The sequence below is a fragment of the Hyperoodon ampullatus genome (assembly GCF_949752795.1).
Source record: "Hyperoodon ampullatus genome assembly, chromosome: 3".
In the NCBI taxonomy this organism is placed as follows: Eukaryota; Metazoa; Chordata; class Mammalia; order Artiodactyla; family Ziphiidae; genus Hyperoodon; species Hyperoodon ampullatus.
This window is the reverse complement of record NC_136916.1, coordinates 95,318,754-95,532,971: the sequence shown is the minus strand read 5'-3', so window position 1 is coordinate 95,532,971 and position 214,218 is coordinate 95,318,754. Positions and strand designations below refer to the sequence as shown.

Below are 214,218 nucleotides of genomic sequence, written 5' to 3'. Positions count from 1 at the left end.
CTTAACCTGGAAACGTACTCCTACTGAGTAACCCCACTGAAGCTCATCGTGTGGGGATTTTGCTTATGATGTTTCTTTTAACAACAGGCATTTATAAAATGGCATACTTTTTGCTTTGTCACCTCATCTTTCTCCATTAGTTTCCTGGGTACATTTTTTAAAGAGAAAAGTATGCTGTGTGTGTATATTTAGAGTTTAAAAAAACAGACCAAGAACTTGGATAGCTGGCTTTTCCTCATGCCTGGTAGTGTAGGGGCGTTAGGATTTAAAGGTATAAAGCACAAGGACTGAAGGGAATGGCCAAAGACAGTACACTGTTTAATGTAGATGTGCCAAGGCCTGTGGCCTGTGACTGCTTATTTTAACAAGAACCCAGCAAACTAGTTTCTTGATCTGAAGAATCATACAGCTCTCACATCAGGATGTAATAGTGGAATGAGGGTGACTTCTTACTCCCTTTTACCTCATGTTCATCTTGGCCATTTAGCACCTTGAAGATCCCTGAAAAGATTGTGTGTGTGTTTTCCCTTGTTTTCCCAGGGGAAAAAACTGAAAGATGAGTGGATCTAAGAAAATAGTGCCTCTTGAATATTGAATTCTTAAATGGCAACTCCAAAGGAGAGAGAGAAGGCTATATTAAATTAATTATAGCTCCTCTTTAAATATCCTATGTCTTCAGTTTTGTATTAGAGACATTGGAATAACCAAGCAATATTCAAACATCTGCACGATCATGAGGACACCACTGCATATTACAGTGATGTCAGTAACAGTTTAGTTACTTAGAACAATTAAAGATTACCCTTAATAGCAACATTCATAGTTTTAAATGCTCAAATGTGCTACAAGTTTTTGTAGTCTCCAAGTATGGTTGATACTTCTCAATGTTGTTTTGGTCTCATGTTTACTCTTTGTGTACCTGTGATATGCAAAATATGAAGAGACCCTTGGCCTCCAGGAGTTTACATTCTCATGGTGCTGCTGGTGCAAGCAAATTGCTTCTAGTTTATTCAGAACATTGCTTGGCTGTTAATTATACCATGTTTGGAAGGATTCCTTGGCCAATAGTTTTCAAAAGCAGAGGGCTATGCTAAACTTCAGGGCATTGATTTTTGAGTTTACATTGTATTAGCTCTGCTGTTCATGAACTCCTTTTCCCCAGGGAGCTGTGCAGGTAATGCTTATTCATGTGAATCAAACTATTCTGCCTAAGAGCATCTTCGTCATCTCTATACCACCTATGCTCTTCTATGCCATCACTGTTAGTAAATGGCCAAGAAAACTCACTGCTCCAGAGGACATCTCTCAGTACTCTATTTTCCCAAATTTTTTACATCATTCTGTATCCAAAAGGACCAGAATTTGCAATTAATCCTTTTATAACTGAATAATGGTCCTAATTTTAACCTTTTTGTGTGTGACTTTTGTACCTCTGTCTGAAGCAGCATTGTGATAGATGTGGAGCACCTGCCTGCATTTCTAAGCAATCACTTTATTAACCCACATTTTCAGTTGAAATTTTGCATGTATCCTTGTAATTTCCTCTACTTCCTCTGAGTCAAGGGGTTTACTCTGCATGTTTATTAAAAGTGGGTCTGGATGGAAGTGCAAGCAATAGTGGCAGGCCCATAGCTCTTATTTTAGAGTATAATATTCTAATGCATGGTTGAAAATGTCCAGTGTTATGTGGCTACTAGTAATTAGATATATGCATTTATTAATAATGAAGCAATAGAGACTTAAACCACTAGCTTGAATTTATTGTTTGGATTATTAGTTTTCATTTTCTAAGATTATCTTACTTCCATTGAAAATGGAAGCTAGAAGATAAACAGGGGCAACCATAAGACATTCAAACTGTCAGGAATAGAGCATAACAGTGCTCACCTTCTAACCTCTTGCCTGGTTCCATTAGTCCCCAAGCATGTTTAAAAACAAAAGGCACAAACTAAGCATGTTCACATAAATAAAGAAGCTGCTATGGCTATAATAATCAGAAAGGTGCAGAGTTTCAGAAAGAGTATGGAATACCAGTGTGGAAGATGTAGAGTAACTAGGGATGGGGTTTGTCTGATACAGTTTATGTGGCTTAAGTTTGGATCTCTTAAGACTAGAATCTTGGAAGTGAACAGAGGCAACATGGACATATTTCAGATGTTCCAGGATTTTCAGGTAACTAGGTGACTCTTTGGATGGTACTGGTATTACCCAGCCATAAAAGATCTTTCCAGCAAAGGCCCCATTCCATTTTATGGAAATAGTCCTTAAAATATAGACACATCTGTGGTTTGGTTTTTCTGTTGTTATTGTATTTAAGTTTTTAAAGAAATTTTTTTATAGCCAGAGTTTTATCCTTGATGTTTTGGTTAGACGTCATAATTTGTTGCCTAAAGCTTTTGATGCCAGGTAGACAGGAGCAAGTTTTCCCGTTTTGTAAAAAAGAAAAACCTTGCTGTTTATTTTCTTACTTGATGCAGAAAATAGATCCGTTCATTGTAATAGCTTAAAATTTTTTGAGATGATTCCTGACTTTGAAATAACCCATGTAAGTACATGTGATCATAACAAATAATGTACAAATGCAATTCCTTATATTTGAAAGAGACCTAAGTAGAAGAGAATTCAAGATTAGACTGGATGATTTTCACTAGGCCCCTTCCAGGTTTCATGTTCTATGATTGAAAAATAATTTTTCCAAAATTATTTCAACCTCATTTTAATCTTCACTGTGGGATTTCACTCTGAATACCTTTATGAATGTTTAAGTGGAATGGTAACTTTCCAGTAGTTCCTAATGAATAACTTATAGTCCTTTTACCCAGTTCAGGAAGTGAAATGTCATATCCCATATGTAAAGTTTCTGTTTGGTACTTATCAGTAAATGTCTGCCAAACAATGAAGCCAGTAAAGATTTAAGGACAGAGTTTCTCTAATCTCTGTTCCTATTATTTCCACTAGGCCATATTAAAATGCTAATATTAGAAGCCAGACATCACAGATTTCTCCAGGAACCTATACTCGTAAACCATTAAAGTCAATAGTAGATATCTTAAGGTTAGAATTTTCAAAAGATTTTGTCTCCCTTGGTGATGGTATGCCATGCCATAGATTAAAATATAATTTTCTCCCAGGGATAAATATTCTGGCAATACATTATCATCAGTCCGTAAACAACAGTAATAGTCTTGGCCCTTACCTTAAAACCACCTATCACTGGTAATTTAAGATTCATGTTAGAATAACCTTTGCATAGAGTTTTACTTCAGTAGCTTTTGTTTTTACTTGCTGTTCAGATCTTCTTCATTGCCTCATTGGTATAGAAGATAATGTTAAAAGAATTTCATTGAATGTTTGAAGTTTTACAAAAGGCAGCTTGCTTTCTAATCTATGCATCTTTGGGATATTAGAAATATTCTTTGCTGTAAAAAGGAACTGCTGTAAAAGTTGGAAACTCTGCGCCTGTGTACATATATATTTTGGCAATAAAGCAGCATGGGCTGAGAATGCACTGAAATTTCACTGTGTTGTTATTTGGAATGGGTAATTCTAATAATGCAGTAAATTATGGAGATGGAAGAAGGAGCCTATCCACAGACCTGTGCTTAGGTAGGCGCCAGATACCAAATAAAGAAGACAAAGGACCTGGGTTTCTTGATGCCAAGTTGTGGCAGTTTCTGTTGTAGTTCGAGGGAAAAACAGGCAACCATATGAATAAAGAGACACCTTATTTAAACTATGCCCTTATGCCATCCCCTGTTTTACCTTTAGGGCCAACCTTATGCTAGGTCTAGGAGCAAATGTTTAGTTTCTGGTAAGGAAATAATGATACAATTATTGCCGATAATTAAGCTTTTAAATTTAATTTTAAAAAGTTAACTAAAGACGTTTCAACACTAATTAAGAAGAGATCCTCCTAGATTCAGGGGAAAGGAAAGGAGTTTTTTCAGTTTTAAGAAAGCTGTTACAGTGTGGTACTGGCATAAAAACAGAAAGATAGATCAGTGGATCAGGATAGAAAGCCCAGAGATAAACCCACGTACATATGGCCAACTTATCTTTGATAAAGGAGGCAGGAATGTACAGTGGAGAAAGGACAGCCTCTTCAATAAGTGGTGCTGGGAAAACTGGACAGGGACATGTAAAAGTATGAGATTAGATCATTCCCTAACACCATACACAAAAATAAGCTCAAAATGGATTAAAGACCTAAATGTAAGGCCAGAAACTATCAAACTCTTAGAGGAAAACATAGGTAGAACACTCTATGACATAAATCACAGTAAGATCCTTTTGGACCCACCTCCTAGAGAAATGGAAATAAAAACAAAGATAAACAAATGGGACCTAATGAAACTTCAAAGCTTTTGCACAGCAAAGGAAATCATAAACAAGACCAAAAGACAACCCTCAGAATGGGAGAATATATTTGCAAATGAAGCAACTGACAAAGGATTAATCTCCAAAATTTATAAACAGCTCATGCAGCTCAATAGCAAAAAAACAAACAACCCAATCCAAAAATGGGCAGAAGACTTAAATAGGCATTTCTCCAAAGAAGATATACAGACTGCCAACAAACACATGAAAGAATGCTCAACATCATTAATCATTAGAGAAATGCAAATCAAAACTACAATGAGATATCATCTCACATCAGTCAGAATGGCCATCATCAAGAAATCTAGAAACAATAAATGCTGGAGAGGGTGTGGAGAAAAGGGAACACTCTTGCACTGCTGGTGGGAATGTGAATTGGTACAGCCACTATGGAGAACAGTATGGAGGTTCCTTAAAAAACTAAAAATAGAACTACCATATGACCCAGCAATCCCACTACTAGGCATATACCCTGAGAAAACCATAATTCAAAAAGAGACATGTACCAAAATGTTCATTGCAGCTCTATTCACAATAGCCCGGAGCTGGAAACAACCTAAGTGTCCATCATCGGATGAATGGATAAAGAAGATGTGGCACATATATACAATGGAATATTACTCAGCCATAAAAAGGAACGAAACTGAGCTATTTGTAATGAGGTGGATAGACCTAGAGTCTGTCATACAGAGTGAAGTAAGTCAGAAAGAGAAAGACAAATACCGTATGCTAACACATATATATGGAATTTAAAAAAAAAAAATGTCATGAAGAACCTAGGGGTAAAACGGGAATAAAGACAGACCTACTTGAGAATGGACTTGAGGATATGGGGAAGGGGAAGGGTAAGCTGTGACAAAGGGAAAGAGAGGCATGGACATATATACACTACCAAACGTAAGGTAGATAGATAGTGGGAAGCAGCCGCAGAGCACAGGGAGATCAGCTCGGTGCTTTGTGACCGCCTGGAGGGGTGGGATGGGGAGGGTGGGAGGGAGGGAGATGCATGAGGGAAGGGATGTGGGAACAGATGTATATGTATGACTGATTCACTTTGTTATAAAGCAGAAACTAATAAAAAAAAAAAATAAATAAATAAACCATTATTAAAAAAATAAAAAATAAAAATAAAAATGACACCTAACTCAAAAAAAAAAAAAAAAAAAAAAGAAAGCTGTTACAAACTTCCTTGGGATTGGCTATTGTCAAATGAACAAAAGCTATGTGGTTTTTGTGATGTGATAACTAATGTAATAGTTCCTTCCTTTGATTTATGAGACTATTCATTTAACACACACTGATATACTCCACTCCCAGGTACTGTGCTAGATGCTGGAGTTATAAAAATTGAGATGGTTTCTGCCATTAATTAAGGAGCTCAAAAGTGTACAACTGAGGACTTTATATATGCAATTTTTTTGTTCTCATAAATACATGGAATTTTGAAAACACTTTTATTCAACATATACACAATGCTAAATGATAACTAGCCTTAGAATCTGTTAATATCAGCCAGTCATTATTGATGTTATAGACTTCCAGAAGAGCTTTTATACCACTAAGGCCTTGTTTAAAAAAGTCACCCATTAGTGAGAGTATTAGTACAATTGGTACAACATTTATGGAAGGCATAATATCAAAATTGTAAATGCACATGCCCTTTGACTCTGTTCCACTTTAGGAATCACTCCTACAGAAATACCAAGACAGATACGCAAAGACATGACAAGGATCCAATAAAACAATGGTTAAATTCTGATGTATTCATGATTGAATCATATGCAGGTGTTAAGTAATTTGTGAGGCCTAGTATAGAAAGCTGTCTGTGACATGTATTATTTGAGAAGCAGGCTGCAGAATAATGTGAAAAATATAATTGCCTTTTATGTCTGTGTCTGTCCACACGCATGAAGGTTATAATAGCTAGCATTTATTAAGCACTTAATATTAAGCGTTACTCTTAATTACATTAGATGTATTCATTAACTCATTTAATCCTCACTAGAGCCCTAGTTAGTTTTTAATCCCTATTTTACAAGAAGAGTTTAATTCTTCAAGTTCATGGCTAATAAGTAACCAAGCCACAATCTGAATCTAAATCATTTGGCTCCCAGCATGCTACATTGTGCCTCTCAGAAATGTAAGGGGAAGTGTACTTTTACCCTTTCCTTTGTCACACATCTATATCTGAATTTTTTTCTAGAGTAAACATGTAATTTGTATTTGAGATAAAAAAATATTTAAAACCAGCCAGCTTAATTTTTTTTTTTTTTTTTTTTTTTGCAGTACGCGGGCCTCTCACTGTTGTGGCCTCTCCTGTTGCGGAGCACAGGCTCCGGACGCGCAGGCTCAGCGGCCATGGCTCACGGGCCCAGCCGCTCCGCAGCATGTGGGATCTTCCCGGACCGGTGCACGAACCCGTGTCCCCTGCATCGGCAGGCGGACTCCCAACCACTGCGCCCAGGGAAGCCCCAGCCAGCTTAATTTGATGTCAAGTTCAAGCATTTAATTTTCTATTGAAAGTCTACCAAAACAGCAAATCCAGAGGTTAAGGAAAATAGCTACGTAAGAACAGCTTTTTAAAGAAAGGATATACGTTGAGGCAGACATACCCATACGCAATAAGAATCCCAGGGTGATTCAATGTATTATTATTAGGTCTCATTCTTTAGGAGTAGAAAGAGCTTTTCTGGTACTGGTTGTTTCCAGAGGCTTCGCCCTTGCTTAACCAAATTTTGCAACTCAAAAGCATAAAGCGAGCCAGAATTTTCTCTCTCAAATAATTTTAAAGGAAAATATCCTATATGCAGTCTAAAATGGAAAGAATCTGCTCTTATATCTGCTAGCCACTGGGGACTCCCCTGGTGGTCCAGTGGTTAAGACTGCGCTTCCAATACAGGGGGTGTGGGTTCGATCCCTGGTCAGGGAACTAAGATCCCACATGCTGTGCAGCACAGCAAAAAAAAAAAATCTGCTAGCCACATCGGAACCACATTAACTTCTCTGTGCACCACCACCTGGCTATCATCTCGATTGAGCTAGCGCCAGCCCCTCCTTGGTGGTCTGCTTGCCGCTCTCCCACCCATTCTCATAGGACAACCCTAATGAGGTTCTTTTTTTTTTTTTTTTTTTTTTTTTGCGGTACGCGGGCCTCTCACTGTTGTGGCCTCTCCCGTTGCAGAGCACAGGCTCCGGACGCACAGGCTCAGCAGCCATGGCTCACGGGCCCAGCTGCTCCGCAGCATGTGGGATCTTCCCGGACCGGGGCACGAACCCGTGTCCCCTGCATCGGCAGGCGGACTCTCAACCACTGCGCCACCAGGGAAGCCCCCTAATGAGGTTCTGAATACGAAAATTTGATCCTGTCACAGGCCTCCTTTAATAGTCTTCAAGGTTGTTGGGAGAAAAACAAACATCCTTCGGAAGGCCGATAAGACCTTGCAACCGCTGGTTTCTGGACACCGTTGTAACTCCTACAGGTCTTTTTAAGGGCCTTTGTATAGACTGTTCTCTTCATCAGCTTATTAAACACCTACTCATATTTCAGACCACTGCTGAAACATTACTTCCACAGAGAGGCCTTACCTGACCCCCAAACCAGGTCAGTTACTTGCTATATGTGCTTATATCTCTATGTCCCTTTTCTTCAGAACCCTTACTACAGTTGTAATTTTAAATGTCTTGTGGTTATTTGAGTGTCCCATCTCTTGACTACATTATAAACTGAGGATACAGAGTAGCTGATTTTGCTTATCTTTCATCCCCAGCAGCTAATAAATATTTATACTTTATAAATATTTATTAAATGAATAATATGATGAGCTACTGAGCCACAGTGCTACATAAAGCAAAAGAAAGCATTTCGGTAAATGTTTGATGTTTTTATCATTCCTTTCATTATCATCCTGTTAAGCTCAGTTTACAACAGAAAAGGGAAAGATAAATATATATTATGCAGTTAACTTACTGAACATAACCTACAGAAAATGTATGTACCCGTATTTCACATAAGAAAAAAATGATTCTCAGTATTCATGACAGTTGCTCCATGTAGGAATAATAGTCAACATAAGTACAATGCTATTTTCAGGGCAAACATGCATCTTTAGATCAGAGCACTCATGGGACATTGCCTCTTAATCCCTAAATTTGCAGTCAAAATGTTTTCCGAAATTGATAAAAAGCTAAAATAAATTCTTAAGACAAATAACTATGAAACCTGGACAGAAGTCTCCTTAGTTTCTCATCTTCCAGAAACAGCTTCACAAATCACTTGGAAAATCAGTCTAGAGGTAAATAATAAACCACATTTCCCATCCATCCTTGAAACTGATCTTTCTTGAGAAGTGATCAAACAGCACCTGTTGTTGAAGACAGCAATAAGGCCTGAACATGATACTCAAGCTTTGATTCTGGATCAGTTTGTTGGCTTGGACTGGTCAGGAGTCACTTCCTTCAGAATCTTCATAAGTGAATTTAAGCGAGTATGTGTTAACATTATCTTCTCTTTCAGCTGGGAAGAGAAATACATAGATTATCAGGGAATCTTAAATTTAACTCTCAATCTGCTGGTTCTAGAAGCCACTTCAGACTTAAGCTAGTGATTGGGAGCTGGCAATACTGCAACACATTTCAAAAGGACATCTGTTCTATTTCTGAAAGAATTTTATACAACAAACCTAGAGCATAATAAGGTGACAGATACAAAGTTTCATGTGGAAAAAGACCAGCCACTGCTGAGCATCACTGCTTCTAGTCTCCATCCTTCCTAGCCCTTATCACCAGTTTGGTGATAACTCCAAAACCTGGGGAGGAAGACAAGAATAAAGGGGGATAAGAAAGCTTGTGGAAACAGAAGCATTAATAAGTCTTTCCCTTTTTTTTCCAGTGGCAAGAATTTTTTTTTTCTAATTCTTTGTTCACAGTAACAGATACCTGTCTTTAATATTCTGCTAATCACCTTCAAGAGTAGCTCTGGTTGTCAGATTTAGAACAGATGTTTATGGTAGCTAATTTTCAATAGTTTTTTCAGCTTAGAATAGCTATACCTAGAACCAAACTTAGTGGTGTTACTCAGAATACAACCTGTACTCAGACTCACAAAGTTATCATGGATAAGTCTTCTGTTGAAGTTAAAAAAAAAAAAAAAAAAAAGATATTTCTGCCATAATTTGCATAGCACAAAATCTACTTTTTATGATCCAAGATACAAGAATACACAAAATTCATCAGGAAATTTTGCTTAAACAGGTCACTCTAGAGCCCATTAATCTTATTTGGGTGCTCTTGGACACAGTGAATCATTTTTGTTACTTTAAAGATTTTTCTTCAGTCTTTAGCGTTCAACATTTTTACTGTGTGTTGGGGTATAGTTCTCTCTGCATTTATCCTACCTGTGCTTGTTGAGCTTATAGACATGTAGATTGTCTTTTATCAGATTTGGGAAGTTTTCAACCATTATTTCCTTGAACATTTTTTCTACTTTCTCTTTCCCTTTTGTACTCCCATTACCAAAGCATATTTAGGTGTGCTTGATGGTGTCCAACAGGTCTCTTAGACTGTTAATTTTTCTTCATTCTTTTCTTTTTTCTTTCTTCTTCAGATTGCAAATCTCATCAGTCTATCTCCAAGTTCGCTGATTCTTTGCCCAATTCAGATCTGCTGTTGAGCCTCTCTGGTGAATTTTTCATTTCAATTGTTGATTGTATTTTTGGTTTTTTTTAAATTTTATTTTTTTATACAGCAGGTCTTTATTAGTCATCAATTTTATACACATCAGTGTATACATGTCAATCCCAATCTCCCAATTCATCACACCACCACCACCACCCGCTGCCGCTTTCCCCCCTTACTGTCCATACGTTTGTTTTCTTGTTGATTGTATTTCAACTCCAGGATTTCCATTTAGGTGTTGTTTGTTTTTTAAGCCCTTTTAAAAAAATTTACTATTCCTTTTTAATCTTTGGCTGCGTTGGGTCTTCGTTGCTGTGCACGCGGGCTTTCTCTAGTTGTGGTGAGCGGGGGCTACTCTTTGTTGCAGTGCGCAGGCTTCTCACTGCGGTGGCTTCTGTTGTTGCGGAGCACAGGCTCTAGGCACATGGGCTTCAGTAGTCGTGGCTCACGGGTTCTAGAGCACAGGCTCAATAGTTGTGGCACACGGGCTTAGTTGCTCCGCAGCATGTGGGATCTTCCTGGACCAGGGTTCAAACCCGTGTCCCCTGCATTGGCAGGCAGATTCTTAACCACTGCACCAATAGGGAAGCCCCTTTTGCACATACTTTTAATTGCTGCTTTGAAGGCTGTGTCTGCTAAGTCCCAACATCTGGGCCTTTTCAAACAGTTTCTGATGCCTGTATTTTATCCTGTGTATGGGTCATACTTTTCTTTGCATGTCTCCTAATTTTTATTGAAAACCAGACATTTTAGATAACATATTAAAGCAATTTGGGATATTAAACATCCCCCTACCTCCACCCCATGTCCTGGCTTGTAGTGGTTATTTTTTGCTTATCTGTTTAGTAGTTGGCTTGACTATTTCATTGATGTCTTATTTCCCTCACAGTGTGCAGCTTCTGATGTCACTCCTCGGAGGACAAAGCCTTGGGCATGTGCAGTCACCCTGGGATGACAGTGGATTTAGCAGGGCCTTCTTTGACTCTCTTTCCCTGAGCTCTGTGTAAACTGGATGCCTTTGTTGATATCACACCCAGCTATTAGCCTTCACTAATTTCTGGCTGACCGCTCTATTTTGACAGTGCCCTGGGACATAAATTGCTCCACAGTCTAATCCAGTTAAAATCAGACCCATTTATACGGGGGTAGTCTTTAAGGCCAGTCTTCTTTTGTCCCAACCCCAGGAGGGCTCTTATTTTAGCTGTCTGTTTCCCGGATTTTCTCTTATAAATTTCTAACTTGTCCATGGTTTAGCTTATTGTTCATATGGACTATCAGCTTCCTCTTAATTGCTCACCACCAAAATCTCCATTGTTTTGGGTAGAATCCTTAGACTTGAATATCCCCACACCCTGTTCCAAATAAAGTTAGTTCCCTTAGGAAAGCTTCAGAGCTCTTTTTTTTTTACGATCTACCTCTTAATATGGGCTCCCAAGCTGGGGTGGGGTAGTGTCTCTCAGAGTAACACCCCTGCTTTACCAGCAGGGTGCTGGGCAGAGGCAGTAGCTTCTGGTCTTCTCTGCTTGCATCTGTCAGCATGAAGCCTCTGCCCTACAAGCAATCTGGGACAAAACTGACTGGGCTCCTAGTACTCTTAGACTATTGTGCCAGTGGTAGAACTTGCACACTACAAATGGCTGTTCTTGCCTAGAATAGAGCTTCTGATGAGAAGTGCTGGTAGCCTGCCCCTCCTGGGAAGATACCACAGCCCTAAACTGAGAGCTAGGGAAAAAGGATCCCTGTGCTCTTGGCTGCATTTGCCCAGATGGAGCCTCCCTCCCTCTGAGCTGGAGGGGCAAGGGAGGGAGGGAGTAGGTTGTGGCTCAAATGCCACAGGTTTTCGCTGCTCTTACCAAGGTTTAGTAGATTTTCTTCAATAAATATCTCTTCATTTGCTTTAAGCCTTGAGGAAAATTTCCACAGACTTAAGATGGCTGTTTTCTTTATAATTTTCTTCGGTTATGGCTGTTTTGTTGGGGAGGGGTCCATGAAGCAACTCCGGCCACCATTCTAGAAGTTATCTCCCATACGAATTATTTCTAACCACAGTATTTACTGACCCTGCTCATCAACTTAGTTGCTCAGAGCAAGGGTAGGCGAACTATGGACTGCAGGACAGCCTGCTGCCCATTTGTTTTAATAATGTTTTATTGCTCCAAAGCTATATCCATGTGTTTATATACCGTCTATGTCTGCTTTTGCACTACAATAGCAGAGATGAATAGTAGAGACTGAATGGTCTAGCTTAAGACATTTGTCGTCTGGTCCTTTACAGAAAAAGTTTGCCAATTCCTGGCTTAGAACATGGTTTCATGAGCTTAGTTAATTATGCAAAAAAAGAAAAAAAAAATCACTGTTCCCCTGTCCTAAAAGTTACTTAAACTTTGAAAAGTAAATGCCCTGGTTACTAAATGTGTAATTACCGAGGAATAAACTATTAACGGTGCTAAAAACAAAACCAACAGTAAATTCTAAGGTTGTTCTTCCGCCGGTAGTAAAGTTGTAGCCAAATTTCCACTCAGAATGAGCCAGCAAGCTACTGAAAGTTCCTTTCTTCAACTGGAAACCATGAAACACTAGTAAAGCCCATTTAAGTAAGAATTCTTAATGATGGTTTCAGCACTCTTTTTCCTCCAAGCTATCTAAGCATGAGGTGCTTGCAAAGGGGAAAGACCTATGAAGGATGATGGTGTCCATACCCAGCAGAGAGGAGGAATAGGAATGTGGAGCTCAGCAGCTCTCCACCTCCTCCTGAACCAGACTTGACAATATGGCTTTACTATTTTGCTTTGTGTCACAAATTCAATAACCAGGTATAAAGAATTACTGGCGTATTCACCATTTCACTGCCTCTAAATTCACAGGTACAGATTATTAGGAATTGCCTATATTAAAGGAAACACACAACCATCATGAAATTTTACCTCTGCAACCTTTCCTGGTAGAGATACGTTGTGAATATCCATCTCAGATGCGTTTACTATGGCTTTTGTTTTTAAGAGGTAGCTAAGTAGAAAATATAGAGAGAAAATATTAGTACCATACCACAGTTATAGTTATCAAGGAACCAAACTTGCAATATCTCTCAAGCAAAGATTGCCTTCTTGCTTATTTCAAGATTCATAATGTATTTTGTAGGAAAAATATTCTCAATTAATAAGTCATCACAGGCTTCCCTGGTGGCGCAGTGGTTGAGAGTCCGCCTGCCAATGCAGGGGACACAGGTTCGTGTCCCGGTCCGGGAGGATCCCACATGCCGCAGAGCAGCTGGGCCAGTGAGCCATGGCCGCTGAGCCTGTGCGTCCGGAGCCTGTGCTCCGCAACGGGAGAGGCCACGACAGTGAGAGGCCCGCGTACCACACACACACAAAAAAAGTCATCAGAGGGACTTCCCTGGTGGCACAGTGGTTAAGAATACGCCTGCCAATGCAGGGGACACGGGTTCGATCCCTGGTCTGAGAAGATCCCACATGCCTCAGAGCAACTAAGCCCGTGTACCACAACTACTGAGCCTGCACTCTAGAGCCTGCGAGCCACAACTACTGAGCCCACGTGCCACAACTACTGGAGCCCGTGCTCTGCAACAAAGAGAAGCCATTGCAATGAGAAGCCCCCGCTGGCCTCAACTAGAGAAAGCCCGTGCGCAGCAACGAAGACCCAATGCAGCCAAAAATAACACAAAAAAATATATAATTTTTTACATATTAAAAAAATAATAATAATAAGTCATCAGAGAGACCCTGTGCCTCATCTCACCCCTTGCCAGCCCAGAATACATGATTTAAAATTATCCTAGGACAAACTAAAGACAAAAAACCAGGGTCATATGAATAACTGTGATAAGTATAAGCCTCATAACTCTACCAGTAGATGGTGTAGCACAGTTAGAAGAAAAGTAACCACAATTGTGACAAATACTGTTGGTTGCCTACCCCAGAGCCATTCCTCAAGTTTTTGTTGCTAACAGAACCCAGATTTTGTTTAGGGCAGCAGTGTGTCCAGTCCTAAAAGATGAATCATAACTGTTCTGGGCCAACTGTGGCAATCTTATTCCCTACTGTCACATATTTGCTTTCCCAGCTTAAGGCAACCATGTGACATAGTTGTGCCAATGATAAGGAAATTTTTGCTGATAAAAGAAGACCATTCCCTGTGTTCCCACACTTACCATATCCTTTTCCTTCCAGTTTTGGATGCTACTATTTATGGATGTAATGCTTATACTCGCAGCATCCAAGAGGAAAAGGCCAAGAGAATCAGAGATGCTGACCCAGAGCCCTGTCATGGCTGAGCGACTAGAACAATCCTGGAGTGGCCAACTGCCCCACACTGTACTTGTTAAAGCCACTCTTTGGTTTTCTGTAACTAGCAACCAAATTCATTCTGATACAGACATAGATTTATCACATTCCCAGACTCATGCTACCTATACTTTCCCTTTTTTTAAAAAAAATTTAATTTTATTTATTGACTGAGTTGGGTCTTTGTTGCTGCGTGCGGGGCTTTCTCTAGTTGTGGCAAGCGGGGACTACTCTTCATTGTGGTGCACGGGCTTTTCATTACAGTGGCTTCTCTTGTTGAGCGCAGGCTCTAGGTGTGCGGGCTTAGTTGCTCTGCGGCGTGTGGGATCTTCTCGGACCAGGGCTCAAACCTATATCACCCGCATTGGCTGGTGGATTCTTAACCACTGCGCCACCAGGGAAGTTCCCTAATGTCTACTTAATCAGAAAGAATATACTGACCTTTGAGTCCAGCTCCTCATTTTGATTAAGAAATTACTTAAAAATCTCATAATGCTTTTCAAATTTATATTAAAAATTTGTGTTACTAAAAGCTTATTTCCCTCAGCAAAAACTCAATTACAGGTTGGCTGGAATAATTACTTAAAACTATTTCTAAAAAAGATTCGAGGTTATGAATAGCACACATTTAGGGATACTTTTCCCTGTGTCTTTAAACTTAATTCTAAATAGAAATTATTTAAGAATGAACTAGAAATTGAAAGTAAAATATCAATCCATCTCAAGTACATATATCCTGTTGAAAATCAGCATTGAGGGACTTCCCTGGTGGTCCCCGGTTAAGACTCCACACTCACAATGCAGGGGGCCTGGGGTTCGATCCCTGGTCAGGGAACTAAATCCCGCACACCACAACCATCCACGCGTGTGCCGCAACTAAGACCAAGTTTAGCCAAATAAATAAATAAATAAATGTTTTTTAAAAAAAAGAAAAGAAAATTGGCATTGAAGAACAAACAGTGTACCTAATGTGCACTGAACAACCTCATGGTAAAGAATGGGCTTTATTTTTTTATTTATTTATTTTTTGGGGGGGCTTTATTTTTAAGGTTGTTTGTTTGTTTTTGCAGAGTCTTAACCACTGGACCACCAGGGAAGTCCCCACTATTTATAAGTTTTATTGCTCTTGTCCTCCATAGCTCAGCTAGAAACACCCATCTAAGCGCATTAAATGAGGAAAAGGAAACTTTCTGTTTTATGAATGGAAATTAAGCTTTGGAGTTAAGACATGGACTCAATTCTCAGCTCCTCCACATCTCCAAGCCCCAGTTTTCTTACATTAAGAACTCAGGGGCTTCCCTGGTGGCGCAGTGGTTGAGAGTCCGCCTGCCGATGCAGGGGACAGGGGTTCGTGCCCCGGTCCGGGAGGATCCCACATGCCGCGGAGCAACTGGGCCCGTGAGCCATGGCCGCTGAGCCTGCGCGTCCAGAGCCTGTGCTCCGCAACGGGAGAGGCTACAACAGTGAGAGGCCCGTGTACCGCAAAAAAAAAAAAAAAAAAAAAAAGAACTCAGTAGGGGGAAAAAAAAAAAGAACTCAGTAAGCATAGTAAGCATAGTACAATACCTGACACAAACTAGGTCATCAATGGCTGTTTTTGTTTCTAATAACAAAGAAAAGACTTTGATGGATGTTTCAGTTTGTTGCAATAAAAGAAAAGCTTAAGTAAAAAGTAGAATTTAGAAAGATAAGAAATATCCAAAGTAATTCATGAGAAGGAACAAACAATAGGGAATTTTTTCTGACTTTATGAGGCCACATGGTCATTATTTTTTACTTTTCTTTGTGTATCTGCTTCATTCTCCTTTTTCTCTAGACAAAATTTCTCTGCATTTACATGCACAACATAGAAAATATCTACCCTAAACCTAGAGCTTTCACTTCCCAACTTCAGCACCAGTTCAATCTACAGATGACCAATGTCTCTGGGTCTTTATTTCAAATTCTTAGGGTAAAAAGCCTGATTGGCTTAGCTTAGGTCAGGTCTATTCCTGATTCCATCACCTGGGAGTGGTATCACACAGGATAACAAACATGGCCACAAAGTCCCACACTATGGGAGGGAGACAGGGGCTAGGCACAAACCCCAAAAGTGTCTACTACAGCATTATTTTGCAAAAACTTACCTTCCAAAAGTTCTTGGAATGAAAGAATATCCTCTCAGTTATTCCATGGTATGATTATTAACACATGGTATGATTATGAGACATCTAAAATGATCATAATGTTATAAGACTGTGTTTTGGTCCCATTGCCATCTTTTTTGTAAGAAACAGTACCTGGCTTTAGCATTTTCTCTGGTACAAACATTCTGTCTTTTCTTGAAGATGTTTTAAAATTTATTTGATAAAGCATATCTAAGTCTACTTACCACACCATTTTGTCAGTGGAAAGGCAGAAGTGACCTCTCAAGGCAGCAAGGGCAGCATGAGTAGAATACAGATGGAAACCAATGGGAATCTCACAGGAACTACAGAATAAAAGGTTGTAAGTGCTGGGAGGAAAAAACAGGATATGGGTTAAGAAAGAAAATCAGAGAACAAATATAAAATAACTCACGTTATGGACTCATTCCTAAAAAATAGGCTATAGTAGGAATGAGACTAAGGAAATGTCACATTCAAGAAAGGTTAACTCAGAGATTATAGATACCCTTGTGGATTCTGGCCACAAAAGCCATCATATGATATATAATTGTCATTTCACTGAAGTAATTTATATCTGAAAGCAGAAAAAGAGCTAACAAATCAGATTAACATTTAAACAGGGACCTCCCTGGTGGCTCAGTGGTTAAGAATCCACCTGCCAATGCAGGGGACACAGGTTCAAACCCTGGTCCGGGAAGATCCCACATGCTGTGGAGCAACTAAGCCCATGCACCACAACTACTGAGCCTGCGCTCTAGAGCCCGTAAGCCACAACTACTGAGCTCACGTGCTGCAACTACTGAAGCCCGTGCGCCTAGAGCCTGTGCTCCGCAACAAAGAGAAGCCACCTCACTGAGAAGCCCATGCCTAGCAATGAAGGGTAGCCCCTGCTCGCCACAACTAGAGAAAGCCCACAGGCAGCAATGAAGACCCAATGCAGCCATAAATAAATTTATTTTAAAAAAAAAACAAAAAAACATTTAAACATATAAAACTACACATGACCATATAAATTAGCTACCATTAAGCCAATTTCCAGTTAAAGTAAAACAATCAAATCGATTAGGGCTTATTAAGCAATTTATTAATAGAACTCAAATCAGGTTTTGTTTTGTTTTTGCAGATATAACAAAAAATAAAAAAATTACCCAGATAAAATGCAAAAGAAAGAAAATAAATCGTATTGTCCTAGCAAGCTATTTTATTTTCCTTTATCCTTTGAAAGATTACTGGATGAGGAATCAGGAAACGTGGATTTTAGTTCTAGTTACACCATGTGGGTAAGTCACTTACCTTATTTGCTGGTATATAAGACAAATCCAAATATTACAAAAAATATTTAAGAAAAAATTAACTTTCATCATTCATGTACTGAAAGCAATTTAAAGTGGTTTAGTAAGGGAAAAAATTATCTGTATAAACATACTATATGCAGTAAATGAGTACTAATAAAGTATAATAATTGCATGGCTAAAAATAGATTCATGTCAATGGACACTAAAGACCAAGCAACAAAATATAAATTTACTGGTAAATGAAGTCCCACACCACACATGCAGTACTGTATTTTTGTGACTATGTTACCAAAAAGCAAGCCATGAAATAAAGTTGCATTTTTATTAATTCCTAAGTAGGAATTAATTATATCAGACAAACCACAGTACCTGTAGACAAATATCTGTAGAAACTAATAAATGGGACAGAGCTGGGACTTCCCTGGTGGCGCAGTGGTTAAGAACCTGCCTGCCAATGCAGGGGACACGGGTTTGTTCCCTGATCCTTGAAGATCCCACATGCCGCGGAGCAACTAAGCCCGTGCACCACAACTACTGAGCCTGCACTCTAGAGCCCGCAAGCTACAACTACTGAGCCCGCATGCCACAACTACTGAAGCCCGCATGCCACAACTACTGAAGCCCCCACGCCTAGAGCCCGGGCTCCGCAACAAAGAGAAGCCACCGCAATGAGAATCCCGTGCGCCGCAACAAAGAGTAGCCCCCGCTCGTCGCAACTAGAGAAAGCCCGCGCGCAGCAACCAAGACCCAACGCAGACAATAAATAAATAAATAATTGTAAGTGTCTTTAAAAAAATAAATGGCACAGAGCAAAATGTAAAGAGATCCCAAAATTATGCTTAGCATGTAACATATAACAAATATTTCATTGAATATTAGTCTGCTAATGGCCCAGGAATGAAGGTTTGCATCACACCAGGTAAAGAACTATGATCATCTGAGTGCCTGCTGAAGGCAATAGGAATACAGAATGGGTAGTGGAAGAGGGTGGTTATAAATACCAGCTATGACCATGTGACCAGTTACAGGAATGTAATTGTCATGAATATCTCCTCCTTATTTTGTTATGAATAGGTTTACATGTATGTGCGTGTTTGTTTTCTTCCCTTTTCCCTTATATAACATAAGATGTACTGACTTTGTATTATAGTATTTAAGTATTAATTTTACATCATAGTATTTAAGCTATGAGATATCAAGGAGAAAAGTAAGTATCACTTAAGGACTTTATCTCCTTTTCTGGAGGAGGGTTTAGTGCGTTTTTAGTTGTATGCAAGATAGCTGTAACATGTTAGGAAGAATTATGACCTTGTTATTGTCTTTATTTGGAGATTAAGTATGGGTTTAGGAGATGCATGTGGATGCCAGGTTAACACGTAATGATTAAATTTATGTGTCAGCTTGACTGAGCCAAAGGGTGCCCAGTTATTTGGTCAAATGTTATTCTGAATGTGTTTATGAGTATGTTTTTGAATGAGAGTAATATTTGAATCAGTAGACTGAGTAAAGCAGTTTGCCCTCCTTATCGTGGGTGACCCTCATCTAATCAGTTGAGGACCTGAGTAGAACAAAAAGGCTGGCCCTCTCATGAAAAAGGGGAACTCCTCTTGCCTGACTGCCTTGAGTTGCAACACTGATCTTTTTTTCCTGCCTTTGAACTTGAACTGAAACGTTCAGCTCTTCCTGGCTCTGGAGCCTGTTGGCTTTTGTACTGGAACTTACACCTTTGGCTCATGGATCTCAGGCCTGTGGACTTGGACTAGAACTAAACTAGGACTAGAACTCTGGCTCTCCTGTGTCTCCAGCTTATCAACCTGTCTCTTGGGACTTCTCACCCTCCATAATCTAGTGAGCCAATTCCTGACAATAAGTCTCTTCCTGCTGAGTCCCACGGCTCTCCTTATTCCAAACACATGGAACTTTCTGTCCAGTGTTTTATAAACCATCTAGATCTGTACTGTCTATTAAGAATGCAAGCCACATAAGTAATTTTACATCTTCTATTAGTTTATCTTCAAAAAAAAGTAAAAGAAACAGGTAAAATCAGTTTTAATACATTTTATGCTACCCAATATTCAAAAACATCGTAATCAAGGGAATTCCCTGAGGGTCCAGTGGTTAAGACTCAGCACTTTCACTGCCCTGGGCCTGGGTTTGATCCCTGGTCTGGGAACTAAGATTCCCACAAGCCATGCGGCGTGGCCAAAAAACAACAACAACAAAAAAAACCCATGTAATCAGTACTTTTAAATTATTCAATGTTTTGGGCCAAGTTTTCAAAATCTGGTGTGTATTTTGCACTCACAGCATACTTCAATTCAGAATGGCCACCTTTTAAGTGCTCAATAGCCACCATGTGGCTCGTGGCTACAGTACTGGGCAGCACAGGTCTAGCGAGATGTGCTTCCCTCTAAGATATTCAGAGAGCTTCTGCCTCTGGCCCCAAATGAACCAGTTCCAAGCAGGCCATCACTCCTTCCCTCTCTGTTTCCTTTGGGTGGGAAGAGGACACTCCTGCAAGGATAGGGAGTGTCTTTCAGTTAGGAAAGAGGAGCTGCAGAACTCTTCCTGATTACTGAGTACAGCAAATAAGAATTCCTATACAAACTCTACTTAACATTAAAATTGAACCAAACTGTGGTCAGAATGAATTGTCTTGCTGTTAAAACCAACACTGAAAATTGAGTACTACTGAATTCAACTGAATTCAACTGAGTACTTTGTTGTCACTTGTAAATCACACTAGTCAAGATGCAAAGTTTACCAGGCAATATTCAAGTAACTTTCCACCTGTGTTTTTCCCCAGGTTACAGCAGAATTAATCCTGCCATAACCTATTACAAATTCCAGGTTAAATGAAAACTTGTAATTCCTAGTTATGTCAAAGGATTGTAGTTTATGGTAAGTGATTCTCACTATACAGTTAAAGGTAATTTTCTTCTTTTTCCCCTACTAGACATAACTTTCTTAAACTCACTTCACTTGCACAACCCACTAGGGAGATGTGGCCCTCAGAAAGACCTTAAAACCTACACGCAAATATCTTTTCCATTTCATTAATACATCAAGTTCGTACAAGACTCAGTCAAGTAAAGGGAGCATCCTTCCAATACATTGTATGGATGGAACAGACTTTTATTCCAGTGCAAGATAGGAATAAACTGTTTTCTCCTCGTACAAGTCGGTTCCACGCTCCTCAGTCTCATTAAGTCAGGGAATGACTAGAGATCTATCTGGAATTCTCAGTACGTACCTGCCTTTGAGCGAACCGTCAATGCCAACTAGGAAGGGAGCCTCCAAAACTACATTATTTGTGACTCCTAGGAAGACAAACACGGGTCAGAATGACTACCTGTGAGGCATTGAAAGGGAAGAACTCTCCCCTCCAGAAAGACTCATCATGGCCACAAAAATAATGAAAAGTGATTCGCCCCCGACCCCTGGCAAAGGAGTTAATTTCCTTCCAAATTTTCATCCCGCTTTCCTCCCAGCCGGCTCCCAGCCACCCAGTAAGAAAGCGGCAACGCTTTCCAGACGCCGTGCCCACTCACTGGAGAAGACCACGGCTCCAAGGGACCCCGACAGGTCCCAGGCGAGGTGCACAGAGTCAGCGAGCACGGCGTGGCACTGCGCACACTGGAACACAGCGCACCTCTCGGGCTGCAGCCACCATGGCAGCCGTGGGCCGGAAGACGGCTCCTCCGGCCCCAGCCCGGCGGGGCCGAGTGGCGAAGACCCTTTCACCACCTGCGTGTCCCACTCCATGGAGGTCGTAAGAGAAGGTTCATCAATCGTCTTCTTAGCGCCATCACAAAAGTTACCCCGCGGCTGCTTTGCAAAGCGCGAGCGATGCCTCCGCGGCCGAGCCGCCATCTTCTTGCAGCTGGCGCCTCAGTTTCAAAGACGCACCATGCCCCGCCCCAAGCTTGGTTCCTGGGTTCTCACTGGACAACGTGAGCCGGGTGGGGCTCTGCCGCCCACTCGTTGCCCGGACACGCCTTTTGGCGCCTTCGTGTTGGTGAGGGATGGTGAAGAACTTGCGTCTGGTGGAGGGGAAGTCTGCCTTTCTATTGGTCAACACCAGGAGACCCCGCCTTTGAGGTATTTTTAACCAATGGAAGTGCAGCTTTCTCAATTTAAACTCTGTAACATTGGGTTTGGTCAACGCTTAGAGCGGCGCCAGAGTTTTGAAAGGCGCTCTTGGGAGTGGAGCAGCGATCCTCTGCGTGGTCGCCTGGATTGCAGTTCGCCATGACCGTCCCCTCCCTGGAGGAGCTGGACTCCTTCAAGTACAGTGACCTGCAGAACTTGGCCAAGAGTCTGGGCCTCCGGGCTAACCTGAGGGTACGGGGCAAGTGGCGGGTGGGGTAGGACGAGCGGCCTCTACGAGACGGGGTGGGAGGGGACCGAGCGGGAATTCCAAAGGCTGAGGCTGCTGTCCCGGCCCGGGGGCGGTAGATTTGGTTCACAGAAGGGTCCCACTAACTCTGCAAAACCGAGAGGGAGCCATAGTTTTCACCTTATGTTGAGGCTGACTTTCCTGGGGACTCACAAAGACACCGACTCCAAAAGGGTTTGTTTGGTTTCGTTTTATTGGGAGTACTCTGTTATACTTACCAGGGCATCAGTTAGGAAACGGAGGCCCAGAGAGCTAAAGGAATGCTGCATCTAAATGCCGATTAATTGTTAGGCTGTCGCGGAAATAATTGCCTTGGCTTTTGGAAAACTCCAAACAGCTAACATTTCTGTAAATTGTAACAGCGCCCCAAATCTGCTACTTAAATGGGGGACCTGGAAGAAAGGATGACTTTTAGGGGACCTCCCCCGTGGATAAGTTTTTACAACTCAGCCCTGATTTAGTCGGATCGTTCCTCTATTGATCACTACTGTGGTAGTGTTCTATTCAAAACCGGTGAGGTCTTTGAGACTTCAAAACGTTTGGGGGAAAATGTGAGGGTTCAATTCGGGATTGGGGTTCTCTATATTTTATTTTCCCACATAATATTAACGTATACCCTGGAGTTTTGTTCTGCAAGCTGTGATATTTACACGGAGTGAATACCTAAATCAGTCCTCACCAATGTTTTTAAGTGGTTTAAACAAAATAATCAGGGCCCATGCACCTGTTGGTGCTGAATGATAAAGGGCTATCTTTGGAGATATTTCTGAGCTATAGTATTTAATGGCTCCTCAATACTTCATAAACAAAATCTTAATTCCTTGGTTTAAGTCTCTTAAATTTTTTTTGCAATCTGGCTGGAATCTTTTATCCAAGGCAGCATCCAGACTGTACTGGTGCCTGAACACTTGGCACCTTTGTCCATCTTTCTGCCTTTGCTAATTTTAATCCTTTGACCTCAAATCCCCTTCTCTCTCCCTCTTCTTTATCTTCATGAATAATTTCCAATTACTCGTCACAGTCCAACTGAAATGTCATCACTGACCTGGCACCTCATCCCCTCCTCTTCATTCCCTTGGCCACAGGTCCACCACCCCAGTAATCCTAGGAACCCTCTGCGCCTTTAAGGCAGTATAATTCCAAGTACTTTTTCTGAGCACTTGCAGGCTTCCACCTGGCACTGTGGTTATTTGTGTAGATACGTTCTCTACTAAACGTTAAGTTCCTTGAACAGGGATCTCATCCATCCACCTTGGAAGTCTTTACAGCACTAAGTGCAGTACATTTATTTGGGAGGCGTTGGATACTTATTCAGAACTACTATTTACAACTGCTTCTTAGCAGCGCTGGAACAATGCACCAGAGGGTAGCTCCTTTGTGAAGAGTTACTATGGAGGTTTCCTACTTGAGTTCGGCGCTCTAACATTAAGGCCCCGCAACCTTCTGGATATCTGAAGAGCTGTTGCAACTTCGATCTTCTTCTGAAAATCCCACCTATCATTGTCTCTTGAAGAACCTGATCTGGGGTAGCCATTTAATCACCTGTTTTCATATAAGTGGTGTAGTACAGTATTTTGTGTCACTACAGACCTCATTGCTTGCCTAGCATACAACATCTGGTGCATAGTAGGTGTCAACAAATATCTGTTAGAGGTGCTCTTTCCCAGACAAATTTGACTATACGAGGCATTCTAATAACCAACTACAAAAAGACAACTTTGAGATGATGGGAGAAAATTAAACTTGGACTAGGTATTAAATTATATTAAGGTATTGTTAATTTTGTTGCATATGATGGTGGTATTGTGGTTATGCTTTTTTTTTTTTTTTAAAGTCCTTACCTCTTAGCCAGATATTTACAGGTAAAATGTTATGATGCCTGGGATCTGCTATAAAATACTCCAGGAAAAAGAGGGGGAACTAGATAAAGTAAGAACAGCACAATGTTGATAACTGTTGAAATTGGGTGATAGATACATGGGGGTTCATTGTACACATTTGAAATCTTCCATAATTAAAATGTTTTAAGTTACAGTTGGTACAGCTTCAGAGCTCGTTAAATCAATTGCCTTTTTAAAATTCTAAGTGCATAGCAAAAAAATTGAATAAATTGCTCTAAGAAATTATCAAGATTTGATTATTTAAAAAACTTAACAGAATAAGATTTAAGTAAATTTCACCAGTATGATAACATTCAAAATAAATTTAGAAGAGAAAATATTAACTTTCTTTTGAGACACTACTCTTTTTTAAAAAAAAATTTATTGAAGTATAGTTGATTTACAATGTTGTGTTAATTTCTGCTGTATAGCAAAGTGACTCAGTTATACATATATATATATTCTTTTTCATATTCTTTTCCATTATAGTTTATCATAGGATACTGAACATAGTTCCCTGTGCTATACAGTAGGACCTTGTTGTTTATCCATTCTATATATAATAGTGAGACACTACTCTTTTTTTTTTTTTTTTTTTTTTTTTTTTTTTGCATTACGTGGGCTTCTCACTGCTGTGGCCTCTCCCGTTGCGGAGCACAGGCTCCGGACGCGCAGGCCCAGCAGCCACGGCCCACGGGCCCAGCCGCTCCGCGGCACGTGGGATCCTCCCAGACCGGGGCACGAACCCGCGTCCCCTGCATCGGCAGGCGGACTCCCAACCACTGCGCCACCAGGGAAGCCCGAGACACTACTCTTAATAGTAAGGCAAAATGAAGGAGTCAGTTACTAAGATTTATTATATGGCCAGGGTCCTTTTCTCACTCTTGCAAGCTTCAATTATAAAACTACCACTGTTTCCACCTTCTTGCAGCTCCCTTCCCTCACCTGGCAAAACTCTACACCTGATTAAACAAGCTATGTGCTTAATCCTTGCCTGTACTAACCAGCTGACCCTGGCTGGAGAAAATCCCCTAACTTTGTTGACTGAACTTAATTTAAATGTGACCATAAATTTAATTTATGATTTATTTGATTCTCCTACACTTCCTTGGTAGTCATTAATTTTCCCATTATTGAGGACAGTTATTTCATATCTTCTCACCTTAGATTGGCGCCCTTCCATCACTTGATGACTTTGCCTCATAGGTCATGGAAACATAGATGCAATTAAGCTGAGAATTACCTCACCTTTCCATTACCAGACCCACCTGTCTCCGTATCCTTTGCCTTCAACCTGTTATATGTTATGGTAAAAGGCTGTGCCTGAGGGCAGCCTTGCTGTTTGTGCTGGAGATCCCATTCCCCCCTCTGGGGCTACACTCCTGCAGTTATTCCTCTCCGCTGCATCAGTTTTTCTCACTCTGCTGGCTCATTTCCATAATGCGCCCAATCAAATCTTAATGTCATCCATCTTTTAAAAAAGAAACAAAACCCCTCTTCTGACCCACGTCTTTTATCTACTGCCCAATTTCTCTGTTCTTTTCTACAGAAATTGATGTTTTTGAGGCCACCATGCCCTGCACCTTGCAAAGCTTGTGGTGCATCTCTATCTATCTTCACCTGCCCATCAGGAGCATTTGGCGTGATTGAACCCTCCCTTCTGCTCAGACCACTTCCTTTTCTAGACTTCTTTGATATTTGGTTTTCTCCTGCCTTGCTAGCACTTCTTTCCAGTCTCCTTTGCTAGTTCTTCCTCTGCTAAATCTCTAAATGTGGCGTATCCCAGGGTTCTCTCTTGGGCCTTCTTTTCTCTAATTGTGCTTCTCCCTTGGTGATCTTATTCATTCTCAGAACTTTAGATTCACCTGGAACTAATGACGCCCAAATACATACCTTCAGTAAGACCTCTCATCTGCTGACTTGTGCATTTAAGTGCATCGTAAACAGCATGATCAGGTCAAAACAATGAAGATCTATCCCCCGTGTCGGTAAATGATTGATTCCTCCCTTCACTGCCCACACCCATCCATCCTGGTGAGCTCTTCCTCCCAAGTATCAATACACCTGAAATCTGGCCTGTGTGCCGTCTCCAGTGCTGTAAACCTGAGCCATGACACCCTCCTTTCTTGACCACTGCTTCAGGCTGTCTGCTGGTCTCCCTGACGCTACTCTTGCCTTAAAATAGTATTCTCTTGGTAGTTGGGTGATAGTTGAAACTTAGAATATGTCATTTTTCTGCTCAGTTCTCGTCAGATGATTTTCCTCACACCTAAAATAAAATCCAAACTTCTCCAAATGTAATGTGAGAATCTTGGGTTGATCCTGATTTGGAGGGAAAAAAAATTTTTTTAAGCTAAAACTGGAGACAATTGAGTAAATTTGATTTTAGGCTATGTATCAGAGGATATTAGAAAATTATTACTTTTCCGAGGTAATACATTAGAGGTTATGCAGGAAAATATCCCCTTATTTTTAGGAGATGTGGCTGATGTATTTAGTGGTAAAGTATCATGATGTCTGGAACTTATTTTCAACCAGCTTGGCAAGAAATACATATGAATGAGAAAGAAAGCAAACATGAGACAATGTTAAGGGTTGCTGAATCTACGTGAGGAGTATCAGAGTGTTTACTAGACTATTGACTTTTCTATAGACTCGACATTTTTATAATTTTAGTTAGAAGGAAGAAATCTACACTGCGTGCTGTGGCCTGTAACCCTCTTCTTGACCCAGGTCACCTCTTTGGTCTCCCTGCCCTCCACTCGCCCCAGTGTTCACTGTTCTCCCCACACTGGCTTCTCTCTGTCCTTCAAATTCACCAGCCCATCTCTGGGCTTCGTGTTCCCTCTGCTGGGAATGCTCTTCTCCTGCATCTTCACCTACTTCCCCTCCCTCATTCACATCTCAGCTCAAAAGTCACCAACTCTGAGAGGCCTTTCCTGACCATCCTAACGCAGGTTGTCCTCCCCCGCCTCTACCCTGAGCCTCCGGTTTTGTTTTTGCTTCCTAGCACCTAATGTCATACCATTTATTTTTGCTTACTTGGTTAATAGGGTGTTTCCCCACTAGCCTACCTCTAGAGGTTCCTGGAGGGCAGAGACCTTGTCTGTTTTGCTCACCATTGTCTCTCCAGTGCCTGGAACAGCGTCCAGCACAATAAATGCTTGTTGAGGTAGTGCGTGAAAATGTGCTGATGCTAACATCGGCACCTCCAGCTCAGCTCCCCCGAACGTCACCCCCCATCATTCCTCCTGCTGTATGCCCTCACCTGGCTCTGCCACAGGCCCTTCATTTCGTCACTGTTGCATGTTTGAGGTTTTCATGGCATTTTAAGATGTTCTAGAAATCTGTACAACATAGAGCCTATGATTAACAATACTTTAAAATTTGCTAAGAGGTTAGATCTTATGTTAAAGGCTCTTACCACCAAAAAAAAATCCAAAGGGGGCAGTAGGAAACTTGGAGGTGATACATTTAAGGCAGTGATGATGGGTTCACAAGTGTATATTGATCTCCCAACATATCAATTTATATGTATTAAATATCGACAGCTGTTTGTATGTCAGTCATACCTCTGTAAAGTGATTGAGGGAGAAAAAAAGTCAGAAGAACCAAGAATGCCTAAATTCTGCCCTGCAATCACTCACTTCCCAGAGAAGACCCGAAGAGAGGTTCAAGAAACAACAGCAAGTAGAAAATAGGTCTCTCCTTTATTACTGCTAGCCAGTGTGGTGCCTGATATCTTGATGTACAGTTCTTACCACAGTTCTGGTAAAACTCCTGAGCTTCTGGTAAAACACAGCCTGAGCACAGCATCTCCTGTGCCCTGAAGCCCAAACCAAATCGGGATCTCTGCCATTCTCACCTGAACACATGGCTGATGGTAAATGGTAGGAGCAGAGAAGAGACGAGCCTGGTGGCTGGGCCCCCCTTGAGAAGAAACTCTCTGGCTCTCAGCTGCATGGCTGGTGGAAGAGGAGGGAATGAAAACCCAGCCATGTGCTTGAGCTTTTAAAGCACAGGAAAACATAACCCGTCTGATTAGTATTCTTCTTTCAGGAAAGAACGGGAAGGGAAGTTCTCCTGTGGTGGAAGGAGGAACTAAGAGTTCTCTTCCCCTGGGGACCTGTAGCCATCCTCCTAAGGCGGCGCCTTTGGCCTTCCCCATCTTAGGACCCCCCACGCCTCCACACATGCTTCACCAGCTGCCCAAGCCAGAAACCTAGGCGTGATAAATTTCCCTGTTCCTCAACCCTCACATTCACACTGATTCTACTTCCTAGGAAAGTTTTTAAGTCATCCGTGTGGCCTCAGTCCCATTCTAGCCCAGGCTGAAGTCGTCTCTGGCTTCCTACGACAGCCTCCTGGCCCTCGCCGTGTCTTCCATCTTGCCCTCACCAAATGCATTCTGCACATTATACAGCCAGAGTAATCATCCCGAGTAATGCAAAACTGATCACCCATTGCCCTGCTGCAAACTCTGCAGATTGCCTTTGCCCCGAGGGTAAAGTTCATACTCTTTAGAGGCTTAGTAGGCCTGGCAGGATCAGGCCCACTTTCCCAACATTCTCTCTCACCATCCCCTCCAACAGCTCCCTGGCTTCAGCCCACACTGAATTTTAGTTCTTCAAACTCCACACATTCTTACCTTCCTATGCTATTTCTTTACCCTTTTCCCTATGTCCCACTCTCTCCTATTTGTCCTTCAGCCTCAGCAGCTAGTGACTTCACATCTTTGTCTTAGGACTGGCATGTCCACTTACCTACTGAAGTCTACCCTAGCGGTCCAGGCTTTGGTGGCCCAGCCCACCTGTGTTCTCACACGACACCTGAGCTTCCTCATATGGGCATTTACCCCACTGCGCTGTAATTGCCACTTTCCTCTCTGGCTTCTGTCGTGAAATCTGTGCGGACAGGGACCCCTTCTGTCTTGGTTACCCTACTCCCAGCCTGCCCCGGATGACATTTGATGAGTAGAAGAACAGGAGAAAATGTTTTGTTTTGTTTTGTTTTTGTGGTACACGGGCCTCTCACTGTTGTGGCCTCTCCCGTTGCGGAGCACAGGCTCCGGACGCACAGGCTCCATGGCCATGGCTCACGGGCCCAGCCGCTCCACAGCACGTGGGATCCTCCCGGACCGGGGCACGAACCCGTGTCCCCTGCATCGGCAGGCAGACTCTAAACCACTGCGCCACCAGCGAAGCCCAGGAGAAAATGTTGAATGAATCTTTTGTGCTTATTTGATCTACTGATAAGGTCTTTAAACTTTTCTGCAGGCAGACAAGTTATTAAAAGCCTTAAAGGCCCACCTTAAAAATGAAGCAAGAAAAGAAAATGAGAATCAGGTAAGTAACATTTTCATCACCTATTAAATAGCAAAACAATCAGTTAATGAATGATAAACACAGTTGGTGATGACTTAAGACATGCTATTTGTTACCAAAGAGATTGTCATTGGTAATTGTAAATCCTTTCATAATTCTTATAAATGACAAAGCTGTCTCTGTAATCTGTTGAATAAGATGTTCTCATACAAAGGCAAAGATTAATTACTAGTTGCCACATGTATGCCAAATGGTGTGAATAGGGAGGGAACTGGATTTGAGGTCAGAAAAACCCAGTTAAGTAGCAGCTCTGTCTTTTTTGTATGTGTGACCTTGGAAAACTCAAATCATTTATTCTTAGTTTCCTGGTCTTTGAAATGGAAATAACATCTTTTCTGCTGAATTGAGGGTTGTGAGAATCACATGAAGTAGGGACTGTGGAAGTGACTTGTGGGATACTAAACCACTGCTGATGGGAGGGAGCAGTTGTCATGGCTGCTTCAGACCCACTCCAAAGAGTTCTGACAAGGCTCAACACCTAAATGATCAATGAATGCTTCATTCTTAACTTGAAAAATAGGAAAATGTTGAAAGGCCTTAAGGAACTGGGCTTTGGAGGGCATCCATTATATATCTTGAAATGAAGGTAAATATAAACATGAACTGAGCATCTGAATTCCTTCTCTCTGTCTTTATAGATTCCGTAATTCTCTGTATTCCAGGTTATAAACATTTAAAAACATTCAGTGTTCAAAATTCTTTTTGATTCCAGGTTTAATTAATATAAAGTAGACAACAAAATTGATTTTGGATTCCTTTAAGTTTCTATATCAACTAAATCAATATAGATATTTTAATTAATTAAAATTTTTTTCATGGTTAAGGATACATGATCGTAGTGCCATCTGAAATAGGGATTTTACTTTGGGTGGTAATTGATGGGCTAAATTTAAAATGATCTATCATGTTTCAAATTCAGCATCTCAAGAGCCATTCCATTTTGAAAAACTTTCACAAGAGCAGGATGATAATCAAAATTTGGTCAGCTGTAGAATTCCTAAGTGGTGAATCTGTCAATAGTGAGCTTAGGTTGGTGGAAAGAACTGACATAGACAAAGAGTTTATTTATCTAAAGCTGCAGGAGTCAGCACAGTCCAAATACATGGCAAAGAGATCAGTAATATTACCAAGGACAGACAGATGGGTAAGCTTCCAGACCTCCAAATCGTCACCTAGGGAAGTGCACAGGTGTGGGTCACATCTAAGTGAGCATGACCTTCTGGATGCCTTGTCCTCCCTCTGTAGATTAGCCTTAACTATATGAGTTGGAGCAGCTCTGTATGTAGGTTAGTCTGACTGTGTGCTGGGGACTCTCAGAACCAGCTGTGCCACTTCAGTCTTGGGCTTATACAAGTCTTTACAGGTACATCATGGTGCGTTCAGGAATGAACATATCCTACCTGATCACTGCTGGCCTCCCAGACTAACATACCCTGGCTAAGATGTGTGGGGTTAAAACAAGACATCTCTGGGAGTCGTGTTAATAGGTTTCTAAACCAGTTATAGGACCTCTTCTGTACTGTGTTAATGGGGGTAAGGGAGCAATAAGTACTTTTAAAGTGTGTCTATACAATATGTGTAACCTGAGGGTTACACTTCTGTAGTGAGAACGGCTTCTTTTTCCTCTCTTCTTCTTCATGACTATCCAGGGAGTTGGAAAGTAGGATTCAGATAGCGTCTTTCTACTCTCACGTAAATATCCCTGCTCCTTTGAGTTCAGGCTCACCAATTCTCATCTCTCATCTGTTGACTTCCTTGTTGCTTTCCAGTGTTCACTGTCTCATTGCCTGGCTCATCATCTCCTGTCCTGACCTTACTTTGGGTGAATTCAAAGGTCCACCTGGATGTCCCTTACTACCCTTGCCTCCCTGTTCCTTAAGTCCTGTGACTTTCTTTTCCACTCTTCATTAGCCATCCCCTTCTTTGGGTATACCTTGGATCTTAGATCACTTAGAACTATTATTCTTCTGTAATATTTCACCTCCGTCTAAAAACCTTCCATTTTCTAAGCCTCCTTATTCTTTTACAACCAAAACATTTATTTTATATTGTGGTTCTCAACCCAGGATGTGTGGGAGAATCATTTGTGGGGCTTTTTAAAAACACTGATATTTAGGCCTCACCAAATCCCAGGCAACTAAATTAACTCTCAGAGGGTGGGGTCCAGTCACCATACTGAAATGGACTGAAAAGTCAGGATGCAAAGCCCTCTTACCCACTACTTCCACGTGCAGAGTACCAGGTGTCTACTACCGTCTAAAATGCTGGAAGGTTTCTCTGTAAGGAAGAAGATGACCCTAAAGGAAACATGATACAGAAAACAAATGAAAGCTTTGAAAAATGTCTTACAATAACCTATTGAATTACCAACTCCTGGAATCAAGCTACACAGACGATTCAATTAAGGTTACATAACAAGCTATAAATGTTAACAACTTGAAGAATAGACGACAGAAGTTGAGATAAGGACAGGAGGTGAAGAAAAGTATAAGGATGCTAATATATGCAGTTTACAGGATATGTGTCTGCAGTCATGGAACAAGAAATAAAGGTTTAAATATATTTAAAGCTGCAAAGGTAATAGAGTGAGTAAGTGGTATAAGTCTATTAGGAAGAAGATGGGGAGATGAGAGTGGTACAAATGAAGTAAATCTTAGTACATGAGGCACTGAAAATAGTTATTGAAAATAAAAATGAATATCCCATCAGCAAATCATTAGTGATATGTAAGTAACCTCTTAACATCAAACCCTAGAAATATGAAGGGTAGGGCAGAGAATGACTTACTTTTCATTATACTCTCTTTAGTATTTTATTATTTTAACTATATGTATGTATTAGTTTATTTCAAAAAATTAGAATTTACGTTTAACAAGCTACAAAAACACCAAGAACAAATCAAGCCTCTCCTTTATCGTCTCTAGGTAGGATAACATGCTTAATGCCTTCCTAACACTCGATGAGGATATAATTCACCTATTTCTCCCTAGTGCTTTTATAGTTTCATATTTTACACTTAAATCTCTAATCCATCCAGATTTCATTTTGGTGTGAGAAAATGATCGAGTTGCATTGCCCACCCCCTCACCAAAAACATAGTCAATGTTTTCTCCACATCATGTGTTGAATAATGAATCCAACCATCCCCCACTAATGTGAGGTGCAACCATTGTCATACGATGATTTCTTCTAGAAGCAGTTCTGTTCAAGACATTCTGGTACCTGTGCCATGCTGTTTTGATGACAAAGCTCTTTACTTCTAGTTTATGATAGTGCACATGCCCTTCTTCCCTTACTCCCTTATGTTGACCTTTAACAAGTTACTTTGGGCTCTCTAAGCCTCAGTTTCCCTACCTGTGAACTGCAGATAATGATTTTTTTTTTTTTTTTTTTTTTTTTTTTTTTGCGGTACGTGGGCCTCTCACTGTTGTGGCCTCTCCCGTCGCGGAGCACAGGCTCTGGACGCGCAGGCTCAGCGGCCATGGCTCACGGGCCCAGCCGCTCCGTGGCATGTGGGATCTTCCCGGACTGGGGCACGAACCCGTGTCCCCTGCGTCGGCAGGCGGACTGTCAACCACTGCGCCACCAGGGAAGCCTGCAGATAATGTTAATACTTGTCTCATAGGCTTTGAGGAATAAATGAGATAATCCATGTGAATACTTAGCCCAGTGCAGTTATGATATTAGCTGTAATTGTTATTAGTTATAGCATACTGCCTAGATATAGTGTATATTCAGTAAATTAACATACTTTTAATAATTTGTGGGAATTCCCTGGCACTTTCACCGCCATAGGCCTGGGTTCAATACCTGTTCAGGGAACTAAGATCCCACAAAACATGTGGTGTGGCCCCCCCCCAAAAATAATTGGCTTATTTACGCACACTAAGATGCCTTTGAATGCTTTGCAAGCCTAGTTTTTTAGCTTGGGTTGTTAAGTGTGATTGTTTCTTTCTGAATACTCTATCATTCTTGTCCTTGCCTATAATTTAGTTCTGGAGGGTTTTAAAATTATCTCTTGCATATGTAATACATATTTTTTATTCAGTTTAAATTCTGATTCTTCCTGAGCATTGTAACTCTATACATTGGACATGGCAGATTAATGTCTCTCTTTTTCAGGATGAAATTCAAACTTCTGCATCTTCTTGTGATGAGATTGAGGTACAGCTCAGCAGCCAGGAGCAAGCTGAGAGGGAGCCAGTTAGCCATGTTACCAAAACAAGGAGAAGGCGCAGGACTGTCTACAGGAGCCCTGACTCCCAGGTGAATAGAAATGTGCAAACTAAAAATAAGCTACCACCTGTGCCCAAACTGGTATATTATTAGGGAACCTTCTCTTAATTCCCTTATGATATCGGGTGGTGGCAAATACTGTTGAGCTCCGTGAAAGCGCAAACCTGAGTCTGGCCTCATCACACCCCGGGCACTGGCACTCGGGAAGCACTTAGTAAGTATTAAGCACAAATTAAATGTTTGTTGAATAATATGAACATTCATTGAGTGTTTACTTAAGTGAGGTGTAGTAAGTAAGAAGGAAAGAGATACCAACATCAAATATGATTTTTTATTTTTCCTCCTTCCTATCTTGTCCCGGGCCTGGCGATCAGCTGAGCTTAGTCTTTGAACAGTGTGGTCACGTGATTCCGGGGGCTTCTCCCACTTGCTCTGAGAGGACTCTGATTTTATTATCCTTTCATTCAAATGTAACTTTTACAAGATGGTCCTAATTTTTATTTTCTAGCTTTATGTAGTCCCTTAGTCATTAGCTTGTCTAGGTCTTTCAGTGTTAGTTTCTCCTCCCTAGGAGAGCAACCTCTGCCATGTATGCCTTCCAGTGGTCCCTAGTCTCTACTATTCCCAGATGCATGTTCTCATGACATCTGGTGAGGCAGAGAACCAAATCTGCCACTCAAAAAAGCTTGGTCTCCTACTTTTCTTTCTTTAATTCATTTTCCTCCTCAATTTGGTTCCTATCTTTGGAAGGCAGTGATTACTTTTTTCTTTCTTTATGTCTGACTATAAGCAATGTTTTTAATGATATGTTTTTAAATTGAGATATAATTCACATGTAACACCTATCAGTTTCAGGTGTACAATGTAATGATTCAATATTTGTGGCGATCATTTCACAATATATATACAATAAGTCTAGTTAACACCTCACGTAGTTACAGTTTTTTTTCTTGTGATGGAACTTTTCAGATCTACTCTTAGCAATTTTCAAGTGTGATTCCTTATTTGTTACTGAAATCATTTATTTTCTTTTAAAATTTGTAGCAGGATCATTCAGAGATAAAAGTATGTGATCCTACTGAATTCCAGAATCAAGAAAAGCATGAAAAGCAGGCTCTCAGAACTGCTGCAGAAGCTCCTTCTCTACCAAACAAGAGTCAAGATGAGAATGCAGTGCCCTCAGGAAAAACTGGAATAAATGGTATGCCAAGTAACTTTTTAAAAATCCAAAATTGCTAGGGTAACCATGTGCATTAGTTTCCTAGGACTGCCATAACAAAGTGCCATAAACTGGGCAACTTAAAACAACAGAAATTTGGGAATTCCCTGGCAGTCCAGTGGTTAGGACTCGGCGCTTTCACTGCTGGGACATGAGTTTAGTCCCTGGTCGGGGAACTAAAATCCTGAAAGCTGCACGGTGCGGCCAAAAAAAGAAAAAAAATTATTCTCTCACAGTTCTGGAGGCTGGAGTCTAAAATCAGGGTGTCAGTAGGGCCATCTTCCTCCAAGATTCTGGGGAGAATCTTTCCTGGCCCCTTTGTACCTTCAGTGGTGGCTATAGACCTTGGCTTGCAACTAAATCTCTGCCTCCTCATCATGTGGCAGTCTCTCTGTGTGTCTTTTTCTTTCTTTCTTTTTAAAAAAAAAAAAAATCATTCATTCATTCATTCATTTATTTATTTATGGCTTCATTGGGTCTTTGTTGCGGCGAGCAGGGGCTACTCTTCCTTGGGGTGTGCGTGCTTCTCATTACGGTGGCTTCCCTTGCTGTGGAGCATGGCTCTAGGCCCATGGGCCTCAGTTGTTCTGGCATGTGGGCTCAGTAGTTGTGGCTTGTGAGTTCTAGAGCGAAGCCTCAGTAGTTGTGGCGCACAGGCTTAGTTGCTCCATAGCATGTGGAATCTTCCCAGACCAGGGCTTGAACCCATGTCCCCTGCATTGGCAGGCAGGTTCTTAACCACTTCACCACCAGGGAAGTCCCTATTTATTTATTTATTAGGCTGTGTCCAGTCTTAGTTGCGGCACGTGGGATCTTTGTTGCAGTGCGTGGGCTTGTCTCTAGTTGTGGCGCATGGGCTCTCTAGTTGTGGCACACGGACTCTCTAGTTGTGGTGTGCGTGCTCTAGAGCTCATGGGCTCAGTAGTTGCAACACACGGGCTTAGTTGCCCTACGGCATATGGGATCTTAGTTCCCTGACCAGGGATCAAACCCTAGTCCCCTGCATTGGAAGGCGGATTCTTAACCACTGGACCACCAGGGAAGTTCCTGTGTGTCTTTTTCTTTACATTGTTTTCTTAAAAGGACAGCAGTTATATTGGATTAGGTCCATCCTAATGACCTTGGTTTAAGTTGATTACGTCTACAAAGACCCTTTCCAAATAAGGTCAGATCACAATTATTATTATTATTTTTTTTTAATCATTTATTTATTTATGTTTGGCTGAGTTGGGTCTTTGTTGCTGCTCACGGGCTTTCTCTAGTTGCGGCTCTTTGTTGTGGTGCCCGGCCTTCTCATTGCAGTGGCTTCTCTTGTGGCGGAGCACAGGCTCTAGGCGTGCAGGCTTCAGTAGTTGTGGCTTGCGGGCTCTAGAGCACAGGCTCAGTAGTTGTGGCGCATGGGCTTAGTTGCTCCACGGCATGTGGGATCTTCCCAGACCAGGGCTCAAACCCGTGTCCCCTGCATTGGCAGGCGGATTCTTAACCACTGCGCCACCAGGGAAGCCCAGATCACAATTATTAGAGGTTAAGACTTCATTCAGCATATCTCTTTTGGGGAAACAGTTCAACCCGTAACACCATTATGTAGAACTTCTAAGGGTTCAGCAATGAAAGCACAAGTTAGAACCAAATACAGTAGGCCATCAGGTCACTTTTAATAACCGTGTAGAAAGCAGAATATGAGTGGTAGCTGGAAAGTTTAAGGCAGTTGATCTTAAGGCAGGATGAGGAGAGAGCCTGGCTCATTCTGCCAATTAGCTCCTTCTGGCCTGCTCCAGAGACAGGTACAAAGACCTGTTAGCCCCTTCAAGTAGGACAGTTAAAAAGGATCTGCAGAGTCTACCTTCCCAGGGGTGTGGCCATTTTATTATGATAAATGTATATTTTACTTAGTCTCTAACCTCCTAAAAACCTCTTCCCTAAACTTTCTCAACTAAAAATTTGTTTCAGTAAGGCCTGAAAACTTCAGTTCCCCTATGCCTAACAGGACTTGGTGCTTTCTGATTTCATCCCTCAGGAAGCCTGCCAGTTGCAACAGTGTCTCAGTGTTCATTTCCCCCAGCACATCTCTCTGGGACCTGAGGCTTGCCTGAGGGGATTGGGAGAGAAGATGATCCACTCATGTCCACCAAGCAGTTAAATGCAGAATTTCTAATGCTGTGCCCTCCCAGTTTCCCCAGAATTTTGAATGTCTTACTAAATCTAGAAAGTTAAAGAAGGTAGATGTTCTGATTTGTAGGTCTGAGGTGAGCCTGGAATTCTGCAGATTTAATAAGTACCCCCAGGTAATTTTGATGCATATGCCTCATAAACCCATTTTGAAATCCTGAGACGAGGGGAATGTAAAGAAATATGACAGAGTCAGAAGTGGGGGTGGAATTTAAAATATCTATTATTCCACCAATCATGTTGTCAAGAAGACTTACCTCTAGGACCCAGTTTTGAAGGCATGGGAAAAATGAGGGTGGACCCTTTAAGTCAGGTTTGCCCAATGAAGCGCACAGGCTGTTTGAAGGAGAAAAATCTGATCATGCAGTTTCTGGTGAGAGGAATTTTTTAAACTTTGACATAATTCCAGACTTAAAGTTGTAAGAATAGTACCAAAAGTTCCTATATCTCGTTCACCTAGATTTCTCAAATGTTAATATTTTGCCGTATTTGCTTTATCCTCCTCTCTATTTATATTTATATACATATCTACGTACGTATATGTGTTATATACATTTTTTTCCTGAACTGCTTGAGAGTGTTTCAGATATGTGCCCGTTTACCCCTAAATGTTTGTGTGTTTCTTAAAACATCAGGACGTTTTCTCACAAATGTACAGAGAGCAGAAAGTTCACTGATAGGGTTTCTTCATATTCCGCATTACAACTAACCTCTGAGAAACAACCACTTGTCAAGGTTTGGTATAGTATCAAAGAAGAATATCCACAATTATCTGAAAAGGCTATTAAAATACTCTTCACTTTCAACCACATAGCTGTATATGACAAAATTTGTTTTCATATATTACTTCAATCAAAACAATATATCACAACATATGTATACAGAAGAAAAGAGAATCCAGCTGCCTTTTATTGTCAGATGATAAAGAAATTGTAAAAACAAAAATAAAAACAAAAAACGCTCTACTCACTTTTTTGATTTAGAAATTTTAGCCATTTTTCATAAATTATTTATGTTAACGTATAGTGGGTATATTTTTAGTGAATCAAATATTTTTAAATGTCTTAGTTTTAATATCTAATATGACACATATTGATATAACATACATGAACAAAAATTCTTTGGGGTCCTCAGTAATTTTTGAGAGTACAAAGGGATCCTGAGGCTAGAAAGTGTGAGACCTGCTAAGTAACCTGTAGACAGACCTTATCTAGATTTCATCCCAGCAATATCCCTTAAAACAAAGGCAAATCTCCACTCATTCTTTGCATTTCATTGCCATGTCTCTCCTTTTTTTAATAAATTTATTTATTTATACATTTTTAAATTTTTGGCTGCGTGGGGTCTTCGTTGCTGCACACGGGCTTTCTCTAGTTGCGGTGAGCAGGGACTACTCTTGGTTGCCATGCACAGGCTTCTCATTGCGGTTGCTTCTCATTGCGGAGCACAGGCTCTAGGCGTGCGGGTTTCAGTAGTTGTGGCACGCGGGCTAAGTAGTTGTGGCTCATGGGCTCTAGAGCGCAGGCTCAGTAGTTGTGGCGCATGGGCTTAGTTGCTCTGTGGCATGTGGGATCTTCCCAGACCAGGGCTCGAACCCGTGTCTCCTGCATTGGCAGGCAGATTCTTAACCACTGCACCACCAGGGAAGTCCTGCCGTGTCTCTTTAACCTACTTTAGTCTGGAACAGTTCCTCAGCCTTCCTTTGTCTTCTAGGGCATTGACCTTTTTTAAATACAGGCCAGTCTCTTGGGTCCTCTGACTTGGTTTGTCTAATGTTGGTGATGGTTAGATTCAGATCATGCACTATTGGCAGGAATCCCACAAACTAGGGCTGTGTCCTCCTCATTCAGCACCCCAGAGGGCTCAGATGTTGGTTTGTCCTATGACTAGTCTTGTCAACTTGCATCACCTGGTTATGGTGGTGTCTGCTAGGTTGCTCCTTTGTAATAGTTATTATATTTCCATTTGTAATAAGCATCTTGTGAGGAATGACTGTGACTCTTTAAATATCCTATTTCATGGCCAAGGTCCAAGCAAAAGCCCTATAGCCCCTCTGCTCTATCCAGTCATTCTTTTGCCTTGTTTTATGGATGCATTGGGAAACCTTAAGGATGAGTGACTTTATAAGTAGCATTTCTTGAAAACCCACTTGCACAGTTTTTAGTAGATTGCCTTAAGTTGAAAAAGATACTAGAATGTGGGAGATAAGTAGGCAGAAATAGAACCCTTATATACGTGATGGCTTTAACTGGATTTAAAGAACAAAAGTAAAACAAATATAGAAACAAAGGACCTGAGAAAATATAATAATAGCCAAAATGATAATAGTGTTTCTTAGGCTGGTGAGATTGTGTGACTTTTATCATCCTCCTTAAAACAGCTAGTCATGTTCATAGCAAAAGTTCTGGAAAAGAGTTTTATAAACATACAGAAATTTAAAAACGTCTATACAAGAAGCATAAAATGTCTGTCTACTTGAAATACGAGCTAAAATTGTGGTGATGCCATAACTAATGCTTTGTGCTCCTTGCGCCGTCTCTGCCACACCTTGGCAGAGGCCTATCACATGAATATGCTCCACGTTAACTTACATTTCTTAATGGGAATAATTTTTGGAAATCTTTCATTAGTTCTGTATCCTTGGATTCAGGTAATGAAGGTCCAAAGATACCTTCAGAAAGAAAGAAGTCTCTCTACACAGATGGGCTTTCCAAACCTGGAAAAAATAAAAGAACTGCAAGCACTACTCCAAGTAAGTTTTGCACACAAAGAAACATAAAATGGTGGTTGGCCCCCTTCAGGCTGACGCTGCAGAGGCAGTGCACTGTGACAGCCGAAGGCTCAGACACTGGCATTGGGGTTTGCGCCCTCGTTCCCTCATTTTCTACCTGTGAGACCTTGGGAAACTTATTTATCCCCAGTAAACCCACGTCCTCAGTTTAAAGTGGGAATAATTAATCTACCTATTTCATCAGGTTAATACATGGATTAATTAAGACTGTTTTCCACTTCTGATTACCTAGCAGGGCAGCTAGCCTGTAGCAAGTATTCAAGAAATATCTGAGAATTAATGTGTATCAAGTACTTGGCACAATGTCTACCTTGTAAAAACTTACTATTTTTAGTAATAAGTCTAAGGGACTCCATTTCTGGACATGTAATTCTCTTTCTCTATTGCCTGGCACATAGAATGTTGATTGTGCTATGTGTTTAGATTACTTAAAATGCTGCTTAGCATATTTGAGAAATTCTAACAATTATACTTAATAAGAATATAATTAGTTAGAATAGTACAGAGCAGGAGTCAGCAAACTGTTGTCCATCTTGGCCTGTCTTATAGCCCTTGAGCTAAGAACGGTTTCTACATTTGTAAAGTGTTGTATAAAAGAAAGAATATGAGACAGAGACCACAGTGTATGTGACCGCCAAGCCTAAAATATTTACTGTCTGCCCGTTCACAGAAAGTTTACCAATCCTTTGCATAGATCTTTCTTAGCATTATTAAATGTCAAATTTATGATTAAGTAAAGGCCATTAATTAATTGGTGAGGGGAGAGGACAAATCTGTTAATCTTTTCTTATCCTCTGGACTAAACTAAGATGTTAGTCAGCAGTGAAATGGACAATGGAGAGAGATGGTCAGTGTTTGATAGTTTATAAGGTGAATATGCTTTGCCCCTGACTTTCTAAAACCTAAATGTTTTGAAACTAAAATTTTAGCAAAGATGATGCTGAAGTTGAATGTCAGGGATGCCGAGACAAGAATAAGAGTTAACAGAAAAACATAGGGAAGGTGAATAAATGGATTTTGTCTTGTTGTTAATTGTCATATTTGGGGAAATATTCTAGATTTTAAGAAGCTTCATGAGGCTCGTTTTAAGGAAATGGAGTCTATTGATCAATATGTTGAGAGAAAAAAGAAACATTTTGAAGAACACAATTCATTTAATGAACTGAAGGTATGCTGATAAAATTATGTTCTTAATGCCACTAAGCTGTTTGATTTTAATGTTGATACTGTGTATATACCATGGTTAATACAATTAGCTATTATTCTACTAGTGGAATGGATTTGTTCGAGTCTAATGTATTTTTATTATTTTAAATTTGTTTTTGAGAATTTTCAAAACCCTCCAGATAAAGCAGTGAATCTTCACTATGAAAAAGAATTCTGTAAAAAATAAAGTTAAAAAAATAAAACATTTAAAAATTTGTAATAAAAAAATTAAAAAGTAAACAGGAAAAAAAGGAAAAAAAGGAAGAACTCCAAAGTAGCAATAAGTTGTTCTGTTTTCCACATTCAGACACTGTGCCTATCACTTTTGTTGGGGAAGGACTGATATATGGCTGAAGCCATCTTTCCCTGTCTCTGACCTAAAGGGAAAATGAGTGACTAGCAGTTGCTAATTTGAAGTCTTCCTGTCATAACTGAACTCCCTGGGTGGGGGGCCATCAGGCCAGGTCCTGCTGGACTCAAGCAGCTTCGAGTAAGAGAAGGTAAAGTCAACCCTGAGGCTGAGTTAGCAGCAGAGTAGTGAGTAAATAACATCCTAGGAAGTTGATGTTCCTGTCTTACATGGTATTTGGTGTTAAAGGGGTGCCACAAAGATGGATGGGAAACACTTTTGAATTTAATAATACATAATAACCTGCCTATTTCTCAAAGAATTTGAGGCGGTTTACACACAACACAAAACAGTATAAAGCTGGTTTAAAAGGGGCAGAAAATGAGCACTGTTAACTGGCACAGTGGCTAATATATCAGTCACTCAGTTGAGTTTTGAGTTTTCTGATACCAGTGCCAATGGGGAAATGCACTGGGTAATAAGTTCTAAATAATTAAAAAACAAAAAAAAATACGGTTCTTAGAAGCTTAATCTTGGATAATAAATGTTCACTTGAACATTTATAAAACCACTGTTACCACAGTTGAAGACACTGTTAACAACCTTCTAGCAAACAGTCATGGCATTAAACATCTCCATTCCTTCATAGTGATCTAACAACATGGGTGGACAATCCAGGGAAGAGATTCAGTATGTCCATAAGAAGACTCTTAACTATTAGCAAGGGCTAAGTATCACAACATTCACAGCTGAATATTGGGACGAGAGGCCCATCCCAGAGGAGCGGGGGAGGGTGTCCTGCTGATGCTTTACAGAAAGTAGACAGTTAGCTTCTTTTTCTGCATAGGCATGAGCTAGCCGCAAATATGCCTGTAAGGAGGGCCACTCGTTCTCCTTACCATGAAGCTGAGACTACTTAAGTACTTGATTGAAAGTCAAGCTTTCTGTACTACATAATATGGATGAATTAATTTCCATGTAAAAATTAAGGGCAGAACAACTGCTTCAACCATCAATTTGAGTGTAGCCTTGAAGATGTGTTGAATAAATGAGTAGCTTATGTTGTTTTTTAGTTGATAGCCCCATCTGAATGAGTTTAGTTCTAAAATCCCACCCCAGCGCCACTGTTTAAGGAATTGGTCAATCAAATGGGTTATTTGGTATGATCTGTTAGGAGACTAGAGAATAAAAAACAATTACAGTGACTTCACCATAGCTAATATGGTTTTCTTGATGGTTGACTTGTTTGGGGATTGGTCATTTGGAGAGTGATGGACAATAAGAAATGAGCAGAGATCTAGAGAGAATCATCCTGGCTGTGACCAATCTCTCCTTTCATGATTAGAGGATGGAAACCTGACTGAGTTAGTTGCCAAATGGCTCCCGTCTGCAATGATCTGAAACCTTGTGCCCCGAGTTGACTGTTTACTTGGCTAACAGTAAGAATGATCAAATTTTTTGATCTTTGACAGTATATGACAAAATCCCAATTGAATTTGCATTTCTCTGATCATTACATGTTACATGTTTATGTTACAAATCTTTATATGTGTTCATTGATGGTTTTGCTGTGAATTTGCTTTTTCTTAATTTTTGCTGATTTATGAGCCACTTATCTATATTAACGACGTATATTATGTATTATATGTTCTAAATACTTTCCCACAGTTTGTCTTAACGGTGTCTTACCTTGTGGAAGGTTTTATTGTTTTATCCAACTATCCAGCTTTTCCTTCTAAAACTGAGGGTTTTGTCTTGCTCTCTCTGTCCCAAGATCATAAAAATATGCTTATATTTATTTTTACTGCTTTCATTATTTTTCCCTATGTTTACTCCTTAACCCACATTTTTATTTTTATGTATGGTATGATTGAGCTCTTTGCTTTGTTAAAACAGGATTTTTTTTTGCTAAAAGAAAGGAAGGAATTGATTAGATACACTGCAAACAAAATAAATTAGTGCTACTAGAGTCTGCGGCATAATATTCTACCTGAAAAGTCAGAAAGATTGGTATTCAGTGCGAGTAGAATCATTTAAACATAAGTTGCTCAAGCAAAGGTGTAGAGTTGGTGATTCTGTCACCAGGTGAACTGGAAAGTGGGAATTTTAGGGGAAAGACAGAAGAAGATATAAAAGTTGTGGTTAAATATAACAGCATACTTAATACATCTAACCTGAGTTTTCAGCTTATAGTAAAGATATGTATTTACCAAATACTTTGGTTTTAAATTTGTCTCACAACATGAGAATCTCTTCTGCTCGTATGTCGAAATGAGAAGTTAACATAATTCTCTAGTTTCTTGTATTATTTCATAGGATATAATCAGAATTTTTATGTCTTTTGGCTTTACATTGTCAATTTTAATAGTCCTATCTCTGCTGTCAGTGAAGTTAGATTTCTTCTGCTTGCAACAGAGCTTAGACTAATGATAGTAAAACATTCAGCCATTCTTTGTGCTTTGACAGTATCTAAAAAAAGGTAACATAAGCGGAACCCTTCCCTGCCATTTCATTCAAAGACAGCATTTCCCTTCCTCCCTTCTTTCTTTTCTTTAGGTTTTTTTTAAAAGAACTTTAAAAAGCTATTGGGGAGCCAGGGGTGGGTAGGGGAGGAATTATTTGTAGATTCCATAAGGTTTTTACATTGTAGGTTTCTCTTTGAGTTTGTATTTAATAAACTGCATATCATGCTCTCAAAGGAACCATCTTTCCGAGAGAACCGATTTATCCTCCCTTTCTGGCCATGGCTGACTGTTTAGCCACCTGCTTTCTCTAGTTAGAAAATACCTGGGGACATGGTAGCTGGGAAAGGCTTTCTGTAACACGTTACTCAGCACAACCAGAAGTTTCTCTTCAATCAGAGTCACCATAGCAACACAGGTGCAGGGAACTGCTCAGCCTGCCAGGCAGGTAGGGTAGGGTGAGGTAGTGGGGAAGGAAGGATGACAGGGTTAAAAGTGGCGATGAAACGGGATAAATGGGGGCACTCTGCTGCACTTTGCCCAGACAGTACTGTCTCAGAGGCCAGCTTTAATGTGGTGCGTTTCCCTTTCTTCAGAAGCAGCCCGGCACTAAGGGAGTGGCGGCAACTCCAGTTCCTCCCCGAGAAAGACTCTCTGTGGCTTGTACCCCCGCCAGCCAACGGGGCTCACAAGGCCGGCCCCACGCAGGCCGTAGCGCCTTGTGTGTGAAGGGGCTGGCCAAGCGCTCCGCGCTCTCAGCGACTAAGATGAACGTCAGGTAAAGAAGAGCTCCAAACTGGAACCGAGGGCGAGGGCTCAAAGCTTTACTGCTTCTAATACATCTCAGGCGGACCACAACAGGGTTTCAGCGTTGATGAAAAAGGAGAAAGGATCGGAACAGAGAGAAAGATCAGCAAACGGGTTTTATTTATAAGTTACTTTTTTCCCCTTAAATTTGTGTTTGATTTTCTTGTTTTGTCCACCTTCCCTAAGCTCGCGGGTTTTTTTTTTAAACACTACCTTTTTATTCATTTTGTTTTGGTTTTTTAATTTATTTATTTTTTGGCTGCGTTGGGTCTTCGTTGCTGCACCCGGGCTTTCTCTAGTTGCGGTGAGCGGGGGCTACTCTTCCTTGTGGTGCACGGGCTTCTCATTGCAGTGGCTTCTCTTGTTGCAGAGCACGGGCTTGAGGTGCACGGGCTTCAGTAGTCGTGGCACACAGGCTCAACAGTTGTGGCTCGCGGGCCCCATTGCGCAGCCTTAGTAACTGTGGCGCACGGGCTTAGTTGCTCTGTGGCATGTAGGAACTTCCCGGACCAGGGCTCGAACCCGTGTCCCCTGCATTGGCAGGCGGATTCTTTTTTTTTTTTTTTTTTTTTTTTTGCAGTATGCGGGCCTCTCACTGTTGTGGCCTCTCCCATTGAGGAGCACAGGCTCCGGACGCGCAGGCTCAGCGGCCATGGCTCACGGGCCTAGCTGCTCCGCGGCATGTGGGATCTTCCCAAACCGGGGCACGAACCCGCATCCCCTGCATCGGCAGGCGGACTCTCAACCACTGCGCCACCAGGGAAGCCCGGCAGGCGGATTCTTAACCACTGCGCCACCAGAGAAGTCCCCCTAAGCTCACATTTGATTCATAAGTAAAGATAGAAAATAAGATCTATATGGATATTTTACCTTATTAATTTAATGTATGTCTGCAAAGATGTGTAAATAGAAATTTTTCCGTTGATGTAAATATAAAGTTGAAGCTAAATTCCTAATCTCCCAATGTAGTGAGCTAAAGAATTGACTCATCCTAAACTATGAACATTGTAACCCACTGGGTACTGCAGTAGCATAGCCATCTCATGCTCATTGATCCCTGTTTTCTTTGCTTGTGCCTTTCCTGACATCAGGTTAGCCCTCAACTGTGACTGTCCCCACAGATGAAGATCTTCAGGCTCCTTTCTCTTAATACCGAAATTTGATTCTCTCCTTTTTTAAGGGCGTTTGCAGCATCTAACAGAACTGGTGCATGGTAACACTTCCCCAACACGTGCGATTATCTGACATAGTTTTTAAAAACTGAAAAATGCCCTTGAATTTGGAATTCTTATTGAGTTAGCCTGGAATATGAGGTACCTGTACTTGGCAGTTCTGATTGTATTTATTAATAGTTAAGAACACCATGGTCAGGGGCTAGTCCTTGCTTCATGCAGGGTACACAGCAGCCTGGAATTAGTAGCACTTTTCCTACCACACCTAATTTTCTTAACTCTGTTGTAGTCTTTGGTAATAATTTTAGATGTTGATTCAGGATCACCATCAAATCTTTAGTTGTAAGTCCAGAAGTTCCCTTCTGTTAACCCACCACCACCAACCCTATGTGTATTTATGTCTGTCATTACTGGATTTTCATTGAATCTAAGATACCATCCACTGAAGACTCACCATTATTTTATGAACCACTAAGAAAAGGCACTGCCGACTAACTTTGATGTGTTACCAATTGTAAAACACATTCTAATTTCAGAGATGTTAAAATGTAGAAAAACTCTGCATCAGAGGATCAATGAGAAACATTTATGGCAATTTGCTCTGAGTAGAGAAGGACTTAGGTACCACTCAAATGAATGACATTCTTCTAGGAAGATGGAAGAAATGCTCCCATCACTCATTTGGCATCGCAATCTCCTGTTCCCTCGAACTTGCCCTCACTAGGAGGAGGAGGAAGAAGGGGAGCTTTTTAAAATACCTCCTAAACTATAACTTGAGGCCCATAGGCATCTCCTTTGAGCTCTGCCTTATACTGTCATTGGCCAAGGCAGGGAGAGCAGAGAATATAAAACCATATTTTACAAATAACAGAAGTTGATAAATGATTTGCTCTAGCATCATTGTTTAAGAACATGTCTATTCTGTGAAAGAGGTGCATTTGTATAACAAGTATTTATTGAGGCCCTTTCAGTGCTTGGTGATGGGTAGGTGGTTTTGTTTAGAAGCTTGACCCAAGTACTCATGTCTTATACTCCACTGTCCTATTTAGGTTTTCAGCTGCTACTAAAGATAATGAGCATAAGCGTTCACTGACCAAGACTCCAGCCAGAAAGTCTCCACATGTGACCACATCTGGGAGTACCCCCAAAGGCCAGGCTGTGCTCGGGACACACGAGTTAAAGACCACAAGGGCTGAATCTGCTGCTGGTAAAAAAAAAAAAAAAAACAGAACAAAACAAAACAACCTCCCTCCCACCCCCCAAAGTTCTGGTTTATCTTTAAGCCATGTAGCTTCCTAATATGCTTGTCTGTTTCTTTAAAGCCTCTCCATTATCTATAGAATCAAAAGCAAAAATTTGTCTAACATAGTTTTCATTTATACTGGCAAGGGAAGTGCCAGAGACACAGACAAAAAAAACTAATATATCTGCCAGAGGACTCCATCCTGTCCAAGACGAGCCCTAAAATGGGTGACCCTCCCTGAAGAACATTCAGCCCCTTCTCAGGGATTAGGAGGGGGATTACAGTATTCATTGCAGCCTCTGAATGGTTCTGCCAGACTCTGAAACTAACAGGACCCAGAGTTCATGGAATAAATGCCACACTATTGACTACTAGTAGATTGTATAAGTCAGAATAAGCCATATAGATAATCTTCTACACACTGTCTACTTACTCATCACCTACAAAGACCAAGTGGTTTTCAAAAGAACACTGCAATAGCAGTGTGAAGGTTTAAAAGAGTATCACCAACAGGTTAAGGCCCGTATTAGAACTGAGTATATCAAAATTCTCTCAAGAGTCCTACTGAATGTCGGGCAAGAGCCTTGATTACACAGGAAGGACTGCCAGATTCCCCGAGACTAGAGCAATCCAGCAGGAGTTTAAACAAGAGGAGAGTATAATTGTTGGTAATAATCAGCGTGGAGACTCTCAGGATTTTTTCATGCCTTTGACACCTAAATTAAAGATTGAATAGTGGGACTGACAATTAAATTTCAAGAGAGAGTACAGAGGTGGGATCAGAAAATTTATGATTCTTCCTCTAGATGACCTCTCATTCCTACCCACTCTTAATTGTTTCTATATCAGCAAGGAAACTTTCCACATAACATTCTAAATCATCCTGTAATAGGGGAAGAAAGGGGCTTGGGCAGAGAGCAGGGCTAAAAAATGAAGAGTGGACTTGCCTAAGATGTGACTGTGTCATTTTACATGGAGCAGGGGTCACTGAGCAGCAGCCACCTGCCTAATACTGAGAAAGGACTCACAAATACATATAAGGACATGAGGCAGGAACTAAATGTTTGCCATATCCTGAGCTTTCTCCTCTAAGTAACTCAGGGGTGTGCCAGTCGGAATGGGATAGTTTTCTTTCCCCGCTTATCAAATATGAATTTTATATAAATGAAATCAAACTAATTTTTTTCTTGTGATTTGCTTTATTCACTGTTTCAAGAATCATATTAATAAATGAACTAAAGTTCATTTTCACCGTGTTTTTCAATTGTATGGATATATTTCAACTTATCCATTTTACTGCTCATGGACCCCATGGGTATTTCCAACTTCTGTTATTTTGTATAGTGTAGCTATGACCATTCTGGAACATGTCTCCTGTCCATGTACACAGTTTCTCGAGAGTAGGACTGGGGCTGCTGGATAGTAGGGTAGACAGACACTTACATTAGTGGTTGAACTGTACTAGTTTATATTCTCATCAGCAGTGTGGGACAGTCCCATTGTTCCCCTCCCTGCCAACACTTGATAGCAACACAGTGGAATGGCTTCAGCACAGGAGTTCTGTGCTTTTCTGGGTTGTTTCACTAGGTGGTCCTAGATCCTAGTTGCTTGTTCACATATACAGGCAAGTGCCAACATTTGACAATGGCCTGAAGGCAACCTGTGAGGGGAAAGGATTACAAAATGTGCCAGATATATGCTGCCCAACTGTAGCAAAAATGTGGCTTACCAAGTTATACCATCCTGGTATATTTTTAACTTTGTGTTACAAAAATTCATATTCTTCGGTAACAGCCTTCATTAGTAACAACCAGAGCCATGGATCTTTTTATTTCTATGTGATTAGGTTCCTTGCAGGCTTTATATCTGTTTGTGTTAATGAAAATGTTACTATTAACAATATATAATTTTTTTAAAGGGTAGGGAATTCCCTGGTGGTCCAGCGGCTGGGACTCCACGCTTTCGCTGCAGGGGGTGCAGGTTTCATCCCTGGTCGGGGAAATAAGATCCCACATGCCACATGGCTTGGCCAAAAAAGAAAAATTAAATTTAAAAAAAATAAATAAAAGGGTAAATATCAGGGAAGCAGCCTGAAAATATACCCATTTTTTTTTTTAACTGAAATAAACTTGATTTACAATGTTGTGTCAGTTTCAGGTGTACAGCAAAGTGATTCAATTACACATATATATACATATGTATATATAACTGTATATATAATCTTTTGCAGATTCCTTTCCCTTATAGGATATTACAAAATATTGAGTATAGTTCCCTGTGCTCTACAATAGGTGCTTTTTTTTGGTTATCTATTTTATGTATAGTGTGTATATGTTAATCCCAAACTCCTAATTTATCCCTCCCACCCAATTAATTCTTTTTTTTTAAAATATTTATTTATTTGGTCTTAGTTGCGGCATGCGAACTCTTAGTTGCGGCATGCCTGTGGCAGCTAGTTCCCCAACCGGGGATTGAACCCGTGCCCCCTGCATTGGGAGCATGGCACCTTACCCACTGGACCATCAGGGAAGTCCCTCACCCGATTAATTCTTAAAACTGGATTCTAAACTCCAGCTGATCCTAGGAAATGTCACAATATTTAGACTCTTTGGGGAGCTGCTAACGGGAACAGCTAAGGGGTTAGTTTTCCTCAGTTATTTTGTCCTTTTTTTTTTTTTTCCTTCCCCCCCACCCCGTGTCCTCAAGTCCATTCTCTACGTCTGCATCTTTATTCCTGCCCTGCCCCTAGGTTCATCAGAACCATTTTCTCCTCCTTTTTAACCCTATATCTGTTTCAGACTGTTCATATTGAATTCTATTTTTAAGATTGAAAAGTGATACTTAAGCAGGTCTTTTTTTCTGATTAAGCCCTTGGATCTTGTTTGTTGTTTTAGTTATTACCCCATTCAAGTTGACAGCTGAGGCAGCGCAGACTCCGATCTCCCATAGAAAACCAGTGTTTGATCTCAAAGCAAGTTTGTCTCGTCCCCTCAACTATGAGCCACACAAAGGTATGTGGGAATGTTTTGATGTATAAGATTTAAGATTGAACAATTCCGCATCTGAGGATGTGAAAAATTCTAGTGAGTCAGTGGAAGCCATACTTGGTGTAGAATTCCTGCCTCTGCCCCTGTATCCACGTGACCCATGATTTAAAAAGTGTCCATTAAACAAATACTAAAAAAAAAATAATTGATTCACTTACGTTTTTATTAAGCAAAGACAACTTCTAATCAGTGTTACTACAAAGTATTAATAAAACTTCAGCCAAAATCAAGAAACTTGGAAGTTAGGCTGTGGGTAAATGAATGTTTTCTTTATAGTTTTTAAAGGATCCCAAGCTGAGAATCACGGGTCAAACAATCTGGGACATTTATTGGCCAGATGTCGCTCTTGGGGATATATTAAAGTATCTTTACATCCATTTAAAACGTCAGTACTTAATGTGATCTATCTGTCAGTGCTTCTGGAATTACTTTAAAACAAAACCTTCCTATAAGAATCATGTATCAGTGTTTATTTTTTAATTACTAATGTTAATGAAACAAATATAATGAAAATGTAAGTCTTTTTTTTATAAATTTATTTTTTGCTGCATTGGGTCTTCGTTGCTTCACGTGGGCTTTCTCTAGTTGCGGTGAGCAACTACTCTTTGTTCTGGTGCACAGGCGTCTCATTGCAGTGGCTTCTCTTGTTGCGGAGCACAGTCTCTAGGTGCGCGGGCTTCAGTAGTTGTGGCTCGCGGGCTCTAGAGCACAGGCTCAGTAGTTGTGGCACACAGGCTTAGTTGCTCCGCGGCATGTGGGATCTTCCCAGGCCAGGGCTCGACCCATGTCCCCTGCATTGGCAGGCGGATTCTTAACCACTGCGCCACCAGGGAAGTCCCAAGAATCTTCTTAAATCTGTCTCTGTCTCTGTCCTAAACTAGGCAAACTGAAACCATGGGGACAATCTAAAGAAAACAGTTCTCTGAATGAACATGTCAACAGAGTTACCTTACACAAGAAAAGTTATAAACAACCTCATCGCCAGACCAGGTAAGTACATAATTATCCAGTTCTATAATTCTTTTAATTTTGAAAGACTGTATATAAAAGCAGAGTCTCTGAGGGATAGAGTCACAGTAATAGTGGTGTTTAAGAAGAGGGTAGAAGTGGAATCATATACAGAACTTTCTAAAAGTACATGTGCCTAGGCAATACCACAGTGGGTTCTAATTCAGTAGGTTTGAGATGGGACCCACGTATCTGCATTGTTTCCAAAGCTCTGCAGGTGATTCAGAAGAGGACCTGGTTCACAGCACTGCTCTTACATGACCTATCTGCCCAAACAATGCACCTGGATGTCCCTCCAGATACCAATCCAGGTGCCCAGGGCACCTAAGTATGCACATAAATTTCACACTCCCAGGGAAACCAGGCTTTCTAGGCTTCAGGGCTCTACACAGGGGGAAACCCCAGGATGATCCTTAGAGGCTTCTTTCTGCGTGAAAACCAAGTTAATGCCAGAGTCTGTCCTGGGCTGCAGCTGGTCCTGGTTTGCCGATTCCCTGTGTGACACCTTCCTGATACCGGGTTAACTACCATTTGACTTGCCAGCTACCACCAAGACCTTATTATTTGCTATTAAAATCATTATCATGATTCTGGGCCTTTTTTTCTCTTAATTCCTTCCCCCCAAAGTCATAGTGGTTTAAGTCAGAGACCCTGATTCCAATTATAGCACTTTCATTAGACAATGTGATTTTGAGCTTGACCTTTGACTTCCACAGGTAGAGGTTTCTCATTTAAAACAAACTAAAAAAACCTACAGGGGTTGGATTCGATCTCCAAGGTGTCTTCTGCTTCCTATTCCATGCTTGATAGAATGCTGCCTTAACATTAAAAAAACAACAACAACAAAAACCAAGTTCTAGCCTTTTAACACAACAGTGACTTACAGGTGCGGCTTCCATCACACAGACCACTGGACAGAGCTCAGTGTCCTGTAACAGTGTGCTTTACACAAGTGTGCTGGATGTCATTTTAAGTTTGGACATTAGTCTAACAACAGGTGCTTTAAAGTGGTCCGTTTGGAGCTTCACTAGAGCCTAACGTATACCTATCCCTCCTTAGGGAGGAGCAACGGAAGAAACATGAGCAAGAACGAAAGGAGAAGAAAGCAAAGGTTCTGGGAGTTCGAAGGGGCCTCATTATGGCTGCACATTCATAATTTAATATCCCATAAATATTCCTTTTCTCTGAACCCTCTTTTGTAAATATTTTTGTACTGTCCTCTCACTTTAGCCAAAAGACCTTTTTCTGCTCTTAACTTTGTTCATATATATGTAGTGTCTGTGGCTTCTTCACGTTTTACCCCTGAAAAGACATTACTACCTTTAAAGCTCTCAAATTGTTTTGAAATAGTTTTTACCTAAGGCCCTGTACAACTAACTCAGTTTTCTAAAAAGACCCATCCTATAGATTCTTGACCTAGATTTTTTTTTTTAATATTTTTTTTTTTTTTTTGCTTTATAACAAATTTAATCAGTTATACATATACATATGTTCCCATATCCCCTCCCTTTTGCGTCTCCCTCCCACCCTCCCTATCCCACCCCTCCAGGCGTTGACCTAGATTTTTAAGGTCAAGTTCCCTCTGCTGGCTCTAATAACAGAACTTCAGTCCTTTTCTAGGCAAAAGCACTTACCTGATGGTAGCTAGTTATACTACAGACTTTACTAGAAGTTGAACAAGTTATGAATAGGGTAAGCTGTGAAAGGCCACCTCTTCATCCTCTAGAGAACCTAGTAGTCTTACTGAAACTGTGGGCCATATGGGTTTATAAGGCATCAATATTTTATCTATGCGAAATGTTTCATTTAAGCTTCTATGTACCTCTTTCAAATCACTTCATGTAATTGTCAATTACATCTCTCTTTTTTTTTCTCAATATATTCTTAAAAACAAAACTCTATAGCTCATTCTAGCCTGGCTTATTTAACAATATACAAGGTCATATTGAAATTTGAGGATTGCTGCTTTAAGGATTACTATATGCTCTGTCAAACTTATATATCTTACTCAATTTATGGAAAAGACTAGAGTTGCTTAGTATCATATCCATGTCTGTTGCACCCAAATGGAGCTTCTGAGTTTTGTACTGCTTAAAATTTTCATAAATAAATTTTTTTCTCATGGTGGTAGATTCATTCTTTGTAAATGTAATTGGTTTCTAAAATTTAGTTGACCAGCCAAGACTAACAAGAGTTGACTTGTACTCTTTGTGTATCCTTTCTTGACCTTCCACTCCCCACTCCTAGAAGAAATCACTATGTCCTTTTGTATTTTCACAGCACCTGTCAGATTCTGTTATACTTATTGTTATACATATATGGGCCCATAGAACATGGCATACTCCTGGGTGCTTAATAAACTCAGATTTTGCTATCAAGAGGCAGAGATCAGATCAATCAAGAAATCTGTGTCAAATACACTGCTACTGGGAAGGTGAAATGATATAACCACTTTGGAAAACAGTTTGGTAGTTTCTTTAAAAAATTTAAATGTACATCCACCATATGACCCAGCAATTCTCCTAAGAAATGAAAACATATGTCCACACCAAAACTTGTGTCTGCAAATATTTACAGCAGTATTATTCACAGTAGCCAAAAAGTGGAGAAAAATCCAGTTGTCCATCAATGGATGGATTTTAAAAATATGCACTAAAAAAATGAAATACTGATAAACACGCTACAACATGGATGAATCTCAAAAACATTATGCTAAGTGAAAAGAAGCAAGACACAAAAGATCATATATGATTCTATGTATATGAAATATCCAGAGAAGATAAACCTATAGCAAAAGTAGATTAGTAATTGTGGGGCTGAGAGTGGGAATGAAGAGTAACTGCAAAGAGGCACTGAGGTTTCTTTCTAGGCTGATGGAAATTTCCTAGAATTAGTTCATGTAAAGACAGACTGCAGAATTCTGGGCATTCCCTGGCAGTCCAGTGGTTAAGATTTGGCGCTTTCGGGCTTCCCTAGTGGCGCAGTGGTTGAGAGTCCGCCTGCCGATGCAGGGGACACGGGTTCGTGCCCCGGTCTGGGAAGATCCTACATGCCGCGGAGTGGCTGGGCCCGTGAGCCATGGCTGCTGGGCCTGCGCGTCCGGAGCCTGTGCTCCGCAACGGGAGAGGCCACAACAGTGAGAGGCCCGCGTACCACAAAAAAAAAAAAAAAAAAAAAAAAAAAGATTTGGCGCTTTCACTGCCGTGGTCCTGGGTTCAATTCCCGGTCGGGGAACTAAGAACCAGCAAGCCATGTGGCACGGCCAAAAAAAAAAAAAAAGACTGCACAATTCTGTAAATAAACTAAAAAATCATTGAATTGTATACTTAAAACAGATGAACTTTATGTTATGTAACTTATACCTCAATAAAGCTGAAAAACAGATAATTACATGAAAACATACAAAATAGGTATTTTAGGCCAAGATGATGGGAAAGCTATCAGCCTTTGTGTATTCTCTTATTTTAAACTTGGCTCTCATAGGGTACTCTGGCTATATCATGTAGTTTCCTACTTCTTCCTCTAAGATGACAAGAATTGATCAGTTTAAACTGTTAATCAAGGTCTTATTTTTGGTATATACAATCTCTAACACTAAAAATGACTGGGGAAGCCTTGGGGACATTAGTCTATAAAGTAAGAACTGGTAAGGATCACGCATCTTTGGAGAACCAGCTATGCAGGTGTTATGGACTGCATGCTTGTGTCCATTCCCTGCCCCCGCCTGCCCAATTCATACACTGAAATCCTAATTCCAAATGTGACTTGGTACTTTGAGGTATACTTGGAGGCCTTTGGGAGGTAGTTAGGTCAGGCAGGTGGCACCCTCATGATGGGGTTAGTGCTATTATATGAAGAGAAAGAGACTAGAACTTGTTTTCTCCATGTGAGGATACAGTAAGAAGGCAGCTGTCTACAAGCCAAGAAGTACTCACCAGACACCAGGTATCCTGGACTTCCCAGCCTCCAGAACTGTGAGAAATACATATGTGTTTTGTTTAAGCCACCCAGTCTATAGTAATTTGTTACAGCAGCTTGGGCAGACTAAAACAGGTATCTTTTCCCAGTGACTACTACAGCACCTTAATATTCTTCAACAGTCTCCTATCCTGATTGATAGATTAGAAAACAGAAGAACCTATAAGGAATAGAATGGTAGAGGGCCATAAACAGTCACCTCAGAGACTCCCTGCTTTGGAAACCACCTACTTATATAGCAACTGTTGCTAATAGGAATCATTCTAACCAAAAACAGTTATTTACGTAGTACCTCTGCATCAGTACTTGATTCTTTTTTTTTTTTTTTTTTTTTTTTTTTTTGCGTTACGCGGGCCTCTCACTGTTGTGGCCTCTCCCGTTGCGGAGCACAGGCTCCGGACGCGCAGGCTCAGCGGCTGTGGCTCACAGGCCCAGCCGCTCCGCGGCATGTGGGATCCTCCCAGACCGGGGCACGAACCCGTGTCCCCTGCATTGGCAGGTGGACTCTCAACCACTGCGCCACCAAGGAAGCCCAGTACTTGATTCTTTAAGTTAAGGTACAGCTTAGATCCTGGTCCCTCTTAGCAGCAGCATTTAGCTATGTTTTAGGGAATACATGCCAGCCATTGTTTGGATGCCATTAAAGAAGTACTATATTTTTGTGTCATCATGGATTCTACTACCCTTAGTTTAGTAATACAGAAATACTACATGATCTCTATTTAAAAAGTCTTGGATTAAGCTCTGGAGAATTTTCATAGGCAAATTCTTCTGTGTGGGCTGGATCAGTAAATACTCCAATAAAATCTATTTCTAGGAAGAATGGACCATCCACTTTATCAGCCAGGGTGAATCCGATAGAAGAGATCTAAATTTAAAATAGAGAAATTGATCAAAATCTCATATGCTGATGTTGTTCCCGGAGTTTTAAAATTCTGTACTATCAGCCCTTAGCAAGTATACCATAGTTCTCATGTGCTGTAGCCAATTATAAGAGGAAGTACAGGACTGCTTTTCTTTCCACATTCTACTTCTCTCTTAAAAGTAGTGCCAGTTAAGACTAGTAAGTACAACATGGATGTCTAATGGAGGTTCCTTGAAGCTCTCCTGAACTCTAATACTCTTATTTTAAAGCTAAAATAAAATGTAGGCATGCTGAAAGGAGGACCATACTGAACTTCCTCCAGGATGGGGGTTTGGCTCACAGGATAGCTCTGAGTCAGCATCTGTCTAGGTATAATAGGAGTATACTTAAATAGGAATTTTCATCTTTCATTTGCCAGCCTTCAAATATGGACTGAACTCATCCTCACAGGAGTTCTGTTTCACTAAAGATAATATAGTTCTGAGTGAAAATACAGGAAAATGTTACCTTGTCAAGCATTAGCTGGTACTGGGCATCCCGGATTCTTCCTCGATTAGAGAAGAAAAATTTGGAGAAAGGAATCTGAAAGAAGAAACCATTGACTTCAGAACTGAAATGCAAGCAACGGAGGCATCTGTTTAGAACTGCAATGATAAAATAATAACGGTTTAAACTGAATTTTAAAATTAATATGTGAAGCTATAACAAGTGGCTAGTCATTTGGATCACAGAAAAAAAAATTTTTTTAATGAAATAACCTAAGTACTGGAAGAAAACAGGTGAAAACCTTTCTAAGCCAGGAGTCCCAAAGGAAAAAATGACAGAGAACAATTATAACTTTCTGATGGCAAAAACTAATATCCTAAACACAAAACTTTTACAAATAACTAAGAAAAAGATGAAACAACCCAGTAGAAAAATGGGGATGGGAGAAACAGGCACATCTGTATACTGCTGGTAGGAGTGCAAATTAGTCCAACTCTTTTAGAGAGCAGCAGCTAGCAATTGTGGTAGGCAGGATTCTAAGATGACCCCCAAGATTTCCACCTAGTGCACACACACCTTCTTCCAGGGATTCAAACACAAATCTCAGTGCTGCTATGAAGGGACTCTCCCGAAGTCTGGTCCCAAATCAGTTGACCTTAATATAGGGAAGATTATCCTCTGTAGGTCTGACTTAATCACTTGAGCCCATAAAAGTGCCTGGTAAAAGAGGTCAGAAGAATGAGAGGGATTCAAAGGGGGAGGTCAGGGGGATTCTCCACTTCTGGCTTTGAAGATGGAGGGAGCTAAATGGTAAGGAATGTGGACAGCTTCTAGGAGCTGAGAGTGACTCCCAGCTGACAACCAGTAAAGAAACCAAGACATCATTACAACCACAGGAATTAAATCTGGCCAATAACCAGAGTGAGCTTGGCAGTGGATTCTTCCCCAGAGCCTCTGAAAAGAAGTACAGCCCAGCTGACACCTTGATTTCAGCCTTAGAAAGCCCTGAGCATTGAACCTGGCCACAGCGTGTCCCAAACTATGACTTACAGAACTGTGCAAAGTTTGTGGTAATTTTTTATGTAACAATAGGAAACTAACACAGCAATATCTAGCAAAATTTGAAATGCCGTAACTTGGCCTGCCAGTTTCACTTTTAGGAATTTATATTACAGATAAACTCTGACAAACACATAAATATACAGCTTTTTCTAATTAAAAAAAAGGAAAAATAGGGGAATAGTTCAATAAATTATAGTGCAACCATACAACTGAATACTATGCAGCTATTTTTTAAAATGAAGTAGATCTATACATGATGCTGTGGGAAGACCTCCACAATATATTATTAGTAAAAAAGTAAGAGATAAACAAAATCTATAGTATAAATATCATTTATGTTATTAAATACAACTTTTTTCTTGGCCACACTGTGTGGCTTGCAGGATGTTAGTTCCCCGACCAGGGACTGAACCTGGGCGCTGGCAGTGAAAGCCCCAAGTCCTAACCACTGGACCACCAGTGAATTTCCCCTATAAACAAATCTTTTAAATGCCTAAAAAAAAACTAATAAAAAATTTACTATAGCAATTGGGAACAACCCAAGTATCTATCAATAAGGACTAGTTCAATCAGCTATGAGATATCCATATAACAGAAAATACCAAACAAAATAACAAAGAATGAAGAATTATTCCATGTAGTGATATAGAAGCTCTCCAGGATCTAAATTAAAAAAAAAATAAACTGGCACAGAAGACGCATAAAGTATGCTATATTTTTTGAGTAAAAAAAGGGAGAAAATAAGTGTATGTGTATATATACTCGCTTATATTTGCTTAGAAAAACTAAATCTATGGAAGAAACTAATAAATGTGGTTACCTATAGAGGACGAGGGCAAAAAGGGTGGAGAGAGAACTGAGTGGGAGTGAGACATTTTTGTACATGTTTTTATATTATTTTGATTTTTGAGCCAAAAAATAAAAATGAGTTAAAAAAATAAAATGTATTGCTCAGATTATCACCAAAAACACTTGCTGACATAAAAGCAAACTCAATTCAAAACTCATTTAACAAAGCACCACTGCACAAGATCATGTTCCTCACACAGCAAATCCAAGTGCAGTCACATCCTCAGTTCTCAGGTTCCCCTCATTTCTGTTACACAAACCTGGAAGGGACCCTGCACCCCCAGCCCCCAGCCCAGTCAGTTCCTCATTTTTGCATCCTGGTTGGGCACTTCATCTACCTCATTATTCAAAATATATTTTGGAAACGGAATCAATACTACCTGCTCACCATTCAAGGAGCATGTGTCACCCACCCCACTGGCCTTTTGTCTTTTTGTCATGTAATTTGCTAAGGCCACTGTCCACACCAAGGGAATTTTTTAGCCTGGAAAAAAAAAATGAAGCTAAGAAGAAGCATTAAATTGTACAGCTTGCATAAAAAGAAAAGGATCAACCGTTGTTTTCTCCCTACAAATGACAGAAAACTAGCATGTATAATTTTTCCATCATTTTCCTCTGTTTTCTTTCTATAATCATAGTAAATATTTGAGCATCTCACTTCTATTTACTAAAGGAGAATTATTCATGAAGACATGGACAGCAATTAATAACATTTAATTTTCAAAAATGTCTTCCCTGGGACTTCCCTGGTGGTGCAGTGGTTAAGAGTCTGCCTACCAATGCAGGGGACATGGGTTCGAGCCCTGGTCCAGGAAGACCCCACATGGCACCTAGCAACTAAACCCGTGTGCCACAACTACTGAGCCTGCACTCTAGAGCCCGTGAGCCACAACTACTGAGGCCCATGTGCCTAGAGCCTGTGCTCCGCAACAAAAGAAGCCACTGCAATGAGAAGCCCGTGCAGTGCAATGAAGAGTAGCCCCCGCGTGCTGCAACTAGAGAAAGCCCACGTGCAGCAATGAAGACCCAACACAGCCATAAATAAATAAATTTATTAAAAAGATAAAAATAAAAATCTCTTCCCCAACACTTCCTTTAATAATTTAAAGAGGGACTTCCCTGGTGGCGCAGTGGTTACGAATCCACCTGCCAATGCAGGGGACGCAGGTTCAATCCTTGGTCCGGGAAGATCCCACATGCCATGGAGCAGCCATGGAGATCCCACATGCCATGGAGCAGCCAAGCCTGTGCGTCACAACTACTGAGCCAGCACGCTAGAGCCCGCGAGCCACAACTACTGAGCCCACATGCCACAACTACTGAAGCCCACGTGCCTAGAGCCCACACTCCACAACAAGAGAAGCTACCACAATGAGAAGCCCACGCACCACAACAAAGAGTAGCCCCCACTCGCTGCAACTAGAGAAAGACCCAACGCAGCCAAAAATAAAATTTTGAAGTAATAATAATAATAATTTAAGGAAAGGTGTTGCAAACAACTATTATTTCCAGCCAAAGATTAGAACTACATGTATTTTCAGGAAAGAAAGTAATAAGTCAATGATTATACTGGAAAATAATTTGGCAATGTGCATCAAAGGCCTTAAAAATGTACATGTCATTTATTCTAGGAATTTTATTTCCAGGAATACATCTAAGAAAATATTTAAGGATATTTACCTCAGAGTTTGGTATAAGAGTGAAAAACTCTGAAAACAATCTAAACGTACAACAATAGAGGATGGATTAAGTAAATTGTGTCTATTTACATAATATCATGCAGATATCAAAAATGATGTAGAAATATTTCAACAGAAAGTTTGTATATAAAATTCAGTTCAGTGAACAATGTATGTTATAAAATAGCACTGGCACAATACAATTCTTGTAAAAAAAAAAAAGTGTAAATAGAAAAGTCTGAAGGTGCATACTAAAATAAAAATAGTATTTTACCTCTGGGTAGTGGTACCACAAGATTTTTTTCCTTTTCTGCATTTTCTAAATTTTCTATAATGAGATACTTGTTTTGTTTAGTAATTTGTTATAAGTATTATTTATATACAAGTGTTACATACATAATAATTTTTTGGTTATACATCTGTATTAGTGTATAAATACGTATCTATTATATGCTAGGCACTGCACTGTTCTAGGTGCAAGGGAAACAGCTATGAAGGATACAGACAAAGTCCCTGCTCTCAGAACTTACAGAATTTATGTTCCATAGGAGCCTGGTAGAGAGTGACAATCAACAAACAGACAAGTGAATGAAAAAGATAATTGAATGAATGAAATAGACAAGTGAATGAAAAAGATAATTTTACTTAGTGATAAGTTCTATGAAAAAATTAAACGGGATGTTGTTATTGGGTGAGAAGGTGCAACTCTAGCTAGAAGGATCAGGAAAGGCCTCTCTGAGGTGGCTTTGGAGCTGAGAGGTAAATAATAGGAAAGAGGAAGCAGGTGAAGACATGGGAGAAGAGCACGCCCACAGATACAGCATGAACTACAAAGGCTGAGACAGAAGTAGTTTGTTGAGTTTGACACACACAAAAGGGAGGAGGGAGGGGGGAGGAGGACAGACTGAAGATGAAGACAGGGCTCTGCTACTATAGGCCCCGTAGGCCATGTTAAAGAGTTTGGACTGTGTTCTAATACAGGGAGACCTGTAGTAGACCTGGAGGGTTTTAAGCATGTGAGTGATGTAATCTGAACTATGCTTTAGGAAGATCACTCTGGCTGCTGTGTGCAGAGTGCACTTTAGGAGGCAAGAAAACAAAGAAGGAAATCAATAAAGAAGCTCTTGCAGTAGTCCAAAGGCCTGGACTAGGGTGAGAGTGGAAGAGATGGCTTGAAATGGTCAGATTCTAGGTGTATTTTGGAAGGATAGGTGAGCGAATTCGTTAAAAGACTAGATGCAGTGTGGGGGAGAAAGGGATCCAGGATGAACCCTTAGGTTTAAGTATGAGCAAAATGGGGACTTTCTTTTGAATTTATGGATTAAAAACCTTCAGAAGAAAGGAGTGGGCACCTGATTTTGCCCTCACTCCCTGAATTTCCACTATTTTCCTCCTGATGAACATTTTTTACCTTCTAAAAGTTTTTTCTCCCTACAAAATAAGATTGCCTTATATTACCAAGAAATAAACAAAACCAAAAATGTCGATAACTGTAAAATATGAAGTATTTATTCCTCTTAAGGGAGCCTTTCTGCTCAGCCAGGGACACTAGCTTAGTACAGTTGCCTGGAAGAGATGATATGGCCAGAACTTAAAAAGAAATACCTATAGTACTGATAATTGTGCATAGGGCAGAGATGGACCCATGACTCAGCATGGACCTGGCCACATCCTTATCAAAACTATTTACTGGTCAGTAAGCTAACATTTATATTCATAAAAGAAAAAGTTGGGGCTTCCCTGGTGGCGCAGTGGTGGAGAGTCCACCTGCCGATGCAGGGGACACGGGTTCGTGCCCTGGTCCGGGAGGATCCCACATGCTGCGGAGTGGCTAGGCCCGTGAGCCATGGCTACTGAGCCTGCGCGTCCGGAGCCTGTGCTCTGCAACAGGAGAGGCCACAGCAGTGAGAGGCCCGCATACCGAAAAAAAAAAAAAAAGAAAAAGTCGGACTTCCCTGGTGGCATAGTGGTTAAGAATCCACCTGCCGGGCCTCCCTGGTGGCGCAGTGGTTGAGAGTCCGCCTGCCGATGCAGGGGATACGGGTTCGTGCCCCGGTCTGGGAGGATCCCATATGCCGCGGAGCGGCTGGGCCCGTGAGCCATGGCTGCTGAGCCTGCGCATCCGGAGCCTGTGCTCCGCAACGGGAGAGGCCACAACAGTGAGAGGCCCGCGTACCACAAAAAAAAAAAAAAAAAAAAAAAAGAATCCACCTGCCAATGCAGGGGACACAGGTCTGATCCCTGGTCCGGGAAGATTCCACATACCGCAGAGCAACTAAGCCCATGCGCCACAACTACTGAGCCTGTGCTCTAGGGCCCGCGTGCTGCAACTATTGAGCCCACATGCTGCAACTACTGAAGCCCGCGCGTCTAGCGCCCATGCTCCGCAACAAGAGAAGGCACTGCAGTGAGAAGCCTGCGTACGGCAACAAAGAGTAGCCCCTGCTCGCCACAACTACAGAAAGCCCAGGCGCAGTAACGAAGACCCAACACAGCCAAAAAATAAAAAAAAGAAAGAAAAAGTCAATTATGTAAATTTTGCCCTTAGGTCCTCTTCCTTCTTTCCCTTCCCATACTGTCCAAGAGGAATTAATAAGAAAAAAAAAAAACTACAATGTAACCATGATCTCATAAGACCTCATTTTCATACACAGTAAAGACTTATGCTGTTACCTTGACCTCCTGCCAGTAGGGCCCCCCACGGGTGAACATGAAGTAACTGTACATCTGATCCTTCCTCTGGATTATATCCGTGTCCTCCCTGATATTCACCATCCAAGGCCGACCATCTCCACGGACACGAAGATACAGAGTGTTGAACTGGGACCAATCATAAAGCCTCTTCCTCTCAAAAGGGCCCTAAGGTATAGAAAGGAAAGTTAATTTCACCTCATTTTCCACTATTAGCAAAATGTGAGTCATCACCTTTTACAGTATCAAAAGGATCAACAAGCCATTTTTCTGCTTTTTTCTGCTTCCTACCACGGTAAGGAGGCAGATAAATCTGGTGATTCTTATTTTAGTACAAAATACTGACCTAGTTAAATGTTTCTAAGGTAATGTTCAAGACCTGATTGGCCCAGGACAGTGTTTACATGGGGTAGACACTCACTTGTGTCACTGAATGGAAATGAATTACTACTGTATGTACTTTCTTTCCCAGGGCCTAGGGAGCAATATCTTCTGACTGGGCCATTTTATGACAACTGCCTTCCCATAAATCAGAAAACTATGAAAGACCTCAAGTTTTAAAACTGGTATTTTATTGACAACACCTACCATCCATTGAAAATATACATTAATCACTCTGCATAATTTAATCCTCACAACAGCCCTACGAGATAGGTACTATCATTGTACTCCATTTTATAGACGAAGAAACTGAGCACGCAACCAGTAAGTGGTAGGTCCAGTGCTGTTTAACTCCAAAATCTATGTTCTTAACAACTACCTAAATTGTCTCTGAAAGTAGAATGTAGTGTTAATTTCCAAAGGTGTTTGTTTACAGCAATCTCAGAGCTAATCAGATTTCAAGAATACCAGTGCTCAGATATGAACTATTACTTACTAGTCATGTAATTTTAGACAAGCTACTAAATCTCCCCAAGCCTGTTTCCTCATCTGTAAAACTGGGATAGTTATACCTTACAGGATTTTATGTGGTGAATAAAAGGGATAATGTATATAAAGTAATTAGCACAAGGACTGGCAGGGTACACTTAATAAATGTTATCGACTACTTTCATTATTCCACAGTACATCATAGAATTATTTTCTACTGTGGACTGACCAAATCCATTCTGTGGATTTTCAGGGCCTGAAAAAAAAATCTTGTATGCATAGTTTATTACCTCTGAAAGAACATGTACCTTTCTTTTTCATCATTATCTGGAGAGAGGGAGCCTAATACTATTCCTATCATTTGCTTTCTCCTTAAAACACCATAACCAAGGGACTTCGCTGGTGGTCCAGTGGCTAAGACCCTGCAATCCCAGTGCAAGTGGCCCAGGTTCGATCCCTGGTCAGGGAACTAGATCCCGCATGCAGCAACTAAGAGTTCGCATACTGCAACTAAAGATCCCACATGCCGCAACAAAGATCCTGCTTGCTGCAACTAAGACCTGGCACAGCATGCATGCATGCATGAATGAATGAATGAATAAATAAGTAAATATTAAAAAAAAAAAAAGGACACCACAACCAAGCAAACACCCATGGGCTGTGGCCACGGCCGGGCACAGGAGCCTGTCCAGAGCAGCCCTGAAACACCTGATCAGTATTGCAAAATGCAACAGGCTGGTGGCGAGACACAGGAGCTGACCTAAGTAGCCCTGGAAAATGGTGTTCTGACTGGAAACCAAAAGGCTAAAGACAAAAGAAACTATACATAAACATTGTACTGTAGTTGGTAAAGTTGTTTCTCACAGAGTTATGGGTTAGAAATTCTGAAACTGCTTTATTTATTTATTTAATTTCCGGCTGCGTTGGGTCTTCGTCGCTGTGTGCAGGCTTTCTCTAGGTGTGGCGAGCGGGGGCTACTCTTCGTTGCGGTGCACAGGCTTCTCACTGCAGTGGCTTCTCCTGTTGCGGAGCACAGGCTCTAGGCGTGCGGGCTTCAGTAGTTGTGGCACGTGGGCTCAGTAGTTGTGGCTCATGGGCTCTGGAGCACAGGCTCAGTAGTTGTGGCGCACAGGCTTAGTTGCTCTGTGGCATGTGGCATCTTCCCGAACCAGGGCTCGAACCCGTGTCCCCTGCATTGGCAGGCAGATTTTTAACTGCTGTGCCACCAGGAAAGTCCTGAAACTGCTTTACATGTACTCTTGGGTTGACTTAATAAGTAAATGTACAGTAAGTGGCGGGAGACAGGTTTCACACCATCACAGAAGTTATCAATAAACAAGAGGGAGGAAGCTAGAATAAATAATGTGGTACCAGATTAGAGTCAAAGCATCAGTTTGAACTCATACTTAGCTTAATATAGATATAGAAATAGTTACAGATGTGTGTTTCCATGAGTTGGTATGCATACATATATTTCCTAGCTGTGTCCACTGAGAGGTCCTAGAAGTAGTGTCAATCCAGAAGCAACAAGCATACTTAGCAACCAGATCTTGGTTTCCAACTCCATCTTCCAAAAAAAAAAAAAAAAAGAACCAGGGCTCCTTTGAGAAATGGCTAATTCTAGGGTTGGAACAGAGGAAATACAAGATGAGCTTACAGCACCTGGTAGTGCCAAAAAGTGCTCAAAAATACAAAAGGATGGGGGCATGTCAAAGGGACACGGCCAACCTGAAAGAGCTCCCAGTGGCCAAAAATGGAACAATCTGAGCAACAAAATAAATAACATAGTATTGGATTATAACCCAAAGTGTGAGTCCATACTAAATGACTGAATAAATAAATAAATGTGGGAGAAGAAACAAATCTTCCTTTCTGAAAAATCCCAAATAATTTATGTAAATACTACCCCTTCCAGGAGCTAGAACTTAATCCCACACCCTACCCCATGCCTTGAATGCAGGGTACAATTAGTGACTTGTTTCCAAAGAACAGAATATGGAGGAAAAAAAAAAGTAACTTAACAATGGAGTAATCTGGCAAATACTACCTTGACCAGGTGATCAAGGTTAACACATCAGTGATAAGTCATGCTACTAGCATGTAACCTAATATGATGAGAAGGGTACTTCAACTCTGTGCTGTTCTTCCTAAAAACCCAGAAAACCCAAGTCTAACCAGGAGAAAAAAAAAATCAGAAAATCCTAAATTGAGGATCATTCGGCAAAATACCTGACCAGTATTTCTCAAATCCTCATGAAAAATAAGGAAAGACTAAGTAACAGACTAAGGAGACATGACAACTGGATGTAATGTAATGTATCCTGGCTGGGATACTGAAACAGAATAAAAGATAGTATGGAAAAACTGGTGAAATTCAAGTAGAGTCTGGAATTAGTTAACAGTAACGGAGCAATGTTGGTTTCTCAGTTGTGGCAAATGTACCAAGTGATGTAAGATGGTAACAACTGGAGAAGCTGGGTGAGGGACATACAGGAACTCTCAGTACCATCTTTGCAATTTTTCTGTAATACCAAAAATATTCTAAAATTTAAAAGTTTACTTAAAAAAAAAAAAAAAAGAAAATCCCGGCTGACCCTACTTCCACTCTAAGGAACCCCTAGCCATTAGAGGGTCGAAGGCCTATGTTAGAGATGTAAATCTCCCCAGATCATCGTTTAAATATCTAACCTCTCAGGGCTCCTCAAACATAAGTATGCCCCACCCTGGCCCCAAGTGATGCCCAGAAATATGTAGCCTCTCTTCAGGAACCACTTCCCCCTTGTGCTTATGAAACTTTACACTTGTGCCCAGTAGTTATTTAACCCCATACACAAGATGAGATGCCAGCTGTTTTCATTTACAGAAAAAAAAGCTGTCTGCTATAGTTCATGCTACAATGAAGTTCACCTCAGTTCACTAGAAAACTGCAGCTCCTGGATCTCACATACCCTTGGAATCTTGGATATCATTGCACAGTATCCACTTCGGCCACTCTCCCCGTCCTGGGGTGCCTCAGAGCTCAGAGTTCCATACAGCAGTGCACTTTGGTTACTCCTGCCCATTTTCAGGAACACTTCACTTCTGCCACCAATCGTCTTATCAGAAGTCACTATCCACTTATTCAAATCTTCTTTGCCACGGAACTGCCAGACAACCTTGGCTTGTTCCATCAAGACCTCATGCAGAGGGCGGCCTTCAGGCCCTATCCAATGATGCACAATATCATCCTTCAAACGCCTAAAATGGTCCTTTATTTCTTCTTTAATTGCTTTATCAAAACTAACTTCAGGCTTGTCCTCAGGAGAAGTTATATCCAAAGCAACTTCTCTCTGGTGATGTCCTTCCAAATTCTCTTCAGTCTTCCTCTGAGAAGAGGCTTTGCCAGGAGCAGCCACTGGTTTCTCAAGACTGCTGGAACAATAATCTGCAAAGCGAGTACCCAAAAATGGACAAGAGGCAACACTTGGCTTCGGGCATTTTCTGAGAATATAAGTGCCATTCAGCAATTTATGAACCAAAGCCATGATTAAAAGAAAGTCAAAATGTAAATTTTTCCCTGGCCTACCAGGGAAAGAAGCTTCAGCAAATAGCCCAATTCCACCTATAATAAAAGAGACAGTGAAGAGTTACCAGTATAGCCAATGAATGCATCATAATTTCAAATTCAACATGGATCATGTACTATGAAATTCATGAACTTATTTTCTAATTCTATGAACATTTACCCAGGGGCTACTATGAGCAGAAGAATGTTTACACTGTACATAATACATCCCACTGCCTTGTGAAAAAGTGCCAAGATGAACAGAAACACAGGCCCCTTTCAGGGAGTTAATGATCAACCCCAAAATAATTCAAGTATGTGCTTCAAAAGGTTGTCAATTTTAAAGCAAATTCTTATGCTAGATTTTTTTTTTTTTTTTTTTTTTTTTTTGGTGATACGCGGGCCTCTCACCACTGTGGCCTCTCCCGCCGCGGAGCACAGGCTCCGGACGCACAGGCCCAGCGGCCGTGGCACACGGGACCAGCCACGGCACGTGGGATCCTCCCGGACTGGGGCACGAACCCGCGTCCCCTGCATCGGCAGGCGGACTTCCAACCACTGCGCCACCAGGGAGGCCCTTTATGCTGGATTTTTAAAGAAATAATTGGTCCCTAAAATAAAATATTCAACTGTCAATAATTCACTCCAACATTTTAGCACTTCATCTATAAAAAGAAGAGACTACAGTTCGCATTGTATGTGGAGTCAGAAGGCTTGGACTTCACACCTTGAACTGTTTACCCTCAGGTAAAGCAGCTGATCTTTTGAAGCCTCCACTTCCTCGGGGGAATGGATGTGCTAACACCTCCCCTACCTACCTTAAGGGATTCTTCTATAGATCAGATGGAATAATGGCTATAAAAGGTTTCTCTGATCCAGTAAGTCTGACAAGATCCCCAAGATTCTTCATGTCTAAGAAGCTCCTAGTCTAAGGCCCACACTTTGAGTAACAAGGCTTTGACTATCAGCCACTATCTGATCTCCTCAAAGACAGAACCTAAACAATAGTAGCAATAATACCATTACCTTTAAATGCCATTCTTAGTATTTTCAAGTCACCCTGACAAATATTATCTCATTTAATCCACATAAGCCTCATGTAAGACAAGTCAGGTAGTTATCTCCTTTCACAAGGAACTAGACACCAACAGGTGAAGTAACTTGCCTAAGATTACAATGCTAATCAGTTTGGAAGCTATATAGCACTAGAACCCTGGCCTTAAATCCTTCCATTAGTTACTGCTGCCTCTCTCTATGTTAACCATTAGTAATATAACTTCCATAGCTCTACTGAAATAACAACTTTGCTCTTACAGCAACATTCAATGACTGCTGGCAGGAAGTGCTGCAAGAACCAGGAAGGCTAAAGAGTCCCCTCTCCTACTTATTCCAGCTACCCCGAAAATGAAATAAAATATGGAATGCTGACTTCATCTTTCTCCTTTGTCTTTCTCTCACCAGAGACCAGGAGAGAGAAAAATCAAAAACAAAAAATCACCCACTAGTCAGAACACAGTACTGAGTGAGAAACTAGATGGAATGCTAAAAACTTAAAAAAAAAAAAAAAAAAAAAAGCTTCAAAAATGCCCAAATCCAACAATTCAGCTCAGTCGCCTGAGAGTCTACATCAAAATGGCACCCAGACCATTCTATCTACAACACAGGACTGGTCATCTTTCCAGACTGCCCCTCGTCCCTCACTCCCCACATCAGGTGGCTCACCACCTTCTCTCTCCTAAATCACTGCACTCCAGGCTTGCACCCAGACCTCCACCTTATCCCACCACTCAGCATCTAGAGGGCCTAATACACAAAACTGATTGTTTTCTCTGATTAAAACTCTTCAGAGGCTCTCATGGTCTTCAGAATAAAACTTGACTTTCTCCACGAGGTCTGTAAGACCCCTCCAGATCTGGCCTCTGCTCATCTCTCCAATCTCCCCTCTAATCACACCCTACTCTGCTCTAATCACAGAGAACACCTGTGGTCTAACAAGTGCCACCCAGTACCCCCTCTCTAGGCTTCATGCCTTGGCAGATTGCTGCTCCTAGGCCAGAAATGCCCTCTACCGATTTCTGCTGGCTGATTTATCCTTTGGGACTCAGCTTAGGTATCCATTACCTCCTCCAAGAACCCTTAATTACTCAACTCCACAGAGACCTTTTGATGTGTTGCATCCTGGGCTTACACTTTCCCTGCTACAGTTTATTGGCAGTTCCCTTGTCAGTCTCCCCCGCGAGACTGGAAGTGTCTTGAGGGGAGAGACTATCTTCATTGTGGTACTTCCAGCAACCAGGATGGTGCCAGACATGCAGGAGGCTTCTAATATTTGTTGAACAAATAATATCTCCACATTTCTCCACCACCACCATCACTGTCTTGGCTCAGGGTTTTATTGTTTCTTATCAGAACTACTGTAATTCCCCTAACAAAGTGCTTCTCATATGTTAAAGTGCCTATGAATCATCTGGGAATTTTGGTAAAATGCAGATTCTGATTTAGTAGATATAGGATGGGGCCTGAGATTCTTTATTTCTAACGAGCCCCCAGGTGTTGCCCTTGGAGTTGGCGCCGAGAACACCCTTTAGGATTTAGTAAGGTCCTAACTCATCTCTCTGACTCTGATCTCCTCCTCCTCTCCCAATCCAACCTTTGCCTGGCAACAAAGGGGATTTTTCTAAATATGATAGCACTCCCCTTATTCAGCAATTCCCTCCAGAAATTCAAACTCCTAAAATGGTACACAAGGCCCTCCAAAATGTGCCCAACTCCCTGGCCTAACTTCTCCTCACTTCCATGGGCAATAAATAACCTCAGCTCTATTAATTATACTAACTATTATCATGTCTGAACACACACACAAAAAAAACATTGCTCAAAACCCACAAAAGTGGGGCTTCCCTGGTGGCGCAGTGGTTGAGAGTCCGCCTGCAGATGCAGGGGACACGGGTTCGTGCCCCGGTCCGGGAAGATCCCACATGCTGCGGAGCGGCTGGGCCCGTGAGCCATGGCCGCTGAGCCTGCGCGTCCAGAGCCTGTGCTCCGCAACGGGAGAGGCCACAATAGTGAGAGGCCCGCGTACCGCAAAAGCAAACAAACAAAAACCACAAAAGTGACCAAACATTCTACTATCCTGGCTAATATGAGTGACTGCCATACCCTGACCAGTCATAGCATTAGCCTCACTCTAGATAGATAAGATTCTCTCCTAATTATAGAATTACCTCCACCTCCTCAATACTTTCCCCCAAATCATCTAACACAAACCTAAGTCCAACAATAAATCCCTTCTAACACCCTCTTACTGAGATGCCCCATGGTTTCCCATGGCTGTGTTCTTTCTCACTACAAGAGTAATAAGCCTGGGGCTTCCCTGGTGGCATAGTGGTTGAGAGTCCGCCTGCCGATGCACGGGACACGGGTTCATGCCCCGGTCCGGGAGGATCCCACATGCCGCGGAGCGGCTGGGCCCGTGAGCCATGGCCTCTGGGCCTGCGCGTCCAGAGCCTGTGCTCCGAAACGGGAGAGGTCACAACAGTGAGAGGCCCGCGTATTGCCAAAAAAAAAAAAAAAAAAAGAGTAATAAGCCTAACTTCAACTACAAGCATGTTCCTGGTGGTCTCTGATTGGAGGGCACTGACACTGCTCTTCCTCCATATTCTTATGAGAACCTATGCATACATCTCACAGCACTTACAAACTATTAGAATCTTGCTTTTTTTTTTCTGTCTACCTAACTAGCCTGACTTTAATCTTGGACTATGGCTTAAACATAACTGATACACAATGTTTGCTAAAGTAAATGAAAACCGTGTAAACAGTATGTTTTCACATGGACTAAAAAATAGAAGGGAACCAGGAAAAATAACAACTGTTGATCTCACGTCCTGGAATCATAGGTAATATCTAAATTTCCCTCACTGACTTCTTTAAATGATTTTACCTCTACATACGCAGGAATTTAGAAAATAAATGATAAGCCTATAAAATGGAATTTGTACAATCATAAACAGGATTTTCGTTAACACCATGCTTAGGCTACACTACTGAGTGGCAAATAAGGAGGAATCAAAATGCATATACACTAACATTACAAGTATAAAAACGTACGCACAAAAAGATTTGGGGGTAAAAAATTAAAAAAAGGCTTAAAGTCGTGTGTAGGATGATGGGATTATAAGTAATATTATTCACCCTATTTTCCAACCCCTCAGTAGTGCTATCACTTCTCGAATAATATAACTTTAATTATAAATGTTTTGTTTCATACTTTTACCAATAAACATAAAGTCAAAATCATTAACTGGATGATCCCGGGCGGAAGTTGGTGAGTTTTCAGGGCAACGTAACCCACGCAGCTGAGAGCAGTATTAGTGAAGATTGTACATCCAGAGCTTACCATGTGCCAGAAACTGTCCTGGGTGTATTTTCGTTAACTCCTCACAACAACCGTGAGAAAGGTACTATTATTATTCCACTTATTGAGCAAATTAAATTACCCCCGGTCATACAACTAGTAAGTGGCAAGACCAACCCTAGAGTCCCGGTGTTTACTCGGGAAGCGGTCGGGACCGTGCCACAGCCCCCTCACCCCTCACCTGCTAGGGCCGTGGGGCCCTCACAAGCCCCGGACGCTCCAGCTCCCGGCTGGCGTTCACTGGCCTCCCCTGCCGACGCTTCAGAGTGACTTCCGCCCGAGCCCGGCTTTTGCCGACCGAGTTCTCCACTTCTCTGTAGGGCCGTCTGCTTTTCCAGGCCGGCGGGAAACCAGGCCTGATGACACGAGTTCCGGCCGGGTGCAGAGGCCGGGAAGAGTAATGAGGCTCCCGGATCCCGGCGAACTGAGGTTTTTGGTCGACTAGCTTCCCCAAAGGCTCCCCCACCCCCACTCCCCCGATCTCTTCTGCCCTGTGTGAGAAAGTGGGGAGAATTTAGAGAAGCTGTTCGCTTCTCCTTCCTGCATCCCGCCTTCAGGCTGCAAACTCCATCCCGTATCTTTCAAGTAGGACCTAGATATTGCTAACATCCTTCGCCCCCAAGGAGCCAGGGTCCACTCGTGCTCCATCCCCCCATAGCCGCCCAAGAGCTGTACACGGCCTCAGAGGACTGGTTCTGCTGGAATTGCCCTGCGGAATCTCTGGAGACCCACCACAAACTTGGACAGCAAACCGTCCTACCCTCCCTTCCCCAATCCAGCCCCGTGGGGTCGCCCACTCCGCAGGGTTTCGATTGTATCTTGTGCACACCTCTGTTTGCGCACTTTCAACATTGTAACTTAATTGATTCACTTCTCACTTCCTCCGCCACGCTGTGAGCTTCTTGGGTCCAGAAGGTGCTCTTTTCCTGTCCCCAGCACCTAGCATAATGCTAGCAGGAATTAAGTGCTCAGCATGAATTTGAATGACTTGTAACTGCTGGCACTGAACACCGTTCTCCAGAGTTCCAAGACCTCGCCAAATACAATTGCCTTTTCCACGTTTCCTCCATCACCCTTTTCCACACCATCACCTCTTCCTTCTTTAAATTCTGCTTTGACTTTACTAGACTCTATACTTGCCTGGTTCTCCTACCTCCTTGAAACTTTTCTAGCTGCCTACTTTACTGACTCTTCTTTCTCCTCCCACAACCCTAAATGCGGGTTGTCTCCAAAGCCCAGCAGCCTATGGCCTTCCTCTTTTCTAGTTTCAGATGAGTTATCTGCAGACAATCAGATAATCTCTTCCCCTAAACACCAGCATATATTTCCAATTTCTTGATAGCAGTTTCAGTTGTGGGATATACCACTAGCATCTCAAATGTGATTTGTTTAAAACAGAACGTATCACATTTACCCATATTAACTCCTCTTCTCATCCTCCCTGTTTCTGTAAATGCCTACGTCCTTCTAAGCTGAAGATTCTTGGCTATCCTTGGCTTCTCTCCTTGAAACCTCCTCTCGCTGACCTTAAACCCTGTTTGTTTGTTTTGTTTTGTTTTGTTGCTGTCTTTGATCTTTCACTCCTTCTTTCCAAATCAAGTGACACCCCAATAGTTATTGACCTATGCAATTTACATTCAAACTGCTGACTGCCCTACTCTGGACACAACAGTTGTCTATTTTCATTTAAAAATCACCCAGAGATAAACACAAAATTCCTTTGGCCTCCAGATGTGCCACTGCATCAATTCTAAACCCTCCATAATCTCCTAATCCATCTATACTACTCATACTTATCCTCAATTTCTCATCTGTGTGGCCAGGACACTCAAGCTCTCTGCACAGACCCTGCCATAAGTCCCTGCTTCACTCACATGACTATCCAATCCTCTTAAGTATAGGGTTAATTAGCCCCTGGTAACTGATGTGCCCCACCTGACGTCAACTCCCCCCCCCACCGTCAATGGTAGCCTCCTTCTCCCCCCAAGTATCAAAGATTGCTGCTATGTTCTGGTGGGGTGTCACTCCAGGACCTTTTGCTTCAGACCTCCTATCCAATAATTCCTTGATGTCTCTGTCACTGTTTCCAGGCTCTTCTCTTTGGAGCTGGGCCTGTGGGGTGCAGCCCAACATCATCCCAGGTGTTACCTGACTAAACCACACCCATTCCTCCTCATAATGGAGTTAATGTTTTCTCTGCTCAGTATTCCTCTTTTCCACATCCCACACGTTTGATCTCAAGTGTCTACATGACTTCCCCATCCCCATGCGCTGACTTTAGCTGACTGGTCCAGTGGTAGAAACCTGGTCAGTACTGGGGGCCAACCGGTTATTCCCAGGGACTTTCTGAACTAAAACTGGAAAAAAGAGCTTTTAACCCCTGGTGGTTCCAGTGGAGCTCCTGAGCAGCCTGCTGATATTGTGAAGAAAATTGGTTTATGGAAAGAGAAAGTAAAATCAAGGTGCTAAGAGAGACAGAAATGGAAGGATAAAAGAAGATCCAGTCAGCATGTATATTGCTAGTTCTAGTTCCTGAGGCCCAGCTGCATGGTTGTTTAGTCTTTTCCTTGATTTCTAAGCACCAATACATTTTTTTACCTAAATTTATCTGACTTGGGTTTCTATCACTTGCAACCAATAGGTCTTAACTGATACATAGAATCCACCTATTAAGAACACACCTTAAAATCCATGTTCTCCTTAAAAACTTGCCCTAATGCCTCCATCTCAAAATGATTGCTCTCCTTCTGACATCCTATAACATTTATTCTTTATGCTGTAACACTGGCAATTACTTGTGTTCAAGTGAAAACTAGATTACAAACATGAGTAAACTGCTTTTTCACTGTTTTATGTATACAAGACTTTTCAACAGAGTAAAACCCTTGAAGGTAGTGATTTTTGTCATATACTTTAAAATATATATGACAGTAACCTGCACAAATTTAGACAGAATGGGCACTGCCTCAAGAGGCCAAACAAAAGACAAATTTCATGAAAACATTTTAGAAGGGCTGTAGTGACACAGTCAAGCAAAGAATATTGTAAAAGGGCAAGAGGCAAACATGGTTCAGCAATTTCACCTCTTGATGGAGTCCTTTCCGAGTTTAAGGAGGCAAAGGAAATAAATGATTTCAGAAACGGAGATTACCTGGTGGGAGTTTGAGGTCATCTGTAACCCTACAGATCCAGGGTTAGTTCCCTGCTTTGCTAATCCAGGAACTTGATTTTATCTGTTTACTCAGAGGATTACTTCATGACAAGCAACTTCATAGGAGGAGAAATGACAAACCAGAATGTCCAGTTATTAATTGACAACAGAAAATGGGTCTGATTTGAGACCCAAGACCATCCACCCAGGACAGTCCCTCCTGGTGGGGAAACCCACCGTCCAGGCCAGACACAGACCAGTGGGTGAGAAGGGTCACATAATTAGAAACAGCTGGCGGTGCTCAAGCAAACTGTCCTTTAAACAACAGGTATTGTCTATTCTTCCTTTGGGGATATTTCTATCTGCTGTTCTGAGACCAGACATTTTATGACGCCACTTTAATCAGTATATAAACACAGTCATGTTCTTTTTCTGTGGTTCTTGTCCTAGTTGACTCCAGGTAGGTAAACCCCAATCCATCCCCCACCAATATATGAGCAGCGACAATCCCTGCAGACTGAGGTGATTTCATCCTCCTTGACAATTACAATCACAATCCAGGTGGCTCTATCACTGTCCCTTCCTGACTTGGATTTGGGAAAGATCCGCTGTGTCTGCCACAGCATTACATATCTCCTCAACCTGAATTGCTTTTGCTTAAACCTAGGAGAAAATTTATTTTTCACTTGCCAGGGTGCAAGACTTGGACAGACTTAATAGCTTCAGTTTCTGATTGACAGTTCCTAACTGATAGCTGTTTTCTGGAGTTGAGCCCTAAGGGGGAAACTACTCAATGTTTCCTGATATTTGTTCTTCCTTTGTTTCATTGTAATAGAATATTTAGCTGGGCCCATAAATAAAGTTTACATTTCCCATTTGCAGCTACCAATGGAAGTGGGAATGTTATGTGATAGTGGCTGAGAGCTTTCCTTAAAGAAGTTGACAGGTGGGGGCTTCCCTGGTGGCGCAATGGTTGAGAGTCCGCCTGCCGATGCAGGGGACACGGGTTCGTGCCCCGGTCCGGGAAGATCCCACATGCCACGGAGCGGCTGGGCCTGTGAGCCATGGCCGCTGAGCCTGCGCGTGTGGAGCCTGCACGTGCGGAGCCTGTGCTCCGCAACGGGAGAGACCACAACAGTGAGAGGCCAGCGTACCGCAGGAAAAAAAAAAAAAAAAGTTGACAGGTGTCCTCTCCATCCTTCCCCTTTGCTTTCATATTACTGCTTAGAACCTGTCATGACAGAACCCCATCCTGAACCAGGAGGATGAGGGCAAACTCCTGCAGAAGTAGTAGAAAGCTAGAAGGAGCCTGGGACCTTGAGGACTTTGTGAATCAGAGCAGCCAAAACAGCCCTGGATCGCCTATCAGAGCAGCCAAAACAGCCCCGAATCGCCTATATCTGGACTCTAACATGAAAAGTAAGCTTTTTTTTTTCCTATTAACACTGCTAATTAGGGTTTATCATCCACAGGTGACTCTAATCCTAAATAATGTATCCCACTTTGTACCACTATCTGTAAGTGTACAGCTTGACCAATTTTGGGTCATGTTTCTTTTTTAGTAAAAATAACACATCCAGATAACTAATAAGGACCTACTGTGTAGCACAGGGAACTCTACTCATTACTCTGGAATGGCCTATATAGGAAAAGAATCTTAAAAAGAGTGGATACATGTATCTGTATAACAGATTCACTTTACTGTACACCTGAGATTAACACAACATTGTAAATCAGTTATACCCCAATAAAGATTTTTAAAAACCCACCACACACACATACCCCCAGGGACTTGCCTGGCCATCCAGTGGTTAGGACTCCACGCTTCCATTGCAGGGGGCGCGGGTTCCATCCTTCGTCAGGGAACTAAGATCTCGCACAAGAGTGCGGGCAACAACAACAACAAACAACGACGACAACACAGCCAGGTAGACCCAACAGGAAAGACAGACAAATAGGCAGGGACTTCCTAAACTCACTGAACTTTCTGTGATGATGGAAATGTCCCCTATCAACGCTGTCCATTATGGTAGACCTCAACCACATGTGGCTGTTAAACACTTGAAATGAGGAATTGAATTTTTAGTTGTATTTCTTTTAATTAAGTTTAAATAGCCGCATGTGGCTAGTGGCTGCAATATGGGACAGTGTGGTCCTAGATAATGGTGCAAGAACCCTGAATTACTCCTGAATGAGTCAGCATGTGAAAGCCAGAGATTACTAAACATGATATGGGAAATATATAACTCAAGTATAAATTTTGTCACAGATTAAACCATCAGAAGAGTCAGGTAATACTGGCTCAGGTGGTTTCAACCAGTAAGGCATTATTCTGCATTTTCTCTCCCCCATCACCTAAATGTGGGTTTCCTCAAGATTTAGTACTTAAGCTTTTTTTTAAGAAATAAATTTATTTATTTTTTGCTGTGTTGGGTCCTCATTGCTGCACGCGGGCTTTCTCTAGTTGCGGCGAGCAGGGGCTACTCTTCATTGACGTGCGCAGGCTTCTCATTGTGGTGGCTTCTCTTGTTGCAGAGCACGGGCTCTAGGCGCACGGGTTTCAGTAGTTGTGGCACATGGGCTCAGTAGTTGTGGCTCGCGGGCTCTAGAGTGCAGGCTCAGTAGTTGTGGCGCATGGGCTTAGTTGCTCCGTGGCATGTGGGATCCTCCCGGACCAGGGCTTGAAACCATGTCCCCTGCATTGGCAGGCGAGTTCTCAACCACTGTGCCACCAGGGAAGCCCAAAAAGCTAGCTATTATTGTTGAACTCTGGGACAGTGCTCAACAAGTCCACAGTCTAGTGCATGGCATGGTGTCAAATAAAAAATGGCAGCAAAGAGTGAGAGGAATTATAGTAGAGGGAGTTACTAGGTACAGGGTGGCCCAAAGAAGGGTGTGATGGGCCAGGCACCGAACCTAACACTTTTGAGGCAATTTCTCTCTTAATTCTCACAACATCCTATGAAGTAGGTACTAATATTATGCCTATTTCACAGGCGAGAAAACTGAATCTAACAGATGTTAAATAACTTACTAGTCACAGGCTTGTCATAGCTGGTGAAGTGGTGGAACTGGGATTCAAACTATGTTTATTGGTTCTCTCCAGGATACATGCTCATTATCCACTACTCTGTATCATATCTGCTCATCTGAGTCAGGGAGTAGTTCCTAGAGGAAACTGAGCTGAGTACTAAAGGATAAAGCACTTAACAGACAGATGAGAAGGGAAAAGGCAATCCAGGTGAGGCAGCATGCATGCCCAAATGCATGGAGTTATGAAAGAGATCATGTATCTGAAAAAGAGTTCTGTTTGGCAGAATGCTGACAATTTCCAGGGACTAAATTCACACACAGAGTCAAGCCTAGGGCCAGACATTTACCATATCATGTCTCTTACATATTACCACAATCTTACAAGACAAATGTTATTTCCCTCTGATACCTCTGAAGAGAATGAAGCTCAGAGAGGTTAGGTGACTTGAACAAGTTCACAGAAGCAGGGAAGTGGTAGAACTGGCCTCTGAATATAGGTCCTATATCTCTATGCACTCCTTTGGATCATAGGGTATAGTGAGGGCAGAGGGAAAAGGAAGCAATAGAGCAGTTTCTCAAGTATTTTTTTTACTGTGACCCACAGTAAGAAATGTAATTTATTATGACCCAATACATACATACATATTAATATGGTGGAATTTTTCAGGGCCCACCAACATCCAGTTCTTCTATCCCTCTGGGCATATTGAAGGATTATATTTCTCTGCCTCCTGGCAATTAGGCAGTCATATGACTACTTCTGGCTAGTGAATTATGAGAAGTGACATTTACCAATTTCTGGCCAAAACATTTCATTTCAGGTTCAAGACCACCCAATGTTCTCTTCCCCACCACAGTGATTGTGAAAGCATGTACTGAGCTGGATGTACCACAGAACTGAAACACCCTGCATTGCTCTTTTTTTGTTTTTTGTTTTTGACTGCACCGCGCAGCATGTGGGATCTTAGTTCCCCAACCAGGGATCGAACCTGTGACCCCTGCAGTGGAAGCACGGAGTCCTAACCACTGGACCGCCAGGGAATTCCCCACCCTGCATTGCTAATCCAACAAGAAGAGGACAGCTGCCCTAGAGCATTTCTGAGATTCACAGTAGACTTTGCATGAGTGAAAAAATAAGCTTTGCTGTGTTAAGCCACAGAGATTTGGGTGTTATTTGTTACTGTAGCAAAAGCTATCCTATCCTCACTTATGTAATATATAAATGAAATGTAATACTTGAATAATCTAAGTAATACACTCTCATAGTTTCAATTCTATATATTATACTTCTTTAAATGTTACATGTGACCCACTAAATTGATTTCATGACTTGCAAACAGGTCACCACTCATAGTATGAAAAACATTTTTGAAGAGTGGTCTGGGCTAGACAGCATCACAAATCATATTTCACACCAAGCCCAAGAGTTTGAAGTCTATCCTGTAGACAAAGGGGTGCTCATTGAAAGGAGAAATACAAATAAGATACGACTTTTAAAAATGTTCTCTAAGAACAAGTCATAATGGCTTTAAGAGATGGATGATGGTGTAGAGGCTGAGGAAAAGCTAATGAGACTAATATAACGTAAGTCAGGCCAGTAGCAGTGGGCATGGATGAAGAAGACAGTGAGATGTACTAAGGAGGTAGAGTCAGAAGGCTTAGGAAGTTTTTTTTTTTTTTTTTTTTTTTTTTCGGTACACGGGCCTCTCATTGTTGTGGCCTCTCCCATTGCAGAGCACAGGCTCCGGACGCGCAGGCTCAGCGGCCATGGCTCACGGGCCCAGCCGCTCCATGGCATGTGGGATCTTCCCGGACCGGGGCACGAACCCACGTCCCCTGCATCGGCAGGCGGACTCTCAACCACCGCGCCACCAGGGAAACCCTTAGGAAGTGTTTGAGGGAGGTATGAGGAAAGATACCAGGAAGCAGTTTTGGATAACTGGGTGGACAGTGACCCCATCAATTAGTAGAGTGAGTAAAAGAGGAGGAACAGGTTTATAGACAAGGATAAGGAGGGTAGTTTACACACGCTAATCTGAAGCACTTGTGGGTCATCTGGTAGGGGGTGTGCAGTAAGCCTGTTGACATATATGGAGACCTGGAGAGCAGAATCAGCTGATTATACAGTCTTGGGAATTATATTAGCAGAGTGGAGTTCAAGCCTAAGTGAATACCCATTCATTAATTTGTTCATTTGTTTAGTATATTGTTTGAGTGCTAATATGTGCCAGACATCATACTGGGCAATGGGCCAGATACAACAGACTTTGCAGATCGACAAGAGAAAAGGGCCTAAAATGGAAAACCAACACTTAAGGGACGAAGCCTGAGAAAGAGTGGTCAGAGAAGCAAGAGTAGAACCTAGACAAAGTGGTATCACATAAGCCAAGGGAGTCAAGAGAGGAGTCATCAATAGTGTCAAATGATACAGAGAAGTCAAACAAGGTAAGAACCTAGAAGGAACAATGGATTTGGTAGTATTTAATGATGTGGGCATGAGGAGCAATTTTTTTCCCAGGATCAGGGCTAAAGAATAGACAGAAGGGGACTTCCCTGGCGGTCCAGTGGTTGACTCTGAGCTTCCAACAAAGGGGGCAGGGGTTTGATCCCTGGTCGGGGAACTAAGATCCTGCATGCCACACGGCACGGCCTATATAAATAATTAAATAAATAGTCGTCCCTGTAAATTTATTTTTTAAAAAAAGAATAGATGGAAGATGAGAGCATTCCACTATGACCATGGCCTATATTTTCAGAAGCATGGCTCTTACAGTGAGTCTCTGTTATTGATTGCTAAGCAGCATTTCCTCTCCTTCCAGTACTGTGTCCCCAAATATTGTTCGGAAAACCACTCCTCCTCCATTCTCAGCCACATGATTTGGGTGGGATTAACTCCAAATCCAGCTCCAAGGGTTGCCCTAACTGGCTCAATCCAATCAGCACAGCCCAACCCTTGGTCCCAGGGATTGGTTCAGAGATTGACAACTAATTCAGTCAGTGCCAAGGAGTACTGTGGCCTTCTAGGAAGAAACAGCTTCCTCTCTCTTCCCTGGAGGTTCCTCAGTGAGATCCTCTATCTTTCCCTGGGTACGGTGGTGGGAGGATTTGAGCTATTTTGCAACCATGAGGAGAAAACTTAAAACTGCCAGGGGTGAGTGGGATAGGACACCAAGGATTAAAGTAGAGCAAAGAACACAAAGGGACTAGGCTCCTTCAGGCATCATTTGAGCTACTGCATCAAGTGTTGCTTAAAGCCAGACATGCTTCTGGACTTTTCAGTCACATGAGCCAATAGATGCTTTTGTTTAAGCCAATGTGTATTGAGTTTTCTGTCACTTGCAGCCAAAAGCATCCTAAGTGATGGGGTTGTGAGGAAGAAAAGAACATAATTATAACTAGAGGAGACACAAGGTCAAAGAATTTTTACTTTTCAGACAAAAGAGATGTGTTAAAAGGAAGGATCCAGCAGAAAAAGAGAGCTTGAAGGCACAGGAAAGGGCAATAATAAATAGAAAAATGGTTCAGAGAAATAGAAGTAGCAGAATATAAGGAATAGGAGATTTAGACAGAAGGGAATGCCCACCAGTACCTGGGACAAACTAGGCACTCAATATTTGTCAAGTGAGGATGTTAATCATTTGGAATCTTCCGAAAACTCCTACATATTGACAGACAACTTGTTTATATAAGTCTGCATTCTTCTGCATTTAAATCTTCCTGAGTCATGGTCAGAGGGTCACTCTAACTTCAGCACATGATAATACGTATGTGCTACTTATTTCAGGAAATATCAGGGATAAAAATAGTCCCTGATCCTAAACCCCTAATGTAATTTTTGGGCTCCTCTGTGTCAAGACCAGTGTTTTTCAAAATGAGACCATCCCGGGACTTTCCTGGTGGTCCAGTGACTAAGACTCCATGCTCCCAATGCAGGGGACCCAGGTTCCATCCCTGGTCAGGGAACTAGCTCGCACATGCTGCAACTAAAGATCCCGTGTGCCTCAACAAAGGTCCCGCATGCTGCAACTAAGACCCAGTGCAGCCAAATAAATAAATAAACAAATAAATAAATAAAATGAGACCATCCCATACTCTTGAGGAAATCACCATGGGTATCTGTTAAAAATGCAAATTCCTTGGTCTCACCTACTGAAACAGACTCAGCATTTTGATAAGCTCCTAGTCGCTTCTCAGTAAAGTTCAAGAACTGCTGTACTAGATTGGAAGCCGGGATGGTGTCTCGTTCACCTTTGTTTCCTCAGCACCTGGTTCAGTGCCTGGCACAGAGCAGGTGCTCAGTCGAATGTTTTTTGTTGTTGTTTTTGTTTCTGTTTCTGTTTTTAACCGAGCAGCTTCGGGATCTTAGTTCCCTGACCAGAAATTTAACCCACACCCCCTGCAGTGTAAGTGCAGAGTCCCAAACACTGGACTGCCAGCGAAGTCCCTTATAAAAGTAATTTTAAAGATATTAGGTTATCCCTGTGGCAGCATCCCTTTCACTTCCTGGCATTCTGACATGCTTTTCCTGAGTGCTTTTTTGAGTACAGAGGACACTTCAGGTTATGTGTGTATCAAGTGCACACAGCATCTGTTATGTGTGCTGAGATAGGAAAAGGTTATGAACCATGGAGCTATACTGAGAGAGGCCAGAGAGAGGGCTGACTTTCAACATCTTAAAATCAATTCTCACTCACCAGGAGGGAACAATTAAATACAAAAAAAATGCAGTTTTCCCATTTAATAAGTGTTCAACATGTACAGCATATACAACTTAGTCATGGAGCTCAGGCCCATGGGGATAGACATTACCTTGTAGCTACACGCAGCATTTTCTCAGACTCCTTTGTGCCACCTTGGCCTGGCAGTCAAGCCAGTCTAACACTACTGGGAGAGGTCACGTTACAAGATAATACATGTTGCCCAATCCTGTTTTTGGGGTGTGTTTACATGTGCTCCCCAAAGGTCTGGAACAATACACACCAAACTGGTCTTAAGAGTTAAGGAGAGGGGGCTTCCCTGCTGGCGCAGTGGTTAAGCATCCACCTGCCAATGCAGGGGACAGCAGTTCGATCCCTGGTCCAGGAAGATCCCACATACCGCCGAGCAACTAAGCCCGTGAGCCACAACTACTGAGCCTGTGCTCTAGCACCCGCGAGCCACAACTACTGAAGCCCGCACTCCTAGAGCTCGTGCTCTGCAACAAGAGAAGACACCGCAGTAAGAAGCCTGCACACTGCAATGAAGAGTAGCCCCCGCTCACTGCAACTAGAGTAAAGCCTGTGAGCAGCAACGAAGACCCAACACAGCCAAAGATAAATAAATAAATAATTTTTTTGAAAAACAGAGTTAAGGAGAGGGACTTCCCTGGTGGTCCAGTGGTTAAGGATCTGCCTTCCAATTCAGGGGACGCAGGTTCGATCCCCAGTCAGGGAACTAAGATCCCACATGTCGTGGGGCAACTAAGCCTCACACCACAACTACTGAGCCCACGTGCTCTGGAGCCCATTCACCACAACTAGAGAGAAGCCCACGCACCACAACTAAGACTGAACACAGGCAAATCAATCAATCAATATTAAAAAAAAAAAGAGTTAAGGAGAGAAGGAGAATGAGGATGAGGGCTACCTTTTTACTTTATACACCTCGGTATTTGGATTTCTTATTCACAACGAGCATATATTAATTTTGCACTTGAAAAATAAATTCAAAATATCTGAGAGTGACTGAAACACGCCCCACATTCCCCCCAACTAATTAAATTACACTTTACTCAAAGGATTAACTTAGAAATGTGTGTCACTCGGTGTTGCAAAAACATTTTTTGAATGAATAAAAAGCCTTGAGGAGACACTGAAAGAAACCGTGGCTTTAAGCTCTGTCCTCAACACACCAGGGGATTGCCTTCTTCCTTTCCTTTTGATTTCATCTATTCCTCATTTTTTCCCCTTCTCCCTTTCTCCCTTCTTCTCCTTCTTCTTCCTCTTCCAAAAAAAAATAGCACCTGCATGAGAGCAGTCAGTAGGAAAATATGATTCTATTCACACATTGGGGCATTAGGGCATGATTTGGGGCTGAAAGAGAAAGTCATCCAGTCTAAGGCAAAGTAAGAAAAACAGGGAGAAAGAGGAAGGGCCATGCATGAAAAGCATGGTGTTATGCTGAGGGAACACAGCTCAGAGTCCCCAGGCTGTCATCTCTCCTCTCTCCTTGAAGTCTGGCTGCTCAGGTCATCATTGAAAAGTGCTCAGGCTCTGGTGAACCAGTCCCTGCTAACCAAAGACAGAGAGAATGATTTATAAGATTGATCAACAGTTTATTATGAAAAGTATATTTGTCAAGAATATTTGTGTCTAAAAAGGAAAAGCCTTTTTAGATTAGGGGGCTGCTTGGAGTTCAGGGGCTTCAGAACAGATGGATATGGAGGGTGTTAAGTGATATTTTCTCCAAACTGGGGAAATCTGGAACGTTACCCACTCTTGGACTCCCAGGAGAGTATGACCAGGCTGATGGACAGGGCATGCTAGCTGCTCAAGGCCCCTCCAGCCTACAGCACTGGAGACGTATTAGAAGACTCTCCTTTCCCTATCCCGCCTCTGGCTACTGTGTTTCTCCTTTCTTGCCCCGTCTTGACCACGTTTACTATCTTGCCCCTCCATACGTTTTACACTAAAATTATTTCCAGTGTGCTGGTCCCTTACTGCTTTGAGTAAACAAGCTGAAGGTGCTTGTCTACCAGACCAGGGAGAGGCACCAAATTGCTGACGATGGTTACGAGTGCTACTCTGGGGCTTCCCTGGTGGCACAGTGGTTAAGAATCTGCCTGCCAATGCAGGAGACATGGGTTCGAGTCCTGGTCCTGGAAGATCCCACATGCCGCGGAGCAACTAAGCCCGTGCACCACAACTACTGAGCCCGTGTGCCACAACTATGGAAGATCCCACATGCCGCAGAGCAACTAAGCCCATGCACCACAACTACTGAGCCCGTGTGCCACAACTACTAAAGCCCGCGTGCCTAGAGCCCGTGCTCCCAACAAGAGAAGCTAACACAATGAGAAGCCTGCAGACCCCACTCGCCTCAACCAGAGAAGAGCAGACCCCACTCGCCTCAACCAGAGAAAAGCCTGCGCGCAGCAACGAAGACCCAACGCAGCCAAAAATAAAATAAAATAAAAATAAAATAAATTAATTAAAAAAAAAGAGTGCCACTCTGGAGTCAGACTGGCTCCATTATTTACCAACTATGTGACCTTGAGAAGCTCTCTGTGCCTCAGTTTCTGGATAGACACAGAAATATATCCTCCAGGAAGGAGGGACTTGCTGGCCCAAATGATGGCCTTTAGCTTTCAGATACTTCAGTATCTAGCTAAGCTGCAGAGAGACCCTTTCCCCAAGGTCATGTCCTTCCCATCTAATGAATACATCTAATGAATAATAGAAGCAGGGTATCATAAGTCTGGCCATTTCAGCCCAATGTGGGACATCCTCACCATCTATTTTAGCTTCAGAGTGCCTACATGATCAGTTCATATTGTTGTCAGGCATGCACCACAGTTCAATTTCTCCCCCTTTTCCTCCCTTCCATGGTTGTCAATCCCAGGAACACTCTCTAATAAACACTCTGTACACTAAACTCGGTCTCAGAGTCTGCCTCTTGGAGAACCCAAACTGCAACAGTTGGTGCTGGGAGAGGTCTGAAAAAGCAGGCAAAAAATTATGTTCAGAAGCTGGGTCACTCACCACACAGCTGGAAATGAAGATCTGGTGGTCCAGTTGTTGAACATTTCATCGATGATGAATGGAGATAGTATGATAATAGAAGGGAATGTACTAGCTCATGGGATGTATCAGGCATTTAAAAAATATGTGGCGGGGGGTTCACATCAGCTTCACACCCAGACTGCCAAAACGAACCAAAAAGCTGCTCCAGGTTCCAGAAGCACCTTCCTCCCAGGGCTCCAGGGAGTTTGCCAACCAAGGCTGCCTCTCCTCCAATCTCCCCACCTGACACTGCCGCGATTCAGAGGAAACAGGGATGCTTCTGGCTGCCCTGCCAGGCACACAGTGGCTGGAGGCTATCTGTATCTGCCCACATCTACCTAGGCAGAGCTTTTAAAAGTGCCAGAGCCTCCCCATAGTCCACTCTAGGCAGGGGCTCCCCCCACCTTCCCATAGTGCACATCTGAAGGTGCCCACACTGGTGAGGGGTTGAAGGGGGTGGGGGGACGGGGGACCATCTGAACAGCAGCTGCCCACCCCCGAGTGCCTCTGTGTGGTCCGGCTCAGTGGCAACCCTGACCACCACCTGAGCACAGGTGCCCTCTTGGGACCACCCCCCTTATATTTGTTTTTGTAAGAATAACCAAAAGCATTTAAATGTTTTACCTTCTTTTATGCATACAAACTCCAAAAACAAAAAGCAACACAAATTTTTATTTTTTGACTTAAAAGATATAATGAAAAATTATGGGGAGAGTATTCATTATGGCAGGTGTCTATCTGTAAGAAAATATGTATATATCTATATGTCATATATCTTGTTAGCAGGTTTATTTTTTGAATGAAAGGTAACAAAGAAATTGATCTGAAATATATACCATGAGAAGTCCCATGTCCCATCAAACTTGTATTTTATAAATAAACTTATTTTTGGAAAAAAAATATGTGTGTGGGGGCATCAACATCCATTCATGATAAAAACTCTTACCAAAGTGGGTATTGAGGGGGCTTCCCTGGTGGCACAGTGGTTGAGAGTCCGCCTGCTGATGCAAGGGACGCAGGTTCGTGCCCCGGTCCAGGAAGATCCCACATGCCTCAGAGCGGCTAGGCCCGTGAGCCATGGCCGCTGAGCCTGTGCATCCGGAGCCTGTGCTTCGCAATGGGAGAGGCCACAACAGTGAGAGGCCCGTGTACTGCAAAAAAAAAAAAAAAAAAAAGTGGGTATTGAGGGAATATATCTCAACATAATAAAAGCTGTTTATGACAAACACACAGCCAACATAATATTCAACAGTGAAAAGCTGAAAGGCTTCCCACTAAAATCTGAAACAAGACAAGGATGCCCACTCTCATTACTTCTATTCAGCATAGTATTGGAAGTCCTAGCCACAGCAATCAGGCAAGAAAAAGAAATAAAATGTATCTAAATTAGAAAGGAAGAGGTAAAATTATATGCAGATGACATGATACTATATATAGAAAACCCTAAAGACTCCACACAAAAACTACTAGAACTGATAAACAAATCCAGCAAGGTAGTAAGAAACAAGATTAACATCCTGAAGTCCATTGCATTCCTTTACACTAACAATGAAATATCAGAAAGGGGAAGTAAAAAAAAAATCCCTTTTAAAATTGCATCAAAAGGGACTTCCCTGGTGGCACAGTGGTTAAGAATCCTCCTGCCAATGCAGGGGACATGGGTTTGATTCCCTGGTCTGGGAAGATCCCACATGCCATGAAGCAACTAAGCCCATGTGCCACAACTACTGAGCCTGTGCTCTAGAGCCCATGAGCCACAACTACTGAGCCTCCATGCCACAACTACTGAAGCCCGTGTGACTCGAGCCCATGCTCCACAACAAGAGAAGCCACTGCAGTGAGAAGCCCGTGCACCACAATGAAGAGTAGCCCCTGCTCGACACAAGTAGAGAAAGCCTGCATGCAGCAATGAAGACTCAATGTAGACAAAAATAAATAAATAAATAAATAAAATAAAGTAAAATAAAATAAAATTGCATCAAAAAAATAAATACTTATGAATAAACCTGGTCAATGAGGAGAAAGACATATGCTGAGAACTATAAAACCTTGATAAAGGAAATTGAAGATGATTCAAAGAAATGGAAAGCTATCCCATGCTCTTGGATTGGAAGAATTAATATTGTTAACATGGCCACACTAAAAAAAAAAAAAAAAAAAAAGGCCATACTACCCAAAGCAATCTACAGATTTAATGCGACCCCTACCAAATTACCCAGGACATTTTCCACATAAGTAGAACAAATAGTCCTAAAATTAACATGGAACCATAAAAGACCCATAACTGCCAAAGCAATCCTGAGGAAAAAGAACAAAGCTGGAGGAATAACCCTCCCAGACTTCAGACAATATTACAAAGCTACAACAATCAAAACAGTGTGGTATTGGCACAAAACCAGACATATAGATCAATGGAAGAGAATAGAGAGTCCAGAAATAAACCCACACATCTATGATCAATTAATCTTTGACAAAGGAGGCAAGAATATACAATGGAGAAAAGACAGTTTCTTCGGCAGGTGGTGTTGGGAAAGCTGGACAGCCACATGCAAATCAATGACATTAGAACACTCCCTCACTCCATACACAAAAATAAACTCAAAATGGCTTAAAGACTTAGCTATAAGACATGATACCATAAAACTCCTAGAAGAGAACATAGGCAAAACATTCTCTGACATAAATCTCACCAATGCTTTTTTTAGGTCAGTCTCCCAAGGCAATAGAAATAAAAGCAAAACTAAATAAATGGGACCTAATTAAACTTATAAGCTTTTGCACAGCAAAGGAAACCATGAACAAAATGAAAAGGCAACCTATGGAATGGGAGAAAATATTTGCAAATAATGCAACTGACGAGGGCTTAATTTCCAAAATATAAAAACAGCTCATACAACTCAATAACAAAAAACAAACAACCCAATCAAAAAATGGGCAGAAGACGTAAATAGACATTTCTCCAAAGAACACACACAGATGGCCAACAGGCACATGAAAAGATGCTCAACATTGCTAATTATTAGAGAAATGCAAATCAAAACTACCGTGAGGTATCTCCTCTCACCGGTTAGAATGGCCATCATTAAAAAATCTACAAATAATGGGGAATTCCCTTGCAGACCAGTGGTTGGTACTCGGTGCTCTCACTTCCGGGCCCCAGGTTCAAACCCTCGTCAGTGAACTAAGATTCTGCAAGCTGCGTGGCACAGCCAAAAAAAAAAAAAAAAAATTAAAAATTAAAAAAAATAACAGGGCTTCCCTGGAGGCGCAGTGGTTAGTAATCCGCCTGCCAATGCAGGGGACACGGGTTTGAGCCCTGGTCCGGGAGGATCCCACATGCCATGGAGCAACTAAGCCCATGAGCCACAACTGCTGAGCCCACATGCTGCAACTACTGAGGGCCGTGTGCCTAGAGCCTGTGCTCTGAAACATGAGAAGCCACTGCAATGGAAAGCCTGTGCACTTCAACGAAGAGTAGCCCCCACTCGCTGCAACTAGAGAAAGCCTGCACACAGTAACAAAGACCCAATGCAGCCAAAAATAAATATATATATGAAAAAATAACAAATAACAAATGCTGGAGGTGGGGGCGGAGAAAAGGGAACCCTCCTACACTGTTGGTGAGAATGTAAGTTGGTGCAACCACTATGAAGAACAGTCTGGAGGTTCCTCAACAAACTAAAAATATTGCCATATGATCCAGCAATCCCAATCCTGGGCATATATCCAGACAACACTCTAATTTGAAAAGATACATGCACCCCTATGTTCACAGCAGCACTATTCACAATAGCCAAGACATGGAAACAACCTAAATGTCCATCGACAGATGAATGGATAAAGAAGATGTGGTATATGAATACGATGGAATATTACTCAGCCATAAAAAAGAATGAAATAATGCCATTTGCAGCAACGTGGACCTAGAGATTATCATACTAAGTGAAGTAAGTCTGAAAGAGAAAGACAAATACCATAGGATATCACTTATATGTGGAATCTAAAATATGATACAATTGAACTTATTTACGAAACAGAAATAGACTCACAGACATAGAAAACAAACTTATGGTTACCAAAGAGGAAAGTGGGTGGGGGAGGGATAAATTAGGAGTTTTGGAGTAGCAGACACAAACTACTATATATCAAATAGATAAACAAGGTCCTACTGTATAGCACAGGGAACTATATTCAATATCCTTAATAAACTATAATGGAAAAGAATATGAAAAAATATATATATTTAAAACTCAATCAATTTGCTATATACCAGAAACTAACACAACATTATAAATCAACTATTTCAAAAATATATATGGGAGGCATAATAATTATAAGGATAGTGAAATTGGGTTCTGTTACTGAAAGCCAAGTGTGAAAGCCAGAGGGCCTCCTTAACAGCATATGAAGAGGTCTTCAACACCTGCAGTGGGACAGCTGAGGTCCCAGATAATCATCAGAATAGTTTAAGCTCCAATAAGGTTAAACTCCCAAGCAATGCAGGTCAGCTAAGGGCCCTAGTTAGGAAATAATGAGATCATGACACATGGAATGGGGATATCTGATTGATGCTCCTGAAGATCTAGAATTTCCAGATTCTCCTGAACCCTCTGAACCTAAATAAATGGCCCACCATCCCACACTTCCCTCTTTCTTGTAGACAGTACAGAAGCCTGTACCCTGTAAGACTGCATGTACCCTCCTCGAAATCTGCCTGTGTCTCCCTCCTGGATACTCGGCCAATAACCGGGGTTAAAGCACCATATAAGCTAGTAGAGGACATATTGGGACTGATACAGGAGGAAAGGGACTACCCAAAGGAGCTGTAAGAACTAGCCAAGCATGTAAGGGCAGGAACTGGGAGAGAAGCAAGGGATGATTCTGAGGGTGCTTGATTAGGGGACCAGGTTGTAAAATTGGGTTAGGGAGAGTTTATTGATTTGGGAGCATTCTCCTAAGATGCAGAATTTATCACTCTGCCAAGGAGCCCAGGAAATGGTACAAATTTGTTACTAGAATGGCTCTTAGAGGCACAGAAAACTTTACAGCCCACATGAGGTAAAAAATGCCGGAGCTGCTAAGACAGATGGTGTAGGAAGAGACTTAAAAAACTCAGAGAAGTCAGCATGAGGTGGATGTACTATACAAGGTCAGAAATCCCACAGACTGATTATTTTCTGTGGGAACACCAAAGAGGATACTGCATTCACCAAGGCCATAAGGAATATGACGGTAAGAGGTGCAACAGCATCACTAAAAGTTCAGTGGTGCTTCCTATTTGGGCCAGGACTGACAGTATGAGAGGCTGTTAGAAAACTGGGCTAACTAACAGCAAGGGGGCAATAGGGTCTTGAAACAAGAGGCCAGGTGGCAACACTTAACTGCCAGAAGCCAGGTAGATGCAATTATTATAATGAGTGGAAAGGTCAGCATGACAGCCACAGAAGCCTGAGCCTCAGAGAATTATGGAGATGTTTAACAGAATATAACATCCCGAAGGGCAAAACAGATAGGCAGACAACAAGGGTACTCCTCAATTTTCAATCAGAAGAAATTAAGGTTGGGTGATCAGGGGGCTGAGGGCAGTTGCCCCAATGGAAAGTGATCATCCTTTGCCCACTTTCAGATCTGGGTCAATTTTCAGACCCTGAATTCATTAAGAGATGGTCAGGTCACCAAAAGGAGGACCCTGCAACACCATGGCAAATACACAGAGTAATGATTTCCGAGTCCTTCTCTCAAAGTTCACATACATACATGTATTACTATATTCAAATATATTTTTAGATATAGTTGTAAGGAACAGAATACAAGTTAATTTAAAATGGTTAATGAATACATAGTAATTTTTTGGCATATAAACAACAGAAATTTATTTCTCATAGTTTTGGGGGCTGGAAGTCTAAGATCAGGTTGTCAGCATGTTTGGGTTCTGATGAAGACCCTCTTTGGGTGCAGACTGCTGTCTTTTTGCAGTGTCCTAACATGGCAGAAGTGGTGGGAAAGCTCTCTGGGGTCTCTTTGATAGGGCACTAAGCTCATTAATGAGGGTTCCACACTTATAACCTAATCACTTCCCAAAGGCCCCACCTCTTTACACCATCACATTGGGGATTAGGAATGCATAGTAATTTTTGTCATTTTGCATTTTCTCAAAAACAACAGGCGTTAAAAATATCTCTTTTGTCCTTTGGGGTGGTCTGCATGAAAAGGGATCCTCACAGCACTTTAAATGTGCATGTCTTTTGCAATGTGTATGTGTGAATAAATGTAATCTCTTGAGAGCAGGGATCTTGTCTTGGTGACTTTTTCATCTTATTCAGCATCTAGCTCAGTGCCTGAGCTCAGGCATACAGTAGGTGCTTGATAAATACATGTTGAACAAATATGTACACATGCAAACAATTTTGTTTGTTTTGATAAAGAGTGGATGGATATCTTGGGATGGGAGAATTTTACATAGATTTTTTTATTCCTTTATGTTCTGCCCTTAAATTTATTTATAAAAAGTAGAAATCATTTTTATAATTTAAAAATTATTCTATTCCCCCAAAAAACATTTTAAAATTATGATGAAAAATTCATATTCAGTGTAATAAGTTCACACAACACCAACGTGTACAAATTAAAAAATAAAAATCTCCCATCTCCAACACTCTTCCTCCAGCCCCTTCCCACTCTACTGTAATCTGCCTCTCCAACTATAACAATGATACCTGACATTTACTGAGTGCTTACTCTTTACCAGGAAGTATTCTAAGCACTTTTTTTTAACTGTGTTAACTAATTTATGCCTTATTATAACCCAAAAAGGCAGATATTATCATTATCCTCATTTTACAAGGGGAAACTTTCACAGGTTGTGTTCCTTGGGAAGCCAACTCAAGAGGAAATTTAGAGTACAGAATGTTAATTCATTCATTTCAGTTTAGTCTCAGTATGGACTAACTCCAGTCCATGATGCATTAGAAGACCCCTTGCAGAAAGATCAAAATCGATAGATTTCACTCAAATAAAGAACCTATCTTTCTTCATTGCAGTCAGGGGTCACTGACTATATTATGACTTTCTTTTATTCACACATTTAGAGAGGGTCCTCAGAGAAGGTCACCAGCCTTTGGGGTAGCTAGAAGCAAGGGAGATGACCTGGTCATTTTGGGTCATCTTGGCCATGGGCTCAGTTCCAAGGGTATGCTGGGGGAGAGAAGTCTAGGGGACTTCTCTTAGGAAAAAATCTTTTGGAGTAAAGAGATAGTTGAGCCTTATTTTAGGTTGTCTTCTCTACCTTAATACTGAACCCTTTTCAAGTTAACTGGCAGCAAACTTGACATGTAGGTATGTGTTTAGTTCCAGGGATTTCTCTGTGTATGTTATATCTTCTTTTATTATTATTTTAAAGCATGCACATTTGTGATACAAACTTGCTGGAGAAAATAAAATAGACAGTAAAGGGGAAAGGAAAAGGGAAACCAGACAGCAAGAACTCATCAGCCTGCCTCTGCCCAATAACAGCTCAGGGAAGACTGAAGTCTAGCTCTCAAGTTCACTACCAGAAGAAAGAATTAATGGACTCCAAAAACTTTTGAGAACAGTTTCAAATTATTATTGCTGACGCTCCCTACCTTATATTCCAAATCCCACAAAGAAGTCACTTCTGAATTTGTTTTTATCAACTGACCTCAAAAGGCATAAAACTGAACTGATTTCCTGCACCCTCCAGTCTCCCCAACCTCCTCTCCACTTGTGTTCCTTATCTCCATGAAGGAACCATCAGCTTCCTAAGCCAGAACCTGAGCATCATTTGTATTTGGAACGTCACCTTTTCCCTCTCCCAACTAATCTTCAAGTCCTGGTAATGCTACCTTCCAAATTATCCAGAATCCATCCACTTCTCTCCAATTCCACTGCTTCTTCCTTACTTGAGGGCATCATCATCTTTTGCCAAAATGGAATCAATAGCCTCTGTGGTTTCCCTGCTTTAGTCTCCCTCTTTTTTAATCCATTCGCCACACTGCAGCCAGAGTAATTTTTTAAAAACACGAATCTGATAATGCCGTTCTTCAGTTTAGAATCTTTCAATACCAAAGTTCAAACTTCCTAAGAGTTTATTAGGTCTGAATGATTTGGCCGCTGGGTCCCTCCGCAGCCTCATCCCCACACACCATACACTCTGTTCGGCCATAATGAACTTTCAGTTCCCTGAGCCCAACTTTTTCTATTATCGCTAGGTCTCTGACCAAGAGGTTCTTTGCTTGGAACACCCTTTCCGCTACTCTTTTTCTGGGTAAATCAGATGCATCCTCCACACCCCAGCTCAGTTGTCACTCGCACAGCCCAGGTAGGAAGGCTTCATCCCACGACAGGTGCCCTCAGCGTGGTCCAGCCGATTCGTGTCTCCCAGGCGGACAGCCCTGACGGTGCCCTCGACACTCCATCAGTGTCGGACAGTTGAAAGGCTCCTTAGAGCGGACCCAGATGCTTGCCGCTCCAGTCCACGACAGGTAGGCAGCACGTGAATCTTCAGCCCCGCAGGAGAGACACACCCAAATCTTCCAACAGGCAGCGCTGGTTACGGAACGGCTGTCCAGAGCCCGGAACCCAACCCGGTGCCCCCGCCTCCCACGCTGCGTCGGGGGCGGGGTGGGGCGGGGCTCTGGGCGCCGGCGAACGGCGTGCGACGATCAGGGGGCGGGGCCAGGGGCGGAGCGGAGCGCGCATGCGCGGTCGCCTTTGTGTGGGTCGAGCAGCGGCGACGGCGGCGGCAGTGGCGGTCCCACTGGCAGGCGGGCAAGAGGGGAGTCCGGGCGGCGTCCGGCGTGGGAGCCGGGGGACCACGATGGTAAAGAAGCGGAAAGGCCGCGTTGTGATCGACTCAGACACGGAAGACAGCGGCAGCGACGAGAACCTGGATCAGGTGAGGGCAGGCCGCGGAGGCGCGGGCCAGCGGAGCGGGAGAGCTGAGTCCCGGCCACGGTAGTCGGTAACCGGTCGGGCCCCGGGCCTCCTGGCCGGAGCGCCCGGCCTGCCTCGTGTCCTGAACGCCCGCTGCCGCCCCTTTCTGCTCTCCCCATAGTGCCCGCGGCCCTTGGAGTCTGGCCGGGGCCTGAAGACAGAGCCCCGAGGACTTGGCGCCTTGGGCGGGGAGGCGGGGCAGGGGCCAGGCTGGTGGGCCTCGGGCTCGGGGGACTGGAGGGGTCCTTGGTCTGCCAGGGCCAGATCGGGGCGGCAGGCTGCAAGCCAGGCAATCCGGGCACGGAGAGATAGGAAGTATCGCCCGCCAACCCGGGAGACTGGGAGGTTTTGGAGGAGGTGCAAGGGTGATCGTGGGGCGGTGGGGGGGAGGGAGGCCGAGAAGGTGCAAGCTCTGGAAGATGAAGTTTTTCAGACAAGGGTGTGAACAGAGAGGAGGGGAACCTGTGTCGTGCTGGGCGAGGAATACGTAGCTGTGGGCACGAATCTGTTTGGCAGCTAGGGTCGTTTGTGTTTGAGAAGGGTCTCTGTTGAGATGTCAGACCCAAGACAGCTCATGGGAGGAGGAAAGAGGGCATAAGTGGAGAAATATCTAGGGCGTCATGGAGAGACTGTGGCGGGGCCTCTTGGCCCTTTTCATGCAGCATCCCAGAATTCTTTCTACTTGAAAGATGTGCAGGAGACATTGAAACTAACTTTTGGTCTCACTGTCTTGGGGTTGCTTGAACTGTTATATACTCTAGAAAATACTGTAGGGAGGAAGCTGTCCTTTGTAGCAGTACTCTAGTGATACCAGAAGATACAAAGAGGGTTTTCCCCCACATTTTGTGAACAAATGATATAAAGAAAGAATATGCAAGAGATAATAGTTCTATAAGTTGAGTAGAGAGAGTACTGAACTTAGAATCTGAACTTTTTGAGTTCTAGGCTGGGCTATGCTGTTTTCTAGCTATGTGTCTTGGGCCATAACAGTAAAGTCTAGATAAAACATCAGCCTAGTGTATCTGATTGAGTTATTATAAAGGATTGGGCTTCCCTGGTGGCACAGTGGTTGAGAGTCCGCCTGCCGATGCAGGGGACACGGGTTCGTGCCCCAGTTCGGGAAGATCCCACATGCCGCGGAGTGGCTAGGCCGGTGAGCCATGGCCGCTGAGCCTGCGCGTCCGGAGCCTGTGCTCCGCAACGCGAGAGGCCACAACAGTGAGAGGCCCGCGTACCGCAAAATAAATAAATAAATTAATTAAAAAGGATTAAGTATTTGTAAGAATTAATGTTCGGGGCTTCCCTGGTGGCTCGGTGGTTAAGAATCCGCCTGCCAATGCAGGGGACAGGGGGTTGATCCCTGGTCCGGGAAGATCCCGCATGCCACCGAGAAACTAAGTCCGTTAGCCACAACAACTGAGCCCGCGCTCTAGAGCCCGCGAGCCACCACTACTGAAGCCCGCGCGCCTAGAACCCGTGCTCCGCAACAAGAGATGACACCGCAATGAGAAGCCCGCGCACCATAACGAAGAGTAGCCGTTGCTCGTGGCAACTAGAGAAAGCCCGCGCACAGCAACGAAGACCCAACACAGCCAAAAATCAATAAATAAAATCAATAAATTAATTTTTTTAAAAAAGAATGTTGGTACAAGCACTTAGAAACTAAAGCATTTCTATAAATGACTTCTTGGGAGTCCTTTGTATGAGATCAGAGGTCTCAGAAGTTAAATATTAGGGCATGAAAGAGGAGGACTTTAAGAAAGAGGGACTGAAGATGTGTTGAAGAAAAGAGGGCTGTTTTGAAAATGGTGGTATGGAGGTGGGAGGTGGGGAGTAGTGGGGCCTGTGGAGAAGTATCAAAGGGATAGACACCTTGTTATGGGATAGGAAGTAAAAGATAAATTGAAAATGTTCTCACCCGAAAGACTCCTGAAATTTATAAAAATATTTTTTAAATTTATTTTTAAAATTAATTTATTATTTATTTATTTTGGGCTGCATTGGGTCTTCGTTGCTGTGCGCAGGCTTTTCTCTAGTTGTGGCGAGCGGGAGCTACTCTTTGTTGCAGTGCGTGGGTTTCTCATCGCGGTGGCTTCTCTTTGTTGGGGAGCCCGGGCTCTAGGCACGCGGGCTTCAGTAGTTGTGGCTTGCGGGCTCTAGAGCACAGGGTCAGTAGTTGCGGCGCGTGGGCTGAGTTGCTCCACAGCATGAGGGCTCAAACCCGTGTCCCCTGCATTGGCAGGCAGATTCTTAACCACTGCACCATCAGGGAAGTCCTAAAAAATATATCCTTGACTCTAAAAGTTTGTTGATAATTTTAGACTGGCACTTAGGAGGATTAGAACTTTTTTTAAAAAACTATTTTCTAATCTAGAAATATAGATATTTCTGATGATAACATTAGCTACCATTTACATAGGGCCTGGGATGAACCAGTCACCTCAATTAAGTGCTTTATTTATATTGTCAGGTTTTCAGATTATGGTGAAGTTGGTACCATTTTCCCCACTTTATTTTATTTATTTATTTTTTAAATTTATTTTTGGCCGCGTTGGGTCTTTTGCTGCGTGTGGGCTTTCTCTAGTTGTGGCGAGCAGGGGCTACTCTTCGTTGTGGTGCATGGACTTCTCATTGCAGTGGCTTCTCTTGTTGTGGAGCATGGGCTCTAGGCGCGCGGGCTTCAGTAGTTGTGGCACGTGGGCTCAGTAGTTGTGGCTTACGGGCTCTAGAGCGCAGGCTCAGTAGTTGTGGCACATGGGCTTAGTTGCTCCGCGGCATGTGGGATCTTCCCGGGCCAGGGATCGAACCCGTGTCCCCTGCATCCTCCGGTGGATTCTTAACCACTGCGCCACCAGGGAAGCCCCTTCCCCATTTTAGATATGAGGAAAATGGAGGTTGAAGATGTAACTTATCTAAATTCACACAACTTGTTAGTGGCATTTCAACCCAAATCTGTACAACTACAAGGCCTATACTCTTTCCACTATACTAACTTAATCTGTTTTTAATATTGCAAAATGAAAATGATGTTTCATAGCCATTTTCTGTGTTGCTAGAATTCATGTTTGTAAAGTATATTGAATAGTTTAGAGAAAATTGATACATTAGTTTAAAAAATTATTTGGGGGACTTCCTTGGTGAAGCACTCTTAAGTCACCTGTTCTGATGATGCATGAACTAAGCTGTAAATTATTCTGTCTTTGGTGATTTTCCACAGAAGTCTGACATATGAAATGAGTTGAGAGCTTCCTTTCGTAGTAGAGAGATTTTTTGTGATCCACAGAAAGCTTTTCCAAAGTGGGAACTGCAGGGATTGCAACTTTAAACCCAACTTTATCTATTTGTGAAAAGAAATTAGCATAAAATTTGTAAGTAATACCTAATGCATTTTAACAGCAATTTCAACTTCCTCCTTTTCAACTACTCATTGGAGTTCTTTTATCAGATGGGAACCAGATCAAAATTCCCTTTTCCTGCGCATCCTAACAGGCACTAGTGCCTTCTCTATATGTTTAGCACTGTGCCAGGCTCTCAGAGGAATCAAAAAGATCTATGCTGTCTAGAAGATCTCCCAGAAATCTTTAGCAGAAGTACAAAGTCAGCCTAGTTTTGGGGTCTTTAGGACTCCTCTGAACAAAATTAATGCATTCTGGACCTTTCCTCACCAAGATGCCTTGGACTGCTCCATCTAAGTTCTGGGTCTTCGTTGGGGGGTATAACATTGTATTTGCTGTCTAATGGAAAAGAACAAACCATGACAAATCTCTGAGTGTTAAGTGTGAGAGTGGAGCACAGTTAATAAGGAGATCCTTTGTCTCTGAGTATTCCAAGTGGGAATCTAAGCCATTATGTCAGAAATATTACCTCCAAATTAGTCCTTAGCCTTCTACATTGGCTTTTCCTGGTGGTGAGAGGAGGAACATGTGTGTCAGAAACTGCTTGGGTTGCTTGTTTAAGAGGTACTTTGCAGGGGCTCCCATCCCAGACCTACTGAATCAGACTCTCTGGGGACTCTCTCCTCTGCATTTTTACCAGGTACAGCCCAGGTACTTATTTGTGTCAAACACTGAGACCACTGTCTGTATGCAAGTTAATCTTTTAGTAAGACACTGTAAGTAGTTTGGGAGAGAAACAGCTTCCTGTCTCAGCCATAGTGTGTGCACATACAACGAAAAGAACTTAACAGAGATGTTCAAAGTGGCAAAGCTGCTGGTTTTTCTAAATCCCTGAAGCTGTTTGAATTGTTGGGATGATTTTTTTTTTGAGGCCTGTTTCTTTTTTCCCTTCCTTCTTCTTGGTGGGAAGAGGTATGTAGTAACTGAATCAGAGTCCTTTAAAATTTGTTGTAACTTTCAAAGGTTTTAAAACCTCAGACCTTTGAGAATTTGAAGGATTTATTTTAACATATGACCTGCTAGTGATCTTACTTTTTTATGTTGGCCACACCCTTTCTTCAACATTTCAGAATTGCAAATCATGGAGATACTTGCTTTTGGTGCTTCTTGGAAAAAAAATAACAGAATTTGAGCCAAACCTAGGCTTTTTTACCCCACCACGTACCTCCACGGAGATAACATGTGCACTCTTTATGGAATAATATCTATGCAGTGGGTCCTATAACATGAAAAGCATCCAAGATAATAAAGGAATCAGAGTTATCTATTCAGATCAATACAACTCAGTATTTATAAAAACTTTACTCTGCCGTTTTCAAGGAAAAAAAAGCTACATGCATACTGGGATGCTTTATTTCATAATTTCCCTCCTTATTTAAAATGGGGATTGTGTTGTCCTGTCCTCTCTTTCTCTGCTCATGCTACTTGAAGTAACCATAAATTAAAATTTTTTTGAAACAGTAGGCCCCTAAGTATTTTCTAGGAGTTATTTTTAGACATTATGTGTTAAAAATAGCATTGTTATAAAGTATCCTTCCATAAACCTTCCCTATAAAAGGTGAGAAATTTAAAAGTTGTGCTTCTCACCCAAGTGTCCATTGGCAGATGAATGGATAAAGATGTGGCATATATATACAATGGAATATTACTCGGCCATAAAAAGAAACGAAATTGTGTTATTTGTAGTGAGATGGATGGACCTAGAGACTGACATACAGAGTGAAGTAAGTTAGAATGAGAAAAACAAATACCGTATGCTAACACATATATATGGAATCTAAAAAAAAAGAAAAAAAAGGTTCTGAAGAACCTGGGGACAGGACAGGAATAAAGATGCAGACGTAGAGAATGGACTTGAGGGGGGAAGGGTAAGTTGGGACGAAGTGAGAGAGTGGCATGGACATATATACACTACCAAACGTAAAATAGATAGCTAGTGGGAAGCAGCCGCATAGCACAGGGAGATCAGCTCCGTGCTTTGTGACCACCTAGATGGGTGGTATACGGAGGGTGGGAGGGAGACGCAAGAGGGAGGAGATATGGGGATACATGTGTATGTATAGCTGATTCACTTTGTTATAAAGCAGAAAGTAACACACCATTATAAAGCAATTATACTTCAATAAAGATGTTAAAAAAATAAAAAATAAAAGTTGTGCTTCTCATTGATAAAGTCTTTTTACATTAGAGCAGAGTTGGAAGTCTAGGATGAACTTGTGAGAAGTGTTGGGGTTAACTTGTGCAGTTTTAAATTTGTGTCATAATGTTGCATCTAGCCTGATGTAACTCATCTGCCAATTTCACTTGATTTTCTTTTAGAAGTAGTGCAGGGAAAATTGAGTCCCATGGGAGCTTTAACAGAGAGGCTTTCAGGAAAAATTCAAAACCTATCTTTCAACACTGGTTCTCTTGATGTACTTATTTGCTCCCTAGACCATAAGTTCCCCAAGGGCAAAGATTGTTTTTTTGTTTTTTTTAATCTTTCAACAAATGTGTTAGACAGTGCGAGGCAATAGGGCTATTGGGTGAACAAAATCGAAGCAGTCTCTACCTTCAAGGAGCTTAGGGGATGGGGGGCAAAGGGAGGGACAGGGTCAGGCATTGCTCAGAGAGTCATTTCCTTACACTTGCGTTACAGGCTATGAAGGAAGAGCAAGGATGCTGTGAGAGTTTGACCAGGGACTCTATGCTCGCCTGATGGGAGTGACATTTAAACTGAGATCTGGAATATGGGTTAGGGATAAGGAGATAGGAGACTGAAGAGTACAGGGACGTGTGAGTGTTCATGGTTGAGGGACCAAAATGTACAAAAGCATTGAGGCAGGACGGACCTAGCACCCTCATGAAACTGAAGGAAGCAGAGTAACTGGGACATCACTAGTTGGAGGGAGAGTGGTACAAATGAAGCTGCAGAAGTAGTCTGTTTGGACCCTTTGAGGATGGAAAAGCCAGTTTAGTGAATCACAGCCAGTGTTAAAAATAAAAACGAAATTGAATCAAATAGAAAAAAAAATCATATGTCAGACCTAGTAAAGATAAGTATTGTTTCATAAAACTTGTGTTTCACATATATGCATGTATGTACATACTGGGTCATAAGGTATAATTTATCTTTCTGTGGGCGGGGTTAAAAAGATGTTTTAAGCCACTGGCAGGTCCAGGTTGGCAATAGTAAGGACTGTGGACTTTATTCTGAGGGTAATGAGAAACCACCGAAGGACTTTAAGCTGAAAGAGGTGTTCCAACTTGTCTTTTGAAAAGTTTTCCCAGGCTGCCATGTGGAGAGTAATCTGGAGAAGGGACACTAGTTAGATGGCAGATAAGGGAGTCCAGGTGAGACTTCCACTAGAATGGAAGCTCCAAGAGGGCAAGGCTGTTTGTTCAATGTAGTATCCCTGCATCTAGAACAGTGCCTGGCCTGCAGCATATACCTTGTCAGTATTTGTTGAATGAATGCCTGACTTGGACTGGTGTAGTTATAGAGATGACAGAAAGTGGATTAATTGGACATAATATTCAAGCTATAAAACTGAGTGGATTTGATGACTGGTTGGATGTTAGGGGTGAGGAAGAGGAGATTCTGGCATGAGATGGGGAACCCTGGAGGAAGATCAGGTTTAAAGGTGAAAAGCATGTGTTCAGTCTTGTATGTGTAGAGATTAAAGTTGTCTATGAGATACTCAAGTGGAGACATTTAAGTACATAGTTGAAAATAATGCCTGCCTGACACAGAGTAGACAATTAATAAATCTTTGTTGAATAAGCAAATGCTGCTTGGCATATCCACGGTAGAAAGTTAGATTCTAACTTTTCTGATTATAGTAGTATTACTTGGAGGTAAAGGGACACTGTAAGATTGGGAGTTCTTGCTTTAGCCCCTCTGCTGTAATACTGATACCTGTTCTATAAGGCATGGAAAGTGCATTAGTTAGAAAGTGTATTAGAAGAGGGATCCAAGTAGAAACAAGTAACAGTAGTAGAATTTAAAAAAACATTTTAATGTACGTTTTGTTTTGAATGTGTTGAAAACTGGTTTTATTTTATCAATTCTATGACATTGTGGGCATTTATGTAACTCAGTATTTTATCTATAATTATAATCACTTTGCTAGAAATTGGAAAGGGAAGTTGCCACATTTCATGCCAGTCATGTGAAATGTAAAGGAGTGTTACACTGTCACTTTGGAATTACTACTTCAGAAGGGTTTTCGTGTGTATGTTCATTGTTTTGGTTTGTTTTCTTTTGTTTTTTTTTTAATGATAAAAATAGTACATACTTGTTGAAACAGTTCCAGCGAAACAAAAATACCTCCCTGTTCCACAAATGTATATGCACGCAATGGCTCTGTTCCTTACTCCTGAAAAATAACCAGTGTCCACTGTTGGAATGATGTTCTTCAATCAAAAATTTTGATATGAAAGAAATAATAGAAAATAATGTCTCAGATTTAAACCTCTATGAATTACTACTCTTTTCTTAGCTTTTCTCAAGTCCTCCCACTTCTCTCTGTCCCTGTGGCTTCTTACCTTGTCCAGGTCACCATCTACTCTGATGACCCTGCTGTGGACTCCTCTCCGCACTTCCTCCCTGGCCCTGTAATCTGTTCCTCTGTCAGTCAGAGTGCTATTTTAAAAACCCTCAGAGGATGGTTACTTCCCTGCTTAAAACCATTTGATGGCTCCCCACTGCCTTCAAGTAAAATTCATTTTCCTGATCCTGCTGTATAAACCTGGGAATGATGTGGTTTCTTCTTACCTTTAACCTGCCTCATTCCATCACCACCCCCCACCCCCTGTCCCCTTGCCTATGAAGCTCTAGTCACCCTGGTTCCCTTTTAGTTCTTTGGTTAAGCCAAGCTATTGCCAATTTCAGGGCCTTATCTATTCTTTTTTTAATATATAAATTTATTTATTTATGTATTTATTTTTGGCTGTGTTGGGTCTTCATTGCTGCATGAGGGCTTTCTCTAGTTGTGGCGAGCGAGGGCTACTCTTCCTTGCGGTGCGTGGGCTTCTGATTGTGGTGGCTTCTTTTGTGGAGCGTGGGCTCTAGGCACGCAGGCTTCAGTAGCGGCATGCGGGATCAGTAGTTGTGGCTCATGGGCTCTAGAGCGCAGGCTCAGTAGTTGTGGCTCGCGGGCTTAGTTGCTCCGCGGCATGTGGGATCTTCCCGGACCAGGGATCGAACCCATGTCTCCTGCATTGGCAGGCGGACTCTTAACCACTAGAGAAGTCCAGGGCCTTATCTATTCTATCTGAAGACTTCTATCCAGAAGACTGTACCCCTGTGTCTTCCCCCCGTTTCTAGTCTCAGCCTAAATACCATTGCCTCAGAGAAGCCTTCCCCCAATCACCCTATTGCAGATAGGTTCCGCACTCACTTTGATTCACTTCCTTCTTAGCACTTATCACTAAATATACTTGTTTCTTTACCTGTTTATTGTCTGTCTCCCTCTCTTGACTTTATTTATTTATTTTTAAATTTTTATTGGAGTATAATTGATTTACAATGTGTTAGTTTCAGGTTAGTACAGCAAAGTGAATCAGTTATACATACACCCCCTTACTTGATTTTAAATTCTGTGAGGTCAAGGACTATGTATCTCCTATTCCTGGCTTTCTACCCACAGCTTGGTATATAGTAGGTGCTGGTAGCAGGGGAACTATCTGTCCCGCTTGCCAGGAACTGAGTTTCCCAGAATTCAGGACTTTCAGTGCTAAAACCAGGACAATCCTAAGCAAACCAAGATATTTGGTCACCCTAGATGGTAGTAATCACTTGCATTAGTTGTATTTGTGGAATGAATATGTGAAAAAGAGCTCAGCATGCTAATTAGCTATAAAAAACCTCTGAGGTTTATCCATTTGGGCTTTTATTCTCCTTTTCTGGGGTGCAGAATCTGTATCCCACTTTTGTGTGATCATGGAAGGCTTGATTAAAGAGATGAGATTTAATTTCCTTTAAGTAAGTAATTTCCTTTAAATAAGTTGCTTTATTACAGATTGATCCCGACATGGCATTGCAAAAATACACTGTGAATGATGGGGTGGGGGAATTAAATCCTAAGGTTTATGAGTCTTCACATATTGATGGATTAGAATTCTAATTTTAACCAGAATAATACTATTTTAATAAATATTACCTTAGTGCAATTAGACTTGCAATTTGGCTGTCTAGTTTATTGTTATATATGGTTTTCAAGCAATGTTAATGAAACTGCTCTAGAAGCCAGATGTGGCATCCTACACAGTCATACCTATAGTGTGTTAGGCATTGGCATTACTCTCAGCAGATCTTTAATTCAGCTTAAGTTTGATAAACCATGTGGGCACCCCACAAAGCCATTCCATCCTAGAGGAATGCTGAGATAAGTAGGGGAGGTTTTCACTAGATGTGATGAAATACAGGGAGGATGGTGAGAGAGAACCACTGGACACACAGAAATGTCATCTCAACCAGTGTGGCACAGTGAAGCGGGCTAGCAGGAGAGAGCTGCAGAAGGACCTACGCCCTGTGCATGAATCAGTTTTAGACTGGCTTTTTTGAGTATTGGTGCTGGATAAATCAACTGCTACAGGTAACAAATCTGATGATCTCTTCATGTGTGGAGTGTTGGCAAGACCTTTCTGTTGCACATTAGTGTGTCCAGCTGTATTTATGAGCCCTCAGAATATAAAGGACTTGGGCTTCCCTGGTGGCACAGTGGTTAAGAATCCGCCTGCCAGTGCAGGGGACACGGGCTCAAGCCCTGGTCCGAGAAGGTCCCACATGCCACGGAGCAACTAAGCCTTTGCGCCACAGCTACTGAGGCTGCGCTCTAGAGCCCGCGAGCCGCAACTACTGAAGCCCGCGTGCCTAGAGCCCGTGCTGCGCAACAAGAGAAGCCACTTCAATGAGAAGCCCGTGTACCACAAGGAAGAGCAGCCCCTGCTCGCGGCAGCTAGAGAAAGCCCACACACAGCAATGAAGACCCAACACAGCCAAAAATAATAAATAGATAAATTTATTTATTTAAAAAAAAAGAATATAAAGGACGTAACTGTGAAGAGTAGCCTTGCCATGAGTTCCCCCAGTAACTTCCTATACAATTCTCAGCTTGTGGAAAGGGTATCTTTCACATTTTTTAAGAAGAACGTCTTTGCTGTCTCTATACTATTGTTAATATGGTATTTAATGTAGTAGAAGAAGAAGGACTGTGCCTGTCAGATGCAGTTGTTTGCTGATGGAGAGATATTTTTTACGTTTTTAGTATAAAGTGGAATCTCTTTAACAGGAAGGCGATACTAACACATTAACACTTTAGTTACTTTTAATGGATATCTACTGCTTGTAATATATCTACTGCTTGTTTCAGGAAAGGATTTGATTGCTAGCATATCCAAATCCCTGTTATAATGAGTTGGTATTAGAACAGAATTCTAGTGCATTTGTGAACCTCAAAGGGTCAGGAAGTACACTACCTACCAGAAGTCTTTTTAATTTTTATGAATTTGCATGAAGGTAATGTGGAAAAAAGATAATAGTAAAGGTCGTACACAAATCACCATATAACCCAGCAGTACCACTCCTAGGTATTTGTCCAAGTGAAATAAAAACTAATGTTTACACAAAAACCTGTACATGAACAAATAACTGCCCCAGGATGGAAACAACCCAAATGTTTTTCAACTGGCATATGGATAAAGTGTGGTGTATCCACACAATGGAATACTACTTTACAATAAAAAGAAACAAACTGCTGATACCTTTCCAATCTCAAATGCATTATGCTAAGTAAGGAAACCAAATTCAAAGGACTACACACTATATGATTCCATTTATGTGATATTTTACAATAGGCAGATCTGTAGAGACAGAAAACAGGTATGTGATTGCCAGGGGATGGAGGGAGAGAGATGAAGAGCACTTACTTCCTGAAAAGGCTTCAGATCATAAACACTCTACTTTTTCATACCAAAATGGTAACTACTATTGACCAGTGCAAATTACCGCAAAATTTGGGGGGATGATGGAACTGTCCTATATCTTGATTGTGTGAGTGGTTCAACTGTATGTATTTGTCAAACTCATAGAACCATCCATAAGAAAGGATAAAAGGTACTGTATGTAAATTACACCCTCAAGTTTTTAAAAGACTGTAAACACACAAACATTGCTGTAATTTGCATTTGGTCAATAGCAGTTACCATTTTGATGTGGAAAAAGTAGAGTGTTCTTATGATCTGAAGTCTTTTCAGGAAGTTAGTATGCTAGCTCTGTCTAAAGAGATGAGAAGAGTAACATTTCGTTACTGCTTATGAAGAAGAGATGGTGTCAGCTGTTAATCTGAGAAGGTCATTTTCTCATTCTGGCCAAGGAGGGTATACTCAGTACTAAAATAGAAAGAGACTGGAAGAAGAAAACATATTTTATAGCAGTCTGTTTTTAAAAAATTTGTCTTGGCACTTAACCTATAATTGTATAGCACCAACATCATCAAGGAATAATACTAGTAGTATTTATTAGTTATATTTTTCTCTCTTTTGGCCCAAGGGGAAAATGTAAACCATGATTGAAATAGGAGCTAGGATTTTATCTGCCCTAGTTTGAATCCTGGTTCTCTCATGTACTGGCTGTATTACCTTGGGTGAGTTACTTAACCTCTCCTGCTCCTTAGTTTCTTTATCTTTAAATGGGGAAGATAACAATACTTACCTTAAGGCGGTTGTGAAGGTTAAATGTTAGATGCTTAGAAAAGTACCTGGCATCTAGTAAGTACAATATAATTTTGGGCTGGTATTGATATTAGCAGAAAGCAAGAATCAGAGTGAGTATCCTTTTGTTGTGTTTTTGAGTGACTGGACTGAGTTGGGGAGAAGTAGCAGGAGCGGGAAACCATGTGAGAGAGCAAATCCTGGTTGTAGCCATGTCTTACTAAATGGCGTATCTCTTCTCCTTTAAGCTCCCTTAAATCACCAGGACAAGGCAGAGGTGGTGAATGGGAATATTGGGGTTGTCAAATTGGGATTCCCATGTAGAGGCCAGCATACTTACTGCTTGACCCTGGGTTCAGCACCAGAAATATACTTTTTTTTTTTTTCCTGGTTTAGGCATCCAAAATAAAAAATGACCTCAGAAATTTGTAGTTTGTCAGCTTATTCAGAACAGCCCCACAAATGCCAATTTTACCATGAATTATATATAATAAGAGGGTGCTCAGAGTATTAGCTATACCAATAAGAACAAGGAGCAAATTACCTTTGTAGACATGGTTCTTATCATATCAATTGCTGAGAATCAGTACTTCTGTAACTTACAGAGGAAATTCGGGGGTAGCCTCCAGTTTAGTTTTCTAGTCACTTTTCCATCTCAGACATACATTTCCCATTAAGAGTGAGGGAATAGATTTTTTTTGGCTGTGCCGTGCAGCTTGTGGGATCCTCATTCCCTGACCAGGGATCGAACCCGGGCCCCCTACAGTGAAAGATCAGAGTCCTAACCACTGAACAGCCAGGGAATTCCAGACTTTGAAAGCATTTCTTTAGCACTTAGGAGTGCTGGCAGTTGGTCTGTTCATGTGACCAAAGTTCCCACTGATGATGTCCTTCAAGTGAAACCACAAAGAAGTAGAAGAGATCTAGAGAAGGTGGGCATTTTTTTATTTTTGGATATACTTTCTCTGTGAACAAAACTCACATGGCTACTTTTGCCCTCTCAGGAGCTCTTGTCCCTGGCAAAGCGGAAACGAAGTGACTCTGAAGAGAAGGAGCCGCCTGTTAGTCAGCCTGCAGCCTCCTCAGACTCGGAGACGTCTAACAGTGATGATGAGGTGGGTGTGGAGGGCTAGGCCTCTGGGACTAATGAGTGTTTGAGGGTCCTGAGTTGGTGACTCCTGGCAGCCTCTTTTCCTTAAACTGAGACCTTCCTGCCTAAGATCTATGAGAACTTCTTGGGAAAAGAAAATTGTGTATGGAAAGCTCTCGCATTGTGATGTTCTTTGTACTGCTAGTTACCTAGTGGGTACCTCTGCAGTGCATTCGTGGCCATTTTTAGTCTTTTATTTTCAGCCCTTTTGCAGAGGGAGCACAACTTGTTAGTCACCATCTCTTTTATTTTTTGTCACCTTTTTAATCCCACTTTTATGTTAGAAAAGAAAGTCTATCAGTAATGCCTGATAAAGTATTAGTGAGAAATACTTTAGCAAGGTAAGAAGCTTTCTTTGGGTAGATGGAATCAACATCTCTCAGAGTAGTGGCATTAGCCTTTAATGAGAAACGTCCAGCTGTTCATTGTTTAAGCCAAGGTGACTTTCCCAAACTGCTGCCCACCACCAAACAAGGCCCTGAAAGATCCAGAACTTTAATGGAAGAGAGAGAGATTAGGGGAAAGGTCTTTGAAGCACTCCTACATGTTCCTCATTTGATTTAAAATACTTTTTTTCCCTTAGTAATTTCCTGGGGGGAGGCTGGATATCATCTTTCTGTTTAATCTCTTACCCTGCAATCTAGGAAAATATTTTTAACAGTGCACTAACAGTATTTTGTTTTAAAGTTCCTCTAAAATAAAAAATGTTTTTTATTATAATGAAATTTAGTTAACAGCTAGAACAGTATTTACCAGTGCCCTGCATATGCAAATTAGGAACGATTGCATTCTGATTGACTGTACTGATATTCTCTTAATCTTAAATAATTCAACAGACCTAAAATTGCTTTGATAGCAAGACGTAGTGAATGTGCGAGTTTTATTCTTTTGTTTCGTTTATTTTTCACGGAGGTACTATAATTCCTCTAAAATTGATAAAGTAACCCAATCTGCTTAGAAAAACAGTGGATTTTATGAAATAATTTGCTTTGTTTTGTTTTTCTATTTTAAAAAAATGCAAAGATAATATAGGAAAATCTTGAAATAATTCCCTTTCCCACTATTCCTACATCAACTCCTTTCATTTTCCATGTTTCAGAAGTCAGCTGCTGTGGGATATTAAGTTTGAATCTGTGTTGTGTTTGGAATACCCTGTAACATGTTTATTGTCTTTGCACTTCCTTGAGATACAATCAATAACTATCCTTTGAAGCATTTTGTTTTCCATATTCCTTTCATTAAGTCACTCCTGAGTATGCAGTTGCTGTAGGGATTCGCTTCATCCTTTTGAGCTGCTTCTACCAGAAGGTCAAAGTATGTATCAACTCCACAGCATTAGAGAAGCCCAAAACTTGTGCTAGGGTAGATCCAGCGTCCATAAAAATGTTTACAGCTTAGGATTCCCTTTGTCACTTGCAGCTACTTAACCAAGTCTGAGAGTCTTCACCTTAGAATGCTACCAGCTACTTATGTACTTATTGGAGAAAAAGCTGACAGGCAAGCTGTACCCTGTCTAGTGGGGATTGAGAGTTTGCATAACTTTCCTCCCAAGGTTCTTAGCTCTTGCCGCTGCCTCCCAGTCCCAGCCCCCTGGCCCACTGGCTTCTGGCAGCTCTACTCTAGTCCCTCCTCACCCTGCACTGGGAATAGCAGTCTCTATATCATGGCCATTCTGAAAAGAGCCTGTTTTTTTGGTCTGCATTATCACTTTCTGGCCCAGGCTACTAGCTTAAGCACAGAGCACCCCAAAGTTAGGGTAAGTACTTCATTATTTTGGACAATTAAGAAAACCTTTTTTAAAAAAATCCTACCAGCCACTAGAGAAATCAGTGGTATTGTAAACTCAGATTTGTGGCTGCCATAGAGATATTTTAGAGTGGGTAGGGGACTTCTGAGAGATCCTTAGAATACAGTGTTTGAGACAGAGGCTCTTGTTTTTTTTTTCTCTCTCATAATGAATATTCATACATCTTTGTAGGTGAAACCCATATACTGAAATAATTTGCTATGTTTTCTAGTTTCTGCTATGGCTTTAATATCCTTGTTACCTACGAACTAGCCTTTTAGAAATTTGGTTGTTAAAATGTCAGTTCTCAGTCAGATGGAGCCTGCTTGTACTAGAAGCTACTCTGGAGTTTTTTTCAAATACACCTCCCAACCCTTTTCCCCTCCCACGTGACTCTTGTTTATTGTCATTCATGATGATGAATACAGGTAGAAAGAAGTATGTTGTTCTCCTCAGATTTGCTAGGACAGAAAACTAGTCAGGAACAACCGATTTAGGAGGTTAATGGGTAGTTAGTTTTAAGGAGAGACATGCACTGACTTTAGAGCAAGAAGATGCCTAGCTAATTGTTGGGGGTGGGGAGGGGGACACAGAAGTTATGCAAGTTTCCTATCCAGAAAAAAGTGGGTGCATTGGTTATTAAGTGTAAGGCCCAATTAGGGGGAATTCCTTGGTGGTCCAGTGGTTAGGACTCTGCGCTTTCATTGCCAAGGGCCCGGGTTCAATCCTTGGTCAGGGAGCTAACATCCACAAGCTGTGCAGCGTGGCAAAAAAAAAAAAAAAAAAAAAGGTTCGATTAAGGAGAGAATAGTAGATATCTTGTGTATTATTTTTGATGAGTGAGTTATTCTCAGTCATATCTTAGGCACATGAGAAGTAGAACTCTTCCTGTAAGGTTTACATTGACCAAGCCTGGGAAATTGGAAAGCACAACCTCAGTGGTAGGTTTTAATGCTGTGGTGTGGCATTTTGGTGCTGTCACTTCCTGTCCCTGAAAGCATTTGGTAATAGAAGCACCACCAAGGGTGCAGACAGGAGTGGCCGGGAAGAAAAATAACAGGGTTAGGAGGAGGGGAGCTAGCAGTGCTCATTCATGAGATTTAAAGTTTAAAAAAAAAATGGCCAAAACAAAAAAGTCCATTTGTTAGGAGGAACAGAGTCCTAAATCGGGTACTTCAGAGTCCTTTTTAGAAACATGGTGAATCTCGTGGAAACAGATAGCTGCACCTAGATAAGAAATAGGAATAAAGCCTAGATTTTCCCTTGTTACCAGTAAAAATCATGTTATCAATAGATACCAAGAAAACCCTTTATTTGTTGTTCAAAATTGAATATAACTACATTAGACAAAGTAAGGAAACAGCTGAATTATGTTCTATTGCCCTGTGCCTGAGCGAGAATGATTATTTTAAAAAGCTTCATGTACAGTCCTGTTTTCAACATTTTTGAGAAATAAAAACATTTGGCCCAGCCGTGTAGTTCAGCACTTGTCACCTGTTTTTTCTTTCCCGGAACTTCCTGGATATATTTTACGCTCCAGTTTACTACCTCTTCAGAGACTTTGGCCTCTTCTTGCTTTTCCCCCATTCCATTTTTTTCTACTTTCTTTCTTTCTGAAGCGTCTTCTCTTTCTCTCTTACCCCATTTAATCTTTTGAGCGCTCCCACTTTGATCTAGTTGCACTCCTATTCCCACTATGTTATTGCTTGTGGGCTCCAATATTTTTATTAATAGAACATTTTGAAAAAGATACAACTTTTAATTAAAATTCATTTAGTAATAATTTTTCCAGGAAGTCAGCCTAGATACCCAAGAGCATTTTGTTGTTGCTTTACCATGCAGATAATACATAATCAGCACATACTGATAAAGGCCTTCACTGCTAAGCTAATATTTTCCTGTGTGTATATTCATTTAGTAAGGTTTTCATACACACAATACCTCTGGAAAAAGATGTTCCATATAGATGAATTATCCCAATACTAAAACTAAACTTTTGAAAGTTTAAAATATAAAACCCACTATATTTGAAAAAATTTTTGATAGATCTTATTATATATAGTTTTTTAACTGATTTAGTCATGATTATGAATGACAGTTCTTATACTGTGAAATAGTGACTTCCAAAATACCAAGCTCTGTGGTGCTGGTTTTTATCTTTCCTTTCTCCCCCAGTACCGAAGGTAAGCAGTGGCCATTGTTCTCATCTCCTAGTAATCTGCTCTACTTCCATCTTCCTGTGTCTCTGATCTGCTCTGGGGTCAGGAAACCAGGGGACCCCATAGAGTTCAGGTTGGAATACTCTGCTTTAGTACTTGAATTTAACAATAGCTATTTGAATTTCTCATAAGCATTTTTTAAAAATAAATTTATGTATGTATATATGTATTTATTTATTTATGGCTGTGTTGGGTCTTTGTTGCTGCACGCGGGCTTTATCTAGTTGTGGCGAACGTGGGCTACTCTTTGTTGCAGTGCGCGGGCTTCTCATTGCAGTGGCATCTCTTGTTGAGGAGCACAGGCTCTAGGCGCCTGGGCTTCAGTAGTTGTGGCACACGGGCTTCAGTAGTTGTGGCTCGCAGGCGCAGTAGTTGTGGCTTGCAGGCTCTAGAGCTCAGGCTCAGTAGTTGTGGCGCACGGGCTTAGTTGCTCTGCAGAATGTGGGATCTTCCTGGACCTGGGCTCGAACCCGTGTTCCCTGCACTGGCAGGCAGATTCTTAACCACTGCTCCACCAGGGAAGTCCCTCTTTTTTTTTTTTTAGCATGCTTCTGGGTTCTTGGCTATGTAGATTACCATACAGTAGCACCTCATTTATCTAGATACCTAAAATCTCATCACAAGAAAAATAAAGTGATTTTCATGTACCACTTGCTTAAACTGTATGACAAATTCTGACACTTCCTACCAAACAGTGCAGTGGAGTACTGATTATATTTTACATTTTTTTGGTATCATTTGTTTCACTTTTGTTTTTATCTCCATAACCAGACTATACGTTTTTGTGATTGAGTATAGGGATTCTCTGTGTTTTCCAGTTAAATATAACTGATTGCTTGATTATAAGATACAGTAGTGCCCTTTGTACTTTGTTTGATTAATTACAAATAATTTCTTTTAAGGGAAAAGAAAACTTAGCTATTCCTCATTGTTCTTTAGGCTGACATTTGCATATACTCTTCAACTTTGCTGACCCTTTTCTATCTTCGGTATCTTCACAGGGAAAAAATACCTAAATCAGGAACCAAGCCCTCTCCGCACACCTCTTTGTTGGCCACTGTTAAGATCTAGAATAATGACTACCGAATCGTTTTGACAAACACTTCAATTTAGTGTAACACTCAGTTCATATAGAATCCTACAACTTTAAAACTCCAAGGGGTCGTAGAGATCTTTTAGATTCCCTTATTTCAGATAAGAAAACAGGCTCCCAGAAGTTCTGGTTTCCTTTTTCCATCATAAAATGTACCCTCCATTTATATAGAACTTCATGGTTTCTGATATGCTCTTAGCGTCTTTTATTCTGTCTCCTTTGAGTCTCATACTACCCTGATAGGTGGTCAAGGTGGTATTATTATTCCTACTTTACAGATAAGAAAACAGTCTCAGTTTGAGGGCTTGGGCCTTTATTCCAGTTCTTTTAACCTCTAGTCCCATAGTTTATCACTAGCCCAGCTGTTCTTCTTGAACCCTACTTACCTCAAAGTATTTCATTTCACTGTAAATTCGTTTCAGGAGTAACTGGGCTGCAATGGTTTCTACTCTGGGTCCTGAGACCTAGAATATGATCTTCCTTGTCCATTAGAGATAACCTCTCTGAAATGTTGAAGTTTCTTTGCTTTTCTGCCTCCAGGATAAAAGTACTCAGCATGTCAATGGCACCCACGTCCAAGGCAACCACTCCCCACCCCATGTTCCTTCCTGTCTTTCAGCTGAATGCCAGGAAGGTCAGCTGCTTCCCAGAGTAGGGACCTGCTTATAACAACCCCTACACTCTCAGTCTGGCACAGGGTTATGTAGTACTTTCTAACCCTCCTTGTATCATTAGATAATTGCCGTCCATTAGAGTATCAGTTACAGCAGTGAGAGTCAAAGTGCTAATCTCTTTTAATTTATTAGTTAAGACATCTTCCTTCTAGTCACTGTTTTAGGTTTTCATCACTGCATTATACGTAATACTTTCCTGGTGTTTTGTGTGAGCCTCCATGCACGTAGAATGCTTGGGAAAAGCAGGGTGTCAGTGTGTATTAGAGTCCTGACTGACAGTGGACCCTTTCCCTTTCCCAGGTTGTTTTTAAGCAGCTCTCCTTGGGGGATGCTCTGGCCTCTGTACTCAGATGCAGATCAGCAGGCACTCATTTTCTCATTCTTGCCTTCTGTGTGGTGCGTTTTAGAGCACTTTTAAGGTCACAACAGAGCTTGCCTTTCAGTGAAGCCATAGTTCCCAAAACAAATTAAGAAAAGCCAGGTCATTTCTTCTACTCTCTGATGGATGGGGAAAGCCTGAGAGCATCTCTTTAATCCTGTACTGTACTCTTTAGACTCCATTTACTACCACACTCTGGCAATGAAAGAATTAGTTTACCTTCTGTCTTGGAGTCAACAGAATAAGGCTTTTGCAGGAATAGTTGAGCAATCTCTGGGCTAATGGCTGGGTTAAGATATTTCTATGTCAGTTTTGCCTACCACAAGTCTTGACCATCTCCTTTATGGTTTATTAGATTCTGTGATCTTGAGAGAAGAGGTATTGGGCAAATATTTAAAATATGTGCTCAGACCAAAAAAAACACTCAGGAGCCTCTGGTTTAAAGGAGTAAATGTAAAATATTACAAATACGATCTATTCTGCAGGAAAAAAAATCTTTTGGGAAATTATCAGTACCCATTTGAGTCTCTTTCTCTATATTAAATAGGAGTAATGAGACTGGTCCCCATATTTTTTTTTTTTTTTGCGGTACGCAGGCCTCTCACTGTTGTGGCCTCTTCCGTTGCGGAGCACAGGCTCCAGATGCGCAGGCTCAGTGGCCACAGCTCACGGGGCCCAGCCGCTCCGCGGCATGTGGGATCTTCCCGGACTGGGGCACGAACCCGTGTCCCCTCCATCGGCAGGCGGACTCTCAACCACTGCGCCACCAGGGAAGCCTGGTCCCCGTATTTTAAGTGATTATTTTATTTCCCTAAAGCCCTGTCATATATAGTGAGTTTGGTTGTTTGCCATTGGCATGACAGACTCTATTGAGTTAGCCTCATGGGAGGTGAGGCACTTTTGTCATCTCATTTCTTTTGAAATTTGTGTTGGAAGGAAAAAGACCGAGGTTCCCTTCCCACACTCAGGTTCAGCCAGGCAAGCCCTTGTTAAATTGAAACATTTTATTTCTTCTATTTTAACTCTTATCTTTTCTCTCTCCCCTCCAGGGGATAAGCATCATAGGCTATAGATGACAGTTGCTAAGCTTAGGCAATGGTAGATTGCAGCAGATAGACAGTGGAAGGATAAGGAAACCAGATAGCTTTCTAGCACCTCCTGAATTGGATTCACCTGTGTGACTTCACATTTAAGCCTTTTTTTACTCTCATACACAATCCCCCTTTTCCCCCCGACCCTGGAAGTTCAGAGTTTGACTCTGTTGCAGGTGAGAAATCCAAATCTGTAGGTGAAAATAGATCTATCCACTCTAACACACATGTGACCCTGGTAGCTCACCCTTTACGCTCTCAGCCTTTTCATATTCCCATTGGGTAGAAGTACAAAGGGACTTCTTTGTAAAAAGAAGGGATTTCTGTACAAAGAAGTACAAAAAGATACCCTGTTTAGAGGAGATGGGTCATGCTCATTTTCATAACCAACCAATAAATATTGACTATTATGTGCATAGTTGTGCTATTTCCTGTAAACAAAGCCAATGCAAAAGATGTTTTATACATTATTGCCTCTAGTAATATCTGTATTCTCAGCATAGGAAGTTGATATATTTTAGCTCAGTTAACTATGAAACTGAACACTTTGGCCTCTTTTGGATTCTTTCAAACTGACCTAAAAAGTATCTTCCTTGAATGATTAAGATTTCAAATGGTTGAAAAATAGCTTTTAGAAGAGAAGCATTAGGATTTCTTTCTAAATAGTGATCTAAGTGTTGAATTGTTAAAAGTTTGAGAAGTAAATTCACTTATAAAGAGAAGTCGCTGTTAATGTATATCACTTAATACGTAAGTGGTATATTACTTAATATATCATTTATTCACTTCATATATCATTCTAGAACATGGAGCTGTTTATTTTCACTTGTCCCTTCTTCCTAGCTCCTGAGTACAAAAATAAAGTGGCAATTAAAATAACTAAGAGTAAATTAAAATAAAAAATCAGAAGATTAAAATAGTGCCCTTTCACAATATTTTATCAAGGTAAATTAACAGACTGTAGTTCTTAAAAATAGCTCATCTGGAACATTTCTAACGTGGAAACCTCATCAGAACTATCCCTCCACCCCACACCCCAAAAAAAACTCCAAAGTAAATTTACTTCTGATCTTGGCTATTGTGAGGTAGGAGGTAGATTTATGATCACGTTATAATATGATCACATTATAGAAGGAGCAAAGACTTGGTGCTTTTGTTAAATATTAGATGTAGAATTTTTATGTTAATACCAGATTTATAATTCAATCTGTGACGATGGAAAGATGAATATTATTTTGATTTTTTTATCCTCCCCCTCCTTGGTTGGTTGGTTTGTTTATTTAGTATTGTCTCAGTTTGTTTTACAATTTCCGGTTTTTTTTTTTAATATTTATTGAAATATAGTTGATTTACAATGTTGTGTTAGTTTCAGGAGTACAGCAAAGTGATTCAGTGTTTTTATATATACTTTAAAATTTTTTTAATTTAACTTAATTTTTTATTTTTTAAAATAAATTTATTTATTCATTTATGGCTGCATTGGGTCTTTGTTGCTGCGCGGGCTTTCTCTAGTTGCAGCGAGAGGGGGCTACTCTTCGTTGCAGTGCATGGGCTTCTCATTGCGGTGGCTTCTCTTTGTTGCAGAGCATGGGCTCTAGGCCTGCGGGCTTCACTAGTTGTGGCACGTGGGCTTATAGTAGTTGCGTCTCGCGGGCTCTAGAGCGCAAGCTCAGCAGTTGTGGTGCATGGGCCTAGTTGCTCCGCAGCATGTGGGAATCTTCCCGGACCAGGGCTCAAACCCATGTCCCCTGCATTGGCAGGCAGATTCTTAACCACTGCACCACAAGGGAAGTCCTGAATTTTACTTTATTTTATTTTATATATATATTCTTTTTTAGATTCTTTTCCATTATAGGTTATTATTGAGTATAGTTCCCTGTGCTATACAGTAGGCTCTTGCTGGTTATGAATATTATTTTTAGAGTGCATAAAATAAAGTTTCTAAGTAAAGTATTTTTCACCTAAAATCATTCTCCTAAATTGACAAGTTAAAATATCAAAGGAGGTATGGTTTAATGTAACTAAATAGTCTCTGTGAATTTTAAAAATGATTTTATGGTCTTTCAGACTTATAATTAAAGTGCTTGATGAAGATGATTTTTTTGGCCTTGGAGTGATCAACTGTGTATTGCCTGCCTGTTAGTTTGATAATACAAGTTACAGGTTCCTTATATTTAGATGTATGGGATCTCCTATTGAAGATCCAATGTAAACATTATGTTGTAGTGTAATATATGCAGATTTAAATATATATATATACACACATATATATATATTTTTTTAATGATCTATTATACTTTCTGACTCCTTGGAGTTGGTACCAGTGATGCTACCATCCATCAAAGAGTGGCCTTCATCATTTTCTCCCTGTGTTTTCTGAAGTTTTCTCTTGCTAAAAAGCTTTATTCCCTGCTTTCCTGGGACCCACTTCAGAACTCAGCCATGCACTGTGTACTGAAACCCAGACATACCAATCTCTAGCAATTGCTGACCTCTCTGCCACAGGAAACATTAGAAGCTGTTTCCTGTACCAACTGAGTTTTAGTTAACTCAGTTGACTTGCCATTAAGTTGATATATTTGCTTTTCTATTGATAAAAAGTATACTAATTAAATTTTAAGTTTATTATATCAATTATCTACTGACATTAAGAAATTACAAACCAGAGGTTATGAAGTTTTAACAAAGGTTTCAAGAATCAATATCTTTCATCTTATAAAGTGTATTTGTTTCAGATCCAAAGCAGTAGAGACTTGTAATCACTTTGATGAATGTCAGAGACTCTTAATTCTTGAAACTTACAGCTTTTCTCAATAAAATCCCTGGTTCTATTTTCCTTTTTCTTTTTTCCTTGTAGTGGACTTTTGGGAGCAATAAAAATAAGAAGAAAGGAAAAGCCAGAAAAATAGAAAAGAAAGGAACCATGAAGAAACAGGCCAATAAAACTGCTTCCTCAGGCAGTTCGGACAAAGACAGTTCAGCTGAGAGCTCAGCCCCTGAGGAAGGTGAGTCAAGTGGTGCAGACTTGGGAGTGAACTCTTATTTAGTAGAAGCTGCAGTCAGAAATGGAGGGAAAAGGTGCCTGCATTACAATTACAACATGGCCTCTGCCTTTATTGCAGGGGTCTCTCATCTTTTCAGTGGTCATGGTCTGTTTAGAATCTGAATGAAGCAAGAAAAATACATGCATTCCAAAGCGTTAGTGAGGCCCTTGAAACCCATCCTGGAAACCCATGAGGATTCCCTGCGTTAGAGTCTCCATTTACCTTAACTTGAGTGCCTTCTCTTTCCTTTTTGTTGGTTATTCATAGGGGGAAAATCCTTGAACCAGATACAAAACTCAGTAAAAAATGTTGTTTTGAAATGAGAATTTTTGCTAACACTAGTTTGAAAGTGAACTTGTTCCAGGACTAAAATGGTAAACTTTATATTTGTTTTGAGTAATAATGTTTATATACAAACTGGCTTGTACAGAATTGGCCTAACCTGCTTTTTAAGCACATGCCTGTGAACGTTAGCTCAAATTGAGTCAAGCACAAAATTGCTAGTTTAACTTAATAAATACTCAGTTACAATATGTAATGCTTTTTTCCATCACCCTTTGTCCTACCAAGATCCAATATCATTAGGAATTCACTAATCAATTTAATGACTTATTAAAACATTGATTTTTTAAAATGCCAACTAATGTAGAAGAAAGTATAGTTAGACAGTCACCATTTTCAACCATCATAGTAATAACTGATTTACTGAAGTGTTATCGACGAGTGTTAAAACCACTGGATGATAGTTTGTTGAGGAACAAGATGTTTACACAGTCTCAAAGCATCTCCCTATACTTATTATGAAAATTGAATATGGACTATATGTCAGATAATACTATTTCTTAAATGTTAAACTTCCTGAGTTAGATCATTGTATACTTGGTTATATAAGAGACTGTCCTTTTTACAAGAAGTATTTAGGGGTGAAAGGTCACAATCTCTGCAGCTTACTCTCAATTCAGCAAAATAAATGATAAAAATGTGTAAATTGTTTTATGTATGTAGACAGAAAGTGAATTGGCGATGTTAACAATGGGTGAACCTAAGTAACAGATGTACGGGAGTTGAATTATTCTTGCAACTTTTTTCTGTAGGTCTGTAATTTTTTCAAAATACAAAAGTCAAATTAAAAAGATCATGCTGGTTTCTTAATCCAGCCTACGTTTCTGTAACCTGTGTTTGCATTTGCCAAAGGCAGACCAAGGGTTTTCCCAAGGGAGGTGAGATGACCATGTTCCACTTCACCTAGAAGAGCCAAGGGGTAATGATTATCAACACTGTGGGGCCACCTGTGGCTCTGTCTTCTGCAGCATCACCTAATCTTGTGTTTGGTCCTTTGTTGCAGGTGAAGTGTCAGATTCTGACAGCAACAGCTCCTCCTCCAGTTCAGATTCAGACTCTTCCTCAGAAGATGAGGAATTCCATGATGGCTATGGAGAAGACCTCATGGGAGATGAGGAAGACAGGGCCCGTCTGGAACAGATGACAGAAAAGGAGAGAGAGCAAGAACTGTTCAACCGCATAGAGAAGAGGGAGGTGTTAAAAAAAAGGTAAAGTGGTAGTTCCTTAATGATGAAATAAAATAATAAAGTAATTTCCCAAAGTTCACATTTGGAGCCCTGTCTTCACAGGATTCAAGACTTGAAATTTCTTCTCATTATTTATGAGTTAGGAATCTGACTATCCTCCCAGCATGCTTTTTGTATTTTTTTTTTAAGCTCAAATGTTAAATTGCTTTTTGATATACAAAGCTGCCTCAGTATTTTGGATTACTTTTGCCATATTTAAATGGCAGAAGTTTTTCCTTATCTCCTAACAGAATTTCAAGGTGAAAATAAACTTGACTTTGTCTCAGGAGATAAAATAGTCCTCACAATTTGGATCCTTCCCTACCTACCTAATATTGCGAAATAAACAGAAGCATTTTCCTTGGCAGCAGTTAGTCCCATTTCGTCTGGGAGCCTGTCTGTCCCTTCTGGAGACCATATTAAGTCTGGTGAGTTATTCTAGACAAGAATGTTTGGCTTTCATTCAGCAGCAAGTAATAGACATTTGTTTTGAGTGTGAATGCTTCCACGGTTACCTGTATTGGAACAAACAGGACTTAAGAAACTATCACAGTTGCCACATGGTTAAGAATGACTTCTGAAATTTGTATTTCTGAATTGTGGAGAGCATAACAAGAGGTTCTCATATAAGGCCAATAGGGCCCTATGATAAAATCACAACGTAGCTCAAGAGTAGTGGGTGGCTGATCTCAAACTTGGGTTTTTTATTTTTTACCTTATATGAATGAAGCAGTTGACTGACTGATTCTGTGACTTTTTTAGTGATTGGAAGAATGTTTACAGTGATGATAATTAAGACAGAAGTTCAGAGCCATTCACAGAAAATGGAGGTTTTTGTAGATCATTTGTTTAGCTGCAAGGCAGTACAATATGGTAACTCAGAAACTTTCTTCATCTTTTTAATGTAAACACCATTAGCATCCTGTTTTATAGGTGGCAACACCAGTAGTGAGGTATCATTTTGGGTTGTTAGATTCTTCACCTATTCTAGAGCTTCCTCTTTTTTTATTTAAATTTTTTTTTTCTTTTAAGGTAAGTGCAGGCAGCATAAAGGTAGCTTGGTTGTGCAAAGAGCACTGACATTTTCCATCAGAAAGTCTAGGCTCAGGACTTCCGTGGTGGTCCAGCAGTTAAGGATCTGCCTTCCAATGCAGGGGATGCGGGTTCAATCCCTGGTCAGGGAACTAAGATCCCACATGCCGCAGGGCAACTAAGTCTGCGCGCTCTAGAGCCTTCATGCTGCAGCTAGAGAGCCCGCTGCCACAGCTACTGAGCCCGTGTGCCACAAGGAAACATCCCACATGCCACAACGAAGATCCCGTGTGCTGCAACTAAGACCCAATGCAGCCAAATAAATAAATATTTTTTTTAAAAAAAGAAGAAGAAGAAAGAAAATCTAGGCTCAAGTCAGACTCACTGGCCAGGTTATCTGAATTAGTCACTTACCCTCCTCCTGCCTCAGCTTCCTCGTTGGGGATTGTTGTAAGTCCTCAGTGAGATAATACGTATAAGAACATAATGTAAATATAAGCTGTTAACTTTTCTAAAATTGAAGTATAGTTGATGTACAATACTATATAAGTTACAGATGCATAATTTAGTGATTCACAGTTTTTAAAGGTTATACTCCACTTATAGTTATTATAAAATATTGGCTATATTCCCTGTGTAGTACAATATATCCTTTAGCTTATTTTATACATAATAGTTTGTACCTCCTAATCCCCTACCCCTATATTGCCCCTCCCTGCTTCCCTCTCCCCACTGGTAAGCACTCGTTTGTTCTCTATATCTATGAATCTGTTTCTTTTTTGTTATATTCACTAGTTTGTTGTATTTTTTAGATTTCACATATAAGTGATAGCATACAGTGTTTGTCTTTCTGTGTCTGACTTATTTCACTTAGCATAATCTCCTCCGAGTTCATCCATGTTGTTGTAAATGGCAAAGTTTCATTCTTTTTTTATGACTGAGTAGTATTCTATTGTATGTATATACACCACATCTTCTTTATCCATTCATTCCATATTTTGGCAATTGTAAATAATACTGCTATGAACATGGCGATGTATGTATCTTTTCAAATTAGCATTTTTGTGTTTTTCAGGTATATACCCAGGAGTGGAATTGCTGGGTCATATGGTAGTTCTATTTTTAGGTTTTTATTTTTTTTTTAATATTTTTTAAAATATTTATTTATTATTATTATTATCTTTTGGTTTCTTTTTTTTAACATCTTTATTGGAGTATAATTGCTTTACAGTGGTGTGTTAGTTTATGCTTTATAACAAATTGAATCAGTTATACATATACATATGTCCCCATATCTCTTCCCTCTTGCGTCTCCCTCCCTCCCACCTTCCCTATCCCACCCCCCAGGTGGTCACAAAGCACTGAGCTGATCTCCCTGTGCTATGCGGCTGCTTCCCACTAGCTATCTGTTTTACGTTTAGTAATGTATATATGTCCATGCCACTTTCTCACTTCGTCCCAGCTTACCTTTCCCCCTCCCCATATCCTCAAGTCCATTCTCTAGTAGGTCTGCATCTTTATTCCTGTCTTGCCCCTAGGTTCTTCATGACCTTTTTTTTTTTTTCAGATTCCATATGTATGTGTTAGCATATGGTATTTGCTTTTCTCTTTCTGACGTACTTCACTCTGTATGACAGTCTCTAGGTCCATCCACCTCACTACAAATAACCCAGTTTCGTTCCTTTTTATGGCTGTGTAATATTCCATTGTATATGTGTGCCACATCTTCTTTATCCATTCATCTGTTGATGGACACTTAGGTTGCTTCCATGTCCTGGCTATTGTAAATAGAGCTGCAATGAACATTTTGGTACATGACTCTTTTCTCAGGGTATATGCCCAGTAGTGGGATTGCTGGGTCGTATGGTAGTTCTATTTTTAGTTTTTTAAGGAGCCTCCATATTGTTCTCCATAGTGGCTCTATCAATTTACATTCCCACCAACAGTGCAAGAGGGTTCCCTTTTCTCCACACCCTCTCCAGCATTTATTGTTTGTAGATTTTTTGATCATGGCCATTCTGACTGGTGTGAGATGATATCTCATTGTAGTTTTGATTTGCATTTCTCTAATGATTAATGATGTTGAGCATCCTTTCATGTGTCTGTTGGCAATCTGTATATCTTCTTTGGAGAAATGTCTATTTAGGTCTTCTGCCCATTTTTGGATTGGGTTGTTTGTTTTTTTGATATTGAGCTGCGTGAGCTGGTTGTAAATTTTGGAGATTAGTCCTTTGTCAGTTGCTTCATTTGCAAATATTTATTTATTATTTATTTATTTAGGCTGCACCGGGCCTTAGTTGCGGCACACAGGGTTTAGTTGCGGCATGCGAACTCTTAGTTGTGGCATGCATGTGGGATCTAGTTCCCTGACCAGGAATTGAACCCAGGCCCCCTGCATTGGGAGCTCAGAGTCGTACCCACTGAACCACCAGGGAAGTCCCTATTCTTAGTTTTTATTATTATTATTTATTTATTTTTGGCTGCATCGGGTCTTAGTTGAGGCATGCGGGATCTTCATTGAGGCACACTGGATCTTTCATTGTGGTGCGCGGACTCCTCTCTAGTTGTGGCGTGCAGGCTCCAGGGCACGGGGGCTCTGTAGTTTGCGGCACACGGGGTCTAGTTGAGGCATGCGGGCTCAGTAGTTGTGGCGTGCAGGCTTAGTTGCCCCGCAGCATGTAGGATCTTAGTTCCCTGACCAGGAACCGAACCTGCGTCCCCTGCATTGTAAGGCGGATTCTTTACCACTGGACCACCAGAGAAGTCTCTATTTTTAGAGAAACCTCCGTACTCTTTTCCACAGTGGCTGCGCCAGTTAATTTTCTCCACATCCTCACCAACATTTGTTATTTGTGTTCTTTTTGATGATGGCCATTCTGACAGGTGTGAGGTAATATCTCATTGTGGTTTTGACTTGCATTTCCCTGATGATTAGCAATGTTGAGATCTTTTCATGTACCTGTAGGCCATCTGCATTTCCTCTTTGGAAAAATGTCTCTTCAGGTCTTCTGCCCATTTTTTAATCAGGTTGTTTGTTTTTTTGATGTTGGGTTGTATGAACTGTTTATATATATATATATATATATTTGATATTAACTGTGTATTGGTCATATCATTTGCAAATATTTTCTCCCATTCAGTAGGTTGTCTTTTTGTTTTGTTGATAGTTTCCTTTGCTATGCAAAAGCTTTTAAGTTTAATTAGGTCCCATTTGTTTATTTTTACTTTTATTTCCTTTGCTTTAGGAGACATCCAAAAAAATATTGCTGCGATTTATGTCAAAGAGTGTTCTGCCTTTCTTTTCCTCTAAGAGTTTCATGGTTTCTGGTCTTACATTTAGGTCTTTAATCCATTTTGAGTTTATTTTTGGATATGGTGTTAGAAAATGTTCTAATTTCATTCTTTTACATGTAGCTGTCCAGTTTTCTCAGCACCTCAGGTATTAACTTTTAAAAATAACTTTATTGAGATGTAGTTTACACACCATAGAATCTACCCATTGAAAGTGGTTGAAAGTGGTTCAGTGGGTTTTTATATATTCATAAAGTTGTGTAGCCATCACTACAGTTAATTTCAGAACATTATCATCACCCCAGAAAAAAACCCTGTACTTATTGGTACTCAGTTCCCTCTATTGCTCCTAGCCTTAGGAAGCCACTAACTTACTTTCTGTCTCTATAGATTTGCCTATTTCTGGGCATTTTATATAAATGGAATCATAAATATGTAGTCTTTTGTGCCTCCTTCTTTCATTTAACATATATTTGAAGTTCATTCATGCAGCATGTATCAATACTTCATTCCTTTTTATGGCTGAATAATATTCCATTATGTGTATATACCACATTTTATTTATTAATCTGTTTTGATATCTTTGCTGTTGTGAATAGTGCTACTATGAACATTCATGTACAAATATTTGAGTATCTATTTTCAATTCTTTTGGGTATATACATAGGAGTGGAATTGCTGAGTCATATGGTAATTTTATGTTTAACTTTTTGAGAAACCACCAAACTGTTTTCCCTAACAGCTGTACCATTTTAAAACATTCCCACCAGCAATGTATAAGAGTTCCAGTTTGTCCACATTCTTGCCAACACTTGTTATTTTTTCTTTTTTTGATAATAGCTATCTGGTGAATGTGAAGTGTCTTATTGTGGTTTTGATTTGCATTTTCCTGTTGACTAATGATGTTTAGAATCTTTTCAAATCCTTGGTGGAGAAATGTCTGTTCAAGTGCTTTGCGCATTTTTAAATTGGGTTATTTGTCTTTTTGTTGTTGAGTTATAAGAGTTCTTTATATGTTCTGGTTACTAGACCCTTATCAGATAACATGATTTGCAAATATTTTCTCCCATTCTGTAGGTTGTATTTTTCACTGTCAAGTATTGTTTAATGCACAAAATTAAAAAATTTTTATGCACAATAAATTTTTTCTTTTCTTGCTGCAGCTTTTGGTATCTAAGAATCTTACCAAATCCACATTCATGAGTATTTACCTGGATGTTTTCTTGTAAGAGTTTTATAGTTGTAGGTCTTATGTTTAGATCATTGATCCATTTTTTTAAATTTTATATTGGAGTATAGTTGATTTACAATGTTGTGTTAGTTTCAAGTGTACAGCAAAGTGATTCAGTTATACATGTACATATATCTTTTCTTTTTCAGATTCTTTTCCCATACAGGTTGTTACAGAGTATTGAGTAGAGTTCCCCGTACTATACAGTAGGCCCTTGTTGATTATCTATTTTATGTATAGTAGTGTGTATATGTTAATCCCAACCTCCTAATTTATCCCTCTCCCCCTCATTGATCCATTTTGAGATCATTTTTTGTACATGGTGTGAGGTAAGAGTCCAACTTTATTCTTTGGCATGTAGCTATCCAGTTGTCCCAGTACCACTTGTTGCAGAGACTGTTCTTTCCCCAGTCTTGGCACCATTGTTGAAAATCAGTTGTTCATGGATATATGGATTTATTTGTTGACTGTATTCTGTTCCATTGATCATTATGTTTATGGTTATGCCAATACCATACTGTTTTGATTACTGTAGCTATGTAGTCAATTTTTAACTTGGGAAGTGTTAAGTCCTCCACCTTTGTTCTTCTTCAAAATTGTTTTGGCTATATGGGGCCCTCTGCATTCCCATAGGAATTTTAGTATCAGCTTATCAATTTCTGCAACAGCAAAAGAAGCAGCTGGGATTTTTATAGGAATTATGTTGAATCTGTTTATCAAATTTGGAAGTATTGCCATCTAATATTAAGTCTTTTAATCCATGAATGTGATATCTTTCTACTTACTTAGGTATTATTTAATTTCTTTCAACAGTCCTTTAGTTTTGGGTGTGAAAGATTAGCACTTGTTTTGTTAAATTTATTACTAAATATTGTATTCTTTTGGATGCTACTGTAAATAGAATTGTTTTCTTTGTTTCATTTTTGGATTATTCATTGCAAGTATATAGAAATACAGTTAATTTTTGTATATTGACCCTATTAAGAATTAAGTAAAAAATTTCATAATTGGGGTTATTTTATTTTATTTATTTATTTTTTTTGCGGTATGCGGGCCTTTCACTGTTGTGGCCTCTCCCGTTGCGGAGCACAGGCTCCGGACGCGCAGGCTCAGCAGCCATGGCCCACGGGCCCAGCCGCTCCGCGGCATGTGGGATCTTCCCGGACCGGGGCACGAACCCGTGTCCCCTGCATCCGCAGGCGGACTCTCAACCACTGCGCGCCACCAGTGAAGTCCCTGGGGTTATTTTAGAACGTTATGAAAAGAGTTTAATATTTATTATATTCCTTTATTCCTTCCATAAAGTTCCTTAAATTCACACACACAAAAATAGTTTTGTTTCATAAAAGCCTGCTTTTTGTTACGGGGAGAAAGCCTAGATTGCATTTGTTTAAGAGAATAGCGTATTTATTCACATGTTTGCTGGGGTGGAGCTGAGGGAGGCATTTTTCCTAATGAAGAAAGATGGAGAGTGGTGTTTTTAAAATACAGCCTGTGTCTTGACCACCTTAAAAATGTGACAGTGGCTCTCTGTGGCTTCATTATGTTTCTAATGGGACACCATTGGAGTGGACCCAAGAATCAACTGTTTTCTTCCATTATGTGAGGTTGAGGAAGAGCAGTGCGTTACCAACGGGATACAACAGTATCCTCAGTATTCTCTCATTTTAAGTCTATTCCACCTTAATGCTTTCAAGTACTTTTGGTGTATTTATATTCAGTATTTCTAATGTACTTATAAGATACATTGGAGTTTCTTACAGGAAACCAAAACATTTATTAACTCCTTCCCCGCCCTTAATTCCTTTCTCCTATGTAATAGAAATCAGTCTACAAATATTTCATTGCCACTTAAAAACCAAACAAATATATTTTAAACAGATTTGAAATCAGGAAAAAACTGAAAACAGCCAAAAAGAAAGAAAAGAAAGAAAAAAAGAAAAAGCAAGAAGAGGAGCAGGAAAAGAAGAAACTGACACAGATTCAAGAATCTCAGGTAGGAGATTCAATAGTCCTCGTTATCCAAAGAATAAAACCTCTATTTTGAGTGTGTATGTGTGTTTATATAAAAGATGGGTTTATATTAATCAGCCTAGGTCAGTTAGTGCAAGACTATTTATGTACTGTCTTCGTCTTATAGGTTTCATTAATCTCTGGACATATCCTTTCACCATTAGCTGTGCTGCTTAACTCCATGGGAATTCTACTCAAGTCTGCATGTAAAAAGCAGCTCATTGGTGTGTGAGCACTCCTTAAGGGAAAGTTTGTAAACTTCCTGTCCCAGGTAGCTGAATTGGTTATGATGTTTACTCAGGTGTATGTCATCCTGGACTTGGTAATAAATGTAGCTGGGAAAATTAGTCATCTCTGCATTTATCACAAAAAGCTTTGTTGACAGTATTAACATATAGTAGCTGTGATCTAGGGAGTCCTTCCAGAAAGTATTTATTCTTATACTTCTTAGGCTTTCTGTTTATTAGGCAGGTAAGACAGGGACTGACTTTACTGCTCTATCCTCTTTGTCCACAAGAGGATGCTCTCTCCTCTTAAGCAAATTTCAATTTCTGCAACCAATATAGATTCACATTGGAGAACTGAATGATTTTTAGATATAGAGAATGTTATCATCAGCTGTTGGTAAAAAGAGCCATCCTACATATTTTTCCCTTCCCAGGTAACATCCCATAACAAGGAACGACGTTCCAAACGGGATGAGAAACTAGATAAGAAATCTCAAGCCATGGAGGAGCTAAAAGCAGAGCGAGAAAAACGGAAGAACAGAACAGGTAGGTGGGGAAAATGTGATGGCTACTTTGCGTCTTTGATCATATGATTTAACTTCCTGATGCCAATTTTTATTTTTCCCCCTTTTTAGCTCTCTAGTGTAGGCAGTTCCAAACACATACAGAGAATAGTATAATGAAACTCCATGAACCCATCCTCCAACTTCAGCAGTCAACTCATAGCCAATCTTATTAAATCTACACTGCCCTCTTCCTTTGGGTTATTTTGAAGTAAGTCCCAGCATCATCATATTTCAACCATAAATATTTCAATATGTGTCTCTAAAAGATAAGGACTCCTATTTTAAACATAACTACAGTACCATTACTACACCTAAAAAATAGTAACAAATATTTTCTACCAGTCTGTAGGTTGTCTTTTCATTTTATTTGTGGTTTCCTTGGCTGTGCAAAAGCTTGTAAGTCTGATTAGGTCCCATGTGTTTATTTTTGCTTTTATTTCTTCCCTTTCTAAAAATTATTTATTTATTTATTTATTTATTTATTTTTGCGGTACGCGGGCCTCTCACTGTTGTGGCCTCTCCCGTTGCGGAGCACAGGCTCCGGACGCGCAGGCTCAGCGGCCATGGCTCACGGGCCCAGCCGCTCCGCGGCATGTGGGATCTTCCCAGACCGGGGCACGAACCGTGTCCCCTGCATCGGCAGGCGGACTCTCAACCACTGCACCACCAGGGAAGCCCTAAAAATTATTTATTTGTTTATTTATTTTTGTCTACATCAGGTCTTAGTTGCGGCACGCAGGATCTTTCGTTGTGGCGCGTGGGCTTCTCTCTGGTTGTGGCGTGTGGGCTCTGTAGTTGCAGCACACAGGCTCTCTAGCTGTGGCATGTAGGCTCAGTAGTTGCAGCATGTGGACTTAGTTGCCTGGTGGCATGTGGGACCTTAGTTCCCTGACCAGGGATCAAACCCACATACCCTGCACTGGAAGGTGGATTTTTAACCACTGAACCACCAGGGAAGTCCCTGCTTTTATTTCTATTGCCTCCATGGGATACTGACCTAAGAAAACACTGGTACGATTTATGTCAGAGAATATTTTGCCTGTGTTCTCTTCTAGGAGTTTTATGGTGTCATGTCTTATATTTAAGTCTTTAAGCCACAAAATGGTGATATTCTAATCTATCATTCTTTCTTCATTTATTATCTGGTATGCTTCTGGAAAGAGAAACTTCTCATCAGCTATTCAGTTACCACCAGGGACATTTTGTATAGGAAAGGCAGAGTAAATTATTGCCTTTTTTCCCCCTTTTATTTACTAGTTTTCAAAAGAATGAGATAGTTCCTTGGCAAACTCCAAAGATAACCAGTGAAATTTGTTTATTTTGAATATCCCTGTGAACTCATGGATTCTAACATACTTTATGGGTTTTTTTAATATAAATTTATTTTTATAAATTTATTTTTGGCTGCATTGGGTCTTCTTTGCTGCGTGCAGGCTTTCTCTAGCTGTGGTGAGCAGGAGCTACTCTTCGTTGCAGTGCGTGGGCTTCTCATTGCGGTGGCTTCTCTTGTTGCGGAGCACAGGCTCTAGGCGCGCGGGCTCAGTAGTTGTGGCGCACGGGCTTAGTTGCTCCTCGGCATGTGGGATCTTCCCGGGCCAGGGCTCAAACCCGAGTCCCCTGCATTGGCAGGTGGATTCTTAACCACTGTGCCACCAGGGAAGTCCCCATACTTTATGTTTTTACTCCATTGCAATTATTATTATTATTATTGTTGAGACTCAAATTGTCTTATCTTCAAGCAGTTGTAGCCTGTGTCCTTTTTTTTTTTTTTTTTTTTGTAGCCTGAGTCCTTTTGATGTGAAACCCCAGTAGTCTTTAATAGCTTTCTTGCTTTCTGGATTTGGAATCAGCCATTTCTCTAAGAAGCCCTGGTTTTTTTTTGGTTTGGGGTGGGGTTTTTTTTTTTTTCTCATGAGAAATTGTATTTAGACACCATAGTCTAGATGCAGGAGTGCAACTGGGTTGGTTATTATTTCTAAGTCTTTTCAGTGTCCACAGCTAGGATTTTTTTTTTAAGAATAAATTTATTTTGAGCCTCATACTGGTGTGTCTGTTTCAAAAATAGGATACCAAGTTTTTTTGTTTTGTTTTGGCTTATAGCAACTTTCTTAAGGTATAATTAAGGTACCATACTGTTTACTCATTTAAAGTATACAAGGCAATGGCTTGTAGTATATTCACAGCTATGTAGTAAAACTCAATGAGTTTTAAGATGTTTCATTACCCCAGAAAGAAACCCTATATCCCTTAACTGTCACCCCGCTACAGACCTGTTATCTCCCAGCCCTAGGCAACCACTGGTCTACTTTCTGTCACTATAGACTTGCCTATTTTGGGCATTTCATATAAATGGACTCATACAATATATGATCTCTTGTGTCTGGCTTCTTTCACGTAGCATGCTTTCTAGGTTCATCCATGTTGTAGCACGTAACAGTACTTCTTCCTTTTATGTCTGAATAATATTCCATTGTATGGATATACACATTTTATTTATCCGTTCACCTCTTGAGGGACACTGGGTTGTTTCCACTTTTTGACTGTTATGAATAATGCTGCTCTGAGCATTTATAGTGGAATTGTTAAAGCATATGGTAACTCTGTGTTTGACTTTTTTTTTTTTTTTTTTTTTGTGGTACACGGGCCTCTCACTGTTGTGGCCTCCCGTTGCGGAGCACAGGCTCCGGACACGCAGGCTCAGCGGCCATGGCTCACGGACCCAGCCGCTCCGCGGCGTGTGGGATCTTCCCAGACCGGGGCACGAACCCGTGTCCCCTGCATCGGCTGGCGGACTCTCAACCACTGCGCCACCAGGAAAGCCCTGTGTTTGACCTTTTGAGAAACTGCCAGGCTGTTTTCCAAGAGGCTTAACCATTTTGCATTCCCAGCAGCAATGTATAAGGGTTCCACTCTTTCCACATCCTCACTAACACTTGTCATTGTCTTATGATTATAACCATTTCAGTGGGTATGAAGTGGTATCTTGTTGTGGTTTTGATTTGCATTTTCCTAATGACTGGTGATGCTGAGTATCTTTCTGTATGCTTTTTGGCCATTTGGATATCTTCTTTGATGAAATGTCTAGTCAAGTCCTTTGCCCATGTTTTAATCAAGTTCTTTGGTTCTTGTTGTTGAGTTGTAAGACTTTTTAAATTATTTTGAATATTCTTTTTTTTTTTTTTTGTTGCTGTACGTGGGCCTCTCACTGTTGTGGCGTCTCCCGTTGCGGAGCACAGGCTCCGGACGCGCAGGCTCAGCGGCCATGGCTCACGGGCCCAGCCGCTCCGCGGCATGTGGGATCTTCCCAGACCGGGGCACGAACGCACGTCCCCTGCATCGGCAGGCGGACTCTCAACCACTGCGCCACCAGGGAAGCCCTGAATATTCTTTATCAGGGACATGGTTTACAAATATTTTCTCCCATTCTCCCATAGGTTGTCTGTTCACTCTTTAATAGTGTCATTTGATGTATAAGTTAATTTTGATGAAGTACTATTTACCTTCACTTTTCTTTCTTTTGTTGCCTGTACTTTCGGTGTCACATCCAATAAGTCATTGCTAAATCCAGTGTCATAAAGCTTTCCCCTGTTTCCTTTGAAGAGTTTGATAGTTTTAGCTCTTACATTTAGGTCTTTGATCCAGGGACTTCCCTGGTGGTCCAGTAGTTAAGACTCCACTCTCCCAATGTTGGGAACCCGGATTTGATCCCTGGTCAGGGAACTAGATCCCGTATGCCACAACGAAGGTCCTGCACGTGGCAACGAAGATCCCATGTGCCACAACTAAGACCTGGCGCAACCAAAAGAAAAGATCTTTGATCCATTTGAATTAATTTTTGTATATGGTGTAAGGTTAGAGTCCACTTTTTTTTTTTTTTTTTTTCCTGGCACATGGGATATCCAGTTTTCCCAGCACAAGTTTGTTTTTGGGTTTTTTTGGTTATTTTTCTTTGTTTGTTTTGTTTTTTAATATTTATTTGGCTGCATTGAGTCTTAATTGCAGCACACAAGATCTTCATTGCCATGTGCAGTATCTTCGTTGCAGCATGAGAGATCTTTAGTTGCGGCATGCAGACTTCTTAGTTGAGGCATGTGGGATCTAGTTCCCTGACCAGGGATCAAACCCGGGGCCCCTGCATTGGGAGCGTGGAGTCATAGCACTGGACCAGCAAGGAAGTACCACAGCACAAGTTTGTTTTTCTTTTGTTTTTTATAAATTTATTTATTTTTGGCTGCACTGGGTCTTTGTTGCTGTGTGTGGGCTTTCTCTAGTTGTGGCGAGCGGGGGCTACTCTTCATTGCAGTGCATGGACTTCTCATTGCGGTGGCTTCTCTTGTTGCGGAGCACGGGCTCTAGCTGCACGGGCTTTAGTAGTTGTGGCACGCAGGCTCAGTAGTTGTGGCTCACAGGCTCTAGAGCACAGGCTCAGTAGTTGTGGCGCACGAGCTTAGTTGCTCCATGGCATGTGGGATCTTCCCGGACCAGGGATTGAACCCGTGTCCCCTGCATTGGCAGGCAGATTCTTAACCACTGCACCACAAGGGAAGTCCCCCCACCCCAGCACAAGTTTTTGAAATGACTGGCATTTCCCTATTGATTGGTCTTGACACCCTTGTTGGAAATCATCTGACCATATATGCAAGGGTTTATTTCTGGGCTCTTTATTTCATTGGTCTGTATGTCTGTCTTTTGAATGACTATGTTTTAAAGTCACTTGTTGGGAGTTCCCTGGTTGTCTAGTGGTTAGGATTCAGCACTTTAACTGCCGTGGCCTGGGTTTAATCCCTGACCAGGGGAATGAGATCTTGCAAGCCCCACAGTCAAAAAAAAAAAACCAACACAAAACACTTGTTATAGTTGTTTTTTGTGTGGTTGTGCCATCAAATGAGTACTTTATTTTATTTTGCTTGTGATCTGTAGAGATGACTTATTTTTCTGTTCTATGATTATACACGATGCAAGGTTCCAAAGTCAAATCTACTAAGCAAGGTATATTCAGAGAAATTTAGCATCTATAGCCTTCTCTTTCACCCCTTGCCTCCCTCCCATAGTAGACGACCACTTAAAAAAATTTTTTTTATATCCTTCCTTTTTATTTTTTAAACAAAAGGACACAGATTCACCTTCCATCTTAGATTAATGTTAGTGCATTATACACACTTCTCTCTACCTTGCTTTTTTCACTTAACCATATATTCTAAAGATAACTCCTTAGTTTTTATGTTGAGCAATGGTTAGTTGACTACCTGTTTTTGTAAATAATTTTATTGGAATACAATGATGCCCATTTTTTCATAATTGTGACTACTTTCTGTCTGCAGTAGCAGAGTTGAGTAGTTGATTCAGTGACCATATAAAGCCTATCCTAAAAATATTTATGTGTTCATTTAAAACATTTTCTGACTCAGGATGCAGTGTAAGGCTCGGCTCTTTCCTTTTTTACAGCTGCAGCGTAGTTCATTGGGTGGATGTGCTAGAGGTGATTCAGCCACTCCCCTTTGTGGACATTTGGGTTGTTTTCACTCTCCTGCTATTACAGATAGTACTGTAAACTCAAAGTAAGTTTTTCCTGAAAGACTCTCTGAAGACATCTTAAGTTTTCCCCCAATTTTCCTGCCAATCTTCAAGTGCCTTGAGAGAAATAAAAGACAACTGTCAGTAGAGTTGGTGACCCTTTTTGCCCACTTAGTGACAGTCTTCCAGCCCTTTTTTTTTTGTCTACTGCGGCTTGACATTCGGTGTGACTTAAACTTTCTACTTAACGCACTTGTTTGTTTTTTTTTGCGGTATGCGGGCCTCTCACTGTTGTGGTCTCTCCCCTTGCGGAGCGCAGGCTCCGGACGCGCAGGCCCAGCGGCCATGGCTCACGGGCCCAGCCGCTCTGCAGCATGCGGGATCCTCCTGAACCGGGGCACGAACCCCTGTCCCCTGCATCGGCAGGCGGACTCTCAACCACTGCGCCACCAGGGAAGCCCAACGCACTTGTTAACACAAGTAATCACAAACCAGGCCAGAGAGGATGGAGCTGTCTATTGAGTCCTTTTCCATGTTCCAGTTCTTTTTCAGGGATGAAAGATGTTTCAGCTTCTTATTGAGAGAATCTAGGTAAACATTTCCTCTTTTTTTTAAGCTGAGCTTCTCGCCAAGAAACAGCCATTAAAGACCAGTGAGGTGTACTCTGACGATGAGGAGGAGGAGGAAGATGACAAGTCCAGTGAAAAGTCAGACCGCTCATCCCGAACGTCGTCATCTGATGAAGAAGAGGAGTAAGCTGTGTACATTTTGGTCTAGTAGTCAGGATAGGTGGGTTCTTTGGGGAGAGGCTTAGTGTAGTTTCCAAATTTCCCCTGTTCAGGTGACGAACTTTGGTTTGGTTCCATACCCTGAATTGCTGAGCTGGATTCCCCAGCACATCAGTCCAAACATATACTTCTGCTGTTGGCTCTTAGCCTGTACCCCTGCACATTTCATCAGGGTCAGGCGGGTAGGAGCTGCCTTCATGTCACCCTCAGATTGGCCAGGAGCTTCCATTAGTTTTCCTAGTCTGATAGGTTATCTGGGATGGAAGCCTCATTTGAGACAGTTCACACTACTGGTTAGGAATAGGATTCTATTCCCACTTTCCTGTTGCTTCATTTGTTTCTCCTACTGTGTGAAATCACCCATACTTCGGTTAAGTTTTAAGAAGTTGGTATTATTTATTTACCTTGATCTGTTTTTATGATGCACATTTTTCCCAGTGTCCTATGTTCCTCACAGGAAAGAAGAGATCCCTCCAAAATCACAACCGGTCTCCTTACCGGAGGAACTGAATCGGGTTCGATTATCACGGCATAAGCTGGAACGTTGGTGTCACATGCCCTTCTTTGCTAAAACTGTCACAGGATGTTTTGTACGGATTGGCATTGGAAACCACAACAGCAAACCAGTTTACCGGGTTAGTATTTCTTTCCTTGGACAATTGTCCATGTTTTAAATATAATGATTCTTAGCTGGGAGTAGGAACTACTGAACAAATTTGTCACTTTTCCCATTTGATGGGTAAATAGACTCCAGTTGAGATGCCCTTAGAACAGTGACAGTCTGAGCCAACCAGAGATCTGTTGTGACCTGCTGCCAGGAGGAGTACTTGGAGCCCAAGGGTTTAGATTTAGAACAGTTTTCTCTATCCTCCTTCCATGTAGATGTGAGAAGGCAGACACTTACAAAGTATTTTTCAAGAGTTATGTAATCTGGAAGATACGTTCATTTGAAAAATAAATAAATGAAAAATTTCCATGTTACATACTAAGTGACTTCTGGAACAGGGAGTTATATTGAGGTTTGAAAAATGACAAACAGGGACTTCCCTGGTGGCACAGTGGTTAAGAATCCGCCTGCCAGCATGGGGGACATGAGTTCGAGCCCTGGTCCGGGAAGATTCCGCACGCCATGGAGCAACTAAGCCCGTGTGCCGCAACTACTGAGCTTGCATTCTAGAGCCTGCGAGCCACAACTACTGAGCCTGCGAGCCACAACTACAGAAGCCCGTGTGCCTAGAGCCCGTGCTCCACTACAAGAGAAGCCACCACAGTGAGCAGCCTGCACACCACAATGAAGAGTAGCCCCTGCTCTCCGCAACTAGAGAAAAGCCATGTGCAGCAACGAAGACCCAATGCAGCCAAAAATTAATTTTTTTTTTTTTAAAAAAAGAATCTGCCTGCCAATGGAGGGGACATGGGTTCAAGCCCTAGTCTGGGAAGATCCCACATGCTGCGGAGCAACTAAGCCTGTGCGCTACCGCAACTACTGAAGCCCGTGCTCCACAACAAAGAGAAGCAATCACAGTGAGAAGCCCTCGCACCTCAACGAAGAGTAGACCCCACTCGCTGCAACTAGGAAAAGACCGCACGCAGCAACAAAGACCTGATGCAGCCAAAAACTAATTAATTAATTAATTATTTTTAAAAATCCCTCCAACCTAATAGAGATTATTTTGTGAGTTCCAGCTCTGCTTCTATGGTCTAGATAACTAGAACATAGCTGTTTGATGATTTTTTTTCTTTTTGTTTTTGTTTGTTTTGTTCTGGGTTGTTTGGTTTTAACATGCGTTTTGCCTCCTTCTGTGAGGACCAGGGGCCCTGCCATGTCCCAGAAACCTTCGCAACAGAAACAGACCTCATGGTCTTCACACTTGATTGATAAAACTGACCTCTGAAATCCAGGTGCACCCCTTAGTAAGGTAGAATTAAGTTGGAGGGGAAGCTTCCAACGCCCCACCAGGCTAACTGCCTCCTCTCCTGGCGCTTGCTTAACTCTGGGCACAGGTGCCTGGCCGTCTGAGTTCTAAGCCTGAGAAAAGTGCCCAGAACACCTGGCAGCTGTGGGCTTCTCTCAGTGCGGGGTCACTCATCTGCATTTATGCAGATGGAGCCAGACGGTGGGGTGGAGAGCTCTGCAAGAGTCTGTTGTGATTGGTGTCTCTGTCCTCACTTAGGTTGCTGAAATCACGGGTGTAGTGGAAACCGCCAAAGTTTACCAGCTTGGTGGCACCAGAACAAACAAAGGGCTACAGCTACGGTAGGAGAGGTGCTTCCGTGGCAGCTTCTGCTCCCACTGCAAACAGGCACTGCCTGTTGGGGCTGTTATTCACTCCCAGTGTGATGTTTCTTGTTACAGTAATACTGTTTGTGTTATCCCCACAGGGGACTTGGAGGGAAACTTGTATTCTGCCTTTGCCTATAGGGAAAGAAGGATATATCTCTCTCATAGGGGGAAGTCAGGGCTATGGGGTGGTGGGACACATAGAAGGAAAATGTCAGATTGCGAGACCCCCTCCTCCCAGAATCCTGCAGGCATTCCTTGGTGAGCATGGTCAGGAGGCTTGCTTCTGGTCCTGGCTCCATCACTAACTAACTTGATCTTTCACAAGCCAGGTTACCTTTTTGGACTTGGTTTATGCTTCAATAACATGATATTGACTGAATGCTGGCTACATGCCACAGTTCTAGGCATCAGGATAGAAGCAAGAACAAAATACACACACAAATCCCTATCCTCTTGGAGCCTGAAAATTCTAAAGGCCCTATATGGGAAGGAATAGAAGTAGCTTGCCAGGTGACCGCAAATAGTGGGTCATAGACAAGGCTCTGCCGTGACCTTATTTGGCCTCTCTGGTCTCTCTGTTCCCTTCTCCCATTCCCGTCATGTCTCCTGGACTGTTTGAAAAGAGCCAGTTGGGGTGGGCAGCAGCCATGACGTGCTGAGAGTGACTATCTCTGGGAGGGTGGCACTGACTCACGTGACCAGCACAGGAGTCAGTAGAACGGCAGTGTTCTTCCTCTCTAGGGATAGAGCTTCCTTGTCATTCAGATATCTATGTAATATTTCATATTCTTGATGCCAGTTGACTGTGATGGATTTTATTGTAAATGGACTTTGGAAGCACTGGCCAAATCCACTTGTTTCCGGGGCTCACTTTGATTCTTAATCCCTGCTGCCCGTTAGAACAACCTGGGAGGGGTTTTTTGTTTGTGCAATTTCAGTGCCTGGTTCCTACTCCCAGAGATTCTGATTCAGTTGATCTAGAGTGGTGCTTTGGCACTAGAAGTTTTGTGAATATTCCTAGATGATTCTAAAGGGTAGCTAGGATGGAAACCCACAGAGACAGGTGGTGTACAGTCTGGTGGGGTTGCTCTTCTGGTGCTGCAGTCAACATACCCATTCCTGAAGCTGCTCTTTTTTGTGTAGGCACGGCAGTGACCAGCGAGTGTTCCGCCTAGAGTTTGTCTCAAACCAGGAGTTCACTGAAAGCGAATTCATGAAGTGGAAAGAAGCGGTAAGTGGACAGACAGCACCTCCCTAGCAGTTGTTGATGAAAACACTGAGAGAGCCTCTTTCCAAAACCCTTTATCATAAATAACCTTTTATCATGTTTTGGTCCAGATGTTCTCTGCTGGCATGCAGTTGCCCACTCTAGATGAAATCAATAAGAAGGAATTATCTATTAAAGAAGCTCTTAATTATAAATTCAATGACCAGGACATTGAAGAGGTAAGAAACCTGGTACCCCAGAGTCCGGAGGCTCATCAAGAACCAGTGTTAGAGAAGATCATGCCTTTCTTTTCTTTCCTGTATCTTGACATCTTTGGCTCTGCTACTGTTGCATGAGGAAGAGGGAATACTAATATCGCTACCATATTATTTATAGTTCATCAAGATTTTCTCCATACATTCTCACTTGAAGTCATAGACTAAGGAATTGTATTCAGGGTTCAGGGATCTGTATTCTTCTTCTAGACTTGGTCCTTCAAGAGTTTTCTTTTTCCACAACATTTTGGTAAAATTCTTTGATCTCTGTTCGCTTGGACAGTGGCTAGCCTGACAGTACAAGGTCCTTGGGCTGCTGCTGTTTATTGGTGCATGTTTCTTCCCACTATCCCAGAAGAATCTCCATGACCCCGGAAGCAGCATAGTATCCCTTGGAATGAACTCGCTGTCTCTGTGGGGCATGGCATTCTTACAGGAAGAGCAGCCCCTGTTTAACTAGCTGCTTACCTCCAAAATGGGCTCACCTATCTTGCCTACAAAACTAATTTAGAAATACCTCACTGCTGGTGTCTCCTCTCTGTTACAGATTGTAAAAGAGAAAGAAAGATTCAGGAAAGCTCCACCCAACTATGCTATGAAGAAAACGCAGCTCCTAAAGGAAAAGGTGAGGACTTGTGGTTGAACCTCTCTCCCTGTCCTGAAAGGAGATGTGGAAATCAAACTTGTTCACCGTCTGTCAAGTTAGTAGTGGCAGGATTGGGAGAAAATGCTGGGCTCAAGTGTAAGCAACAGTGCTTTCTTGGCACCTGGGCAGCATCCTTTGGCTGTTTTTCTTTCTATAAATTGAAACTGATCTTGCTTGTTCCATTTTCCTCACTTTCTAGTCACTTTAGTTTCATGTGTAATAAGATAGACCCCAGGGTAGTATCAGCACTGGGTCTGAACAGACGAATGATATTGCCAAGCCCAGCTGCGGTGGGTGGTTTTCCATTCTTCACATCAGGGTGGGGTGAGCCTTGTTAGGCTGAGTTAGCCATGTGGGGCCTGGGTTCTACGGTGTTTGTTTTCAGTACTCTTTCACACCTCCTGTCATTTGTTCATCATGTGAGGTATCTTGCCTGTGCTGGAAGTAATGGGACACTTAATATAGAGCCAGTCATAGCCAAAATCTCACGTGTCTCTCTATGTGCAGGCCATGGCCGAGGACCTGGGGGATCAGGACAAGGCCAAACAAATCCAAGACCAGCTGAATGAGCTGGAGGAACGAGCAGAGGCCCTGGACCGCCAGCGGACCAAGAACATATCTGCAATCAGGTGTGTTACAGATCCTTGGTCCACAATTATCAGGCGAGCCTGTGGCCTTGTACACACTGTGCTCCAGTGGCTCCACGTTATCTCCGGGGTGAGGTCTCAGTGGTCCCCTCCCTCCTTTCACAGCCCACTGACTCATGCCTCTTACTCACCCCACAGTTACATCAACCAGCGGAACCGGGAGTGGAACATTGTGGAGTCTGAGAAGGCCCTTGTGGTGAGTAAGACAACTTTATCTGGATCACTGAAAATAATTTTAATTAATAAAACAATATGTAATCTTTTCTGTATCTTGCTTGAGTTTTTCTTTCAATTATTGAAGTAACGTGTACACTTAACACACACATAGTTTCTCTGTAGGCACACATACAACCACATAAGTTATTAATTTATGATAAAAAGCAGCAGTCTTCTGCCCTGTCTTATCCCTCCCCATCTTTAGATTCTACTCCATGCATATTCATTTTTATCAATTTCCAGTCTTTTTCTTTTGGTTGTTGCCCCCATAATCTGCTCTGGTGTTCTTAAAGGGAAAAGGATGATAGACAGCCTTTGACTCTTTTCAGGACCTTGCAGACTGTTATTTATATGTAAGCTTAAGATGAATGAGAGGTGGGGGGCAGGAGATGCAGTTCTGTAATACACGCTCTTTGTTTCAGGCTGAAAGTCACAACATGAAAAACCAACAGATGGATCCTTTTACCAGGCGACAGTGTAAACCTACCATCGTTTCTAATGTGAGTGCCTAAAGAGGACGTTTTTAGTCAGGACCTAGATTCTGGGACATAAAATGAATTCTATTAGGAGATTAATAAAGAAGTTAAAAATAATATTGTCTTAGTGGGATTTGCTTGCCTCAAACTCTTGGGTCTGGATACTTCCTTTTTTTATCTTACTGTAGGACATACAGGTAGTGAAAACCTGGCATGGATTTGTAGAAACCTATGGACTAACCGCCTATGCCAGGGCAGGTTTACCAGTGCAGCAGAGGTGAGGAATGTGTAGGCTGAAGCGCCTAGCTAGGGCCCGTCTGGGCTGGGCTTCAAAGCTTTTAATTTCCCCTTTTTGCATCCTGGAGGAAAACCCCACTGATCTGCTGATGGGCCCACTGTGGTGCCTGTGATGTTAGTGGTGGTAGGTGGGACAGAAGCTGGTGGTAGGGCTGTGTGAGTGTTGAACAATCTCTAAAATAACTTGCATTCTCTCTCAGTCCAGAGACCCGGCTGTTCAAGCTGCCATATTGGCCCAGCTGAACGCAAAATACGGTTCTGGAGTGTTACCAGATGCTCCAAAGGAAATGAGCAAGGCAAGTATACTACTGGAGCTCGGCCACTGGTCCGGACACCAGAGCAGGCACTTCCTGGGTCGGGTTTGATTGTCCCCACCTGGAGGAACGTGGCGTCCCACTTGCAGTCCTTTCTCCATCCTCATTATTTACAAATGTAACAAACAATTACTGAATTCCGGTCAGATGACCTAAATTCTAAACCCAACACCACTACTGAATGAAGTCCTTGACTACGGCTTTAGGCAACTGACCTCTAGCCCTCTAATCCACATTTTCTCATACGTAAAGTGGGGGTAATATTATATACCCTGCTTATTTAACTCATAGGACAATTAGAAGGAGTAGTTGACGTGTAAGGATGAGGCAGTTGTAAAAGTGAAAGCTCTTTGAAAACTAAAATGTTAAACCAAGAGGAACTGCCCGTTTAGAAGCCATTTTCTGCCTTTTCCTGAGGAGCCCAAACTGTTCCAGGAATTCCTAAAATCTTGGGTCAGAGGTGGCTTGTTGTCTTAAGCCCACCCTTTCTCCCTCACACCACAGACATGAGCCTTCCCTTCCCTCTCCTCTTTTAGGCTCAGAAAAGAAACTTCTTTGTGGCCTCTCTTGTCCTCCCTCTGAGAGAAGGAATCAGAAAAGGGCCTTAGTAGGAAGATCTAATGAACTCGAGCAGGAGCCTTTACCATTAGTGGTCGCTGCTTCTTGAAGTCCACTTGCATTTATACTTTTGTAATTACTTTTTCTCTTCACATTGCAGGGTCAGGGAAAGGATAAAGATTTGAATTCTAAGTCAGCCAGTGACCTCTCAGAAGACTTGTTCAAAGTACATGATTTCGACGTGAAGATTGATTTACAAGTTCCCAGCTCAGGTAGGTGAAGGTGCAGATTGGCGATGAGCAAGAACCACGTGGCTCCATGGCTCTCAGCCAGCAAGGAGGCCTGATTTTAGGGAAGAAATGGGGGTGTCTGCTTACCAGTATTTATGGAGACCAGAGTAAGACAGGCTGCAGGTCTGTTTTGAGAGGGAACAGGGACAGTAAGGAAGGCTACCTGAAGGAGTGAAGCACAAGACCAAAGGACCTCAGATGCCGATTTGCCTCTTCTTTCCCATAGAGTCAAAGGCTTTGGCCATCACCTCCAAGGCTCCGCCAGCCAAGGATGGAGCTCCAAGGAGATCTCTGAACTTGGAAGACTACAAAAAACGACGAGGGCTTATTTGAGCGCACCCAGCCTGCTGCTTCTGACCCTGCATGCCCCATCACGGTGTCCCACCTTTCCTCTTTTCCTTTGATTTGCCCTCACTGGGCTGGAGCAGCAGTAGAACTGGGAAGAGACTCTAAACTGCCAGTCATCTGTAATATAAACCATTTGCTGTATAGACTTCCCTTGTCTGCGACATCTTCCACCAACCCCCCAGGCCCCACCCAGTGTGAACCTGGGCTCTCTTGGGCTTTATCCATGTCTTTAGATTTGTGTTTGCCTTTTTTTTTTTTTTTTAAACCAGCACAGTTCATTGGCCACTCTGCACGCATTCAGTGTTACCGTGGAGCTGGGATTCTTGCTGGAGCCCCTGGCGGTGATAGCAGCAGCACGGGGCAGCCTCCTCTATGGACTGCCTTGGACCCAACCATTGCACATTTGGCACCTGACCCTCTGGAGGGAGTGGGGACTGGGCACCTGCAGTCCTCCTTCCTCTCTCCTCATCTTTCTCTTCTTCCCATCTCTGCGGAAGAAGGATTTTCAAAACCAGTTTAGTTTCCAAAAAGTGTACATTTGTGGGGAGGGAGGGGGGTCTGTTTGAGAGAGAGTGTGTATGTGTGTATGTGTCTGTAAGTGTGTGGATTTTTTAATCATTTTTTAAAAATGCAGTACTCTTTGTATCAGTCTGTCATGGGTCTATAGCTGTTTCAGATTTTTTTCAGCTGTACTTGAGCATCTGAAACTGCAAGAAAGAAACTCATTAAATGTGATTCTTCTTACTAAACAGGCCTGACTGCTGTAGCTGTGTAACTTCCCCTCCCCCACCTCCTCTTCCCCATCACCTCCCCACCTTGGAGAAATCTCCCCAGTTTGGCCCCTGCCCTGTCGGCTGTGTCCTGGCAGGTGGGAGGGAAGCCCACAGCCAGGTACCAGGGAGGGCAGTGCAGGTGTCTTGCTCAGCCCATGTGTATAGACCACAGCTTCCTGGCTGAATGTAGAGTGTGTCTATTCCCCACCCCATGCACTTGTCTCTTCTTAGTGATTCTGTTTTGCCATTTCAGCAAGAATGATATTTTGTTCTGTTTTTTAAGAGAAAGTATTCAACATGAATGTGGAGAGAACGAACACAAAGATTTAGGTTGCAGATGTTACAAGCATGTGCAGTTTTGTGTGTGTGTGTATACATATATATATGGTAAGCATATATATTGTTGTGCAGCTAGGGTGAAGCCAGCAAAGAAGTATGTATGTCTTTATGAAATGTTTGCAAAGAGATAAGCTGACTGCTTGATAATCATTCTCAGGTGTAAAGCTCCAAGTGTAAATAAAAGTGGCATTTAACAGATCTTTTCAGAACAAAGTACAGCTGACTATATAAAACAAGAACTAAGATAAAGGAACAGCTGAGAGCTGCTGATTCCCACAAGAGGGAGAGGCATCTCAAAGCCCCACTTTGTATTTCTTCACCCTACTTTCTATAAGAAAGTGGGATGATGGGACATCATGAAGTTAAGTTGTTTTTAAACATAAAAATGAACTTGGTAACTCTTCCGGGTTTAGTAGAGCCTCAGTGTTGCTTTAACTTAGTTTATACTTTTTTTATTTAAAAAAAAGAAAACAGCAATCGATGGTTTTTAAAAAGAATTGTGTCTGTAAAATTGATAAATATGACTGTAACACAGCTATGTGGTGGCTGTGACACAGTTTGGTTGGGCAAAGGAGTGGTGATGGACTCATTAAAATCATATATACTTGAATAGTCCATTGACCGAAACTCTTTATAGACTATTGTGTAAATGTGGAATCACAGACTGTTAAACATTGCCTGGACTCCAGCAGAGTCCTGGAAGCTGCTGGGACCTCTCCTATAGTGACAAACTTGGACTTTTTTTTCTTCTTCTGGTTTTAAAAGACATGAAATTATAGAATCCATATAATTTGCTGGAGTCATTCTGATCCACCATGTAGATCTGTATTTAGTATCATTTGGATTTGGAGAAGTGTCGGTTACATTATGGCTGTGTAATAAAATTTTTATTAAAACTACATCACACTGTAGCCATTTTGCCACTACCTCCCCACATGCAGCTAATGAAACTTTCATTCTGAGACACCAAAACACAGCAGGGAGCAAAGCCAACCAAAGAAGACAGAATGTTACCTTGTCCCCTGAGTAGCCTACTTGGTGATTGGAGTCAAGACTGAGGACTTGTCTGCAGTCTCAGCTGAGGCAGGGCCTCTGAACTGAGATCTGGTCCAGGCATTGGCTTTATCCCACCAGCTGCGCTTCTTGGTGGTTCAGGGTATTTCTTGTGCTGGGGAATCGCAGCAGCAGCCCACTGCTCCACCCTGACCCCACCACGTGGTTTCAGTATTGAAGGGTGCGGCACCTAAGGCGGCTTTCTACATTTTTCACTTCCTTCCAAGAAGCAAAAAGGCCAATGTCCATATGCCTAGCTCATGATGTATAGGTCTGTTTGTCTTGCTTCTGACAGGTGCAGGGAAAGTCTACTGCCTGCAACTTCCCTTCAAAAAGAATGCGTTTGTTTTGTTTCTGTGAAGTCCTGACCTGTCACTCAAACTGTACAGATACTTGTAAATAAACTTTATGCCCTGTTTTAACAAGGGAATCAGATTTAGTCCAAGGACTGCATCCTGAGTGGCAACTCTCAAAGTCATGCTTTAAAAGTCCAAGAGAGTCTCTCTTTCACTTGGTTTCTCTTCTTCCCCTACTCTTAGCCCTGCACCCCCGAAGTGAAAGTGGCTGTTGTCAAGTCTTCAGCCACCTGGTTCCCCAGAAGCCTCTCTGAGACAGTAGTTGACTAGAGCCAAGGCAACCTCCAACTGGCCTGGTTTACTTCCTACTTTGGAAGATAAAATATCACCAAGCTTTAACAGAACTAGGTGGGCCCCTGATAACACTGCCTAACACTGGGGAGAGTCTGGTCCTTCCAGCTTTCAGTTGGCTAAGCCACAATTCCTTTGTTAATCTGTTTTCAGCCTGTCATGAGTGTGAAGGGGGAGCCCAGGGGCTCTGAGTGTGTCTATGGAGAAAATACTGATACCCTTCCCTCACGGCCCAAGCTGGGGAGATCTGTAAGGCTCACCACCAACACTGCATGAGGCTGTGTCTCAAACCTTTCTGACCATGTGTTAGCTAGGAAGCAAGATCCTGGATCAACTCTCCTTTAGAGATGGGAAGGTGGAGGTGACAATCACAATGATACAAGGCCAGTCCAAGCCTGCCTTTGGTGTTGGGAGAGGTGGGTCCCTGGGGCTCACCCAGCAACTGCGTCTCATGAGGTTTTCTTAAGCTCCCTATCACTCCAGCCGCCTGATTTTTGTTTATTTTATTTATTTATTTATTTATTTATTTATTTTTGGCTGCGTTGGGTCTTCATTGCTGTGCGCGGGCTTCTCATTGCGGTGCCTTCTCTTGTCGCAGAGCATGGGCTCTAGGCGTGAGGGCTTCAATGGTTGTGGTTCACGGGCTCTAGAGTGCAGGCTCAGTAGTTGTGGCGCATGGGCTTAGTTGCTCCGTGGCATGTGGGATCTTCCCGGACCAGGGGTCGAACCCATGTCCCCTGCATTGGCAGGCAGATTCTTAACCACTGCACCACCAGGGAAGTCCCCAGCCGCCTGATTTTTGGAAGCAGTGGGCTCCCTGGGAGCTAGAGAGCAGAGATACTGAGCAGAGGACAGCCTAGTCCAGTTATCTCCCAGGGTTCCCTGCTGTGAGGCAGTCACTTGCTGTGACTGCCTCAGGTGGAGGGATGCAAAGGCGAGAGGGGTGCAGGGTCCATCGACTTTTTCTGGAGTTGGGGGAGTGAAGGAGCTGACTTTCCTTGGGTGTCCGGGGTAGTGGTGTCCAGGAATGGGGAAGCCATGGACCTCCAGCTCAGATTTTTTTTTTTGCGTGACTTCCCTGACCAAAGGGGCAGCTGAACTGCCTTGGGGAGGAGAGTGTCAGAGGGTTGGAGGGAACAGCAGCACTAAGGCGGGGGGTGGGGTGGGGGGGCAGAGGGGCAGCCTGCCTTCTCTGTAAGTTTCCCCAGGCCAGCCTCAGTGCCAGAGTTTCTTGGCCCTGAATAGGGGCTTAGCCAGTGGAACACAGGCACGTCTAGGGCTTCCAGACTGTGCCCTGGGCCGGAGGGAGGACCTAAAAGCCACAAGGCAAGCAGGGTCAGTGCAGGGTTCATATCCTAGCTCTGCCACTTAACTACCTAGGGCTGAGCTGGTTAACTCTTCTGAGCCCAAGTTCCCCATCTTTAATATAAGATCTGTCAGGAGCCTGTTAAAGTGTTCCTTTCCTCAATAAGGGTTCGATAAATGCTGTTGTCAGTGAGAGTACAGGCCACTAGGCCTCGCAGGAGAGACTGTTGGGGCAGAGTGGCAGGGGTTGGGATGCAAGGGGCAGTGTGGTGAAATGGGGGTGGGAAGTCACAGGAGAACAGCCCGAGTGCTGGCAGAGGGCATGACTTGGCCCAGAGACTCCCGGCAGCCTCCACCTTGGGGGTCAAGAAACTCAGTGACCACATCGAGGTTCCAGTGGGCGCTGGGGCTGGCCTGGAGAACCGTGCAGAGAAAGACAGCTGCCTTTTGGTCCAAACTTTCTGCTGCTATTCTCTCCAGCCCCCAACACACTCCCTCTTTACTGATGGTCATTCTGAAAGCATCCTCCCACTCCCAGCCCTCAGTGGCTCTGAAGGCCTCCACCTCGCCACTGCCCCAGCGGGCTCAGAAAGATTGTGAGGCCTGATCTCCCCACCACCACGGAGAGTAATTAAAACATTAAAAACAGTACCAAACCAGAAAATAAGTGTAAAGAAGTCCAACCATGTTCTGATCTGTTTCATGATGACTGACTACTTGATAACCGTCTTCAGAATATCACTTTTTCTCTCTCTCTCTCTTTTAGCTGTTGATGACCCTGCTTCGCTAAGATCATGTGGAGACCACATCTTGCTCAGCCATAAACACATTCACCTCTCCTGGAATGCACTGGTCTATCTCCACCGATTTTTCCTTGGAGAACTACTCTTCACCCTTCAGCACTCAAAGGCCACCTCCTCCAGGAAGCCTTCCCTGATTGCCCCTTCCCACTCGGGTTTGGGAGCACCTAGGCTTCCCCTAGGGCGGCACCCACCACGCTGTACTGTTGTTATTTGTGAGCCTCCCCCACCCCCACCACCATCCTGGAAGCTACTAGTGTCCTCCTCCGCCTAGCACTTAGTTAACGCCCAATAAACGTGGTGGAGGGAAGGGGGGCGGGGCAAGCCGACGTCCTTCCCGAGGACGTCCTTCCCTGCGTTCTGGGGCTTCTGATGCCACCTCTCCCCTCCATCGTGTCCCCAGACCGCGGCGCAAGCGGGAAGGAGACCCGGCGGTGCCGACGCCGCTTGCAGTAGAAGCCCAAGCTGTCCGTCCTATGGGTTCGACACGAGGCCGCGAGAAAAGCAGCTGTGGCAGATGGGAGCTATCCCCTCACCCGGGTCCGGTGTGTCACGGCCCCGACCACCCAACAGCCTCTGCCTCCATTCGGCCACTGGAGTCCCAGCGACCTTGGAGTCCGGGTCCGAGTGCCGCGCGGGGCAGACCCCGCCGCCTGCACGTGCGCGCGCTCGCGGCTCTAGGTGTGGGGACCCCTGTCGGGCGCGCGTCCCAGCGGCTTCTCACAGTTGGGAGCAGGGGCCTCAGCTCGCAGGCGCGCTCCTGGCGCGTGGCGTGGGGCGCCCCTGCGGCCAACGCCGAGGCGGAGTGGGCATCTGCTCCACGGACCCGGGGCGTGCGCGTAGCTTCCCGGTGCCTCCTGGTTCCATCCAGCCACCGGAGGCTTTGTGGGCTCGGTCTCCGCGCACCCGGGGTGGAGGTCACTCTGGCAGGCGGAGATCACAAATGGAATTAGGAGATGCGCCCACCTCCCGCGTTTACAAGACTCCAGAGATGCCCTGGTAGGGACGTGGGGGACGGAGGACGACTGCACCCCGAACGTTCTTAGAGCAATCGCCTCGACACTGGGGGCCGCGTCCCGCGTCCCTGACCTCAGACGCTTCCAATCCCCTCTACCTTCGCTTGGCCACTGGGAGAGATTCTGCAGGTTCTGAGTTTTAGAGAGAGGGAGGAGGGAGAACCACAGGAACATAGGCTCCTGGGAGGGATGGGAAACCTTGTTTCTGAAGTGTGTCAGGAGAGAAAATGTTCTTATTGAACATACACAGGCGTGGTGACACATTTTGTTCGTTTTAGAGGAGAGTGATTCAGATGGTGGCGGGTCAGTGAACACTGCTAGATCCCAAGTCCTGCTAAATTGTCAGAAGATATTCCCAGGATATTCCCACAAATTCTATCAATTATGGGGTCAGAGATTGCGTGGGGAGGAGGAGAAACCCGGAGGCAAGGAAAAGGGTCTTGGGTTGTCAAATGAAGACAGCTGTTCACTTTTCTTTCCAGGAGGAAAAAGACCTCCAGTTCTTCCCCATCTGCAAGTTTTCATTGGGCCCTGGCTCTGGGAAGCCCTCCAGCACTCTCTCTACCGTGCCCTGGGCAGAGAAGGGCAACAGACTGACCAGGGTTGGGGAATTGTTTGCAGGAAGCAGCTGAAAGACCAAGGTCTCACTGAAAGTCCCTTGGAAACTGCTTTTTGTTGGGTCCTTTCTCGCTTCCTTCCATCAGAAGACAATGTAAAATGATGTACCATCACTCCTGGTAAGGAGCTACTCATTCCTGTATCCATTTCACCTTAGCACAATGCCTGGTTCATAGCAGCTGCTCAGTGGAAGTTTGTTTGCTCTGTAAATGATGAATGAGTCATAGGTATTGTCACAGAATATTGGAATCCTGGGGTCAGAAAGTCCCTTGGAGGACAGTAAACTAAGCACCACAGAGCATGTCTGGGAGTTGTTGACTAGAATGAGACTCTGTGCCACCTGGTCTAAAGGAGCATATGCCACCCCTCTGCCTCCCCAACACACACACACACACACACACACACACACACACACACACACACACACACACACACACACACACACACACACACACACACACACACACACACACACACACACACCATAGAGGCTAGGCTCTCTCTGGAGAGGCTTTCAAATCCCCTCAAAACAACAGGTGGGGAACTTCCCTCGTGGTCCAGTGGGTAAGTTTCCACGCTCCCAATGCAGGGGGCCTGGGCTCAATCCCTGGTCAGGGAACTAGATACTGCATGCTGCAACTAAGACCCAGCACAGCCAAAATAAATAAATAAATAAATATTGAAAAAAAACCAAAAAAAACCAAAAAACAGATGGCCCATTCATCCTCTCTCCCACAGGTGAGAGGCCCTGCCTCGGGGTCTTGGGAAGCAGAAACTGGCATAGAGATGGTAAGTGGTGACCTTGCTCCTGCCCCTGGGGCCACTGGTGCTGCCCTGTGGGTTGCGTAGAGGAGGAACAAAGCTAAATGAGGCAGGCTAGGGAATAAAACCAGAAGCACCTCACCTCACACACCCCATTCTTTAGGCGCCCCCTTCCCCAGCTTTTGTGCCCCAGGGTTGTTACCCCCAGGAGGGATGTAGCCCTCATGCATGATAAGTCCTGAAGGACAGGGAGAGGGGTGAAGGCTCAGACACCCCAGGATGCAGGCCTCTAGGGTTCAGGAGGATCCCTGAAATGAGAGGCCACAAGAAGAAGAAAGATCAGTTCTCTCCTCAGACACATAGCTGACCTTGTGGATAAGACCTTGTGGATAAGGGACTCCCATGGCCCATCTCAGGTCAGCCACCTAATGACCATCAAAACCGTGAAACTTTCTTCTTTGCCCTCATACCTCTATTTTTTTGCAGCACACAAGAGGCCATTCCTCCACCTAGGTAGTAGTCAGCCTGATTTTTCCACCCCTCTCTACTCACATCCATCTACTCAGCTTCAAAGGCTGGGAAAACTGAGGCACAAAAACAGGATTCTAGGATTTGAAAGGTCATTCCTGGCTCACCTAAGAGGACATGAGAACCCTTTGACCTTGTCCCACAGCTATATTGGGACCCCTAAACCCTGCCCCCTTATGCTTTCTGCCTGTGGTAGGTGGAGGCAGACTCTGCCTTCACTGGATAAGGAACTAGGGACTGAACTACAAGTTGTTAATTTAAGAAACTGAGCATAGCACAGGAATAGAAGTTAGGATACACTCTGGCTTTTCCACCAACTAGCTGTGTGGCCTTGCACAAGTGCCTTAACCTCCTTGGTTGAGTCACTTAACCCCTTCGTTACTTCTGCTGTACTGTGAGGATGATAGAGGCATCTAAAAGTACTTCCCACTCTAAAATCTATGAAATTAACTCTCGTTTCAATATGCAATTCCCAGGTTTGCCCTTACCTTCCCAGTGATGAACAACTGGGCAGGTGTGGCAAAGACCTCTTCTTTGGTTGCTGGCCTTGGACAAGTGCCTAATACAAGAAGAAAAAGGAATTGCCCTGAGTTTTCTTGTGGCGGCCAGATTGACACCAGCTCCCAGCCTGCTCATGCCTCCAACATTGCCCATCCATTGACTGGCACACAGGTGTGGAGTACATGTTCCCTCCTCTTGCTTCTCTTCCCACCTTTCCGGTTCTGACAGGTCCTTGCTGACTCTCTCCACCCTGGATTTGCCCCCAGTCTCCTCTCTGAGGGCAGTACCTTCCCAGCTCCCACCATTAAGCAGGGTAGCTCTGAAGGAGGGAGAGAAGTGAGAGCAAGAGACATGGGTGTTTCTGGGCCTTCAAGCCCTTGAGTACTCCCCTCACCCAAACACCCAGGCTCCTGAAGACCTCTGTGTCCCAGAGAAATAGCCATGTGTCTTCCCAGGTTCTCCACAGAGGACTTAAGTATTCAGACTCCTGTATTTCCTTCTTTCTCTCACTCCTTCATTCCTTCAGTTTCTCCTCCTTTCTCCCCCTCCCACTCTTTCTTCCACACTTTTACCTTCTTCATCAATTCCCCCCCAGGGATCTTCTCCTTTCTTCTTTGCTGAAGGCTCCCACTGTCTCTCTGAACCCTCCTTTTCTCTCCTCCTGGGCCATCCTTGAATTCTGGCTGAAGGGAGATAACGAAAGGAAAGCTCCTCCTTTTGGCCTTCATCAGCTCAGAGGCCGTCCTTCTCAGGGCAGTCTCCCCAGAAGTCCCCCAATAACCCCTAGGCACCGGGCACCTGATGAGGGATTCTCACTCATGGCATTTGGGGGAAAACAGGAAATGCTGTGAAATGCTGACTTCTACACAAAGCAGGCTTTGCAGCTCAGCTGACCGCTAACATGCGAAGTGACCAAAGACCCGCCACTATGATGCCACTGCTGAGAATGTTGCAGTGTATGAGATCCTTCACCACCATTAGCACCCTCTTCCCAGTTTCACAGCCACAACTCTGTGGGTCAGGTGAGGTTTTCCTACGTTTACAAGTAAGAAAATGGAACTTAGAAAGGTGAAGAGACTGCCTAAAATCACATCTGGGGTGTGGTGAACCTGAGGCTGGCTCTTTCTACCACTCACACTAAAATTATTGCAACGTTTTAGAGATAGCACATCTTTCATTTCATTCTCACATCAATCCTGTGAGGTGGACAACAACCCTGCCAAGGAGAATCAGCAGTTCAAAGGAGGTGAAATGACTTGCTTACAGCCCCACAGCAGACTCCAAGCCCCGAACTCCAAAAGGAAAGGAGGAAGAAGGGCTCAGCCCTCGCCAGCCAGCAGCCAGGGATGCTGCCCAGGTCTCCACCAGGAAAACCTGGAGAGATCCAGGTCCCGCCCCCTGACCTTGTACTCTGCCAGCCGGGAAGTGGGGAGCTGGAGGGGTAGGGAGGGAGAGAAGCCTCAGCTCGTTCCCAAGACAGAGTCCCCACTTGGGCACATGCCCTGGGGTGAGGCTTCTTTGGGAAGCCGAAGGCCTTGAACTCTGTGCCGAAGGGGCCCCGGGCGGAGAAAAGTCCCGGAGACCTGGAAGCCCTAGCCCAGGATGGGTGGAACGCGGAAAGGAGCCCGAGGGACTGGGTGCGAGAGCAAGAGCTGGATCAGTTCCTCCCCTGCGGGGTCGGGGCCCTTGGAGTTGCCAGGAGGAATCTCCCGGGGACGCGGCACGGCGTGGGGCGGAGCAGCCCCTCCAGTCTTCTCGAGAGTGGGCACTGAGAGGCCGCGAGGGCCAGGCCCGGGTTTTGTGTGTTTCCAGGAGGTCTGGGCTTCTCGGCCACCCGGAGGAGCAACCGGGAGCCTTCCCTTCTGGGCAGGAGCCCAAGGAGGCCCGCGCTTTCTCTGAAAGTGAAAGGAGTGGGCGGGGGGCGCGGCCGAGGCGGGGCCCAGGCGAGCGGCCGCGCAGGCTCCGCCTCGGGGCAGTCTCAAGCCTGAGGGGCCGAGCGGCTCCAGTACCCGCCGCGCCGCGGGCTGGTGGGCTCCCCGGCGGCTCTCTTGCTGGGAAATGACCCTGCCCGGGGGCCCGACGGGCATGGCGCGACCGGGAGGCGCGGGGCCCTGCAGCCCCGGGCTGGAGCGGGCCCCGCGCCGGAGTGTCGGGGAGCTGCGCCTGCTTTTCGAGGCGCGCTGCGCCGCGGTCGCTGCCGCCGCCGCCGCAGGGGAGCCCCGGGCCCGCGGGGCCAAGCGGCGGGGGAGACAGATCCCCAACGGGCTTCCGCGGGCTCCCCCTGCCCCGGTGATCCCGCAGTTGACTGTGACGGCCGAGGAGCCGGACGTGACCCCGGCCAGCCCCGGGCCGCCCAAGCCGGAGGGTGGCTGGCTCCCGGCCGTGGGCTCGTCGCACCTGCAGCAGCCGCGCCGCCTCTCCACCTCGTCGCTCTCCTCCACTGGCTCCTCGTCGCTGCCCGAGGACTCGGAGGACGATCTTCTGAGCGACAGCGAGAGCCGGAGCCGCGGCAACGTGCAGCTGGAAACGAGCGAGGACGTGGGTCAGGTACTGGCCGCGGGGGCGGGGCCAGCGCGGGGCGCGGGGGCTGCGTGCGGGGACCTGCGTTGAGCTCTCTGCGGACCGACTCCTGCCCTAAGCTCCCTCCCCGGCGGGTCCCATTCTCACTCTTTAGGAGGGCATTGGGGTCAAAGGGAGGCGCCGGGCCGACCCCTCACTTTTACAGTGGTCACGCCGGTTCCACAGGCGAGTCACGGCCCGGGCCCTGGGGCGTCTAAGAGTAAGGAGGAGTCTGCGACCGGCCACTGGGAGCGGGGAGGGGGCGGGGGGGAGCGTGACTTGCTGGCTGAGAGATGGTTGGAGGGATCGGAGGGGCTTAGCGCTGCCCCACGAACTCTCGGAGAGTGGGGTCAACGAGTCTCCCTCTCTGCCTCCCCCTCTCCCGCGCCGCGGCCCCACCCCCCGCCGTTGCCACGGTTTCCCTCTCCTGAGTGGGAGTGGAGCCGCGCTCCAGGCTCTGCTCGCTAGCCGCCGCCGTCTGCTCCCGGAGCCTGCACCAGGCGTGGACGCAGGGAAGGGAGGGGCGCGGGACTGGGAGCTCTGGCAGGGGGCGGAACGCAGCCCGCCTCCGCTTTACTCCTCCTAATTCTGGCCCGGGAGAAGGTAAACTGAGGCCGAAAGGGTGGGACCAGCCTGCTGACCTCCGCCTCTGGTAGCCTGGATGTTCCGGGGCCAGGTTTGACCCTCGGATAACCCAGGCTAGGGTGCGGTGAAGTCATTCCCGGTGCCTGCCCCTCCTGCATGTGCCGCGCCTAGGATAGCCGTCTTGTTCCCCTGGTTTTAACCAAGGCCAAATACTTCACATAACTATCCGCGGTCAACGCGAAGGAGTTGCTCTAGATCCACGTTATGCAAGTGTCCCTGTAGTGGAGGGAGAGGCGAAGGGCGCCCCGCAGGCTCTGGTGGCTCGGGGCCTGCCCAGAAGGGCGGTGAGGGCGGCGGACGCGCGCCGGGGTTGCCGGGGCCTGCTGGACCTGGGCTCCCCCCGCGCTCGGATTGGACGAGGCGCGGGAGTCACTGTAATGACTTGCCGTGGCTCCGTGACTCAGTTACCCCTGAGACTTACATTACCCAGAGGGCGGCGTGGTTTGTAAGTGACACAAGAGGAAGAAGGGAAAAGTCTCATAGAGCAGGAACACACTCCGCCACCAGGTGTAGGGTGCGGGGAGTCCCTCTCTCCTCCCCCGGCGTACCCTGATCCCCGATCATTCCTGGTGCAACCCTGGCGCCTGAAAGGAGGCGGGTGCCGCCCAGTGGTTTCTAAGGCGGTGATGTGGGGCAGTGAGAGTACTCCTCCCTCCCCACCTCCGAAAACCCAGAGCAGTAGCTGTGGGCCTACCGCTCCCCCGCTCAAATCTCTGACAGCTGAGAGGCGGGCGCTGGAGGAAGGGAGCCACGAGGGGAGCCCCCAGCTTCGCTCTTCCTCCCAAAGGCGGAGGAGGTCCCGCGGCCCAGGACCATGTACAACGTAGACAGGCCAGCCTGGGTCAAGACTCCGGAGACCAGTCGCAGCTCTGTCTGGGCGTCTTCGGCCGGCCTCTCCCACTCTGGGCCTCGCTGTCACCCGGCGCGGCAGGAGCTGGAGCAGATGGCCGTTGAGAGCCTTTCCAGCTCCAAGGCGGCGAGTCCCAGGCCTTCCCAACCCCCAGCACGCCGGGGCCTCCCCGAAGGCAAACAGCCGAGGCAGCGGCAGATAAGCCAGGGGCTGTTGACAGAGGCCGCCTGCGTCTGCGTGGAGGGCCCGGCTCGGACTTTGCCTCGCGGCCAGGTCGGGAGCAGCACAGTGCGCCCGCCCAGGCTGCCTTTAGGGCTTCCCCGGGTAGGAAGCAGAGCCCATCGGCTGGCTGACCGTGAAGGATGCACCTGGGAGAAGGGTGCTGAGGCAGTGCTCGGCAGCTTCCAGCTCGCCAGCCCCTTACAACTCAGGCCTGGGTGGACAACGGGAAGAGAGGGGAGGCTCTGCCCGGCTTGTACATCCTTCACTTCTCTTCCTAGGAGCTACGCACAGTCTTCCCAGAGCCTGGAGCTGGGCTCCCCGCAAGGTAGTTGGGACTGGGCAACCTGCCTCCCTCCTGGGTCCTTTCCTACGGTAGAGGGAAGAGTCATGGGCAGGGAAAACCATACAGGCCAGGAGAGGAGTTGGGGCCCTAGCCCCAAGGGTGGCTGGCATGACTGTATTCTTAGGCCTTGTCTGCCTCTTAAAATAATTTTGGGGTGTTGCTCTAGCAGAAGAGAGGGTGTTTGACTCTTGTTCGTTTGGTTCTCTTCTCTCAGTGCTCCAGGATGGGTAAGGAGACCTGGATTCGATCCTGTCCTGGACCCAGAATTCCCACACTTCACTTCTCACTAATTATAGAGCAGAATTTAGGTTAACAGGCTTCCTTTTTAAAAAGCAAATGCCCCTGGGATGGTGAAGTCGTGGGTCACTTATACCTTAGTGCAAATCATCTTATAAATTTAAACGGATTGTTCTCATCACCACCGCCACCAGGAGTGCTTATTTGATAGAGTATTGGGAACATGGTGAGGGGGTTGGGTGGTAGAGAGCTTTAGCCAGAGTCTGGATGGCTGGAGGTAGGGAGTAGAAGTCAGGAAGGATGGGGATGAACACCAAAGACGAAGCAAAGGATCCGTTCTGGCAGAAGATACACTGAATACCTGGTGTGATATGAGAAGGAGGAGAGTCCTCAGGGCTTCCAAATAGAGCTCAGACAAAGGAGGGTCTGAGGCTAGTATCCAGCTAAGCCCTGCCCAGAGAGAGATGCTCCCTGTCCAGCTGCATGAGTGAGGAAGTATCAGAGGGTCCTCCTGTGACTTCATCAAAGACTCCTTCACATGGTCAGCCCTCCTGAGCTTTTTGTCCCAAGATGTCTGGGTAGCCTCTTGGCTGTGGGTGGCTTTCCCAGACTTCTGTGGCGGAATAGACTGTGCCAGAGGATGGAGTTTTAGCCCTCTTTTCAGCTAGATTTCACTCTGTAACATAATGAATCTGCTTTCTGATATTCATACAATAAAAGCCTTACCTGCTCAAAAATATATTCCCTGCTGTTGTTCGTGTGCCCAAATCCCCACCCACCCACCAAAGAATGATTCTCCCAGAACCTTTTTGGATACGTGCATCTTTATATGCATTACGTTCCCTGGGGGAGGTAGCTCCCTAAGATGGAAGACTACAGAGTTCCATGATACTTGCATCAACTCCTTCCATGTTTGACCATATGCATTACTGGCAGAAGAACTAAATCCTGTCATTACCAACCAACCTCAAGAGGTGGCTGAGAGGGCTGAGATGGCATTATGGGTGTGAAAGCCCTTTGTAACCCACATGGCTGGAGCCAGCCTTAGTCTTTGCTGCTCTTGGCTGATATGGTCCTCACAAAACTGTGGTGGGGAGAGTGGAGAGATGACCCCATGTTACCTCAGCTTGGGAGCAAGTCAATGCTATGTTATCACACATCAGTCAAGTGTCAGTAGCCCAGGACTGCAGGTACTAAATCCTCTTCTACCAGGCACACCTTCCACCTTCCAGCCTCACTCACTGCTCCCACATGATCCCAGAAGAAAGGATGATGCCGTTCTCCCATCTCACCTAACCCAAGGCTGGTTCCTTCTTCTACTAGGGTGGCTACAGAACTAGATGTACCTTCTGATGAAGTCCATTCTGGTCCCACTGTCCCCCAAATTCTGCCAGTAAGTCCCTAAAGCTGCCCGAAGCCCCACCATTAAACCCATCCCTTTGGATGAAGCGAAAGTGTCCAGGCAACAGAGAGGGGTCCCCAAACAGATCTCAGTGTTTCCTCAGTGATTAAAACATACCAGCTTGTGGCTGCAAATTGCTTCATCTTGTACAAAACTCTTTCTCCTGCAGGGTCCCCTTTGACCCCTAAAGGGAGTCTGGGTGGTAGCATGGATTTTGGAACCTGCTGGGGCAATTGAAGCATGAGGAGGGGGTTGAACTGGAGCTTAAGGCAGAGACTGGGGGCTGGGAGCAGGGATGGAGGGGATGTTAACTCTCTGAACTTTGATTGCCTTCCGTAAAATGGCAATAATTACCACCTCATGCACTTGCTCTGCATGTGCAGCAGCATAACGAATCTCAAACTGAGTGTGGGGGAAGAGGGATGGTGCCACTCAATACACACAGCACATACATCTTCCTGGAATTTTATTTGAGGATTTGGAGGTGGGAGAGTTTTATAATAAAACTTGGATTTATTATGCAGCATAATGCAAACCTTGCATGTATTTAAAGAGTGAAAAAGGGAGTTTTGAAAGAGATGTCATGCTTCTAGTGGGCTGCTTCTGGCTACACCCCCAGATCCCCAGGGATTGGAAAAGTGATCACACCCTAGTGTGCCATGTAGGGACTTCAGTAGGCAAACAGGAGCAATGCTGTCTGATGGAGATGAGAAGTGCCTGGCATGCAGTAGGCGGTCAGTAAATGGTGGCTCCTGTTATGGCAACAGCTAGGTCCAGAGGAAACAGGCTCACACAGATGAAATTCTCCCTTGGGTTCACTCAGATAGAAAGTGACAGAGCCAGGACTGGAACCAACTCCGGACTCCCCATCCAGTGCTCTGTCACTAACTTCCATCTCCTCCCCATGGAAAGGGGTTTTATGGTCATCAGCCTCCCCTGCTTAGGCCAGCATGCCAGTTCTCCCTCTCCCTGTTAGAACACCCTCTGGTCAGGGAAGCTGGGTTCCCGGGTTCCACGCTTGTGGAGGCACACATGTGTAACTCCTCTAAAAGGCAGGCACCCTGGGAGGAGGCAGCAGACACACTGTTTGGATGAGCAAACCTCTGCACTTCAGTGGGTAGACACAGGACTGATGAGTTTGGGGTGGGAAGAGGAAAGGTCCAGAGTATGAGATACTCTCAGGACTGGCTGAAGGCTAGACACAATGGTCAAGAGGCAAAAGGTACACCAAAATCTACATTTCCCTCCCAATTTCATCTAAGATGACAGACCCTCAGCTCTGTATGCCATTTTCAAAGCCCAGGTTTCTGGGTCCAGATCAGGACTAAGGGTGCCCTGGGCCTTTTCAACTGGCTAGGAGTGAGATGGCATCTAGGGATAGCAAGAGGACCTTGGGGAGCCCAAAGCCACTCTTTCTCCAGGCCCTACCAGGCTGGCCTCCCTGCCCTGGGCCTATGTAATGGTTTGCTTCCATGTTTGTCTTTCTCCTTAAATGAGAGGAACCAATGGTCCCAAGTAAATGAAACAATAATCCAGATTTGTCCAGCTACTGCTTCATGCCAAGGAATGGGTTGGGGGTGGGGGCATCTGTCACACTCAAGCCTCATTTACTACTCACAACAACCCAGCGAGAGTGGTTATTTCCCCATTTTACAGATGAAGAAACTGAGCTCAGAGGCTTCTCAGGCCGCAGAATATCCGGAGGCATTGGTAGAAATGCAAATTTTTGGTCCCACCCCAGACTGCTCAGAATTTCCCTGTCGTGGACCTGAAAATCTGCATTTTTTAAAACAAGAGTGACCACCGTGTGATTCTCATGCTCACAAAAGTCCTAAAACCTCGACAGAGCAGTTTAGTAACCTGTCCATGCAGCTTTTGAGCAGCAGAACTGGGTTGCAAACGTGAGGTTTCTGACGCTGAGCCCAGGGCTCTTTTCAGCACACTGAAGAGCTGGATGTCTGTCAACTCCATGTGCTTGTCTCAGGGTCCGCCACACAGGCTCACAATAAACTTTCCCTGAGCGAATGAATGATCGACTCATCAGGCCCTAGCTGCTTATTGTAAGGTTGGGCTGGGCGAGACCACGTTCCAGAGGAAGGAGGGCTTATGCAGACACTAACTTACAGACCGGGACCGTGTCGCTTTCAGAAAAGCCACTGGCAGAAGATCCGGACCATGGTGAATCTGCCCGTCATGAGCCCTTTCAAGAAGCGCTACGCCTGGGTGCAACTGGCGGGGCACACGGGTGAGCACGGGGCAGGCACGGGGGAGGTGGGTGGAGGCGGGGAGGAAGGGACTAGGCAGCACTAACTAGCGCCTGCCCGCAGGGAGTTTCAAGGCGGCGGGCAGCAGCGGGCTGATTCTGAAGCGTAGCTCAGAGCCCGAGCGCTACTGCCTGGCACGGCTCATGGCGGACGCGCTGCGCGGCTGCGTGCCCGCCTTCCACGGCGTGGTGGAGCGCGACGGCGAGAGCTACCTGCAGTTGCAGGACCTGCTCGACGGCTTCGATGGGCCCTGCGTGCTTGACTGCAAGATGGGCGTCAGGTACGCGTGCCCTACCGGGCAGGTGGGAACCTGTAAAGGGCCCGGGGCGGGGACGAGCTCTCTACGCGTGCCCAAGGCCGCGCTTTACAGGGTCCGGGTGTGCGCCCGTTCAAGCCCCGCCGCTGTCTGCGCCTCCGTAGGACTTACCTGGAAGAGGAGCTGACCAAAGCCCGCGAGCGGCCCAAGCTGCGGAAGGACATGTACAAGAAGATGCTGGCCATAGACCCTGCGGCACCCACCGAGGAGGAGCACGCGCAGCGCGCGGTCACTAAGCCGCGCTACATGCAGTGGCGAGAAGGCATCAGCTCCAGTACCACGCTTGGCTTCCGCATCGAGGGCATTAAGGTGAGCCAGGCCCACTTCGCCTTGCACCTCCCGAGCCCTTCCCCCGCCCCAGCCCCACTGGGCGGTGTCTGTCTTCCATGTTGACCTCCCACCCTGACAGTCCCCGGAAGAGGCAACCTCTGGCGGCAGTCTCGCTGTCCCTGGCATTCAACGTCCCGGAAGGTACCGCTGCTCTGGCCTGATCCTCTCCCCTCGGGCGGGCACGGGACCCCTGACAATTTCTGCCCACCTCCTACAGAAAGCCGACGGCTCCTGCAGCACAGACTTCAAGACCACGCGAAGCCGGGAGCAGGTGATTCGCGTCTTCGAGGAGTTTGTGCAAGGGGATGCCGAAGTGCTGGTGAGTGCGGGATCCCAGAACCCTGAGGTGTTGGGGAGCCTGATACCTAGGGGTGTCCCCAGGTCAGGTCAATTTATGTAGCACCCTACCCTATGTGACCCCCATCATAGCATTTATCGCATTGTGTTGTAATTGCTTTACATTCCTTCCCTTCTGGCTGCGCGCCACGTGGGGGCCTGTGCCTTCCTCACCACGGTATTTGCCAAGCCAAGCATGCATCATGGCACTCCTCATATTCGCAGAGGTTCAACTGGTATTTAGTTAATTTGTTCTCCTCTCCTACTCTACCCTCTCCAGAGGAGGTATCTGAACCGCCTGCAGCAGATCCGGGACACACTGGAGGTCTCTGAGTTCTTTAGGAAGCACGAGGTAAGAGGAGTAGGCTCAGGTACCGGGTCTGTGGTCTGTGAGGGAACAGGGTGGAGGGCTTCTCCGGATTAGAGCCGTAGCCTGACGGTGTGGGACTCGGCAGGTGATCGGCAGCTCGCTCCTCTTCGTGCATGATCACTGCCACCGCGCCGGCGTATGGCTCATCGACTTCGGCAAGACCACGCCCCTCCCCGACGGCCAGACCCTGGACCACCGGCGGCCCTGGGAGGAGGGCAACCGAGAGGACGGCTACTTGATGGGGCTGGACAATCTCATTGGCATCCTGGCCAGCCTGGCTGAGAGATGAGGCTGGGCCCCGTCCCCACGGACCGGAGGGTCTGACAGAAGGACGTGCGCCTGCATCCCCGCCATGCATGCAGGCGAGAGACTGAAACCCCGCGGTGCGGGGCGGTTCATACGGTACTATAGGGCCAGGTGCCGACCACTACAGGACACACTGCACGCGCAGGGCCTGGCCCCCATAAAAGCCCCAGTGTTCCCAGAGCTGACGACACTAATTTACCGGGCGAGGGAGGAGTAGAAGTGGGATGAGTGGCTTCTTCTTCAGCCCAGCTCTTCTGAGGGGGCTCCATACCTCTCCAGAGAAGCCAGATAATGAACTTTATTTCACAGGTACTAGATCTATTGGTCTGACCTCCCACACTACAATGGACTCCCCTTCCCAATAAAACTCAAAGACACCAGCTTTGACTCATGCCTCATCCCCTCCCTCCTCTGGTCCCTTCTTTCTCAGTTCCCTGGCATCCCTCACATCCACTCAGATCACTGGAGGATATGAGAAGAGCTCTTTATTACAGGTATCTGTAGTGTTGGGGGCTGCCCAGATGGAGGATGCTAGTGGGGTAAAGGCAATCTAGAGAAGGCTTCCTGCAGGAGGCAATTTCAATTCCCCACCTACACCTGGGAGTTGGGGGAGTACCCTCTGGTCCCAAATATCAAAGGCTGGGAGTGGCCAGACTCTTGCCCAGGAGGCCTGAAACTGGTTTCCAGGATGGAGGGTCCATGGTGCCAGGCCAGCCCTAAGACAGGCCCAGACATACAGCACAGACTGTGGGGGACAGAGGCTACTTGGAACATAAGCCACCTAGAAGCCTGGGGAGGAGTGCAGGGAGGAACTGCTACCCTCAGTGCCAGAGTCCTCACCCTCAGGGCCCTTTGGGACCCAGGAACCATAGGTGGGATTCCAAAGGTTCTGAGGTTGGAGACCCCTGGATTTGGAGGGCTTGAGGCCAGGGGCCAAGGAGGCTCCCTCCCCAGACTTGGTTCTTGGGTCTGTGGACATCTTAGGTCCCCCAAAGATAGGGTCCCCAGCCCCTTCCTCCTCCAGGATGGGTCCCAGTTCCACTGGAAGGGGTGAATTCAGCACATCAGGGTTCTGTAATGGGATGGTAGGGGAGCAGGGGGCCACAGTGTTGTTTTATGGCTTCCCTCCTGACCCCCAAGTCCAGGGTGGTCGGGACAGGTCAGGGGGCACACCTGAGTGCGGTATTGAAGACCTCCAAGATGCTGGCAAAACTAGGGTGAAGTTCAGGCTGATGCTGCCAGCACTGGGTCATGATATGGTACCTGGGGAGAGGCAGGAGTTCATGCCAACCCATGGCTGTGAAAGACCTCCCTCCTGAGGCAACACTCCATACTCACACAGGCCTTGGACAGCCCCTGAGGGGGTCCATCCATCCCCCTCAGATGACAGAGTCCAGCACCTCCTGATCGGTGTGCCAAGAGTAGGGCATGTAGTCCAGTGAGATCTCCCAGAGCAGCACTCCAAAAGACCTGCATCAGGGGCTTCCCTGGTGGCGCAGTGGTTGGGAGTCCGCCTGCCGATGCAGGGGACACGGGTTCGTGCCCCGGTCCGGGAGGATCCCACATGCCGCGGAGTGGCTGGGCCCATGAGCCATGGCCGCTGAGCCTGCGCATCCGGAGCCTGTGCTCCGCAATGGGAGAGGCCACAACAGTGAGAGGCCCGCATACCACAAAAAAAAAAAAAAAAAAAAAAAAAAAAAGACCTGCATCATAAGTGGGAGGAGCTAAGTGAAGCCCATCAGGCACAGCTTCCCTTTCCCTCACATGAGGTGGCCCAAGGCAGGGGAGGGCGTGTTATCACCAGGAGTCTGTCTTGGATGTGAAGATGCCCTCCAGGAAGCCCTCTGGGGGCATCTACTTGACAGGCAGCAGAGCCTGGCTCCCCTTGCGGTAATAACTGGCCCTACATGAGGGAGGAGAGGAGTGATGAATTGTTTAAATGGCCCAAAGGTGCTGGTAAACTCCCTTGGAGCATCAGCCTTCTCCACATTCCCAGGTTCTACACCTGTAGATAGTGCTTGCCGTCCTGAAGTCCCCAGTCTTGGCCATTTGGCTGGGTCTGGTGCAGCTCGGCAGGCAGTTCCTGGCAGCAATGTCCCTGCAGATTCAGGTAAAAAATTCACTGCCAGAACTGAGAAACTCCAGCCTTAATCTTTTCCTTAAAAGTTATGTGGAAGGGCTATTCCTTGGGGAAGGATTTGGGCTCAGGGTCCCCAGAGCCAGGATCACTTCCAACCTGTGGATGAAGTGATTTTCCTCCAGGTAGTGGCAACCCTGGGCTATGTCCCAAGCCAGCTGGAGAAGGTCTTGCATGGCCAAAGGTGATGGCTGGCCCTGGGTCAGGCAGAAGGTGCATCAGACCATGCAGGTTTGGGGACACATGAACAGGGTCTTCAGAGGGGCCTGGAGGGCTGGGAGAAGGGTCTCATCAGCTGTGGCCGCCTATGCCTCAGGAAACTCTTCATGTCCCCTCCAGACATCAACTCCAGCAGAATTAGGCCAGGGGCAGCCTGGATGCTAAGCCCCACGCAGCACAGTGTTCTGATGGCTGACCTTGTTGAGCCAGTGGTGCATATATCCCATCACCAGCAGGGAGAGAAACCATGCTCTAGGCTCCACAGGATGGAGTGAACCTCTGTGTCTCTAGAATTGCTACCTCTCAGCCCCAGGGTGAAGAGAGGCTATTTGTGCAGGCAGTTCTGGGTGCCTTCCTCCCATCTTCCACTCCCGCCCCTGGCCCCAGGTGTACCTGATGATAGTGTCTCCATGAGGAAATACAGCTGGTCCTGTTGAGAGCAGAGTTCTGGCAGAGTCTCGGGAGGAAGAGGGCAGAGCTCCTGAGTGCCTTGGACACTTCAGGAAGGCAGGTTGACCCTAGCTCCAGCCACTGTTCTTTCCTCCCTGGACCCTTCTTTCCTACTGTCAGTTGGAAGCCCCACCCCCTCTCACCTTGATAGTCACCTGCAGGGGGCTGGGGTCCCCAGGAAGGCCAATCACCAGTCCCTCACAGACCTCTCCAAAGGCACCATGGCCCAGGGCTCTGCAGGAAGACAGGTTGGAAGTGAGTGGGTGACTGGGTCTGGGGAGGGTCCTCGAGGGTCCCCCTTGTCCCCCTGATTGCCCTCCATATGCCCAGCTGGCCCTCTCTGAGGGTCTGAGCTCTCCACATCACGGCATGTCCCCAAGTACAAACCCTGCAAGGGTGATGGTGACTAGGCCAGAGCCAGGGCAGAAGAGAGGGCAGGTGTGGGGTAAGGGGGTGGGGTGGGAGTCTGTGCTAAGGCTTCCCTTAGGTCCTTGCAGACACCCTGGGGCAGAGGCAACCCTTGCTCCAAAGGAATAATATCCTAAGGTCCCTACCATCCCAGAACTGGGGATGACAGCGGACTTTGGACAGGTTACTTTCCCTTTAGGAGCTTCTCTGACCTTCATCTTCTCTACACAAGGGGTTTGGACAAGATGTTCTCTGGGATCCATAATTCACCACAACAGGGAGCAGGATGGAGGGTGGGGATTCAGAGCGCACAGGTTCTCAGAAGGAGGGGGAGGACGCAGCTGAGCAGAATGACATTTACTGGAAAACCTCTGTAAGCCCTGGGGGCAGAGGCCAGGACTGGGCTGGGCCAAGCCCCACCTGGAAGTAGTAGGGGTTGGGGGTTGTCCTGATGGTGGAGGTGAGCTTGCTCCGCTGGAGCTCAGGGCCTGGCAGCCTCATCCACCACAGGCCCTGCCACTTCTTACGGTTCACTGAGGGTGGGAGGAAAAACGGCATACTCTCTACCTGGCCATCAGGCCCGCCCTGACTTGCCCCCTTCCCAGGACACCTCTCCAGATGCCCATTAAGATAAATGTTGTCCTCAGGCCTCCCCAGCTGCTTCTACTCTTAGAACCCCAGAGGAGTCCACCACAGCTCTGCTGGGAGTAGAGGTCTTGAAATCAGCCATGTCTGCCCCTGGGACCCCACAGAAGCCCATCAGTTCAGTGGAGAAATCAGCCATGCTTGCTGGATGCTCCATACCCAGAATCAGGACCCCACACACCATAGGGAGTCTCAGTGTCAAGATCAACATCACAGCCACCATCAGAATCAAAGGGTCTGAGGGGTGGGCAGCTCTAGAGAGAAAGACACATCTCCAGTGGGAAATGCCTCTCTGTCCCTCTACCCCAAGTTTTACCCATGCCTCAAGACTCAGCTCAAGTGTTAACTTTTCCATGATGCTTTCCCCACTTATCCTAAATGAATGCAGCCTCTCCCTCCTGAGAACCCCTAAAATACTTTACACCTCCCATGGCAATTGTCACTATGAGATATATCTAGGTATAAATGTAGATGTATATCTAGAGATAGTGATAGATATCTCCCCTCACACACTAGACCACTAGACTATGTGCTCCTTGAAGGCAGAGTTGCACTTCCAATCCCCTGCCCAACACCCAACATGGTGCCTGGCACACAGCAGGCATCCTTCCCATGCCCTACTGCTCCCCACAGCCCATGGCCCCAGGAGTCCAGACCTCAGACACAGGCAGGACATACCCATGCAGGTGATGTTATCTGCAGCCAGCTCCATGCCCTCTGGGCACATGCATCTGGCCAACTGGAGCTCTGCCTGCCACTGGCAGATTTTCAAAAGGCAATGACCGCGATTGAGGTATAATCGAATCTCCACCTCTCCATGGCTCTCCATGACTATGAGTAAAAGAACTCATATTGCGGGGTGAGCATGGGGGGCATACGTACTTTTTCCAGCCTCATGGTTAATTTTAGCCCTGGACTTTGGAACAAGGAGCAGTGCCAGGCATCTAGGGTGGGTGGGAGAGTTTGGGGGACTTCTGTCAAGCCTGTATGCTTCCTCTTCTGGGATCCTTGAGCTTGCAGGTAGTTGAAGAGAATTCATAGCAAGAGATATTTGACAAGCAGACCAGAATGCCCCATACTGGCTTTACAACTGACAGCCCAGTTCCCAAGTATTCTTGTGCTGTGCAAGAACAGGTAGTTCACGGTGCAGAATTGGTGGCTCATATGGGAGGGATTGAGGAAAAGGGCTAGGCTAGCTGAAAGGTGGGGGATAGGGGCCAACACCTGGCAGAGGCTGCAGGTAGAGCTCTCTGTTGGGGTGTATGAAGGATACCCCATCTTCCCCATCAGCCCAGAGGATGTCAGCCTCTGAGGCATCGCCCCCTGGAAATTGAAAGAGGGTTTAGCTACAAAATGGGGGATTAAGGGGCACACAGCTGCCTCACAGCTGGGAAGCTGGCTTATGAACAGTGGGGAAGCTGGAGTCTCCCAGTGGAAACCCCAGTGTGGTCTTCTCTACACTCACATTACAGTACAGGTGCTGCCAGCTTGCATGTGGGAGCTGAGGGACCAGAGAAGTGGGAAAGGAGTAATCAGCTGGAATCTGAAGGCCTGGTTCACGTCGGCTGGGATGGCTCCTTGTTTGTCTGCACCTCTCTAATCTCATGTCCTCAGCTATCCAATGGAAGAGGCCCAAACCACATATTCCACTTCTGTGATAATGGAGACGATGCGTATAAAGTACTTATGAACAGTACAGCCCAGACAGACACAAAGGCTCTGTTTCTTTATAGCAGTGGTTTCCAAACTCTGGAGTGTATTAGAATCACCTAGAGGACTGACTAAAACACATATAGTGGGACCCTCCCCTAAAGTCTCTGATTCAGTAGGTTGAAGGGGGCTGAGAATTTGCAGTTCTAACAACCTCTTAGGTGGTGCGGATGCTACTCGCTCAGGGACCACACTTTGAGAACTGCTGACTTAAACTATCCCTGCCTTTCTGCCTCCCTGCTCAGCCTGCTAACTCAGCCAGCTGTAAGTTCCTGGGACTGCTGCAGATCGAGGACGGGACTTGTGATGACAAAGGTCCTGGATGTAAAAGAAAATCGAGGGAGTCCTATCTGCACGTGTGATTTGCAACTTATGTGACCTCCTTTTCTAACAGCTATTACTCTACCTACTCTGACCTGAAGCGTAGCTCAACACCTTTCCTAACTCAACTATCTCCCAAGGGACTAGGTCTGTTCTAAGGCTCTAACCCCACTTCACTCTCGGGGCTGCCCAGATGCCCTCCCCAAAAGTTCACCTACCCGGGTGGCCGCCGCCGTCTCCACTGAAGCCGCCGGCTGAGGCCCAGCCAAGCGTAGCCCAGGCCTCCCTGCAGCCCTGGCCACCCTCCGCTCCCTTCCGCGGTGAGCGGCCGGCCGGCGGAGAGGGGGCCCGCGACGTCTGGCCGTCCCCTGCACCTGCAGAGAGACCGCGGGATGGCCGGACGCGGGGAGGGGGAGCACGGCCTCCTCCCCGCCGCAGCCCGCGCCCTCACCCGCCGCCCCACCTCTCCCGCTGCTTCCCGGCGCCGCCGAGCGGTTCCGCAGTTTTTCAGGGGTGGCCTGAGTCCGGCCTCGGTCTTCCCGCCTCAGGTACGCCCTACCGCCTCCTCCGGCCGCCACCAGCAGCGGCTCCAGCTCGTGGGCGCGCAGCTGCGCGGCAGCGGCGTTCAGGGGCGCGCCCTCTAGCCGTCGAGCGACGACCCGGGCGCTGGGTGAGGGGCCCCGAGCCCCACCCCGGGGACTGGAGTAAGCGAAGGGGCTCTCAGCCAGGCCCAGAACTCTGGGGGCGCCAAGGAGCTCGTGTGCGTGCGCGCCCGCGCGAAGGTTTGCGACCTCAACGCTGAGCGCTGGAGGCGGGAGCGGCCCGCGCCGAGGCAAGGAAGTACCGGAAAGACGGCGGTGGCAACCCCCATCCGCTCCGACTCCCGCCCAGCTCCGCGACCCCGGAACCCCTCCGATCCCCTCCGTCGCCGCGTGCTCCTCAGCGGCCGGAGACTCTCCGAGGCAGAACGAGCTGGCTCTCCTGGCTCCCCGGCGGGCGTCCAGGACCGGAATCAGCGGGGGTCCGGGACCCTCCGCTCTCAGTGCTGAGGTCTTAACCCCAGGAGCGCCCTCTCCTTCCACCCAGCCCTCGCCCTGGGGCGCTTGAGCCGTCCCCCTCTCAGTGGCTCCGCTTACTCTCGGACAGGCGTCCTCTCCCTGCTGACCTACGAGGATGTAAGGCAGCTCCCCGCGACCAAGGGGGAAAACGGCGGAGAGGAAGACTCCATGCGCCGGTGACAGGTGATTCTTGGCACCTTTGCCGCCCGCGGCTCCATAGGCTGAGATCCCGCGGAAAGCAGGCGCTGAGTCCACGGCCCTTGACCATCGGTCCTCGGGCCGCCCGCCTAGGGCAGAGATTGCTGACAGAGGCAGCTTCAGAAGTTCTTATCTGAAGGACTTGGAAAACGTAGTCGATTTTGAAGGAATGGGGAGACTTAGGTATGCACACCATAAAATTAGATTTTACTTTTTTTTTTTTTTGCTGCGTCGCTAGGCTTGCGGGATCTTATTTCCTCGATCTGTGATTGAACCCGGGCCCCCAGCAGTGGAAGCACAGAGTCCTAACCACTCGACCGGCAGGAAATTCCCTAGATTTTACACTTATTTCGCGAGGCTTAATGGAGACGGAGGGAAGCTCAAGCCACCCTTGGTGGCTGGTTAGGGACACTCCACTTGGCAGGAACAGGCTCCTGGGTACGGCTAATTTGGTAGCGACTATTGCCACCTTTCCCCGGTTCCGCTGGAAGAAGGGACAAAGCCGCCCTGGCCGCTTGTCACTGCGGAATACCCCAAGACGCAAAGTGGTGCGTACATAGCCTTGGTTCCCCTGACCACAGAACCTCAGATTCGCAGGTCACCACCCTTATCTATTCCTGCTCTGCACTTACAGAGGCTGGCCGGCGCCCGGTGCCCACCACAACTGCACGCCTTTCAGAGGCCTAGCGGCCCCACTGTCACCACCACACTGCTGCCGGTGTAGTCCCAGCCACACTGTGTGGGCCCGTGTCAGCTGCTGGCCCTGCAGGTGGAGAACAGCCAACGCCCCTCCGGGCCTGGGAGCAGGGAGGGAGGAAAGGGTCAAGAGCACCTGCCCCGGCCTGAGGGTCTGCGGTGGTGAGTGGAGAAGGGAGGAAGGGGCTAGGAGCTCACCTGGGGGAATTAGGGGAGAGGCTGGCTCACAGTGGCTAGGCGGTGTGGTGATGTTCAGGTCCCAGGGGCTTGGAACTGGCAGGGGCAAGGGTGAGGAGGGGGGAAAAGGTGCCTGGGACCCCAAGCTGGAGCAGAGAATGGCACCTGAAAGGTGACAGGGCAACAGAAGGGTAGGGAGAGGGCACAGAGGTTAACAGGATGGGAGATGAAGAGAAGGCTGCCCTAGCCTCTCACAGCCACACCCCTACCCCCACCCAGTCAGGGCACACCAGCACCTGGAAGCGGGCCCCAAGACAACTCTGGTCGCTGAAGGCAGGGCTGAGGGAGGGGGGTGGAAAGGGTGGTGGTGCCCGCTTTTGCCTCTGCAAGTTTTTCCCCTGGAGAGCCCTTCCCAGTGGATGCCTTGGGCACCAAGCTGAACTCGGTCCTTCAGGTCCCCCGTCTTTTCTCGACTTACCTTGGTGGTTCTGCCCCCCAGGCGGTGCTGAGACCCTAGGGCCTGTGCCTCCTTCCCCAGCCGATATCTGGATCCTCAGATTCAGGCACCCCTGCAATTCTCTGCCTGCACTCCCCACACACCGACCCAGGAGCTTTGGCTGCAAGAGTTCGAGGCCTCTGCAGGAGCCACTTGGGACCCCTTCTGTCTCGACTGTGGTCCCCAAGCCTAGGAAGGTGCCTCTAACATGATGGTTCCCTGACTGCCAAAAGGCACTTACCCACGGCTCTGAGCCACAGCAGCAGCCAGCTGAGCGGACTGGCCCACTGCAGCTAGAGTGGCAGAGTCAGACCTTGCGACTTCAGCCCAGATTGCCGCTTATAGGAGTGTCCAGTCGCTCGCTGGAGACCGCTGGGTCCTAAAGCCGGCCCGGCCACTCCCACCTCAGACCCCAGGATGCGAAGGATCTTAGGGTTCACCTCGTACAATTCCGTTGCCTGCGTCAACTCTGTGCACAACTTACTGTGATTTTGGTGATTTGATGTCAGAAGACCAGAGTGCTAGTATTAGCGTCCCTAGTCAATTGGTTTTGGTGAAATCACAACAGCTCTGAGACAGTTTCTCTACCGCCTGCAAAACCATAGGAAGGGAAGTTTCTCTGTAAACCACAAAGCACCCGACAACTGAGAGGGCCACACAGCCGTCAGGTGGTTTTGTGTCTTCCTCATTCTTTTGCTCAAAATACCAATTTTAGCGGCTGAGGCTTGCTTAATATAAAACACTGAAAAAAAGAAGTTATAGTAGTTAGCTACTTGGTAAAGTCTCTGAGTGTAGAGTGCCGGGTGTAGACACAACAGTGATTTTTTAAAAAGTTTGGTACCCATGCCTTATTTAACTCTCACTGTGAGGTCACAGCAAGGTCCCTGTAAATCAATAGTTCCCCAAGCATGGTTGGTTCTGGACAGCAGCAGTACCTGGGGACTCGTTAAATGCAAATTCTTGGGTTTCACCCTAGACCTACTGAATCAGAAACACTGCTGGTAGGGCCCGGTGATCTGTTTTAACTCACTGTCCAGGTGATTTTTTTTCACATAAGTTTGAGAGCTATTGCTGTTTTGCAGATACCGGAGTTGCTGAGTGAAGTGTATTGTACGATTCTGTGTTTGGCAGCTCCGTTTATGGTGAGTGGTTTCTCTACCTACTGACAGCACACTGCACTCACCCTGACCTATAAACACAATGATGGTAAGTAATTCCTCACAGCAAATGACACTGTAAGAAAGCTTAGTGTTGGAATTCAGGCAAAAGAACCTAGAAACTACCAAAAGAAAGAAAGAAACCAATGAATCAAGAGTTTACGCTTTGATCTACTCCTCCCCAGCCTTTGCCTATCACCAATGAAGTCCACAGTGGAAGGGTGTTGTAGAACAGCACTATAGACAATGTTTTCACTCCACCTCCCCTCCCGGCCCCCACCACAGTCCCACCACCAAATTCATACATTGAAACGGAATCCCCAAATTGAGGGTATTTGGAGGTGGGGCCTTTGGGAAGTGAGTAAGTCATGACGGTTCCACCTTCATGGGTGAAATGGGATTAGTGCCCATATAAAAAGAGGCCCCAGAGAACTCCCTTGCCTCTTCTGCCATGGGAGAGCTGCCTATGAACCAGGAAGCAGGCCTTCACCAGATACCAAATCTGCCAGCACCTTGATCTTGGACTTCCCAGTCTCTAGAACTGTGAGAAATAAATGTGTTTTTCAAAAGCCACCCAGCCTGTGGTATTCTGTTATAGCAGCCCAAACAAATTTAAGATAGACAGCTACTGCACCAGTCTGATTTCTGGCTTCTTCTTGTCTCATGATCGCAGTTGATGGAAATAGGGGACCATAAGGAGACAAGATGCTAACCTCATTTAGCACACCTACACTCCAAGTGGACTGCTGAGAATCGTTCTAGAAGCGCCCCCCATTCCCAAGAGCACCGCGCTGGCCTGGCTTCACTCCAGAACTGGGACCCATGTTTTTGTTGTCCCAGATGTGGACTCAAGTTTTCACTTCCCATTCATGATTCCTCCCCCATGTCTCTCACAGTAGTCCTGCTTCCCCCAGAGATAACCCATTCCTCGATACCAATCCTGAACTAGTACATCTGAAATCAGTCCAAATCAAATTCCCAGAAGATAAAAAAAAATTCTTTATTTCAATGCTCAGCTCCAGTATTCATATGCCCTGGCCTGGGGTGGGGAGAGGAAGAGGTGTAGTTAGTTTGTCTTGTCCCCAAGAAGGGGTATATAGCTAAGTCACCCCTCACTCCCAGCACAGACCCTCAGAAGCCCCAGATCCTGAGCTCCAGATATCAGGACATAAGGGTAGGCTCACCAATCTCCAAAAAAGCTCAAAGAGCTTGCTCCTAGGAAGGCAAGCCTTCTGCTCTATTGTTTCCTGCACACTCTTAGGACACAAAGCCGTTCCCTCTGGCCAGGCATCTGCTGGTGAACCCCAGGAGAATGTATCCATCTCTTCCTCTGCAGCAGCTATACTAGGTCTCTGAAACCCCATTTTGGAGCACCCCTGAGATCAGTTTCTGGAGGTACTGCTGACGCAGAGGGGGCAACTGGGGATACAGCTCAAAACCCTCTGGAAGGGCAGAATTAGGAAGCTTATAGTGGAGAAGGTGCTGCCGAAGACCCTGCAGAGAAGGAAGAAACTTTATGAAGTGGGTAGTGAGATCCTGTTGAGATCTCTGTTCCCCAAGACCCTCTATTCTCCCACCCTCCAAGATGTACCCCGCCCTACCTCATCTGCTAGCAGCCAAGTTTTCTGCAACATGCTCCTGCGGGCAGCCTTTACCTCATCCTAGAGGCAGAAGAGGGAGAGGTGGCACCAGACCACGGGCCTATCACTCGCCTGGCCTGGCCCTCACCTCCTCCCAGCTGGCTCAGTTCAACTGCAGGTTCCTTCCCTCCCTCTGGAGATGGGGATGTAACTTACCGAGCTCTTTGGGTCCTGGCAGAAGATGAAGCTGTTGACATGAGCCACGGCCACAGCATAGAGCACAGGGCACCAGCGTGATTGGAGCGCACCAGTAACCAGAGCCCGGAAGTAGAGCTGAAGGAGGGCCAGGTTGTCTTCAGGAGGCGCTGTGTAGCTCTCCAGGGACACAGGCAACTGTGACAGGGGAAATGAGACAAGCTGAGGGTCAGGGTGGAATGTGTATCACTGGACAACGAGGGTGGATGGTTGATGGTCACATGAAACAAATCATGAGGGCAGAGATCCGGTCCTAGACAGACATCCATCCCTCTCTATCGCAAGGATCAAGGTTAAAGACTAAAGAGCTCGAAAGCAGTGGAAACTGGGAAACTGAGAAGCAGCTGAGGATTTCTACTGCTACTACTACTTGCTTAATCTACTTAAAACTTTCAAAATGTCATGTTCAGCTGCTCAATTCTGTTACCAAACCTTTCAAAAGTTTATGTTCTTTGGAACAGTAATTCTGTTTCTAAAAAAATTATTCTTAATTCCACGCAGAAATGATTATGAGTTTATGTCCAATGGTGTTTATCACAGTGTTACTTAAAATAGCAAAAAATCAGAAACAACTTTCATGCCCACTAAGGGGTTCTGATAAAATAAACTGGGACACACTTGCACAATGGATTATGATATAATAATAAAAACGTTGATTTCTTAGATTATTTAATGATGTGAGAAATGCTTACTACCTAACATTCAATGAAGAAAATATTATGCAGTGATCCTAATTTTATAAAAATATATATGCACAGGGACTTCCCTGGCGATCCAGTGGTTAGGACTCGCGCTCCCAATGCAGTGGGCACAGGTTTGATCTCTGGTCAGGGAACTAAGATCCCACATGCTGCGAGGTGCAGCCAAAAAAAAAAAAAAAAAGACTAAAAAAAGGTAAATCAAAATAATTACCACTGGGCAGTGGGATTATGGATAACTGTAAAGTTCTTTTTTTTCCTTAATCTATTCTTTTTCTGGCCACACCACGCGGCATGTGGGATCTTAGTTCCCTGACCAGGGATTGAACCCGGGCCCTTGGCAGTGAGAGCATGGAGTCCTAACCACTGGACCCCCAGGGAATTCCCTGTAATCTTCTTTTTAATTCTTAAAACTATTTTATATTTTCTTTTTAGTTTTTTATACAAAATATACATTTATATCTTACATACGTATATTAAAATGTTTATACTTCAAGCTTACCAAAATAAGTTATAATGAAAATAAAAAAACAAATTTTAAAAAAATTAGTAACTCTTTACAGCTTACAAGTTTAACTCCTTAGCCTGATACCTGAGGCCCTCTAAGGCTTTATTAGCTTTGTTTCCAACAAGTTCCCAAGCTGATATCTGTCATAGACTCCTTCCTCTTCCCATCCTGTCATATTCCTTCCTGCCTCTGAGCTTTTGCTTATGCTGTTCCACTATGTACATTCTTTCTCCTTAACAATCCAAATTCTACCCAATTTTCCATGCCCAGATCAATCCCCACTTCTTCCACAAAGCCTTCTCCTCGTGGGAAGCCCACTTTGATCCTTCCTTTCTCTGAATCCTGACTTAACACCTAGAATCTGAATACCTGAGACCTATGTTGGTTTTAGTACATCTCTTATCTAGACTGTAGCACCTCATGAGCAAGGAGCCGTGCCTTTTTAATAATAACGAACACCTACTGTATGCCAGACACCACAGTAAACCCTTTTCACATATTCTCTTAATCTCCTCAAAGCCTCCAAGAGGTAAAATAAGGAACCTGAGGCCCACCAAAGCTCCCTGCGGCTCAGGACTGCCTCCAAGGCCCAGGACAGGATGCCCATGGTGGGCCCTGCTGGGCTGAGAAAGTACCTGGGTCAGAGGCAGGCCCAGAGCTCTCAAGGCTCCCACGTGCTCCCCAAAGAGGGCAAGGCGCAAGGTGACGCTGAACCGACGCTGCAGTGGGAGGAGAACCAGGGCCCCAAAGAGGTGGTCCCCAAAAGACACAGCCTCAAAATGCTCCAGGAAGTTGGCATAGAGATCCGGGAAAGACGTCAGGCCAGGAAGTGGGCAATCCAGGTTGAGGTTTGGTAGGACTTCAGGCTGGCAGAGCCGGGCCAGGAGGGCTGCCACCAGACGTTGTATTGGGGTCTCCCGGAACAATTCACCGTCCACCAAGAACAGACACATGAGTCGTGCCAGGCGGGCAGCAGGAGGCACAGCCCGGAGGGCCTGGGGGCGCCAGCTCTCCAGGACTAGCACCCACTGCAGGGCCCGCATGGCTGTGCCCACAGTGTCAGCAGGAGGCAGCCCCAAGGGGCTGTCTGAGGCCCGGTGGTAGAGTTGAATCAATGGCAGGAACGGCCAGTCAGTGGGCAGCAGAGGCTCCTTAGCCACAGGGAGCAGCAGGGCTGGGACTCGCTGGAGCTCCCCTCGGTGCAAGGCTTGAGAGGCTAGCAAGCTGGCTCGGGCCAGTGAGCAGTGGGTCAGGTAGCAGCTGCGGATGCTGGGGAGGTCCTGGCAGGCCTGAGCTAGTAGAGTCCCTCGCCCACACCCAAGGTCCCCGCCGCTCCCTAAGGACAGCTGGTCAGAGAAGTCGGCTGCCTCCGGACCCCCTGATGCTCTTTCCCTGTAAGAGAACCCAAAAGCCAAAAATGAGGGCTAGAACCCACAAGGCCATGCCAGCTCTCCAGGGTTTCCCAGAGGCTCCTAGGTCCAATCCCGCTCCTCCCTGTTCCCCTAATAACCTTCCATGTAGTGTGTATAGCAGTTAAGAGGATGGGCACTAGAGCCAGTTACCTAGGTGCAAGTTTACAGAACTTCTCTGGGCCTCAGTTTCCTCAGAGTAAAGTGGGGATAATAATGATAATAATACACATCTCATGGTACAGGTAAAACAATTAAAATAGAGACAAACGGTTAAGGGAGTACCGGACAAGGAGTAAGCACTGGGTAACGGTTAGCTATTATAAGCGTACAGCTAGTTTATAACCATTTTTCAGCCATACAGTCACAGAAGTCTCATAATAATACTCTAGCGTATTATCCTAATCCTCACTTTACTAATGAGGAAATGGAAACTCAGACAGGTTAAGCGTAATCCATGGAAGAAAGAGAATGAAACCCAGGTCTCCTGGCCCCAAGTTCAGGGCTGCTCTGTCAACCACCACAGCAGCCTCTCAAAGGGCTCAGTTGATGCCACCAACCCTGGACTTACGGGAGGAACTCCAGCCGGAACACACAGCTCAGCAGTAGCTCATGGGCGAGGTGCTCGCTTCCGGGCAGCAGCCGGCTCAGCAGGGCCAAGGCCATGCCGTGATAGAGGGCAGCACTGGTGGCTGACACTGGCTGGAGTGTTGCCTGTGGACAGAAAAGGGGGGAAGGGGGAGGAGTAGGCAGAGGGAGTGAGGGGGAACAAAGCAAAGAGAAGTGAGGAAGAGAATATATGCTGATGGGCACAGGGCCTGGGCATGTCTGCAGGCAAGTAGAACTGCATGGCTTGCCAGAAGCAGCACAAGCTCCAGAGAAGCAGGATGGGGATAATGGGGGTGGGAGTGGACAGAGGGATGGGGGTTGGGGGCACCCACCGCTCTCTGGGCCAGGGCGAGTGCCAGGTGCTGCAGGTGGTACTCATGGCGCAGGGCCCACGCGGAGAAGGGTGTGAGGTGTGGAGCAGCCACACGAGCCACACATTGGAGGAAGTAGTTCTGCAGTCCTGGGGCAGCCAACACGGCAGCCAGCTGAGGAAAAGCAAGCTTCAGATTCACAAGGTGACTTTGATGCCCTCTAGGGCTCCCCAGCTGCCCCGTCCCCAGCTAAACTCAGAGAAATGGGTGCTGGCAGAAGAGGCCTCTCTTCCCCAAGGGGCGCCCTTCCCCTTTCTGACTCCTGCCATCTTGGTCCCCTGCCCCCCGAACCAGGCGCCCAGCGCTCACCTGGCCACACAGCCCCTTGTGGATCCAGCCCAGGGTGTTGCAAAGAGAGAGGAGGGCCGTGAGGAATGGGAAGGGGGAGGCTGAGCCAGCCAGACTAAGAGGAGGGTGGCCTCCTGCACAGCCCAGTGACACGAGGCTGGGGAGAGCTTCAGGGGCCGGAGCACAGGACTGTGGGTTGCAGAGAGGGGAGCAGCACCTGGAAGCAGAATGGAGACACTGAGGGGGGCTCTGGCCTGACATGTGCCGGGCTGGAAACAGCTGCTTGGTCTGCGACCAAGGCTAGCGGAAACGTGGCCATGCGGACAGTGCCCACGTTCCCTGGAGCCCCCAGTCGCTGCCTGCTAGGGATTCAGATTTCCCTCAGGCTGGGGGGTTCCACCTGGGATGGACCAGGGAGCCAGGCGTGGGAACCCCACAAGGAGCGAAACTGCCGCCTCCCCGCCCCACCCCCAGCTCCACAACCGCACACAGTACACACCCCAGCGAATCCCACAGTCTGCCCAGAGCGGGCTGGCTCAGCAGGGGCAGCAGCAGCTCCTCCGACAGGCGCTCCGTGTCCTGAAGCCAATCCCCTGGGCACAAGCCTGGCTGGAAGACCAAGACACTCACTGAGCTGATGGCGCAGGACCCCCATTCTCCTGGACCCTCTGTACGCAGGCCAAGCCCATGATTCCGAGCGGCCAAGAGTCAGTGTTTAGAGGCTTCTGCCTTCTGCCCCTTCTAGAGGCAGAGGAGACCCTGAGGTTGCTCTGGCACCCACTGTCTAGGGTCTTGAGAGAGCATAAAGGCTCCAGGGAGGCCAAGCTGCTGTTTGGGGTTCTATGGTCCCTACCAACACGACTCCTTGGAAGCTCCACTGGACATGGAGGTGGAAAGAGGAAGAAAGGTAGGAGGGAACAGGTGGAAATGGGGAGGGAGGTACGGAGAGGTGGAGACAGAGGGAGAACGAGGGTGGAATGCTAAGATGAAGGCAGGGCACCCAGGGCAGCGTGAAGGCAGGCAGGCAACACTCACCTGCTGGCTCCAGGCCTGGTAGTAAGCGTCCAGGAAGAGCAGGCAGGCAGTGGGCACTGGGCCAAGGGCACTCCACATCTCAGGTCTGGGCAGCAACTTCAAGGTCTGTCTTAGACAAGGCTCCACGAGAGGCTGGAGCCCACACACCTGCGTCCAAGTGATTGAGGAAGGAGTGGACGACAGACTGGCCTCAGCAGAGTCACTACAGGAGAGCCACAAGGGGCCACAGTGAGGATCTGGCTGCCTGGACTCCCCTCTAAGCTCTGGCCGCCCTCTCCCTCTGGAGGAGCACTCCCACCGGTCCCAGAGCTCCCGACAGGATGTCACCGCCAGCGGCTCACGGCTAGAGCCTACCTTCTGGGCTCAGGGGTGGTGCTACCGGCTGCTAGGGTCAGCTGGGTGAGGACGGTGAGCAGTGAGGCTGCCCTCTGCAGAGCCAGGGGCTGAGGGGAGGGGCTGCTGAGCTCCTTCGGCACAGCCTGCAGGGCTCGCGTCAACACGGGGTACAGCTCCCTGGTAAGTGGGGAGAAGGACCGCCCTTCAGTGTGAGAAGGGAGATGGAAACAGAAGACACAAAGCAAGGCCCGGCCCCGGGCATCTCCAGTCTAGCTGAGGAGGAGCAGGAGGGAGGCCGAGGGCTGGGAACTCTGGGAAGGTTTCAAGAAGGAAGGCTGGGGGCTGAAGGGAAGGAGGTAGCCCCTCAAGGCTTCCACCACAAGAGGGAATTTAAATCTGATTTCACCAAGATACCAAGCTGGGGTGCACAGAATGTGGTTAACCCAGCTTTGTTCCACTCTCTCCTGGCTAGTCCTGACTCCCAAATTTTCTTCCTTTCTCCCAGAATCACCTTTCTCATACTCAGCCTCCCTCCGAGCTTGAACCTTGAGCAAGGCCAGAGTGCAGAGCTGGAGGGGTCTGTGAGAGAGCCTACCCTCGTCTCTCCTCACCTGTAAAGGTCACCGCCCTGGCCGTAGGAGGCTGCCACGGCCCACAGGCGGAAGGCCTCAGTGCTCAGTGTCTCGGCTTCCTCTGGGGGCAAGGCCAGATCCTGGGGAGCCTCAGCTATAAAGCGGCACAGGCGACTCCGGAGATCAAAGCCACTCAGCTGGGGTTGGGCAGAGAGTCTGGGGATTAGGATCAGCTGGGAGCCCGAAGTTCCAAGCCTCAGGTTCTCTCACTACAGAGACTGGCTCAACTCATCCCTGTTGAGGCCCCTCTGGTGCCAGAGGGTCATGGTTCTGGGCTAGGGTGAAACTATCTCGTCCCTCCCTCCCTTCCTCTCTCCTTCCCTCCTTCTTTTTAGCAAGCACTTGCTGGGCACCTTGGCTATGCCTATTTGTATGTGGCCCTTCTGGCCTGGGTCCAGGGAACAGGGCACCTTCCCTTCACATAATGAGAGCAGAGCAGGCCTACAGGATACACTAGGCTCCAGGTGACTAGCTTCCTGCCTGGGGGCTTCTGTTCCATTTCTAGGCAACTGGAACAGATACAAAGAGAAAGATGGCATGACTGGGCCACCCAGAGTGCAGGGGCTATGCTTAGCCCCCAACCCAGCCCTGTCTCAAGCCCCCATCCCTTGCCCTGTGTTCTGCTTACCAGCCGGGCAGCAATATTCCTACCAGCCGAGGCCAGGACACGAAGAAGTTTCATGGCAGGAGCACAGGGCACTCCATGTAGACTAAGGGTAGGCCTCACCCCCATAGGGGACCAGCTGGTGGGCAGGAACTCTTGAATCACAGTCTCTATCAGCCTAGGGCACTCCAGGACCTGTGCAGGCCAGGAGGAAAAGGGAGGTAGGGAGGCTGAGGGTCAAGACCAGGCCTAGCTAGGCTCTTTGCCCAGTCCCTGCCTCCTTTTCTTTCTCACCCTTGTGGCTGACTCCAGGGAATGCCGGGCCAGGCGGATGAGCACAGCTAGGATGTCAAGGACCACAGAAGGTCCTGGGCAGGTCACCTCCAGCAAGTAGCGTAGCCGAGGCAGCAGGTTGGTGGCCAGGAGCCCCTGAGGATCAGAGACACAAACCCACTACCAAATGCAACTGGGCCCCAGGCCTTGATGACTCCTCCTGCCCAACATGTGCTGGCCCTGGAGGTCATGGGACCAGTGCAGCTGCCCCAGCACTTTTACCTTGATGACGTCATGTCGGGCCAGGTCAGATGGAGGCCGGTTTCCTTCCTCCGGGCTCTTCCTTTTTGCCTTTTCTGCTGGGGGCTCTTCATCCTCATCCTCGTCCTCCTTGTCCTCCTGGCTGGGCATCAGAGGGAATGCCAAAGCTCCATGGTACCAAGAGAAGGTGCTATCGAGGAGCTCCTGCCAGAGGAAAGAGTGTGAAGGTGGGAAGAGGAAGAAGGGATCAGGCCAGAAAGCGGGTCCAGAAGTAGAGGCCAAAAGCCACGCACAAAGGACAGAGAGGCAAGGCTCCTAGGCTTTGGGGCCTTTAGAAGGTGGTGACACAGCCACCCCATTCTGTGCTCTGCCTGGCAAAGCCTCATCAATGAGGGCAGGCCCAGCAGGAGGCGTAGGGACCCTAATGCCTCGAAGCCTCATTCCTATGCCTGTTGTACCTCATCTCCAGGAGCCACCAGCAGAGCCCGAAGAGCCTGGACAGCAGCTGCAATGACCCCATCCACTCTGTCATCCAGAGAGAAGCGCAGCAGGAAGAGGAAACCAGCATCCAAAAGGAGGCGCAAGACACTGCCCACTAGCCGGTCTCCAAACTCGCCAGCCTGGGCCTTGAGGGCAGGAGGAAAAACCTTGCTGAATATGCTGAAGTTACAGTCTCTGTCCTAAACCCTTCACTTGTCCAGCTAGGACCCTGGGTTTGTCCTGTTCTCAGTGTGACCCACAGACAGCTGGTGTATGGGCCAGTGAGTCAGAGTGAAACAGGCAGGAGGTGGGAAAGTCTAAGGGGAGGGGGGCGGGCAGGACGAGGCCAACAGTCCACTCACCCTGCCGATGACCTGGGCCAACACATGCAGCGCTAGTGCTCTCTGCTGGGACACCTGGCTGCGCGTCAGGTGGAACAGCTCCTGAAGGGAGTACCCTGCTCTCTGGAACAGGGACAAGAAGTCAGAAGGAGCCAAGACACAGGGCAGCACCCACCAACAAATACGTGGCAACCCCCATCTGCCATGCACTGAGTCAGGTGTCAAGGGGAAGACAAAGAAAAGTAAGTGATGTCTCTTGCCTCTGCTCTCCGTGGAGCCTCAAACTGGTAAAGAAAATAAGACTGGCGCACAAGTAACCATAGCATAAGGCAGTTTGGGAGGAATGTAGTAATCGGTGTTTAATTTGCAACCAGAGAACAGGAGAGAGAGAGAAGGGGCACCTGGAAAAGTGATGTGGTCTCGGTGGGTGGGTAGAGCTCTGATGGCCCGGCAGGGAGCAGAGGGGAAAGGCGTTCCCTGGAGCGCGGGCTTCAGGGACTGAGCCCTGGAGGTCCTTGAGCACAGCGGGTACGTGGGGAGGAGGCAACAGAATGTGCAGCAGAAGTGAGGGACGCAGAGCTGTGGGGTCAGCAGGGACAGATGGTGGAAGGCTGTTCTGTTGTGCTGAGGAGCCAAGACCTTATTCTGGGAGAATTCCCTGAGTGAGGAAACTTTCTGAGGCAAGGGACAGCCTGAGCTGGGCCAGGGGGAATCACTACGGCAGCCCCGTTGGGGAGCGAGCGAATGGCATGACGGAGTGAGTGGAACATGGCGACTGAACAGACCAGAGGGGTCAAGGCTCTGATCGAGGAAGCACTGCGGGGAGGTGACAAACAGAACTGGCAAGTTCTGGTGACTGACTGGAATGTGAGGGAACAAGGAGAAAGATTTCAAGCCTAAGAAGTGAAAGGACAGGGACTTCCCTGCTGGTCCAGTGGTTAAGACTCTGCGCTCCCAATGCAGGGGGCCCGGGTTCGATCCCTGGTCAAGGAACTAGATCCCCCATGTGGCAATGAAGATCCCGCATGCCACAAGGAAGACCCGGTGCAGCCAAACAAATAAACTAATAAATAAATATTAAAAAAAAAAAACTGAAAAGACAGCAAGGCCGTGAACTGGAATAGGGTGCACAGAAGGGCCAAGGCAGCTCAGCAGCGGTCCTTCTCCACATGGTTGTTAAAAGCACTTGCTGAGAGCTGCCCAGTACTCCCTGGACCGCACGCCTCACCTCCGCCTCCTCTCCATGGTGGTGTAGGCCCAGATGGGTGGGAAGGTCCACGCTGGGGGCCAGCAGCTCTCCCTGAAGACTGAATCGGGCCTGCATCCTCTAATGGGTACAGAAAGAGAATGATGGGCTGGGGGCACCAGCAACTTCCCCACACCCATTCCTCACCTGTAATCCCAGGCCTCTCAGGACGTAGGGCCTGACTCTACCTCTGACCAGAAGTGGGGCTCCTCTGGCCTTAGAGGCCAGGCAGGAAGAGGGGGGTGAGCACTAGGAGAGATGTTTCTCCAGCTCGGGGGAAGAGAAAAGCCTAAGTTCTGGGTGCAAGACAGCAGCCCCACTCACTGCCACCCCACCTTGCCCTTGTAAGCCAGCTGGCCCTCCTCACCTCCTGAGTCTGCTGCCGTCGGAGTGGAGGCAGGTCTCGGGTCCAATGGAGCTTCTCCAGCTCAACGGTGTCCATGTGCAGCCATTCTTTCTGGGGAGTCACGGGCAGCGCCAGAGCTGGGGAGATGGAAGCAGAGTAGTGTTCCCTAAGGGGCTCAGCTCACTGATCCACTGGGGTCCCAGCCATCATCCAGAAGCTGCCACATCCATCTCTGCCCAAGGGTCTGGCAGCCTCTGCCTTCAGCTATGACTAATGGCACAGCCCAGGGGCTGGAATGCCTGTTATGGCAGAACACCCCCCGTCCTGGGCTCTAGCCCTTTTCTGACCCCAAAGATCTGTTGGGAGAGGAAAGAGGAAGCAGAGGAGATAAAGAAGAGAAGAGAGAGGAAGCAGAGGAGGAAGGGAGGACCACATACAGCAGGGAAACCACAGTTCTCCACTCTCTAGTACCGACCTTCTAAAGGAGCAGGGGAGTGGGGACAATGAGGAGGGGGCAGCTATACTGCAGCAGAGCAAGATATAGACACACCTGCAATATCCTCCTCCTTCCTCACCCCCACCAACCCCCATCCAACCTGCTCAACTGGCCTAGAGTTCATCCAGGGGCAGGAGGTTCCTGGCTCTCCTAATTCAATTCTTCTTTTGTTAATCACTAATAAAATCATCCAGTTCCTGGAAAATGAGTGCCCCCACTGGCCTCTCTGCTTCAGGTCTGGCATGTTCACAAGACCTACGTCAGACCCTTCCTCTCCCACCACCCTGCCATTATCCTCCCAACACTGAGAGCAGAGGCAGAAGGAACTGTGGGATGGATGGAGCCAGAGCTGGGGCAGCTACTGCAAAGGCAGGGGGCAGATGGTCTGGAGGAGGAGGGGGCCATTCAGCCCTCACATTGTGCCGTCTCTTACCAGGGAAGGGGGAGAAGGAGCAGTAACAGGACAGGAAAACAGGAAGCACGTGCAGGAAGAATATATGCATCAGCAAATGAAGACTGATTTCAAGCCAATAATGAAGATTAGCGTTAGACGTTCAAGGACAGAGAAGATTCTCTCTCTTCCCATCTGCCAGGCCTAGGAGAAGGAATACTTTCCTCTACTTTTGTTCCCCAGAAGTCCCCTCCTCCTCCAAACCTGGGGCTCCTGGCTCCGGCTCGTCTTCCTGCCTGGGCTCACTGGCAGAAGTTGGCATGATGGGCTTCTCTCCAGTGACCTCAGCAGAGCGACCTCCTGGCCTCTGCTCCCCCGTGGCCTTCTCTTCTGCCTGCTCACAGGTGTGGCTGTGAGATCTCAAGAAGGCAACCAAGCTGGGATCTAGAAGAGAGCGTGGAGGGGAGAATGGGTGGGGGCAGATCCTCCCCAGCCTCTATACACCCGAAATCTGCTTAATACTGCCTGTCTGTGGGCGCCAAGGCCAAGACAAGCCACTTCCCAGCCCTGGCCTGAGCCCCCGGGGCTCTCCTGCAGCCTCGATGACCCATATCTGTCACTGGGACCTGCCTGCCCCCCTATCCCTCCACTCTTCACAGTCCCCTGGTCCAGGCCAGTCTGCCCATCCCTGTGCTTGGCTTCAGGTCAGAGGCCCAAAGTAAGTGGCTGTGGAATAAATGAATCAATGTTGACGAGGGCCAAAAAGAAGGCATTTAGGGGAATAGTTTCTCACTTTCAACTATTTTATTTATTTATTTATGCACAAATATCCACTAAAAACCTAATATATGGGGACTTCCCTGGTGGCGCAGTGGTTAAAAATCTACCTGCCAATGCAGGGGACACAGTTTCAAGCCCTGATCTGGGAAGATCCCACATGCCGCGGAGCAACTAAGCCCGTGTGCCACAACTACTGAGCCTGCGCTCTAGAGCCCGCAAGCACAACTACTGAGCCCGTGTGCCACAGCTACTGAAGGCTGCGTGCCTAGAGCCCATGCTCTGCAACAAGAGAAGCCACTGTAATAAGAAGCCCGTGCACCACGACAAAGAGTGGTGCCCCAACTCGCTGCAACTAGAGAAAGCCCATGTGTAACAATGAAGATCCAGAGCAGCAAAAAAACCCCAAAACAACAACAAGAAAAAACTAATATATGGTATGCTCTGTATAAGTGCTAGATACATAGTTTGGAATGGATTGACTTGGCACTATTGTTTTGGTGAACAGAAACTAGGAGTGAGGTGTAGTATAGTACAGCATCACATAATAGAGTACCCTGTAGTTGTACTAGAGTACAGCCAAAATACAGTGTATACTACACTACAGTAGTACAGTACACATGGTATAATGGTTAAGAACACAGCCCATGAGACCAGGTAGAACTGGGTTTATATCTCATTGGTGTTCATTAACAGGATGTGGTACCAGGCTGTGTGACCTGAGGGAGAATTTCTTAAAGTTTTGAGCCTTTGTTTTTTTTGTTTTTGTTTTTATCTTTTCATAAATAAATGAGGTTAGTACCACCGACCGCACAGGAACAGTTTGAGGACAAAATGAAATGCATTAAAGTACTCTGCCTGGCACTCACAGTGAGCCTTCCTCAATAAATGACAGTCCCTTCCTAGCCTGGTCTTGGCAGGAAAGGCTGGTACCCATACCAAGCTGAGCCAGTAACCGCTGCTGTTCCTGCAGGATCTCCTCCGGAGCCATGGCTTGCAGTCTCGCTACGTTCTCTTCATGGATGGTCTGGGCTTCCTGCTCAGCCTCCTGGCTCTTGAGCCCCTTCCCTGTAACTAGATGGGGTCCCTGGAAGCTGTAGCTGTTCCATGGAAGCTGGCTGCCCTGCTCCCTAGGTGTGAGTGCCTCACAGGTTGCAGCACCTGGAAGAAGGATACGATCAGTTTCATTGCCTCACCCCAACTGGGCCTTATGCCCTCTTCTCTAATCCCATCAGTTCTGGAGACAGACGGAAGCCCCAGAGTTTGCCCAGGCACAGAGTGGAGACCCCCCTGGGTTTGGCACAAGACTCCAGGGCATCCTGGGGCTGGGTTGGGGTGACGACCTCTCTACTCATTTTTCCCCTTGGACTTAGAAGTTTCCCTCAGAAACATCCCACTTTCTGACTCTTCTCTTGGATGTCTAGGCAGCCGTCTGCCTCCAGGGGCCTGCCCCCAGCTCTTCTGCTAGTAATTTGCATCATTAAAAGAATCTTGGCCTACGTCTTTATTTTACAGTCTCTACCAGACACTTCTATCCCCTTCCTTTCTCCTACAGTCAAGGAATGACCTGCCTTCTCCCTGCACCTAAGACCCAGATGTGGACCCAAGCTGCCCATACTCAAGAGTCTAAGTGGAGATATCAGATGGCTCCTCTTTAGATGGCTCAAATGCACTTCAGATTTGAGGCAGGGAAGATGTACATCCAAAGATGACTCCACAAATGTGTATTACAAAAAGGCTGAGCCCAAACCTCTTCAAACCCTGCTCACCCTCTGGTGGGTGCAAGGTAGATGCAACTTCTCCAACTGGTGGGACCTTGGCTTCAGATGCTCTCCTTGCTGCAATTTCCTGGGCAAAGATACTTCTCTTACCAGATGTTGCTGGCTTCCCCTATGGGGCAAAAAGAAAACCCAGGTGACTGATGCTCATTACCCCATTCTCTTCTCAACCTCTTTATACCAAGGTCGCTGGAACAAAGAGATACAAGAGACTTGCTTAATCTCCAAGGGTCACAACCCTAGTCCTCAGAGAAAGCAGGGCTCTATAGAAGCATAGGTTTTGAAGTCTGACAGACTAGGGTTGGATTTCTGGCTCTTCTATCTATTAAATGTGTGGTGTTGCAAAAGTTATCAGTTTCCTTATCTGAAAAGTACAGATAATGATACCTATATTACATGGCTGTTATAAGGATCAAATGAAGTAATGCATATAAAGTGCTTAGTGTGGTGCTGTTTTAACAATGGAATTGCTTATCATTATTAAGATTATCTACCTGGGGAATATGCACTATGATGCTCACAAGACTGTCCTCCCCTGAACACCATCTGAGGTCACCTCTGCCTACCTGTCTCCCCTGTGAGCGATGGAATACAGGAGGGAAAGCAACGCCACAGGGCACAGGCAGATTCACAGCCACTGAACTTGTATCTCGTTCCTGCAGCAACAAAGTACAAAGCAGTGAAGATACAGAGATTTCCCCAGGCTGGACCCTATCCTACTAGCCTCAGTTCTATATGACTAGAACCTCACCCTAAGGAGTCATGAACCCATCTTGCTCCTTAAGTCACAGTGATTCTAAACCAGCCCCCAACCTGACTGCAGGGGGATAAAGTCCCATCTTTCTGAATCACTCTCTGCTCAATAAGGCTCACCACCCACATGCAACATCCTTTCTGCCCTTGGATGCCCTGCCCCACTCAACCAGGGTGAGACGCACAATAATCTTAGTCAAGACAGCAGTGATGTGCTTATCATGCCTGTTCAGCCTCTCTTCAGGGTCCTCATGTTCAGGCAGGGGATGGCCGGGGCTGGGCCTGGCTCTCTTTGGGGGAGCAGGAACCAAAGCTGGGGGCAAATCTGGGAGATCTGAGAAAGAAAAAAACCCAGATGTGAGGTTACTCATATCTTCCCAGGAAGAGACTGAGGGCTAGGGGAAAGCCAAAGAAAGAAAGGCAGCTGCTGTGCAGCCCTGGCTCAACCTGTGTCACCTTGGGCAAGGTATTTAACCTCTTTGAGCCTCCGTTTCTTCATATGTAAAATGGGGCTGCAGCAACAGAGGTTACACAGTTCTGAAATAACAACGGGGAATCCAGCCACATCAGGAAGAGGGAGAGACCCTGAAGTTGTACCTCTCTCCTTTTCAACCTCATACCCACAGCCACTCACTGTCCAGCATCACCACATCCCGATGATCCTGCAGTGGAGGCCGGTCCGTGTTAGCATCACCACCACTCCTACTTCCTTTCTTCACCAGTTGTACTGCTGGGGCTGCACCAGCTGCAAGAAACTGACTCTGGAAGCGCAGCAGGTCCACCTCGGACTCCCCTGGCTTTGGTCTCGACAGCATCTTGACACTCCAGCTGCCTCCCTCGTGGGACTCTTTCAGCACTGCTTCAGTGTAGGGAATTCACTCTCATTCACTCCTAGAAGCAGTAAAGATGATGGGCCCTCTGCAACTGAACCCTGATTCTTTTTTTTTTTTTTTTTTTTGCGGTACGTGGGCCTCTCACTGTTGTGGCCTCTCCCGTTGCAGAGCACAGGCTCCGGACGCACAGGCTTAGCGGCCATGGCTCACGGGCCCAGCCGCTCTGCGGCATGTGGGATCCTCCCGGACCGGGGCACGAACCTGTGTCCCCTGCATCGGCAGGCGGACTCTCAACCACTGCGCCACCACGGAAGCCCCCGATACTCTTTTTTGTGCATCAGAAAAGGCTCCTTTTCCCTGGGTTCGGTGGACTCATTCCTCCTCATTCATACCTTATTGCCATTCCCTCCTTACTTAGCTCTCCCTGATGTCAATAGCCCAGCAACAATATTTACTGCCACCTTAGATTGCTTACAATCTGTGGATGATAAAAACTTTCAGGAACAACCATAGGGGACCTAAGGAAAATGTCATTAGGAGCCAGGCGGATAAATGTGTCATACCGGGGAGTGGTGATTCAGTATCAAACTGGTGGGAACATGCCTGGCCGAAAAGTATTCAAATTATTAAAAACCTTGGGCTATAAAAGATCAATATATAAAAATCATTTGTATTTCTATACATTAAAGAACAATCAAAAAACGAAATTAAGAAAACAATTCTATTTACAATAGCATCGAAAAGAATAAAATACTTAGGAATAAGTTTCATCAAAGCAGTTCAAGACTTATATTCTGTCGGGCCCCACAACGGCCCCTAGGGCTCTACGGTCGCGGGCGCTCCTGGGCCACCCGCGTCAACAAAGAGAAATCACGGAGTCTCAGCCTATGCTGCCCGCGGATGGAGGGCCGTGCCCAGGATCTCCGCACTGACGAGGCCGCGGTCGCTCCTGGCCAGATCAAATACACTGGGGCAGACTCCGACAAAGAACTGGATACCCTGTACCAGAGCCCTCCGCCGGGATCTCCTGTAGTCCGTCCCGCTAGCCCAGCCACCTACTTGGCCTAGGACCACCTGGACGCCGCCATCTTGCCCCGCTGGGGCCGGGCTTCCGCCGCCACAAGTTCTGAGCTTCCGCCCCGCAGCCCGGCCCCGCCTCTTCAGGTCCTGGCTCCGCCCACTCTTGGGAGGGGTTTGCCCTTTTGGTGTTCAGGAGTCGTGAGCCTGAAGGTATTACGCTTGCCGCGTGCCACCGCAGCGCTGAAGCTCTGGGCGGACACTCTGTACACATACAACACCCGTGACAGAGGCAAAGGGTTCCTCAGACGCCCTTCCGCACTCACCAGCCCGGATAACCACATCCTACACTCCCGAGCTCAGGGACAGCACATAGAAACCTGCATACACTCGACTGTGACCTCCCCAGTGTGATTATGGGCGAGCAAGAAAATAACCAGGAAAAAGGAAAGGTGAGCCCAAGGAAAGAAACACTGCAGGAATGGTGATAGTGAGGAGATGAGAAAACAACCTCATTGCCTGCAAGGTGATTCACTTCATGAGCATCCTGCCTTTGTTCGTGTCAATGTCTCTTTTTCCTTCCATCCCACCCCAGTCTTTTTCTTCCTTTAAGGCCTGGTTGGAATCAGCTCTAAACTTTTGCTAACTGGGCCTACTCACTGAACTTTCCTTGGAATCTTCCATCTGCACCACTTGTGTGCCATGTTGGGAACATACTGCCCACTATCAACTGTCTCCAGTTACCTTTTCATAAGTACGTACCCTGTTCCCTTGTATAGACTGTGAGTTCCTTGGGGGGCATCAGGCCTTCTTTTTTGCATCCGTAATGCTCAGCACCCAGCATATTGCCATGAACTTAGGACCTTAGTAAATCATTGCTTGATTGAAGGCCGTCTTAGGGCAGCCAGTGTTAGTCCAGGAGTCCATCAGAAACACCTGGAGGGCTTGTTAAACCAGATTTCTGGGCCTCACCTGAGTTTCTGATTCAGTAGGTCTCCAATAGGACCCAAGAATTTGCATTTCTAACAACTTTCTAAGTATTCTACAGAATCCTTCTTTAGTTCTCTTGGTTTCAAGTGCAGCAGTAAATTTCAGCTACTAGGATTTAGCCAACCTTGGGGGTCCAAATTGTACTGGCTGTTCAGAAGTTATGGTGAATGAGGGAGGGAAATTGGATCCAAAAATGCAGGAGGAATGAATGTAGAAAATCACTGTTTGCAACCACTAATCAAACAATCGCTCCAGACAATAATCATCAATAACTGATAAAGCTATTAGGTAAAAGGTTGATGAGAACTTTGTATGGATGGATCAGGTGGTCAACTTTTTAACCTACTGATGAATCTTAACATCACTAAAAGTGGGGCCACTGGACATAATGTGCCCCCTGATATGATGCCACTGAAAGTACAAAACATGTCCTAGGAAGCCTTCATGCCAAAAAATTGAAGCTGAATCTAGTCAGGCATCTAGATCTATCATCTCTAACTACATTAAGAGATTATCAATTAAACATGTCGTCCTTGTTTGTATCCTGATTCAAACAAACTTATAAAATGACGTTTTTTGAGACTGTTTGGGAAAACTGAACACAAACTGAGTTTTATATGATATTAAGTATTTTTTCTTTTTCTTTTTTTTTTTGCGGTACGTGGGCCTCTCACTGTTGTGGCCTCTCCCGTTGCGGAGCACAGGCTCCGGACGCGCAGGCTCAGCGGCCATGGCTCACGGGCCCAGCCGCTCCGCGGCATGTGGGATCTTTCCGGACTGGGGCACGAACCTGTGTCCCCTGCATCGGCAGGCGGACTCTCAACCACTGCGCCACCAGGGAAGCCCGATATTAAGTATTTTTAAAAGATTTTATTGTGTATGGGGAGTTCCCTGGTGGTCTAGTGATTAGAATTCGGTGCTTTCACTGTCACGGCCCAGGTTCAATCCCTGGTTGGGGAACTGAAATCCCGCAAGCCAAGTGGTACGGCCAAATAAATAAATAAATAAAATGTGTTTTAAAAAAGGGGGGGTGGTTTCCCTGGTGGCACAGTGGTTAAGAATCCACCTGCCAATGCAGGGGACACAGGTTCGAGCCCTGGTCTGGGAAGATCCCACATACCGCAGAGCAACAAAGCCCGTGCGCCACAACTACTGAGCCTGCGCTCTGGAGCCCATGAGCCGCGACTACTGAAGCCCGCGTGCCTAGAGCCCATGCTCCACAACAAGAGAAGCCACCGCAATGAGAAGCCCGCGCACCGCAACAAAGAGTAGCCCCCTCTTGCCCCAACTAGAGAAAAGCCCACGCGCAGCAACGAAGACCCAACGTAGACCCCCCCCAAAAAAAAGTATTGGGTATGGATGTGGTTCTTTTTGGAAAATAAACTTTATTTTATTTTTTAAATTTATTTATTTATTTTTGGCTGCATTGGGTCTTCGTTGATGCGTGTGGGCTTTCTCTAGTTGCGGCGAGCGGGGCTACTCTTCGTTGGGGTGCTCGGGCTTCTCATTGCGGTGACTTCTCTTGTTGCAGAGCACGGGCTCTAGGCGCGCAGGCTTCAGTAGTCGTGGCTCATGAGCTCTAGAGTGCAGGCTCAGTAGTTGTGGTGCATGGGCTTACTTGCTCCGCAGCATGTGGGATCTTCCCGGACCAGGGCTTGAACCCATGTCCCCTGCATTGGCAGGAGGATTCTTAACCACTGCATCACCAGGGAAGTGCCAAATAAACTTTATTTTAGTATAGCTTTAGATTTACAGAAGAATTGCAAAGAAAGAAAGCTTCCATTTACCCCAAACACAGTTTCCCCTGTTATTAGCATCTAACATTAATATGGTACATTTGTTGGAATTGAAAAACCAATATTGACATACTATTACTACTAAACTCCATACTTCATTCAGATTTCCTCAAATTTTCCCTAAGTCCTTTTCCTGTTCCATCCAGCATACCACATTACATTTAGTTATCATGACTCCCTAGGCTCCTTTGGCTGTGATAGCTTTGTAGACTTTTTTTATTTTGATGGCTTGGACAGTTTAGAGTAGTACTGGTAGGGTATTTTGTAGAATGTCCCTCCATTGGGATTTGTCTGATGAGTTTCTCATGATTAGACTAGGGTTATGGGTTTTAGGTCCTCCCCCTCCTTTTTTTAAAATATTTATTTATTTGGCTGCACCGAGTCTTAGTTGCAGCACATGGGATCTTTGTTGCAGCATGAGGTATCTAGTTCCCTGACCAGGGATTGAACCCGGGACCCCTGGGAGTGTGGAGTCTTAACCACTGGACCACCAGGGAAGTTCCAGGTCCTCCCCCTCCTTGAGGCTGGAGTATCTACATAAACTATTTGTAATTCTGCATGGGAGATTTGTTTACGCTCTCCATGAATTAACTTATTAATTTATAATATACTTTTTAATTATTAATAAATTATAACTTATTCACTCATATATATTTATATTTGACCCTTTGATAAACCCCATCATTTTCTGTGTGGGGGGGAGGTTTTTTTGGCCACACCATGTGGCTTGTGGGATTTTGGTTCCCCTTCCCCCACCAGAGACTGAACCCAGGGCCTTGGCAGTGAGAGCGAGGAGTCCTAACCACTGTCTGGTCCTAGAATCAGCCATTTCTCCAAGGAACCTTGGTTCTTTTTATTGGAAAATGGTATTGGAAACCAAGATTTGGGTGCTAGGTATACTCATTGCTACTGGGGTGTCTTGCTTTTTGGCCCTCCTCAGCTGACAAAGGAAATATATGTGTATACTGTTATATATACACATATCTATAATTATTTCTGTATGTAACCATCTGAATCTATATATGGATGAGGTTTTTTTAAGTCTGTTACAGATACACAGTGTAATATTTACAGCTGAAATTAATTATATGGCTAAGATTTGCTTTTAAAAACTCCAGCAAAAGAACAAAAAAAAAATTGGGGATAATACAACACAACTGGCTAAGATAATCATTGAAGCAGAATGATGGGTACATTTGGGAGTCATTATACTCTTCTGTCTACTTGTGTGTATGTTTAAAATATTCCATAATAAAAAAGTTTTTAGAAAATAGCCTAAATTGCCATGTTGCTATTATAGTGGGTCAAAAAGAACACTACAGACAGCCAGATATGTGGCATTCACACAAAGATACATTTTTTCTCTCAGGGCCATCCCTAGGTGAAATTTTGAAGAGGACAACTGTTTTTCTTCCACACGTTTGGACCCATCTGCTGTTTCAGAAACCCCAAGCTTATTGCTCTCTTCCTACTTCCTAAATCTGCTTTTGGGGAAAAACCTGATCATTTGAAAATGCCCCTTTCAGAGTGTGGTCTTTCCTAGGAACTTACTTTCTGCTTCATCATCAACTGGGCAAGGAGTGACATTGTTTCTGGCTTAGGGATTTCAGGCAAGGGGTGTTTGGCAGGTACAGCAATAGTCCCCAGCACCCCTGACATCACACCTGTATCGTAGTTTTGCTCCAAGCCCCAAAGTCACAGACTCCCTGCATTCTCTAAGGTGATGAGGAACACAGACAGTCTGTGGTCTGCCCCATTCCTTAAAGGGAACTTCCCAACTCTTACCTCTTTAACCAGTAGTTGGGAAAGAATATAGCCTTGATCACAGGGCCAGTGAGACTGCCATGACCCCATAACTCACGTTGGTTCCCCACCACTCCCTGAGGTGGGGACAGGAGATGGAGTCCTAACTCTGAGAAAGCTGAAGCAGCTACTTCCTGAGACTGCTGGAAGTTGCCATCAAGGTGTTCTGCTGCTATGGGCAGGTGGTTCTTATTTCCAGTTTTGTCTTTGTCTTCTCTGGCTCCTTGGCCTCCTTGGACAGTCGTGGATTATAAAAGGCAGAGAGTGGGCAAATACTTATTTCACAGGAGTAGGGTGATGCCAAGGCCCAACCTAGCTCCACCCATAATAAGGGGCTGCTGCTGGCCCTTCCTCTCTCCTGGGATAGATCATAACTGGCTCTGCTTCTGTTCTGAGGACAGGAACTCCTAGGACATCTGCTCATACATTCGGTCAAATACATTTCCTGTTGATTCGATTAGTTTCCTTCCAAGCAATGCATTTACAAAAGGAAGGGAGATTTTTGCAGGCATGTATTTGCAAAGGCAGCCAACCTCCTCCAGTCACACACACACATCTTCTCCCCATCCACCCACAAAGCGTCAGTCACATTTAGAGTTTGCACAAATGCACACCCTCCCTCATACATCACAATGCACACCCTCTCACCCACCTACACACCTCTTCCACAAAATCACACCTGCTCTCATACCCTTAAAGTATGTTCCTTTACTGTGCCCAGAGAGAGAGAGAAAGATGGGGGGGATGGGTAAGAAGAGTGGGTTGCGAGGGCTCAGGAAGGCAAGCATGCTGTGTAGGAGCTGGAAAGTCAGAAGACCAGGACCCCACAGTCCTCTCTACCCTGCAAGTAGAAATACTAGGAATCGAGAGGGGTTCAGAAGCAGGGGTAGAGGAGGCAGGCACTCAGGGTGCCAGGCCCCACATGGACAATATTGCTGCCCCAGGGTGAGAGTGATGTGCCTCAGCCCTGCAGCTGAGGTAGGAAGTTTGTCAAGGCTGTGAGTGGAGAATGCAGAGGTATTCATGATATGTTCCAGAAGCCCATTTTGCCTGGTAGCAAAGGATGGTCCTTGGGCTGGGATTCTCATCAGAGTTCAGGAAATGGGTTTCGGGGGGAGGGTTGGGATAAGGGGTGAAAAGGAAGTGAAAGGCTGGGTTTGCACTCTGGGTTCAACACCTTCTAGGAGGGGTCTTCCCACTGTCAGCCAGAGTCAACAATTTCCTTTCACTGGGAACTTGAAGTCCCCTCCAGAGAGGAGAGGTGGGGGAGAGGACCTTGAGAAATGATAAGTGCTCAAGTTCAGGGCTGCAGCAACCGCACTGCCGCAGTAGCCATGGCCCCGGTGAATCTGGCTTCAGCCCCAGACTGTTGTCTGCCTGCCCTGATCCGACTCAGCCTGAGCTCAGACACTGTGGATTCTGGAATGGAGCAAGGCTTTTCCTTTAGGAAAGAGTGCTGAAGCTGACCCACAGCACCCCAGAAAATTGCCTGAGCTCTCAGTGAAACGGAGGCTCAGGCCCCTGCCATCCAACTCTGACAGCGCTTCTCCCTGTGATGCCGCCTGGGGGCACCCCCAGCTGGGTCTGAGGCTGCCGCCCCGCACTGCTACTGTTGTTATCATTAGTATAATTAATAAACAAGCACTGATGGGGCCAAGAGGAAGAAGAGGCAGGCCCCTTCTGCTCAGGAGAATCCTTGAAAAGATCCAATGAGGCTGCAGGGAAGTGGAAGGTGGGTTGGAGGGGGCACTGAGTAGCTTCTCCCTCCTCCCCAACCAGGACTTCTGGGAAGGGCCCTTTGGAGTAGGCTCCTGGGGACAGTAAAGGCAAGGGAAAGAGGAGGGGAACATTTGGTAGACTGGATTTGGAACTAGCTCTTTCTCTGCCTGACAGGATGTCTGTGGGCACGGCCATCCCCTTGATTACTGGTTGTGGGGCAGGCCAAGCTCTGAGGCAATTATACATTCATTTAACAGGCATCTGTCTACTTACTTATGGTGTGCCTACTGTGTGCAAGGTGGTCTACTAATAATAGCTAATGTTTTATTGGATATTGTGAAGACACAGCCAACTTTCACCCCACTTCCTGGGGCATGGAGGCGAGAAGCAGAGGAAGCAACTAGGGAGAATGACAGCCCCAAAAGATATGGGCCATTGGGTTTTGACCTATGTAGTGTAGCAGTGGGGATAGCAGATAAAACCTGAGTATTACCAAGATCTCAGAAAACTCAAGACCCAAGGCCCAAGGTCTTGGAGATAAAGGGGTGGGAAATGGAATATGAAGATGGGGAATTTGGGCGAAAGGCTCATGAAAGAGGCAGGAAGGTGTGCTAGTATATCCCGTGACGGGTGCACTGAGTCACGACAATTTCAGGGGGCCTCATGGTTGGGAGTATCTAGGGGATACTTTCTGCGTTGAGAGGAGGGTGCTGGGTTCTGTGATCAGTCTGGACAGAAGTTGGGGTGTGGTAGAGGCTTCTAGCAAGGTTTGGAGGGAAGGATCTGGAGTGTTGGGTTTGAAAAGATGCTGGAGTCCTTAGGGAAAGGAGGGGCGCGGCTAGGGTACCCGTGCAGAGGACCGAGCCAGATCCTCGGATCCGACCTCGGGGTAGCTGGGGCAGGGGGTGCCGGCCGGGGCTGCGGAGGTCTGCGGGGGGAGGTCGGCCGGAGGCCGGGCCGGCAGCCGCCGGGTTGGCGCTCGGAGCGAGCCGCCCGGGGCTCCGCGGGGGGGCGGTACGAGCTCCGGCTGCCGGCGGGCGGGCCGGGGAGGAGGCGGCGGCGGCTCGGAGAAGAACATGAATCAGCGGCGGCGGCGACGGCGGCGACGGCTGTGGAAGGAGCGCGGTGGCCCAAGAACGGCCCCAGGACCCCGCGCGGCTGACGGCCGCCGCGGCGACTCGCGGCGGGTGCGGGTCTCGGAGTGCTGGCCGCAGCGCCGCCCCTCGGGCCGGCCCCCGCCCCTCCCTCGGCCCTCCTCCCTCCTCCTCCTCCTCCTCCTCCTCCTCCTCCACTCCCTCCTCCTCCTCCACTCCCTCCTCCTCCTCCACTCCCTCCTCCCTCGTCGCTCGCGGGCCGGGCCCGGCATGGTGCGGGGTCGCCGCCGATGGCGCTGAGGCGGAGCATGGGGCGGTCGGGGCTCCCGCCGCTGCCGCTGCCGCCGCCGCCGCCGCCGCCGCCGCCGTCGTCGCCGCTGCTGCTGCTGCTGGCGGGTCTGACCGCTCTGCTGCTCCCCGAGCCCGCGGCCGCAGGTAGGGGCTGGCCCGGGGGGCGGCGGAAAGCAGGGGGCTGCGGAAGGGCGCGGCCGGGGTCGGAGCCCGGGGACGGCAGCCGAGCGAGCCCCGGGCCTGGGCGGGCCGGAGAATTGGGCGGGGGGCTCCAAGCTGGAAGGCCGAGGCTCGGGAGGGGGGAGGGGGCTCAGCGGCGCGTTCGCCGCGGGATCTCGGGTCGCGGCCCCCACCCCCCAACTTTCTCGCGTCCGAGCTCATCTGGCGGGGTTGTAAGGAAAGGAGCGGGGCTGCAAGGAAAGGAGCGGGGCTGCGGGCCGAGTGGTCAGCGGGGGGTGTTTGGGATTGGCGTTTCCCGCCTCGACGTTCCTAGCTGTTTGCTCTCCCCTCCCAGTCCTGGGGACCACATCTGCCCACCCCACACAAGCGAAGGTCCCACTCCGAAGCCACAGGGGTTGGGACTGAGCACCCACCGGCACCCCTACATCATGTAGGTACAGGGGCTTCGAGAGTGCCCAGTCACAGAAAACACCTGGGCGTACTCTAGTCGCGGTGCCTTCTCCGAGCTTCCTGAAACTGGGCGTGTTGGAGAGAATGGTCTGGGGCAGGGTTGCTGGTCTTTGCTCAGCCTTGTGTTCCCACATAGCCATGAGGCATTTGCCAATGGCAGGAGTGCTTCTTGCAGCACCGGGATCCCCAAGTTCACACTACACACCCCTGGGACTGCTGGGCAGGTGTGGGGTGTAAGGCTACCCCTCCTTGCGCTGTGGCTGGTCCTGAGAGAGTGAAGGGAGTAGGAAGAGACACAGGGCAGAGCAGCAGCCACCCAGCAGGCACCTTCTTTTCAGACATATCAGCATCTCAGGGAAGGAAAGGGAAGGGAAAGAGTGACAAGTATTTCCAAGCGGAAGGGTGTATGTATCTTAGGATCAGAGCGCTCAGGATTTGCCTTGCGTCACACAGCAAAGGACAGGAAGAAGCAGAACTGGATTTCAGCTGTGTTGATAGTTCACCTGCCGCTCTCTGAGGGTGTGTGTGTGTGTGTGTGTTCGTTCAGAGGGTAGCGCCCCTGTTGGTGTGAGAGTAGCTCAGGGGTTTCGGGCTCCCTGTTCAGGGCCCCTCCCCTCCCTTCTACCTCCTACCTTCCTAGCGCCTGCCTCTGCACCCATTCAGGTATTAATAGAGCGGCTGGCTGCCAGGAAGGCTGCCATGTGTTTTCTGACGTGGTTTTGCAGCCATATGTTCTCCACTTCAGGGGAGCACCCCCTCCTTCCCTTCCTCAGCCTCCTTACATTTGCTGGGGTAGGGTGCAGGGGGATGCCAGCAGCAGTGCAGGGCCTGGGCTGACACCTTGGGTGGAGAGCTGGTTGCCTGTTGCACTGACTAGGTGCAGCAGTGATTCCCAGGGCAGTACCTACCCCAGGTGTATGAAAGCGCCCCACTGTTGCAGCCTGGCTTGCTTTCCTTTTGGTGGTTGGGCCTGACTTAACATTGCCCAGCAGGGAGGTACGGGGAAGAAGTCATTTCCTTATAGCTGGGAGGAACTCGGCAGTGGCAGAAATGGTGCCTGGAGAGCTTGTCATGCTCCTTCCCCCAGCCCGGGTCCAGGCTACCTTCCCTCCCACACTGTCCTGCCTCTGCTTCCTTGGCCATTGGCTGAGAATGAGCCCCCTGACACAGAACCTAGGTTTTGGAATAGGATGGGGGATATTTCTAGAGACAGGGTCCCTCTCAAGCAGAATGACACATTCTCCTTCCCACCTCTCAGGCCTGAAGCTCACGGGAGCCCCAGTGAAGCTGACAGTGTCTCAGGGGCAGCCGGTGAAGCTCAACTGCAGCGTGGAGGGGATGGAGGAGCCTGAGATACAGTGGGTGAAGGACGGGGCTGTGGTCCAGAGCGTGGACCAGGTGTACATCCCAGTCAGTGAGCAGCACTGGATTGGCTTCCTCAGGTGCAGGACTGTGGGGGAAGGTGTGGGATGCCAGCCTGGGGACACGTTGTGCTCTTTCCATGGGGTTTGGGAGCTGGGGGCAATGCTGATGCCCAGAGGTCTGTGGTTTTTTTATTAGGCAACCTGTGGAGACTTCCAGAAGTGGGGGCAGCCTGAACCCATTGAATCTGAATCTCTTGGGCAACCCAAGAGCTGCCCCCCTTGACCCTGGGAGACCTGGTGTCCTGTTTCCACAGCCTGAAGTCAGTGGAGCGCTCTGATGCGGGCCAGTACTGGTGCCAGGTGGAGGATGGGGGCGAAACCGAGACCTCCCAGCCAGTGTGGCTCACGGTAGAAGGTGAGGAGGCAGAGGCACGTGGGCGTGTTGGCCTGGAGCAGATGCTGTCTGCTAGTGACCACCCTATGCCCAAGAAATCTCAGTGGAAGCTGGGCTGCCCCACTGCCCTCTGGGACCTGATTGCTCCAGACTCCAGGCCTGGCGCAGCCATGGAAGACCATACCCACTGGAGTCTGGGTATTTGAGAGCCAAAGGGGCAACTAAGACCCATAATCTATGGGGTGCAGTCAAGTTTCAGTTGTCTGACAAGCCTCAAGCACCCATCTGGGGCTGGACCCTGTTCTGCCAAGTGGCCAGGCCAGGAGGGGGAGGGATGGGGGAGGGGAGGAAGGATCCGCAGCTGCGGGAGCTCAAAGCTGTGCAACCCCGGAAAACAAAGTGACTAAGAAAGTAACAAAGGGCTCTGAACGGGATCTGGGGCCTGCCAGCAGAACTCTGCTAAAGCTCCCGCCCACTCCCCCTCCCTTACTGCCCTTCCCCCAGCTCCCCACCCGCTGCCTCTTCCCTTGCTTTGAGAAGGGCTGTTAGAGCAGGTCTGGAAAGGGAGAATCTGTCAGGCCCAAGGGTACAGCATAAAGGATATCCCTGAGGGGGCCAAAGAAGAGAAGCTTCCCCCCTCAAGCTAGATGCCTGTTCTGCAGTTGACCCAATCATAAGGGCCCGTGGGACCTTCCGCATAGAGGGCTTCAGATGGTAGCAGACTTGTGGCTTGGGCAGTCGGAAGCTGAGAGTGGCAAGGCTCACTCTCCACCCGCCTTTTTCCCCCTAGGTGTGCCATTTTTCACTGTGGAGCCAAAAGATCTGGCAGTGCCACCCAATGCCCCTTTCCAACTGTTTTGTGAGGCCGTGGGTCCCCCAGAACCTGTTACCATTGTCTGGTGGAGAGGAGGCACGAAGGTTGGGGGACCTGCTCCCTCTCCTTCCGTTTTAAATGTAACAGGTGAGCAGCCTCAGGAGGGGCTTTGAGCAGGGGTGGTGAGGCTGGCAGAGTTCAAATCTGCTTAAATCACTGAGCCCGCGGTCGTGAGTGTCCAGAGTGCCTGGGTACATGAGCTGCACCCACCATTACTAAGCTCATTAGTCAGGTGTGCTAGGCTGGCCGGGTGGGCTGATTAGTGGTGATCCTGCTGTGTGTGCCTAAGGAGATGCTGGAGCCTCTTTCCTTCGTTCACAGCAGTCTAGGCCGTGCACAGCTGGCCCTGGAAGATGAATGTGTGGGACCAGGGGCACCCATCCCCCCCACCCCTCCCAAGGGAAGAAGCCAGGAACCAGCCCATGCAGAGCTAAGAGGAGTGTCTGGCAGACTTGCCTAGAAGTAAAGAGTCTCAGGCTGCAGAATGGGGAATGGCAGGGGGAAGGAAAAGGGGGAGGGGGAAGCCAGCACAAAGATACAGGGGCCTCCTCTTCTAATGGCCTTTGCTAGAAATCTCCAAACCTTTCCCAAACAACTGTATCTGTCCACACCTCCACACAGTTAGACCAGAAGCAGCCACGCCTGCCCGCCCACCTGGACCCCAGAATCCTCAGGCACATACCTTACACACTTGTGAGACTTGCTAATCTGTGAAACAAAGTTAATGTTTCTGGTCAAGGCTTGAACTGGCCGAAAAAGATGGGAGTCTGAGCTTAGTCTCATGTACTGTAAGGTGGGAGGGACGGACTCTGATCTGCCAAGTCCCTTAGGAATATGCATTTTCAAAGGAGGTGGACTGCAGGATCTGATCCTGTTCGGGAGGCGCTGGGTTGGAGCGGATGAGAAGGGAGGTTGCATTCAGTTCTCTCCAGATGTGCATGGTTGGGACCGTCAGGCAGCCAGCTTGAGAATAAGCACTCACTGAACTCCCACTCCACACAGCACACTGTGCTAGGCACCACGGGAGATCAAGGGAGTACAAAGGAAATAGAAGCCATCGGTCCAGCCCCCCAGGAATTAGTATAACTGGGGAGACAACTGGGGAGACAAGACACATGCATAAGGAGCAGAGAACTATTGAAAGGCAGCGACTCTGCAGATAGAACAATGATATGGCACAGAGCAAATAGAGAAGGGCCCTGGAATGTGCAATAAAGGAGTGACCAGAAAAGGGAGGCAGCTTTGTACTGTCCGCGGGAGACGGGATTGTGGTTGGAAGGGCAGTATAACATTTCTCAAGTGCTTTACTGTGTGCCGTGCACTTTACATATGTTGCATCGGTTGGTTCTCACAATTCTCCCATTTGGGAGATGAGAAAACAGAGCCCCAGCCCTGGGATTTATATCCAGGCCCACACTGTGGAACCTTTCCTTTGGCTGGATATTGTAGGATATTCAGACCCAGAGCCTGACTATCCCCAATCCCAGACTGAGTGGGACTTGATGCTGGGGGGCGGTGCTGACTGAGGTTTTCTGGCCCCAGGGGTGACCCAGAGTACTGTGTTCTCCTGTGAAGCTCACAACGTAAAAGGCCTGGCCTCTTCTCGCCCAGCCACTGTTCGTCTTCAAGGTAGGAGGACCCTGGGAGGTGAGGGGCGGTAAGGCAGGGACGTTCTCAGCAGGCTGTGGGTGAAGTTAGAATTGTTTGGTGTTCCAGCTCGCCTGGGTCCTGCTGGGATCTGAGGGATGAGGGGTTAATTGGCATGGCTCCATTCCTAGTGGGAGCACCTGAGACCCTGCCATGGCTGAGATGAGAATAGAAACCTGACGTCACAGTAGATTTCCCATCACGAAGCAGAGTCCTTGGGAGGGAAGGAGGGAGGGAGCCAGCAGGAGATGGTCAAGGCTCACGCCCAATCTTGCTTCTGCCAGCCCCTGTCGAGGGAATGGGGGTGGGGAAAACAGCTTAGCAGGATGATAGAGGAGACCCAAAGGGCTGCTGTGCACAGCGGGCAGGGTGGAAAGGGGGAGAGAGCGGTGTGTGCAGGAATGGGCTGTGGCCGCAGGGTCAGCTGCCTCTCACTGGTATCTCCTAAGGCCGAGGTGCCATGCTCCCCACCCCACCCCACCCCCCGCCAGACACACATTATCTTACCCTATTCCTTGGTCAGACAGGGCCCCCGATTCAGGGAGCATTAACCTCTCGCCACAGCCTAGGCACTCTCTCGGGTATGAGCAGCTGTTCGCTGCCAGTTGCTTGACTTGTGTATTACTGTGGTCCTGGGAGTGCTGAGTAGCCATCTTAGGTTTTCTAGGGGGGAACCCTAGGGAGGAACTCAAGGCTCGACTCCCACGCTTTCTCCCTCTTTTTCTATCCTCCCTGGGCACTGACTCTAAGTCCCCATCCACAGCACTGCCTGCAGCCCCCTTCAACATCACAGTGACGAAGCTCTCCAGCAGCAATGCTAGCGTGGCCTGGACGCCAGGTGCCGATGGCCAAGCCCTGCTCCAATCCTGTACAGTCCAGGTAGGCTGAGAGGGCGGACAGGCTCTCCTGGCTGTGCTTCTGGCTGCCTCGGTGGCACTTTGTTGACAGTGGTATCACGTTTACCTAGTCTTGCCCATGGGGCTTGGTCTCCAGCTCTATTCAGGTGACATTCCCTTACCAGGAACAGCCCTGGCCACTGCCCCTTATCATAGGGTGCTCTAGCAATCAAGTGACGGCAGATCGGCTCAACCTGTGCATTCTTCAGGCTGGAAAACAGATGACTAGAGCAGATTGGGGATATCTGGAAGAGTTTTTCTTATGTGGGTGAAAACCCAAACCTTTGACTTATCTGATACCTGCATTCTTGTGCCCCAACCTCTGACCCATGCCAAAGAGAACAGGGGGACCAGAAGAGGTCCTAGGCCCCAGACAGTGGGAAAGCTGGGTAAGATGATACTAAAAATGAGGCAATTCAGGCTTGTTCATTTTTGTCTGTTCACTCAAAAGGTATTTAATGAGCACCTTTGACATGGTTCTAGGGAGTTCTCTTGGGCAACAAAGGCCCCTGCTCTCGGCTCCACCCTTTAGAGGTCCACCCTTTAGAGGACCCCACTCTGGCCCTCCTTTGGTTGCACCCCTCACCCCTGGGCAGGGAATCCATAGGGCCAAGGGAACACGCCCATCCAGCTCACCAGGACACACCCCTCTCCCCTTAACCTGAGTCTGCTTCTGGGGCCTATATGGGCCTCTCCCTGGTCTATCCTCCCAAGGATGGATCATGCTAAGGTATGTGCACCTCTAAGCTCAAAGGGCAGCCATTTGAGGGGGAGTGGGTATGCAGGCAGCACTGTCCACAGCCATGCACGTGATGTCCCTCATGTTGCAGACCTTTGGCTGGAGGCTGGCTCTTCTTGTGCCACCACATTCTGGCTTGGGACTCCAAGGATTTGGAGAATTATAAATGCAAACCCAATCTTCCAGGTTGTTTTGTAGCTTTGTTTGTCAATACATTAAGATAGAAAATATTTTACTTAATAGTCTGTTCGCTGATTTTTAACGTTTAAATATTTAGTCATATGGTACACTGGATCTCCATTTGTACTCTTGCCCTGGGTCCCCAAAATGTAAGGAGCAGGCTTGGTTCATGGTGCCCACAGGCTCCCAGTTACTTTGCTCTGAGAGTTTGCATTGGCATGTAAACAGTTACAAAGAGTGGTATCCACTCTAACATAATTATGCATCAAACAGAAAGGGGCATGGATTTTCTCGAGTATTTGAGAAAGGCTTTCACAGAGAGAGTGGTATTTGCGTTGAATCTTAAAGGATGAGTTGGACTTTGCTAGGAAGGTTATTCTCAGCAAAGGGAACAGCGATTGCAAAGACATGGAGGTGTGGAACCTGGTGTGGCGGAGGGTGGGAAGGGGTGGGTTGCAAGTGTCTGCTGATAGACTTTTTTAATTGAAGTATAATTGATTTACAATGTTGTGTTAATTTCTGCTGTATAGCAAAGTGACTCAGTTATATATATTTTTTCATATTCTTTTCCATTATGATTTATCACAGGATGCTGAATATAGTTCTCTGTGCTATACAGTAGGATTTTGTTGCTTATCCATCCTATATAATACAAGTTTGCATCTGCTAATCCCAAACTCCCAATCCTTCCCTCCTCCTCTGCCCTCCCCCTTGGCAACCACAAGTCTGTTCTCTGTGAATCTGTTTCTGTTTCGTAGGTATGTTCATTTGTGTCATATTTTAGATTCCACATATAAATAATACATGGTATTTGTCTTTCTCTTCCTGACTTACTTCGTTTAGTATGATAATCTCTAGGTCCATCCATGTTGCTGCAAATGGCATTATTTCATTCTTTTTTTATGGCTGAGTAATACTCCATTGTGTATATATGTACCACATTTTTTTTTTTTTTTTGCGGTACGCGGGCCTCTCACTGTTGTGGCGTCTCCCGTTGTGGAGCACAGGCTCCGGATGCGCAGGCTCAGCGGCCATGGCTCATGGGCCCAGCCGCTCCGCGGCATGTGGGATCTTCCCAGACCGGGGCACGAACCCGTGTCCCCTGCATCGGCAGGCAGACTCCCAACCACTGCGCCACCAGGGAAGCCCATACCACATCTTTTTTATCCATTCATCTGTCAGTGGACATTTAGGTTGTTTCCAAATCTTGGCTATTCTGCTGATAGACTTGTAGAGGCATTAACCCAAGTCCCCCAACCATCCCCCTACCTGTCCCATCTTCCATCTCATCTCACATGCCTAAGAAACCTCCCTGCCTTACATCATTAATTTCCTTTATTTAAAAAAAAATTATTTATTTTTGGCTGCATTGGGTCTTCATTGCTGCGCGGGGGTTTTCTCTAGTTGTGGCGCGCGGGCTTCTCATTGCAGTGGCTTGTCTTGTTGCGGAGCACGGGCCCTAGGTGCCTGGGCTTCAGTAGTTGTGGCACACGGGCTCAGTAGTGTGGCACGCGGGCTCTAGAGCACAGGCTCAGTAATTGTGGCTCATGGGGTTAGCTGCTCTGTGGCACGTGGGATCTTCCCGGAGTAGGGCTTGAACCCGTGTCCCCTGCATTGGCAGGCGGAATCTTAACCACTGTGCCACCAGGGAAACCCTAATTTTCTTTTTTTTTAATAAATTTTATTTATTTATTTTTGGCTGCGTTGGGTCTTCGTTGCTGCACGTGGGCTTTCTCCAGTTGTGGTGAGCAGGGGCTACTGTTCGTTGCGGTGTGCAGGCTTCTCATTGTGGTGGCTTCTCTTGTTGTGGAGCATGGGCTCTAGGGCATGTGGGCTCAGTAGTTGTGGCACGTGGGCTCAGTAGTTGTGGCTCATGGGCTTAGTTGCTCTGCAGCATGTGGGATCTTCCGGGACCAGGGATTGAACCCATGTCCCCTGCATTGGCAGGCAGATTCTTAACCATTGCGCCACCAGAGAAGTCCCACATAATTAATTTTCTGTTTTTCTGTAGGTGACTCAGGCCCCAGGAGGCTGGGAGGTCCTGGCTGTTGTGGTCCCTGTGCCACCTTTTACCTGCCTGCTCCGGGACCTGGCACCTGCCACCAACTATAGCCTCAGGGTTCGCTGTGCCAATGCCTTGGGGCCTTCTCCATATGCTGACTGGGTGCCCTTTCGGACAAAGGGTCTAGGTAAGGGACTTACAGAGCAGAGTACCTGGACATGGATGAATGGGGCCGGGGGCTGGAGTAGCAGGGGTAGTGTTGGCTCCAGTTCTGAATGGCGTTGATTGAGAGAGGGCTACCTGAGAGGGAGGATCATGCATCAGTCCTGTTTACTGAGGTCCTGTTGCTACCTGGAGATAAATCCAGTCCCCCTCCCATTCAACTCTAGTTCTAGTGGGTGGGGCAGACAAGCAAAGTGGGAAAGATCAGGTAATATGGTGGTGAAGAGTGCCCCAGGGTGCTCCAGGAATACCCCCATACAGAGATCTGAGGTCTGAATCATAAGGAAAGAGCCATATTTGGGGGAAATCACTGCAGGAAGAGGGCACAGAGTACAATGACCCTATGGCACAAACTTGCTTGCAGTTCCTAGCAATTGCAAGGAGGCTGGCAGGGTTGTGAGAGGAGAGTGAAGGATGTTGCTGAGGCAGTAACCAAGGTGATGAAGAGCAATACCCTACCTAACTGGGATGGTACGGGTCCTGCCATTACCCACCTGTACTCCCCAGGACGATGGGTAAGAGCAGTCAGACCTGGGAAGCAGACTCTTCCCCCACGTGTTGTTCTCTGAGCTACTTGGTTCTTTGGAGTTGGTTCCAAAGGCCTGCATGGGTTAGCGGTGGTGGGTGGGGCAGGGCTCTTAGCAACCTTCTTTTTTTGGGAACAGCCCCAGCCATTGCTCCCCAGAACCTCCGTGCCATCCACACAGACTCAGGCCTCATCCTGGAGTGGGAAGAAGTGATCCCCGAAAGTCCTTTAGAAGGCCCTCTGGGACCCTATAAACTGTCCTGGGTTCAAGACAACGGAACCCAGGTAAGGAAAGCTTCTGCTTACTACTAGAGTCGGCCCTCAGGGCTCTGAGGCCTTCTGAGCTTCAGAATGGCTGTCCTTGGTGAGCCTGGGGGCCTTGGTGGGCCTGTTACCATCCCAGGGAGTCTACCCCTCCCGCCCTCCCCTGCAGGCTGCACTCTTCATTGGATTATGTCTCCTGTTAAGATTGCCTCCAGTGTCCACTTTGAAAGGAAAGCAGGAAGCACATTCCTGCACAAACTGGGGGAGGACACAGATAAAGCCTTCTTATCCTCCCCAACCCCCCAGTTCCCGCCCATCCCCCATGTCTGCATTCTCAGACTGAGCCTTGTTTGTGTTCAGGAGAGGCCTCTGCAGCCTGCAGCAGGAATGTGATGACTCCCAGCAGGTTGTGTTCCTGCAGCCCCTGAACCCACAGTGTCCCTAACCTCCCATGTTCCTAGCGAGACCTTTTTCTGACTTCAGGCCCCAGCTGGAGGCCTTTTACTCAGGCTCAGTGTGCGATGGGGGTTTTTCCTGGCTGCAGGGTGAGCTGACAGTGGAGGGGACCAGGGCCAACCTGACGGGCTGGGATCCCCAGAAGGACCTGATTGTGCGTGTGTGTGTCTCCAGTGCAGTTGGCTGTGGGCCCTGGAGTCAGCCGCTGGTGGTCTCTTCTCATGACCATGCAGGTAAGACCTGCAAGACCTGTAAGGGGAAGGGGGCAGGGGATGGAGGCTTTCAAGAGCAACCTACACTGATGGGAGGAGGCTGGCAGTGCCTCCCCTCTTAATAGGCCCGAAGACTCAGAGTCAAACACTTGAGGCCAGGGTTGTATCTCATTCTCCTCCCCCTGCCCTACAACTAGCATAGAAATCCCTGGTCATGCTGTAGGTCCCAACAGTCAGGGCCTGTCACTGACAGAGTAGGAACTTTTGGGTCTTCCTTTGGAGCCTCTTTCCACTCTGGACCCTTACTGAGTGAGAGGAGCCTCTTGACCAGGCCAGATGACCATCACTGGAAAATTCTAAAGAGCCTCCTTGGCGTCAGGCTAGCTCGTGCTGCTTCCTGCCCCTGTCTCCCACAGGCCAGCAGGGTGCTCCCCACAGCCGCACGTCCTGGGTGCCTGTGGTCCTGGGTGTGCTGACAGCCCTGGTGACGGCTGCTGCCCTGGCCCTCATCCTGCTTCGAAAGAGACGGAAGGAGACACGGTTTGGGTAAGGGTGGGCGGGGGGGCACAGAGGGAGAGGCAGGTGGTAACTGAAGACCTTGGAGCTGACTCCAAGTCCTGGGTTTCCCTTTAGGCAAGCCTTTGACAGTGTCATGGCCCGGGGGGAGCCGGCAGTTCATTTCCGGGCAGCACGATCCTTCAATCGGGAAAGGCCCGAGCGCATCGAGGCCACACGTGAGTGAGTGGTGGGGAGCCATAGGAGGAAAAAATGGGTTATCTTGGACCCCTATCTGCATTCCTCTTACTAATTTGACCAATAGGTCTGAACCTTGATGAGTCCTAAGCACACCGTGGAAAAGACACAGACCTATCCTCATGGAAATCGCCGGCCCAGCTGTGGGAGAGCTCACTGAAGCTCATCTCTGCTTTGAGGGTGGAGTCTGGGGTGCAGGAGGCAGGCTGGGTTTTGGATCTGGAACCAGAGAGGTCCCTCCCCTTTCTCACCACCCGCCTCCCCACAGTGGACAGCTTGGGCATCAGTGATGAGCTGAAGGACAAACTGGAGGATGTACTCATCCCAGAGCAGCAGTTCACCCTGGGCCGGATGTTGGGCAAAGGTGTGTGAGGCTGTGCAGGGATTGGCATGAGTTGCCATGTCCCGGTATGTTTGGTTGCTCCCGTCACTCCGAGGGTGTGGATTTAGGTCAGCTCCTATGAACAGCATATGCTTGTAGACTCCTGGGTTTGGGATGTTTGGGGGAATGGAGGCTGGGGTCAAGGAGGGATGAGGTGTCATCACACCCAGCCCAGCATACTTTGCTTTGCTATGAACGAGGGAGCCTCTTTCAATGGCCCCAGAGTCTAATGATTTTGTGTCCCTATGAGGGGTCCCCTGGGAGGGCTCTGGGTTGGGGACAGGAGGCCAAGGGGACTTACCATCATTTGGATCGGTTCCTAGGAGAGTTTGGTTCAGTGAGGGAGGCCCAGTTGAAGCAGGAGGACGGCTCCTTTGTGAAAGTGGCTGTAAAGATGCTGAAAGGTGAGTGGAGAATAGTACTAGAGTGGAGTGAGGGCGTCACTTGGGAGGGTGAAAGGGGTGGCTGACCCTGAAGCAGGCTCTGCTAGGCCCCTAGACTTTTCAAGACGAGTTAGCACTAAGTGGGATGCTGTCTGTACCATGTCAATAATTCACAGGCATAAACCCACACTCATTGGTGCCCCAGCCTTTGTCCCCTGCTGTCAGCAGTGACTGTCCTCTGGTTTCACTCGGGGTGATTAAAGCTGTGGTTGGTTGAGCCGTTTGACTCTCCAAACCAAAGGGAAGGCATGAGCGAGTGGAGAAATTGTTGGATAGCACCAGCCTGTGGGAGTTTCTCCTGCTCATGGCCGGACTGTTTCCTGGGCCCACTGGGGGCACATTTTCCTCACTCCCTCCCTCCTTTCTTCCCAGCTGACATAATTGCCTCAAACGACATTGAAGAGTTCCTCAGGGAAGCGGCTTGCATGAAGGAGTTTGACCACCCACACGTGGCCAAGCTTGTTGGTGAGCCCCTTCTTGGGGGAGGTAAATGTAAAATAGGGCTAAAACTACGCTCCCCCAAGGTGCGAGGGCAGTCTGTGGGAGAGAAGTTCGGACTTTGCCTGGTGAGTAAGCAGACACCAAAAGAGCAAGGAGCGGCCTGGCTGAAATCTGATCAGGCTCTAGGTAAGGAGTTCAGTTTGCAGACCCTGTCCCATGAAGGCTGCTCATATAAACAGAGGAGGAGGAAGAGGGGACAGAGAAGATGCTCCAGAGATTCGGGGGGCAGCCAGAGTCCCTCCTGGGTAGTCACCAGGCCAGTGTGGAACTTAATGAGGAAAGAGGTAGCAGAACCAGGGCTAGAGGTAGAACCCAGCAGGTGGGGTCTCATACAGACGCCTGAACTGTCCCTTGACCTTTATGTGCCCCACTGACTCTCCCTTGTCCCCAGGGGTGAGCCTCCGGAGCAGGGCCAAAGGCCGTCTCCCCATCCCCATGGTCATCCTGCCTTTCATGAAGCACGGGGACCTGCACGCCTTCCTGCTCGCCTCCCGGATTGGGGAGAACCCCTTTGTGAGTGCCTGGGGTGGGAGCAGCCAGGAGTTGGAAAGGGACAAAGACCCTGGGAGAGAGGTTGGCTTGGTGGATAGGGCCAATTGAGTTGGTTGGGAGAAGGTGGGCTCCAAGTTTGACTTTTTTTGCTCACAGGCTTCCTTCTCCTTCACAAATCCCTGCTGGGAATTTAGGCTGGGCAAGGCCCCTTTCTGAGAGAAGAGTCCCGTGGAGCCCCAGATTGGGGGAGTCTTGACTTTTGGGTGCTCTCCCTCAGATTTGCCAAAGCTTCCTTGCACTGGGAAGCCCCTTCATCCCCTTCCTTTCAGTGATTCTGAGGACAGTCTATAGGCTTTCTGGCCAGGGAATCCCATTCATCCTGCCCTGGCTGGGTCTAGCCTGAGCTCGCCCTGTCTGCCCACCAGAACCTGCCCCTGCAGACCCTGGTTCGGTTCATGGTGGACATTGCCTGTGGCATGGAGTACCTGAGCTCCCGGAACTTTATCCACCGAGACCTGGCTGCTCGGAACTGCATGTATGTGAATTCTGGAGGGCTCGGGGTTGGGAGGCAGGAAGCAGTGCCAGGAAGAGCTAGCTAATGGTCAGCTCCCACCTGGGACAGTATCTGCTACGTGAGGGGACGGCTTGAGAACAAAGATGCCCTGGATTTAGGCGGCCAGCCTGGCGGAAGGCTGATCCCATCCTCCGACACTCCTCACAGGCTGGCAGAAGACATGACGGTGTGCGTGGCCGACTTTGGACTCTCCCGGAAGATCTATAGTGGGGACTACTATCGTCAGGGCTGTGCCTCCAAACTGCCCGTCAAGTGGCTGGCCCTGGAGAGCCTGGCTGACAACTTGTATACCGTGCACAGTGACGTGGTGAGCAGGGCGGCCCAGTGAGACTTGACGGTAACACAGTAGTGCGGACTAGTGCGTGGGTGGACCTTTAGCACTGCTCTCTGGGCTTTGGCCGCCCCGTTATGAGGCCCCGGAGCCCCAAGATATGCTTGCCTCGGGACTCTGCCTGGCTCAGGAAGCCTGGTGACATCTCCCCTCCAACCTCGATTCTGTCCCAGTGGGCCTTCGGGGTGACCATGTGGGAGATCATGACTCGTGGGCAGACGCCGTATGCTGGCATTGAGAACGCTGAGATTTACAACTACCTCATCGGCGGGAACCGCCTGAAACAGCCTCCGGAGTGTATGGAGGACATGTGAGTGCCCCAGGAAGGGGATTCTGGGAGGAAACAGGTATTTGGGGTTTCAGCTCATGGCTGCCACAACAGCTGCTGGCCCATTGGGAGCTCCGATCCGCAACTGAACTTTCTTTTGTTTTTCTTTTTTTTTTTGTGGAAATGTCCTCGTCATTAGAGGGAAGTCTGACCTCTACCCCCAAACTCCCTCTTCATCTACTGCTCCTATTTTCTTTCTCTCCCCCTTTACCATCCCATGTTTCTTGCTCCAGCCTTTTCCTATCACTCTGTTTTCTCCAGTTTCCAGGGAGAACCAGGAATCCCACCCAAGGGCAGAAGGTGCAGGGTTGAGCAACAGTGCAGGTTTCCCTGTCACCTCTTCCCCACCCCCACTCCTTCCCTAAGGCTGAGCTCTCCCTCCCCCTCAGGGAATGCTGCTCAGGGGCAGGAAGAAAACTGCTGCTCAGGGGCAGGAAGAAAACTGCTGCTCCATCACATTCCTTGCTCGACAGGGAGGGGGTGCTGGGGGCGGGAGGTTGGGTTCCTTTCTTGTCTTGGCCTCCTCTCTGAGGGAGTGGAGAGACCTAAGATAACAAACCGAGATCCTGGGAGAAGGGTACTGCCTCCTCTTCTTTCTGGAAGCCCAGAGCCTTGGGAGTGGGGCAGGGTGGTGATACACTCACTGCACGGGGGAGAGTCATGAGCCCCTTGTGACTAGAAGACAGTATCACTAACATTAGCTGGGTTCTTTACAGGCATTCTTTTAGGTAATCCTCCTCTAACCCTATGAGGAAAAGACTATTATTATTCCCATTTTGTAGACGAGGAACTAGGATTAAAGAGGTTAAGTAACATGACCCAGGTCACACAGCGATTAAGTGAATGAGTTGGGACTTGAATCTAGGTCTGTGTGATTTTAGAATGTGCCTATTAACCATGAACCCGACTATGATTTGTCTATTCTAGTATTATTCTACCACCCCATGCAAGCCAGAGTTTCCCTGGGCCTCTGGAGGACCTTTTCACTAGTACAAGTCCTAGTGAGGGAGGGAGTCCACAAATCTATTTCCTGCTCTGGGGTTGGACCTCCAGAGGTCCAAGAATGGAGACAGGCAGAGGAAGGCTCAGCCTGAATGGTGGGGTCCTCTTTCTCTAGGGCAGTGGGTTTGAACTGCCCTGAGGTTGGACTGTGGGGGAGAGGGCAGTTTGAGTACATGAACCAGGCCCTACGTCTCAGCAGAGCTCGGGGCATGTCAGGGGCAGGAAGGTCAGGTCTCCCGGTGGCTGTAGCCTGCCTGGGCCTCTGGAGCCACAGAGGTTCTGCTGGGCAGTGGGGACCAGGCCCTGGCTTAGTGTCATCTGGGGCTGGAGTTAGTGTTGTCAATAGAGGGTGGGCAGGCGCTGGCCTCCCACCAGGCAGCCTGGTGGACAGGCGCCAGTTGGCTCCCGGCACGGCCTTGACAGTGTATCCCAGCCTTGCCACATACCCATGGCCTGGACCATTCCCACGACCTATTCAGTGTCTGGCATGATTCCCCCCATCGTTGGAGGCCCCTGTTAGGAGGGCTGGAGTGGGGGTAGTGTTTGGGGCTTTTATCGTGGGCACAGGCAAGAAAGTCAGGCATTTGCTATGACTAGATCTGGTCTCAACCCTTTCCTGTTATTTATTTACTTACTTATTTTTTCTCAGCATGAGGCATTCCCTGGGAACAGGGATAAGACCTCAGGGAATCTGCAAAGCTGAAATTGTACGTAAAAAGTGTCCCTGCCAGGGGAGAAGGGCTGGAGGCTTTTCTCAGATTCTCGAAGGTGAGAATCCTCATGAACAATGAGGATTTAAGACCCCGTGAATGGGTGAGGATTTAGGACAGAGGGTGGATTCCCAAACCACCCCCATAAATAACCCTGACTCCAGGCTGTGTTCCACAAGACAAAAACACTCCTACTACCCCTTCCCAAAATAGCATAAGAGGGACTCTGGACCCGACCCACCTACCTTCATCACTTTCTACCTGTGTGACCTTAGTCAAGGTTCTTAACCTCTCTGTGCCTCAGTTTGAACGTTGGTAAAATAGGGATCACTTATTTCACAGTATAGCGAGAATTAATAATAAATGTAAAATGCTTAGAAGAGTGCCAGATACATAGTAAGCCCTATACATTAGAGTGTTCAATTACATTTTATTTTCTTTTTCTTTCCTTTAAAAAAAAATTTTTTTTTTTTATTTTTGGCTGCGCTGCTCGGGTTGTGGGATCTCAATTGCCTGACCAGGGATTGAACTGGGGCCACAGCAGCGAAAGCCCGGAATCTTAACCACTAGGCCACCAGAGAACTCCCTCAATCACATTTTTCTAAATCCTGGTTTCATATGATTAAAGGGCCTCTGCTTTTGAGAGAAGGACCCTCCTTCCCCCTTTCTCTGGCTCCTCACTACGTCCCCTCACCCTTCTCTCTGCCCCAGGTATGAGCTCATGTACCAGTGCTGGAGCGCCGACCCCAAGCAGCGCCCAAGCTTCACATGTCTGCGAATGGAGCTGGAGAATGTCCTGGGCCGCCTGTCTGTGCTATCCGCCAGCCAGGACCCCTTGTATATCAACCTTGAGGGAACCCAGGAATCTGCCGAGGGAGGCAACCTGGAGCTGCCTGGCGGGGACCCGGCCAGCAGCGGGGCTGGAGATGGCAGTGGCCTGGGGGCCGTGGGGGGCACCCCCAGTGACTGTCGGTACATCCTCAGCCCTGGGGGGCTGGCTGAGCGGCCTGAGCAGGAGGAGCAGCAGCCAGACAGCCCCGTCAATGAGTCCCAGAGGCTGCTGCTGCTGCAGCAAGGGCTACTACCCCACAGTAGCTGTTAGCCCACAGGCAGAGGGCATCTGGGGCCATGCGGCTAGCTCTGCTGGCCACTGTGCTGGCTGACTAAGCCCTGTCTGACCCCAGCCCAGGCAGCAAGGTGTGGAGGCTCCTGTGGTAGTCCTCCCAAGCTGTGCTGGAAGGCTGGACTGACCAAATCACCCAATCCCAGTTCTTCCTGCAACCACTCTGTGGCCGGCCTGGCATCAGTTCAGGCCTTGGCTGGGTGGAGGTGGGCCAGGCCTGGTTGTCTAAACCCAGGCAGCTGGCAGAGGGGGTGGTTATGTTTCCATGGTTACCATGGGTGCGGAGAGGAGTTGGGCGAGGGTAGATCCAACCTTGTGGGCCCCTACTCTCCCAGCTGAGCTGCCCCTGCTGCTTTAGTGCATGCATTGAGGCGTCTCTGGCCTGGGGGCCCATCTGTGCCTGTGCTTGGGGTTTAAATGCCCAGGTTTGCCCCTCCTCCCAAAGAGATGCCCTTGTATTATTCCCCTTTAGGTGAGAATTGGTAAGGGATTGGTACAGTCAGGTCCCAAGCCCTGTAGCGGGAGGCAGTGGGACCCTCAGGGCTGAATCTTCGTCACCTTCCTGGTTACCCACCCTGTCTAGGCCAGGAGTAAAGTGCAGCTGACCAGGTCACAGCAAGGCATGCTGAATTACACAGGCTACCATTTGCCCAGCTTCTAAAGGCAATGCACTGAGCCCGGCAAGAGGAAGGGGTGCTGTAAGGCTTGCCCAGGAATGATTGAGGCCAGAGAGGAGTCCAGGAGCCCCTCTTCGAGCCCTCCCGCAGTCTGTCTGAGCATGCTACCAAATCCCAAAATATCCTAAGACTAACAAAGGCAGCTGTGTCTGAGCCCAGTCCTTCCACACAGTGCCCTTTAGTGCCATCTTTCCCTCTAACTGGAGATCCTCTTCTGTCCCAAGTCTCCAGAGATGGAGAGAAAGTAGGCTTGATGGCTGGTGTGGCTGAGGGGGAGTTACTGGAGCCTGGACCCCAGCCCTGGGTGGGGGAGCCTCTGGGAGTGCATGGGGCAGGCCCTTGCTGTTAGGGACTTTTCCAAGCCGTTAGATGCTGTTTAAAAACAGAAATAAATTGAAGACTAAAGACCCAAGGCTTTGTCTCTTAAATGTTTACTTTTTTCCCAGATCACAAAAATGAAGCATCTCTGCATAGAGAAAAGTTTGGAAAGACATATGCCAGAATGTTCACAGCTGTTATCTTTACCTGATATGATTAAGGGAACTTTTTTTCCTTTGTGTTTTCTAAGTTTTCTGCATTGAGCACAAAATGCTTTTGTAATTACACAAGGTCCCAAAGAATCTTATAGTAAAAATAATACGTAGTCATAGATGATTAGGAAAATGCAGAAAGTCATTTTAAAAATGCCAAATACCTGTAATCCTACCACTGTTGACCTTTTGAAAATGCACGTGTTCTGAAAAAGTTCTTTATCTTGGAACAAAGACAAAGAGACTACTTTGGCTGCCTCCTAACCCTCTATCAGACTCTCTATTGGGTGTGGAGACAGCTCTCACCTTCACAATGTTACCTGGGGCCAGGAAACTGGGAATAAGTGGGCAAAGAGAATGGTGAGCCTCTTGAGGATTTGAAATAAGAGCATGAAGTTTGCTTTCAAGTATTTCCATCTGAAAACTTTAGAAGCTTTTAGAGCAAGCTTATGGGAACAAGATGCAGGAGGCATGAGAAACCGCCACTCTCTGTGTCGAGGAGTGTGGGAAGACTGGGAGGGACACAGGTATTGCCCTGCTGGCTGAGGACAGTGGAATGGGGCGGATTCTTCTGAAAGCAAATATCCTGAGAAACCTGTTGCTGGCACTCCAGATTCTCGTTCCCACGTGGATCATGAGACCTGAAGTAACTTCCAGGGAAGTGGCTTTCAGAATCGTTCCTGCTTGTGATTAGCTTTAACTGCAGGTAATCATTATCTGTGAGGTAGTGTTTGGGAATTATTGACTTGGAAGTCCTGTACTCTTAAATACCTGTCTGCTGTTTTTTATTTTTTTAAATATTTATTTATTTATTTGGCTGCACCGGGTCTTGGTTGTGGCATGCGGGATCTTCGTTGCCACGTGTGGGATCTGCAGGATCTTTGTTGAGGCATGCGGGATCTTTTAGTCATGGCATGTGGGATCTAGTTCCCTGACCAGGGATTGAA

General features: G+C 45.7%; 8 protein-coding genes across 11 annotated transcripts; 4 read left to right on the top strand and 4 right to left on the bottom strand.

Annotated features, from left to right (window-relative positions):
- Positions 1-8,794: 8,794 nt before the first annotated feature.
- OIP5 (Opa interacting protein 5) lies at positions 8,795-21,721 on the bottom strand (the record flags this gene model as incomplete). Of its 2 annotated transcripts, XM_079699837.1 has the most annotated exons (5): positions 8,795-8,890; positions 12,975-13,056; positions 16,723-16,845; positions 21,047-21,113; positions 21,345-21,721. In XM_079699837.1, 5 exons carry the CDS (start codon positions 21,664-21,666, stop codon positions 8,795-8,797), a joined length of 690 nt encoding a protein of 229 aa, XP_079555963.1. The 2 variants fall into 2 exon arrangements, with proteins under 2 accessions (XP_079555963.1, XP_079555962.1); XM_079699836.1 differs by lacking the exon at positions 16,723-16,845 and having other exon boundaries at positions 21,345-21,666.
- Positions 21,722-22,018: 297 nt separating this feature from the next.
- NUSAP1 (nucleolar and spindle associated protein 1) lies at positions 22,019-52,643 on the top strand. 3 transcript variants are annotated; one of them, XM_079699760.1, is made up of 11 exons: positions 22,019-22,137; positions 29,349-29,417; positions 33,579-33,722; positions 34,782-34,893; positions 39,731-39,832; positions 40,930-41,039; positions 44,485-44,666; positions 46,917-47,074; positions 50,005-50,121; positions 51,039-51,147; positions 52,225-52,643. In XM_079699760.1, exons 1-11 carry the CDS (start codon positions 22,045-22,047, stop codon positions 52,319-52,321), a joined length of 1,293 nt encoding a protein of 430 aa, XP_079555886.1. In that variant the 5' UTR covers positions 22,019-22,044; the 3' UTR covers positions 52,322-52,643. The 3 variants fall into 3 exon arrangements, with proteins under 3 accessions (XP_079555886.1, XP_079555885.1, XP_079555884.1); XM_079699759.1 differs by having other exon boundaries at positions 34,737-34,893; XM_079699758.1 differs by having other exon boundaries at positions 33,579-33,773; positions 34,737-34,893.
- Positions 52,644-54,960: 2,317 nt separating this feature from the next.
- On the bottom strand, positions 54,961-67,169 carry NDUFAF1 (NADH:ubiquinone oxidoreductase complex assembly factor 1; the record flags this gene model as incomplete). Its single annotated transcript, XM_079699764.1, has 4 exons — positions 54,961-56,011; positions 56,516-56,590; positions 62,758-62,943; positions 66,594-67,169. 4 exons carry the CDS (start codon positions 67,167-67,169, stop codon positions 55,862-55,864), a joined length of 987 nt encoding a protein of 328 aa, XP_079555890.1. The 3' UTR covers positions 54,961-55,861.
- A 27,091-nt stretch (positions 67,170-94,260) lies between these two features.
- RTF1 (RTF1 homolog, Paf1/RNA polymerase II complex component) lies at positions 94,261-141,846 on the top strand. The gene is made up of 18 exons (XM_079700051.1): positions 94,261-94,464; positions 107,596-107,706; positions 117,841-117,988; positions 119,373-119,577; positions 127,031-127,145; positions 127,824-127,935; positions 134,086-134,221; positions 134,715-134,892; positions 136,432-136,514; positions 137,685-137,772; positions 137,880-137,987; positions 138,571-138,648; positions 139,177-139,298; positions 139,455-139,512; positions 139,955-140,032; positions 140,506-140,601; positions 141,338-141,449; positions 141,694-141,846. The coding sequence occupies exons 1-18, from the start codon at positions 94,267-94,269 to the stop codon at positions 141,798-141,800; spliced, it is 2,133 nt and encodes a 710-aa protein (XP_079556177.1). The 5' UTR covers positions 94,261-94,266; the 3' UTR covers positions 141,801-141,846.
- A 10,369-nt stretch (positions 141,847-152,215) lies between these two features.
- ITPKA (inositol-trisphosphate 3-kinase A) lies at positions 152,216-160,320 on the top strand (the record flags this gene model as incomplete). The annotated part of the gene is made up of 7 exons (XM_079699964.1): positions 152,216-152,704; positions 158,564-158,660; positions 158,743-158,959; positions 159,100-159,304; positions 159,543-159,644; positions 159,942-160,013; positions 160,117-160,320. 7 exons carry the CDS (start codon positions 152,216-152,218, stop codon positions 160,318-160,320), a joined length of 1,386 nt encoding a protein of 461 aa, XP_079556090.1.
- A 798-nt stretch (positions 160,321-161,118) lies between these two features.
- Positions 161,119-169,697, bottom strand: LTK (leukocyte receptor tyrosine kinase; the record flags this gene model as incomplete). The annotated part of the gene is given in 28 exon segments (XM_079699134.1): positions 161,119-161,409; positions 161,511-161,530; positions 161,533-161,600; positions 161,676-161,716; positions 161,720-161,807; positions 162,139-162,191; positions 162,195-162,240; positions 162,343-162,435; positions 162,574-162,671; positions 162,767-162,885; positions 163,087-163,150; positions 163,287-163,377; positions 163,913-164,084; positions 164,356-164,433; positions 164,875-165,027; positions 165,421-165,519; positions 166,446-166,601; positions 166,679-166,835; positions 167,072-167,090; positions 167,092-167,192; positions 167,194-167,208; positions 167,364-167,572; positions 167,901-168,004; positions 168,116-168,164; positions 168,167-168,233; positions 168,237-168,280; positions 168,378-168,521; positions 169,694-169,697. Coding segments are annotated over 28 exon segments (2,643 nt in total).
- Positions 169,698-170,984: 1,287 nt separating this feature from the next.
- RPAP1 (RNA polymerase II associated protein 1) lies at positions 170,985-186,884 on the bottom strand. The gene is made up of 24 exons (XM_079699311.1): positions 186,111-186,884; positions 185,662-185,810; positions 185,290-185,379; positions 184,715-184,835; positions 183,885-184,106; positions 182,433-182,612; positions 181,303-181,418; positions 180,918-181,016; positions 179,711-179,812; positions 179,327-179,494; positions 178,890-179,072; positions 178,629-178,763; positions 178,359-178,529; positions 177,710-177,867; positions 177,117-177,275; positions 176,763-176,964; positions 176,227-176,336; positions 175,749-175,944; positions 175,401-175,553; positions 175,031-175,173; positions 173,686-174,442; positions 171,806-171,982; positions 171,611-171,670; positions 170,985-171,503 (listed from the first exon to the last, which is right to left on the bottom strand). Exons 1-24 carry the CDS (start codon positions 186,289-186,291, stop codon positions 171,354-171,356), a joined length of 4,182 nt encoding a protein of 1,393 aa, XP_079555437.1. The 5' UTR covers positions 186,292-186,884; the 3' UTR covers positions 170,985-171,353.
- An 8,134-nt stretch (positions 186,885-195,018) lies between these two features.
- On the top strand, positions 195,019-212,204 carry TYRO3 (TYRO3 protein tyrosine kinase; the record flags this gene model as incomplete). The annotated part of the gene is made up of 19 exons (XM_079699904.1): positions 195,019-195,163; positions 196,908-197,091; positions 197,328-197,428; positions 198,198-198,368; positions 199,824-199,910; positions 200,692-200,807; positions 203,755-203,932; positions 204,633-204,778; positions 205,302-205,446; positions 205,842-205,971; positions 206,059-206,159; positions 206,447-206,542; positions 206,884-206,964; positions 207,376-207,468; positions 207,896-208,017; positions 208,422-208,531; positions 208,718-208,877; positions 209,075-209,211; positions 211,653-212,204. 19 exons carry the CDS (start codon positions 195,019-195,021, stop codon positions 212,041-212,043), a joined length of 2,694 nt encoding a protein of 897 aa, XP_079556030.1. The 3' UTR covers positions 212,044-212,204.
- Positions 212,205-214,218: the final 2,014 nt, after the last annotated feature.

Bases quoted from the DNA above. Each gene is read 5' to 3' on its own strand.
- NUSAP1 (XM_079699758.1), top strand. From the start codon at position 22,045: ATGACCGTCCCCTCCCTGGAGGAGCTGGACTCCTTCAAGTACAGTGAC. The intron at 33,774-34,736 runs GTATATTATTAG...TAAAATTTGTAG, and splicing joins TACCACCTGTGCCCAAACTG to CAGGATCATTCAGAGATAAA. The intron at 51,148-52,224 runs GTAAGTACATAA...ATCCCTCCTTAG, and splicing joins CAACCTCATCGCCAGACCAG to GGAGGAGCAACGGAAGAAAC.
- RTF1 (XM_079700051.1), top strand. From the start codon at position 94,267: ATGCGCGGTCGCCTTTGTGTGGGTCGAGCAGCGGCGACGGCGGCGGCA. The intron at 117,989-119,372 runs GTGAGTCAAGTG...CCTTTGTTGCAG, and splicing joins GAGCTCAGCCCCTGAGGAAG to GTGAAGTGTCAGATTCTGAC. The intron at 137,773-137,879 runs GTAAGTGGACAG...GTTTTGGTCCAG, and splicing joins TCATGAAGTGGAAAGAAGCG to ATGTTCTCTGCTGGCATGCA.
- RPAP1 (XM_079699311.1), bottom strand. From the start codon at position 186,291: ATGCTGTCGAGACCAAAGCCAGGGGAGTCCGAGGTGGACCTGCTGCGC. The intron at 178,764-178,889 runs GTAAAAGTGCTG...TCTGATCCTCAG, and splicing joins CCCGACATGACGTCATCAAG to GGGCTCCTGGCCACCAACCT. The intron at 177,276-177,709 runs GTGAGGAGAGAC...CCCACTTACCAG, and splicing joins CAGGGCGGTGACCTTTACAG to GGAGCTGTACCCCGTGTTGA.